General features: G+C 43.8%; 5 protein-coding genes across 13 annotated transcripts in view; 2 read left to right on the plus strand and 3 right to left on the minus strand.

The window, feature by feature from the left end:
* Positions 1-32,774: 32,774 nt before the first annotated feature.
* On the minus strand, positions 32,775-154,096 carry plpp3 (phospholipid phosphatase 3). 2 transcript variants are annotated; one of them, XM_067990139.1, is made up of 6 exons: positions 153,576-154,096; positions 109,475-109,632; positions 81,870-82,150; positions 80,036-80,093; positions 47,733-47,909; positions 32,775-33,767 (listed from the first exon to the last, which is right to left on the minus strand). In XM_067990139.1, the coding sequence occupies exons 1-6, from the start codon at positions 153,700-153,702 to the stop codon at positions 33,648-33,650; spliced, it is 921 nt and encodes a 306-aa protein (XP_067846240.1). In that variant the 5' UTR covers positions 153,703-154,096; the 3' UTR covers positions 32,775-33,647. The 2 variants fall into 2 exon arrangements, with proteins under 2 accessions (XP_067846240.1, XP_067846241.1); XM_067990140.1 differs by lacking the exon at positions 109,475-109,632 and adding an exon at positions 110,955-111,109.
* Positions 154,097-170,399: 16,303 nt separating this feature from the next.
* On the minus strand, positions 170,400-208,812 carry LOC137325264 (peroxiredoxin-1-like). Of its 3 annotated transcripts, none has more exons than XM_067990145.1 (6): positions 208,716-208,812; positions 197,629-197,745; positions 191,460-191,613; positions 187,468-187,590; positions 175,516-175,646; positions 170,400-171,037 (listed from the first exon to the last, which is right to left on the minus strand). In XM_067990145.1, exons 2-6 carry the CDS (start codon positions 197,732-197,734, stop codon positions 170,952-170,954), a joined length of 600 nt encoding a protein of 199 aa, XP_067846246.1. In that variant the 5' UTR covers positions 197,735-197,745; positions 208,716-208,812; the 3' UTR covers positions 170,400-170,951. The 3 variants fall into 3 exon arrangements, with proteins under 3 accessions (XP_067846246.1, XP_067846248.1, XP_067846249.1); XM_067990147.1 differs by having other exon boundaries at positions 197,629-197,757; positions 208,716-208,806; XM_067990148.1 differs by lacking the exon at positions 208,716-208,812 and adding an exon at positions 206,104-206,260.
* A 195-nt stretch (positions 208,813-209,007) lies between these two features.
* On the plus strand, positions 209,008-241,932 carry akr1a1b (aldo-keto reductase family 1, member A1b (aldehyde reductase)). Of its 4 annotated transcripts, none has more exons than XM_067990142.1 (9): positions 209,008-209,181; positions 210,757-210,849; positions 219,343-219,462; positions 227,475-227,626; positions 227,994-228,189; positions 228,741-228,940; positions 231,072-231,144; positions 234,856-234,942; positions 240,483-241,932. In XM_067990142.1, exons 2-9 carry the CDS (start codon positions 210,763-210,765, stop codon positions 240,546-240,548), a joined length of 981 nt encoding a protein of 326 aa, XP_067846243.1. In that variant the 5' UTR covers positions 209,008-209,181; positions 210,757-210,762; the 3' UTR covers positions 240,549-241,932. The 4 variants fall into 4 exon arrangements, with proteins under 4 accessions (XP_067846243.1, XP_067846244.1, XP_067846245.1 ...); XM_067990143.1 differs by having other exon boundaries at positions 209,008-209,171; XM_067990144.1 differs by having other exon boundaries at positions 209,031-209,084.
* A 6,864-nt stretch (positions 241,933-248,796) lies between these two features.
* On the plus strand, positions 248,797-268,599 carry nasp (nuclear autoantigenic sperm protein (histone-binding)). 3 transcript variants are annotated; one of them, XM_067990149.1, is made up of 14 exons: positions 248,797-249,059; positions 253,867-253,977; positions 254,275-254,355; positions 257,849-257,967; positions 259,509-260,168; positions 261,273-261,331; positions 261,416-261,492; positions 261,666-261,739; positions 261,948-262,136; positions 263,450-263,643; positions 263,916-263,981; positions 264,117-264,200; positions 267,661-267,798; positions 268,411-268,599. In XM_067990149.1, exons 1-14 carry the CDS (start codon positions 249,004-249,006, stop codon positions 268,465-268,467), a joined length of 1,965 nt encoding a protein of 654 aa, XP_067846250.1. In that variant the 5' UTR covers positions 248,797-249,003; the 3' UTR covers positions 268,468-268,599. The 3 variants fall into 3 exon arrangements, with proteins under 3 accessions (XP_067846250.1, XP_067846251.1, XP_067846252.1); XM_067990150.1 differs by having other exon boundaries at positions 267,673-267,798; XM_067990151.1 differs by lacking the exon at positions 248,797-249,059 and adding an exon at positions 249,136-249,357.
* Positions 268,600-275,614: 7,015 nt separating this feature from the next.
* The window catches only part of LOC137324895 (uncharacterized), a 19,637-nt gene continuing 6,893 nt past the window's right edge, over positions 275,615-288,358 (minus strand). Inside the window, exons 6-9 of the mRNA XM_067989587.1 lie at positions 286,877-287,057; positions 281,706-281,888; positions 276,271-276,468; positions 275,615-275,683 (exon numbers count right to left, since the gene is read on the minus strand). Coding sequence (XP_067845688.1) covers positions 275,615-275,683; positions 276,271-276,468; positions 281,706-281,888; positions 286,877-287,057 — 631 coding nt within the window. The remainder of the gene's footprint in view (positions 275,684-276,270; positions 276,469-281,705; positions 281,889-286,876; positions 287,058-288,358) is intronic.

Consider the following 288,358-nt stretch of genomic DNA (forward strand, 5'->3'; position numbering starts at 1 on the left):
CATTGTCAGGACAGCCTTTAGTGATCCAAACTAAACAAGTGCTAATGTAAAAATGTCTTCAGTCTTCCCTTCTTCCTACAAACTACATTTTTTTAAAACCTAAACTTGATGACATCTAAACCATTTCTCATTTACTTAGCCTTCTCTCCACTTTTCTGAACTTTGATAGTGCCCTGCACTATGATCCTTGGTGCATCACCAAGTTTTCCCAATAAAAAAAAGAACAAGTCATTCAATTATCAGAAGGAATAATTTTCTGGTGCCCAGTTGATGAAGCAGTGCTGCACCCAAAGCCTTATATGATGACTGGTGATGATTGGCATGCGAGGGCACCTCCCCAGTGGACAATATTGCAGCATGCCTAGCAGTAGGTGACGGCCTGCCTTGCCAATGTGTACACTACCTGCATGACCTGGAATGGATGAAGAAGAGAGCACGCCTTAAGGGAGCTGCTAAGGTAAGGCTAACCAACAGCACTATTTATCGCGTAGACAACTTTATGGCATACCTGCCACACCTGCCATAAAGTGTTGCCTATTAACCTATTCAATGTTTAACAGTAACCCATGCTCTCACCCAAAATTATAGTTTCTTCATTTCTTATCACACATATCCATACTCCAACAAGGCACACATTCAAACTGCAACTTACAACAGACACCTTGAGCACATTCATATGTTCAGAGATGTTTACATGTAATATCATTGAAACACAACTTACCTGTATGATGCTTGGTCACTTATTGACACACAGAAAGGACTGGAGGTTATGAATTTGGGGCTGCTGTAGATACTTCTCCAGCTTCAGTGGCAGTTGGTTACTCCCTTGAGCAGTCTGAGTATTTTACTTTTATGCAAGTTGACTCACATTGCCCTCTACGACAGCATAACATGGGGGTGTAACAATATCATCCCTTTGTGATCTGGATCAGATCTTTTGCCTTTGTATTTCTTAAATCTTTCCAACAGCAGACCGAGTTACCACTAGGTGAGGCAACGTTTTATACGAATCATTAAGCTGCTTTATTTCACAGTAAGGTGAACATATAGAGCAACTTTCTTGATCAGATTCAGTTAGTTCAATCACTAAAACTTACTTTTGTGTAAAGATATGAAAATAATTAATACGCTGTGCTATCCCACTTCAGCAGATCATCTAACTTAAACATTATGGCCTAGAAATTAGGCTGCACAGTGCCGGTCTTTTGGGCACTAAAGGGCCTCCTAAGCCTCCAATGTGCCGGCAGAAAGCATGCAGATGTTACGAGCCGGAAGTGCGCTGCCCGCCAAATTGATAAAGGCCAAAAAATCGTCGTGCAGTGCCCACGCCTGAAATGGGGTAAGGCTCTTTGCAGATGCAAATATGTGGCCTGACAACTGTTTGAGGTCCCCACTGCAAGACTGGTTTGTCTGGAGGCAGCAGGCACCAGGGTTACATACAGCCTAACAAGTTTATGGGAACCGCCTGTTAGGCCGCAACAAACAAGGTGATTTTTAAAAATATATTTACCTGAATGTGGAGCCGCTCCCCTCCTGATCATCCCCGCTCCCCGCTCCCCTCCTGATCATCCCCGCTCCCCGCTCCCCTCCTGATCATCCCCGCTCCCCTCCTGATCATCCCCGCTCCCCGCTCCCCTCCTGAACATCCCCGCTCCACTCCTGATCATACCCGCTCCCCTCCTGATCATCCCCGCTCCACTCCTGATCATACCCGCTCCCCTCCTGATCATCCCCGCTCCCCTCCTGATCATCCCCGCTCCCCTCCTGATCATCCCCGCTCCCCTCCTGATCATCCCCGCTCCCCTCCTGATCATCCCCGCTCCACTCCTGATCATACCCGCTCCCCTCCTGATCATACCCGCTCCCCTCCTGATCATCCCCGCTCCCCTCCTGATCATCCCCGCTCCCCTCCTGATCATCCCCGCTCCCCTCCTGATCATACCCGCTCCCCTCCTGATCATCCCCGCTCCCCTCCTGATCATACCCGCTCCCCTCCTGATCATCCCCGCTCCCCGCTCCCCTCCTGATCATCCCCGCTCCCCTCCTGATCACCACCGCTCACTCCCATCACCACCGCTCACTCCAATCACCACCGCTCACTCCCATCACCACCACTCACTCCAATCACCACCGCTCACTCCCATCACCACCGCTCACTCCCTTCACCACCGCTCACTCCAATCACCACCGCTCACTCCAATCACCACCACTCACTCCCATCACCACCGCTCACTCCAATCACCACCGCTCACTCCAATCACCACCACTCACTGCCACTCACCACCACTCACTCCCATCACCACCACTCACTCCAATCATCACTGCTCACTCCAATCACCACCACTCACTCCAATCACCACCACTCACTGCCACTCACCACCGCTCACTCCCATCACCACCGCTCACTCCAATCACCACCACTCACTCCCATCACCACCGCTCACTCCCATCACCACCGCTCACTCCAATCACCACCGCTCACTCCAATCACCACCGCTCACTCCAATCACCACCGCTCACTCCCATCAACACCACTCACTCCCATCACCACCGCTCACTCCCATCACCACCGCTCACTCCCATCACCACCGCTCACTCCAATCACCACCGCTCACTCCAATCACCACCGCTCACTCCAAACACCATCACTCACTGCCACTCACCACCACTCACTCCAATCACCACCGCTCACTCCAATCACCACCACTCACTGCCACTCACCACCGCTCACTCCAATCACCACCGCTCACTCCAATCACCACCACTCACTCCAATCACCACCACTCACTGCCACTCACCACCGCTCACTCCAATCACCACCGCTCACTCCAATCACCACCGCTCACTCCCATCACCACCACTCACTCCAATCACCGCTCACTCCAATCACCACCAGTCACTCCCATCACCACCACTCACTCCCATCACCACCACTCACTCCAATCACCGCTCACTCCAATCACCACCGCTCACTCCAATCACCACCACTCACTGCCACTCACCACCGCTCACTCCAATCACCACCGCTCACTCCAATCACCACCGCTCACTCCAATCACCACCGCTCACTCCAATCACCACCACTCACTCCAATCACCACCACTCACTGCCACTCACCACCGCTCACTCCAATCACCACCGCTCACTCCAATCACCACCGCTCACTCCAATCACCACCGCTCACTCCCATCACCACCACTCACTCCAATCACCACCACTCACTCCAATCACCACCACTCACTCCAATCACCACCGCTCACTCCAATCACCACCACTCACTGCCACTCACCACCGCTCACTCCAATCACCACCACTCACACCAATCACCACTCACTGCCACTCACCACCGCTCACTCCAATCACCACCGCTCACTCCAATCACCACCGCTCACTCCCATCACCACCACTCACTCCAATCACCGCTCACTCCAATCACCACCAGTCACTCCCATCACCACCACTCACTCCCATCACCACCACTCACTCCAATCACCGCTCACTCCAATCACCACCGCTCACTCCCATCACCACTCACTCCCACCACCACTCACTCCAATCACCACCGCTCACTCCAATCACCGCTCACTCCAATCACCACCGCTCACTCCAATCACCACCGCTCACTCCCATCACCACCGCTCACTCCAATCACCACCGCTCACTCCCATCACCACTCACTCCCACCACCGCTCACTCCAATCACCACCGCTCACTCCAATCACCGCTCACTCCAATCACCACCGCTCACTCCAATCACCACCGCTCACTCCCATCACCACCACTCACTCCAATCACCACCACTCACTCCAATCACCACCGCTCACTCCAATCACCACCACTCACTCCCATCACCACCGCTCACTCCAATCACCACCGCTCACTCCCATCACCACCGCTCACTCCAATCACCACCGCTCACTCCCATCACCACTCACTCCCACCACCGCTCACTCCAATCACCACCGCTCACTCCAATCACCGCTCACTCCAATCACCACCGCTCACTCCCATCACCACCGCTCACTCCCATCACCACCGCTCACTCCAATCACCACCGCTCACTCCCATCACCACTCACTCCCACCACCACTCACTCCCATCACCACCGCTCACTCCAATCACCACCGCTCACTCCAATCACCACCACTCACTCCAATCACCACCACTCCCTCCAATCACCACCACTCACTCCAATCACCACCGCTCACTCCCATCACCACTCACTCCCACCACCACTCACTCCAATCACCACCGCTCACTCCCATCACCACTCACTCCAATCACCGCTCACTCCAATCACCACCGCTCACTCCAATCACCACCGCTCACTCCCATCACCACTCACTCCCACCACCACTCACTCCAATCACCACCGCTCACTCCCATCACCACTCACTCCAATCACCGCTAACTCCAATCACCACCAGTCACTCCCATCACCACCACTCACTCCAATCACCACCGCTCACTCCCATCACCACTCACTCCCACCACCACTCACTCCAATCACCACCACTCACTCCAATCACCACCACTCCCTCCAATCACCACCACTCACTCCAATCACCACCGCTCACTCCCATCACCACCGCTCACTCCAATCACCACCGCTCACTCCCATCACCACCGCTCACTCCAATCACCACCGCTCACTCCAATCACCACCACTCACTCCAATCACCACTCACTCCAATCACCACCGCTCACTCCAATCACCACTCACTCCAATCACCACCGCTCACTCCAATCACCACCGCTCACTCCAATCACCACCACTCACTCCAATCACCACCACTCACTCCAATCACCACCGCTCACTCCAATCACCACCACTCACTCCAATCACCACCACTCACTCCAATCACCACCGCTCACTCCAATCACCGCTCACTCCAATCACCACCGCTCACTCCAATCACCACCACTCACTCCAATCACCACCGCTCACTCCAATCACCACTCACTCCAATCACCACCACTCACTCCAATCACCACCACTCACTCCAATCACCACCGCTCACTCCAATCACCGCTCACTCCAATCACCACCGCTCACTCCAATCACCACCACTCACTCCAATCACCACCGCTCACTCCAATCACCACTCACTCCAATCACCACCGCTCACTCCAATCACCACTGCTCACTCCAATCACCACCGCTCACTCCAATCACCACCATTCACTCCAATCACCACCACTCCCTCCAATCACCACCACTCACTCCAATCACCACCACTCACTCCCATCACCACCGCTCACTCCAATCACCACCGCTCACTCCAATCACCACCACTCACTCCCATCACCATCGCTCACTCCAATCACCACCGCTCACTCCAATCACCACCGCTCACTCCAATCACCACCACTCACTCCCATCACCACCACTCACTCCAATCACCACCGCTCACTCCAATCACCACCACTCACTCCCATCACCACCACTCACTCCAATCACCACCACTCACTCCCATCACCGCTCACTCCCATCACCACCACTCACTCCAATCACCACCACTCACTCCCATCACCGCTCACTCCCATCACCACCACTCACTCCCATCATCACCGCTCACTCCAATCACCACTGCTCACTCCCATCACCACCACTCACTCCAATCACCACCGCTCACTCCAATCACCACCACTCACTCCCATCACCACCACTCACTCCAATCACCACCACTCACTCCCATCACCGCTCACTCCCATCACCACCACTCACTCCAATCACCACCACTCACTCCCATCACCACCACTCACTCCCATCACCACCGCTCACTCCAATCACCACCACTCACTCCAATCACCACCACTCACTCCCATCACCACCGCTCACTCCAATCACCACCACTCACTCCAATCACCACCACTCACTCCCATCACCACCGCTCACTCCAATCACCACCACTCACTACAATCAGCACCGCTCACTCCAATCACCACCGCTCACTCCAATCACCACCACTCACTCCCATCACCACCGCTCACTCCCATCACCACCACTCACTCCAATCACCACCGCTCACTCCAATCACCACCACTCACTCCCATCACCACCACTCACTCCAATCACCACCACTCACTCCAATCACCACCGCTCACTCCCATCACCACCGCTCACTCCCATCACCACCGCTCACTCCAATCACCACCGCTCACTCCAATCACCACCGCTCACTCCAATCACCACCGCTCACACCCACTCACTGCCACTCACCACCACTCACTCCAATCACCACCGCTCACTCCAATCACCACCGCTCACTCCCATCACCACCACTCACTCCAATCACCACCGCTCACTCCAATCACCACCACTCACTCCAATCACCACCGCTCACTCCCATCACCACCGCTCACTCCCATCACCACCGCTCACTCCAATCACCACCGCTCACTCCAATCACCACCGCTCACTGCCATCACCACCGCTCACTCCAATCACCACCGCTCACTCCAATCACCACTCACTCCAATCACCACCGCTCACTCCAATCACCACCACTCACTCCAATCACCACCGCTCACTCCAATCACCACCACTCACTCCCATCACCGCTCACTCCAATCACCACCGCTCACTCCAATCACCACCGCTCACTCCAATCACCACTCACTCCAATCACCACCACTCACTCCCATCACCACCACTCCCTCCAATCACCACCACTCACTCCAATCACCACCACTCACTCCCATCACCACCGCTCACTCCAATCACCACCGCTCACTCCAATCAGCACCGCTCACTCCAATCACCACTCACTCCAATCACCACCACTCACTCCAATCACCACCACTCACTCCAATCACCACCGCTCACTCCAATCAGCACCGCTCACTCCAATCACCACCACTCACTCCAATCACCACCACTCACTCCAATCACCACCGCTCACTCCAATCACCACCACTCACTCCAATCACCACCACTCACTCCAATCACCACCGCTCACTCCAATCACCACCGCTCACTCCAATCACCGCCACTCACTCCAATCAACACCACTCACTCCCATCACCATCGCTCACTCCAATCACCACCGCTCACTCCAATCAGCACCGCTCACTCCAATCACCACCGCTCACTCCAATCAGCACCGCTCACTCCAATCACCGCCACTCACTCCAATCACCACCACTCACTCCCATCACCTTCGCTCACTCCAATCACCACCGCTCACTCCAATCAGCACCGCTCACTCCAATCACCACCGCTCACTCCAATCACCACCACTCACTCCCATCATCACCGCTCACTCCAATCACCACTGCTCACTCCCATCACCACCACTCACTCCAATCACCACCACTCACTCCCATCATCACCGCTCACTCCAATCACCACTGCTCACTCCCATCACCACCACTCACTCCAATCACCACCGCTCACTCCAATCACCACCACTCACTCCCATCACCACCACTCACTCCAATCACCACCGCTCACTCCAATCACCACCGCTCACTCCAATCACCACCACTCACTCCCATCACCACCACTCACTCCCATCACCATCGCTCACTCCAATCACCACCACTCACTCCCATCATCACCGCTCACTCCAATCACCACTGCTCACTCCCATCACCACCACTCACTCCAATCACCACCGCTCACTCCAATCACCACCACTCACTCCCATCACCACCACTCACTCCAATCACCACCGCTCACTCCAATCACCACCGCTCACTCCAATCACCACCACTCACTCCCATCACCACCGCTCACTCCCATCACCACCACTCACTCCAATCACCACCGCTCACTCCAATCACCACCGCTCACTCCAATCACCACCGCTCACTCCAATCACCACCACTCACTCCCATCATCACCGCTCACTCCAATCACCACTGCTCACTCCAATCACCACCACTCACTCCCATCACCGCTCACTCCCATCACCACCACTCACTCCAATCACCACCGCTCACTGCCACTCACCACCACTCACTCCAATCACCACCACTCACTCCAATCACCACCGCTCACTCCCATCACCACCACTCACTCCAATCACCACCGCTCACTCCCATCACCGCTCACTCCAATCACCACCGCTCACACCCACTCACTGCCACTCACCACCACTCACTCCAATCACCACCACTCACTCCAATCACCACCGCTCACTCCCATCACCACCACTCACTGCCACTCACCACCACTCACTCCCATCACCACCACTCACTGCCACTCACCACCACTCACTCCAATCACCACCGCTCACTGCCATCACCACCACTCACTGCCACTCACCACCACTCACTCCCATCACCACCGCTCACTCCAATCACCGCTCACTCCAATCACCACCACTCACTCCAATCACCACTCACTGCCACTCACCACCGCTCACTCCAATCACCACCGCTCACTCCCATCACCACCGCTCACTCCAATCACCACCACTCACTCCAATCACCACCGCTCACTCCAATCACCACCGCTCACTCCAATCATCACCGCTCACTCCAATCACCACCACTCACTGCCACTCACCACCGCTCACTCCCATCACCACCGCTCACTCCAATCACCACCGCTCACTCCAATCAGCACCACTCACTCCAATCACCACCACTCACTCCCATCACCATCGCTCACTCCCATCACCACCACTCACTCCAATCACCACCACTCACTCCCATCACCATCGCTCACTCCAATCACCACCGCTCACTCCAATCAGCACCGCTCACTCCAATCACCACCGCTCACTCCAATCACCACCACTCACTCCAATCACCACCACTCACTCCCATCACCGCTCACTCCCATCACCACCACTCACTCCAATCACCACCGCTCACTCCAATCACCACCGCTCACTCCAATCACCACCACTCACTCCAATCACCACCGCTCACTCCCATCACCACCGCTCACTCCCATCACCACCGCTCACTCCAATCACCACCGCTCACACCCACTCACTGCCACTCACCACCACTCACTCCAATCACCACCGCTCACTCCAATCACCACCGCTCACTCCCATCACCACCACTCACTCCAATCACCACCGCTCACTCCCATCACCACCACTCACTGCCACTCACCACCACTCACTCTAATCACCACTGCTCACTGCCATCACCACCACTCACTGCCACTCACCACCACTCACTGCCATCACCACCACTCACTGCCACTCACCACCACTCACTCCAATCACCGCTCACTCCAATCACCACCACTCACTCCAATCACCACTCACTGCCACTCACCACCGCTCACTCCAATCACCACCGCTCACTCCCATCACCACCGCTCACTCCAATCACCACCACTCACTCCAATCACCACCGCTCACTCCAATCACCACCGCTCACTCCAATCATCACCGCTCACTCCAATCACCACCACTCACTTCAATCACCACTCACTGCCACTCACCACCGCTCACTCCAATCACCACCGCTCACTCCAATCACCACCACTCACTCCAATCACCACCACTCACTGCCACTCACCACCGCTCACTCCCATCACCACCGCTCACTCCAATCACCACCGCTCACTCCAATCACCACCACTCACTCCAATCACCACCGCTCACTCCCATCACCACCGCTCACTCCAATCACCACCGCTCACTCCCATCACCACCGCTCACTCCAATCACCACCGCTCACTCCAATCACCACTCACTCCAATCACCACCGCTCACTCCAATCACCACCACTCACTCCAATCACCACCGCTCACTCCAATCACCACCGCTCACTCCCATCACCACCGCTCACTCCAATCACCACCACTCACTCCAATCACCACCGCTCACTCCTATCACCACCGCTCACTCCCATCACCACCGCTCACTCCAATCACCACCGCTCACTCCAATCACCACCGCTCACTCCAATCACCACCGCTCACACCCACTCACTGCCACTCACCACCACTCACTCCAATCACCACCGCTCACTCCAATCACCACCGCTCACTCCCATCACCACCACTCACTCCAATCACCACCGCTCACTCCAATCACCACCGCTCACTCCCATCACCACCACTCACTCCAATCACCACCGCTCACTCCCATCACCACCACTCACTCCAATCACCACCGCTCACTCCAATCACCACTCACTCCAATCACCACCGCTCACTCCAATCACCACCGCTCACTCCAATCACCACCGCTCACTCCCATCACCGCTCACTCCAATCACCACCGCTCACTCCAATCACCACCGCTCACTCCAATCACCACTCACTCCAATCACCACCACTCACTCCAATCACCACCACTCACTCCAATCACCACCACTCCCTCCAATCACCACCACTCACTCCAATCACCACCACTCACTCCAATCACCACCGCTCACTCCAATCACCACCGCTCACTCCAATCAGCACCACTCACTCCAATCACCACCACTCACTCCCATCACCATCGCTCACTCCAATCACCACCACTCACTCCAATCACCACCACTCACTCCCATCACCACCGCCCACTCCAATCACCACCGCTCACTCCAATCACCACCACTCACTTCCATCATCACCGCTCACTCCAATCACCACTGCTCACTCCCATCACCACCACTCACTCCAATCACCACCGCTCACTCCCATCACCACCACTCACTCCAATCACCACCACTCACTCCCATCACCGCTCACTCCAATCACCACCGCTCACTCCAATCACCACCGCTCACTCCAATCACCACCACTCACTCCAATCACCACCGCTCACTCCCATCACCACCGCTCACTCCCATCACCACCGCTCACTCCAATCACCACCGCTCACTCCAATCACCACCGCTCACACCCACTCACTGCCACTCACCACCACTCACTCCAATCACCACCGCTCACTCCAATCACCACCGCTCACTCCCATCACCACCACTCACTCCAATCACCACCGCTCACTCCCATCACCACCACTCACTGCCACTCACCACCACTCACTCCCATCACCACCACTCACTGCCACTCACCACCACTCACTCCAATCACCACCACTCACTGCCACTCACCACCACTCACTCCCATCACCACCGCTCACTCCAATCACCGCTCACTCCAATCACCACCACTCACTCCAATCACCACTCACTGCCACTCACCACCGCTCACTCCAATCACCACCGCTCACTCCCATCACCACCGCTCACTCCAATCACCACCACTCACTCCAATCACCACCGCTCACTCCAATCACCACCGCTCACTCCAATCATCACCGCTCACTCCAATCACCACCACTCACTCCAATCACCACCACTCACTGCCACTCACCACCGCTCACTCCCATCACCACCGCTCACTCCAATCACCACCGCTCACTCCAATCACCACCGCTCACTCCAATCACCACCGCTCACTCCCATCACCACCACTCACTCCCATCACCACCACTCACTCCAATCACCACCACTGACTCCCATCACCACCGCTCACTCCAATCACCACCGCTCACTCCAATCACCACCGCTCACTCCAATCACCACCGCTCACTCCCATCACCACCGCTCACTCCAATCACCACCGCTCACTCCAATCACCACCGCTCACTCCCATCACCACCGCTCACTGCCACTCACCACCACTCACTCCCATCACCACCACTCACTCCAATCACCACCGCTCACTCCCATCACCACCGCTCTCTCCAATTACCGCTCACTCCCATCACCACCACTCACTCCCATCACCACCACTCACTGCCACTCACCACCACTCACTCCCATCACCACCACTCACTCCCATCACCACCACTCACTGCCACTCACCACCACTCACTCCCATCACCACCACTCACTGCCACTCACCACCACTCACTCCCATCACCACCGCTCTCTCCAATCACCGCTCACTCCAATCACCACCACTCACTCCAATCACCACTCACTGCCACTCACCACCGCTCACTCCAATCACCACCGCTCACTCCCATCACCACCGCTCACTCCAATTACCACCACTCACTCCAATCACCACCGCTCACTCCAATCACCACTCACTGCCACTCACCACCGCTCACTCCAATCACCACCACTCACTCCAATCACCACCACTCACCACCGCTCACTGCCATCACCACCACTCACTGCCACTCACCACCACTCACTCCCATCACCACCGCTCACTCCAATCACCGCTCACTCCAATCACCACCACTCACTCCAATCACCACTCACTGCCACTCACCACCGCTCACTCCAATCACCACCGCTCACTCCCATCACCACCGCTCACTCCAATCACCACCACTCACTCCAATCACCACCGCTCACTCCAATCACCACCGCTCACTCCAATCACCACCACTCACTCCAATCACCACCACTCACTGCCACTCACCACCGCTCACTCCAATCACCACCGCTCACTCCAATCACCACCGCTCACTCCAATCACCACCGCTCACTCCCATCACCACCGCTCACTCCAATCACCACCGCTCACTCCAATCACCACCGCTCACTCCAATCACCACCGCTCACTCCCATCACCACCGCTCACTCCAATCACCACCACTCACTCCAATCACCACCGCTCACTCCAATCACCACCACTCACTCCAATCACCACCACTCACTGCCACTCACCACCGCTCACTCCAATCACCACCGCTCACTCCAATCACCACCGCTCACTCCAATCACCACCACTCACTCCAATCACCACCGATCACTCCAATCACCACCACTCACTGCCACTCACCACCGCTCACTCCAATCACCACCGCTCACTCCAATCACCACCGCTCACTCCAATCACCACCGTCACTCACATCACCACCGCTCAGTCCCATCACCACCGCTCACTCCAATCACCACCTCTCACTCCAATCACCACCACTCACTGCCACTCACCACCGCTCACTCCAATCACCACCGCTCACTCCAATCACCACCACTCACTGCCACTCACCACCGCTCACTCCAATCACCACCGCTCACTCCCATCACCGCTCACTCCAATCACCACCGCTCACTCCCATCACCGCTCACTCCAATCACCACCGCTCACTCCAATCACCGCTCACTCCAATCACCACCACTCACTCCAATCACCACTCACTGCCACTCACCACCGCTCACTCCAATCACCACCGCTCACTCCAATCACCGCTCACTCCCATCACCACCGCTCACTCCAATCACCGCTCACTCCAATCACCACCACTCACTCCAATCACCACTCACTGCCACTCACCACCGCTCACTCCAATCACCGCTCACTCCAATCACCACCGCTCACTCCCATCACCGCTCACTCCCATCACCACCGCTCACTCCAATCACCACCGCTCACTCCCATCACCGCTCACTCCCATCACCACCGCTCACTCCAATCACCACCGCTCACTCCAATCACCACCGCTCACTCCAATCACAGCTCACTCCCATCACCACCGCTCACTCCAATCACCGCTCACTCCAATCACCACCGCTCACTCCAATCACCGCTCACTCCCATCACCACCACTCACTCCAATCACCACCGCTCACTCCAATCACCACTCACTCCAATCACCGCTCACTCCAATCACCACCGCTCACTCCAATCACCACCGCTCACTCCAATCACCACCGCTCACTCCAATCACCACTCACTCCCACCACCACTCACTCCAATCACCACCGCTCACTCCAATCACCACTCACTCCCATCACCGCTCACTCCAATCACCACTCACTCCCACCACCACTCACTCCAATCACCACCGCTCACTCCAATCACCGCTCACTCCAATCACCACCGCTCACTCCAATCACCACTCACTCCCACCACCACTCACTCCAATCACCACCGCTCACTCCAATCACCACTCACTCCCACCACCACTCACTCCAATCACCACCGCTCACTCCAATCACCACTCACTCCCATCACCGCTCACTCCAATCACCACTCACTCCCACCACCACTCACTCCAATCACCACCGCTCACTCCAATCACCACCGCTCACTCCAATCACCACCACTCACTCCAATCACCACCGCTCACTCCCATCACCACCGCTCACTCCAATCACCACCAGTCACTCCCATCACCACCACTCACTCCAATCACCACCGCTCACTCCCATCACCACTCACTCCCACCACCACTCACTCCAATCACCACCGCTCACTCCAATCACCGCTCACTCCAATCACCACCGCTCACTCCAATCACCACCGCTCACTCCAATCACCACCGCTCACTCCCATCACCACCGCTCACTCCAATCACCACCGCTCACTCCCATCACCACCGCTCACTCCAATCACCACCGCTCACTCCAATCACCACTCACTCCAATCACCACCGCTCACTCCAATCACCACCACTCACTCCAATCACCACCGCTCACTCCAATCACCACCACTCACTCCCATCACCGCTCACTCCAATCACCACCGCTCACTCCAATCACCACCGCTCACTCCAATCACCACCACTCACTCCAATCACCACCACTCCCTCCAATCACCACCACTCACTCCAATCACCACCGCTCACTCCAATCACCACCACTCCCTCCAATCACCACCACTCACTCCAATCACCACCGCTCACTCCAATCACCACCGCTCACTCCAATCACCACCGCTCACTCCCCTCACCACCGCTCACTCCAATCACCACCGCTCACTCCAATCACCACCGCTCACTCCAATCACCACCGCTCACTGCCACTCACCACCACTCACTCCAATCACCACCGCTCACTCCAATCACCACCGCTCACTCCCATCACCACCACTCACTCCAATCACCACCGCTCACTCCCATCACCACCACTCACTGCCACTCACCACCACTCACTCCCATCACCACCGCTCACTCCAATCACCGCTCACTCCAATCACCACCACTCACTCCAATCACCACTCACTGCCACTCACCACCGCTCACTCCAATCACCACCGCTCACTCCCATCACCACCGCTCACTCCAATCACCACCACTCACTCCAATCACCACCGCTCACTCCAATCACCACCGCTCACTCCAATCACCACCACTCACTCCAATCACCACCACTCACTCCAATCACCACTCACTGCCACTCACCACCGCTCACTCCAATCACCACCGCTCACTCCCATCACCACCGCTCACTCCAATCACCACCGCTCACTCCAATCACCACCACTCACTCCAATCACCACCGCTCACTCCAATCACCACCGCTCACTCCAATCACCACCACTCACTCCACTCACCACCGCTCACTGCCATCACCACCACTCACTGCCACTCACCACCACTCACTCCCATCACCACCGCTCACTCCAATCACCGCTCACTCCAATCACCACCACTCACTCCAATCACCACTCACTGCCACTCACCACCGCTCACTCCAATCACCACCGCTCACTCCAATCACCACCACTCACTCCAATCACCACCGCTCACTCCAATCACCACCGCTCACTCCAATCACCACCACTCACTGCCACTCACCACCGCTCACTCCAATCACCACCGCTCACTCCAATCACCACCGCTCACTCCAATCACCACCGCTCACTCCCATCACCACCGCTCACTCCAATCACCACCGCTCACTCCAATCACCACCGCTCACTCCAATCACCACCGCTCACTCCCATCACCACCGCTCACTCCAATCACCACCACTCACTCCAATCACCACCGCTCACTCCAATCACCACCACTCACTCCAATCACCACCACTCACTGCCACTCACCACCGCTCACTCCAATCACCACCGCTCACTCCAATCACCACCGCTCACTCCAATCACCACCACTCACTCCAATCACCACCACTCACTGCCACTCACCACCGCTCACTCCAATCACCACCGCTCACTCCAATCACCACCGTCACTCACATCACCACCGCTCACTCCCATCACCACCGCTCACTCCAATCACCACCTCTCACTCCAATCACCACCACTCACTGCCACTCACCACCGCTCACTCCAATCACCACCGCTCACTCCCATCACCGCTCACTCCAATCACCACCGCTCACTCCCATCACCGCTCACTCCAATCACCACCGCTCACTCCAATCACCGCTCACTCCAATCACCACCACTCACTCCAATCACCACTCACTGCCACTCACCACCGCTCACTCCAATCACCACCGCTCACTCCAATCACCGCTCACTCCCATCACCACCGCTCACTCCAATCACCGCTCACTCCAATCACCACCACTCACTCCAATCACCACTCACTGCCACTCACCACCGCTCACTCCAATCACCGCTCACTCCAATCACCACCGCTCACTCCCATCACCGCTCACTCCCATCACCACCGCTCACTCCAATCACCACCGCTCACTCCAATCACCACCGCTCACTCCAATCACCGCTCACTCCCATCACCACCGCTCACTCCAATCACCGCTCACTCCAATCACCACCGCTCACTCCAATCACCGCTCACTCCCATCACCACCACTCACTCCAATCACCACCGCTCACTCCAATCACCACTCACTCCAATCACCGCTCACTCCAATCACCACCGCTCACTCCAATCACCACCGCTCACTCCAATCACCACCGCTCACTCCAATCACCACTCACTCCCACCACCACTCACTCCAATCACCACCGCTCACTCCAATCACCACTCACTCCCATCACCGCTCACTCCAATCACCACTCACTCCCACCACCACTCACTCCAATCACCACCGCTCACTCCAATCACCACCGCTCACTCCAATCACCACTCACTCCCACCACCACTCACTCCAATCACCACCGCTCACTCCAATCACCACTCACTCCCATCACCGCTCACTCCAATCACCACTCACTCCCACCACCACTCACTCCAATCACCACCGCTCACTCCAATCACCACCGCTCACTCCAATCACCACCACTCACTCCAATCACCACCGCTCACTCCCATCACCACCGCTCACTCCAATCACCACCAGTCACTCCCATCACCACCACTCACTCCAATCACCACCGCTCACTCCCATCACCACTCACTCCCACCACCACTCACTCCAATCACCACCGCTCACTCCAATCACCACCGCTCACTCCAATCACCACCGCTCACTCCCATCACCACCGCTCACTCCAATCACCACCGCTCACTCCCATCACCACCGCTCACTCCAATCACCACCGCTCACTCCAATCACCACTCACTCCAATCACCACCGCTCACTCCAATCACCACCACTCACTCCAATCACCACCGCTCACTCCAATCACCACCACTCACTCCCATCACCGCTCACTCCAATCACCACCGCTCACTCCAATCACCACCGCTCACTCCAATCACCACCACTCACTCCAATCACCACCGCTCACTCCAATCACCACCACTCCCTCCAATCACCACCACTCACTCCAATCACCACCGCTCACTCCAATCACCACTCACTCCACCACCACTCACTCCAATCACCACCGCTCACTCCAATCACCACTCACTCCCATCACCGCTCACTCCAATCACCACTCACTCCCACCACCACTCACTCCAATCACCACCGCTCACTCCAATCACCGCTCACTCCAATCACCACCGCTCACTCCAATCACCACCACTCACTCCAATCACCACCGCTCACTCCCATCACCACCGCTCACTCCAATCACCACCAGTCACTCCCATCACCACCGCTCACTCCAATCACCACCGCTCACTCCCATCACCACTCACTCCCACCACCACTCACTCCAATCACCACCGCTCACTCCAATCACCGCTCACTCCAATCACCACCGCTCACTCCAATCACCACCAGTCACTCCCATCACCACCGCTCACTCCAATCACCACCGCTCACTCCCATCACCACTCACTCCCACCACCACTCACTCCAATCACCACCGCTCACTCCAATCACCGCTCACTCCAATCACCACCGCTCACTCCAATCACCACCGCTCACTCCAATCACCACCGCTCACTCCAATCACCACCGCTCACTCCCATCACCACCGCTCACTCCAATCACCACCGCTCACTCCAATCACCACTCACTCCAATCACCACCGCTCACTCCAATCACCACCACTCACTCCAATCACCACCGCTCACTCCAATCACCACCACTCACTCCCATCACCGCTCACTCCAATCACCACCGCTCACTCCAATCACCACCGCTCACTCCAATCACCACCGCTCACTCCAATCACCACCGCTCACTCCAATCACCACCGCTCACTCCAATCACCACCGCTCACTCCAATCACCACCACTCACTCCAATCACCACCACTCACTCCCATCACCACCGCTCACTCCCATCACCACCGCTCACTCCAATCACCACCACTCACTCCAATCACCACCTCTCACTCCAATCACCACCACTCACTCCAATCACCACCACTCACTCCAATCACCACCACTCACTCCCATCACCACCACTCACTCCCATCACCACCGCTCACTCCAATCACCACCGCTCACTCCAATCAGCACCACTCACTCCAATCACCACCACTCACTCCCATCACCATCGCTCACTCCAATCACCACCGCTCACTCCAATCACCACCACTCACTCCCATCACCACCGCTCACTCCAATCACCACCGCTCACTCCAATCACCACCGCTCACTCCAATCACCACTGCTCACTCCCATCACCACCACTCACTCCAATCACCACCACTCACTCCAATCACCACCGCTCACTCCAATCACCACCACTCACTCCAATCACCACTGCTCACTCCCATCACCACCGCTCACTCCAATCACCACCACTCACTCCAATCACCACTGCTCACTCCCATCACCACCGCTCACTCCAATCACCACCACTCACTCGCATCACAACCACTCACTCCAATCACCACCACTCACTCCCATCACCGCTCACTCCCATCACCACCACTCACTCCCATCACCACCACTCACTCCCATCACCGCTCACTCCCATCACCACCACTCACTCCCATCACCACCACTCACTCCCATCACCACCACTCACTCCAATCACCACCACTCACTCCCATCACCGCTCACTCCCATCACCACCACTCACTCCCATCACCACCACTCACTCCCATCACCGCTCACTCCCATCACCACCGCTCACTCCCATCACCACCACTCACTCCCATCACCACCACTCACTCCAATCACCACTGCTCACTCCCATCACCACCGCTCACTCCAATCACCGCCACTCCCTCCAATCACCGCCACTCCCTCCAATCACCACCACTCACTCCAATCACCACCACTCCCTCCAATCACCGCCGCTCACTCCCATCACCACCACTCACTCCCATCACCACCACTCACTCACATCACCACCGCTCACTCCCATCACCACCACTCACTCCAATCACCACCGCTCACTCCAATCACCACCACTAACTCCCATCACCACCACTCACTCCAATCACCACCGCTCACTCCCATCACCACCGCTCACTCCAATCACCGCCACTCCCTCCAATCACCGCCACTCCCTCCAATCACCACCACTCACTCCCATCACCACCACTCACTCACATCACCACCGCTCACTCCCATCACCACCGCTCACTCCAATCACCGCCGCTCACTCCAATCACCACCGCTCACTCCCATCACCACCGCTCACTCCAATCACCACCACTCACTCCCATCACCACCACTCACTCACATCACCACCGCTCACTCCCATCACCACCGCTCACTCCCATCACCACCGCTCACTCCCATCACCACCACTCACTCCAATCACCGCCACTCACTCCCATCACCACCGCTCACTCCAATCACCACCGCTCACTCCAATCACCGCCACTCACTCCAATCACCACCGCTCACTCCAATCACCGCCACTCACTCCAATCACCACCGCTCACTCCAATCACCACCACTCCCTCCAATCACCACCGCTCACTCCAATCACCACCGCTCACTCCCATCACCGCCGCTCACTCCAATCACCGCCACTCACTCCAATCACCACCGCTCACTCCAATCACCACCGCTCACTCCAATCACCACCGCTCACTCCCATCACCACCACTCACTCCAATCACCGCCACTCACTCCAATCACCACCGCTCACTCCAATCACCGCCACTCACTCCAATCACCACCGCTCACTCCAATCACCACCACTCCCTCCAATCACCACCGCTCACTCCAATCACCACCGCTCACTCCAATCACCACCACTCCCTCCAATCACCGCCACTCACTCCAATCACCGCCACTCCCTCCAATCACCGCCACTCACTCCAATCACCGCCACTCCCTCCAATCACCACCGCTCATTCCAATCACCACCACTCACTCCAATCACCGCCACTCACTCCAATCACCGCCACTCACTCCACTCACCACCACTCACTCACATCACCACCGCTCACTCCAATCACCGCCACTCACTCCAATCACCGCCACTCACTCCAATCACCACCGCTCACTCCAATCACCGCCACTCCCTCCAATCACCACCGCTCACTCCCATCACCACCACTCACTCCAATCACCGCCACTCCCTCCAATCACCACCTCTCACTCACATCACCACTGCTCACTCCCATCACCACCGCTCACTCCAATCACCGCCACTCCCTCCAATCACCGCCACTCCCTCCAATCACCGCCACTCACTCCAATCACCACCGCTCACTCCAATCACCACCACTCACTCCAATCACCACCACTCCCTCCAATCACCGCCACTCCCTCCAATCACCGCCACTCACTCCACTCACCACCACTCACTCACATCACCACCACTCACTCCAATCACCGCCACTCACTCCAATCACCGCCACTCACTCCACTCACCACCACTCACTCACATCACCACCGCTCACTCCAATCACCGCCACTCACTCCAATCACCGCCACTCACTCCAATCACCACCGCTCACTCCAATCACCGCCACTCCCTCCAATCACCACCGCTCACTCCCATCACCACCACTCACTCCAATCACCGCCACTCCCTCCAATCACCACCTCTCACTCACATCACCACTGCTCACTCCCATCACCACCGCTCACTCCAATCACCGCCACTCCCTCCAATCACCGCCACTCCCTCCAATCACCGCCACTCACTCAAATCACCACCGCTCACTCCAATCACCACCACTCACTCCAATCACCACCACCCCCTCCAATCACCGCCACTCCCTCCAATCACCGCCACTCACTCCACTCACCACCACTCACTCACATCACCACCACTCACTCCAATCACCGCCACTCACTCCAATCACCGCCACTCCCTCCAATCACCACCACTCACTCCAATCACCACCTCTCACTCACATCACCACTGCTCACTCCCATCACCACCGCTCACTCCAATCACCGCCACTCCCTCCAATCACCGCCACTCCCTCCAATCATCACCGCTCACTCCAATCACCACCACTCACTCCAATCACCACCACACCCTCCAATCGCCGCCACTCCCTTCAATCACCGCCACTCCCTCCAATCACCGCCACTCACTCCAATCACCACCGCTCACTCCAATCACCACCACTCACTCCAATCACCACCACTCACTCCAATCACCACCACTCCCTCCAATCACCACCACTCCCTCCAATCACCACCGCTCACTCACATCACCACCACTCACTCCAATCACCACCGCTCACTCCAATCACCACCACTCCCTCCAATCACCACCGCTCACTCCAATCACCACCACTCACTCCAATCACCACCACTCCCTCCAATCACCGCCACTCCCTCCAATCACCGCCACTCCCTCCAATCACCGCCACTCACTCCAATCACCACCGCTCACTCCAATCACCACCACTCCCTCCAATCACCACCACTCACTCCAATCACCACCACTCCCTCCAATCACCACCACTCCCTCCAATCACCACCGCTCACTCACATCACCACCACTCACTCCAATCACCACCACTCACTCCAATCACCACCGCTCACTCCAATCACCACCACTCCCTCCAATCACCACCGCTCACTCACATCACCACCACTCACACCAATCACCACCACTCACTCCCATCACCACCGCTCACTCCAATCACCACCACTCACTCCAATCACCACCGCTCACTCCAATCACCACCACTCACTCCAATCACCACCACTCATTCCACCGCTCACTCCCATCACCACCGCTCACTCACATCACCACCGCTCACTCCAATCACCACCGCTCACTCCAATCACCACCACTCACTCCACTCACCACCGCTCACTCCAATCACCACCACTCACTCCAATCACCACCGCTCACTCCCATCACCACCGCTCACTCCAATCACCACCAGTCACTCCCATCACCACCGCTCACTCCAATCACCACCGCTCACTCCCATCACCACTCACTCCCACCACCACTCACTCCAATCACCACCGCTCACTCCAATCACCGCTCACTCCAATCACCACCGCTCACTCCAATCACCACCAGTCACTCCCATCACCACCGCTCACTCCAATCACCACCGCTCACTCCCATCACCACTCACTCCCACCACCACTCACTCCAATCACCACCGCTCACTCCAATCACTGCTCACTCCAATCACCACCGCTCACTCCAATCACCACCGCTCACTCCAATCACCACCGCTCACTCCAATCACCACCGCTCACTCCCATCACCACCGCTCACTCCAATCACCACCGCTCACTCCAATCACCACTCACTCCAATCACCACCGCTCACTCCAATCACCACCACTCACTCCAATCACCACCGCTCACTCCAATCACCACCACTCACTCCCATCACCGCTCACTCCAATCACCACCGCTCACTCCAATCACCACCGCTCACTCCAATCACCACTCACTCCAATCACCACCGCTCACTCCAATCACCACCGCTCACTCCAATCACCACCGCTCACTCCAATCACCACCACTCCCTCCAATCACCACCACTCACTCCAATCACCACCACTCACTCCCATCACCACCGCTCACTCCCATCACCACCGCTCACTCCAATCACCACCACTCACTCCAATCACCACCTCTCACTCCAATCACCACCACTCACTCCAATCACCACCACTCACTCCAATCACCACCACTCACTCCCATCACCACCACTCACTCCCATCACCACCGCTCACTCCAATCACCACCGCTCACTCCAATCAGCACCACTCACTCCAATCACCACCACTCACTCCCATCACCATCGCTCACTCCAATCACCACCGCTCACTCCAATCACCACCACTCACTCCCATCACCACCGCTCACTCCAATCACCACCGCTCACTCCAATCACCACCGCTCACTCCAATCACCACTGCTCACTCCCATCACCACCACTCACTCCAATCACCACCACTCACTCCAATCACCACCGCTCACTCCAATCACCACCACTCACTCCAATCACCACTGCTCACTCCCATCACCACCGCTCACTCCAATCACCACCACTCACTCCAATCACCACTGCTCACTCCCATCACCACCGCTCACTCCAATCACCACCACTCACTCGCATCACAACCACTCACTCCAATCACCACCACTCACTCCCATCACCGCTCACTCCCATCACCACCACTCACTCCCATCACCACCACTCACTCCCATCACCGCTCACTCCCATCACCACCACTCACTCCCATCACCACCACTCACTCCCATCACCACCACTCACTCCAATCACCACCACTCACTCCCATCACCGCTCACTCCCATCACCACCACTCACTCCCATCACCACCACTCACTCCCATCACCGCTCACTCCCATCACCACCGCTCACTCCCATCACCACCACTCACTCCCATCACCACCACTCACTCCAATCACCACTGCTCACTCCCATCACCACCGCTCACTCCAATCACCGCCACTCCCTCCAATCACCGCCACTCCCTCCAATCACCACCACTCACTCCAATCACCACCACTCCCTCCAATCACCGCCGCTCACTCCCATCACCACCACTCACTCCCATCACCACCACTCACTCACATCACCACCGCTCACTCCCATCACCACCACTCACTCCAATCACCACCGCTCACTCCAATCACCACCACTAACTCCCATCACCACCACTCACTCCAATCACCACCGCTCACTCCCATCACCACCGCTCACTCCAATCACCGCCACTCCCTCCAATCACCGCCACTCCCTCCAATCACCACCACTCACTCCCATCACCACCACTCACTCACATCACCACCGCTCACTCCCATCACCACCGCTCACTCCAATCACCGCCGCTCACTCCAATCACCACCGCTCACTCCCATCACCACCGCTCACTCCAATCACCACCACTCACTCCCATCACCACCACTCACTCACATCACCACCGCTCACTCCCATCACCACCGCTCACTCCCATCACCACCGCTCACTCCCATCACCACCACTCACTCCAATCACCGCCACTCACTCCCATCACCACCGCTCACTCCAATCACCGCCACTCACTCCAATCACCACCGCTCACTCCAATCACCACCACTCCCTCCAATCACCACCGCTCACTCCAATCACCACCGCTCACTCCCATCACCGCCGCTCACTCCAATCACCGCCACTCACTCCAATCACCACCGCTCACTCCAATCACCACCGCTCACTCCAATCACCACCGCTCACTCCCATCACCACCACTCACTCCAATCACCGCCACTCACTCCAATCACCACCGCTCACTCCAATCACCGCCACTCACTCCAATCACCACCGCTCACTCCAATCACCACCACTCCCTCCAATCACCACCGCTCACTCCAATCACCACCGCTCACTCCAATCACCACCACTCCCTCCAATCACCGCCACTCACTCCAATCACCGCCACTCCCTCCAATCACCGCCACTCACTCCAATCACCGCCACTCCCTCCAATCACCACCGCTCATTCCAATCACCACCACTCACTCCAATCACCGCCACTCACTCCAATCACCGCCACTCACTCCACTCACCACCACTCACTCACATCACCACCGCTCACTCCAATCACCGCCACTCACTCCAATCACCGCCACTCACTCCAATCACCACCGCTCACTCCAATCACCGCCACTCCCTCCAATCACCACCGCTCACTCCCATCACCACCACTCACTCCAATCACCGCCACTCCCTCCAATCACCACCTCTCACTCACATCACCACTGCTCACTCCCATCACCACCGCTCACTCCAATCACCGCCACTCCCTCCAATCACCGCCACTCCCTCCAATCACCGCCACTCACTCCAATCACCACCGCTCACTCCAATCACCACCACTCACTCCAATCACCACCACTCCCTCCAATCACCGCCACTCCCTCCAATCACCGCCACTCACTCCACTCACCACCACTCACTCACATCACCACCACTCACTCCAATCACCGCCACTCACTCCAATCACCGCCACTCACTCCACTCACCACCACTCACTCACATCACCACCGCTCACTCCAATCACCGCCACTCACTCCAATCACCGCCACTCACTCCAATCACCACCGCTCACTCCAATCACCGCCACTCCCTCCAATCACCACCGCTCACTCCCATCACCACCACTCACTCCAATCACCGCCACTCCCTCCAATCACCACCTCTCACTCACATCACCACTGCTCACTCCCATCACCACCGCTCACTCCAATCACCGCCACTCCCTCCAATCACCGCCACTCCCTCCAATCACCGCCACTCACTCAAATCACCACCGCTCACTCCAATCACCACCACTCACTCCAATCACCACCACCCCCTCCAATCACCGCCACTCCCTCCAATCACCGCCACTCACTCCACTCACCACCACTCACTCACATCACCACCACTCACTCCAATCACCGCCACTCACTCCAATCACCGCCACTCCCTCCAATCACCACCACTCACTCCAATCACCACCTCTCACTCACATCACCACTGCTCACTCCCATCACCACCGCTCACTCCAATCACCGCCACTCCCTCCAATCACCGCCACTCCCTCCAATCACCACCGCTCACTCCAATCACCACCACTCACTCCAATCACCACCACACCCTCCAATCACCGCCACTCCCTTCAATCACCGCCACTCCCTCCAATCACCGCCACTCACTCCAATCACCACCGCTCACTCCAATCACCACCACTCACTCCAATCACCACCACTCACTCCAATCACCACCACTCCCTCCAATCACCACCACTCCCTCCAATCACCACCGCTCACTCACATCACCACCACTCACTCCAATCACCACCGCTCACTCCAATCACCACCACTCCCTCCAATCACCACCGCTCACTCCAATCACCACCACTCACTCCAATCACCACCACTCCCTCCAATCACCGCCACTCCCTCCAATCACCGCCACTCCCTCCAATCACCGCCACTCACTCCAATCACCACCGCTCACTCCAATCACCACCACTCCCTCCAATCACCACCACTCACTCCAATCACCACCACTCCCTCCAATCACCACCACTCCCTCCAATCACCACCGCTCACTCACATCACCACCACTCACTCCAATCACCACCACTCACTCCAATCAACACCGCTCACTCCAATCACCACCACTCCCTCCAATCACCACCGCTCACTCACATCACCACCACTCACACCAATCACCACCACTCACTCCAATCACCACCGCTCACTCCAATCACCACCACTCACTCCAATCACCACCGCTCACTCCAATCACCACCGCTCACTCCAATCACCACCACTCACTCCAATCACCACCACTCATTCCACCGCTCACTCCCATCACCACCGCTCACTCACATCACCACCGCTCACTCCAATCACCACCGCTCACTCCAATCACCACCACTCACTCCACTCACCACCACTCACTCCAATCACCACCACTCACTCCCATCACCACCGCTCACTCACATCACCACCGCTCACTCCAATCACCACCACTCACTCCCATCACCACCGCTCACTCCAATCACCACCGCTCACTCACATCACCACCGCTCACTCCAATCACCACCACTCACTCCCATCACCACCGCTCCCTCCAATCACCACCGCTCACTCCAATCACCACCGCTCACTCCAATCACCGCCACTCCCTCCAATCACCACCGCTCACTCCCATCACCACCGCTCACTCCCATCACCACCGCTCACTCCAATCACCACCGCTCACTCCAATCACCACCGCTCCCTCCAATCACCGCCACTCCCTCCAATCACCACCGCTCACTCCAATCACCACCGCTCACTCACATCACCACCGCTCACTCCAATCACCACCACTCACTCCCATCACCACCGCTCACTCACATCACCACCGCTCACTCCAATCACCACCACTCACTCCAATCACCACCGCTCACTCACATCACCACCACTCACTCACATCACCACCGCTCACTCCCATCACCACCGCTCACTCCAATCACCACCGCTCACTCACATCACCACCGCTCACTCCAATCACCACCGCTCACTCCAATCACCACCGCTCACTCCAGTCACCACCGCTCACTCACATCACCACCGCTCACTCCCATCACCACCACTCACTCCCATCACCACCACTCACTCACATCACCACCGCTCACTCACATCACCACCGCTCACTCCCATCACCACCACTCACTCCAATCACCACCACTCACTCACATCACCACCACTCACTCCCATCACCACCACTCACTCCAATCACCACCGCTCACTCCAATCACCGCCACTCACTCCCATCACCACCGCTCACTCACATCACCACCACTCACTCCCATCACCACCGCTCACTCCAATCACCGCCACTCACTCCAATCACCACCGCTCACTCCAATCACCGCCACTCACTCCCATCACCACCACTCACTCCCATCACCACCACTCACTCACATCACCACCGCTCACTCCAATCACCGCCACTCACTCCCATCACCACCACTCACTCCCATCACCACCGCTCACTCCCATCACCACCACTCACTCCAATCACCGCCACTCACTCCAATCACCACCGCTCACTCCAATCACCGCCACTCACTCCAATCACCACCACTCACTCCAATCAGCACCGCTCACTCCAATCACCACCGCTCACTCCAATCACCACCGCTCACTCCAATCACCACCGCTCACTCCCATCACCACCACTCACTCCAATCACCGCCACTCACTCCAATCACCACCGCTCACTCCAATCACCGCCACTCACTCCAATCACCACCGCTCACTCCAATCACCACCACTCCCTCCAATCACCACCGCTCACTCCAATCACCACCGCTCACTCCAATCACCACCACTCCCTCCAATCACCGCCACTCACTCCAATCACCGCCACTCCCTCCAATCACCGCCACTCACTCCAATCACCGCCACTCATCCAATCACCACCGCTCACTCCAATCACCACCACTCACTCCAATCACCGCCACTCACTCCAATCACCGCCACTCACTCCACTCACCACCACTCACTCACATCACCACCGCTCACTCCAATCACCGCCACTCACTCCAATCACCGCCACTCACTCCAATCACCACCGCTCACTCCAATCACCGCCACTCCCTCCAATCACCACCGCTCACTCCCATCACCACCACTCACTCCAATCACCGCCACTCCCTCCAATCACCACCTCTCACTCACATCACCACTGCTCACTCCCATCACCACCGCTCACTCCAATCACCGCCACTCCCTCCAATCACCGCCACTCCCTCCAATCACCGCCACTCACTCCAATCACCACCGCTCACTCCAATCACCACCACTCACTCCAATCACCACCACTCCCTCCAATCACCGCCACTCCCTCCAATCACCGCCACTCACTCCACTCACCACCACTCACTCACATCACCACCACTCACTCCAATCACCGCCACTCACTCCAATCACCGCCACTCCCTCCAATCACCACCACTCACTCCAATCACCACCTCTCACTCACATCACCACTGCTCACTCCCATCACCACCGCTCACTCCAATCACCACCGCTCACTCCAATCACCACCGCTCACTCCCATCACCACCACTCACTCCAATCACCGCCACTCACTCCAATCACCACCGCTCACTCCAATCACCACCACTCACTCCAATCACCACCACTCCCTCCAATCACCGCCACTCCCTCCAATCACCGCCACTCACTCCACTCACCACCACTCACTCACATCACCACCACTCACTCCAATCACCGCCACTCCCTCCAATCACCGCCACTCCCTCCAATCACCACCACTCACTCCAATCACCACCGCTCACTCCAATCACCACCACTCACTCCAATCACCACCACTCCCTCCAATCACCGCCACTCCCTCCAATCACCGCCACTCACTCCAATCACCACCGCTCACTCCAATCACCACCACTCCCTCCAATCACCACCACTCACTCCAATCACCACCACTCCCTCCAATCACCACCACTCCCTCCAATCACCACCACTCACTCCAATCACCACCACTCCCTCCACTCACCACCACTCACTCACATCACCACCACTCACTCCAATCACCGCCACTCCCTCCAATCACCGCCACTCCCTCCAATCACCACCACTCACTCCAATCACCACCGCTCACTCCAATCACCACCACTCACTCCAATCACCACCACTCCCTCCAATCACCGCCACTCCCTCCAATCACCGCCACTCACTCCAATCACCACCGCTCACTCCAATCACCACCACTCCCTCCAATCACCACCACTCACTCCAATCACCACCACTCACTCCAATCACCACCACTCACTCCAATCACCACCACTCACTCCACCGCTCACTCCCATCACCACCGCTCACTCACATCACCACCGCTCACTCCAATCACCACCGCTCACTCCAATCACCACCACTCACTCCACTCACCACCACTCACTCCAATCACCACCACTCACTCCCATCACCACCGCTCACTCCAATCACCGCCACTCCCTCCAATCACCACCGCTCACTCCCATCACCACCGCTCACTCCAATCACCACCGCTCACTCCAATCACCACCGCTCCCTCCAATCACCGCCACTCCCTCCAATCACCACCGCTCACTCCCATCACCACCGCTCACTCCCATCACCACCACTCACTCCAATCACCACCGCTCACTCACATCACCACCGCTCACTCCAATCACCACCGCTCACTCCAATCACCACCGCTCACTCACATCACCACCACTCACTCACATCACCACCGCTCACTCCCATCACCACCGCTCACTCCAATCACCACCGCTCACTCACATCACCACCGCTCACTCCAATCACCACCGCTCACTCCAATCACCACCACTCACTCCCATCACCACCGCTCCCTCCAATCACCACCGCTCACTCCAATCACCACCGCTCCCTCCAATCACCACCACTCACTCCCATTGCCACCGCTCACTCCAATCACCACCGCTCACTCCAATCACCACCACTCACTCCCATCACCACCGCTTACTCCAATCACCACCGCTCACTCACATCACCACCGCTCACTCCAATCACCACCACTCACTCCCATCACCACCGCTCACTCCAATCACCACCGCTCACTCCAATAACCGCCACTCCCTCCAATCACCGCCACTCCCTCCAATCACCACCGCTCACTCCCATCATCCCCGCTCGCTTCGATCGCCACTGCTCGTTCCGATCGTCCCCGGTTTCTCCGATCGCTGCCCCTCCCCTCCTGATTACCCCCGCTCGCTCCAATCACCCTGACTCGCTCCCATTGCCCCCGTTCGCTCCGATCACCACTGCTCACCGCTGCTCACCCCGATCACCGCTGCTCACCCCGATCACCGCCGCTCGCCCCAAGCACCACCGTTCCCTCCCGACCCGATCGTCCCCCTTCCTCACGTACAGGAGGGCCGCTGCAACACCAGCAGTGGCCCAATCGTCAATCACACTTCAATGGTGAGCTGCCTGTTATTCTCTGCAGCTTGCCGGCTCAATGGAAAGGAAGCCCGAGGCAAAATGTTGGGGGCACCTCGGGCCTTGCCATTCAGGCGCAGGGATTGTTCCTTGTTCCACCCCCCCCTCCCCTCAGCCCCCACACTTCCCCAAGATTGGGCATCCCCAAATATCTGGGCCAATAATTCCTCTGCATTCCCTTTTTACAGCCTGAGGAAGAACCTCTTCTCCCCGCAGTTTCTTGTCTTTTCCTGGGCCTACCTTTTGCTGCTTGACTGCTTGTGTAGCATTCCATTTTAAAAACCGGTCAGCTTTTAGTCAAACTGATTATTTACAGCAAAGAGCAAAATCTACCAGCGTAACTTATCAATGACTCCTGCTGAGTTCAAATGAATAAAGTTGACTCAGCAGCAATGAGCATGAACAAATACTGGAATGTAAAGTTATCTTTGATTGATTCAGCACCTCTCGAGAACCCCTGTCTGAAACCTAATCTACACCTACCAGCCCTGCTTTCCTGTGAATTTAACTCTTTGGGAGCTAAGTTTACCTCAATAGTACCGTTTTTAACAGATAATACACCAAGTTATTCCCGTGGCAGCATGGTCTGAAATCCCAAATCATGGTAGACTCATGTCTGTTTGTTGTATGTGCTCCTACAACTTACAGCATCTGAAAACTGCTTACATGACAGGATGGCACATTCTACAAGGGAATAGGACCTGAACCGGAGAAGGGCTCAGAAATTACAAGCCCGGGATTCCCTTGGAGGAGGGTCTTCCTGGACACACTTACATATAAGAACATAGGAAGGAATTGGGGAAGATGAAGCCTTAGGCCTCCCAAGGTTCAAGGCAAAAGTCTCAAATATCACACACAATTAGTAATGAAGCTGTTATTTTAGGCCTAGAGAAGCAAAACAAAACAGGACCACACTGCACCTGGCTTCTCTCTCGTTTACCTACATCACAGAGAATGCAACAATAACAAAAACAACTTGCACTTATAAAATGCCATTAATGTAGAAAAATGTCCCAAGGCACTTCACAGAGGCATAATTAGACAAAAATGGACGCTAGGACCAAGGAAGAGATATTAGGAGGAGTGACCAAATGTTTGGTCAAAGAGGTAGGTTTTAAGGAGGGTCTTAAAGGAGGCGAGAGAGATGCAGAGGCAGAAATGTTTAGGGAAGGAATTCCAGAGTGTGAGGCCCAAGGCAAACATAAACTGAGAACTATGTAGTCAAGCTGTTTACTTTGCAGAACAATATTCACCAAAAGATGCCCAATAATCCAATTCACCCCGTCTACAACTATTTCTAACATGTCCCCACTTTGTGTCAGTTACTTGCTCGACCTCCTGGTCCACTACTTCTACAAGGTGTTTCCTGAGTGAGACGAGGTTGAGTGGTACAGGCTGGGAAAGTTCCCCTCAGCCTTAGAGGCCTGAGGTGACTCCTGCCTCAGTGAAGCTGCAGTCCCAGAAGACAGCCTTTAATTATTTTTGAAGTGTAGTCACTGTTGTTTTGTAGGCAAACACAGTAGCTGACTTTTGCACAGCAAGATCCACAAACACAATGAGAGAATTGAGCAGTTAATCTGTTTTGGTGGTGTTGGTTGAGGAATGTCGGCCAGGACATCAATAATGCTCCCCTGCTCTTCAGATAGTGCTTTAGGATCTGTTAATGGAGTGAAAATATTGCACTAATACAGTAAGAGATGAGCCTAAGGCTGGAGATCAGGATCCATTATTGGGACACAGTAGAGGAAGCTATACCCTCTTTCTTTTCCAAGCAAAGAAAAATTTCATTGAAATGGAGTTAGTAAAATTATATTGCCCCTTTTCCTCTGAAACACAGGAGGATAATGCCAAGATAAATATCTACATAATTTATTTGAATATTCCTTTGTTGGGAGGTGGGGGGGGGTTAATTAGTCGTTAGAAATTCTACACAATAGCATACTGTCCATTAGGAGATTTTATTTTAAAAGCACATGGACAAAACATACAGCTAATTACATCATAAAAATACAGTCAAATGTTAACATTCAAATTCTACAAGAACAAGAGTTGAAGCTAAACAATATTTTTTTACAAAACATAAAAATATAAAGTACTAACAAATGACTTACTGTGATGTTTATTATTGATGCAAGTGGCTCTAGCTGTAGTTTTATCAAAAATTATTTCCCCATCCCCCCAGAAAAAGCTTACAATACTTTAGTTGACTACATACAAAATAGGTTTTTTTAAAAAATCAATGCTATTTTTTAAGCAGCACTTTGTAAATAACACAGGTCGAGACACATATAAACAGTTTTAATTGCAGTGGATAAAATATCTAAAAAAAAAGGTTGCTTCGGAAATAATATTTTACATAGTTATCTTGTTTTAGTTTTTTTTTATATATTTATATATAAAATATGAAAGTTTGCTGCCGTGGTCCTCGTCATTTACAATGAGACAGCCACCGTTACTTTTTTGCGCATGGTGTTTTTTCATAAGAGTTTTTCTTTTCCTTTTGTTGAAGAAACGCATTCATTCATTGGTGGTCGGCCTTGACCAGTTCGAAACAAATTCACAAGCTTAGAGTTTTCATGTCTTCTGTGCGGTTTTTGTGGTTTGATTAGAAATGCTGCTATGGTACACCCCACAGGATTGTGGGTAAAATGTCTTTCTCCCCACATTCTACTGTCTGATGAGATTAGAGAGCAGCAAACTTGCTGTTCAGCAGTCACTATTTTACCTTTTGATTTCTGCACCAGCTTCAGTCCATTTTGATTCTTTTTGTTGCCGTTGTTAAAATGTGTTTCCCTTATTGCAGTTAAGGAGACTAGCACATTCCGTGATGATTGTTCCTGTCAATGATGTCCACGGGCGTAATTATCTCTCTTCTCACCGGTGGAGGGGGGATTTTCATCTTGGGTTTGAAAAGATTGGACACGTAGAAGGCCTGCAGGTCAAGAATGTTATAGGTTAGATGGGTATAGATCTGGTGTATGAAAACACCATCAATCTACTGTCTATTTCACCTGACAATTACCTGAGGAAGGAGGAAGCCTCCGAAAGCTTGTAGATTTCAAATAAAAATCGTTGGACTATAACTTGGTGTTGTAAAATTGTTTACAATATTTCACCTAAAGACAGGGTTTCACCACCAGTCTAATTTTAAGGAAATTAAACATTTATAAAAACAGTTATAAATAACTTTAACAGCTCTTGGTCTTTTTCTGCCTGTATCCGTTGATTTTTCTTTGAATTTTTTTTTAAAACTGCGAGTACTAATGGCATGATGGGAAGGAACCTGCCATGAACTCATTAAATAAGTCCAACAATGTGAGAGAGGGAGATACAGACATTAGCTGCATGGGTGGTTCAGCGAGTGTGTCATTTCCACTGTATTTCATACTAATTCAGTTCACTCAGGCTCCTCCCTAACATTTTCCTTGATTAACTCATCAGGAAGGGAAAGAGTTGCATTCATGTATTTCTCAGAAACACCCCAAGACACTTCACACTATGTATTTACTTTGAAGTCCAATTACCGTTGTTACACAGGCAAAAGTATGAAAATTGTCAATCATAATTCTTTAATTTCTAAAAGAATGTAATCATATTCTGCGTGTGCACTGGCTAGTTCTTATAAGTGACTGTTTCTTCCTGTGTACTTCTGTGTAGATGCAATCTGTAAGGACAATCTTCTGTTGATTGTATGTCTGAGCATGAAAGCATGAAGTGGCCATATGGCGAATCCTTCCACCCCCAGCTATCCTTGGTTTTCCACAGCTGCATTCCCATCAATGCACATGCAGCTCATTTATTGTCCGTCTATTGTTAGAGTACAGACAATGTATTTAACAAACCAAAAGCTCTGCACATTGTCATAACCTATCATTGTAAATATATGGCTTCACATGGGTAGAACTTGCCCCATGTGCATTGGGAGTGAGAACCAATTTAGCCCGTGTATAGAATTGGAATAACATTGACTACAGCATAGAAATCTACTCTTCTTAAACTGGAAAATCAGCTGGACACTCAACAGAAGTACACAGTATTTGGTGTAAGATAGAAATAATACTGCAGCACTGTGTGCTTACATATTTCAGTTAACATTGTTTCCTGTCGCCGAAATTTTAAATTGGTGCAACCATTTTGGACATCGCAATGCTACTATTTGACAAGTCAAGGTAGGGTATATAACATTCACTTTAATATGTTTAAAAGTGAAAAGTATAGGGTCAAGTTTCTGCGTTTTCTTTTGATTACACACACACAGACTCGAGCAACTGATGAGTCCTGCTGAGTGTACTAGCTGGAGGTCTATGTTGATTCCGTTTTCCCAGTTCTCACCACACCAAAAGCAGGTTGTGGCACGGAGGCACAGCTGCCAGAGATAGTCAATGAGCGGATGCAATATTAAACTAACTTCCTGACTGCACGGTCACATCAGCAGACAGAATAGTGTGAAAAGGACGACACCAGACAACCGCAGGAGGCAGCCAGGGAACAGGAAATTGTAGAAGGGCACTGGTCTGTCAGGAAACTCTTACAACTTCCATCAAACCATCGAAAATTACACACCCAGGTTTGTGTCCTCCCATTTCCCTGTCAATTATTTGTTTTATTTTAATCTTTCAAAACAATACATACTATGTTCAGTATTCAAAATCCACCTGTAGTGTATTTGAAAAATATGGTAGATTCTACTAATTATCACTTTGCATTAATTTGCTCTGTTTGTGTGCCGAAGGTGAGTGTTAAAAGTTATACATACACATGACATTTACTTTAAGGGTTCATTTACAGCACAGGTTTAGCATCGGTGTGAAGCAGTTTTAGCTTTGCACCAACACTATGCTAGTGGGATGTAAATCAGGTGTTCAGGTCCAAAGTGGCCTTGAGACAAAAAGGAGTGACACTCACTCCTTCAGCGAGTCTCACTCTGCTTCATTCTGGCATCTTTATCTTATTGTATATGTTGCAGTTCTTTTTTAACGTATTGACTTTCTTCCTCCAGCTAAATGTTGAGAAGACCGAAGCCACCGTCTTCAGCCCCCACCAAAAACCCCGTGCCCTTACAACCGATTCCATTCTCCTCCCTGGCCATTATCTCATCTCAGGCTGAACCAGACTATTCACAACATGGCATCCTATTCAACCCCAAGCTGAACCTCTGATCACATATCCTCTCCATCACAAAGACTGTAAATTTCAGCTTGGTCCATTGTTAGCACTCCTCCATCTGAGTAAGAAGACTGTGGGTTGAAACTCCACATAATCTAGGCTGATACTGCTGGAGTGCTGTATTGTCAGAAGTGCTCTGTTTCAGATGAGACATTACACTGAGCCCTCACTCACCTATTCAGGTTGACATAAAAGATCCCATGGCACTATTCAAAGAGCAGAGGATTTCTGCCTATGTCCTGCCCAACATTGATCCCTCAATCAATGCCTCCAAAACAGATTAACTGGTCATTTATCTCACTGCTGTCTGGGGTACTTTGCTGTGCGTAGATTGACTACAGCATTTGTCAATATGACAACAGTAAGTACACTGCAAAAGCAATTAATTGGCTGTCAATTGCTTTGGGACATATTTAGGACATAAAAGCTACTAATGCAAGTTTGTTCTTTCTTGCCTGCCAAATCCACTCACACATTTACAAGAACAGAACAGCCCTTATAACCAAATGCTACGCACTATGCTGGGAAAGAGCAGTTTCTGACCTATAAGTCAATCCAGTTGACAAATACTCAGATACTGTTCTGAATATCTGCTACTAGATGTCATTAGCACATTGCGCATTTGCACAATATCCTGTTCAGAGGACATGTCTATTCTCTCCATTAAATACAATGCATTGGCTTGAAATGGCCGTACACTATTTTAGGCACATTCTGCTTCCTGAACTTAACAATCCGCACCCATAAAATAAACTCAAGGGGATATGGAGGAAAATAAAATTGTTCCCATATTTCACAGTCCAATTACAATGAATTGTGCAAAGTCACCGTTTTCACCCTTTTAACAGGCGAGAATTTGTGTTCAGAGTCTCTTATCTTGAAAGACATTCACATTTCTTTATCAACCCATGTAGAGTGAAATTCAGGCCAAGTGCAGACCATGTATTTTATAACTGTTATCAGGTTTATTGGCACTCAACAGAAATCTGTGATACAAATTTTTTATATTTCCCACGACATTGCCGGAAGGAAAACATTGCATTTATTCCGGCGGGGGGGAGGGGGTAAGAGAGAAGAAAGTTGTTTATGTACTAGAATGAATTATGGAATTCATTCTAAAAGCAGTCTAAATGGGAGAAGAGTGAGAAATGCAGACATGCATATCCTAGTAAATCCCCATCCCCTCGGTGAGAACTCTAGGTCAGAGACTATCAACTGTACATGGCACAAGAGGATGGCCAACCACTAACAGTTACACCATCTCACTTCACCCCAGCCCACCTCCATGGTATCTCTCCCTCACAAAGGAGGAACTGCTCGTTTCTCCTTAGGAAGTTGGGAATATTGCAAGTACTCCTATATTGAACCTTGCTGGTAAAGGTCACACACTGCAATGCTGTTAAAACTGTTGCTTGCAGCATACAGATTTTTTTGTAAACAGGTAAATACCGGAAATTTTAAAAATCTAGTGACCACGTGAAGCAGTGCACTTTACAAACTGAATCTCAAAGTGATAGGATTCAAATCTAAGAACTTGCCAGAGTTTTATTATAATAATGGCTTAGAATGGACTAACTGGATACCATAGTAAGTTGATCATTATTTGTACAGGAGACATATACAGTTTGTCCTGCAGATAGATTATAATTCCTGCTGCTACTGTACTTAATTAAAATGCTGGACTAACAAGTCCTCCATCCAGGAAACAGCAGTCCCTGTTCACAAGCATCAGTCCCTTGGCAATAGTGGATTTACAAGTACAGGAGTGAATCGTCAGCTTGTACCTGCTTGTGTACTGTACATTGTTGGCTTTTACCAAGTATTCATTATGTACACAAGGTGAAGCAGAAATTATATACCATCAGCACAGTACAGGATATGAGTCAATGGTCACCTTTTACATTATACAAATTTCAGATCATTGGAAAATTATTACAGTGCCTTTAAAGCCCCACTTTTACCCATGTGCCATTGTACTGTTCACACAAAAGGGTTGTTATTCCAAGTCCTCTCCCATAACAAGTTACCTGGTGCACGCGAGCACAAATCGGAAAATCATGGACATGCTGCCTGCAATTTTCCAATCCTCGCTGGTGGTGGCCAGATAGCCTGCCACGGGTGAGGACTTGGAAAATCTACCATAAAGTCTGCAACAGCCTGATTCAGTCTTAGCTCTTCCCAATGTCCTTGTCAGTGTTCTTTTGCATCATCCAAAAAGCTCGTCTCCTTGGACATTGGGCTGACACACATTCACACATACCATACGGAACACCAATAATATTTAATACCAGCTGCATCATCCTGTGCATTTACTAATTCATTTTTTTCTTTTTACAAATGTAAAGTTCCTATGAAATTGAAGTTCTGAACAACGAAACAGATCAACAAGGCTGGACTACTGAGCAATCAGACTAATTATGCCATTCAATGCAGAAGTTTGTCTTGTATGAAACAAGCTGCTTTTGAAAGTCAATTGTCACACAAAACAAAGAGTGCACTTAGAACAGTTTCAGATTGAAATGTAATTGGCAATTTTCTACTGTAAAGTGCCAGTGATAACCGTCAAATAGTCTTTAAAATGAATGTCAAGTGATCATTACATACAGCCATGAGTAATGGGGCTCCCTTCCAACATCTGGGTGGTAGAAATGCATGAGTCAGCCTTTACAATCCCAGCTCCGGCAGAACAATGCAGTGTCGTGTAACAGATAGACAAGAGGGTAAAGGTCACGGCTTACGACTGCATTAATAAGCAGCCACAATGTGTTCAGGAAGAATGTGCCTTTTAGTCAGGATATGATGAGCTTTAGATGAAAATATTCAGATTCCTTTAAGTGAACCCTGTCATTAATCAGAAATTTATTAAAATAAAGAAGTTTTGACCTTCCTACACACTAAGTATTATGCCCAGAAATGACATAATTCAGTTTGTATTGAAATTCTGGAGTTTGCTGTTTGGGGATTAATTATGTTATTGTTGCCAAGCTGAATTTTTTTCTCTTTTCCTGTGTGTGTAGTATTAAGTCTTCTTCTAAGCGTCAGCCTTGATAATAGGCTACTTGTTAGCAGTAGAAATAAACGATCTGTCATTCATGCCTTATATTTATCTAGGTCAGGGTTTGGGAGAGGAAGAGGAATCGTAATCATACTGATCCCGAACTACTCATAGCCTGAAAGTACCGAAACATGTCTACAGATTCACAACATTTAAGCTTTTTTTAAAAAATAATTATCTTTTAGTATAGTTGCTTCAATTGAAGCACAGTAGCTCTCTAACAGTACAAAGTAATATGGTCATGCATGTGCTGCTGCGATGAGCTGCAATTAGATTGGTTCCCCCTCTCCCCCAAGCCCACTGTCACATCAGTCACTGGGTCATATTCCAGTCCATTGTACAAGTTGCTACTGAAGCAATCTTAGCACTGAGACCTAGCCTGAAAATCATTGCATATGTCTCTGCCCACTTAAAGTTTGTGTCGGATTCTTCTACTTCAGTGATCAACAGCCCACAATTACTTTTGTCCATTCACTTTAATGGGCAGAAAATCACAGGCAGAAGCAGAAAACCCCAGCCCACATCTCAGTAAAAATGTATGGCTTGTAAATCAGAAAATCCCATTTACAAATATTGAGACAAAGGGGCCAATATCAAGGAATAAAAAACAGTAGAAATGTGTGTACTATAATATTTATCCCGGCTCAATTTGATTATATGGGTGATCCAAGTTAACAATCTCCAATCAAAATAACATTACATAAAATTATGTATTGGAGTTTTGGTTCATTTATGTATATATTTAAAATATCTTCAAATTACCCCCTACCCCAATCAAAATAAAAACTTCAGAATATTTAACAGAAGAAAAACTAAAGAAAATTATTTTTTCATATTATTATTAGAGCATGTGTGCATTTTAACCCTTTAAAGCCTGGCAATTAAAACACTTTAGTTACATAACACTCTTTAGGCAGTAAACCCTATATTGCATGACTAATATTTCTGGTTCCAAAATATTTGGAGCTAATCCCCCCAGCAATCAATTCCTTAAATTTAAGAGATACTAAGAAAATACAAGATGTCAGACGAGAGAACTAGGGTGGGCACTCACAGCCCCTCTAGGAGTTTACAAAGTCGTTGTTAATAGTCTAGCCACTCCATGATTCTGTGAATGATACTGGATCCTCAAATAATTAACTGAAACAACCAAGCCCTGCAGTTATAACATTTTCAGGAATGGCTATGAACGAAAGAATCCAAGCCATGAAAACATTTGGTTCCTTGAACCATCAGTTTAAAAAACTTTTTTCCCCTTTTCTAACTGCAGGAATGTACATCAATAACATGTATTTACACTGCTGCCATCCTCTCTCTGTCTCCTAGCTTCAGTCTCAGGAGCTGTAAGGGGAAACAATGCACAGAATGCAGCATGGTGGATATGCACATTAGAAATACTGATCCCACTGCAATAATACATTTAAAACAGATTGGATAGATATAAAAGCAAAAATTTTTTTTTTTCTCAAAAGACAGGCTTCCATCGATTCATGGTAAAAATGTCACAAAGACCCTTTAGTTGAAGGGAATTTAATCTCAATGGTCGTTAATCATCAGCAATCAATATACGATCGTGTCGAAAACGGTAAGTTTTGTTCATGCGTGTTTGCCACGCGCACCTTCATCCCCCCCCTCCCCCGCTGACAACCCACCACCATTGTAAAATCGAGCCCAAGGTCTTTGAAATGAAGTGGGGGGGTCAGTAAACTGTTTCTCTCATTTATCTCAACAGAAAAATAGAAGAAACCAGTTTTAATATTTAAAACATATCTGCTGGTGAATTAGTCACATTTTAATCACTTATTGTTAACAGACATTGAGCGCTAAATTGGGCCGTGTAGCACCCGTTGTTTCAGCACTACACGGCCTCTCCAACATCCAAGATGGGTCTTGGCTGCACACACACGTTTGGTATAGGAGTTAGCACATGCACAAATACCGAACGCCGGAATCGTGTAAAGTTAGGTGAAAATGGATACAATCAATGTGCAACGCTGATTTAAAGTGACAGACATCATTTTGGGACAACGCTCAACTCAACACACAGTCTTAACCCCGACCATCTGAATGTGTCTTAGAGTGCCTGGAGGACCCCCATCAGCGCTATTTAAAGGGACCATGCAGGATTTACAGGTTAGTGGCTGGATTTATGCTTCTGGCAGCCGAGACATTTGTAACTGTTTTTGGAGGTCTCCTATACTTGAATATTAGGACTAGGGGACATAGCCTAACATTTAGAGCCAGGACATGGAGGAGTGAAGTTGGGAAATGCTTCTACATGCAAAGGGAGGGAGAAGATTGGAACGCTCTTCTGCAAATGGCAGTTGATACTAGTTCAATTGTGAATGTTAAATCTGAGTTTGATAGATTTCTGTGAACCAAGGGTATTAAGGGATATGGGGCTAAGGTAGGTATATGGAGTTAGGTCACAGGTCCACCATGATCTCAATGAATGGCGGAACAGGCTCGAGGGGCTAAATGCTGCTGCCACTTGCTGACTCATGTTATGCGCCACCTTCTCCTACAAGAAAGCAGGACGTGTGTCTAGGTGATGTGCCTGTCATGGTTGAATAGCTGCCAGTGTGTGTGGCCTATGAGTTGTGGGTAGGTGGCTTGCAACAGTGGTATGTGTAAGGGTGAGAGGAAGCATCTGATCAGAAGAGTTGAGTACTAATGGAAAGAGTTTGTTGGTATGTGGGTGATGGAGGTGATGGGGGTTGTCGTGCATGGAGCAGTGGATGTGGTGTAGTTGGTAGGAGACGCCACTTGATAGTTGACCTCACTCACCTTGACCACTCATGTCAAAGCATTGAACTTCTTTCTGCACTGCATCCATGTTCATGATGCTGTGGGCCTGGCATTGACTTCGTCCCCCGCTGCCTCCCACTGCCTTTTGGGTATTTGTCTGGAAGGCTTCTTGCTCCCCCCCTCCCCCCCCACCGCGGATATAGGATGTCCCTCCTTCTGTCCACCTCTTGCACCAAGGCCTCTAGTGCATCAGCAGAGAACCTTGGTGTACGCATTCTTGCAGGCCTGGTATAAACTCAGATCAGCAGATTGGAGAGGTCTGGCATGCAGATTGGAGGATGTGAGATTTAGTAGTGTTCAACCGTTATTCAATGTTTTAACATAACTCATCAGTTTGTAAACATAGGGACGGGAGCTGCATCTGTGTTTTGCATGTGCAATGTCTGATCTCCATTCAGACTCCGTGACTATTTTCAGAAAATAACAAGTACCAGCTTCCTTTAAGAGATTTTTAAGAGACAGCCTGCCTTTAAGAGATTGGGGCTCCCCCTGCCGGTGGAAAGTACGAATTGCATTGAATCCCCTTGTGAACACTGATTTGGAACGCTGCTTGGAGGTAAGTCCTCAGGCCTCACAAAAGTCTCGTCCTGCCTACACAAGGGCCACTGGGCGCAGGGTAATACCAGACTGCGCTACCCGCACCCAATAATAGGCCTACCCAATTTATTTTCCCCCCACTGTTTTATGTTAAATAAGTTATTCCCAGGATACTTAAAAACTGATATTCAGGAAATAGTAATCCTATTACTAGTCTAAAAAAGGTTTGAAAATACCCATTTTACACTAAATTCAAAAGCTTAGACTTGTGATAAAGATGCTAACGTGTTCAGGGTCCACTGTCTTTTACATCTTTTAAAATATACAGGCCATTTTCTTTTTCTTCCCTCCTCCCTTAATTCAAAGGTTTTTTCCTTTCCATTAAGTGTCTGCATCACATATCTTCGCATTCCATCACTTGGAGGGAAGGGAAAGCTAACCTATTCCCAGGCACTAGGTAACAGGGCCCGGGGAGGTATGTTACAGCACCTTGCTTTGAATCACCATCTTGTTTACCAATCTAATTCTTCTTTTATTTGTTCATGGGATGTGGGCGTCACTGGCAAGGCCGGCATTTATTGCCCATCCTCAATTGCCCTTGAGAAGGTGGTGGTGAGCCGCCTTCTTGAACCTCTGCAGTCCGTGTGGTGAAGGTTCTCCCCCAGTTAGGGAGTTCCAGGATTTAGACCCAGCGACAATGAAGGAACGGCGATATATTTCCAAATCGGGATGGTGTGTGACTTGGAGGGTAATGTGCAGGTGGTGTTGTTCCCATGTGCCTGCTGCCCTTGTCCTTCTAGGTGGTAGAGATCATGGGTTTCGGAGGTGCTGTCGAAGAAGCCTTGGCGAGTTGCTGCAGTGCATCCTGTAGATGGTACACACTGCAGCCATGGCGCGCCGGTGGTGAAGGGAGTGAATGTTTAGGGTGGTGGGGCTTCTCCAGCACCCATCCACTTTATCAAGTTAGCCATCAGCACCTTATAAATCTCATCCTTGTCTCTTCTAGTATCCTACGATAAATTTGATCCTTCCCTGAGGATTTGTTTGTTCTGAGTCCTTTTAGCATATCTAGGACCTCCATCTTGTTGATATTGGAGTTGTACTTCAATTATCTCAGATTGTGGAAGGCATGTTATTGGAGCCTTCCCTAGCAAATACTTCGAGGAAGTAATTATTGAGGATATTAACTATTTTATGCTCATCCTCATTTCCACCCCATTAGCATCCTTTAGGTCCCTCCTTGTCTTTGACTCCTGTCTAATTGTTATAAAACAAAAAGCATTTATTGCTTCTATATTTAGCATCTGCGGCTATGCCCATAACCAGATTTTCCTTTGTTCCTCTAACCAGCATTTTAGTGCCTAATTGAAGGTTTTTATATTCATTCCAATGGTACCCCTCACCTTTCTCCCTGCAGGAGTTTTAGATTTAGTTTTTCTTATTTATTTCACTTTGGATTGTTTATGAATCCATTTCAGATCATGTTTGTTTAGACTACATTTGCTACGTAAGTATGTATTTATCTGCATGTTCATCAACATTTTAAAAGTATTCCATTTATCCTCAACTGAGATGTCGTTAATCCATCCCCTCGCTCCCGATTAATTTTATTGAGCTGTTTCTTCATTCCATTGAAATTGCCTTTTTAAAATTGGCTGCTGGTCCTTGTGATGCTCAATCCCAGATCACATTGAACTTACTTATTCTGTGGTTACTATCACCCAAGGGTGCCACCATTTCCTTTCTCTGTATGTCATCTGACGCACTTACCATTATCAAGTCAATCTGTTCACTGCCTCTTGAGGCTTTCTTGATACATTGGATCATGAAGCAACAAACATTATATTTACTAACTTGGACCCTAATCCCCTCAGGCATTCCCAATTTAAATGTGGTTGCTTGAAATTGCCCATTAAAATAACCTTTCATATACCCTTCTTATCTATTATTATCCTGATCACAAAGATGTCTATAGGTGAGAAAAGAATAAGGAAAGAAAGAGCTTGCATTTATATCATGCTTTTCATGACCTCGGGACATCCCAAAGTGCTTTACAGCCGATTAAGCACTTTTGAAATGTAGCCACTGTTGTTTTGTAGGGAAATGCAGCAGCCAAATTGCGTACAGCAAGGTCCCATAAATAGCAACGGTGTAATAATCAGGTATTATCACAAATGTACACAATTTGGCTGCTGCTTTTCCTACATTACAACATTGACTACACTTCAAAAAACTAAAGTAAAGTACTTCATTGGCTGTAAAGCACTTTGGGACATCCTAAGGTCGTGAAAGGCGCTATGTAAATGCAAGTCTTTCTTTTTTTTTTACTCAATACTGATGCAAGTGCACAGTATAGCAATATAACTGGGGCTTCAACACACCTAAACAGGTTGTACAACTAACTTTAGTGGGGTTAACTTTAATTCCTGCACAGCTACCTCTTAACCATAAGTAACCAAGAATTACTCAAAACTATCAAACCAAGCGTTCAGAGTAAGAGTCAATGTTAATGAATATGACTAGTAGGGTTATCTGGGTTGAGCACTCCCCGACAAGCAAGTGATCCCAAGAAGTGGAAACAACAAGGAAAGCAGTGAATTTAATATTTTTATCATTTAAATTTTCCTGCTGTGAATAACAGCCGTTTATGTTATATGGCTTCACCGTAAAAGTGTTAGGTTTAGCTGGATTTGAGCAACATTACAAAAATCTGCAGGCGGCCTTCATGAAGTGTAATATGCAATTTTGTTGTTTTTTTGTTATTTTCAACAGAATGGAAGTCATTTATGTTGTGGTCTTTTAAAAAATTATTGCACAACTACAGTGGCTTCTATGGTGAGGCTTGAGAAATGTTGAATAAAAACCTGTGGCTCTTTAAAAAGGAGGAGAAAGTGAGAGAGAAGTTATAACTTCCTCTGAAATATATATAAAATCCAAATTATTGTCAACATTTAATTTCTGGAAAACAAAGACCTCTTAAAAAGCTGATCAATTCACTGAATTAATAAAGTACTTTTAAATTATTTTTTTCTTCCATGTGTTAATAGATTGGTAGTTATTTGATGTGCTTGAGGCATTAATCTGTTGTTTTACGGTTTGATATAACATGGATTACAGATCCTTTGAATGATGCAATATTACAACTCATAACTCTTCAGTTTTGAGGCACTGGACAATCTGTTCCCACCAACCATTTGACAGTTTTGGGATTCAATTTAACTCTTTATCTTCATTATTCTGAGCTGCTATTATATCAAAAACAAAACAAAACAACAAAAAGTGGACAAAACTTAATTCAGTGCCACAGGATGTATTTGAAAAACCTGGAGATAGTTCACTCGGATGATTTTTTCTGTGTGTTTTAATGGCATGTTGGCACTGGTATAGGGACTTTTGAGGTGCACTAAATTATTGGATTCTCTTTTGAAAACTCCAAATTTAATTCAAAGTCCACCATAGGCATTTGGCTATTGTGAGCGTTTATGCTGCAGAACCAACTTTTTGTAATTTTGTGCAGATTTTCTGGAAAGTTTTGACCTAAAACTAAAATGATAAAGATGTCATTGCATCATCAATCATGTGACTGCATTCACCTGTTTTCCAACCTGATACAGAAATTATTTTCCAAGATACTTCACAGAAGGATACTGAACTGAGTGAGCCACAACTAATCATTCTTAGAAGTATTGTGGGGTGAAGAAAATTCATAACTGCAAATGGAAATGTTACGAAAAGTGGATGTAGATTGGATCAGATTTGACTGTATTTTAAAGTTTTTTTTAAGATCTGATATATTCTGTGGAGAATGTTATTGATGATCTGTGCTCAGGCCATATTATCATGTCGAATTCTGGGTTATGCGTCTATAGGGGTATGCACGGGATACGAAATGCTGTAAAACCCCCCTCAACAGCTGCTTACTTCTCAGCAGTCACTTCCTTATTCCTCAATCAAGCAACACATAATGCTGTCATTCTCTTTTATACCAGTTAAATACATTAGCTTTCTTTGGGAGTCAAAGAGATAGAATGACCTCTTGTTAGGAAACAACGGTCCTCATTTCATGACACATGTATCTCATACACTGCAATGTCCCACTGGAACTGATACTATGCAATCAAGATTCTGGATTCAGAATCACTCCAAAGTTCAGTTTTGAAGAGGGCACATTTCCTTACAATACCTAATGGCAGGGAGTGCAGTACATCTAACCATGGAATTTGTGCACAAGCTTCAAGTTGACGCTCAACTGCTGTATTAACAGGGTGTATGTAGAAAGTGGGCCTAAAGTGTAGCTGTGGAGTATACATGTCTGATGTACATACCAATTCAGAGGTCCTAATCTTCTTTTTCTCATACTCAAAACTTGCCTTTTGCATCGAACTACTGCCACTTCCTGGGCACCTCAGGTAGCCCAGTGAAGTACATCTTGCCTGTAATGGAGCTTTAAGAAGAGGGGCGCTTTAATTATTGTCTAGATTCATGCAGTATGAGCTTATCACTATACATCACACAATTCTTTAACCTAGCAATAAGTGTTCAAATATCTTGTCATTGGATTGGATGCATGAGATATTCTTATATAAACAGTCAGAAGTCAAAGTCTATGCATTTGAATGGACAAGCCCAAACTGCAGTTTTTCCACTTTTCAGTGTGTAGCTGAAAGTGTACAGTTAAATATCCATACACTTCTTCAATGTGGTGAGATGACTTAATGGTTCTAAGTAAATATTATTAGTTCATAGGAATATGTGGACTCAACCTAACCACATCAAAGTGTCTGTCGTTTAGTAAACTTGTCAGTAATATTTGACTCTCAAACATTTTCAACTATACTACTAGAGCACTAAAGAAGAGATTGAAATGATAGACAAAACCAAAGGTTTGTTGCTGTGATTTTGGCCACCTATGCAAAGATAAAGGCAGAAAACAAGGTTTTAACCCATGCTGTATGATCACCTCTCTGAACTGCCTTTCTCCTTTTTGTGGTATAAATTATAGTCTTGTAGTAGAATGAGTATAGATGTGCCCTCCAAATGTAATGCTGACCTCAACCAAAAGAACTGTAATCAACCCTTCCCCTAGATGATGAACACACATACTTGAACCACTAGTATTTTCTCACAGAAACAAATTGGCAGGTATGACTGGAGTAGGTAATAATTTCCACTCTCCACATTTCCTCTGTTCTCCATTCTCAGGGAGCTGTGATTGTTAAGTTTGGAGTCATATTTGAATTGTTGACTCATGGCCATTGAGGAACTGCTTTAGACTCTCAAAAACAGATTCTCCTGAGAAAATGTTGTAAAATACAATGACATAATACTTACTATGAAATAAGCCACCAGGGCTCCCTGCACAAAGCCAGCCAAAACGTCTGTGGGATGATGCTTATGGTCTGAGACACGAGACAGCCCAGTGTAAAAAGCCATCATCACCAGTGTGAACTGGAGCAGGGGTCGAAGGAGCCGGCCTCCCCTCCATGTGAACCGGGCCTGCAGATAAAACTGAAGAGATAAAGAGAGGGACACTTAGTTTCTAAAGTTAGTGTTGTTGTGTCAAATGTTGCACTTTTTTACGTCACCATAAAAATGGACAAGTAATACACCACAGAAAAAGTTTCAAAATGCTGCTATCACATGTGAATGTTGCAAGACTCAAAACATTTACCAGAAATTTAGTAGTGTATTAACCAATATAAATAATGCTCCAAGCTTTTATGTATTTTTTATTTACCCTCAGATGTTTGAGTTTTTTTTTAAATTCACTTCCTTAATTGTTCGTGTCCCCTTCCACGGTTATCCAGGACCGTAGATAGTGACATCTTATAGTGAGCTCCATCACATTCATACCTTGAATCTTGCACTATCATGGAAATGGAGTGAGGTTTAAGAGAAGTGTGACCACAAAGTAGCAACTCCTCGCTCCAGGGCAGAATGTCCAATATTCCATTTGTCAACACACATTAATGGTCCTATATTTGAACACATATCCGAATCAGTTTCTACTATTGTCCTTGTCAGCGTCAGGATAATTCATATCACGCCTTATTTGATAATATATTTTAATTTCTCCTCATCACCCTTCCTAGCATTTTCTCATTTTCCTTGACCAAGACCTCTTAGCTCCATTGATCAGTTCCATGACTGACTGACAGGATGCACTTAAACAGGCCAATTATACCAGTTATCTCAATTTTCCACCCCAGAGACAGACTGCTTCACTCCTATGCATTCCATTAACCTCTCCAAATTATGTTCAGATACAGTTCAGATGTTGGTGAATGCTAGAATTAGAAACCAGGCCTTGACGTATTATAGAAACATAGAAAATAGGAGCAAGAGTAGGCCATTCGGCCCTTTGGGCCTGCTCCGCCATTCAAAATGATCATGGCTGATCGTCTAACTCAGTACCCTGTTCCCACTTTTTCCCCATATCCCTTGATCCCTTTAGCATTAAGAAACATATCTATCTCCTTCTTGAATACATCTAATGACTTGACCTCCACTGACTTCTGTGGTAGAGAATTCCACAGGTTCACCACCCTCTGAGTGAAGAAATTTCTCCTCATCTCGGTTCTAAATGGCATACCCCATATCCTGAGACTGTGACCCCCGGTTCTGGACTCTCCAGCCATCGGGAACATCCTCCCTGCATCTAGTATAATACATTGTAATACATTGGCTGGATTAATTATTGTATTAGTAACAACAATTTAATGTAAATTAACCGAGAAGTGCCAGGCCTTAATATTCACACATGTAGTTAAAATAATCATAAATCCGAAAGGAACTCTTAATCACTGTGCCACACTTTGAAGTGCTAATAGTCAATGGTACAAAAATGTTCATCACTGGAAACAGATGTTCAGATCTAACTCATTAAACACCAAGGATACCATTTAGCTTGGTTCTAAACTGGAGATGCTGGCCTAAGAAGACTTTTGATGTTTGTGGGCGTACCCAGGCAAGTGACTGTAGCAGTGTGTAGTAATCAAAGTTAACAAAAAATATTTGTGCAAGCTTCAACAAATATTTCCGTCATCTTGCTACAATATAGTTTGCACAGTCATTTCCTGTTTATACCTGTGGAGTGTTTCAAATGAACAAAAAATAAATGAGATCTAATTAGAAAGAAAATAACCTGGACCACATGCAAAATGGATGACACCACGTCAATTGCATGACATTATTCAGACATCTGAAGTGCACGCCTCTTAAGTATGTAACTTTTATTTTCTTACCATCAGTTACACACTTAACAGATCCACTTAAGAGAAGAAGATTTAAAAGGGTGCATTACAAGAAAAAAAATGTATTTTCCATAATATGATCATTAAGAACTGATTAGCATCTTATTTTATAGCAATTAGATTTGAACGGATAAAGAAATTGTAAAGAATAGTAGAGTGAACATTTACTAAATGCCCATTTACATTTTTAACAGTTGAATGAAACTGGAAATTTGAACTTAAAACAATGAAATTAAGATGGGTGTAATCAAAGTAGGATCTACACTAGACCCAAAGCAGTGCTCAAGAAAAGACCTCGCCATGACCTTCGATCATTTGCAAACTATACCACATACTAATTTATTTTAATTACTTACTAGTTAGATGGTTGGTGTTTTAGAACATCAATAAATAATGCAGCAGAGATGTGGAATTGATTCAATTTCCCATAACTCTGACTTCCAGATCTCAGCCACATGGCTGTGCGTTGATATAGTGTGGAAATCAGGAAACCTAATGAGAGTGCAAAAATTGGAGGGATAATTGTTCCCGGGGCATGTTGCAAACCTCCTCGTTGGCAGTTCAGAGCTGCATTAGTCAAGGCCTGGAACCAATCTGCCTACCTTCTGTATTAGGTGTGTGGTTCAGGGAAACTAAAGGAGAAAGGTAGAGGGGTAGTCCTGGGAGCCAACGCTAAATAAAGAAATATCAAGCTTCCACAGATGGCCTATTGTGATTCTGATGGCCCCAATCAGGAAACCAGTCTCATACAGTTTTTCTTATATCAGTTCAGGAGTATATTTTTGCAGATGAATATTGAAGGAAAAAGTCATTCGTAAAGCATTATCTTGGAGCATTCCTTTAAGGCAACATTGTTATTAAACACAAGGCCAATTACTGTCTTAATGTTGCAGTTTGCAATAGAATATAAGTCACTCGTCATCATTAATTTCCTTGGCTGAAACTGCAGATTGCAGTAGGGAGGAGTGAGGGGAACACTCTGTCCTCTCCACCAGCTGAACTCAAGGAAAATGTGAAAACTGGACCTAGCTCCAATTTCACATTGATTTTTTTTAAACCGGAAGTTTAATCAAAAACCTAGTCGAGCTTGACATTGGGTCAGCTCTACCGAATGTTCCATATTTGGATCAGCTCCAATTTCAGTCTCAGATTTACCTATGCCCCTGAGCTATAGAGTCACTATCCCTGAATTATATGGAGTCTCTCAGTAAAGCTACAGATCAAACCACCCATATGTCCAATTAAAGTGATGCTGGCTGCTATCTGGACACATTCAGCAGACAGGGTAGACACACCTGATTCAAACAGGTTTATTTTACACTGTGTAGAATAAAGTGCTATGTATATAAAGCTACAGTTGTCACTTAGCATGCTCCATATCCAAATGCATTAGATAGAGTTAAATAAAACAGATTAAATATATTTGGAAGGATAGTGGGCAGCAGGGAAACCCACAACACCAGGCTGAGAGGAGAGGTAGCCAGGTCAGTAGTGAAGATGTCTGCTGTGCTGTTAACACAACAATACCAATGAGGGGAAAGAATCATAGAATTTCGGGAGGGGCAGGGAATGTTCATCAACTATTAGGAATTTTACATTTATAAATAATGGGACAAATAGTGGGGTACAAATTGAAAAATGGAGCAAAAATGATCAATTTTGCAAGGATATGTCTCACACCCCGAGGAAGCCTGAAAAATGTCCGAGCTATATTGGCTTTGGACGATTTTCAGGCTTCTGGTGTGGCCGCCTAAAACAGGCCTTAGACGTTCGGCCCCTTGCATATGCTAATGATGTGGTTAACGCCTGTTTTAGGAACTCTTCTGAAAAATTGAGCTGCTTTGAGCGGAGCAGGTACTCCACTCAAGATTTTCCTGGCCAGGACAGGCGCCGGCAGTTCACCTAAATTATTGAAATGAGGGCCCGAGGCCCTATTTTGGGCCGACCTTGGGCCTCCCGGTTGGGGCACGTGCTGCCTGCGCAGATGAATTTCTACCCCAGTTTCTCTTTTTGTTTTAGTTTTACAGTTCAGGAACACCCATGTGAAAATCTTTGCACAGGTAGAGTTCCAGAGTTCCCACAAGTTTGACAACTATGAGCCCAAATACTGCTGCAATCCACAAATGGTTAGCCTTTCATGTTGCTAAGTTACAAATATATGTTAACATCAACCAGAAATAAACCAGGCACACTGCAGCAACAGCCTATGGTTACTCAACTGAAAGCTTTAGGGCATACTTGGAGCTTTAAATACAAAGCTTTTTAAATACAAACCAAGCAATGAGCAACAATCCTGGTACTAAGATGCAGACAGCTTTACAGTTCAGCTGGAGGGGGAGGGGAGTTGTGCCTCTACAGAATTTATCTTATGGTTGTTTTCTCAGAAACTGCAGGGCAGGGCCTCTCTGGCAGTTCCTGTGGAAATGTGGGGACACAAAGGGAAGAGGTAACAGGAAGCACAGCACTCTTCCCACAAATCAAAGGAACAGAGGTAGGTTAGCTAAGAGATAGGCAGGAGGAGGCCACAAGCAGTGGAAACCACTCCAGCAAATTGCTGCCTTCCTGTACAAGCCGGAGGAAGATGCCGACATAGAACTGAGCTCAGCACATTTCAGATGTCCCTACCCACAATGGGAAAGATTATTGGTTATATCAATCATCTGATAAAAAAAAGAAATAAACTCCCATGCCATCAACTAATGGGTATTGTACAAAAGCACTATGCATGTCTAAAGAATTTATAGTTAATCCTTCAGATTTGTTCCATTAATAATCAATAAATTTTCAGTGACTTGACTAACTATTGGCAGATTGTACCGAATGCAAACAGCTGTGAAGAAAGTTAAGAATATTTTCTGACATTGAAAACTTATAACAAATGTATATGGAGCCTAGTATTATCTTTTTTACTATAGCTTTCTATGGGACAGCCTATATAAGATCTTTTATGGAACCTCTGTATACTATACATCCTTTATAGAATCTAAACATTCTATAGGTATTTAGGATCTGTACCATTAGTAAATATCCTATGGCTTTGGGCATCAAGGGCTCAATTTTAAAAGTGAAAAACGGGTGGGTTGGGGGCGGGGGGGGGGGCATTGAAAATTGCTATCATTTCAGACCTGCCCCCAACCCACCCATTTCCGGTTTTGACCGGGATGGGAAGAGAGGCGGGCAACCAACCCGCTCCCAGGAGGCAGGTCGGGCCTTCAAACCTTTCATGGAGGCTTCGGGCCTCCATTTTTCTGGACTTCCCGATTTCAACCCTGGGGGGCTGGGATTCCCGGGCCTTCTGTTTTACGCCTCGTGAAAGGAGGCAAGAAGGCCGAGACTAACAGGGAGATGCCTAGAAAGGCACAGCTCATGGGCCCGGAGGAGCAGGAGTGCTTCCCCCAGGCCCAACAAGCCTACCTGCACTGACCCCCCAAACGATGGCGGACATCCGACCCCCGATCATGGACCCCCTCCCCCAATCGTGGATCCCCGACCCTGATCCTCCCCCTCACTCCGATCCTCCGACCCCGATCCTCCCCCTCAATGATCGCGGATCACCATGACACCCCCTGTGACTGACCCCTGATCCCGCCCCCATGACTCATGCCCCCGTGCCCATCCATGCCTCCTGTGCCCCTACCCCCCATCCATACAAACAAAGACTTACCTGCAGATGTCCTCTCCCTGGCTGGGCTCCCATCTGACTGAGACCAGCCTGTCATTCAGGCCGGTCAGTCGGACGGGAAACTCACAAAAAAAAATGTCCTTACGTCAAAATCGTAAGGACGTCCAGGAAACCTGTACTAATGGGTTTCCCGTCCTCAATTTGATCCCCCCGCCCCCCTCCCGGCTTGGTTTTAAAATCAAGCCCCCTGAGTCAGAGGATCCAGTGTATTGAAACATGGGGCCACTAAATCCCAACATACACACAGGGCACTCCATAAATCGGCACATTTGTTCCCCCGCCAACAAATCCGTAAGTCACTGCCACACCATTCCTTGATGTTCTTCTCATTAGCTCACACTCGACACTACTGCTTTATTCTAAGAGTGAACTCTGTGTAGCGGGCTGCATGTTGGAATTCCTGAACTTCCGACAGATCAAAATTTCCCACCTGCAGCAACAAATGTGCTCCAAGAACAAAGCAACAACTTCAAGTAAGACCTGCAGCCAGAAGCATCAAGGTATTCTTATGAATTGGGGTTGTGTTGGAGGGAGAGAGTATTTCTGTAAATTGGGAGGGTTAGAGGGGTAAAGTGTCTCTGAATTGCAGGGAGGGTGGAAGGGGAGAATGCCTTTGTGAATTGTAGCAAGTTACAGGGAGAACTCTGAAATGGTGAGTTTAGAGGAGTACAGTGCCTCTGTGACATGGGCGAGTTGGAGGCTAAAGTGCCCCAGTGAACTGGGGGAGTGAAGAATGCCTTTGTGAACTGAAACAGGTTGTGGAAGAAGATTGCCTCAGTGAATGAGGAAGGAGGTTAGAAGGAAAAGGATCTCTGAAATGGGGGGAGTTGGAGGGGGTGAGTACCTCTGTGATGGGGAAAGTGACCGTTCAAGTAATGATTATCAATATGGATAAACCCAAATGTCACTTAGATTTTCCTGTCGTTCTTTCTGGATTAAAAATCAACAGTTGTGAAATACAGAAGTGTTTTTAAAAATATTTTAATGCTATGAGTGACGTTTCATGCTGATTAAAGTGGGAATGATACATTTAACTGCACCCAGTGTCAGCTTCAATGACTCCCATACCAGGTAATGCATGGGTTTAATACACTATACAGTTCCCTCAAGACTACCTTAACTCCAACTACATTTGAGAATCTGTTACTGCAGTGGTGCAACATCTCTATTCTGGCACCAGCCATCTTTGCAGTTATTGTGCCAGTTTTATGCTATTGGTTCATGTCCACTAGAAACTCGGTTTACAGTAGTCAAACTGATTTCACCTTTAACCCTTACAGCTCAAAGACAGAGGAGACATCATTCATCACATCATTATGGGTTGGAAGTAAAAAAGGTTCCAGAGGTGAAAGAATATGCCACTCAGTCCCATAACACAGCCACTTCAAAAGCATGCAAATATTTCTGCTGTTCTTCAATATTTAGCACCAGGTTTTCACAGAATACCATCTATGAAAATAAACGATTGGAGTTATTTTAACACCACTATTAAGAGTTAACAGCAGTCAGAAAATGTAGGCCATAAACTGTTGAAGTGAAGAAAAAACTATAATTTAATCATGAATAAATTTAAATTCTATCGCACATCTCATCATAGTGGGAAGGGTAATGAGAGAAGAGATAACAGGAAACAAAATGGCCAAAATTGCTAGCAATAGCAGCAGCAAAGCACCGTTTTGAGGAGCTTAAGTCACATTTATCGCAATTGCCGCATAATCCTAATGTTAAGAGGATGTCTACACACTTTCTGGCATCTCAGGCATCATTTATTCACATGTGTTATCTTTTAAAAACAGGTGGCTAGGGACCATGGGAAGAGTCATTTTGCATGGAGCTCCCATTTCAGTGAAACCATCAAGTTTTGCTCCAACGAGTGGGGGTGAGAGGCTGTTGACTCTTCAGTTTGTATAAGCTGTACTATTTACTGCAAACTGGTATTAGTAAACCTTCAACCCAGAATTGCGTGATTGTTCCAGTAAATTTGCCAGCTGATTCTCAGCGTCTGCTATCCCTATGGGTTCCCATGGCCTAATTCCCAGCTTCACACATTCCATACAACCACATAATGACAATTAATAAGGATTTCAGAAGGCTCAAAGAGAATGAGGAATAACTTATCAAATATGCAGACGGTTCTCACAAACTAGTTTGTCTCGCATCAGGACTCATTTTTGTTTATTTCTGAATGGTGTTGAAATCAAACCCGTATCATGACAATATGAAATCTCTATGCTGTCCTAACAGCTGCTTTCAACAGATGCATGGGCTCAATTTTGAAATGGTGGTGGGTTGGCCACCGGGGTGGGGTGAAGGTGCCCGTGACAAACCCGCATAAACAGAACTTACCGTTTCTGACGCAATCGCATGATGATTGCTGATGATTAACGTGGTCGTGGGTTTCGCGCCTGACAGCCAGCCTGATTGACAGACTGGCTGCCATCAGGAGCTGCAACGTGAAGTGGGGGGGGGTGGGAAAGCGAGAGAGGTCATCCAGTACTCGAACAGAAGATCGGGGTGGGGAGAGGGGAAGAGTGGAAGATCGGGGTGGGGAGAGGGGAAGATCGGGGGGGGGAGAGGGGAAGATCGGGGGGGGAGAGGGGAAGATCGGGGGGGGGAGATGGGAAGATCAGGGGGGGGGGAGGGGAAGATCGGGGGGGGGGGAGAGGGGACGATCAGGGGGGGAGAGGGGAAGATCGGGGGGGGGAGAGGGGAAGATCGGGGGGGGGGGAGAGGGGACGATCAGGGGGGGAGAGGGGAAGATCGGGGGGGGAGAGGGGAAGATCAGGGGGGGAGAGGGGAAGATCGGGGGGGGGGAGAGGGGAAGATCGCGGGGGGAGAGAGGAAGATCAGGGTGGGGCGAGGGGAAGATCGGGGGGGGAGAGGGGAAGATCGGGGGGGGAGAGGGGAAGATCGGGGGGGGGAGAGGGGAAGATCAGGGGGGGAGAGGGGAAGATCAGGGGGGAGAGGGGAAGATCGGGGGGGGAGAGGGGAAGATCAGGGTGGGGAGAGGGGAAGATCAGGGGGGGAGAGGGGAAGATCAGGGGGGAGAGGGGAAGATCGGGGGGAGAGGGGAAGATCGGGGAGGAGAGGGGAAGATCGGGGGGGGAGAGGGGAAGATCAGGGGGGGAGAGGGGTAGATCGGGGGGCCGAGAGGGAGAGTGGAAGATCGGGGGGGGAGAGGGGAAGATCAGGGGGGGAGAGGGGAAGATCGGGGGGGGGGGAGAGGGGAAGATCGGGGTGAGGAGAGGGGAAGATCAGGGGGGAGGGGAAGATCAGGGGGGGAGAGGGGAAGATCAGGGGGGGAGAGTGGAAGATCGGGGTGGGGAGAGGGGAAGATCGGGTGGGGAGAGGGGAAGAACAGGGGGGAGAGGGGAAGAACAGGGGGGAGAGGGGAAGATCGGGGTGGGGAGCGGGGAAGATCGGGGGGGAGAGTGGAAGATCAGGGGGGGGAGAGTGGAAGATCAGGGGGGGGAGAGGGGAAGATCGGGGGGAAGAGGGGAAGATCAGGGGGGAGAGGGGAAGATCGGGGGGAGAGGGGAAGATCGGGGGGGGAGAGGGGAAGATCGGGGGGGAGAGGGGAAGATCGGGGGGGAGAGGGGAAGATCGGGGGGGAGAGGGGAAGATCGGGGGGACATTGGGAGCGGTGAAGAGGGGGACATCGGGGAGACATCGGGGTGGGGGTGAAGAGGTGGACATTGGAGAGGGAGACATCGGACATCGGAGCAGGGTGGAAAGGTAGGTTGATTTTGTGTTTTAACTTCCTTCCATGGTTTTTTATTTCGTTTCTTTTTCCCTGATCCGGCCCTTCATGCCTGGTGAAGCAGTGGGCAAGCTGCCCAGGCAAGTTAAAAATCGTTATAATCATGTAATCTGTCACAAGTAAAGTGCCTTAAGTACCTCAATGAGGTACATTTAGCTCTTTAACTAAGCTGACAGGACGTCCGGTTTTGGGTCACACGTGCGCACACAGGTGTGTCCTTGGGAAACTCGGAAGTTGGCAGGTTGGAGCCGGCTTCTGAACTCGAATGGGATTTCCGCGACTTTCGGAGGCCGCCTGCCCCCAACGCACCTGCAATTTACCCGTAAAATTGAGCCCATTATGTCTTGAGGAACTAGGACCATTGAGTGGTGATTCTCCCCACTCCTCTTTTATTCTCCTCATCCAAACACAGGAGCTGCAAAAAAGAAGGGCCAAGAAAACCAATGGGCTCGATATTAGCACCCGCTATTGGGTGCGTTCCTGGCGGGGGGGCTCCGAAAATCGGGGATTCCCGGGGCGGGTCGGGAGCCCGGCTCCAACTCGCCCACTTCCGGGTTCCCCACAGACGCGCTGACGTGCGCGCAGCCCCCGCATGTGGGACTCCCGCAGGCAATTAAAGACGGCGGGGTGCCACTTAAGCTATTTATTTAGGTATTTCAGGTCGTTTACAGACCTGATTAAGGAGATATTTTACATGGGGTGGGATTTTGCAAACAACTGGGACTATTTCCCGTACTGGGAGAAACACTCCCAGTTCAAATGGACCTGTTGCAGCCATCAGCCTGTGGCAGCTGCAAAGGTCCATTTGACAGGTGGGGGGGAGGGGGGGAGACCCTCACTCATTGCAGGTGGCCACTCTGTCACTTTGGACGAAGTTTGGCCTCCACCACCCTCCTCCTAACAATAAAATTCACCAACTTGCACACTTACCCCAGGGTCCAGAGACATGTACCTACCTTGCGGACCACCTCAGATGTACATCTTCCGGATGGGGGCCGGCGTAGCTGCAGTCATGACCTCCTCGGAGGGCGAACAGCATCACCAGCCTCACCAGCCTCGCCAGCCAAGCCGTCCACCTCTGACACGTGGAGCTCCACAACACAGTGCTGTGACACATCCACCTGCACAGCAGGAGGGAGGGCAACCGCAGAGAGAGATGCGTCGCAGAGGGCACTACCCTCGCCACAGGGTCCACAGACCAAGGCTCAGCTTCCTGGACCTCTCTGAGCAGCAGTGCGCACAGAGGCTCAGAGTCACTCGACATGCAGTCGTGGACATCTGCAGCCTCCTTCATGCCGAGCTGATCCCGGCTGGCCCGAGCACCATCTTCTTACCCGTCGCTGTCAAAGTCACCACTGCCCTCAATAACTTCTCCTCCGCATCCTTCCAGGGTGCCACCGGGGACATCGCCGACGTCTCTCAGTCGTCTGCACAAAAGAGCCCTGCAAATACACCTACACCCACTCTGCAGTGACAGTATTTCAAGAGATTGGATGGACAGAAGAGGTCTGAAAGGATGGCCAATCGGCTGAAGACGGTGGTGTGATTCTCGCTTCGGGTATTTCAACGACGTGAATATGCGAGAGGTCCCGGGTTCAAATCCCAGACGAGCCCTTTTGGGATCGGTGCTGGGTCCGCTGTTATTTGTTATTTATATTAATGATTTGGATGAGAATTTAGGAGGCATGGTTAGTAAGTTTGCAGATGACACCAAGATTGGTGGCATTGTGGACAGTGAAGAAGGTTATCTAGGATTGCAACGGGATCTTGATAAATTGGGCCAGTGGGCCGATGAATGGCAGATGGAGTTTAATTTAGATAAATGTGAGGTGATGCATTTTGGTAGATCGAATCGGGCCAGGACCTACTCCGTTAATGGTAGGGCGTTGGGGAGAGTTATAGAACAAAGAGATCTAGGAGTACAGATTCATAGCTCCTTGAAAGTGGAGTCACAGGTGGATAGGGTGGTGAAGAAGGCATTCAGCATGCTTGGTTTCATTGGTCAGAACATTGAATACAGGAGTTGGGATGTCTTGTTGAAGTTGTACAGGGCATTGGTGAGGCCACACTTGGAGTACTGTGTACAGTTCTGGTCACCCTATTATAGAAAGGATATTATTAAACTAGAAAGAGTGCAGAAAAGATTTACTAGGATGCTACCGGGACTTGATGGTTTGACTTACAGGGAGAGGTTAGACAGACTGGGACTTTATTCCCTGGAGAGTAGGAGGTTAAGGGGTGATCTTATAGAAGTCTATAAAATAATGAGGGGCATAGATAAGGTCGATAGTCAAAATCTTTTCCCAAAGGTAGGGGAGTCTATAACGAGGGGGCACAGATTTAAGGTGAGAGGGGAGAGATACAAAAGGATCCAGAGGGGCAATTTTTTCACTCAAAGGGTGGTGAGTGTCTGGAACGAGCTGCCAGAGGCAGTAGTAGAGGCGGGTACAATTTTGTCTTTTAAAAAGCATTTGGACAGTTACATGGGGAAGATGGGTATCGAGGGATATGGGCCAAGTGCAGGCAATTGGGACTAGCTTAGTGGTATAAACTGGGCGACATGGACATGTTGGGCCGAAGGGCCTGTTTCCATGTTGTAACTTCTATGATTCTATAATGGGTGGCATCAGGTGTGGGTCTTCACAGTGATCCTCAGGAAAGGGCATTATTGCACAAACCAGACAAGATTCACAAAGACATGGCAGTAGTGGTGCCAAATATAATATGTGATGTGAGTTGCTCAGAAATTAAATATAAGTAAACACCATGACAAACCCTCAAACACCCTTGTGCATCCCCTTCATGCTCACGACACGTTTGCCTTACGCTTCCTACTGCACATATGTGCTGCATGCCCTGTGGCTGCAGCACAGGTAGTGGCAGGTTGAGTGAGGCTGACCGTGAAAGAGATGCATGAGAGGGTAAGTATGAGATAGAGCCATGAGATTGTATGAGGATTGGGTTGAGTGGTAGTGGCGGGATGAGTACTGGCGAGGTGAGTAAGTGCAGGTAAGATGAGGATGAGGTTTGAGTGGGTGTGAGGGGTGATGTGACAGAGTAGTGTTGGCAGTGCAGAAGGAGGTGTGGGGTGGGGGCGGTGATGTGGCAGACGGAGTGTAGGGGAATGAGTAAGTATACTCACTTTGGCTGACCTACTTAGGGCATTGCTGCGCCTCCTGCACTGTATGCAGGTGGGCGATATGTTGGTGGTGCAGGTGACCTCCTCTGCCACCTCGAGCCAGGCCTTCTTGGTGTCAGAGGCAGGCCGCTTCCTCCCGCCCGCTGGGGGGAAGATCTCTGTACTCCCCCTCCTCCTCACCCCATCCAATGATACCTGGAGTGAGGCATCATTAAACCTGGGAGCAGCCTTCCCCCTGGGCTGCTCCATGCTGTAATTTTTCCTATTTCTTGCAGCATCAGTCAGTGGAGGACTGCCCCTTTAAATAGAGCTCCTCCAGCTGACAGACCTTACTGCGCATGCGCAGCCCGCCCGACGCACAGCTCATCAGCGGGAAACCCAGAAGGAGAAGTAAGTGGATCCAATCAGCCTGCGATTGCGCGCGGGGCAGACTGATTTTACCGGGCGCGTTACCCACGCGCCCAATCGACCCCCCGCCGCCATGGTAATATCGAGCCCAATAAAGTCCATCAATCTTACCTTATCTATTATACATTGCAACTTCATGTACCACCCTCCATAATTGATTGTAATGTTAACTCTTGAGGGATGTGACTATTAGAAACTCTATAAGAGTGTCCTTAACTGACAAACTCACCAATTTAGCTGGGATGAGAGAAAGAGGAAGTTTCACAAAATTACAGATTTTAAATTAGGAATGCACCAAACTGAGTATATTTTAATATAGAAAATCAATTCATATGTCTATACTAAAATTAAAATCCTTCATCTGCAAGCATTTTGTGTCAACTTTTCTATTATAAATTCCTATGTCTCCATTTATAATGGAAACTGCCTATGTAAAATTGTCACACTGTAATTACACCCTCCTGCCAGTGGTGGCACTGTTACACCTCAGTCTTCCAGCTCCTCAGCCTGTACTACAGAGAAACTCCCATACTTCAATCAACACTGCTTCCCAAATTGCTGTGCAATTTGCTGTTTAACTATAAAAAGTATAATCAAATCAAAGTATTGTATAAAAATAAGAGAATACATGACTTTTAAATGGGGACTGAATAACATCTGTATACCCTGATCAAATTATCCTCTAATTCCTAACTCTGATTCACCTGAAGACTACACTTGGTTTTGGCTTCCCATGTGTAACGCCACAGGGGATAGACTAGTATGACATAAATTGTATACCTTTGTTCAGTGTACTTAATCCACAGTGAACAACTCTAGACTGGTTTGCACCCACTGAACTTGCAACAGTTGGTCTTGTGAGAACAATGCAGAGTTATTCAATCTAATCCCATTTTGCAATGAAAACTTTCACCACTGGATGGAGAGTTGGTCCTGGGCTACAAGCCAGGAGATTTACGTCAAGGTTAAATGTAGTTCATTAACTAATCTCCGTTCCAAATCAAACCTGAGTGTGCAATGATCAGATGCCTTAACTTTCTCAGTACAATCCTCCCTCATAACTTTCAAACCATGACTGTATTTTTCCCCCTAAAAAGTCTACAAGAATAAGCATTCTCTGAATTTTAATTCATGAATATTAAAAGCTAGAATTAAGGGAACATATTGGCCTGGAATTTCCTGAAATGGCATACCTAACAAGTTCCACCGAAATATACGCCAATGTTCCTGTCAGTGAGTTACGCTGAAATTTCCTGAAAATTTCTATAGTATACGCCGGAACAGAAAAACTGTGTAAACAACCGGGACCCGGGGAAAGGGCCAAATATACGCCATATTAGTTCTTTAAGTCCCTCTATATGAGTGAAAATTAAAGTTTAAAGCATTAAACCATCATTTATGCAGACTAGGCACTGCAAGTTTAAGAAAATGCAATCGTGGAAGTTTTTCCATTTTTAATATAAATTATTCTTATGCCATAAAGCTGAAATCAAATATATAGAAAATACATTGTAGGTCCCAGTGAGGAGAAAGGAAATAAATCACTTAAACAAATCGCTATAAAACACCAGAAATATGACTTGTGTCCTGTTAGGCATAAATTTACAGCCCGTTGAGCTGCACTGTTGCATGAGGGCGGAGCTACGTTAATGAGTGGCAGAGGGTTTCGGCAAAGGTTTTGCAAAACTGCGTAAAAGACTGGAGGAAATTCAGGCGTAGCGTAAAGCTTACACTCCAATTTGCTCCACCTTGTGCACTGAAGTACCCAATCAATGGCTTACCTACCAATCGGACATAATGGAAAAGATCAAAAGGTGTCTAAATTATAAAAAGGCTGCACTGATGTATTAATAGCAACACAATTTAGTAAACACTATCACATCAACGTGTTAGACATCAAGAGGAAACGCAGCAGTGTATCTTTTTTTTCACTGGTTTGTCTCTGAATCTAATACTGCAATCCTACAAATTAGAACAGAAAGTCTAAATAGGTTTAGGATACTGAAACTGGGAGCCTAAAGCTGCTTTTATATTGATGCCAATTTGGATTTCGAGAGACCAGCATCCATGGGCGAGCTCCCACCATTTATGCTTCTCAATCCAATTCCCTTAACCCGATGGTAAATTCGTAAGACTTTGTTTTTCATGGTCTGCCACCAGGATAAGGGAACTGGTAAACACCAGTGGCTAGCTCAGGGGTGCTGAATCCAAATTAAACAGTGACAAAATGAAAGCAACTGGAACTAGACTGTTGGGGATAAAATTGTTTTTATATTGCTCTTATGCCAAAGTGCAGGCCCCACAAAGCCAGCAGCATCTGAAAGCTAGTTTGTTTAAGCCCCGTAGTTCCATCACTTGTTGCTGGCGACACAACTGTCACAGCCAGTCTCTCAAGACCTGGCCTGCAATATAAAAGGAGCTTAAGTCATATTCAACTCCAACTCAAAACCTGAATGTAACTTTCATGGGTCTCAAGTGGAGGCTTTATAGTCTGAATTGTCTTGTAAAGATGCTGTCAATTTACAGCAAATGAAATTTGCAATAGCGGAGAATAATCAGACTGTCAGTTATTTGCATCACAGTACATCTAATCAGTTATTACACAGATAAATAATGGTTATTGTCCACAATCAGGCCTGTCTTTAATCTGTTCACTGCCAAGGACCCTTCACTTCTCTGAAAGCAATCAGATATAGTTATGTTGCCTTTCCATGTCACAATTAGCTAATGATTGAGAACCACCTTGGAAATGAACCCTCTTTTGACCTGCTAGTTTCTAGGAATGTAACAATGGTATGGGGAGCTTTCTGGAAATCTCAGTTTCTGCTTCAGAAACTCAGTTTAATCCCTGCCACTTTGCGATGTAGGAAGTCTACACTGCAGCAGACGCTCTATGTGGTCGTTGCATTTTGACGTGAGTCCCTAAATTAAGCTTTTCATTATAAATTAAAACAATAGCACTCATAAAAGCCATTGTTGACTTTGACAGTATTGGCATCTCTTTCATAATTTTGTTCAAATCCTTTTATCATCATTCGAAATTCTTATTAGCATATCCTGTGTATTCAAAACCTTTCATAAAAACTAATTGTTTACCATATTTTTTATACATACCTTGTGCAAGGAAATAAAACTAGATGCCACTGCTGAGGTAATGCTTTAATCCTAAATTTCTGAATAATAAACTCTACAAGGACTACAGTAGAGGACTACAGTATGGTGAGAGGTCTGATTTTACAGTTTAATTGCTTTACAGCTAAGGTCACCTCAAAGAATGCTGTTTGTTTAACCTTTATCATTCTAAAGCAACAGGAACTGAATGAGGTTGGCACAACAATTTCTATAACAAGCAACTTAAGCCTTCAAGTCAGGCTGCAGGAGTATAGTTATATCTACGATAGTGGCCTATCCAGTTTACATGACCAAAATAATTACAGTACAGAGAACTAAACTGTTGCTCCAAGAAACAACAATGGTTATTTCAGTTGAGTTCTGCACAGAAGAATAGTTTCTGCGATAAGTCTGTAATGAGTTTGCAAAACAAAATAAGGCTTAGCTGAATTTATTTGCAGAGCCATGTTCTCACATCAGCTCACCTCTTTGGCTGCTTTCCTTTAATATTGAAGATGGCGAATGCAACAACTCATTTGAAAGCATACAATGGAAAGCATAAAGCACCGCGCCTGTGCCAAATAATTGTAAAAGGTTCCACATCGCATCAAATTTCTTGTCAGTGAGAAACACATTGCAGTTTTTATGAAAACCTATCTTCTGAAAGTCTGAAATGGTGGAAGGATTGTAAATCAGATAGTGTCTTTGTAATAATGATATATTAGACTAGTAAGTTTCATTTAGAAGAAAATAATTATTTTGAACTCTCCAAAAATATTGTTATTACACAGATTGCAAGAACATCAGTTTTCTGCTGCCATCTTTGATTATCCTCTCCTGTTTGGCTGTTCTAAGCTGTTACAGTAATCATGCTGCTTCCCACCTTCATCACGCATGGAATGTGAGCCTTCATGAAGTAGAATTTATACATATATATATCAAACAATCTGATGACAAGAGATTGCACTTGAATCTGTATAAAAACTTAATGCTCAACACACTTCCCAATGAGTTGACCAGAGAGCAGTACTGATGTTGGTCTATGAAGCTGCCTGTGGGCTACATTGTCTTATCTCCCCTGCCTGATAAAGATAGCTGCATAGATAAAAGAGGGAAGAAGAAAATATTTTCTCGTGCAATTTAGGAAAAGAAACTTTACATTAGTAAAAGACATAAATGTTTATCTAATAATACCAATATAAAAGTTTTCCTGTGGTACCAACTTAACACATAGGGTCACTTTATCTTGTTTAGTAATTTTACAGAACTGTGTGACAAAGGAGATTTAGCACTCATAGGGTTAAAAGGCATGACAGTGTTGCTACAATATCAACATCAGGCTCTCAGCCTCTGCTCCAATTTGGCTTAATTATACCATGTCTTAGGCTGTGTACATTCAGTAATCGTTAAACCATAACAGAACTGTGGAGATAAGGCTCCAACACAGAGCCACCTACAAGCCATGGCCATTACTATTCAATAAATGGACAATGCAGGAAGAATTGAAAGAATTCCATTTGTGAGTTGTATGTATTATACACACAGCAGTGCTCATTTTCAGGTCAATTGGAAAATTGTTTACTTTGAGCTCACAGCTTGATATATTTCTTCCATTTAAAGAATTGTGCCACTAGTGTATTTTCACTCAAGTTATGAGGATTTATTTCTGTTCTAAGGAACGGTCATATACCTGAAACCTTAAGCTGCCTTTTATCTTTGCAGATGCTGACTGACCAGCTGTCTACTTCCAGCATTTTCTGTTTTCATTTCAGATTTCCAATATTTGCAAGTTTAAAAAAAACACTCAGATAGGATTTACTTCATTTTCATTAGTTAATTATTTGAATGCTAAGTCCAAATGGCCCCTCTGGGATCTCTTTTCAAACTGTGCTGTTGGGTACAACAGGATTTCTCAACTCTCATGGGGAAAGAACCAGTAAAATTTGTGTTGTCAGATCAATCAAATGCATTGCAATACTGGTGATGACAGACAACTTTTTAAATTGGTTAAATTGAGTGAGGTGTTCTCAGAGCATACATGTGAAAGCTGACCTTGTGCTTCTGGAAATCATCACTACGGGATAACATGTAGAGGAGGGGGCCAAGACTGAAGTCCTGGGGTAAACCAAAGGTGACCATGTGAACACAAGAGGAGAAACCATTTGAAATTATGTACTGTCCATAGCATGACAGGTAGGAGTGGAACCAGGAGAGAGCAGTGCCATGGAAGTGCACTGCGGAGGGAAGACATTGGAGGAGGATTAAGTGCGTGACATTATCAACAGCAGCAAAGAGGTCAAGATCATGACCAGATTAACTTTGCATTACACTACATCACTTTACATTATAGAAATAATTTGGATCTTCTTTAATCCATATTTTAAAAAAACTAGGATCTAATATCAATACTATCAAAGTGACTCATTCTCCAGAGGACAATTGTTATTTAGAATTGACGACTGTCAACAGCTGTTCAAGCAGAACATAAACCACAGAATTAGCCAATCTGTGCCACACAGAAAGCCAGACCGGGAAATGCAGCAGTTATTCTGGACAGGAATATTGCTGTACTGTTGTTTGTTTCTTCTGTACTTCACTAGCTGAAAGGCTGTGTTTGCACAACTGTATGCAATTATAGGCACTGGAATCTCAATTTGTTGCTATGATTACTGTAAAGTGTATTGAGCATTGTACACTGAACTAGGTTTCTGAAGCATATGAGTAGAAAGCCATTACATTAACTCATGTGGGTTCATCCAAGTCAGGTTTTATTACATCAGCTACTGAGAATCACAGAAATTCAGTCACAACTATCCTAAAGGAATAATCCGATTGGCTTCATTGCTCTTAAATCAGTCATTCGTTTGGATGTTGGCACCCTAATTGTTTCGAACTGACATGCAGCTGCACATGATCCAAGCTGGTGGTCATATTAGGAAGAATCCATTTCCAGTATACCATCAACTATTCAATTTTACTTTGAGGTGCTTTCTGGTAATAATAAAACTAAAAAAAATCTGTTTTTGTTTAAACAATTCATAGAATATGGTGGCCAAGACAATGTGCACAATTAAGGTGTATGAAATAAAGGGGTCTATTTGAAACAATGAGTAGAAACCCATTGGACAAACTCATGTGGGCTCCTCCAAGTCAGATTTTATTCAACTATTGTCCTAAAGGAATAATCTGATTAGCTTCATTGTTCTTAAATCACTTATTCATTTGCACCCTAATTGTTCAACGGAAGGTACAGTGGAGGGGGAATTGGTCTCGGGCGGCAGCGCAAAATGGACAATAGCGAATCGGCAGCTCATTTTACACACCGCCCGATTATCTTATCCGTTGACTTCAATGGAAATAGAAAATCTGGCGGCGTGTTAAACGAACTGCCAATTCGCTATCACACGTTCTGCGCTGCCGCCCGAGACCAATTTCACCCTCCCGTGAAAATTTTTTTATCATTGACCAGGCGGCTGAAGGCAATTGTCCAACAGCAAATAGATACACAGATTCCAATATGACAGCGATATCCTAATTACATCAAATTGGATAATGGCCATCATGATGACATCTTCAGTCTAAATATATTTTGTATATTAAATAGATCTTTAAATAAAAACAAAATTTAAGAATTATCTCTCCCCTGACCTTTCGCTTTCAGGTAAAAGTGGCAGCTTGCCATTTAAACAGGATAAACAACCAACCATCCATTTATATTCTTGATTTATTAGCAGTCAAAAGTTTGGCTTCATCTCCTGACAGCTGTTGCTCTAAAATAGCTGAGATAACCGCATCTCAGCTACTGCAAAACTGAACTCCATGGACATTATTGTACAGAAATAAAAGATATGCATCATGTAATTGCCAAATCAGACCATTCTAATTATGTAACTGAAACAATTTGTCCAAAAAAGTGAAGAATTACCCCATACATTGTACAGCCAAGTCATATGTTGTTACATCCTTCCCAGACTATTTGTTTAAATTCTCACAGATTAATGCAGTTGCTGTTTTCACTCGAAGTCTTTACTAGCTGACACCCTGATTACCACACTAGCTTCTCCCGAAAGTAGTAATTACTTGGTTTTGAAAATTGAGTGTAGAAAGAGTGGATCCCACTTTCACCCTCAGCTCTTCATCGAAAATACTTTCTCACTGCATGTAGCAACTAATTTTTTCTTGAATTATAAAGGAGTAAAGCAGGGTGATTAGACAGGTTTCCGGGATGTTTCATGAGGACTGTTTTTGAGGCAGAATTAGACTGAGGCCATTAGCCTGGATTCCTCCATATAACTACGTAAAAGATATCCACAAACCAGGTTCAAACCAGGTGAAAAATTATAAATGAGTAACCAATTTAAAAAGATTGGGATAGATCATTTCATTACATTACAATTATTTTGTAGGAACTCCACAAATTGTTTTTCTACATATCCTGCCTTTGTCACACTATTAATCGGTACTTTATACGCACAAAGATTAAAAGCATCTAGTGTCTTTAAGATAATGCAAATTACAATGATTTTTAAAACCTCTAAGAGCTATATATTAAAGTTTCTCTACATTTACATTGTTTTAATAAAAATGAGAAAGTAACTGCAAAGGTTTGTAGCCTATGTGAACAATAACTCAAAACTTTCTACAGCGTAGAGAAAATGTTTCTACTTGTGGGGGAGTCCAAAACTAGAGGTTATAAATATAAAATAGTCGCTAATAAATCCAATAGAGAATTCAGGAGAAACTTCTTTACCCAAACAGTGGTAAGAATGTGGAATGCGCTACCACAAGGAGTAGTTGAGGCAAATAGTATAGATGCATTTAAGGGAAAGCTAGATAAACACAAGAGGAAGAAAGGAATAGAAGGGTATGCTGATAGGGTTAGATGAAGTAGGGAGGGAGGAGGCTCATGTGGAGCATAAATGCCGGCATAGACCCGTTGGGCCAAATGGCCTGTTTCTGTGCTGCAGTTTCGATGTAACTCGATGTAAATAGATCCTAAACTGTTCATGGGAATTATTATTATTATATGATTATAATATTATACAAGTAAACTGTACATCAAATCTATCAGATGGCTTCCAGATTCTGGTTGGGTATCTCCATTCCAGTTCACTGACTAATCTCAGGTTTAATTTCGTGTTCTGACCTTTTAGTTTCCTCTCGCACTAGCTTGAACATTTTAGGTGTTTTGACAAGATTATTTTTACAATATGTAATTTCAGCTCATTATTTTTATGCAGATTAATTGCTGGTTTCCATTAATTTTGCTCAGGTACATGCAACGTCACTATATCTTCCGGTAGCGGTGGTTTTAAAGGACGAGATCCTTACTTGTAGTACATTTTTTGCTTACTTTTGTACTTGAGCTTTGCGAAACTCTTTTGATGATTTTGTCTTTAGCAGTTGTTATGAGGTGGGAAATTTTGTTCTAGTTCTATGGCGCAGCAACTATTTCACTGGCTATGCTATCCATCTCTAGACCTTTATGATAATCAGGCAGATTTAGATCTATATCTTGACCTTTTGCTTGCTGCATCAACTTCTTCTGGGCACCACACTTTAGGAAGGATGTCAAGTCCTTAGAGAGGGTGCAGAGGAGATTTACTAGAATGGTACCAGGGATGAAAGACTTCAGTTACATGGAGAGACTAGAGAAACTGGGGTTGTTCTCCTTGGGGCAGAGAAGGTTATGGGGAGATTTGATAGAGGTCTTCAAAATCATGAAGGGTTTTAATAGAGTAAATAAGGAGAAACTGTTTCCCATGGCAGAAAGGTGGGTAACCAGAGTAAACAGATTTAAGATAATTGGCAAAAGAACCAGAGGTGGCATGAGGAATTTTTTTTTATGCAGTGAGTTGTTATGATCTGGAATGCACTGCCTGAAAGTGTGATGGAAGCAGATTCAATAGTAACTTTCAAAAGGGAATTGGATAAATACTTGAAGGGGAAAAATTTGCAGGGCCATGGGGAAAGAGCAGCGGAGTGGGACTAATTGGATAGCTCTTTCCAAGAGCCGGCATAGGTATGATGGGCCAAATGGCCTCCTACTGTGCTGTATCATTCTATGATTCTGCAACCTGAAAAGCTTTCTCAGGTTTCCCATTGGATTGTGAGTACTTTGATGATGACTTTTTCTGAATTCCTACGCCTGTTACTGTTACATAAACTTTAAAGTGTTGTTTCCATTTTCATCACATGTCTATGACATTTCCTTCTAGTCTTGTGATCTGGAAGTTTTGAACTTTGCATTTCTGTCCCAGTTCTGACACCACATAAAGGTTTGTATCCTATGTGAACAACACCTCTCAGGAGAGTGTCTGCAGCATGTCCCAAGATTTATTCAAAATGTCTGCCTCCTCCTCTGAGTACATGGTATTTAGATGTTAACCCCAGCTCTGACCACTACATGGCTCTATCCAACTTTTTACCTCCATTATAACAACTTTCAGGGTAAATACAATGAGGCAACAACACAGGGCTACTTGCATGCTAAAGACCAAAAGCAGCAGGCTAGAAAAAAGGCAAAGAAATCGCAAAACCAACGGATCAGAGCAATGCTCAGTAGCCTTACCACATCCAGTTGAGAATGATGGTGGACAATCACATAAGTGATAGGGGGAGGAGGAAGCTCCATGATCGTCCCCATCCTCAACATTTGCAGAATCCAGCACATAAGCACAAGGCTGAAGGGTTTGCAAGCATATTCAGCCAAAAGTACCTAGTGACCTTCCACATATGCCCTCTTTCTGATGCCCTCACCATCATTGATGCTAGTGTCCAGCCAATTTGGTTCACTCCACATTAACATTAAGCAGTAGTTGAGTGCAATGGACCCACCGAAGGCTATGTACCCTGACAATATCGTGGCTGTAATGCTGAAGGCCTGTGCACCAGAACTCACTAACCCTGCTCCTCCCAGCCAAGTTATTCCAGTGCAGCTATGACATTAGCATTGAGCCATTATTGTAGAAAATTGCCCAGTTATATTCTAGCTACAAAAAAGCAGGAAAAATCAAATTTGGCATATTACTCCTCGCAGCCTCATGAATTGTACCATCAACCAACACCTATTCATCAATGATCTGCTCACCAATGCTCAGTAAAGTTTCTGCCAGAACCATTTGACTCCAGGTCTTGTCACAGCCTTTATCCACACATGGATACAAGAGCTATATGTGAGAGGAGAGCTGAGAGTAGCTACCCTTGATATCAAGGCAGCATTCCTCCAAGTATGGCATCAAGAAGCCCTAGCAAAACTGGTCAACGGGGATCAAAAGAAAAACCCTCCAATGGCTGGAGTCATACCTGATGCAAAGAAAGATGGTTGTGATTGATGGGGGCCAACATCGCAGCCCCAGGACATCACTGCAGGAGCTTCTCAGGGAAGCCATCTCGGCCCAACCATCTTCAGCTGCTTCATTAATGACCCACCCTCCATTAATCTCCACATCATTAAAAGGTCAGCAGGGGGCTGCTTGCTAACAATTCCACAGTGTTCAGCTCCATTCACACCTTCCCTGATAATGAAGCAGCCCACGCCAGCCTACTAGAGAAGCTGCATAACATCCAGACATGGGCTGACAAGTGAAAGGTAACACTCACGCTACATAAGAGCCAGACAGCTCCAACAATAAAAGGTCTGATCACTTCCCTCTGACCTTCAATGGCACCGCCACTGCCATGTCACGCGCCATCAATTATATGGGAGGGGGTGGAAGTCACCACTGACCAGAAGCTTAACTGGACTAGCCATATCAACTCAGTGGCTACAAGAACAGGACAAAGGCTAGGTAATCTGCAACAAGTGGCTCACCTCCTGTCCCTTCAAAACCTCTCCACCATCTATAAAGCTTAAGTTACGAATATGATGGAATACTTGCCAATCAGCTGCAACAAGATCAACATGAACCAGGGCAGAGCAGTGAGCTTAATTGGCACCCCTGTCATTCAACTTGTTATCCACCCTTCCGCCACCAGGGCACAATGCCTGCAATGTGTACTTCCTAGAGGAGACACTGCAGCAACTCACCAACCTTACTTCAACAGCAATTCCCAGCTGCATAACCTCTACCACCAAGATGAACAAGAGCTGCAATCTGATGGGAACACCATCACCTGCAAGTTCGCCTCTAAGTCACACACCATCTTTACTTGGACGTAGATCTCCATTCCTTTATCATCGCTGGATCCAATTCCTGAAATTCCATACCTAACAACCATCCTGGGAGTGTCACCAGCACAAGGACTGGACTAGTTCAAGGAGAAGGACCACCAGCTATTTCTCAGGGCAACTAGGAATAGGCAATAAAACGTGGCTGTGGCCAGTATCAACAACATTCCGAGAACAAATTTAAAAATGGTAAGGATTTACCCATAAAACTTTACACTGGTTTAGGCTAATATCAAAGATTTTGTTTTAACAATATTTCTGTCACTCCTCCATGGAGGTTTGTGCACAACCACTTACTGTAACACCAAATGCAATGACAAGGACATGGGCTTTGCCTCACAGACCATCATTTGGAATCATTGCCGGTAGTGCTTGAGATCTTGATAAAGACTGATTTTGGTCATTTTATTTATTCACTTACTTTCTTTCTCATTCTCTTTCAAGTAGTTGCAAATAAATTAAAACTAAAGAAGCGCTCCACAGCCATGTGCTAGTCTTTTAATTAACCTCTGTCACTCTGCTCGGAAGACCATTCCAAGTGTTGACCATTCTCTGTGTAGTCTGAGCTTTTTTTTATCTTAGCATGTACTTACATGTCTAGTGGGTTAGTAAGGCAGACACAATCCGAGATCTGTTATCATCATAAGGCACTGACAGTCACATCACATACACTATACACTATACATTCTATGTAAACATTTGGTAAAAGTGTCTCTTTAAATGATTTATTCAGATGCGCCTCTTTAAGAAATAATCACCATGTATCATAAAATATGCATGGTGTTTCTAAACTGCACAACTGAGTGACAAAACCAAAGGTGGACTCTTCCAATCTATTCTTTGTTTGGCGAAAGTGTATAAACAAAATACATTGTACGATCACTTCTGTGTTTTTTTTAATGGTTTAAAGAGAATACTGGACAACAAATGAAAGCAAAAGCAAAAGCAACAACTGAAAGCACCTTTCAAGCAAACAGCTTTCAGTATTGAAATATTATGTTGCTCAATAAAGTGATTTGTTATTGCTCAGAAATGTATTTTCTTGCCTCTGGGACTTTTTATGTAAAACTGATGTTACTTGGTCAGCAATTCCCACGACATGGTAAGTGTACAAACTCGTGGGATTCATTGTGCCATGCTAAATCGCTTGACCTAAATGTAATGAAAAGATTTGATTTTTGACATTTTGGAACTCCAAATAGCCAAGATAAAGGGACACTGTCCCTTTAAAATGTCTAAGTGAAAGGTTTCACAGCAGTGTTACTAACTCCTTAATAATTGGATTTACCTTTACATGACCCCCAGACTCAGTATTGCTCTATTCAACTAATGCAATGAATTATTTTTTAATAAGCAATTAATAATCAACCGTGACACTTTGCAACAGAATGCACAAAGAGATTGAATGAAAACATGCTGCCAGTCTCTTACAATCACCATTTGTTTCAGGCAAAACCTGTACCCTGACCGAGTCTCTGAAAAACCCACAGCAGAATATGGACATGGTTTTCTAACATCCCCAAGCGATATGGCCATGAATGAAATACTGCAGTTTCATATTTCTAGTCTCTTTATGGGGAAGAGGGGGGGGGAGAAACCTGTCCCCTCCCTCTTCTCCCCCCTTCCCTTCATGTTCAACAAAGTAAATGTTCTTACTTGTATATGAATTATCAGGAGGCTTGAAGATTTGCAATATTCCCTGTACTTGGCTGGAACACTGCCCTGCAAACCGAGGTAGTTTTAGCATCTGACCCTTTGATCACTTAGTGGTGATTTTCATGTCATGAATGAGGGTCAAATTTCACCCAGACTTTACAAAAATAAACCCTTTAAAGAAAATACTTGGGGTAGTCTTAAAAATAAAAAGGAAGCAAAGGTGGAGACTTAGGATAAAAGTCACTTTTCAGCAGTTTTTCAGTTAAAATTTTAAGGAATATCTTCATGGGAAATGTGGGGAAAACTCCCCAAATTCAGTTACACCACATTTAATATGTGTGTGTGTGATTAAAAGGGGTGCAAACAATCACAGATGAACAATATAGATTGTGATTGTAAACTAATACTCTGGAGTGTTGCTAAATTATATTTGGGTGTTGGAAAGAAATTCCATACACCTTTTTATATTCTTGGAAGTCTTAGTAGTGATTTATCAGCCCCCTCAGGAGAGTAAATAAATTGTTAGAGTCTGTAATGCTGCAAATTATACATTTACTATTGGAAGAGGGCAGCTAAATAAGCCAAATGACCTTTTCCTGGCTCATACTTTTTTACATGCTTATTTATATTTAATTAATTTGCTTCAATGTTTTTTATTTTAATATGGTATTGGAACAGTGTCTTGTATAAGTCAAACAGAAATGTTTTTAGCTGGATTGCCACATAATTCTGAATGTTATAGTCCAGAGACTTGAGCACATAATCTAAGCTGACACTTCACTGCAGTATAGACAGAGTACTGCACTGCTAGAGGTGCCGTCTTTTGGGGTGAGACATTAAACCAAGGGCCTGTCTGCCTCTTAGATGGATGTAAAAGGTCTCATGGCACTATTTGAAGAAGAGTGGGGAGTCTTCCAGGTGTCCAGGCCAATATTTATCCCTCAGCCAACATCACTAAAACAGATTATCTGCTCATTTATCTCACTATTATTCGTGGGGCTCTGCTGTGCACAAATTGGCTGTCACACTGGCCTACATTACAACAGTGACTACACTTGAAAAGTACTTAATTGTCTGTGAAGCACTTTGCGACGCCCTGAGGTTGTGAAAGGTGCTATATAAATGCAAGTTATTTCTTCCTTTTCATGCATTATCACAAAATGGAATTGCTGTCCACAGCCTGTTTCAATTAATGGTGCAGTTTTAGCAGAACATGATGCCAAGAGGCCAGGGGGAACCTCTGTTCCTGAGTAGAATTTTTAAAAGTATAATAAGACAGGGTAAGCCAAAAGATAGCTGTTAGTGTAGGTTGCTGGCTAAGATGAGTACATTTCACCATTGAAAATTGATATAATCTGATAAGTATTGCACAACACTTTTTCACATTTAGAATACTACCGCATTGCAAAGAACAGGATACTCATGGAAATTGGTGGAGAAATCACATTAATAGATTAATGGCAGCAATTACTAAATTATTGTGTAGGCCTAGGTTCAAGTGCAAAACAAGTTTGCCTATAAAAAGCTATTGAAAGATAAGCAGCAGTGATAAACTTCACAGCACATTAAAGGCTATGAAAACTGTTCATTTTCCAGTGTTTACATATCAAGGGAAACTAGGGACCTGGGACGGCATGCTGACTGATATGAGAATGCTTCCATATGGAGGGCAGTGTACACAACTGTGGCAGCTGATGGTATCTCCTGTAAATAGAGAGCAAGGTTCAAACAAATGCACCAGGCCTAATACACAGCAACTGTTGTACATGTGCCAAACCATGTAAAATATTCACTGGAGACCAGAGCTATTTGGCATCACTAAGTGTAATACAAAGGACCAACACCACTGGGACTTTAATTATGCAGTAAGTTATTTTCAAAACATTTTATGAGTCCTTTTCCATAAATTTGTAGGTATGGGAGAATCATTCTGAAGTCAGGTGACATATTTGGAGTGCCTAGCTTCCAGAAAATAAGAACAAGTTTACGTTGAATTAATGTTATACACTGCTTTTAATGTTTTCAGCCTTTGATGTTTAGGGTTCAGATATCAGGGGACACAAGTTAAAAATGAGCATGTTAGAAGCAAGAAGAGCTTTTTTTTTACACAACGGGTAATAGATCTGTGGAGTAAGGTACCAGGGAAGACCACTGAAGCAATCAGTATCAATGGATTCAAGGGAGGGGTAATTTTCACCTAAAATGGAGTGCACAACTCTTTTACTGATCTTAATATATTGTGTAGATGATTAACCTTTTGCTTGAATTAAAATGTTTTGAATGATACCAGTTCTATGGAATTATTGGACATGGCAGTGTTCGTATAGTCAACTGAATAGTGATCATTTGAGAGGTTTCAAAGATCTGATCTATATTGCATTTTGAACCTGGAAGTTATGCTTCAGCTGTATAAAGCTCTGGTTAGACCCCATCTGGAGTACTGCATTCAGTTCTGGGCACTGCATCTCAGGAAGGATATACTGGCCTTGGAGGGGGTACAGCAAAGATTCACCAGAATGATACCGGGGGTAAAAGGGTTAAATTATGAGGACAGGTTGCATTGACCAGGCTTGTATTCCCTTTAGTACAGAAGATTAAGGGGTGATCTAATTGAGGTGTTTAAGATGTTTAGATAGAGAGAAACTATTTCCTCCGGTAGGTGAGTCCAGAACAAGGGGGCATAACCTTAAAATTAGAGGTAGGCCATTCAGGGGTGGTGTTAGGAAGCACGTCTTCAAACAAAGGGTAGTGCAAATCTGGAACGTTCTCCCCCAAAACGTTGTTGAGGCTAGGTCAATTGAAAATTTCAAAACTGAGATGGATAGATGGATAGTTAAGGGGATTAAGGGATATGGAACCAAGGCGAGTAAATGGAGTTAAGATACAGATCAACCATGATCTAATTGAATGGCAGAACAGGCTTGAATGGCCTACCCTTGTTCTTATGTTCCTATGTTCATATGAACCTGGTTTAATAACATTATTAATAAATAAGATTACATTTCTCTCACGAACCTCAGGCTAGTCCTCAATGCATTGTATGCTTGTTACATAAAGTTACTTTGTCAGTGCTTCCTTTAGATTAAAATAATAAGTTTAATGTAGCTGAAAATAATGAAAGAGTGAACTGAACTATGCGCTGTGGGCGTCTGAGAGAAGAATATCGCCTGCAACTCCACTTGACTCTTGATTAGAGACTAAGTTGTTGAACTCTTTGGAAAGAGTGAAAAAGCTGCCTTCACACACCAAAAAAAAATGCTAGAAAAGCATTTGTTTGTTCTTCAAATTAAGGGGAGGGCTCATCTCCTCAAAAGTTCCTCTGCTGACTGTAACTGAACTTCAGCCTTGGGAAAAAAGTTTGCTAAAATGGGAGGTTTATAATTCAGAGGCTGTAATAACAAGGTTAGGGCTGACCAGGCTACCATCCCAAAATTGCCTTTTTGGGACGAATTGGCAAGTTTAACTTTTGGAATGCGCCTTATAGAGAAGGCGAAAGGAAGTTATGAACAATGAAATTGGATAAAGTAGGAATGTGTAACTAAAATGCAGATACATATATAGTTATACACAGTACAAGACAGATTTATGAGTATAAAATGTATACATATAAGAGTTACAGCTGTTACAAGATATTAAAAAATACAAAATCTCTACAATTCTTATATCTGACTAACATTTAGGGAATGAGAACTTTTCTTAAAATTAAAATTTCTACATCCTAGGAATTAACTGTTTTTAAATCAAAGCAAATCCCTGCAGAAGTCATTTAACTCCCAACCTGGTATTTTGTACCTGTCTATAACTACTTCTTTGTATATTTGCCAAGGAAATCTTGCTGTTGTTTTGAAGCCTGTCAGTTGATTGCTGGATGTCATTCAGTAATTTTCTCCCAATGCAACTCAGAGTCTCACTATGCCCTGTTATTATTAATATCAAGGACATAATGGAATATCCACAGACAAAGAGCATTATGTTAGGAATTAGTTGCAAAAGCACTTTGTAATGTTTAGGATTTACAAGAACAATTGACCATTTTATTACCACGGTCTTGGAAGAATGCTTCTATTGCTTAAAATCCTATGCTACTAAGCATTAAAACATATTATAATGAGAAAAGGCATTTGAGTTATTGCAATACTATTGCTCTGAACTGGTAGGAGTCTGACCCCAATTTGAGAAGCTGCATAAATCAAGCCATGTGAAGCCTAGTATCTGGGCAGCATCAGTAAACCTAATCTGGTGGTAGGGTCAAATTTTTATTCCGCATTCCAATGATCTTTAACCTCACATCATAAAGGGAAAGCAGTTAAGCTTACAACTGTATATTGCTAATTCTATTTAACAGTTTTTGGTCTTAAGGGATTTTTTCTGTGGTAAGGATTTTTTTTAAATAAAAGAACAAAAACATTCATTCAGAAGATTCAAATGACAAAGAATGCAACACAGAAATGTTGTTTTACATTTAAAGAGACATTAGACTTTTCATCATTTTAATGAGGCATTATTTCAGAATGATGACTCCCTCCAGAAATATATGTTTTATATATATACAGCTCAGTCCATACTCAATTCTAATAAACAGTGTACATTTGCGATCTGCAGTTCCATCTGGCACACTAGGCTGGAACTTGCAGTTTGGGAACAATTGAATGCAAATGATCTACGATGCATGAACGTTTGTGCTATTTGTTCCTGCAGTGGTTTATATAGGAGTTTGGGGAGATAATGCGTGAATTATATTTATTAGTGTCTGTATGGTTGAGGTAGATTGTGAGTCTATAAACTGTAGAACTAACCGCAAGCATATGGACATCGGGATATGCACAGCAATGGCATAAGACGAACAAGACAACATAAGTTTGAAACCAGTTACGTCACTTTAGTGGGTTTATGGCATTATGTGCTTTCAGGAGATTGGGTTTGTCAATTGTGAAAGGCAACCTTGAAATAAAACTGGGATTTGAATGCTATTTGTAACATAAAAACCAAACAAAGAACATGGCTACAGCAATGTTAAAAGAATTATAAGAGCATTGTTATCTGAATTCAGTGCACGTGAAGACAGCTTAGCCTCATTCCTTATACAATGGATAAAAGCTCTTATTCAACAGGTGTATGGGATCACAGACATGATTTAGAGAGTGGCACCACTCAAAGAAATTCTTTAGACTTACGATACAAAGGCAGATCTAAACAAGTACATTGCTGGCAGTAAGGAATGTAAAATCCATTGAGAATCAGTGAAGCTCAAAGACAGCTCATGGAAAACAAAAGCAATTAGGACAGACTGGGTAAGATGGTTATCCCATCCCACAGAAGCAACTCTATGTTATTCAGAGAAGTGTCCTGTTTATGACCAGTTGTATAGTTTTGAATGCACATGAAGAATTTAATTAATTTATTATTTCCCAAGCTTAAAAGTTCTGGAGATAAATTTGCATTTGAGAATTATGAGAAGATTGTGAATCCATTACCCTCCGTGGCTACTCCAAGGTTCATTTATAGTCTGCTTTCCCCTCAGTAATACAAGTGCTTTCTGTAGTTAATGTTTTTCTCTCCTCTGTTGCTTATACTGTGTTTTCCCTGGAACCCGCCCAATGTCTCCCTCTGTGACCTATGCAGTCTATCCTGTGTCTCTATGGTATCTGTTTATTATGCCATGTACTGCTGATTACATACACAAAGAAATCACCCTGTGCCCCCTACGTGTTATCCATAACACTTAAAAGCCAGAAAAAAATGGCCTAGCACAATTTGTTAAAGTAACAAGGTGTGAAGTGTCACTTTTGTTCACTGGCTCATACAAGTACAGGACATCCAGGAGTGCTAGCACTGGAGACGCTGGTGCTAAATCTGTACTGATCAATTGCAGCAACCTAGAAATTTTTCAAATTTTAGCACAGCAAAACATGAAACAAAGGCACATGACCATGGAGCTGTGCCGCAGGAGACAAAATGCAGCATTGTGCTCCTCTTGAATGGCTTTCTGTTACCACATCCATCCAGGAAAAATTACTAATGGAATAAGACCATAGCTGCTTAACAAGAATGTTTCATTGGATCCTCAGATGGTTTAAGTCTAGTTGAAATGCCCCAGAAGACAGTTTGTCACTCTCATACCAAACTCACCCAAATAGAATAAATGTCAAAACTCTGGTGGCACAAGCAAAAACCCAACAGGCACTGACATAGTGAGGAATCATAGCAGCACATACTAGCATCACTGCCATTGCCTGGAATCTGTCACAGTGATCACCGACAACCCCCAGCCATCCAGTGAAGCTCACTTATCACAACATAACATACATAATATACCGTGCACACTGTGAATGTATTATAACAAAAAAAATCTACGATTTTAAAAGCATTACATCTTCAGCAATATGGAGGCCTAAAGAAAATCAGATCTCTGGGTACAGACTGCAGAAAGACAAGTGAAACATGAAGTCACTTACCGCCAAATACAACATTGTGTACAATGAGAAGGAGGCGTGTCCTGAAAAGAACGACTTCCTGGAAAACAATTCAAAAGAATGCTTTAATAATCAGGCTCTTTTCCGGAAGTCTGGGCTAGGGAAAGCACATTTGTCATAGCCAAATTTCCACCCACCTGAAGCTCAATTTACACAGAGAGGGAAACCCACTTTGGGAAAGGTCAATCTAGTTACATTAATCTCACTGCACTTGTAATGGAACAAAAGCATATACTCTCATTCTACATACGTTTGCCTACGTAAAATTAATCACGTTGTTAAGTGCTTTGAGATTTTTTTTTTTTATTCGTTCAAGGGATGTGGGCGTCACTGGCGAGGCCGGCATTTATTGCCCATCCCTAATTGCCCTTGAGAAGGTGGTGGTGAGCCGCCTTCTTGAACCGCTGCAGTCCGTGTGGTGACGGTTCTCCCACAGTGCTGTTAGGAAGGGAGTTCCAGGATTTTGACCCAGCGACAATGAAGGAACGGCGATATATTTCCAAGTCGGGATGGTGTGTGACTTGGAGGGGAACGTGCATGATAAGGCACTATGTGAAAATAAGCATTATAATATTATTATATTCACATTGAGCTCTCTGGGTGTAATTTTTATTGGAATATTTTAGTGTACTGCACAAACCTAACAGAAGAAACCAGAAGCAAAATCATAGTTTTGGATAAATAGAAGGTACAGCCGTTGAGTATGTACGTATTCCATGGTAACACGGTTGCATTAATATATGAGCATCTGATACGAGGACTGCGTCTGTGTCATCGTGTTGTACATGCTAGGGCACTTTTTTCCCCAAATGTGCACTGCAGGCACAGGGTTTCACCCACTGGGAGCACGTTTCAGGAAATCATGGGTGCACTCCCTCTGATATTCTGTCCATTCATTTTAATGGATGGAAAACTGTGGGATTTCACAATGTCTGCTCACACTGACTCAAGCTGAGCATATTCATTTGGATCAGAAGCTAAAGCAGAAACATGCATTCACAACTTGCTATTTATATAACACCTTTAACATAAAAAAAAGCATTTCACAGAGGCAAACAAAATCAAAAAATGGATACTGCACCAAAGAAGCAAATATCAGGATGGGTGACCATAAACTTGGTCAAAGAGGTGGTTTTAAGGAGGGTCTTAAAGAATGAGAGGTGGAGGAGCTTAGGGAAGGAATTCCAGAGCACAGGGCCTAGGTGGCTGAGTGCACGGACACCAATGATGGGGTGAAAGGGGATGGAGGATGCAGAAGAGGCCAGAGGCCGTGGAATGGTGTGGGTGGTTTTGGCAAATAGGAGAAAAATGTGAGTCACAAACAGCTGCAACTTTCATTTAATTTAGATGTACAGCTTTCAACTAAAATAAGTAAGAATTAAAATCTCAGTCAGAGTATCATTGATATGTGGGAACAACAGAATCAATGTGGATTATAGTCAGCAGATGTCATTGCCTCTTGTAATCAACACAGTTTTGAAGCATCTCAAAATTACCATTAAACTGTAGTGTTCCAATTCTTTATATAAAATTGCATCACAAAATCTAGAAGAATTTTGTCATAATTAATGTAAAAGGCAGGCTGCAGTTTCAGCAGCCCATTTTATACTCTGCACAATTTTCTTTTCCTTTGACTTCAATGGACACTATCGGGCAGGGTGTAAAACGGGATGTCGTTTTAAGATCGCGCGTTTTGCGCAACCACCAAAGACCAACTTCACCCCCTGTATCTTTTGTGGGGGGGGGGGGGGCAGTGTAATTACAACCATATTTAAGTAATGTTCTATTTAATTTGTTATTAGTTAAAAATTCCTACCTTGCTTCCTGAACTTTACTTTCATTGCCTCTGCATTCAAAGTTCACAATGTAACCAAGAGAGCAGTTGATTGTTGAAAAGTTTGGATTGCAGATATCGAGAAAGTGCGGCCGTAAACGACCAACAGACACTTTTGCAATGTCAGTGAAGGACTGGCTTATGGCACAGCCAAAGATGAAGCAGCCAACTTGTTTATATAGGGCAGCTACGTATGGGTTGCGGATAAACGACTTGGAACGTTCCTTCATGTAATGGATCCGGTAGCACTCTCCTGATATTATCTGTTAACAAAAACACACAAAATTACTACTGAGGTCATTTAGTTTTTCCTGTGTACAAACAATGCCTTGTAGAACCGAGATGGGACAGTGTTATAATTAGCAATTTAGTGACTGATAACTTGTTTATGAAGAGAAAGGAGGTCAGGTATTTATTAGCCTGTCAGGACAAATATTTCTCACAACGGCAGAAAACATAAGTCTGAAAGGAAAAGAAAAATTAACTGAGGGAAACTTGTCAAATCCTCACAAGGTGTTGGTATTAGAGCTAAGTCACCAATAGGAAAATGTAATTGTACTTTTTAGTTTTGTACTTAAGATGTTACAGGATTTCTCAATATAGGCCCTCACAAGCTGCTGTGTATGTACGTAAATATGTAGGGGGTGTGTGAGTGTGTGTTGAAAACAAAGCAAAACTGAATAGTAGGCATGATTAGTAATGCCAGAGAAATGCACCACCACAGGGCAATAAGACGTGGCTGTCAGTCTGCCACTTCCCTGTTCAAGAAAATTAAAAGGAATGCATACCTTTTGCCAAAATTTACAACCCACTAACAGAGTCATGGCATTGTGCCATTTTGAGACACGTGATTCCTGAGAATTCGATTCTGTCCACAAGAATGAGTTAAAGACAGTCACAATACAGCAATAATCACCCTTTAACATTTCTCAAGCAGCTAAGAAGCCATTTAAGTGGTATAATGTCAAAAGTTCTTTCTAGCAGCTTTAGAGTGTGCAGTTTTTGTGAGAAATGGATTGATTCCGAATTTTGAAGAAGCTTATTTTACAGACTAGGCCCTAGAGGCATTGATCATTGCTGTATTCGAGTGATGAGGTAAGACTTTGGTAGGAAGGACAACCCCAACAATGCAAAGGAATCAACGTGATCTTGACTACAGTCCTAAAAAACACCACAAAGGTATGGCATGAATTTTACTGTGAAGTAGTAGCATTGGGCATATTTGGACTTGAAGGAAAGTAGGAACTGTTAAATACATTTTCAAATACAAACACTGATGTAGCAAGTAAGGTAGTGGAAGTGAAAATAGAATAACAACGTAAATTATACATGCCATTGTGACAAAGAGAATGGACTGCAGAAAGCACTTTCCATGAACCAAGTCATTCCGTCTCAAATCACACTACTGTTATGTTTACAGGCTAAACTTTTATGTATAACAACAACAACTTGAATTTATATAGCGCCTTTAACGTGGTAAAACATCCCTATGTAACTGAAGTCGTAGCTTACAAAAGGTGGTGGGGTCCCACAAATAAAACAGCAGACAGGTGTCGGACTTTTGGAGATTGAAAGTCAGCACAGAACACAGGGTAGATATTCTATTGTTTACATGATGTTATATCAATGTGTTCTCACACTGTGATTATGCACAAGAAAATAATTATGAATTTAATGGCAATGTAGTCCCCAAATGAATGTGATTATTTACTCATCTGCTTTCTTTACAGGACAACAACAACATTTATTTCGCGCCTTTAACATAGTAAAAACATCCCAAGGTGCTCACAGAAAATCAGAAAAAAAATGACACCGAGCCATGGACTCAACCTTCCAATCTGCCAAAGGAGGAACTGGAGTCTGCGACACAAGAAACTGCTTCTTGATTGATGAAAGAATTATTGTTTAATGCTTTCCAGATAGGTGATTCCATCATGGCATTCAGTTTAGATGATAGAATGCATGCAATTCTTCACCTACTGCAAATTTGTCCATGATCAGTTGTAAATCCTCCTGGGTGTGTGCTTCAGGAGTTCACTCACAAGCAAATAAGAGTTTGCCAATGAGCTTCTTACTAACCTTGGTTGAAGTACACAATCTGCTAACGTTGAACTGTTTGCGCAATACACAAAATGTGATATGCCAGCCTATGTGTTGAAACAGGCATAAATCGAACTTGTACTTGAGTAAATGGATTTACAATTCCAACATCTGAGTGGGCACGTATACTAGATTTAAGCTGTTCAAACTAGTTATGTGGCCTGACGCAGGACTCCTTATCCCAATGACCTTGTAAGATCTTATTCTGGGCTAGTTTATACTTATTTTTAGAGCGTTAACTTTTACATACATAAACATTCAACAATATGCACGTCGTGTCTCTTGACTGGAAAATCAAGTCATTTGAATTCCAAAAAATCCAATCAGATGTATTTATGTTGCATTAATTTCTGTAATACCAACTAAATTCTTTACCCTCACCACATTGCATTCTGCAAACTTCCTCTGCATGTATTTAAATTTTGAGGAATAATGTACTAAATCTTTCAGAATACACTTGTGTACAGGTTTTCTATATCCATTTAATATTTAGTATTCATAAATATTTAATTTACATAATGTGTTTATAAAAGAAGGCAACAGATAGACAAGAAGAATCCAGTCACCTTTGAGCCAAACCAGAAGCCGCCAGGCCACATCACCCCCATTAGAAACCACAAGCAGCACAGATATGCACACTGAAGGAGATTATGATAATAATGTTCACGGGGAAGCACAGGGTGAGTCACTAAGTATTAGTGAGGAAGATGAGTGGTGGTGGCTGACAAGGGGCTAGCTGATACAGGCCAGGACACAGCTTGCTGCATGCCCCTCCTGAATTGTAGGTGGATGCAGATATTAGTACAGCACCAGGCCTGTATTGAGGAGCCACTTGCCTCATTGGACAAAACAGTGGAAGGTAAGCTGGGTAACAACAAGAACTTTCTGGTCTGCCGATTCTGGCCTCTTGTGCATTCCCACCCCCCCCCCCACCTTCCCTCCACCATTGGTGGCCACACCTTCAGCATCTAGGCCCCACACTATGTACTTCTCTCCCTAAACTCCTCTACTTCTCCACCCGCTCTCCTCTTTTAAGACCCTCCTTAAAACCCACCACTTTGACCAAGCTTGAGTTCACCCCTTCTAATATCTCCATCTATGGCTCAGTGCCCATTTTATATCTGATTTCACCTCTGTGAAATGCCTTGGAACATTTTTCTACACTAAAGATGCTACATAAATGCAAGTTGTTGTTACAGTTGTTGTAAACATAAAAGTTAAGGAAAGGTTTTCCGAACTTTTGAGTAATGTTCATTACTCCATTTTTGGAGAGTAAGGAATACATAGAGTAGCACTAAACACAGCCAAGTAGTTCCATTTGTGCTTTCCACCAATACTGCACCACTGCTTACACATATCTTTTTCCCTAAAATTAATAAGCAGAGATAAAAAAAAGATAATTGTATACGGTAGCATAGTGGTTATGTTACTGGACTAATAATCCAGAGTCATGAGTTCAAATCCTGCGACCGCAGCTGGGGAATTTAAATTCAATTAATTAAATAAAAATCTGGAATTAAAATACTAGTATCAGTAATGGTGGCCATGAAACGACTGGATTGTCATAAAAACCCATCTGGTTCACTAATGTCCCTTAGGGGAGGAAACCTGCCGTCCTTACCCGGTCTGGCCTATATGTGACTCCAGACCCACAGCAATGTGGTTGATTCTTAATTGCCCTCTGAAATGGCCTAGCAAGCCACTCAGTTGTAAAATCTTGCTAAAAAAAGCCATAATAAGAATAAAACCGGACGGACCACTAGGCACCAGACACGACAACGACAAACCAAGCCCAGTCGACCCTGCAAAGTCCTCCTCACTGACATCTGGGGACTTGTGCCAAAATTGGAAGAGCTGTCCCACAGACTAGTCAAGCAACAGCCTGACATAGCCATACTCACAGAATCATACCTTTCAGCCAACGTCCCAGACTCTTCCATCACCATCCCTGGGTATGTCCTGTCTCACCGGCAGGACAGACCCACCAGAGGTGACAGTACAGTGATATACAGTCAGGAGGGAATGGCCCTCAACATTGACTCTGGACCCCATGAAATCTCATAGCATCAGGTCAAACATGGGCAAGGAAACCTCCTGCTGATTACCACCTACCGTCCTCCCTCAGCTGATGAGTCAGTCCTCCTCCATGTTGAGCACCACTTGGAGGAAGCACTGAGGGTAGCAAGGGCACAGAATGTACTTTGGGTGGGGGACTTCAATGTCCATCACCAAGAGTGGCTCGGTAGCACCACTACTGACCGAGCTGGCCGAGTCCTGAAGGACATAGCTGCCAGACTGGGCCTGCGGCAGGTGGTGAGCGAACCAACACGAGGGAAAAACTTACTTGACCTCGTCATCACCAATCTACCTGTCGCAAATGCATCTGTCCATGACAGTATTCGTAGGAGTGACCACCGCGCAGTCCTCGTGGAGACGAAGTCCCGTCTTCGCACTGAGGGCACCATCCAACGTGTTGTGTGGCACTACCACCGTGGGATAGATTGAGAACAGATCTAGCAACTCAAAACTGGGCATCCATGAGGCGCTGTGGGCCATCAGCAGCAGCAGAATTGTATTCCAGCACAAATCTGTAACCTCATGGCCCGGCATATTCCTCACTCTACCATTACCAACAAACCAGGGGACTAATCCTGGTTCAATGAGGAGTGTAGAAGAGCATGCCAGGAGCAGCACCAGGCGTACCTAAAAATGAGGTGCCAACCTGGTGAAGCTACAACTTAGGACCACATGCATGCTAAACAGCGGAAGCAACATGCAATAGACAGAGCTAAGCGATTCCACAACCAACGGATCAGATCAAAGCTCTGCAGTCCTGCCACATCCAGTCATGAATGGTGGTGGACAATTAAACAACTAATGGGAGGAGGAGGCTCTGCAAACATCCCCATCCTCAATGATGGCGGAGTCCAGCACGTGAGTGCAAAAGACAAGGCTGAAGCGTTTGCAACCATCTTCAGCCAGAAGTGCCGAGTGGATGATCCATCTCGGCCTCCTCCCGATATCCCCACCATCACAGAAGCCAGTCTTCAGCCAATTCGATTCACTCCATGTGATATCAAGAAACGGCTGAGTGCATTGGATACAGCAAAGGCTATGGGTCCCAACAACATCCCAGCTGTAGTGCTGAAGACTTGTGCTCCAGAACTAGCTGTGCCTCTAGTCCAGCTGTTCCAGTACAGCTACAACACTGGCATCTACCTGACAATGTGGAAAATTGCCCAGGTATGTCCTGTCCACAAAAAGCAGGACAAATCCAATCCAGCCAATTACCGCCCCAACAGTCTACTCTCAATCATCAGCAAAGTGATGGAAGGTGTCGTCGACAATGCTATCAAGCGGCACTTACTCACCAATAACCTGCTCACTGATGCTCAGTTTGGGTTCCGCCAGGACCACTCGGCTCCAGACCTCATTACAGCCTTGGTCCAAACATGGACAAAAGAGCAGAATTCCAGAGGTGAGGTGAGAGTGACTGCCCTTGACATCAAGGCAGCATTTGACCGAGTGTGGCACCAAGGAGCCCTAGTAAAATTGAAGTCAATGGGAATCAGGGGGAAAACTCTCCAGTGGCTGGAGTCATATCTAGCACAAAGGAAGATGGTAGTGGTTGTTGGAGGCCAATCATCTCAGCCCCAGGGCATTGCTGCAGGAGTTCCTCAGGGCAGTGTCCTAGGCCCAACCATCTTCAGTTGCTTCATCAATGACCTTCCCTCCATCATAAGTTCAGAAATGGGGATGTTCGCTGATGATTGCACAGTGATCAGTTCCATTCGCAACCCCTCAAATAATGAAGCAGTCCGAGCCCGCATGCAGCAAGACCTGGACAACATCCAGGCTTGGGCTCATAAGTGGTAAGTAACATTCGCACCAGACAAGCACCAGGCAATGACCACCTCCCCTTCACATTCAACGGCATTACCATCACCAAATCCCCCACCATCAACACCATGGGGGTCACCACTGACCAGAAACTTAACTGGACCAGCCATATAAATACTGTGGCTACAAGAGCAGGTCAGTGGCTGGGTATTCTGTGGCAAGTGACTCATTTCCTGACTCCCCAAAGCCTTTCCACCATCTACAAGGCACAAGTCAGGAATGTGATGGAATACTCTCCATTTGCTTGGATGAGTGCAACTCCAACATCACTCAAGAAGCTCGACACCATCCAGGACAAAGCAGTCCGTTTGATTGGCACCCCATCCACCACCCTAAACATTCACTCCCTTCACCAACGGCACACAGTGGCTGCAGTGTGTACCATCTACAGGATGCACTGCAGCAGCTCGCCAACGCTTCTTCGACAGCACCTCCCAACCCCGCGACCTCTACCACCTAGAAGGACAAGGGCAGCAGGCACGTGGGAACAACACCACCTGCACGTTCCCCTCCAAGTCACACACCACCCTGACTTGGAAATATATCGCTGTTCCTTCTTCGTCGCTGGGTCAAAATCCTGGAACTCCCTTCCTAACAGCACTGTGGGAGAACCGTCACCACACGGACTGCAGCGGTTCAAGAAGGCGGCTCACCACCACCTTCTCAAGGGCAATTAGGGATGGGCAATAAATGCCGGCCTCGCCAGTGACGCCCACATCCCATGAACGAATAAAAAAAAAGATGCTTCCCCACGGGAGGAGAGCCAGTCATCCCAAACTACTCTTGCAAGCGTCCCAGCAGCTTTGCGTAAAGCACCGTTAGCAGAGGCCTGGGGACAGGCTAAGCTCTCATCCAAGAGTGTGGTGAAGAAACTCCAAAGGGAAAGAAGAAACATATATAGATGTACATCTATGTACATTAAAAAAAAACTAGTGTGATTACTACCAGCTTTCAGATTAAGTTACTCTGCTTTAAAATTTGGTTTAATATAAGTGAAAAAGAGATGACCTGGAGCAAATTGTACAATGTTTACTGTGAATTTTCCTGCAAGCTTCAACCAGGATTGTACCCTCTCCCCCCACCACCCCCCCCCCCACCTCCAGAAATGCAGCAGTTCGTAATGTAATCAACATCACTGCTGGACTTTGAGATTTGCATGTCCAATTCTTCCCTTTAGGTAGTATTATTTCAAAAAGCAGTCATCCATTTTCTGTCTATTAACTGACTCAACCTATCACTTTATCGCCTGTATAGCCCAGAGGGTCAAACAGACATATCAGGAGAAGGAAAAAACCCTGAGCTGCCTCTGAGTTGTACAATCGACATGCTTTGCCCGTCAAGAGCGGCCAAAGCTTAAAATATCTTGTAACATACATTCGTACAGTGGGTAAAACTATCAATGCCCACTTTCCTAAACAAAATCAAACAGCTCCAAAGAATTGCCATTAACTTCCTATTCTTAAAATCAATATTTTCACTGCAATAATTAGTCTAGTGAAATTAAGTTATTGTGCAGCAACAAATTTTTCATTGACTGGTTTGTCGGCTAGTTTTGGTGCTTAAACAACTGGTTGAGTGGATTATACAAAGCTATGGTCGAGGCTAGTTTATATTTTCAGGAAGATCTAGGGGTTTGCAAATAATCCTGAAAAGCAGGCATTCAGATTGAAAAACAGAAAATGGCCATTTATAGTGATATGGCATCCCCACCTATGGAAACTAATCACTAAATTAATTCCACACCGCCTGAGGAAGGGGAAAGCCCCCGAAAGCTTGTGGGATTAAAAATAAAATTGTTGGACTATAACTTGGTGTTGTAAAATTGTTTACTAAATTAATTGACAGACCTTGTTTGTACAGATATTAGTCACTAGTTTTTTGATGTGGACACCAGATGTCAGGAAATTCCATATGCAGCCATTATTTTAGATTTATTACAAATGTATTGTTGGCACAAAATATTAGCTACAAGTAAACAGAATGGAATAATAATTTAGCACATTTTTTTCAACAGAAAACTGATTATCAAAATCATTGGGAATTGGCTTGAAGGCGTTATACTGAGCCCCACAATATGTGGGGGCTGAATCAACAGTTGAAGCTGAGGTGCCTCTGGGTTAATAACATTAATATTAAGGGAATTACATCAGTTTCCTTGCACTGCCCTTCTAGAAAATAAGCATTATAATCTTCATCAATTCTCAGCCAAACCATTATGGAGGTAAAATTCCTGGTATTGATAATTTTAACAAAAAGGTTAGTGTGACTACAAAACAGAATTTACAGTTTTGTTCTCACACTCTTTTTATGGAAGTAGGAATCGTTCCAATTAATTAATACCTCACTTAAAGATATTATGGAACAGGGCCTGCAGCTCTTGAAAAATACCCAGTATCATGTACGAAATACTCCAGTAAACCATGGGTTTTGCCATGGTGCACGCCATGCTTATGCAATTAGCATATCTTGTTATAGTAAACAATTCTATGAAACATTGTCTTAGCGAGGAAAATCAAACTTTTCCCATGGTTTATAATGATTACTCCATAATCCATTGAGAGGGCAACACAAAGCAGTGGTGTTGCCAGAGGCTATATTAGATTTTATGGCAGTACAACTGTCCACACTGGTGCCCTGAGGATGGCTACAGTTCACTCCAGTAGCAATTACACTTCAGTAAGGACAACAGTGCAGTGGCCTGATTATCTTCATTGTTGCCCTTTGTTGACACCAGATCAAAAGTAGACTCCAGCCACACAGCAACACCCTAAGAAATTGGTTTGTCTGTTTCTGAGGTTTGACCTTTCACTGTGAGAAGTAAATCTGAATATGGTTTTTATTTTCACACCACTCACTGGAGTTACATAGTGGGGGCAGAAAGGAAGAAGGTCAGAAAATAAGTTACATTGGATCGTACAGCCAATTAATTGCCATGGAAGTATATAATAGATTAGTCAAAAAATCCAAGTCATCAGAGAAAAATTGCCAACCAGTTTGTCAGGCTGAATCTGGCTTTGACAACTTTATTCTACTTTTTCCGCCAACTCATTTCAAGTGTATTGGTTCAAGAATGTCTAAATCAAGAATGCATTTGAATTGCACACAAAAAGCATTGTGTACCATGTCACCATCAGTCTCAGACATGTTAATACAGTTAGTTAGTTAAATGAAGTATGGTTATTGCGGTCAAAAAGCAAAACACAGCAGATGGTGGAAATCTGAAACATAAACATAAAACGCTGGAGCTAGTCAGTGGGTTAGGCAGCACCTGTCGAGAAAACACCAATTGATATTTCAAGTATAATACCTTTCCTCGGAAACTCAGTTCTTCAGAAACTCAGAAACCTCAACTATCTTATCGTTACTGGGTTCCTGGATACACTATACTACTTTCACTACCAAAGAATGCATTCACATAGAATTACATAGAATTTAAAACACAGAAACAGGCCATTCAGACCAAGTGGTCTATGCCGATGTTTATGCTCCACATGAGCCTCCTGCCATCCCTCTTCATCTAACCCTATTAGCTTCTATTCCTTTCTCCCTCATGTACTAATCTAACTTCCCCTTAAATGGATCTATGCTATTTGCCTCAACTACTCCATGTGGTAGCAAGTTCCACATTCTAACCACTCTCTGGGTAAAGAAGTTTCCCCTGAATTCCTTATTGGATTTATTAGTGACTATCTTATATTTACGATCCCTAGTTCTGGTCACCCCCACAAGTGGAAACATCTTCTCTATTTCTACCCTATCAAACCCCTTCATAATTTTAAAGACCTCTATTTTCTGTTTTAGAGAAAAGAGCCCCAGCTTACATAAGAATACCTAGACATGACTGGCCTCACACGGACAGAACTATCTACAGATTTGAAGGTTGATGCTTAAGGGCTTAGGCAACACCGGCAGCCAAACATTTGAACCTATGGAAACTTTGCTGATTCTATGCTTCAATTTAAGACTACGCAGTACTGGTTGGGGAGCAGAATATCAAAGCCACTGTCACAGACTATACACCTACGAGTGTGGCGCCTGCCGCTAGCCATACTTCAACGTATGTAAAGACAAACTTACACACCATGTTTCCAAGCACATGTGTTTATACCACACCATATATTATACTTAATCCTTTTAATTGTATACTTCGAATAAGTGTTTAAAATAATTTTTGTATGCTTTTAAACTTGTAGAAAATTGGTTATACACTTAAAGACTACTCTTAAATATATATTTTCCAAATCAGTGGCTCAATTTCTCATTTGTTGAAAAAGGAAATAAATATTCAGCTTGGGAAACATGATTTGATCACATTCTTTAACTCAGTGCTGTATAATAGACATCAAGTCTGAAGGATTCAAATCTCTTGAACAATTAATACAAACAGGATAACTTGCTACCCGAATAGACAGAGCATGATCTATTCTATCTAAAACACATTTTTTTCCAATTTGTAGTTTTGTTTGAAGTATTTGCATATCTGTCATTTTTCATCTTTGTCTATGTGCCTCTCTCATTCTGACAGACTTCAGTATCTAATATAATCAGTCCAGTCACATCCTGGCCCGAAGCCAATTTATCTGGCAATCTTTAAAGACAATCTAATGAAAATCAGATTTTCCTGATCGAGCCCAAATGCAAAATCCACAGAGAGCATTAAAATCTCAACCTGTCCACGTCATTTGTTTTGTCCTATTTCTCAATCTCCATATTTTCTGGAGTAAAGTATTTGTCGCCAATCAAAACAAAGAACATGGGACTAGAATTTTTCTACAGTGTATTTCATCAAGTACAAAATTAAATGTACTTTTAGTCATAAAAAACTTAAGAATATTGTGTTATGAAAAAAATTAAATGTCTTCGACCTTCTTTATATAGAGTTACGTAGAGTCTACAGCACAGAAAGAGGCCATTCAGGCCAGCTGGTCAATGCCAGCGTTTATGCTCCACACGAGCCCCCTCCCAACCCTCTTCATCTAACCCTAACCAATATCATTTAGATATTGAATGTTGGTTTAGTCACACACTAGCAACAACAAAATGGATTATGTACAATAATTGCTGAATGTTAACGGCAATCCTGCCTGGCTACATTAAGCTGAGGTGCAAACTTAAGCCTTAAAAAATGCTGTGTACCCAACAATACTAAAGAACTGTTGGGGGAAAAAGTGGAGGGGTTGACACTTCCCTTTCCCCCACAACAAATAAATTTCATTTTTTTTCCAATATAGTCTAACTGGAGGATCACATGTCAATCTCATTTCCATTTTAAGGACATCCTGTAGATTGCATTCCTCCAACTCTGGACTCTTGTCCATCTCAAAATCTCTTTTCCCCACCAATGATGGCCGTCTGGATCCTAAGCTTTGAAATTCCCTCCCTGCACCTCTCCGCCTCTCCACCTCTCTCTCCTCCTTTAAGATTTTCCTTAAAATCACCCCTCGTAATATCTCCACTTTGGCTTGGTGTTGATTTTTGTCTGATTACGCTTCTGTGAAGCACCTTGCGACATTTTTCTACATTAAAGGTGCTATATAAATGCAAGTTATTGTTATATTAGGCAAGTTATAATTTTTTTCCCCACCAATGTTCTCCCTTTCCTTTCCCTACTCTCCTGAAAGCATTGATTCCTTGCTGGAATCTGATTCCATGAGCGCTGGGTGCTCTCACCCAAATGGCTATTATTCATGTGTGAACCTTCACAGTGAGTATTGGCTATTGTCAATAGAGACCATCACAACTAAGCCTGATCTTCACCTAACATCAACTCGTGCACCTCAGCAGGATTGCTGGCTAACAATCAGGAGTGCGATCCCTGCTCAATTTCCCCCTCCCTAAGCCAGGGAGGTTGAGGCCCTACTCCTGCACCAGCTGAGATTATCAGCATTGACTGGGTGCCTTAACCAACTAAACCCTCGGAGGAGTAAATTAGGGAAGTTTTAGTAATTATCTAGGCAATTGGATCAGAGCAATATTAACAAATGGCCATTCCCCATCACAAATGACCAATAACATTTGATCATTTCAGTTCTCGCCCCCTGGGATAAGCAGAAACAAAGTTTCAGTCTGATGATCCAAAGCACTCATTCCTGGTCATGTTGCATGAGTGCTATTACATCAGAGGAAGTTTTGGAGAACACCCAGTTCCCAACACATCTGGCTATGAAATCTCACATGGCATATCACCATTTTGGCCTTACGGCAGCTTTGTGGTGCAGCAGACATTTTTGCAGATGCTGCAGTGCAAACTTTGACAATCCAGATTTAATATCTTTAATCACATATTTTAAAACCAATGTTTTGTTTTACTGCTTGATATGATAACTGATACAATATGCTCCTCTGTTTATAAGATTGCACCATAGATTATGAGTCAGCAGAAATAATCCTTTTGTGAACCCTGTTATGTGGATTTCCTATTTGACAATAGCAAAGCAAAATTTTATGCAGAAGTTATTGCCTGCACCTCACCAACCTGTCCTGCAGAAGGATTCAATATGCAGTCAAGCAATGCGAAGACAATGCATTGAGAAAAAAAAATCAGTTTAAAATATATTTATTTTCTGTATTAAATTTTGTTTTTTAAGACAAGCTGAGTGAAAAATATTTTTTGCTTAAAAGTGAGCTGTAGATTATTTGCATGTAAATATCCATACACATTTCAATCAACTAGATGCTGGATTGGCTTGTTTGCTTGTATTGGGTTCTCCTGCAGCTGTAAGATCGCATTTCTGTATGATTCACGTATTACAATTTAAAACATTCAGGATTTGGTTTCACGTCAAATGTTGCAAACTTCCTCGGAGTTCAGAAATGTGATTTGGTTTCTCATACAATGTGAAACCATTTTATTTAGAATTACAGCTTTTACAGAGAGATATCAAGTCAAAATTTCCGGATGACACCAAATTGGGGGGTATAGTTAATACAAAGTAAGAGTATAACAAAATACGAGAAGACATTAATAAACTTGCAGAATGGGCGTGAAATTGGCAAATGAATTTCAATATAGATAAGTGTGAGGTGGTGCATTTTGGTAGGAAGAATAAGGGGGCCTCATACTGCATGGATAATAAGAGTCTAAATGGGGTAAAGGAGCAAAGGGATCTCAGGGTACAGAGACACAAATCGCTAAAAGTAGCAACGCCGGTTAATGAGGCCATAAAAAAAAGCAGAGAAGTTAAGTTAAACTTGTATGGAACCTTGGTTAGACCACACTTGGAGTACTGTGCACAGTTCTGATTTCCATATTATAGAAAGGATATAGAGGCATTGGGGAAGGTGCAAAAAGGATTCACAAGGATGATACCAGAACTAAGAGGATATGCTTATCAGGAAAGATTGAACAGGTTGGACCTCTTTTCTCTAGAAGAGAAGGCTGAGGGGTGACCTGATAGAGGTCTTTAAGATAATGGAAGGGTTTGATAGGGTAGACAAAGAGAAAATGTTTCTACCTGTGGGGGAGTCCAAAACTAGAGGTCATAAATATAAGATAGTTACTAATAAATCCAATAGGGAATTCAGAAGAAAATTCTCTACCCAATGAGTGGTAAGAATGTGGAACGCGCTACCACAAGGAGTAGTTGAGGCAATTAGCATAGATGTATTTAAGGGGAAGCTAGATAAACACATGAGGGAGAAAGGAATAGAAGGGTGCGCTGATAAGGTTAGATGAAGAAGGGTGGGAGGAGGCTCGTGTGGAGCATAAACCAATTGGGCCGAATGGCCTGTTTCTGTGCTGTAAACTCTATGCAATGTAATTTAGAGGACAGCAATCTATAGAAATCTGAAGTCTTTGTTTTTATGGGGTGTGTAATCATTTACTTTCCATATTTAAAGGGTTATCATTTTGAGTGTGAGTAGATTGAGCAAATTGCAGCTACATAGAGCTACACAACTGCAGCCTGACCCTTTTATCAGGTACCATGTTTCACAGCATCAGTCATGAGAAGCTCACAATTGGATCCAGCATTCAACTGAACAAAGCAACATGGTGGATTACACTGGGACTGGCTGGGTTTGAGTCGTACTAATGTAATTATAAATCAATAATGAAATTAAAATATATTTTCTAAAGTCACACTTTGCTGCTTAGCTCATTGGATCTTTTCACATTTTTAAGAACATTCAATATTCACAGCAGTTCTTTAAACATGCTGGAGCTAAATGTCTTCTGAGCTTACACTAGCTATCCAGTATAACTTCAGTGGGTGGGGTGTAGGTACAAGAAATTGGGCTGGGATATCACTTCCAGGGCTTCCTGCCAGAAATTATAATAGGCATTCAATACATTCGCCCAAATATGGATCAGCATATTTTAATGACATGAAACTAATAGGAATACATCAAACAATGTATTTCCTATCATTTGCATCATAACAACAATGGACAGTGTGGAGTATGTTCCTGGCATATACCGTTGCTACAGTGTGCAGGAGGGGCCTTAAATTTTAAGTTCCTTGAAGACAGTGTTATCAATCGCTAAGCAACTGATTACACTCCCTTTGCCCCAAATTTTAACACATTATATGAATTTTCATTTATCCCCTGCAAGTTATACCGCTTCTAGCTCCCGAAGGCTGCAGCATCAATTTCCCTCCCTTCCCCGGGATGGGCTCCAGGACACAGGCAGGAACTGGCCTGGAGCCCACTAACAATGTTAAAATGAACCTGACCCGGGAAATTGGCCGGGGTCAGGTCGCAGGCATAGAAGTCTCACCCAGCCAAAGTTGCTCCAGTGCAGGGGCTGGAAGGAAAATTGGTCCCAGTATTTAAAAGGTCTGAATCCTGAGGGTAATGTGTTTTCCAAGCCACTTTAACTCGTGGATAAACAAAAGCCCGGGTGTGATGTATTGTCATGATTGCTGCTGTAGTTTTAATTTACATAAAAATACTGAAACCAAAGTTATCAACACTGGATTAGAATTTGGATATTGCCCAACCCGGATAACCTGTGTTAAAAATTCAGTTCAGGGCTCCTCCTCGATTTCACCACAAATGTCAGTGGAGACAAATACGCGGTGCCATGTGATGAGTCCGTCAAGAAATGTGAGCAGCCTACTTACCTCTGCCTAGTTCATGATAGCAGTATGCTCCTTCCTCATTTGCAGAGAGGTACGGGAAGCTGAGTGACTGTCTTGTTTTTATCAGCAACCTCTCTCCATGCAGTTGGCACCTGTGCTTATATATGAGGGTGGCCTTCAGCTCCCAGCCGTCCTTTGGGACACCTCCTGCAGCAGGATCTCTGACTCCCCAGCATCAACAACAACATTTGTATAGTGCCTTTAACGTAGTAAAACGACCCAAGGCACTTCACAGGAGTATAATCAGACAAAATTGACACCAAGCCACATAGAATCATAGAAAATTTACGGCATAGAAGGAGGCCATTCAGCCCATCGCGTCCACACATAAGGAGACATTAAGTGACCAAAAGCTTGGTCAAAGGGGTAGGTTTTAAGGAGTTTATTAAAAGAGGAGAGATAAGTAGAGAGGTGGAGAGGTTTAGGGAGGGAATTCCAGAGCTTAGGGCCTAGGCAGATGAAGAATAGCCACCACTGTGCCACTGTGTTTCCCCTTTTCTGCCACCACCACAACTTTCCCTTCTATGCCGAGCTACAACTATTTAAGAGTTGCTGCCTCACCGCCCACAGTCCAAATGTCCTACAGCCCAAGCTCTGTGGGCAAGCTTTTCCTGTCATGTAGCTTATTCTAAAGATGGGGGGCAGGCCGTGTATCACTAAATTCAGTGTAGCGTGCCTCCTGTGCAGCCCTAGTTTTATCTGTGTAACAAACTGGGGCTCTAATGTACACCTAGCAGAGAAACTCCGTCTATTGACTCTGTGAGGGAATAACCCGAGTGTTAATGCAAAAAGCACTGTCTGATCTACAGCTCAGGAGACGGGGGTGCATGATACAGACAATGTGTGGCAGTGCTCAGTGGGGGAGCTTCACCGTTTTGTTTCCATTGTTGAATAAAATGTGAGTTGAAAGATATTGTTCACAATGACACAGTGGAGACAGGTCAATTGAGGGCTTGCTGGAATGCTTTACTATTGTTTTATCCTCCCCTGTAATAGAATATTTATGTTACGTTAAAATAGTATTACAACAGTTGATAAATCATCGTGGTGAGAATGAAAGTAATTTTTTTTTAAATGAACACTAATTTTCTCGCTTCACACTGCCAGTGGGAAGTCATTAATGAGAGCGTCTGTTACTAATTTGGACGCCTATATCCCAATAGTTGGAAAATTGTACAAAGTACAAGCCTGAATTTCCAATATGTGCTCTCAGCGGGCGAGACTCCCCACTGGCGATGCAAAGTCAGAAAATTACCCTTTATATGTTCACTCAGAAGCAAAAGTGTTTACATTTTGATTTCACTTAAAGAAATTTGAGCTGACTAGAGAGAGCCAACATGGATTTGGAAAGGGTAGGTCATGTCTAACGAACCTAATTGATTTTTTTGAGGAAGTTATTAAGGTAGTAGACAGGGGAATGTCTATGGATGTAGTTTATATGGATTTCCAGAAAGCACTCGATGAGGTTCCACATAAGAGACTGTTAGCTAAAATTAAAGCTCCTGGAATTGAAGGCAAATTATTGACCTGGTTAGGAGATTGGTTAAGCGGTAGAAGACAGAGAGTACTCGAATTGGAAGGAAGTGACTAGTGGTGTCCCATACGGATCTTCAACAATTCGCTATATTTATTAAGGACTTAGATAACACAATAGAGAGCCATATATCCAAGTTTGCCAATGACACAAAGATTGGTGGCACAGTAAGCAGTGTAGATGGGAGCATAAAATTACAAAGAGACATTGATAGATTAAGTGACTGGACAAAACCGTGGCAGATGGATTTCAATGCTGGTAAGTGTGAGGTCATCCATTTTAGACCAAAAAAGCACAGATCCGAGTATTTTTTATACGGTAAAAAGCTAAGAACAGTGGAGGTCCAAAGAGATTTAGGGGTCCATGTTTGCAGATCAGTAAAATGTAGTAGTCAGGTACAAAAAAATAATCAAAAAGGCTAATGGAATGTTAGCCTTTATAACTAGAGGGCTAGAATATAAAGGGGAGGAAGTTTTGCTACAGCTGTACAAAGCCCTGGTTAGACCACAGCTGGAGTACTGTGTACAGCTCTGGGCACCGCATCTTAGAAAGGATATATTGGCCTTGGAAGGGATGCAGCGCAGGTTCGGCAGAATGTTACCAGGGCTTCAAGGGTTAAATTATGAGGAGAGAATAAATAAACTAGCCTTGCATTCCCTGGAATATAGAAGGTTAAAGGGTGACTTGATTGAGGTTTTTAGGATTTTGAAAGTAATTGATAGGGTAGATAGAGAGGAACTTATTCCGTTAGTGGGGGAGTCAAGGACAAGGGGACATAATCTTAAAATCAGAGCCAGGTCATTCAGGAGGGAAGTTAGGAAACACTTCTTCACGCAAAGGGTGGTAGAAGTGTGGAACTCTCTCCCACAAAAAGCAGCAGATGCTAACTCAATTAATAATTTTAAATCTGAGATCGATCGATTTTTGCTAGCTGTGTGTATTAAAGGATATGGAGCCAAGGCAGGTGGATAGAGTTAGGATACAGATCAGCCATGATCTCATTGGATGGCAGAACAGGCTTGAGGGGCTGAATGGCCTACTCCTGTTCCTATGTTCCTAAGTTCCTATTTCTAGTTAACCTAATAGATCAAGCTACTGGCTCCCAATCAGTCAGTTGCTCACTTCAGATAAACGCAAAGGGGGTAATTTTGACTTAGTGCGAAAGCGTTAAACAGGTGATAGCGAATCGGCAGCATGGAAATAAAAATCGGGAGAGCTATAAAACGTGCTGCCGATTACCCCAAAATGTGCCTTTAAATAGAGCATCAAGTGGATAAAATAATTGCATCTCAAGCAAAGAATATGAAAACTTGTGATTTTCCCAGCTTGAATTTTGCCTCCTGCTGGACAACCACAGAATGGGATTGATGGCAGTAAAGGGGAGGTGCTTAATCCAGAGTGTCCTGCCCTCACAGCTGGAGGGAATTGTTTGACGGCTTTGCCAAAGAGTAAGAGAAAAAAATACTGCTTCAGAAAGTCCTGTCACAGACAAGTACAGTGATGTCAATTCCTGTAGTATCCCCTACAGCTGCATTAAGTTTGACAGTATAACATTTAAATGGATGATAAGCCTGCATTTATGCAGGTTATATTATCTGCATATGGTCTTTGCAATTTTCTGGACCTGGGAGATCTCACTAAGAGAATTATATCTCATCATCAGGCAACAGTTTACCCAAAAGACCACAGGTGCGTGTGTAGTCCACCCCCTGTCTTAATTGAGAACATACAGGACCCTAATGAGGGCCAAAAAATTACAGCAACATCTCAAATGTCAGAGGAATTGGAACGCTGTAATTCAGCACAGCTGGAATAAAACTGGAGTTTCAGTCTCCGAACTCAAAGGACCCATTTACAGCAGTGATATGTTTTTAATAAACTGTACATAAACATGTTATAGGTTTTTGTGAATTTTAGCAAATGCTTATGGGCTTAAAAACATTTATCCTGTCGTACTATTGATGTTTCTGACATCTTTCTTCCTCTGGTTGAGCATCTCATTTACATTTCTTAATTTTTATAGATTCTGTCTAAGCTTTACATTCTCCATAGCAACCCTGTGGGCCTCCGAGGTCTCCATTATTTCTGGGTTTTCAAATAAAGACTAAAAGGATCAGCAGATGCCTTCAGAAAAGTTCTTGTTACTTCTTTAGCATAAAGTTAGGAAGCAAAGTTACTGTATGTGTGCCGATTATACTTTAACATAAAATGTATTCTGGCTTTTGCAAAATTTAGTTAGTGCACTTTTGAATATAATGCACATTTGATTATCTTTTGTTTTATGGATGAGTCATGATTTACACCTATTTATTTGTCAGAACATTTTACACCATATTCCCTTAGTATCCGAGAGAATTCAAAAACCTTTCCTTTTTTTGTACATTTATCCCCACTTTATGTCACAATAGAAGCAGCATTGCTTGATTGGATTTCATTTTAAATAGCTCTGTTGGTTAGTTGCATTTTCACCTTCCTTTTTCAAGTGCCTTGTAATAACCGTTTATTCATATAATAACTTTGGCTGACAGACTGGGTAATGATAAGCAAGGAAACCCGTGGTGAATGAAAAAACATTTCACATTTACAGTAGTGATTAAAAGATGGGAGCACAGTCAAATAAACCATACTGCTGCTTCAGAGACATCAGCAATAAATTAGATTTCATATAATGCAAGAAAAATAAGTATCTTTTGGCTTAGTTGGTAATAATGGTGCCTCGGGACTCTAGCGTTGTTGGCTAAAGCCCCGCTTGGAGGATTTGAGTTAATACCCAGAAACCCCAGTGCAGTGTTAGGGGTCAGTACTTTATTGCGGTGACATGTTAATCAGGAATCCCATTTGCTTTTTTTGGGGGAGGAGGAAATCAAAGGATTATGTTATATAGCTTCAATAACACTAAACATAAAGGGCTTTACTCTCCTCATGTAATGCACTTGTTAATGTGTTTGAATGAAATTCTTTTATGCACTATTTTAATATAATAATTAATCCATGTAAAATAAAATACTACACAAAGGAATTAGAAGTAAATGTGTTAACCAATGACTACTAAAGGAAATTAACCCCAAAGAGTAAAAGATAATGCCAAGTGGAGGGGGCAGCACTGGTTAACAATTTCTACTGGTACCTTGATTCCCTCATGTGAATGAGATGTGCAAGCTCACTGGGCTACATTGGTTAAGTACCCTTGATTGAACAAACTGCTATCTTGAATGGCATTTTTGATCTAGTGCACAGCCCCTAAGACAAACCCACGAGTGGGATGTCAAAAGTTTGAGAAATCCCAAAGCATTCCAGCTCCAAAGCAAAAATATTCCATATAAGGAGAAAGATTCCCACCCAAAATGTATGGAACAGGATTAAGGTGAATACTGTGACCAGACTGAAGGTTACCTGAGATCTGGATAGCACACTGTCAAAAGCCACTTACTAAAGGCTGCTTTTTAATATTGTGTTGTACTCAGACATTGGGCTTTTAACATTAATTTTTTTCTTGAAGTTATTTAGGTTTTATTTTGTTTCTTCACCAAGAAGTAATTTGCCAGCATGTTTAAATCAAAACAGCAGGTATGGTGGCATTGTGCTTTCATTCACCCTTATCCCTTGCCACAAAGGTTCACCCATGTGAATCTTATCATATGGAAAGCTCCTGAAATCCACTATGCTGTCAGAAGAAGCATCAGCAACAAATCAAGCTCTTCATCATGGGCAGGGGAGAAAGAATCTATGGGAAGATGAGTCACATCCCAGCAGACAGTTACAAAGTGACACTGGCAGATGCCTGGGAACAACCCACCCTTGTAGCTGAGGAATGCTTTGTGATATAGGTGTGAGACAAAACAATATTGAACAAAAACATTTGAAAGTAAGAAAATATTATTTTATTACCCTTGGTCCACAAAAATCAGAAGAAAATGTCCAATAAAAAGGATCAATCATATGGGATTGTTTCGTTCATCTGTACACACAGAATTTAAAATTTATATAATTTGGTCAGTTTTGTTCTCATCAAGTTGAGGATGCCAGTGGGTCAGATTGAAACAATTTTCCACTTTGGATGCCCAGGATCAGTGTCAAGGACTCCTAGGTCAGATACAGCACAGAACAGATATAAAGTTTTCTGTGATCTGCCCAAAAATGTACCTATGCCCCAGTCTTAGAAGAGCACTTGTACTGTGCAATGTACTATTTACTATTCATCATACCACACGTCCTAATGGGTTCTCTGAATGAGATTGCCAGTTTATTGCCAATTTGTGCCAATATGTAGGCAGCTTCATTCCGTGGGCCCATTGCCCATTAGGAACTGAGTGGGGACCGCTGAAATCAATTTCAAGTAAGACTCTTACAGCAACTTAAAATGCAGAGAAGATGCAGATCAGAAAGATAAAGCAGTCCCAGAGGATTTAGAAATACAAGTCACAATCAACCACAATCAATGCCAATGCTAGAAAAAATAAACCAGGATAGAGAGGTAGTGATACAAGTAGTTTATGATAAGGCTCTCACTGTTTATAATACATGTCTTTGCTGTGCATTGTTGCATCTGACAGATGAATCTCCTTAGCCATCAATCACTTGTCAAATATAGATACAATTCAAGAAACAGAGAAATGAAAAGGGAACATTCTGCCTTCCTTTTGTAGCTTTGGGGATGGTAGGCAGTCAGCGCATTTGCAACTATGGTTGAAACCACCTAAGCTGTTAACATAACAGATTAACAAAATCAAAGATGACAGCAGAAAGCTGGGTTCACTGCAATCTATAAAACTTTTTTCCCCTATTTTTAAAAAACTTTTTTGTCAATTTTGTGCTCATTAAGGTGAGGCTCTTAGTCCTATTTCTCATCTGCATGCTGCCCCTCGGCGACATCATCCAAAAACACAATGTCAGGTTCCACATGTACACTGACGACACCCAGCTCTACCTCACCACCACCTTCAAACCCTCCACTGTCTCTGATTTGTAACACTGCTTGTCCGACATCCAGCACTGAATAAGCAAACATTTCCTCCAACTAAACAGTGGGAAGACCAAAGCCACTGTCTTCGGTCCCTGTCACAAACTCCGTTCCCTAGCCATTGACTCCATGCCTCTCCCTAGCCTCAACTTTGGCATCCTATTTGACCCTGAAATGAATTTCTGACCACATATCTGCTCCATCACCAAGACTGCCTACTTCCGCCTCCATAACATTGCCTGTCTCCGCTCCTGCCTCAGCTCTTCTGCTGCTGAAACCCTCATCCATGCCTTTGTTATCTCTAAATTTCATTATTACAATGTTCTCCTGGCCGGCCTCCCATCTTCCTCCATCCATAAACTTCAGCTCATCTAAAACTCTGCTGCCTATATCCTAACTCACACCAAGTGCTGTTCTCCCATCACCCCTGTGCTCGCTGACCTATATCGGCTCACGGTCCGGGAACGCATCAATTTTAAAATTCTCATTCTTGTTTTCAAATCCTTTCATGGCCTCACCCCTCCCTATCACTGTAACCTCCTCCAGCCCTACAACCCTCCCCGATCTCTGCGCTCCTCCAATTCTTGCTTCTTGTGCATCCGACTTTAATCGCTCCACCATTGGCGGCTATGCGTTCAGCTGCTTAGGCCCTAAGCTCTGGAATTCCCTCCCTAAGCCTCTCCGCCTCTCCACCCCTCTCTCCTCCTTTAAGACGGTCCTTAAAACCTACCCCTTCGACCAAGCTTTTGGTCAACTGTCCTAATATCTCCTTACGTGGCTCGGTGTCCAATTTTGTTTGATAATCAGTCCTGTGAAGCACCTTGGGACCTTTTACTACTTTAAAAGCGCTATATAAATGCAAGTTGTTGTTGTTGCTGCTAGGAAATGGCATGCTTTCCATTTCAGGCATTGAATATCAGTATCAAGCATGCCAGGTTAGGAGTCAAGCTTTTTCTACTCTGTCCCAACAATGCGCCTCATCTCCAAGCTCAGAAGCACCGCTACAATACCAGTTTTGTGCTCTGCCCACTAGGAACTGGTTTGAGACTGCTCAAACTCATTTCACATCAGATCCCTTAATCCAACAGGCAAAGGAGACTTTCATCCCAACAATCTGGGATAACTTTGAACCCACATCCCAAAGATGAAAGACCAATATATAACCCACAACATCACCCAGTCTATCTTTTGACAAAAATTATGGTAAATAGATCACAGAGGACTCAATCGCTGCCATCATCTTTCTATGGTCCAGATCAGCTGTTTCATTTGCTCACCATCCATATTGCTGACAGCACATAACCCCATAGGACAAGTAACAGAATTCAAGCAACAAAATAATTTTTTTGTGCTGCATGCTACAGAAGAATATTTAATTCATGCAGATATAAGTGGACTAGGAAAAGAAACTACCTAGGAATTATTTCAGTCATTAATGCCTTGCTCTCAGACATGCATTCTAGACAGTAATTGAAACTACCCTGGAGGCCGAGGCACAATGGCACTGCCACAGCTGGAGCACTGCGGACTGGGAGGAGGAAAGGAATCACTAAATCCTTTATGGAATCTGCAGAATCCATCACGTACATTTCATCAACCAAAACTTAACGGTATTTGGCCAAAATAATTAATTTTCCCAGTGTCAAACCGTTTTGAAAAACTTTTGTTATCCCAAAGTTTTTTATGTAAAAAAAATCCTTTTTTATTTTCTCAAGCGTAAGCTTTTTTTTAAACTTCATAAGCATTTTAGTTTGATTGGTTAATTTGGTATTTCTGAATCCTGAGGGCCTCTTTAACATACTGTTACCTCAAAATGAGTACTGCCTTGTAGATAAACACCCTGACATATGCTTTACAAGATCAGCCAATTCGCATAGCGATGGTGTTGCTATAGATACCAAAAATGTAGCAAACTCACTAGAAAAAGCTATTTTTGAAACTTTGCCACTGTAGTAAGGAGATATTCCTGGCACTGACTTCAAGGTGAGTAAGTTTGGGGCTGGTCATTTTCATTTAATGAAATTTTAGATGTGGTTTTCACTCATCAAGGGAACACGTTCAAACAAAAAAAAAATTAAAGCCACCTTTCAGATGAAAGTAGATGAATTATTTAAATGAAAAAATAGAATGGAATGGCTTATGTGCTCACTTAATCCCAGCATTTCAAGTTTTTCTTAAGTTTTCACAACTAAAATAAAGCATGCAGTGCTTCATTAAGGTAGTAAAGGAGTGGGTAAAGAGAGGGCTATTGTTTTCGGGACAGAAAACGTTGCTTTATGAACACATTTCATAGGAGTGATTTAGTGAAATAGGTTTAATCCTCAGAAATCAGCTCATTTTCACCTCCACTTGTCTGAATACATGTCAGTTATTGGTAGGAATCACACTTCCAGCATTTTCATCAGTTTAAATGTGAACAATCCCATAACAAGATTTCTTCACTTTTCACATTTCTGCAAATGTGGTTGTACAGACGTTGTGACAAACTCCTCATCTATTTTGTTATTTGCATAAGTTAAGTCAGGGTTCTCGCTAACATTTTGTTCAGGGTCGTAAAGCGCTTTGAGACGTCCTAAAGTCATGAAAGGCGCTATATAAATGCAAGTCTTTCTCTTTTTAGGGTTATAATCCTGAGCATTGATTTGCTCAAAGTCCATTCATACTGTCCTAACAACTCCATGTGCTTTTTTAAACATTAGCATTCTCAGCATCTTCTCCCTCATTTTATATACAGTGGGCCCAATGTTCTGGCATCGCCATTGCGCCATCGGAAGTGAGGTAGGGCAGGATTTCCGTCTGCCATGATGTCATGGCGCTGATCCCATCATTAATTGTGGGGACAGATCATTTAAATATGGAGAGGCATGCAGACTGTGTAAATATAGCCTGCAAAGCTGGAGGGAGCAGCTCCAGACAAACATGTAGAGGAGGGAGTTAGGCCCCATATGCCTGCACAGCGGAGAGGGAGAGCTGGAGATCTGATGTAGCAACAGGATATGAAGCCTGCTGCTTAAAGAGGAAATGGCAGTGCTGGAGGAAGCAGGCGACCTGGGCGAGGAGAATGGCAGTAGTGGCCAGGGAAGCTGACCTGGATGTCCTCCTAATAGAGGTATGGAGCAAGAGGGTCATGCTGTTTGATGTTGGGACATGAAACCCATGTAACACATCATCCTCACTTTGTGGAGTGAGTTGGCCATGGCAGTGAGTGCCACTTGTTTAACTCTTTTGCAGTGTAGGTAAAGGTTTAGTCACCTCATCTGATTCCTCCTCTGACACTTTCTTCCAGTCTCATTAAATGTGTGGCATTTCTTCATTCATTATTCTCATGGTGATCTAAGCCTGTCCTTTTGGACTCTGTTCCCCTCTCCCATTCTGTGTCACCTCCTCGCCTACAAATGTACCTTCCTTTACAATGAGTAACCCTCCCTAACTCACCACATCAGTCTTTTCTTGATTGCTGCCCCTCAAATAACCTGATGTTTGAAACTGTTGCAACAAAAGACTCTGCCTAACCTGCACTGCAATACTCATCTCTTTCACAGTACAAGGTGAACCACAACTGTCTGGAATTCCTGGGCATGGGTCGGAGTTCCCCACCCATGGAGAAACATGTGACCGAACCTGTTGGGAATGAGGTGTAGGAGAGCCAGTGGCAACTGGTTTGTCTGGATCATTGCAGCTTGCCTAAATAATGGGTATGGGGTGCAAAGAAAGAAAGGAAGAATTGCATTTATATAGCAGCTTTCATGACCTCAGGATGACCCAAAGCGCTTTACAGCCAATGAAGTATTTTTTTGCAGTGTAGTCACTTATGCAATGTAGGCAACACACTAGGAAACAAAATAATCAGGCACCTTCAGAAGCTGCAGAGGAACTGCAACAGTAGCCACGTTAATATTATAACATCTTTTCATTTTCTTTTCCTTTAGATAACCCAAAGATGCAACAAAGGAGGAGGAAAAAAAGAGACAAGCGGCCTTCCCCCTCTGCCCAACCAGCCAGATCATCAGCCACACCGTCATTCATCTTTTCTCTCTCACTCACCAGCCCAGAGAGATCTATACGGGGGGGGGGGGGGCGGGGGGGGGGGAGGGGGGGTGGTTAGTTCCAATGAAGGTTTTTCATTGAGTGAGACAGAACACAGGAGGGGACTGGAGACGTCAGAACTGAAGGTTGGATCTGATAATGGGGTGTGGAGGCTCTGCAGGTCAGCCCCTAGCTCTAGTTCTTTGAACTTCTGCTCTAAGAAGGATGCTGGATGAGCATAATAATCACATGAAGATACTGAGGACCATTTCAGAGAACCTCTGACAAATGGCAGGGGCCATAGCAAAGTCCAGTGCCATCATCAGTGCCAATATCCGAGAAGGATTCAACAATATGCAACGCTACCTGCAGTAAGTGACAGCACCAGGAACATCTGCATCCAACATCCCACCAGGTCTCCAAATCAATCCATACATCCAATGTGGATGCTCTGGCTACTGGTCTTCAGGCCTTGGGTGACCACTTGGAGGGAATGATGACAAATAGCTTCTGAGAGTTTCAGGGCACCATTTTTCAAGTTCTGCATCTCAGGTCTGCCCCCACACTTGTCTGTTAGCACAGAAATCCAGGACCCAGCACAAGTGGTGTGGCTACAGTCCACCTTCATGATGCCATCCTCTCTCCTACTGAAAGCTGATGTAACCTTTCCAGTCAGCCTCCTGAGATGTTGCTCATGTTGGTGGCAGGATACATGAACAGGCTACCCACAACACCTGCAGTAGCAATGCAGCCTGTTGAAGAGTCATCCCAAGACTCAAAAGACTGAGATGAGGGCTACCTCGGTCCCAATAGACCCACAGGACGGTTAAGCATCACTGGTATCCCTGGCCCTCAAATATAAGCTCTGGGCAGCACCAGGTTAGCTTTGAGAACAATACAGCGAGGCACTAAGGGTCGTCTCAGTGATAAAGAGAAACACTTGCTGTAAATATATGTGTGCACGGTAAAAGCACTTTGTGATATGAAGTTGAGTGTTCCAAAGTACGTTTATTCTTTGCTGGCTTTTGCATTTGAGAGGATGTTTGGACATCAGTTTGCAACGGGTCACACAGTTTCTGTTATACCTCCTTAATGAACCATTACCTCCTTAAACAGATTTCTGATACATTCTGGAGAGAGAGGGATGGTCTGGTGGAGGATTACCTCCTAGTTAGTCTTCACTTTTGGTGTAGCTTTACCCTATGTGACTCTGTCACTTCCTCTTCCTCCTGCTCCTGTTCTGTCTCCATCATATGGTCGTATCTGAAATGCCCATAGTGAACCCCATGTTAAGGGCTCCATAACAGAAGGGTGAGTCCAAAAAGATTTCCCTGCCTGAAACTGCTGAAAGGCAGTTTGCAGAATCCTCTCTTAGCAGCACAGCTGAGAATAGATTTTTCTAATCGCTCCAATCAAAGCCGATGTTTCAGACAATGTTTGTGGATATTCAAAGCCTGTGAACTCAACCAATTACAGATTTGATAAGTCATGCAAGTAACTTTCCCCTCTTTTCTACAGGCTTAATAAGCCAGGTGCAATTTTGGTGTAAATGGAAGAATTTCTAGGACAGCAGATTTTGAGCTCAGTCATTTGCAAACATAAACCACTTTGGGGTCAGGCGCATCTTCTGCCAGCTCTGAAATTTAGTGTATATTTTAAAACAGGTGTAACTCTGGAATATCTGACTTATTCCAGCTCCATATGACACAACTACACCACTTTTGCCCCCTAAAGAATGCAGAATTTCAGGTCCTCTGTATATATCTAATTATACTCTTACTAGAAATTTTGGTCAGAAAAATTCAAATTAGATTTTTACAATTCCTTGCTTCCTGTTCAAACCCTTTGGTGAAATGCTTATTAGTTTAGAAATCCCATAAATAAAGAAATAAACTTTGTGAAGGAATTCTGCAGATTCTTGGCTTGCTCTCAGATAGCAGACAAAAAGGCACAATTGATTTGATCAAAGTGATTGGAGACTTACAGAGAGGATGGTGATTAGAATACCAGCAGCACAAAGCACAGCATCACTGATTGTTTCTCCATTCTTATAGGGATACTTGATGCTTTCGTCATTGCAGTAAAATCCACGCTTATAAGGTTTGATGGTGCTAGTTTCGATAACCAGGAAAGGGAGGCCAGCTAATGGAAAGGACGACAACAGGTACAGACAAAGCAAGAGTAAGTAACATAGACAACAAACAGCTCAGGGGCACAACTGCGTCAACAAAGTAATATGTGGCATTACGGGACAAACGCAAAAATACTCCATGTACTATTTCCCCCTCCCCTCCATACCTTATGGTACAATAATGCACTTATAGACTGTGAATTGTGAAACTTAGATAGTGGAAATTGTCACAGTTACCCCCAAAATATACTGTGCTTCATTTGGATGGTGGGAAGGTCAAGCCATCTAAAGTTTGATGCTTGGACTAAAGATTATTTTCCTTAACTCAAATATTTTCATTTTCATACTATTTGTAAAACAATTCTTATTATAAAAATATACATTAAGCAATTTCTTAGTCATTTATACAGAATTTATTCTGTTTTGATTCTTCTAACAAGGCTAGTTTGTCACACATTTTGTTGGGGTTGAAGCTCCTAGATGACAGCAATAAATATGCAAACACAGTGAAATCTTGCCATAGCTATTATCTTGTAATTAGTAATATAATTAGTCCCATGGATCTACAAGGGGCATTAGTCTATGAACAGCCCTGACTCCTGGGTTAATCCTCTAATCCCTTCACAACTCTTTGAAACATTTCCACAGTTCTTCATTTTTTTACTTCTTCATTTGATCCCCATCCCCTCTTGTTTTCTTGGCATTTTCTTTTTATTAGACATTTTGTTGCATTTCTCCTCTGCTCCACTTGTTTTTATAAAACTCTGCTTAATATCATACATATGACAGGAAAGAATATTGCCCTTTCATCTCAGGGACCCGGATTCAACCCAGATACAAGCCTTCCTTCATCGTTTCTGTCCCTCACTCACACAGAAACCACAGCACAGAACATTTTGGTCTATCTCACTCAAATGAGTCCAAAAGTCACAGCTGGTGTAGGAAATAGAAAATGTTCCAGTAGCAAGCACTCTTCTAAGATTGGGGTTCCCAAATATTTTTGGGACACTGCAGGGAAAGCTGTAAACTGTGTCTAACCTATAGTTGATTTGAGAGTGATTGATGCTGAAAAATTGAAATGTGTTTTTGATTCCCCAGGATACATAAAGAAATTACTGAATGGTATAAAGGCTTACAGACAGATTCCCCACCACCCTCATGTTGCTCAATTAAAAGAATTTCTGAGATGCTCCCTAAAATATACAGAGCACACAGTCCACGTGGAGCTGTGAGCTGCCAAGAATCAGAGATCCCATCGAGAAGAATTACTGTCAGGAAATGCCACATTTTACTTTGTCTTGGCTTGGCCATGCACCAGCAGATATAAACTTACACAAGCAATTGGCAGTAGTGTCCCCACTGCTAAGAGCAGGAGATTGGGTACCACACTTTTCTTAAAGCTGTACTTGATGCTGTCGTCATCGCAGTAAAACCCTCTTTGATAGGGAGAGATGCCTGCAACATTTATAACTGCAGCTGGAAGAATAACTGAATAGATAAAGAAATAAATGTAAATGTTACAAATCTGCTGATCAGATTCCAAACAGACAAAGAGACCTGTTCAGGTCGGATTTGTAACTACTACATGGTTTTATTTTCTTTAATTTAAAGCTGTAATATTATACTATGTAGCAAAACACTGAACTTTTAACCTTATACAAAAGAAAAAATATAGTATAGGCCCAGCATCACCAGAATTTTTACAAATTTGTATTGGACAGTAAAACGCTCCGGCAGGATAATATCATCACTGAGTACTAATGTTGTAGCATCGTCCTATACCAATAACTATGGTAGTAGGCTGTTTCACAAATTGAGTGAATGTTCTTCCCAAGAAAGGATTGCATGATGATGCTGGGCCTTTACAAGAAACATTCCTGTTATGTACCCCTGCTCTTCTCATATTACCAATCATTCCTGTTGTAGATTGTCCAGCAGGGCTTGTAAAAACAACAGGAGTTGCCACTGTTCCACCAAGTAAATCTTTATAAATTAGTAAAAACTAATAAAATACTGGATCATAAACTCAAACAGTCAATCATTCAGTTTTTTTTTGTTGTGGTTGTGAGAGGTGTTGTATACAATATGGGGTAGGCATTACATGCACTCACACCTGCATATCTAATTTAATATAAAATCAGTCAGCACAGCGGAGTGAACAAATTCAAACTGCACCATATCAATGGCAAATTATGGCAGGAGTGTCTGTCTGATTATCTACAGTTTATTAAACTTCTACAAACTACACTGAGATTAAAAGTTTCCTGTACAGTTATATCGAAAGTGCAAATGTGGAGGCTGGGGTAGGGACCATGAAGCATTAACCATCTAAGCAACTTAGGAGTCTTCAAGTGCCAACATGCTAACCAATAGCAATTTTTTTTCTTTTTATTTGAACAATAAATTAATATTATACAGATTTATTGTTCCTTGGTGGGAAATTGCTTACAGTTCTGGAATTACTAAACTACAGTGCACATGGTTAAGTTTCAAGCGTCAGAATTTTAAAAAGAATATTAATAATTTATAATAACGCTGCTTCTTCTGAGTGATCAGTAACGATACCATGATTTATGTCACATTTCATGATAACCTTAGTTACTTCTCATTAGGATTTATTCACCTCTTAAGTTCACTTCTTATAATTGATTTAACACCAAATTGGTACAGTCTTGCAAATTGTGATGAGAGTTGTGAAAGACTGCAAGAGAACATGACTAGCAAGATGGGCAGTTACATGACAATGTAGAAAAATGTGAAGTAATATTATTTTAAGTAAGAGTAGAGAGATAGCTTAAGTGCTAATAATTTAAATAGAAAAAGAATGTAGAGGGGCCTTTGTGTGTAGATACATGTCTTTAAAAGTGGCAGGGCAAATAAATAAAGCTATAAAAAGGCAAACAGAACCATTGGTTAGTCCTAGAGAAATAGAATTTCAAAAAACAAGGAGGTAATATTGAATTTGTACATGAATTTAGACCGTAGTTAGAGTATTGTGAGCAGTTTTGGGCACCTCATTATAGAAAGATATCAAAGCAATGCAAAAGACACAGTGAAGTTCACAAAGATATTATCAAGAATGAGGAATTATTTGTAATTTAAGAAGACTTGCAATGTTAGAGCATTTTGCACTAGAGCTGAGAAGGTTGAGAGGTGAGTGATGGGGGTCTTCAAGATTACGATAGGTTATGATGAGGTAGTTAGTGAGAGATTGTTTCCACTGGTCAGTGAGACAGTAGGATGAGGGCATACATTTATCACAGAATCACAGAATGATTACAGCGCAGGAGGAGGCCATTCGGCCCATTGAGCCCATGCCGGCTCTTTGTAAGAGCAATCCAGTTAGTCCCAATCCCCCGCTCTTTCCCTGTAGCCCTGCAAATTTTTTCCCTTCAAGTATTTATCCAGTTCCTTTTTGAAAGCCGCATTGAATCTGCTTCCACCACCCTTTCAGGCAGCGCACTCCAGATCATAACTACTCGCTGTGTAAAAAAGTTTTTCCTCATGTCGCCTTTGGTTCTTTTTCCAATCACCTTAAATCTGTGTCCTCTGGTTCTCGACCTTTCCGCCAATGGGAAGAGTTTCACTTTATCTGCTTTATCTAAACCCTTCATGATTTTGAACACTTCCATCAAATCTCCTCTCAGGATTAAAATGATCAGAAAAATAATTAAAGGGGATGTTACAAAAAAATTCTTTAGACAGAGGATGGTTGGAGTGTAGAATTATTTACCACAATCCATTGTCGAAGCAGATTCTATAAATTCTTTTGAAAGGGAATTAGATGGTTGCTTGAAAAGGAGGAATATTAAATGGTATGGGGAATGAGCAGGAGTGTGGGTTTAGTCTAGACTTGCCTCACGTGGAGAAAAATACCAGCACAGACTTGATGGGCTGCATGGCCTGTTCCTGTGCTGTAATGGTTTTTGATTCTAAGGATGGGGGAGGGTGGGTTGCAAATTTTGTTTAAAAAAATGTACCCATTGTTTGGTTTTGCTAGTACCAAGATTTTAAGATTTGTTTTTTTTAATCAAAGACAAATTACTTGGAACTTCATTAACAATTTTGCTATGAACATAAAGACAGATACATAGACAGTAGCCGACCTAACTGGCAAGATCTATCAGTTTATAAAATTAAATAAAAATTAGAAATTTGAAAGCTAATTGTTATGATGTTCCATTACCTCAACTGATTCACTCCTACACAATCTCTTCCTGAAAATACAAGTTTTTATGCAGCATCTGGCCTTTGGTGACCTTCTGAACTCCTTAATCAATGAGTGTTTGGATTTGACATTTCAGGAAAAATGTCTATGAACCATACTCTATAATTCAGATGTAAGAACCTTTTGAACAACGCTTTAAAAGGTAATAAATCTCTAGATGAGAAACCTGTAACCTAAAAAGAACAGTTTGATTACACATAGGTCTATGTTTTATCTTTTACTTAAGTTATAGGGAGCGTGACCTTTTGGCAGGAATTGCCTGTTAGCAGATCTCAACTTGCTCCATGCCTCACCTTTATCTTTGTTTCCTAAGTACAACTGGCCAACAATCCACAAACAACTAACCTCACAGCTTTAACAGAGCTGAAAACAAGTCAGCATCTTGGGGATAACGTTGTAATGTTAAACCCTCCATCCCCAATCCATTATAATTTTCTTCTGCAATGAACCTTTTATGACATCTTTCACCTCTTCTCTACTTCACTTACCAAGCGTAGATCTTTATCAAAAAGTTCTATTTTAATCTTCATTATGGTTCACTCTGGGGAATTGAGGTGGTGAAGCCAACTAACAGAGAAACAAGGAAGTTAACTGCAGATTCAAATTATGGGGAGCCATATTGACTGATGGGCCAGCTCCCCAAACCATAAAAAAAAATTCTGATTTAAACACAGGTAAAAGGGCACCAAGTTCCAGCAAAGAAGCAAAGATAATCATTCTTAGAGCCTTGCTTCATTCAGGGCGGGCTTGTTGTTATCATAACTTGTCATCTGACTGGTCTATGTTTGCAGATAAATCACATCGTTCACCTGACGAAGGAGGAAGCCTCCGAAAGCTTGTGAATTTAAAATAAAATTGCTGGACTATAACTTGGTGTTGTAAAATCGTTTACAATTGCAGATAAATCAGCAGATTCAAATTGTTCATGCTCCATGGAACCACAGTGACTGAGGAAGCAGCTTCCTGGAGTATGGGAAATTTGAAACCACCAATTTAGCTGAAAACACAGACAAATGGGCCGTCGGCTGACATGCATAGCTCAGATTGAAGATGGCTTGCACTGCCAATATTAACATATAAGTAGGCATCTGAGGGTGCAATGGGATAGGCACCAGCCTTTCACCTTTGGGCCCTGGGTTTAAATCCAGCTGGGAATGATGGGATGAAAGTTTACTCTCACCTTCAAGGTTCCCTCTTGTCTGAAGCTAGTGGGCACAGGCTTACAGCATAGACATGGCACTAACAGCCATGACAGACCACAGGATGGGTAGTTTAAGAAAAAGAGTCTCCCCAAAGCAGAAGGGGATGCTCTTCTGAAGTTGGGCTTGAGGTATATCTAACTGACCTGGTAGTGCCTAATGCTGACACTGGAATACTAGGATAGAACAAGTGTCCCAATCCCCAATACTCAGATCTCTCATAGTCATCTGAAAGTTTTGAACAAGGGATGAAAGCTTCTTTAGGTGAAAATGTTACTCACCAAATTCCAATACAGTTAAGTCCTTCAATTGCAGCATTGTTTGTTTTTAATATTTATAGCCAGCTGCAACAATTCATAACATTTGCCATTATCACCAGTTATGTGCTAACCAGTAATATACCTAGCTGTGCGCTCTGGAGTTTTGTTTTGTTCTTGGTTGTCTCTGGATCGAAAAGATTTCTGTTCAAATTATGAATTAGCTTTAAAGTAGCTTGGTAATGTTGGGTCGTTCATCCCAATATTAACACCTCCTCCAGAAAATGCCGGTTTTAAGAATGCCCTTCCATAACTTCTTGGCAAGTTAATTATGTCAGGACAAAAACTCATGAATTAACTGAATGAGATTAATCCTCTGAATGTTTTGTTATCCCTCCTTCAATGAAAAGAGCTCTCCTCTAGATAGTGTCTCTTCCCACATACTGATCAAAGATCCAGCCCTAACCATGTGAGTAAAATCATATGAAAGAAAGTTCCTGTGTCCTACCATTCCACTGCTGTAAAACAGGCAGTGACGGACACAGCCAGGGTAGGGGTAAGATCACAGCTTCAGCTCTGATGTTTTCTTTCCTGCTGATGAAAATTCATTAAAATTCTTAAACCTAAACTTTCATATCAGAAATAGAAGTAAGTGAGAAAATGCCCTTCTGTTTTAATAAATAGACCTTTGGCATCTGGCTTACATTTTAGAAATTTCCAGACAGCCTGTTTAAAAATCCAGACTTTTCAGTCCAAAACCATACAGGTGGCAACCCTATGACAGGTTGCTGCCCCAAATCCCTGGCAACTTCAGTTAAGGACATTTTCTTGCTTGAAAAGTATTAGTGAAAGGAGTATTCTACAGGCCAACATGACTGACAAGTCACAGGTCATGCTGCTAACTTCACTTTGCGATTAAACAAAAGGGCTTCCATTTACACAGACCTGTGCTCATTTAAAGGACTGTTTTGGTTTAAAGGGGAAGGAAGGGAGTGGTTTTAAAACCTATTCAGTCGGTTTGATCAATTTGTAATGTTAAAAAAAAAATCAAAGGCCTCAAAAAGAAGTCAGCATTGTGTCAAAATTCTTTGAAACTTTACTCCCTCAGATTTTAATACTTAAGAACACTTTAGAAAAACAGGGATTGGCTTTCGAGGACCGCCTGAGGGAAAGCAGAGGACACTTTGTGCTGAGCTTTCACTCATGTGGTGAGCATAACTGAAGTGGCCTGTGTCTGCATCTCAGTCTTAGATCCAGGCTATTACCTCAGGAAGAAAATAAACACATTTCAACTTTGTAGTTCTCCTTAAACAAAAAATCAGGAATTTCAAAACGACTAATATTTCCCACACATAAAGCGGTTATTGAAAACACTACAGCCAACCTAATTATCTCCTACTCTCTATAGTACCTTATTCACCCAATAGTATGGGTGGGGGGAGGGGAGCGGCAGTTGTAACAAGAAAGACTCTGGTCTCGAAAATCCGTGGGCCATAATCCTAGCAGCTATTTTGGGATCGTGCCTACTGGTCTCACCAGCACTAATCCCGCCAGAGTTTGTAGGGCCAGTGGGAAAGCACCTAATGTGGATGGAGCAGGCGGGCACCAGTGCCTCAATGAGCACATCTCCAGTTCCTGCCTGCCCAATGAAACTGGAAAATCTGGCACCTACCCACCATGGGAGGGTTGCCCAGGCCTTCCCCCACCCCTCCCCCTGCCTCCCCACCACATCCTAACCATGTCCTCTTTGGCCAATTAAGATTTTTTTTAAAGACAGGAGTCGAGACCACTTGCCTGGCCTGGGCACCCCAGTGGACCCATCTGGAGACCAGTAATCTCATTGGATCCTGATGTAGCCAGCAAAGCAGGAACTCCTGGCATAGGGAGTCCACACCCCTGGCTCCACTCCCAGCAACATTCGCCTTGTAATGGATGGGCGGAGGTTGCAGAGGGAGCCCGGCGATAGCCCCAAGAAAATTTAGTGTCTCTTGTTAATTGTATCCATGAGATTTATATCAATTAGTGTTAATTGTATTCAGGTGGTGCATATCAATTGGGGCTCTCTTGTATCAATATATAAGAGAGCTTATCTAGGGTGCAATGTATATAATATGAATCTCTGTGAATAAAGGCTTGGAAGCAATTGAAGACCAGGCTCTAGGATTCTATCCTTCACCATCGGGCTATCCAGCTTAGAACATCTCTGACTTACTGCCACCTGTAGACTCTGGTTTTCAGTGGTGCCAATCCAGTACCATCTCTCAATATCAAATTAATATTCTATTAGCTTACATATGAACTCAATGGAGGTCATTTTAATGTCGGAAATGAAAATCGGGAGAGATGTATAACGGGCGGCTGATCCAATATCGTCCATTTTACACTATCAACCTAAGTCAAAATTACTCCCAACATAATTTCAAGTATATGTCACTATTCTAAAAGCACTTCAACATTTTAAAATATTAAATCAACTTAATATTTAAGAAGAAAAAATGAAATGGCTAAAAATGCAGTAGTCCAGTGCTTTGGTGTAAGTACTGCCCACAGAGAGCAGTAGGCAAGGGTTTGTGCCATGTGGGGAGTGCTTGATCTCAGCTGGCACATCTTCGTTGGGGAGGAAGGAAAGACACCACAATTTAACATTTTTATGGCTACAGTACTACTTATGTATTTAGTTCACCAAAAGTTTTAACACTTTCATAACTACAATACTGTTTTGCCACCAAAAGTAAAACAAAATCAATTGACATTTTTTCCTGGTTTCCTCAGAGAATCCTGGCAAAGAGGATTTCTGACAAAAAGCAATTCTGCAGCTGCAAACGTTCCCTAGGTTCCGATCAAAGATATCGAGTTTAAGCATGTTGTTAATATTCATTCAGGCAGATCTACAGTGAATGATTTAATTGATGGAGAACAGATTACTTCAGTTTGACTCATAAACACAGTGCTCTGTGGGCTATAGAGAATGATGGCCATTGGGTCTGATGAAAGGTCATCGACCTGAAACATTAACCCTCCCTCCACGGATACTGCCTGACCTGTTGAATGTTTCTAACATTTTCTGCTTTTATTTCAGATGGCCAGTGGGCGTTGCATTGTAAGGTATGTGCAGTCCTAGGTTAGATGTGAGTACTGTTCATTCTGTGTATACATAGAAACCTAAAACCAACAAAAATGAAGCCCACCCGATTTACCTCAACACATATAAAAACAATTGACAGCTGTGGCAACACATGTGGATCATGTTATTTTTGCAGAAGGGTCTGCATCCAAAACATTAACATTGCCTGTTGTCTCCACAGATGCTGACGGACCTGCTGTGTGATTGTAGCATTTTCAGATTTTGTTTCACATCACTTTATTGTTCTGTTTTTAATGAGGTGTTATTGCTACTTTTAGGAGGCTTTTAGCTGGAGTCTGGTACACATATTCCAAAAACTCTGCTACATATGCTGCAGAGTAAATTTTCAAAATACAGTTTTTGAATTTCCCCATCTTAAGTTTTGATGACTTTTTTAAAAAAGCATCGGACATAATCGGTGGTGTGAGAATCACACGCTCCCCCACTCGCATAATTATTCTCTCTTCAGTTTCTGAACCAGTGCTTGCAGATTTTTGCCATTACCATGACAACACCAGTCTGGACTAGCATTATATCTTACCATCACATTTTGGGATTTTCTTCACGACTTTTGCACAAAAAGCATTCGGAACAAAACAAGAAATGTCATTTTAAGGGTTGTGTTTTAAAGCAAAGTGTTTTAAACTTGACATTGGGAGAACTGCCTACTTTTCCTTGCATAGTACCATGGAATCTTTACCATCCACCTTAAGAGGCTGATTTAAGGTCTCATCCAAAGGACAGCACCTCTGACAATGTAGTGCTCCCTCAGTACTGCATTGTCACAGTGAATATGCTACACAGGTTGTAAAGCAGGCCACCGGCATGTGGTGGCTATCTGGGGGATAAAGTGATAATTATCAGAGGTGCAAAACTACAGAAATATTACTGGGTGTGAACTTTTTGTTAGGCAAGGGTATTAGGGGTTACAGAACCAAGGCGGGTAGATGGAGTTAAGATATAGATCAGCCATAATCTAACTGAATGGCTTCAAGGAGATCTTGAAACATTTGCCTGAGGAAGGAGAAAATCTCCGAAAGCTTGTGAATTTAAAATAAAATTGCTGGACTATAACTTGGTGTTGTAAAATTGTTTACAATTGTCAACCCCAGTCCATCACCGGCATCTCCACATCATAACTGAATGGCGGAACAGGCTCGAGGGGCTGAATAGCCTACTCCTGCTCCTATGGGTATTTGGCGGTGGTGCAAAACGGGCGATAGCGAATCGGCAGCTCGTTTTACACCCTGCCCGATTTTGTTTTCCATTGAAATGGTGTGTAAATCGAGAGGCTGCTTCGTTATCACCTGTTCTGCATCACCGCCGAAAACCAAATTCACCCCCACTAATCTCGACATTCAGATGTCAAAATGCGAATCAATACAAGTTCTTCCCACCATCGGAAAATAAAGAGATTCAGGCCAGTGCTATTATTAGGCATAGAAAATACCTTGACATTTGTGTAATGCTAATGAATTTGATTTGAAGAAAGACTGAGACCTATGTTAAGTTGGTGGTGTTTATTATCACTGTTTAGCTGACTGACTTCAAAAAGCAAAAATGCTTTTCTGATGGTTTGGAGCAGTGAAAAGTGCTTTAGACATTGGAACACCTTTTGGTCATGCATCTGATGGTTAATGTTGCTCCCTGACTTTCAAAGCGATTCCCATTAATTCTGCTCCATAAGATAAATATGCAAAAGTCTCTTTGACTTTAAGATTTGCCAGCTGCAAAAATACTGTACAGATGAGACCCTGTAACTGAAGAGCTGCTCGGAGACCTGGGGAGTTTTCCTGATACCCATTATGACCACTCTGTGCGTCCTGTCACTTTGGAGTGCACTAATTGCCTTTAAATTAAAATCCATCGTATGACAAGTAATGGAATGGAAACAGTAGTAAAAAGGTTCAAACTGTGAAGACTTACAACTGAGACACAAGTCAGAATAAAATGAGGCTCGATTTTAACTCCCAGACAGGAACGCGGCAGAGTGAGCCACGTGCCCATCCGGGAGCGGCAGTAGGCAGGCTCGGCCATTTTTAATGGCCAGGCCTCATAAACATGACACTTGCCAACATCCCGATGGAAAGAGTCGGCTGGCCGGCCGTTAAAATCGGGGCACTAGGAGGCTGCCGCCGGGAACGGTAACCAGCACAAGATGAGGAGTTACTCCTGCTACTTCTAGCCCACAAGGAAACTAAAAAGAATATTTAAAAACCTTGCTGGGCCTCTTCTGGTCCTGGCTGCTATTCCCGACAGGTTTATCCTGGTAAGGAAGCCATCACTGCTCCCCACTCAGGTTTGAATAGCAGATAAGTTTCAAAAATGTAATTTTAGGTTTCTTTGTGGGTCAGGAGGGGCAGGAGTGCTTAGGCCTCCTTTGCTCCCTCCTACCTCATCCCCCAATCACGGCCAGAAAGCAACCTCCAGATCGATTTGAGAACCCTCCCCCAAGATCATTTCCAGAGCCCTCCCTCCTCAACTGATAGCCGGGGATCATTCCCACGGGTCCCCGGTGCGGCCTCCTGCTGCCAATCTCCAGCCCACCGGCCAGGTTCGGGCAGGACTCCAGGAAAATTTATTGAAATGAGGCCCGGCCCCCGGATCCCCCGTCTGCTTTGGGGATCACATGCTCTGTTCCCATCCTCACTTTAAAATAGGGGCCACTGTTTCAATAAGATGCTTTGTGTAATGCCCCTATGATCTTATTACAAATGATAAGGAAATATGCTCTATAATATATAGATCTAGGAATATATTAAAAATTGATATGTCTGTGAGCACAGATGATGTCACACTCCAAACATCACATTTTGTTTAATGCTGAGCGCTCTGACCTGCAGCCTGAAACTGACAAACACTTTCCAATCTGCAAAGTTCTTTGATCAAACAGTTAAACTCACACTGACCTGAGCCTCTGTTTACTTACTGACAATCAGATTTTGTGGCCTTAAAGGGAAACAGTCCCACCTTACTGGAATAATACATTGTGCGTTACATGGTATAACACTCCTGGCCATATAAAACATTAGGCCTGATTTTAAGCCGCCTGCCTGGAGTAGTGGCCTGAGAAAGCTATTAAATCACTTACTTTATACTGAATGCCTTTATGCTGGAGCTCCGGCTGCCATCACCTTAAAGGGGCCTTCCAATAGGCGGCGAGAGCACCCACCTGTTTGTAGTGTTAGGCACTTTTAATATGCAAATTGAGGTTCCTATAACATACATAGAATCCTGATTGCCATTTTGAGGGACAAATGGGTGGGGCGTCCATTGCACATGCTCCGCCCATTTGTCTGAGGCAGCAATTTCAATAAATGGCCCCAAATCTTTATTCATTTCATTTCTGTGGGGCCAGGAGGAGCGCGAGTACTCCTCCAAGCTCCACACGGACACTGTGGGCCACTGCTGCCCCAGGCTTACCCCTTCCACATCCGGAGCCCCTTCCTCCTGCAGCTTGCCAGCCACCTCAGCATCCAAGCCAAGGAGGAATTCCTCCAGTAGCCAACTGGCGAGCTGCAGTGGGATGCCCTTTCAGGGCATGCACTCACCAGGGCCACGCTAATCAGGCCTGAGCTTTAAAATAGCTCAAGCCTCTCCTCTGGCCCAATGGGCAAGCGGCGAGGAACTCCACCCAAAGGTCAACATCTACCCCAATATATCATCGCATTTACCATGAGCAATGTCATTGGAGATTTGCTAACATGTATAAATCTATGTAAATAAATCTTACTGGAAAGTTTGTATCCCTTAAGGTGGGTACAGCACAGCCTTCCTGTACGCAAAAGTGATACAAAATATAAAAACTGTACAAAGTGAACTTATAGCCAAATTTGTAGGGGACTGACTGCTCATTTCTGTAAAGGAATTGGAACATGGGAAAAAGCTGCACACAACAAGGGATTAGTAGACAGAATGGGACAGAAAAAAGCCAGACTGTGCTTTGCTCTTTATAGCCCAATTATATACCGATAAGATGTGCACCATTCAGGTTTCAAGCCAGTGCAATGATAAACTTACAATGAATAAGGACAATTTCCACTTCAAGTCCTTTTACAAAAAAAGAAGACTGGCAATGTGTGAACAAAATACTAAAAAGGGTCACAACAGCCTGAAGGGGAATAGAGTCTTTAAAAAAAAAATCATTGTGCTGGGATTTACAAAGAATCCACTGTTCTACTTGCCCACTCAGCTGAGCTTCCAATGCCAGCCTACATTGTACCATTCACCATGGCGTTGGCCGGGTGCACTGTGGTATGTCTGCCGCAAATCTCCACTGGGTGTAGGAGATATGTCTCTTCTCAACAACAACCTTCTTTGTTTGTACAAATAATTAAAAAACACAAAGTGGAATACGAGGCAAAACCTTACAGAATGCAGCCTGGGCACATGCAACACATTTGGAATTAAGGCTAGAATTGTTTTTTTTCACATTCATCAGAGTAAGCTCTTCCCCTCCCCCCACCCAGCAATTCCTTGGAATTATGTAAAAATGCAGAACGTGATATAACAAAATGAAAGGAATAAAAAAACAATTATGGAAGGGAATATTTGACTTATACATTCTCCACAAAATCTACAGTATTTACTTTGCAGGAATGAATGGATAGAGAGAATATTTTGCTTCTCAGTGGGATGTTCTCTTTTAGCAACTTCATCTGGATCTAATGAAAAGTTTAAATGGAGGCCTGAAATTGCAGTACACTGAAGCACATGTGATTCAATAGAACACAGATATACAAAGTCTGGACTCAAGAACCCGGAATGTTTGAGAAATTAGTTGTCCTGGAACTACTTGGTACTATCCTCAAACTAATAAATAAAAATAAATGTAAACAAGCTGGATTAGCACCAATCCATAACAAGGACCATCTCTGTGGTGACCCACTCTTGTTTTATTTCTCTCAAGCTACATTTATCCTTTTCCATCTCCCAGCTCAAGCTGTCTTACCTTGCGTCACCTCAACAACACAAGACCTTAACATGCTGCGACAGCATCAGTGGTTGCTGCTCCCATTAATATGATGCATAGAGGTAAATTTTTGTCTTCACCGCATGGGTGGTAATCTGACAGAGTGGATTATAGATGTTATCGAACCCGCCCAATTTTCGTTCCATGAAAAAAAGGACAGTTTACAGGAATGTGTATATATATATATACATATATACATATACATATATATATAATATATATATACATACATACATACATAATGACTTGGACTTCGGTGTACAGGACACAATTTCAAAATTTGCAGATGACACAAAACTTGGAAGGGTAGTAAACATTGAGGAGGATAGCGATAGACTTCAAGAGGATATAGACAGGCTGGTGGCATGAACGGACACGTGGCAGATGAAATTTAATGCAGAAAAATGCGAAGTGATACAATTCAGTAAGAAGAATGAGGAGAGGCAATATAAACTAGAGGGCACAACTCTAAAAGGGGTACAGGAACAGGGAGATCTGGGGGTATATGTGCACAAATCGTTGAAGGTGGCAGGGCAGGTTGAGAAAGTGGTTAAAAAAGCATACAGGATCCTGGGCTTTATAAATAGAGGCATAGAGTACAAAAGTAAGGAAGTCATGATGAACCTTTATAAAACACTGGTTCGGCCACAACTGGAGTACTGTGTCCAGTTCTGGGCTCCGCAATTCAAGAAAGATGTGAAAGTCTTAGAGAGGGTGCAGAAAACATTTACTAGAATGATTCCAGGCATGAGGGACTTTAGTTACGTGGATAGACTAGAGAAGCTGGGGTTGTTCTCCTTGGAACAGAGATGGTTGCAAGGAGATTTGATAGAGGTATTCAAAATCATGAAGGGTCTAGGCAGAGTAGATAGAGAGAAATTATTCCCATTGGCAGAAGGGTCAAGGACCAGAGGACATAGATTTAAGGCGATTGGCAAAAGAACCAAAGGTGACATGAGGAAAAACTTTTTTACACAGCGAGTGGTTAGGATCTGGAATGCACTGCCTGAGGGGGTGATGGAGGCAGATTCAATCATGGTTTTCAAGAGGGAACTGGATAAGTACTTGAATGAAAAAAATTTGCAGGGCTCTGGGGAAAGAGTGGGGGAGTGGGACTAGCTGGATTGCTCTTGCATACAGCTGGCGCGGACTCGATGGGCCAAATGGCCTCCTTCCATGCTGTAACCTTTCTATGATTCTATGAGTGCCATCTGTATGGCAAAGTGTTTGGCAAGCATTTCTATTTGGTGAGGGAGGAGAACAAAGGAATTGTAATTCTCCTCATGTTGACATTAGGTGCAAGTGATGCAATGATGTATTTCAACACAATTTATATCAACTCACTATGGGTTAGATTTTGACTTGTGGGCAGCCGACCGGCGGAGCATTCCTGCTCCTCCGGGGCCCACAAAAATAATTTAAGACGTACCTTTAAAGGGCCTCTCCTCTTCCATCGCCATGCAGGCTCTGACCAGTTCCTACCTAAAATGGCAATCGCTGTCCTATTTACGTCATTGGACCCCGATTTCCATATTAAAAGTGGCCTATCCCCTGAAACAGGCGGGGGCTTTGGACACCTGGCCCCTTTCAAAACGGAACCGGCTTCATCGCCGGTCTTAACGGGGCAGTGAGGCTACCGAGCCGATTTTGAAGCTGTTACCTTTCCGTTAATGCAAGCAAAGGCAGTCAAAATCGTGTGCAAATTGTGTTTGCAAAAAAAAATTTTTGCTAAATGCTTTTTCATGAGGACAGTACCCCTTTAAGCACAAACACAAAGTGCTTTTTTGAGAAATCTATGTTCTCTAATTTATTATTTATTGTTATTATCATAAAGTTTTAAATTACTTTATTCTTCCTTTGTTTTTGAAAATACACGAGTAATTATGTGCAGTTTTCACCTTTCAAGAAGAATAATTTTAAAAAGACTTTCGATGCAATCAGTGTGAAATTTGGTGGGGTAACTCTCCACTGCTCACATCCTTTTGTTATCAAAATGGGAAGAAGCAGGGATGAGGAAAACATTTAAATCTAGCATAAGTGCAGCCTACTTTACTTATTGGTGTTTGCAAGAAAATAGAGATGCTTCCCCTTCTAATAACAGACTGGAAAAGTCATCAGCTACACAGCCACAAATTAAGCAGTTAAAAATTTCCGAGCCCAGCATCCAATGTGACCCTTTCAATTCAGTTCTTCAGAACACAAAGACAGATTACGCGGTTCACTGATCAGACCGTAACCTGCAGGGCCCTCAGGAGCACAGGCCATGAGCATGAACATATGCTTCACCTCACAGGAGTTCAGACCCTGCAACAGATTACCATTACCCTGCTGCTACTGCTTTCCTTCTGATTCCTCCCGTCCCCTCTCCTTCCAAATCACCAGCAGCTGATTTCCCATAGGCCCCCAGTCCTTGCTCCTTTGCAGTGTGTGATGGCAGAAACCACTCACAGCAAAACTGAGTGGATTATGCGTAGCCATTCGGTCGCATAGCTCCGGCTGAAGGAAAAGTACAAACAGCAAGTCGTGCACTGCAGAGTATAGAGGATGGGGAAATAGGTCAATTCAGGGAAGCAGTGGGAATGGCAGTATCTGAAATACAGCAAGCTGCCTGGTAGCTTAAGATGTAGCTCAGTTATATTGTGATTGCTATGGGTCAATTGAATTAGAGCTTCTTTCTGTGCTATAAACCCTATACACCATCAATACCATGAGAATAACTGGTCTTTATAAGTCAATCAGCCAATATGGAACGCTCCAGTACAAAAACTGGAAAAATTTGTTACTTTTAAAAAAAACACTGTTGTTTATGCTTAAGAAAGTAGAAGGAACTTTGCAAAACATGTAGAATGACAAAGTGAAAGTATTACACTCCAAACGGGAGTGTTAGTGAGGTAGCATGCATGCAAAATAAAATAAAAACCACAGAAGATTAATCCCATTAATGTACATAATGGCTTTCAGTAATTTTCCTTATTTTCCCCGAATGCAGAGCTCCAATCTCCAGGGGGGACTCCTATCACTGGGATCAGCAGCATCAGTTCTTTTTTTCTAATTTTCTCACCTCTCCTGAAGTGTTGACTCCGTTCTGGGCTACAGTTCCAAAAATACTGTTCATCCCCCAGTCCTTTGTTCAAGTCACCAGCATTCATATGTGAGACTTAACAGTGAGTTCTGGCAGACTAGCCAGCAACCAGGCGGCAGGGGACAGGGAACGCAGTCATGCCAAACCATGTCCTTATCCAATACACACACACACACACACACACATACCCTGAGTCTTTCAATGTCTGTGAGGGCGTAAAATGAAAAAGGGCGATAGATTGACCGCCCATTATACACCCCTCCCATTGACTTCAATGAAAAGGTAAACCGGGCTGGCATATAATAGCTAGCCAATCTGATATTGCTTATTTTACACCCCCACTGAAGTGGAATGTTCCGACAACACACACACACCACATACACACACACGCACTTTCAACAGGTACTGGACAGTGATTAGAGGGAGCACTAGCTGGTTTTCCCTTCCGAAATCAAGAGCACTAATGTCAACCTAGGTACTGCCCCTTCCCACTGCCCAGGTGAGGTCAGCTAATTCAGTATAGATTGAGAATCAAACCTAATCGGTGTGGCTCAGTTACACACTGGATAAACTCACTGAGGCATCAGTTGAACCAGAGTAGGTTCTTCTGCCCCCCAAAATGGAACACTCCACCATAGTGCAGTAGCAATAACCATTGGGTCATCATAGCTCAGGCTAACAGACAGAGGTGTATAGGATACTTATTTAATTCAGGGACACTTCCTAAAATAATCCCAAAACTTGAAAAAAAAACAAGTGTCTAATTCTCTGTAATTACTATAAAGTTTGGTTTACTTGTGTATTTTTAAAATTGCAAAACCATGTAGGTGTGACTTAGCCCTCAGGCTCCAGTTCGTGATCTTAGCTACATGGCTGACTGATAGCTCTAAAGGTAAATAAATGACGCAGAAATAGCATTACAATAGCTCAATAATTGGAAAGATAGAGAACAATTTAACAATCTCAAAAGCAAAATACTGTGGATACTGGAAATCTGAAATAAAAACAGAAAATGCTGGAGAAGCTCAGCAAGTGAGGCAGCATCTGTGGAGAAAGAAACAGAGTTAACGTTTCAGTTCGAGGACCTTTCGTCAGAACCGGAAGATGTTAAAAGAGTTAAAGTTTTTGAGCAATTACTGAACTGGGGAAAGGAGGGGCGGAGGAGAGTGGAAAGAACAAAAGGGAAGGTCTCTGATAGGTGGAGGGCACGAGCGATTAAATGACAAAAGGGATGATGGTGCCAGGCAAGGAGGGTGATAATGGGACAGGTTAAGAAACAAAAGATTGATCAGGAGTAGGTGTAAATGGCAGCAGAACCATTACCAGCACTAGCTGACTGAAAAAATGGGAGCAGTGGTTATGATCTGAAGTTACTAAAAATCAATGTTGAATTTAACAATCTGTTGTGTTAACATACCTTCTACCCACCCACCTGCAAACAAAAAAAAAAGATTGTTAAGGATGTGGTTGTAAAAAGAGGGTTCATCCTACTTTAATTTCTTTTAATTCGTTCATAGGATGTGGGCGTCGCTGACGAGGCCAGCATTTATTGCCCATCCCTAATTGCCCTTGAGAAGGTGGTGGTGAGCCGCCTTCTTGAACCGCTGCAGTCCATGTGGTGAAGGTTCTCCCACAGTGCTGTTCGGTAGGGAGTTCCAGGATTTTGACCCAGCGACGATGAAGGAACGGCGATATATTTCCAAGTGGGGATGGTGTGTGACTTGGAGGGGAACATGCAGGTGGTGGTGTTCCCATGTACCTGCTGCCCTCTTCCTTCGAGGTGGTAGAGGTCGCGGGTTTGGGAGGTGCTGTCGAAGAAGCCTTGGCGAGTTGCTGCAGTGCATCCTGTGGATGGTACACACTGCAACCACAGTGCGCCGGTGGTGAAGGGAGTGAATGTTTAGGGTGGTGGATGGGGTGCCAATCAAGCGGGCTGCTTTGTCCTGGATGGCGTCGAGCTTCTTGAGTGTTGTTGGAGCTGCACTCATCCAGGCAAGTGGAGAGTATTCCAACACACTCCTAACTTGTGCCTTATAGATGGTGGAAAGGCTTTGGGGAGTCAGGAGGTGAGTTACTCGCCACAGAATACCCAGCCTCTGACCTGCTCTTGTAGCCACAGTATTTATGTGGCTGGTCCAGTTAACTTTCTGGTCAATGGTGACCCCTCAGGATGTTGATGGTGGGGGATTCGGCTATGATAATGCCATTGAATGTCATGGGGTGGTGGTTAGACTCTCTCTTGTTGGAGTGGTCATTGCCTGCTGCTTGTCTGGCACGAATGTTACTTGCCACTTATCAGCCCAAGCCTGGATGTTGTCCAGGTCTTGCTGCATGCGGGCACGGACTGCTTCATTATCTGAGGGGTTGTGAATGGAACTGAACACTGTGCAATCATCAGCGAACATCCCCAATTCTGACCTTATGATGGAGGGAAGGTCATTGATGAAGCAGCTGAAGATGGTTGGGCCTAGGACACTGCCCTGAGGAACTCTTGCAGCAATGTCCTGGGGCTGAGATGATTGGCCTCCAACAACCACTACCATCTTCCTTTGTGCTAGGTATGACTCCAGCCACTGGAGAGTTTTCCCCCTGATTCCCATTGACTTCAATTTTACTAGGGCTCCTTGGTGCCACATTCGGTCAAATGCTGCCTTGATGTCAAGGGCAGTCACTCTCACCTCACCTCTGGAATTCCGCTCTTTTGTCCACGTTTGGACCAAGGTTGTTATGAGGTCTGGAGCCGAGTGGTCCTGGCGGAACCCAAACTGAGCATCGGTGAGCAGGTTATTGGTGAGTAAGTGCCGCTTGATAGCACTGTCGACGACACCTTCCATCACTTTGCTGATGATTGAGAGTAGACTGATGGGGCGGTAATTAGCCGGATTGGATTTGTCTTGCTTTTTGCGGACAGGACATACCTGGGCAATTTTCCACATTGTCGGGTAGATGCCAGTGTTGTAGCTGTACTGGAACAGTTTGGCTAGAGGCATGGCTAGTTCTGGAACACAAGTATTCAGCACTACAGCCGGGATGTTGTCGGGGCCCATAGCCTTTGCTGTATCCAATGCACTCAGCCGTTTCTTGATATCACGTAGAATGAATCGAATTGGCTGAAGACTGGCTTCTGTGATGGTGGGGATATCGGGAGGAGTTATTGATATATTTGTAGTTACAGTATATGGCTACAATAGCCTAGTGGTTATGGTGCTGAACTAGCAACACAGAAGTTATAAGTTCAAATTCCACTAAAGCAAGTTGCAAAAATTTATTCAAAAAATCTGGTAATTTAGCAGCAGAAAATGACCATGCTGGATTGTCATAAAAACACTGGTTACTTTTTGCCCTTTGGGAAAAGAAATCTGCCACTCCCTGCCCAGTCTGCCAGTGTGACTCCAGTCCCACACTACATGATTTACTCTTAATGCCCTCAGGACGATGGATGAGCAATAAATACTGCTTTACCACATTCCAAGAACAAATAAAAAAAGCTACAATTGTAAATTCTGCAAACTCTTCATTATAACAAGAATAACATCTTGCAACTATATAGCACCTTTAACGTAGTAAAACGTCCCAAGGTGCTTCACAGGATCGATTTTCAAACAAAATTTGACACCAAGCCACCTAAGGAGATATTAGGACGGATGACCAAAAGCTTGGTCAAAGAGGTAGGTTTTAAGGAGCGTCTTAAAGGAGGAAAGAGAAGTAGAGAGGCGGAGAGGTTTAGGGAGGGAATTCCAGAGTTTAGGGCCTAGGCAGCTGAAAGTACGGCCGCCAATGGTGGAGCGATTAAAATCGGGGATGCGCAAGAGACAAGAATTGGAGGGTTGTAGAGCTGGAGCAAGTTACAGAGATAAGGAGGGGTGAGGCCATGGAGGGATTTGAAAACAAGGATGAGAATTTTAAAATCGAGGCGTTCCTGGACCTGGAGCCAATGTAGGTCACCGAGCACAGGGATGATGGGTGAATGGGACTTGGTGCAAGTTAGAATACGGGCAGCAGAGTTTTGGATAAGCTCAAGTTTATGGAGGGTGGAAGATGAGAGGCCGGCCAGGAGAGCATTGGAATAGTCAAGTCTAGAGGTAACAAAGGCGTGGGTGAGGGTTTCAGCAGCAGATGAGCTGAGGCAGGGGCAGAGAGGGGCGATATTAGGGAGGTGGAAGTAGGCCTTATTATCCATGGACTTCTACCTCAGCAATAGTTGCTGGCTTTGCGAGAGAAGAGACAAGAGGACCATAGTCTTATCACAAAGACCACAAGATAATTATGGATAAGGAAGGCCATTTGTTCCACCTTAGTTCATCCATCCAAGATAGTCTTTCCCATTGCAGCATTCAATTGTTTCTTAAATAATTCCAGTATTTTCACATTACTCTACATGAAAGTCCATGCCATGCACTGATTACTCCTTGTATCAAGAAGAACTTCCTGATATCAGTCCAAAATTTGCCTTTTACTAATTTGAACTTGTGTCCCCTTGTCCTACTCTTGCAATTTAGTTTGAAATGATTTTCTGGGTTTACCTTTATTGTTCCATTTACTATCTTATTTACCTAAATAAGATTGTCTCTCAGCCACCTCTTTTCAAGACTTAAAAGCCCAAGTTTCTCCAGTCTTTCCACATAACTCAGACCTCTGACATTGGGGATCAGCCTTGTGATGCTTCTCTGGACTACCTTCAGCACTTGAATATATCACCTGTATTTCAGTGACCGTAACTGAGAGATATTCTGACCAAAGATCTATACAGCTTGAGCACAACTTCATCAGAATTGTATTCTACCGTTTTGGCTACATAGTTCAGCATTCTATTTGTTCTGTTGATTGCTGCTGTGTACTGGTTGGACATGTTAAGCATCAAGTATATTACAGCTCCCAGGTTTCTTTCAACTTCATCCTTAGCTATTTCAACACCATTCATTAGGTTCGTGTGCCTCCTATTTTTCCTTTCTAAGTGCAGTACTTTATACTTAGCAGCATTAAATTTCACCTGGCATTGTTCTGCTCACTTACATATTTTGTCCAAATCATTCTGTAATTCGAGCTACCTCCTCCAAATTCACTACCTCTCCTAGTTTGGTATCATCTGCAAATTTGACCAATTTGCATTGAGTTTTGAATGCAAGTCATTGATGTAGATTAGAAATATTAGTGGTCCCTACACAAATCCCTGGAGTGCTTCTTCCACCCCAACATACCTACTCTAACAAGTACCTGTTGTTTTCTACCCTTCATCCAATTTCTAATTCATTCCTAGCTTGCCCTGAATCCCCACAACTTTAAGCTTAACTAAATAGCCTTTCATGTGGAATTACATCAAAAGCCTTTCAGAAGTCTAGGTACACCATGTTGTATGGCTTTCCACAGCCCATTTAGGATGTCACTTCTCGAAAAATGTCTAAGGTTCCTTTCTGTATCCATTACTGTGGATCCATGCTGTTTACTAGGTTACTATTGTACAGAGTCCTCAAGTTTACTCCTCTTTTTAAAAACACATTAGCCTGTATGTATGAAAAATAGCAGTCCTAAAAGACTTTAGTTATTGGCTTTAAAAATAGAGTCAGGGTTTCTCAGTCAGCAATAAATTAAAAGCTAAAGTGAAAACATCAAAAATATATAAAAGGTAAAAGACAACAAATGACCTGTAATGAGCATCATGTACTTGGTTAAATCCACTTTGACTCTGACATTTCTGTTAGCTTTTAAAAAAAAATCCAATACAAGATGAGTTATGTTAAATAACTCACAGCACTCCTATTGAGCTGTGAGTGATCTCCTACACATTCTTTTCCCCCTATGCTGTCAAACATCTCACCCTTAGTCAACATAATCAAATACCAGGACCTTAGCAGTACTGATTCCTATTTGTATAGGGGTTATCATTTCTCCGTCTTCATTTATTGCACTCTGTTCAGTTTGTCTCACTGCTCGTTGTGGAATGTAGCACACAAACAAAAGTACAAGATCTTCTGTTCTGATCCCACCACTTCAGCAATAACTGGCCGCAGAGGAGTGCCTGGCTGGCTGATAATGGCCACTTCTGTCGGAGTTTTCCTATTGGGTGACGGGAGGGGGGATGGGGGGGCCCTGAGGGGTCTGTGGTAACAAATTAGATTCTGCTTAACAGGCAACAGGGGTCTCTTCTCATTACAGTCGCTGTGGAAGTGCATCAGACTGCACCCTCCTCCCCAGACATTACTACTAATAGGTATGTCAGGTCAGACTCTTTTGTTTTAGGAAATGTAGCCCTGAACTAGAGGTACTTTAGAGGAAAGTCTGACCTTTCTTGTTTCACACTGCGGTCTGAAGGTGAATGGTTCCCCCACCCCCACCCCCCCCATTAATAACTTCATTTACTTGATCTCAATTCAATTTTTTTTAATAGCTGATGACAGTCCAATTTCACCCACACTTATCCTCTGGGTTATTCCAGCTGATGCTGGTCTTGTGTTGTATTTATGCACAAGTCTCAATTTATATACAATTGTTCCCACTTTAAAAGTTTTCAATTTGAAAAGAGTTCATTGTCACACCACAGACATTTAAGTGGGAGAATTGAGCGATGTGGATTTCTGACACAACCCAAGTCATTTCCAGTAATGCCAATATCCAACAGTCACATCACGCATTAATCAGCAGGCACACAAGGAAGGTGGCACGGTGAGCTTGAAGCTCTGCTTTTGCTTACTTGAAAGGACATGACTGGATGCTTCCCTGTAGAAACTTACATTTTCACCAATCTTAAATGAAACCTTGCTGTGCGCATTTGACTGCCGCATTTCCTACATTACAACAGTGACTACGCTTCAAAAGTACTTAATTGGCTGTAAAGTGCTTTGGGGCATCCTGAGGTTATGAAAGGCGCTATTTATAAATGCAAGTCTTTTTTTTAATTCAAATTGATGCTTTCTTGTTTGCAAACAAGAATTTACGATTTTCAAATTAAGTTACTGCTATCCCATGCTCAAACAGCCTAAACTAATTAAATTTGGTTGGAATCCATTGAGAGGAAAAATAGAGATCATCTTATCCCAGATTTCTTAAAGATAATATGCCAAATTATAACATTATCATGCCACAATTGTTGGTGTTCTTTTCCCCATTTGTATTAGGACAAGAGGAGCTTCTTCAATATTGGTCACACTGGAGAGGCAAATCATTATTCATACAGTATAAAGAAGTCTAAATAGAAGCACCTTCCCCCCACCATAGCTCAATTGGTAAAAGCACTGTCTAATGTTGTACTGACCTGTACAGACCAGAAAGGTCGCAATATCAAGTTAGCTGATCTCTGCTAGAACAGGAGTGGTGCACTGTAATTGTTCTCAGTTTGACTGGGCTAGAAAAGGGGGAGGGGAAATAAACCAGGATTCCTATTCTGATCACAATTTAGTGAAACATGCTGTTATCACAATGACGTGGTCCTTCTTAACCAAAAAAAAATCAAAACTAATGCTAATTAAAATCAAGTGATCAAGGCTCGTTTTCAAATTTAATAGTAAGACTACTTCAGATCTGATGAATAATGTCTAGCTATATCTGTAGAAGCAGATTTGCCCATTTATCTGGGACATAGGGGGGATTTTTAACCCCCAAGCACGGGTGGGAAGTTAAAATAACAGAAATTTGCAACTTGACAGCAACCCGGCTCCAACACAACCGCTTCCAGTTTTAATGGAGGCGGGTTAAGGGGCGGGCGACCAGTCCGCTCTCAGGAGGCGGGTTGGTCAGTGAAATCTTTTAAGGAGGCTACAAGGCTCCATTTTACCACAATTTTTATTTTTAACCCTTGGAGGCCGGGTTTCCTAGGCCACAGGATTCTCGGCAAGTTAAAGAAGGCAAGAAGGGCTGGATCCATGAGACAAGTGCATTTACATCACTGCTTGTGGGCCAGGAGGAGCAGTAGTGCTACCCCCGGCCCGCCAAGCTAACCTCTTTACACACCCTGCAATCAGACCCCATGACGTCCGATTCCCCCCATCCCCCGTTCTCTTCCCGGCTCCAAGTTAATATCGGGGCCATTGTCTGCCATTAAATGTCTTTGCCACTGGAATAGTAGCAGAATCCTGTTTGATGCAGTGAAATTTGCAAAGAGGAAGGACTTGGTTGTCCAGTCAACATGAGCTCTCACCAATATGTTCTGCCATGCTATGAAATGTGTTTCTCTGTGACAGGAGCAGGAACTGGAGCCATGCCAATAGCCTGAAGCCTATAGAAAATTTGCAGCAAAATTCAGGAACCTGTATTGCACGCAAGACCTATTATTTACCCACAGTTCATTGTGACATGACAGTATTTCTTCCAATTGCAAAAATGCTCCGTTCCAAACCAACACACTTGGGTGTGTGAACATTGGGCAATAATGAACTCGACAATTTTTATGTACTAGTGATTGTGTAGCACTTGGCTCATCTCACCAAAAAAAACAAACATGGGTGTGGTTTTAAAAAAGTTTTAAACATTCACCCTTTCTCCATTTTACTGATCTATAAAATGAATATGTGTTATATTTTCAAATCTCATCTTCTGCATTTCACTGGATCTCATTACAGTTTTGTATTATGAACAATACTTTAGAGAAGCAATAGGATTTTGCAGGAACCATTGCTTGCTGATGATCAACACAACTAGCCAGCCATATCCAAAAAGGATTGTTTACACAAAATGACTTTACGCACTGTCTTTGGGGGCAGCATTCTAATTTAAATGAGGTGACAGAATGATTCCAGAGACAGGGAGCACCAACACACAAGGTGGTTTTGTTCCCTTCCTCCAGGAACAGAGTGCTATCACTGGGCTACCATGTTACCTTGCTCCTGAACAAAACCACGGGGCTGCCATTCCGTCTGTGCAGCTTAGCAATGAGAATTTAACATTGCTGACCTGTTCCAACATCAATCAACATCTGCAGCCAAAATCAAAATCACAAATGATATGCTCCCACTAAGAACTGGATTCAGATTGTTCATCTAATTTCATCTAGGACTTTTTTTGGCAGCAGACACAAGTGTACTTTCACCCCATTTGAACTATACCCCTAGAGATGAAAGGATATTGTTCTACCATCATGTTCTCTTTCAGGTTGGATGCCCCATTCCTCTTACATCTTAGTATAGTCTGGAGATCAACTCCAAGACACACTGACACACAAGAACACCAATGCACTAGACTCAAATCATTTGTTTCAAGTTTACACGACTAGATTCAGAAGTAAAATTTGGAGAACCATTTTAATAGAAATTTCACAGTAGGGTGAATTACGTAGGCAAAAAATTGCTAAGATCCTGTTCTTAATTTTGTTATAGCAGTAGAAGAAATGACAGTAATCATCTTGTACATAGAAGCTAGCCATTACCCTTAACTAATGGTTCCTGGAATTAAGGGTTTGCAACGTTATGCTAATCCAAAATCAGACAGGAGCAAGATAGGGGCAGGCTAGAGGGTGGGATGATGACTTGAGTTCTGAGATTTTCCTAAAATGAAATTTAAACAAAAAACCTTAATGATTAATGCTACATAAGATCTGATGGGAAAAAAATGAACTTTTTTTAAAAAGGATTTTTAGTGTCTGGTTTACCTCTAAGGAATAGACAGCCCCCTCTTAAACTAAACAAGTGGCAATTCTACATGGAACTCTTAATTACAGGTAGTACATCCCTCAGTCTTTAGTTGCCCCCTCCCCTCTTTTGAATACTGAATTTAATTTAATAGTAACATTTGACAGTGCTTTAACCACACACCACTCGATGCTGTTCTATTCTGGTACCACACACTGGGTGGCACAGCATTAAACTGAAGCCAGATAGTGTGCTGAGAACTCCTAATTTCCCCCTTACTGAGTATATCTAAATTGAATAAAAATGTGAATGAATAATGCTGAGTAAAATCACTGGGACAAATCCAGATGACGTATAACCCCTCCCAAACCAGTGCTCCAGCAGTGAAAGGTCAAGTGAGAAGCGCTGAAGTGTTCCCTGACACAGAGAACTCTGGGATGTACAAAATTTAAGAGCAGAATTTAGGAGCCAGATTAACTAAATAAAGCTCCAGTTGAACACAGGAAGTGCCAATCTGGCCAATTATTTAAACCACAGCACAATTATACAATTTGATTTAATTGTCTGAGTAATTCAGGGTTTTGAAAATATGTAATTTAAACAAAATAATCTGAAGTAAAGATTCACATTCAGAAGTCTTCAGCAAACAGGAAAGCATACAATAGTTGTGAATACAATGATTTGGGGAGAATTATATTTATCAGAACAAATATCAGATAAGTTAAACATACTTAGAATAACTAAAATAGGCGGCAGTTAATATTCTTAAACATGGCTTTTACAAGAGGCTGCTAGCTTATGAGGGAAAAAAACCACAGTATTATATAGTGAACATTCCTGCACCCATGACGGTGCCTCAATGGTCCCAGTTGGTCAGCTTGTAGCTAACCTGAACTCATGTACATTTTTTTTTAAAAACTGGTTCAGTGAATGGAGTCTTTGTTTACAATCTCTCGATTGCCATATCCTGCGTTTAAACCCCTCACCCTTTCTAACACTGAAAATCTCTTGCAGGATGTAGGTGAGCAACAGGTTTTCTACCAAATTATGACTTTTAGTACTAGCTGTATAGTGGTTTTCAGTTTCTAGTTAACGTTTTAATTGGAACAGTTACAGTTATTTTTATTCAATTAATTGTTAGAATAAAGGCCAATAATCAATTATTTAAATATTTAATTACTCATACTAAGACAGACTGAGTTAAATCAAATATGCTAAGTGAATGAATATTTGATCAATAAAATGGAGGTTGATCATACATTCTCTTTGGAAGTTACATCTTCAGTCGCAACATGCTTGTGACCTTATCTTTCAGAGGAATGCTCCACCTAATTTTGTTTGAAAACTGGGTACGTCAGATGAGTCAACCATAGTTGTGCAGGAACTCACCATGCACAATTTGTACTGTAATTCTTCACATCATAATGGATCTTCACTATATCAATGCTCAGTTTAAACTGGCTGAGTCATGTTAAATCTGGCATGTATTTCACAATATAAATCTTCCTGAATTAGTGGCACTGGTTCACACTAACATGATAAAAAAAAAGGTAATCCCTTTCCTCAGTAGCTGAAGTTTGCTGGTGTCACAGTGTAGATCCAATGTGAGTTCCAGATTGGCATGCCTTTGCTTAGCCACTTTGTCATAGTTTCCCTACTTGAGATGATTACCTTTTATAAGTACTTAGGACAATGCAAAAACATTATAAAAATGTTTTCAGCATTTTCTGTTTTGATTTCAGATTTCCAGCATCCGCAGTATTTTGCTTTTGATAAAAATATGATCAATCAGTAATCAAAATGTGAAATTCCAATTCATACAAATAAAAGCAGAGTTAGAAATTGTACATGTACAACAGTTGCACACTGGGCTTGTGTTATCGGAGTCAGTACAAAGAACAGCAGCGTTTGCGTACCACTGAAAGGATGTACTATAATGGGACAATTCCATTGCATCTTGAATTCTGACACCAGTTCAGATGATGGTCTCAGTATAAATAACAGAGCTCTGCATCTTCCAACTCTATCAGGATGGGAACAGCGTTACAACCAAGCTCAAGAAATACACACACAGTTATTTATACTTTACACTGGTTAATCAATATAACCCCCTTTAAAGCTGTTTACAGCTGCTTCTTTACAATTGGGTTCCTTTCAAGAACTTGCTTAACAAAGTTATTAGTGCCAAGGACCATTTTAGCATTTCTGGCAGTCAGCAGTTCATTCTTGAGAAACTGTGACCAACATGACTCAATGGGTCGGAAATTGCACTGAGCGGACGTCGCCTGCCGCTCGCAAGTAACTAACTGACCCACAAACTTTTTGCAGGCTTCTGGGCGCCAACTTGCTTTAATTGAGACCTGCAAGAAGTGCAGGGGTCTTCCCCAGGCTTCTCTGAGCTGGGAGAGGAGGAAAGGATCTTTATGTCCCCTCCGCCAATAAGCTTGAAGCAAGCCATGCTGTGAGAACCAAGAAGTGTCAGATAAGATTAGTAAATGTACTATAAAATCAGATAGAGAAAGCAAAATAAAGAGAGGGTAAGTTAAAAAGACTGAGATAAAAGGGACAGAAAGAAAAAGTAAAAAAATTAAAATTATTTTTTTTTAAATGTAAATGTTCAAAAACTATTAAAATTGGGAGTAATGAGACTCCACATTTTTAAATGTTAACTTTCAGTTCCAGCGAGGTTGTTTAGCAGCCATTATCACGCTGTCAAAAGTTAGTTTAGACCTGATATAACTCAGCGTACCTTTTCTCTGACGAGATTAGTTAGTTTCCAGCTGGGGAGGAGAGCAAGTTCCTGCTGGTCCATTGATTCCAGCCGGCGAAGTCTCTTTAATCCGAAGTTGTCAGATCAGCAGGGAATCAGGAAGAGCAAGTTCCAGATTTCCGTGTTTGACTGCGCATGTGCAGTCGCCAGAACTTGCTCTTTGATTTGCCCATTAATAATGGCGAAAGCTGTTAGGCTCACCATTATTTTACGAGCAATTTCCGGCCCAATGTTAGAAAAAACACACACTTCATGGTGCTTCACGTACTGGAGTACTGTAGAGGTTATACCAGACTGTCAGTCCATCAGTACATTAAATACTTCAGGGACTGTTTCCAAGACAGAATACAGAAAAGTAAATATTCAGCAATTGATTCAAACATTAGCCATTCTGCAACAGGCTTCGAATCAAATACTCTTACACTAAAAATAAAAAAGAAAAGCTTTGGCTGCTCTCCATAGATGTCTGCTTTCCTACTTTAGATTGTTAAGTGATTTCACAGGAAATCTACCGCTCCTGTGCCTGGTGCTGGCAAATGCACGCTGATAAGTCTGGATGCCCAGTTTAATTATTTTTTTAAAAATTCTGAATGTTTTTCCTTACAAATAAAAGAGGCCTATTATGGTGATTGATAATATTTTCTATAGCCTTACCTCATAAAATGGAACCTTTAGCTGAATTCACGGTCAGCTGGAAGTATATAATATAAAGGAAGCCTAGTTATAGGGGACATGATTTGCTGAAGGGGAAAGATATCAGTGGTATAAAATATAACATTTCCTCTTTTCTGCCCTGTGCCAGCCTTGAGCTCTCCCAAATATTGTATAAAGCCCATTCTATATTATAGTATAATTTAAGTTAAAAAAAAGTGAAAATAGGGCAAAAAAGGAGACTAGGAAGATGGAGGAAACAGAGGGGAAAGACGAGAAGCAAAGCAGGAGTAAATGTTTTAAAACTTTATTTTTATCTAATAGTGAAAATAGTCTCATAATATTTGTATTAAAGCAATAAAGCTACTCCTGACATCAGGTTGTTTCAGTATCACAGTGCTAGGGCTAAAATCTATAAAAGAAAACTGACCAGCCTAGGATCCCCAGGAACCGTTGGCAGTTTAAGAAGTAAAGTAAAATAATTGTGATATCTACATATCTACATTTGCTTTGCTGTTTTCGTGATGTACAGTCACCAATGATGATTATTTTCTTTATCTAAATTGCAGATTTTAAGAAGAATGCTTAGATATAATTGCACATCCAAACCTTAATCCAAACTGCTTATGAGTAAACAGTTAGACATAATAAAATAAATGTAATAGACTTAATTAATCATTGAACATAATGTATGCTGTTTACTTAAATAAGAGCAGCAAGAGAGGGTGATCTACCACTGGGAAAGACTATCTAGCAATCAGATGGTTAGGATGGCATTAGTCAATCAGTAGTTAAGAAAAATGCTATACTGTGTGAAGGATATGTAGGTATGATAGAGAGACGAGAACTGCAAGAACCTAAATTAAATTTCCTTTCAATGTATCTCTTTCATGGAGCTGGCACAGGCACAATGGGCCGAATGGCCTAGTTCTATGCTGTATCATTCTATGATGATCTGCAATCAAAATTAAATGATGGCTAAAGTTAACGTCCGGTATTCTGGTTATATAAAACAGGGTATATATCATTACAAAGAAGATTAGAGTATAATGATGAAAAGAGAGGATTTTTTCAACATTTTTACTAATGGAAAGTAGTCTATTTCATTACAATATTCCTACTCAGACCTCCGATTAGATCTCTTGAGCTTTATTAATTTAACAATTTTCCAAGATAACTGATAAACTTGTAGATCTTAGATAATAATCTCAATGTACTGCTGATATCTATATCAGTAAGAGTCAGGAACAATTAAACATACAGAGGTAGGCCAGCCAAACAGAACCTATTCATGCAAATTCTGGAGACACAGACGTGGATAGTGCTCCATGTGTCAGCCTACTCAAAGTGTTCCCTTTTAGTTCTGTAGAGAAATCAGATCTTTCCTCCCTAAAAAAGTGAAAGGCTTTGATATACGATAGTTCTTTATTCATAATCTTGTATTCTCAAGACCCCAAATACTGTGTAATGTAAGTCTCAAAGACAAGATTTAGACATTAGTCTCAAAAAAGCCTCTTATAAGCAAGACAATGTACCTACACAGGGATCATTAAACAAAACCTATATAAAGATCATGAAAAGAGTCACTGTTTCTCTGAACAAGAGTCCATCTTTCAGGGATAAATTTCCATTCATGCGTAATGAGTATAAAGAGGCCTAAATAATCATAATGGTTCTGTTTGTGGCATTAAGTCCTGCTGCATTCTACAAGACACATTCTTACTAGAATTGTGAATTTATTATATGAAAATATGTAAGAGGATATTATTATTTTTCCCTTGCATTCAAGTTACAGAAAGCATGCAGACAAGAAAGAAAAAAAGAACTTGCAAATATAAAGCACCTTTCACAACCTCAGGACGTCCCAAAGCACTTTACAGCCAATGAAGCACTTTTAAAGTGTAGTCACTGTGGTAATGTAGGAAATGCGGCAGCCAATTTGCGCACAGCAAGGTCCCACAAACAGCAATGAAATAAATGACTAGATCATGTTTTAGGTGTTGGTTGAGGGATAAATATTGGCTAGAACGCCAGGAGAACTCCCCTGCTCTTCTTCAAATAGTTCCATGGGATCTTCTACATCCACCTGAGAATGCAGACAGGGCCTCAGTTTTAAGATGGCACCTCCAACAGTGCAGCACTCTCTCAGAACTGCACTCTTATGCCAGCCTAGATTACATTCTCATGTCTCTGGGGTGGGTCTTCAATCTACAACCTCCTGACTCAGAGGCGAGAGTGCTACCACTGAGCCAAGGCTCATAGTAATTATGCTACATTAAATGGTTAGTTATTCATTATACATAAAAAGATTTCCTTTTTTGTGGAATCGATTTGGCCACAACGCACTCCACTATAAAACGGATGTTGTGAAAACATTTTTAGTTTATGAAATATGAGTGTCACACCCACCGTCCCAAGCCAAAGGTCTTAACTCTGAGTAAAAAACAAAAAAACGTAATCATATTTTATATAATAATGCATTAGCCCTATTGAAAAAAAAAACTAAAAATGTATGTTTTTTTCTGGAGACCATTACTTCATCAGTAATCCTGAAATAATCAGATATATATATTATCTAATAACAGAAGGAATTACTGAGAAAAGAAAGAACTAGCATTTACATAACAGTTTTTAGGAACTCAGGATGTCTCAAAGTGCGATGCAGCTAATGAACCATTTTTTGAAGTGTAGCATTATTGTAGGGAAATATAGCAGCTAATTTGCATACAGCAAGATCCCACCAAAAATAATGACCAGGTTATCCGTTTTAGTGATGATGGTTGAGGGATAACTGTTGGCCAGAACACCAGGGGAACTTCCCTAGTCTTTTTTCAACACTACCTCTTATGTCCACCTGAGAGGGCAGGCAGGGCCTTACTTTAACATCTCATCCAAAAGACAGCACCTGCAGCACTCCTTCAGTGTCAACCTGGATTATGTACTGAAATCTCTAGAGTGGGGATTGAACCCATACATTCTAAGCTAGAGGCAAGAGTGCTACCACTGAGCCAAGGCTGATACGTACACCTGACAGATTCAGAAGAGGGAACTCCTTCATTACTGGGTTGGCATGTGGCTTATGAACATGGCTCAGGGCTCCATTTTAGTGCTACCAACTGCCAAAGGATATATTTAAAGATAAAATACCAGGACAAAAAGCACTATATTTCAGTTCCATCACAGATTTGTTTTCCTTATTGATGACCAGCCCAGCTTTGATGGTTAATATGGTGGTCATTATCTGCTTTACAAAATTTGACATCTGTGTCCTCGCTATCTCCATCCTGCAGGTTTGAATTGATGTACCACAAACTATTCAGAGAATTCTACTAACTGCCAGTCTGGGAATGCTCTAATCCAATATAAATTGCCCACAGACAAACAGGGAAAATATAGAATGTAGAAATAGCAAATTTATCAGTCTATGAAATCCATAAGATAAATCTTCAAGTTTCCACATGATGAAAGTATTGCTTGAAAGCTGGAGGACATGCCATAGTTCAAAAAGTCACATCGCTGTTGTTTATAACTGTATCCTCAGATTTTTTTTATGGTCTGATCTGAAAACCATCCATAAATAAATCTGCCACCCTCTTTCACTGATTCACCTGATAAAGTCGACAAGAGTACTGGTATGGCAGAAAATCAGCGACAGGAATTTTACAAGCCAGCAATGTAAAAGGTGCATAAAGAAATTTCACTTGAAAAAGGAAAACATGTTTAACTAGCGATAGAGTGGAGGGGAGAACAGGCATTAAATAGGAAATTGAAAAGATTTGTATTAGACATTTTTTTTAACTGTAGCCAAGATAAATAATTAAATCTGCAGTATTCCATGGCAGACCCAGAGAATCCAGCAATCTGGGTTCCCAATCAGAAGGTAGTGGGCTAGAGTACAAGGTCACTCTGAGTTGCTCGCCCCAGGTGGGCTAGTTCAACCAGTTCTCAGCAAGCTCTCCAGATGGAACATCACATGAAAAACAAGAGAAAGAGAAAAAAACTGATTTGTCCAAATGACAACTCTGGTTTGCTGATTATAGTCACTGGGGGAGATATCAGTGGTCTGAAATTAATTAATTAATCATTAGAGAAGGACTAGTCCAATTATAAATGAACACTCCAGCTATAAATAGAATGGCTCTGTTTTTTTTTATTCGTTCATGGGATGTGGGCGTCGCTGGCAAGGCCAGCATTTATTGCCCATCCCTAATTGCCCTTGAGAAGGTGGTGGCGAGCCGCCTTCTTGAACCGCTACAGTCCATGTGGTGAAAGTTCTCTCACATGCTGTTATGATGTGGAGATGCCGGTGATGGACTGGGGTTGACAAATGTAAAGAATCTTACAACACCAGGTTATAGTCCAACAATTTTATTTGAAAATCACAGCTCCGAAAGCTTGTGATTTTCAAATAAAATTGTTGGACTATAACCTGGTGTTGTAAGATTCTTTACACATGCTGTTAGGTAGGGAGCTCCAGGACTTTGACCCAGCGATGATGAAGGAACAGTGATATATTTCCAAGTGGGGATGGTGTGTGACTTGGAGGGGAACATGCAGGTGGTGTTGTTCCCATATGTCTGCTGGTAGAGGTCGCAGGTTCGGGAGGTGCTGTCGAAGAAGCCTTGGCGAGTTGCTGCAGTGCATCCTGTGGATGGTACACACTGCAGCCACAGTGCGCTGGTGGTGAAGGGAGTGAATGTTTAGGGTGGTGGATGGGATGCCAATCAAGCAGGCTGTTTTGTCCTGGATGGTGTCGAGCTTCTTGAGTGTTGTTGGAGCTGCACTCATCCAGGCAAGTGGAGAGTATTCCATCACACTCCTGACTTGTGCTTTGTAGATGGTGGAAAGGCACAAGTCAGGATGGGAGTCAGGACGTGAATCACTCGCCACAGAATACCCAGCCTCTGACCTGCTCTTGTAGCCACAGTATTTATGTGGCTGGTTCAATTAAGTTTCTGGTCAATGGTGACCCCCAGGATGCTGATGGTGGGAGATTCGGCGATGGTAATGCCGTTGAATGTCATGGGGAGGTGGTTAGACTCTCTCTTGTTGGAGATGGTCATTGCCTGGCACTTGTCTGGTGTGAATGTTACTTGCCACTTATCAACCCAAGCCTGGATGTTGTCCAGGTCTTGCTGCATGCAGGCTCGGACTGCTTCATTTTCTGAGGGGTTGCAAATGGAACTGAACACTGTGCAATCATCAGCAAACATCCCCATTTCTGACCTTCTTTACAATATATATATATATATATTACCCTAGTTTTTATTTTTACTCTGCAAGCTCATGTAGCATGCTGTCCAGATAAGTAACCACAACAAAATAGCCAGAAGGGAAACAAGTTTAATTCAATTATTCCATCATTAATTAGACTTTTACCAGCCAGGAACTCCTTTGACTTTTAATTAATGTATAATTTAATGGAGGCTTAAAATACAACTGCTCACTAATTAATAAATTGATGCAAACTAATGATTCCCACAACAGATAAACTAAAATTTCATGCACTAGATTTTCCACCCATTCATAGTCAATAAGTAGAAAATATACCTCCTCATGGACTGTCTCAACTAGCCATAATATTGACAAATTAAATGAGAGATAAAGGCTACAACAAAAACAAATTGTATTTATATAGCGTCCTTAAAGTAAAAAACACATCCAGGCACTTCACAGACAGGCATAAGTAAAATGGACGCCAAGCCAGGAACGGAGCTATCATAAGGGGTGACCAAAGAGATGGATTTTGAGAACATTTTTTAAAGGAGGAGTCCATCGGAGGTTGAGATCCTCTTAATTCCAAAATATTCTGGCAATTTGAGGTATCAGTGCTACTTCTTCAAGCCCGACATATATAATATACCTTTTCATAACATGACACAAAAACATGAAAAATGCCCACTCACCAGGGATCAGTAGGGCAGAATCCGTCATATAGATTCATTGAGCTGCCACCTAGGCCTTTACTGTGCAACTCACCACCTTCTAACCTATACACTGTGGTCCTAAGTAAGCCCGTGTAACTCAGTGGAGCACTTGGTAACCAATCCCAAGGGAGGTATGTATGGTAAGTAAATAGATGAGTGGTTACCTTGAAAGGTGGTACTTTGAAAGTTGTTCTAAGGAACAATCTGCCAAAGAAATTGCAGTAAAGAAATCTTCTGTCGGAATGATGTTTTGACCTGCAATACCATCAAATCAGCAACAGTCATGTAGTGTGTTAGTCAAACTAAGCTATGTACTGGAACAGAACCAGTCCAGTGCCCAATCTAATTGTTTCTCACCATTCCATCTGAAAACATGGGAATAGGGCAGGGAATGTCTTCAATGGAAAAAAAACATTGTTTTTTTAATCTAGGACAAGAATAAATAGTAAAAGTGTACTAATGAGCAGTAAAAATATGTAGTAAGCCTATTCCAAAATAATAACATACTAACAAGCAGAGAACACAGAGAGTGTCAAAAACAATCATGCTTTCAGACATAATTGAATTTGACGCGAGAGGCCCTCCTAATTACACAGGAAACCCTCACTTTGGTTCTCATAAATACATCATTATCTGTAACCATCTGTATAGGTCTTGTTGTTGTGTTTGAAATTTTTAAACACCTCTATTAACAAACATACAATCATCTCACAAACAAGTCTAACTTTTTTAAACCAGTGAAGAATCAAACTCACACCATTCTTTTCAACACTTTGGTTATTTGCTGGATGAATCTGATAATGTTAGATTTTAAAAAGCCCCGATTCTTGACAACATCTTCACTTCTTGGCAAGGGGTATCTGGGCTCTTCCTATGACCTTGATCTATGTTCACAAAATCCATCCATCAACCGCATAAACTCTAAGATTCCTTGCTAGGCTTCTCTCCTGGAGAGTTTGAAACCATTTGAAATTGTCTCCTGGACAGTTCTTTAGTACTTTAAGAAAGAAAAAAAACCTCAGATTTATATAGCACCTTATCACATCTTCAAGACATCTCAAAGTACTTCACAACTGATAAATTATTTTAAAGTGCAATCACTGTTGCTTTGTAAGCAAATGCAGCAGCCAATTTGCAAAGAACATGGCATCACAAACAGCAAATGAGATAGATGACCAGTTAATCCATTTTTGATAGCGTTGGTTGAGAGAACAAACGTTGGCCAGGACATTTCCAAAAAGTGCTATGGCATCTGTTACGTACACCTCAGCAGGTTAACAGGACCTTAAATTAACATCTCATCTGAAAGACGGTACCTCCAAAGTATTCTCTCAGTACTGCACTGAAGTGTCAGTCTAGATTATGCACTCAAGATCCTAAAGTGGGATTTGAACCCTATAGGGGAGGGGTTCCAGAGGACAGGAGCACAACCGACTGAGCTAGTAGTTCAGTTTTATAAAACACAAGAGCCACCAATTATGATCCATTACCCAGGATGGTTGTGATATTTAAACAGGGCCCAACATAGTTTTCTTTTATTGGTGCCTATATAATTAATTTAAGCTTGGAAAAATACTTTGAGAATAAACTGCTTCTTTGAAATACTTTAATTTTAAAACTGTGATAAGACAATGTTAACATTGTAATTTTAAAGAGACAGTATCACCCTTTAAATTTAATGAGAAAACTTCTGTACTATTTTTGGAAACACATAACAAAGTGACATTTACAGAGCTACTATCTTTATTTACAAAATTTGCATGACACCTAATGATGAAAATAACACTTGACTTCCTCAGGACCAAATGACAAAGCCCATTCCTGAATTTCAATTCTTTCAGGGGAGTAACTCCGACTGGGGAGGAGTAGTTTTGTGGACAAACATAAATGGTAGATATGTTCAACATGTAGTTTTCAGCCTTTTGAAATCCCATCAAATTAGGACGTGCAGTGTTAGAAGGCAATCCTGTGTTACTGATTTATATGGATCTCTTACAACAATAGATTGTCTCTAGTGGCTCAGGGGTGGGAGAAGGGAGAGGGAAGATAATATTTTCACAGTCATTGAATGCAAGCAATTGGGACCACTATGGGATTAACAGGTCCCTAGAATTCTACCAAACGGTTTCTGCTATAAACAAGTCAAACAATTACTCGCCAATTAGCTGAGTACTACAGAAATGGGCTGGGCAATAAAGTTTTGCATTTCAGAGCAAGATTGGCTGCATTTCATTGCTAGCACAACTTCATCAGCTACAACCAACTTTGTGAAGCCCCCTCCACAATAATTCCAGATGTCACTCATAGGACTTAGACCACTGACAATGTGGAGTGTGAGACAATTCACCAATTTTTTTTTCTCTTGACAAGAAAAAAATTGATTTCAGAAATTTGAACATTTGTAAAAACAGTTTCACAGATTTTATAAATGTTTTAATTTAGCTTGTGCAGGACTTTGGTGATGTATAAAGACAAATATGATTTTAAAATTGTCTTTTGTGTTTGTATCAGTCACTGAAATTTACTGCATCCATTATACTCTTTTCAGTGTTTCAGCAGTGTGACATATTTTGTAACAACAACCTTCAAGGAATCTTCCTAAAATCATTTCTGCTGGTATAATTTCTACTGGAAACAACATGCATGTATTGAAATATATATCACTGAAAGGGTTGTTTTGTATGGACCACACAGAAGTTTGGAGATAGCAGCATTTTTCTTTTCTTCAATATAAACAGATTTTAAATACCCTTGTTCGAATTAGACAGTTGAAAAATAACATCATGATTTGTTTTAACATCTATTGTTTTGTTCTATTTGTTTCAAATAGATTCCAGTAAATGATAAGGACTGATAATGCCAACTGGGAATTGACTTAGAAAATTTAGTGAGCAGATTTAGAATCAGCCAGGATAATTCCAGGGTACTTAGTTTAGCACTCTTGTACTATCAGGTTCAGCATCTCTTCAAAGCCGGTTCCAATGTCGTTGACACTCACTCACAAACAACATTTGGGGGTGAGGGATTAATAAAAGTAAAAACAAAAAAGTTAACATTTGTCAGAATTCCATTTCACCTTTTGACTTTTGGAAGCTATCCTGAAGGAGGGAATCTCTCTTTAAGGAGCCTTTCAGTGAGATAGTTGGGGAAAAAAACAATGAGCAAAACCAAGGCATGTCCTAAAAGAAGGGAATAAATAAACAAACAAACAAATAAATAAATGACTTGAGCAAGGCTGCTATCATACATCTCCAAACAGCAATTACAGAGTAGCATTGCCACTTGTAATGCTAGTGAATGGGAGCCTTTCGCTCACACAGGAATAATGCCATAAAGCACCATCAGCAGTGCCATATAGTCTCACTGCTGTTACTCCATTTTCACTTCTGCTAACATATCACAGTGAAATTAGACTCATAAATAGAGTAATTGATATGTATGGCTTCAGCTGCCATTACTCCTAAGCATCCCACAGCTGGAAAGCCTTGCTGTTTAACGTATTCATGGACACTCATATTAGAAACTAATTTATAGTCAGCCCAATGTGGTATCAGTATCAAACTTGTAATAAGCACATCAATTTTGTTAGTAATTTATTGAAAAGGTCAAAAGCAGAGCGCTTAATAAAGAAAATGAACAGTTGAAGTTTCTGACCAGGGTAAGTTCACTTGTTTGCCTAAAATAGGTCACCCAGCAAAAGATCTTTGAGCTTGTCTTTTATTTTGTGTTATTAGGGATTGTTGGATCCTTATTTCTTTTAAGATAAAAATTGTAATGTCAATTTGAAATGGATTAAAAAGACATATGGGGCTCGATTTTCCCGGGAAATTGTAGGTATGTTGGACTGGCGGGGAGGGGGGCGGGGGCTTCGAAAATCGGGGAAATCCCGTTCGGGTACGGAAGCCGGCTCCAACCCGTCAACTTCCGAGTTCCCCATGGACGCACCTGTGTGCGTGCGGATGTCCCAAATCCGGAATTCCCGCCGGCAATTAAAGCCGGCGGGATGATAGTTAAAGAACCAAATGTACCTCATTGAGGTACTTAAGGCACTTTACTTGCGACAGATTAGGTAGTTGGAATGATTTTTATCTTACCTGGGCAGCTTGCCCACCACTTCTGATTCATGCCTGGTGAAACCAGACGTGAAGGGCTGGATCAGGCAAAAAGAAACAAAATAAATTACATAAAAAACCACTGTGCGAAGTTAAAACACAAAATCAACTTACCTTTCCACTCTGCTCTGATGTCCGATGTCTCCCTCTCCGATCTTCCCCTCTTCACCCCCCCGATGTCCCCTCGATCTTCCCCTCTTCACCCCCCGATCTTCCCCTCTTCACCCCACCGATGTCTCCCCAATCTCCCCCTCTTCACCCCCGATCTTCCCCTCTTCACCCCACTGATGTCCCCCCGATCTCTCCCTCTTCACCCCCCCCGATCTTCCCCTCTCTTCCCCCCCCCGATCTTCCCCTCTTCACCCCCCCCCGATATTCCCCTCTCTTCCCCCCCCCGATCTTCCCCTCTTCACCCCCCCCGATCTTCCAGTCTCCCCCCCCGATCTTCCACTCTTCACCCCCCCCGATCTTCCACTCTTCCCCCCCCCGATCTTCCACTCTTCACCCCCCCCCGATCTTCCACTCTTCCCCCTCCCCCCCGATCTTCCACTCTCCCCCCACCGATCTTCCGTTCCAGCGCCGGTGATGTCTCGCTCTCTCTCTCTTTCTCTCCCCACCCCCTTGCGTTGCAGCTCCTGACGGCAGCCGGCCTGTCAGTTTTGTTTATGGGGGCTTGGCACGCGCACCTTCACCTCTCCCCTGCTGCCAACCCGCCACCATTGCAAAACTGAGCCCATGAACTCTCAGCTCTGTACACCTTTACAGTTGGTGAAAGGACTATACAGATAAATAAATATTGAAGAGCTTGTTTACTTTTTTCAGGAATTGCTTTCCCAAAAGCAGCAAGTCCTGAATCCTCAAGATATTTGAGAGAACTCTTCGTATGAACAGGCTGTATCGTTTAATAAAATTGGAAGAAGCTTCAGATAGTAATGCAATAGTTAGAACAGCTTTTCTATTACCAGTGTGGCTATTTCTGTGTAATGACATCCACGTGACAGCCTCAAGTATGCTGCCAGCGCCACATACCCACTATTAGCCTGACTCATCCAGGACTATTGGTTAACACATGGAAGGATCTGATGGTATCAATTCATCAGATTGATTGGTGAGAGGAATTTCTGATTTGTAGGTCTGGAGCTCCTGATGATGGAGCCCCATTGCATCTGAGAGATAGAATAATGAGGTACTATTGCAATGTCAACATCTGAGTAAATGTCCTCAGCTTCTCATATTATGTTTGTAAGTATAATAGCCTATTTTTTTTACAAGACATTCGTAGGGTTTGATAAAGTTCACTTAATGGATATCTTAAGTACCTTAATTGAAAAAATATGTCGCAACAATTCATCAGATCAATGATTGATGCTCAGTAAGTGGACACCACACAAAATCCACTTCAAAGTATTTGACAGAGTGTGATCAATGGTAGCAAAGTAATGGAGACTTTGAAACAATGCAATATCTACTAGTTTTAGGAATCAGGTTTAAAGATAAACAGTATTGTTGTAGATTTTGGAAGCTGTACTGTCCCTCTCTGTTGGTCTATGGATAATGCACTGTTGTGATTTTAATAACCAATTCAACCTCGAAGGACAAATCAGTAGCTCTAGGTGCCAACCTTATCTTACCAACGAGCTGTTTTGTGGTAGTAATTAGAAAGTTAATCTTCTATCATGGTCAATCTAATTATTTTAGTAGAAACGATGTGCCTCTTCATCAGTTATTTAGAAGTAAAAGCTGCGTGGACTTCTCCCAGCCCCTTCTCAAAAATCATCTCCAAAAATAATAATCACTTTGAGTACCACCAAGCAAAACAGAGCAAAGCACAAGATAAAGAGGATGGGTCTCCACTTATAGCACGCTCACAGCAATGGAACTTGGTTATTGCATAGAAACAGTTTTGTCTTGAACATATTAAATCAAATCCTTCGGAGACTGCATATATTTTAGGTCCTTTGCTCTTTCTCACAAAGTATTATAAATGTTAGGTATAGTTGGAAGTTTTTTCCTCCATTTGCAAGACATTGTCTCAAGAATTCCACAGTATTGCAGAACTGTGAGGCACCAATTAAGTGCTCCTATATTCAAGCTCCTCCTACATGCTTATAATTTCATTATAAAATTATGTTAATAGTATGTGTGTGACTCTCTCTCTCTCTCTCTCTTTCCCTCTCTCCCCTTCCTCCAACAATTGAAACGGGTGAGACATTATGTTATTGACAACTGTTTATTGATAAACTATCCAACACCCCTATTTATATTCAGCTCTCAACAACAAGGATGCATCATAGAAAAATAGGTATATAATTGTGCTATCACAAATAGTGATCACACCTACTAACTTGATGAGTGAGAGCAGGTGGATTGTTTACGTACAGAGATTTATGGTTCCCAAGCCAGAAATCGTTGTCAATTCCCAATTTAAATTTCGCAGGAACAATCCAATTCTTGTGGTAAAATACTATCCAAGTCTTGCAGAAGCTGTCAGAGCACAACATTGAGCTACTGGATGGTGTAAGCTTGGAACGTTCACACACACAAAGAAACAAAACCTTGATGTGTTTTCAAGAGCATGAAACATGCTCCTGATTGGTGCATGTACCCGAACCTCCAATAAGTTTTCAATTAGTAGCTATCACACATTAGATTAGTTTAACTGGTTATGCTAATTGATTGCAGTTTTCCAACTGACTTATCATCACCATGATATAAAGGCGAATGGAACCTGTTCAATAGACATGCTACTATATTCTTTTGGCTTACTGTCTTCGAAAGTAAACAGAATTCTGGGCTTTTGCATTCCCCACATGTAATGAAACATATTGTGTCCAAACACTGTCAAAACACCGACTGGTGATGGTACCCTCCAGGCCTCTGTTTAGATTAGACGTGATGTGGAGATGCCGGTGATGGACTGGGGTTGACAATTGTAAACAATTTTCACATCGTTCACCTGACGAAGGGGGAAGCCTCCGAAAGCTTGTGAATTTAAAATAAAATTGCTGGACTATAACTTGGTGTTGTAAAATTGTTTACAATTTTAGATTAGACGTGTAATGGAATCCTATTACTGTATAACAGTTTAAAGAGCCAAATATTAGTAGAATTCAAAATCCACCTTAAATTTTCACCAAGACCTTTCACTGATGTTCTAAATTTTATTATGAACTGTCATAAAATAGAATAATCCAAAGTTATAGATTCATGTAAAAATATCTAATTGGCTGTAAGCAAAATAATCAGAGCTCACAGTTGCATGGAATGCCATACCCCCTTTAAAATCTCAGCTAAATCCTAAATCCTGCTATCACACTGGAGCTACAGGTAGTCCACATAAAGCATTATTAACAATAGTAATGATGCTACTTTGTGAAATGATATCCTGCTCCTAAAGGGTTAAAACTTGGATTTGTTACTACATGTGGAATCTTAACCGTCACAATCTATTCCTATCTCTTCCTCTCTCTTTCTCTCTCTCTCTCTCTATATATATATATTTCTAACTCATAAATACTGTGCATGAATATGTAATAAACGAGGTCACATCTGGTTTTGGGTGCACTGCACATTAAATTCTGCATGGATCTGACCATGATACAGACAAATGCCATTATCAGGTCTGTGTATATATGAGGTACACAGCACTGTGCAAACTATGCTCACAAATCCACAACACGCATAGATTAAACTACTCGCTTAAGTGCAATGCTTCATACTTCAATATATACAAATATTCCGCTGGCTTCTGTTTTCCCTTTAAGACGACTTGTGCTTATAAAAGTTCTAGTAAAACCGACAGCTTGTGAGTGAAGCTTCAGCCATATGTGTAAAAACATCTATTTAAATGTGACTGATCATGATCACATGCGGAATACCTTTTAGCCTGGGCTAGTTGCTGAAGGGAGTTTAAACCATTTTTAAAAAATGTATTATTAAGGTTTGATTCTTTGCTTTATTTTATAGCATTATTTAAAGAACAGTGGCAACACCTACTGCCTGCCCCTGAAAATATGTAAACACAACACAGCATGGATTACTACTAGCAATATAATTGCTTTTAAAATGTACTCACCAAGAAGTAAGCAAAAGAGATCCAAGCAGATTAACATGACTTTCTTGTGATCCTTATTATTGAGAGTTGAATTCCCACCATTTCGGTTGTCGGCAGGCATAGCTTTGTCGTATTTGTAGCTCTGCATGTGTGGAACTGTTGTAAAATCCGTAGTCGAAATGTTAAGATAACTTTTTTTGTTGAGTCTCTCGCCTATGTTATCCCTATCGGACGTTCCACCTTTTCCTTAACTTTGTATTTTTTGTTTTAGCAACTTCAGCACAAAAGTTCGTCCAGAAAGGAAAGCGCTGGCTGTGGAAAACGTAAACTAAGGAACTTTTGGAAGTAACAAATTTATGGTTCTCTTTTGGATCTGCGGAATGAATGAATGGAGAGGTTTCACTTTAAAAAGAAAACAATCCCTTTGCGAACACAATGCAGCGCTGCACTGATGTGATGAATGCGGTTCCTTTCTTTAGTGTGTTTGCAAAGGCTTTGGGCTCCTGTTTTATTCCTGAACTGCTCTTCAACGTAACCCACTTCGATCAGTTGCCACTCAGTCTCAGCCCCCTTCCTGATGATGTATTTTTTGTGACTTCTTCCTCCATCAAGCTTAGAGCGCCCCTAGTGCAGGGAATATTAAAGGTGAAAGGGAAGACTTCGATTTCCGATTCTTTATGAGACTATTTTATTATATTAGAATATTTATTTAGAATATATGCATCACTAGGAGGTCCTATCTATAAACCCAAACCTCACTGAGATGTAAACATTTCCAATGAATTTAATTAATTCTGATAAGGATTATATGATGAAACCCCAGAAATATTAAAGGTGTATTGTTCAAAAGATATTTTAACAAGTTTTCAGGCATAGGGTCACCGGGCACCACTTCCTTCATAAGTGTTTCAACATTTTAGACAAAAATGAAGGAAGGGAGCTATATGGCCCAGAATTTCCTGGAGCTTTTTGACATAACGATGGTGTAAGAACAGCGTTGTGCCCTTTTTTCCAAGGAACTTTGCTCAAAACTGATTTATTCTGGTTTTATGTCGAAACATCGATAAGCACGAATCTCCTCAATCACTTGCACAGCTTCCAAGATATGTCCACCAAAACCCTCTGCTGCTCATTTACATAGCTCCGCCTCCCATGCAAAATTCTAGCTCACACGCGGGGAATGATTTTATCGGGGAGCCGGGAAGGGAGCAGGGGGGTGAATTCCTGACAGGAAACCCGGAGGTACGGGTTTCCCAGACGTCCTTACGATTTTGATGTAAGGGGGCAGTAATCGGGGGTCATTGGGGAGGGGGTCAGTCATCAGGAGTCATTGGGGGGGGGGGGTCGGTCATCGGGGGCCTCAGTCATCGGGAGGGGGTCAGTCATGGAGGGGGAGGCATTCAGTCACCAGGGGGGGGGTCAGTCACCGGGGGTTGTCAGTCACCGGGGGGGTCAATCACCGGGGGTGGGAGGGTCAATCATTGGGGGTCATGGGGGGGGGTCAGTCATCGGGTGGGGGGGTCAGTCATCAGTGGGTCAGTCACCGGGTGGTGGTCAGTCATCGGGGGTCATCGGGGGCTCAGTCATCGGGGGGCTCAGTCATCGGGGTTCAGTCATGTGGGGGGTCGGAGATCATCCGGGGGTCGGAGATCGTGGGGGAGGGGTTCAGAAATCATGGGTGGGGGGGTCAGAGATGATGGGGGGGGTCAGTCGATCGCGTTGGTAGTGTCGCTGCAGGTAAACTTGTTGAGCCTGGGGGTAGCATTCCTGCTCCTCTGAGCCCACAACCTGTGCTATAAAGGTACTTACCTGCAGTTTCGGGCCTTCTCGCCTCCTTTCACATGGCGTGAAGTAGAAGACCTGGGAATCCCAGCCCCCAAGGGTTAAAAATAAAAAAATCTGTAAAAATGGAGGCCTGCAGCCTCCTTTAAAGCTTTTACTGACTGACCCACCTCCTGAGACCGGGTTGGTTTCCTGCCCCTCGTCTCACCTACGTTACAACCGGAAATGGGCGGGTTGGAGGCAGGTTTGGGGTGGGTTTTAGATTTAAAACATTTTCACGGCCCCCCCCCGCCTCCAACCCACCCGTTTTTCCCATTTAAAATCATGCCCAAGGTTCCTGCATTTATGCCAATAATGCATTAGTGTAGATTTACACCCCAAAATTTAGGCACTGCATGACCTTAAGTCAACTATATTGGTGTAACTGAGATTTCTGGAGTTTGACAGCAATTTTCTTCATGATTTTTTTAAATTTTTCTTACTGAGACCTGCATTATATACAACCAGCAGTTTAGGGTGGCGTTGCCATTGGCTGTGTGAGACCCACACGTTGGTAGTCGGCAGCTTATACACTCCTCATGTAAGGAGAACATCAGAGCACTTTTCAGAGTAGAAGAAAGATAAATACCAAATAGGAAAAGAAAGGAAACAGAAGATTGGAGTGGAGTACAAACATGATGGGTTTTTAGGAAGCTTTTGAAAGCAGGGAGGGAAGTGATAAGGTGGAGGGATTTAGGGAAAGAATTCCAGAGGGCAGGGTTGTAGCAGCTGAAAGAACAGCCACCAATGATGAAGTGGTGGGAGTGAGGAATTGCCAGTTCTTTCAAACACTCAGCCTTCCCAAAAAAGACCCAATGTGGTAACAATGTACCTTGATGAATAATTATTCAGGGCAGTTCTTGGCTTTGAATAGGAATTTTATTCCAGAGATCCTGATGTTCCCTAAATCCAAATAATTTTCTTCTGGCTTTTCAGCTACTCTACTTCAGATGAAATGGAATCCCTATTAACACTAAGATTATGAATTTATAGCTCGTTCAAATGTATATCCAAAGCATATATATTGGGCAAAGTACTTTGGACATAAAGATGTAGTTCTCTGAGTAATGTGTCCAGCAAGACAATTTATTAGGTATGTATACACTGGCATGTAATGTTGCTGCCTTCGGGACACCATTTGTAGCGCTCACAATTTCAGGCATCTAGCCTTCATGAAAGACATGCCAAGAAAATACAGGAAGAAAATTTAATGGAGCCTCAGGTAATGCTCTTTCAAACCACCAATAAAAGTCACCACTGTAAAAGTAAACCCCTTTACAGCTGACCTCTTTATTCCAAACATAACCTGCCCCGTGTCTTCCCCCACAGCTGTTGAAACCCTAATCTTTGTCTTTATCACCTCCAGGCTAAATTTCTCCCTGTCTCTACCAACAACAGCACATATAGAATTTCATGGTCCTTGTCCTCACCCATACCGAGTTTGCGCAGGTAATTCCAGAGGGTAGGGGCAAAGTGACTATAAGAAGGGCTGCCAAGGTGAAGTGGAGGGATGAGGAGTGAGAAGTAAGCAGTGTCTGAGAAGCAGAGGTTACATGTGGGGATATATGTCTGTAGGAGATCACTGAGGTGTGGTGGAGTGCATCCATGGAGGGAATTGAAGGTGAAGACAAATAGCATGATATCAATGTTAACAGTACCATGATATCAATGAACAATGTGGGATGTAAACTTCAATAAATATTCTGGAGTTTTACTTGATTCATCTTTTGGGGCAGGGAGACATTTTACAGAACTTTCCTCCTGAGATGCTTTCTTCTGCAAACACTTCTTCTCTGCTTTCAACGGTTTCCTAAAAGCCTTTTGTTGAACTGTGCTTTTACCATTTCTCTCAGTGTCAGCCTTGGCTCTGTGGTAGCACTCTCATCTCTCAATCAGAAGGCTGTGGGTTCAAGTCCCATTTCAGAGACTTGAATACATAATCTAAGCTGACACTTCAGTGAAGTACTGAGGGAGTGCTGAACTATTGGAGGTGCCACCTCTCAGCTGAGATATTAAACCGGGGCCCTATCTGCCCTTTCAGGTGGACATAAAAGGTCCCATGGTACTATTTGAAGAAGAGTAGGGGTGTTCTCTCTGGGACCCTGGCCAATATTTATCCCTCAACCAACATCACACATTATCTGGTCATTATCTCATTGCTGTTGTGGGATCTTGCTTTATGTAGATTGGCTGTAGTGTTTCCCTATATTGCAACTATGACTGATCTTCGAAAATACTTAATTGGCTGTTGAGCACTTTGGGATGTCAGGTCCTTGAAAGGTGCTAGGTAAATGCCAGTTCTTTCTTTCTCTCCTGCTTAGTGTCCATCTTTGTCCTCCATCCTGTAAAGTATACTACACTATTTTTCTATACACAATGAGCACAACAGAAATGTAAGTTCTTGTGTTTACGTTGACTCAAATTGACTCTAATCAAGCTGTGCCTGTGTTCCAGTACAAAACACATAGATTCTAGCCTGAAATAGGGGATGGAGAACTGATTAATCCTTGAAATTATTGTCACGTAAGTTCCTGAGTTCAAGTTTCCCTGTTCCTGGAAGATCCTATGCACTCAATTGCTATAACCTTTATTGGATAACAGTCTTAATATCCCCAGGTCAAGTTGGGGGTTACTGTTAAATTAGAATTTTTGTACTTGTGGCTCCATTGGAAATTAGTATTTTCTGGCCAACACATAGGATCAAAGTAGATAAACATGAAAACAAGCATTGAACAAGAAACACTATTCAGTCCATTAAGCCTATTCCTTCCACAGATCATAAACAATTCATCTAGGTCTAGGTCATCTCAGGAGGAAAGTTCTGTAAAATGTCTCCCTGCCCCAAAAGATGAATCAAGTAAAACTCCAGAATATTTATTGAAGTTTACATCCCACATTGTTCATCCTTGACCCATTGTCTTCCTTGGTATGACAGTTCAAAGTTCCCAATGATTGAGGAATCATCATATTCCACACAGTATTTTTTTATTCAATGGTTGAGTAAAATCTAAGATTCTGGGACCAGATATCCCTCACAAGTGTCTTACTTATTATTTTGAACTGTAAGGACTTTTGTTATATAGGCAAACGCAGCACCAACTTGCACATGGCAAAATCAAACATATGAGATGAACGAATAGTTAATCTGTTGTTGGTTGAGGGAGGAATGTTGACCAGGACACCAAGAGAGCTTTCTGCTCTTCTTCATATAGTGTCATGGGATCTATGCAATTCCCTTGAACTACCTATACAAGTAAAAGGGGACTCGGTTTAACATCTCATCCAAAAGTTAGCATCTCTAACCATACAGCACTCCTTCAATACTACACTGGAGTTTCATACTACATTAAGTGCTCAAGTGGGATATGAATCCACACTTTCTAACTTGGTGCCAAGAGTGCTACTAACTGAACCAAATTGAACTACCATAGGTTAGTGAAAGTACTTTCACATCTGAAATCAAATCTGTGCGACTGATAGAATGGAAATCTATTACTGTCAGCTGAAAAGGCCTTAAGTAAAATATGACATTTGGCCTGTTTTACTCCAGTGGACATGAGTCCATAGCACAATGCTGCCCTAATTGGTGCTAGACTGGCAACCCACTTAGAAAAACCATAAGGGTATCTGATATAGGAAATGGAGATGTTACTCCTGGTCTAATGGGGAGGACAGGTCTGCAGTTGGAGTTAAAACACACTAGAGTAATAATTCCTCTGAGCACTATGCAACAGTGTAAATCCATTTATGAATATTTCCTTTGTTCACTAATACTAGCAAAATCATAAACACGTTCTAAAAGAACACATTTACGATCTCACTAGAAATAACAGACAATCTAATTTACAATGCCATTTACACTTAATGATCAGAGCAATTCTCACCCAATTATCAAGCAGTCTAGAAAAAGCTTTACCCTTTGTTTAATCTATTCTTTATCTAATCTGAGAGATTTGATGTTAACACTAGGTGCCAGATGTGAAATCATTTTCAATCCATATCATTAACACCTCTCACCTTGATTAGCACAAAATTCACACACTGTCATAGTTCCTGGTAAAGAAATGTAGGCTGAAGAATAATTTCATAGGCAACCGAACAAACAATCAACATTGTAAAAATGAATTCCTATTCCTAGATGCTAAAAGATTCAAGCAGAAAAAAAGTCATCCCAAAGTCAAGCTCATCATGTATTATATCAGTATTCTTAACTGCTAAAAAAACACAGCAAAAATAGTTACTTAAAATAAATGTAAAAGTAGCTCATTGTCAAACCCTTATCCTGCTGAATAAATTGAGGCTCCGTGTGGTCAATTATCTTGAGGAAATAGAGTACTTTTAAAAGGCTCCTGTCTCATACTTTAATTTACTCTCTGTCCCCTACACCAGCATAATACTTTGGCAATCGATTATAGCTTTATTAGAAAGTGTGGCGAACCTTATGCTGATATTATATCATAGCATGCATTATTTTGATTGCTGCAAGGACATTTGATACCCAGTGGATTCATTTGCTTTAATCCAAGGTTGCTTATGTTACCAAATCATAGTGGCCCAGAAATTACTCACATCCGGACGACATATTGCAATGGCATCCTCTCTCTCCGTCGGCAAAAACAGGGAGCAAGTTCGCGAATGCGCACTTGTGACTAAAGCCACAAATGTGCTCCCATTGGTTCGCTGGCGGTTTGACAGGTCCAAATTAAAGGGCCACGCCACACTACAATCAATAAAATCACTAAACATCTGCCCAGCTGGAACAAAGATACTTACGCCACCAAAAGGTACGCTGGAAAATACCAGCTCTACACTACTTTTTAAAAGCATGATGACTGCTAATGACTGCGAAACAACAAAAAATTAAATGTTAAAAATGTGGAATGTCATATTACTCTTATTGTGATACTTTTTTGATCCTTAAAAAAAATTAAAAATTAAACATCAAAAAGTTTTTTTTTACTTTTAACTTCTGTAAGTTTCATGAAATTAAATCGTTTGCTTGGCTTTTTATAACAAGATATGTCAAATTTTTATTTAAACTAACATACAGAAGTTAACTGTAAAGGAATGATCTCTACTTGCCTGCTTGTGGGCATGACTTCTCTTCCTGACAGATTCTGTGGGCGTGGCTTCCATTCCCACTGTCTCTATCGATACGAAGGAACCTGCACTGATTTCACAGCACTGAACTTAAAAAAAATTGAAGAGGGAGCAAGTGGACGTCGGAGACCACAAGGTAAGTATTTTCATGGTGTTTGTCCGCAGGATGTGCGGACAGCCTTGCCACGCAATTTCCGGCTCAATATTTATTTTCGATGTACTGATCTAATACAATGCAATATATATTGGATAAAAGCTGACAATTTAGTAACATCTGATATGGTGTGGCCTGTATGTATATTTTTTCAATTCCTATACATGTACAGTACATACTGAGTAAAAGCGGATGATTCACTCACATCTGAAACTCAATAGTTTATATATGTATCTGTGCATGTATATTACACGCTAGATAAAAGATGACAATTTGTTCACAACTGGTACCATGTGACCTCAGTATGTCTCTGCATCAGCTTATGTATGTATACATATATACTGTAACTGGTGTAGTTATATGTTAATATTTGAAAGTAGGGTAAGATGTATTGCTGATAGAAGAGTCAATATTCTTTTAGTGTCTCAAATAAATACAGCATTCATATAGACGGTGTGTCCACTCAAGCAAACAGTGCAAACTTGCATATAATGAAGTGTTTGACCTGCATAAATATGAGTATCAGAGTTTTCATGGTATGTAGCAAGGCTACTCATCTATTACTTCCCTGCAAGAAATAACCATACCGCAGAACTGTTCTACCAATCATGTGATCAATAGCATATTTGCTTCCATCCCAAGGCCATGCATTATTCAACAAACAAAAGTCAAAATTATATTTATTGAAACATCATTAAAAATAATTAAGTATTGAATGAGTTTAAAGCTTTAACAGAATCTCTTGGGCTCATGGAACATATCTAAACCACTTTGGCTTTACTCTGATATTTTATGTCACCTGAATCCCTCTGTCTAGGTTTGATTCAAAACCAGGCCACAGATGTGAAAGGGCAAGGTTATAGAACACACTGCGCCACCCAGTAAGCTTAGAGACCATGTGATGAAAACTTTCGTAAGAGCTATTGTCTTAGAAATCCTTTAGCTGTATGAAAACAAAGATTGAAGCTAAGATATGACTGTTGATACAATGCATCATCACATCACCAATGTCAACTGTCCTGACAACTGGTTCAGGAATTATTTTTTTTAAATTACAAAATGTTGCAATGCACAAATCTAGTGACTGCCACAGTGCAAGCTGATCCTAATATATACCAAACTTATGGCTAGTCTTTTGTACAGCCTTGTTTTCAGGAATTTAGCCTTCCAACTCCCTCCCCCATTTCACCACTGCCAAGGTAGAAAGCCAATATTCTTTCAAGAAGCTATTTATTGGTTTATTAATATTAAGACTATAACATTTGCTTATATACTATATATATACTTATACTTCAATAACATCTTATACATGCTGAAATTTCTCAAAGAGCTTCACAAAATTAATATTTGAAGTGCAGTGACAGCTTTTTACATGGACACCCTATCTGCCAATGATAACAATTATGGTGCAACCAAATCTTGTCAACAAAGTAAGAAATGTCCTGCCTTCACCATGAAGCTACTCTCAGACAGTTATTACAGTCCAATACTGAGGGACTGCTGCACTGTCGGAGGTGCCATCTTTCAAATGAGACGTTAAACCAAGGCCCCATCTGCCCTCTCAGGTGGACGTAAAAGATCCCATGGCACAATATTAAAGAACAACAGGGGAGTTCTCCCCGGTGTCCTGGCCAGAATTTATCCCAAAAACAGATTATCTGGTCATTATCACATTACTGTTTGTGGGAGCTTGCTGTGCATAAATTGGCTGCAGCGTTTCCGACGTTACAACAGTGACTACAATTCTGAAGTATTTCATTGGCTGTAAAGTACTCTGAGAAGTCCTGAGGTCGTGAAAGGTGCTATATAAATGCAAGTATTTCTTTAATAATGGGAATTCATTCTACAACAATCTCAATTCAGCAGCACCCTCTACTGGTGAGAAAGGGAATAACTCCTTGTCTCAATGTCTTCTAAATTCTCATTCATTAGACACTGATTTTCCACATGTGTTCTGCAGGTGAATGTTTAGACAGCAGCACCATACTAAAATCATTTTATTTTCGTTGCAGGAAAATGTTGATTTTAAAGAATTTAACTTTAAAGGAGCAAGACTGTAACTTTTAAGCAAAATTAAAAATAACTATAATTTAACCTCAAAGATTTGCACTTATTATAGAATCATAGAATGGCTACAGCACAGAAGGAGGCCATTTGGCCCATCGAGCCCGTGCCTGTTCTTTATAAGAGCAATCCAGTTAGTCCCATTCCCCCGTTCTTTCACCATAGCCCTGAAAATTTTTTTCCTTTGAGTATTTATCCAATTCCTTTTTGAAAGCCACGATTGAATCTGCTTCCACCACCATTTCAGGCAGAGCATTCCAGATCATAACAACTCGCTGCATAAAAAAAAATTCCTCATATCGCACATAGCACCTTAGCTTATTTCTCACAAACATCTCAAAGCACTTCATATGAAATGAATCACACGGCAGCTACTTTACACACAGAAAGATCCCACAAGCAACAGTAGGATGAATAACCAGTTAACCTGTTTTTGATTGAAGAATGGTTGGTGAAACTGCCACCAAGTGAGCCATCCCTCCTCTATTGTATTTTAAAATCTAATTCAACCCAGCACACGGAATGATGTGAGCCATAAATCCTCGGGGGATTGCATGCAGTTTGATCCATACCCAATTCTTCCAACCATCCAAACTGAATGCAACCTGTACATAAAACAGGTATTATTTTTTCAAAGTATGCTAAAGCAATTAAAGGATCTCATTAAATTACTATCAGTATAATCATACAGACCATATTCTAAAAATGCCAGAGTGCTCATGACCAATGCCATGAAGCTATAGCTAAAGCGAATAGGGTGTATTTACAGGACAATTTGCTATAAAACAAAGCATACCATTTTATTCTTGTACAAGACCTTGTTTAGGCCTCAGTTAGAATGCCGTGTCCAGTTTTGGTCTCCTCATATGGTGGGTGATATTGAGGCTTTGGAAAGAGTGCAGAGGAGGACCACTAGATTAATTCCCAGTTTAAAGCATCTTAGTTACCCAGATAGGCTCAAAGAGCTGGGTTTTTATACTTTAGAGATGTGTACACTTTCGGGTGATTTGATCGAGGTTCATGAGATAATGAAGGGATTTGATTGTGTTTGTGTATACCATTGTTTCAACTGAATAGATATGGGGGGACCAGGGTTCACTCTTACAAGTTATGTAAGAGCAGATGTTATGTTAGATGTTAGGAGATTCTTCTTTTCCCAGAGAATCGTGGACCCTGCTGCCGGAAGTCTTTGATCAAAATAACTTTAGCTATTTCTTTCTGCCATAGCGTCAAGAGTAGGGCTGTTCGCTAACATTGTTCAGCTCCATTCACAACTCTTCCAATAATATGAAGCAGCCCATACCAGCCTACAGCAGAACTTGGACAACATCCAGGCTAGGGCTGACAAGTGGCATATAACATTCGTGTCACATAAGTGCCAGGCAATGACCATCTCCAACAAGAAAAGATCCAATTACCTTCCCCTGACCTTAAACAGCACCACAAAGTCCCTCACTTATTATCATAATGGGTGCTCAGCATTGACCAGAGCTTAACTGCACCAGCCATATCAACACCATGGCTACAAGTTCATGGCAGACTCTGGATACTCAGCGACGAGTGGATCACCATTGACCCCTCAATGCCTCTCCACCATCTACAAGACTCATCAGGAGTGTGATGGATTCTTTAGCTTCTAGCAGTTTATGGTCAGACCGAATGAATAGGGATATCAGTCGGATCACGGATCACCTACAGTCTGCTCTCCCACAGACCAGTAGGAGTGCTGAGCCACAGCCCAGTAGCAACAGCAGCCATTTCATGGGAATGGAACATGTAACCATCTCTCAGGATGACAGCACGTCTGGACCCTCAAAACCTTCTTAATTAATGCCCATTCTGGTGCCAGCTGGCAGCCGCCGAGTTGCCGCTGTCTGCAGCTGGAGCTTCTCAGGCTGATCCTAGACGTCACCAATCACAAGCATTTTATGAACCCTTGACTGAGCCACAGAAGCCTTCCACCTCTCATGCTGCAGCCATTGGGGTACACCTTGTAGAAGCACTAGAATAGGTAAGAGAGCACTTAAGATAGATATTAGGGGCTCACATTGGGATAATAATTATTGTGTAGGCATTTGCGTAAGACAGTAAAATGATAATCCTTTTTGAAATCTTTGTGTGCACTGCAGTAGCCGGTGACACTGCAAAGTTAGTTGACATTAACACCAATGTTGGCCTTTGGGTGGATGCAGTTTATTTGAGGTTGGAAGGACTGGGAGAGATGTTGGCTGAGATTATTAATGCAGGGGAGCAGGGATTGTTCTGCCTGTTTCTATTAATGTACCACAACCAGTTAACTGGGACTTATTAAAAGTTTCTGGGAGAATTAACGCATGCTTGTTAGCTCCTGATATTCCTGTTTCAGTGGCAGGAATAAATTGCGTGCTATAACACCCACAAAGCAGGTTGACCAGTGAAATGGCAGAACTAATAATAACACTGAGCTGCTGTTAACTGCAACAAGGAGACACTTAAACCCCTACATTTGCATGAGAAGAGCAGGCCAGGGGTTCACTTAGCAGGCAACCAGGACTCACAGGGTGCTTTGACAATCAGGTAGGAAGTGCTGATACAGGATGTAAGGGACAGGAGGGTGTCCTCCCCAATAGCATCTAGTATAACATGCTTGGGAAGAACAGCAGACAATGTGAATGCAGTCTCTAGGATTCAGTGAACCCAGATAGATGTGAGGAAGAAGACTCACTTCCAGGCAGCACAGTACAGTAGGAATGCAAAGTACATTCCACAAATAGGCATTCTGAAAACCCCTACCCTCATAATCTGTAAATCATTTTGTGCTGCACCAATAAAAGAAACAAAGCACTGAATGCTTACCATGCTTGAGCATGAGAGAAATACAAATGGCAGATACATACATCATGTACAGGAGCCCAGGAAAAAGTCCTCTGCTGTATTGCAGGAACCTTTGTTTGACGGCGCCTATGGTTTGCTCAATCAAAGCTCTGGTTTGAGTGTGGCTCGCGTTGCATTTTTTTTATTCGTTCATGGGATGTGGGCGTCTCTGGCGAGGCCGGCATTTATTGCCCATCCCTAATTGCCCTTGAGAAGGTGGTGGTGTGCCGCATTCTTGAACCGCTGCAGTCCGTGTGGTGAAGATTCTCCCACAGTGCTGTTAGGAAGGGAGCTCCAGGATTTTGACCCAGCGACGATGAAGGAACGGTGATATATTTCCAAGTCGGGATGGTGTGTGACTTCGAGGGGAACATGCAGGTGGTGTTGTTCCCACGTGCTCGCTGCTCTTGTCCTTCTAGGTGGTCGAGGTCACGGGTTTGGGAGGTGCTGTCGAAGAAGCCTTGGCGAGTTGCTGTAGTGCATCCTGTGGATAGTACACACTGCAGCCACTGTGCACCGGTGGTGAAGGGAGTGAATGTTTAGGGTGGTGGATGGGGTGCCAATCAAGCAGGCTGCTTTGTCCTGGATGGTGTCGAGCTTCTTGAGTGTTGTTGGAGCTGCACTCATCCAGGCAAGTGGAGAATATTCCATCACACTCCTAACTTGTGCCTTGTAGATGGTGGAAAGGCTTTGGGATGTCAGGAGGTGAGTCACTCGCTGCAGAATACCCAGCCTCTGACCTGCTCTTGTAGCCACAGTATTTATGTGGTTGGTCCAGTTAAGTTTCTGGTCAATGGTGACCCCCAGGATGTTGATGGTGGGGGATTTGGCAATGGTAATGCCGTTGAATGTCAAGGGGAGGTGGTTAGACTCTCTCTTGTTGAAGATGGTCATTGCCTGGCACTTGTCTGGCGCGAATGTTACTTGCCACTTATGAGCCCAAGCCTGGATGTTGTCCAGGTCTTGCTGCATGCGGGCTTGGACTGCTTCATTATTTGAGGGGTTGCGAATGGAACTGAACACTGTGCAATCATCAGCGAACATCCCCAATTCTGACCTTATGATGGAGGGAAGGTCATTGATGAAGCAGCTGAAGATGGTTGGGCCTAGGACACTGCCCTGGGGAACTCCTGCAGCAATGTCCTGGGGCTGAGATGATTGGCCTCCAACAACCACTACCATCTTCCTTTGTGCTAGGTATGACTCCAGCCACTGGAGAGTTTTCCCCCTGATTCCCATTGACTTCAATTTTACTAGGGCTCCTTGGTGCCACACTCGGTCAAATGCTGCCTTGATGTCAAGAGAGTCACCCTCACCTCACCTCTGGAATTCAGCTCTTTTGTCCATGTTTGGACCAAGGCTGTAATGAGGTCTGGAGCCGAGTGGTTCTGGTGGAACCCAAACTGAGCATCGGTGAGCAGGTTATTGGTGAGTAAGTGCTGCTTGATAGCACTGTCGACGACACCTTCCATCACTTTGTTGATGATTGAGAGTAGATTGATGGGGCAGTAATTGGCCGGATTGGATTTGTCCTGCTTTTTGTGGACAGGACATACATGGGCAATTTTCCACATTGTTGGGTAGATGCCAGTGTTGTAGCTGTACTGGAACAGCTTGGCTAGAAGCGCAGCTAGTTCTGGAGCATAAGTCTTCAGCACTACAGCCGGGATGTTGTCAGGGCCCATAGCCTTTGCTGTATCCAATGCACTCAGCCATTTCTTGATATCATGTGGAGTGAATCGAATTGGCTGAAGTCTGGCTTCTGTGATGGTGGGGATATCGGGAGGAGGCCGAGATGGAGCATCCACTCAGCACTTCTGGCATTGGAGCTCCACGTCTGTGCCTGGATTCGTGACAGGAGTTATGAGCCACGTTTAGAGGGGATTTCCCGTCTCCATAAAGCCAGCCTGACACCCCACTAGTCTGGGTCACAGAAGCGGGGATTGAGGACTTGTGTGGTATGAAGGCATTGTGACTACTGCCAAGAAACCAGGCACAGTGCTGCATTATTCACTTCCTGTGGTCACAGACCAGCTGAACATTCAAGGAATGAAACCCCTTTCTGTTATAAAGCGTCGCTGTTCGTGAAGGGGATAACGCAGGATGTGTGTGCAGTCAATACCTTGCACTCAGGGAATTCCAGCAATGTGGGCAAATCTAAGAGCTCTCAATGCAGCCTGCATTGGGAAGGTGATGTATTGCTCTCTCCTAGCCAAGAAGGTGTGCATCATCTGCTTGATGGCCAAATGGGCAATAAACTGACTGATGTTGCTTATGTCACCTGTTGCAGCCTGGAATGAAACTGTGGCATAGAAGCTGAGAGCCATGGTCACTATCACAGCCACAGGCAGTGCAGTGTGTGTTCCGGTGTTTGTCCCAATTCCTGCTGCAACAGGTGACTTAGGTCAGTAACTGACTGCCTGCCTGCCTGCTGAAGTGCAGCCTCCTCACACACTGCTCCTGTCATGTTGAGGTACAACATCCTGTTCCAGAAGACCTGCATGCTGTAATGCCTCCTTGCCCACCTCTTTGACCCTCCACAAGTCTGTGCTGCAGTGACAGCCTCAATGGTAATCCTAGCAACATTCCCATCTTTTCCGGTACTCCTGCAGCCAATGCAGTTAAAGTGCAGGTGTAGTCAAAAGGCAGTCTATACTCTCAAAAACTGCCAAGTCAGCCAACACAGCCAAAAAATGGCTCCCAAAATCTCCAGTAGCCAAAAACAACTTTCCAACAATTTACCTACTGGAGGTGGGCATCCCTTTAAATATCGCTGCTTCAACCAGAGCCGCACATGTTTGCAACATGTTTTTCCGGGCGAGCTTAAGAATGAACGAATGAAATGCTCCCAAGCACCAATATCGAAAAGGTGTCCTAATTCAAGTGGAGGACTCCTTTTACATATTTTAACAAGGCCAGCATTCATTTCAGGCAGATGTCAGGGATGCTTACCTAAATCAATGAGTGGCCACCTTTTGTGCGCACTTCCAACAGGAGACGTCCCACTGCAAAATTGATTAAGTGGAATGCTGCTTTTGCGTTCAAAAACTCAACAAAATGCAAAGGAATTTCTATCCCCAATGGGTCCACAGTTACCTGTGTTAAGTCTTGTTGCCTTTTTTTGAATATGGACACTATGTTAACCTATTTCCAATCTACTGTTACCTGCGGTTATCTAGTGACTCCCTCAGAGTGCTTGTCAATGACTCACAGAACTCCTCCCTAGTCGCTCACAGTGTTCTGGGATAAAAGATATGCCACAGAGATCAGAATGCCCATCCTGTCATTGTATCACCAACCATATCTGCAAGCCTTGGCACACCTATGCTACCAATGATGGAGGGCAAATACCATTGTTTGCTTTGGGTCAGCAGGAAGCCATTTACAGGGCTTTATGATTGAAGCAAGGACTGCTGCACTGCTAGTGGCAGGCAGGGTCAACACTGCTCTCAATCTTTATGCTTCTGGCTAAGTCCAGGCTAGCACTGCAGTATTATCTGTGTTGCACACATTTCTATCAAAATGAACGACTGATGCCTCAGTCAACATAGCCAGAACTTTAATCTCCTTTCCCTGAGCACAGAAGCATTACACGAATGCAATTGCACCACACTGCTGCATTTCCTACAGTACAGAGGATTGTTAATGGTAGCCAGCCAGCCAGCATGTTCTTGTTCCTTCTCTACCACAACTTGCTCCTCATGTTCACTTTGCCTCACCCCGTGAGACCTCCTCTAATTCAGTAACTGCATCCTCTGGAATGTGACGGTACACTGCTGTTTTTCAAACTTTAGTGAAAGGGACACAAGGTGCTGTCTTGTTCTGAGCCAATGGCAAGTCTACAATGATAGAAAGGTACAAATGTTACAATGCTGGCTTCAAGAGACAGAGCTTGCACTGCAAGCTACTGTGCATGATGTTTGGGTGTATGCCTGTGTGGGTGTTATGAGATTTATAGAGACCTTGAGAAAAATGTCTCAAGGTGCTTCACAGAAGCAAAAAGGAAAAACAGACACCAAGCCAAAAAAGAAAAACAGCTTGCATTTATACAGCATCTTTAACATTATAAAATGTCCTATGTTGCTTCTCAAGAGCATAATCAGAGCTTGGTCAGAGGTAGGTTTTAAGGAATGTAGTCAAAGCTTGGTTAGAAGTAAGTTTTAAGGAGTGTATTAAAGGAGAAATGAAGAGGTTCAGGGAGGGAATTCCAGAGCTTCGGGCCTAGATGGATGAAGGCATGGCCGTCATTCGTAGCGTAAAGTGAGGGATGCACAAGAGACCTCAGAGGGACGTATGCAGTTCCCGGAGAGTTGTAGGACTGGAGGAGGTTACAGAGATGGGAAAGGTGAGGCCATGGAGGGATTTGAACACAAGGATAAGAATTTTAAAATTGAGGTGTTGGTGGATCGGGAGCCAATGTAAATCAGTGAGCACAGAGCTAGTGGGTGAACGGGACTTGGTGTGAGTTAGGATCCGGGCAGCAGAGTTTTAGGTGAGCTTAATTTTATGGAGGGTGGAAGGTGAGGCCAAACAAAGATTAGGAGCGGTGAGCAAAAGCTTACTGAAAGAGGTTGATTTTAAGGAGGTCTTAAAGGAAGAGATTGGAGGGCTTTAAGGATGGAATACCGCAATGTGGGGCCTAGGTTGCTGAAGTCAATGGAAAAGAAAATTGAGCATGGTGCCGAAAATCAAACAGGCCGCCGATTCGTTGAGCCTGTTTTGTGCTACTGGCGTAGACCAATTTCAGCTCCAACGTTTGTCTACAGAACTTGAGTGAGGATCAACATGAATATGGGGAAGAAAGAAACAAAAGTAAAAAGTATGTAATAAATCATAATGAACCCACACCTTTTTTTCAAACTTTATTTTTGCACTGACAAATGCACGAATATGTAATAAATTTTACCCAAACAGCACAGGTTTATTCAAAGTCATCACTATGCTTTGACACCTGTTCATCTCATAAAACATTGGAGCATTTTAGCTTCAGAAGAGAAGATTCATTAGAACTAATACACAAGTGTGGAAACAGGTTTTGTCAAGACATGGGGTAAATTTTGCAAGGCTCACTCAACAAGTGCAACAATTGGAAAATCAGGCACAGGGATTAGCATACTCAAGTCATGGCCTCTCTATTTTCCAGTGATTGAAATGAATTACTGGAAAACCAGGAGCATGCAAATTGGGCACACCGACCTCCATGCCCAATTCTTCGATCCATGCGATCCAAGCAAGGCTCTGTGCAGAGAGCCTCACTGCATAAAATGTACCCTCAAATCTATCAGTTTTGGTCTCAGCAAACAGCAGCAAAATACTTGCTCACTAAAAACAACTTTTTTTTCAGCCACACACATAACAGACTAATATTCCACATTGCTTGCATTCAACCACAGAAGAACTAGGAACTATTTCTGTTTCGAAAAGTAATTCTTGCTCTTTTCTATATCAGGTGTGATGGTTTCAGCACCAGGTTTCCAATTAGCAGGGCAAACTGTAAGAAAAAAGTTTTAATTAATATTTATAAAACAATCCACTTCACAAACTATTTATGAAGTATTACCATTTTATGAATTTCAAACACCATCATTGAGCAATGGTTGGGAAAGTAGGAGGGCACAAACAAAACCAGCAGAATTCATTGTGTAAATGTTGTATTCTCTTTGATCTTCACCCTCTGCTATATCTCATTCCCAAGTGAGAGGACAGGTAAGTGATCTGGTATCAGATTGTGGGAGCATTGCTCTGCAAAGTCCCAAACAGGTGTATGAGTAGAGTCTATGTCAATTTGCTCCAGTTTTCCCTTCCTACAAGTAGTGAAATATCTCACCTCTGCTCAGGGCCTTCCTAGGCCTTTTCACTATACAATGCCACATGTTAACATACTAACATGTTGCTTAATCAGCCAAACCTTAGAGGACTTAACTTGTGGGGTACATAGCTATGTACACAGACACAAAATGCAAAACCTCATGATTCCACTGTTAGGTAGTTAACTATTCCACTTCATTTTCTTACATTCAACACATGATTATTTAGTAATTGTCTTAATTATAAATATTAAATGGATGAGTAAATTTAGATTTTCAATATCCTTTCAGAAGGTCACGCTTCATTTTTCAAACTATAAATAGGAAGAAATGCAGATTGAAAGAGCCTTCTATAACGTCATGGCATTGTCGCAAGGAGCTGATATGGCCATCAGTTCCACCTATGAGGCCTTGCACCTTGGGGAATCCAGTCACTGAGAAAAACAAAGAGCCCACTACTGCTGATGTTCCTTGTCCTTCAGAAAAGTGATGTAGTTGTTGGCCCAGGCAAACAATGCCTCATTGACTTCTTGGATTCAATAGTGCTCCCTGAAAGCAGCCAGAGGCATAAGAGTTCAATCCAGCCATAATTTTCACTGCCACGAGCATCGTGGAGGATGTTTAGAGGTCCCACTGCAAAGCTTGGCTAAATTCTATAACTGGTGAAATGTTAAGCACTGGAGACCTAGCCCTTTCAACATATCCAGGAAACTGTATCGTGATCTATACATTAGCTCTTTGGATAGGTACGTGACTCCTGTGTCCTTTTTTGATGCAGGCGCACCTTCTGGTTGAAGAACACTTCTTCCTCCAGCTCCCCAGGGCGACGAAAATTTCCAAAGGAATTCCCATGGTATGCTCAGGGTGACGTGAGGCAGTGTCTTGAATGATAGGGGTACAGAAGTAAATTTTAAACCAAAGAAAAAGGAAGAAATTGAAGATCCAATCCAAACCAAAGGGAACAAAAGAAGATCCAAACCAAAGAAACAAACAGTAGTGTAATGCAAGAAAAGCAAAGAAGGCCCATGAATGAAGGCTCTTAAATAGCACCGAAAGATGAGCTGGACAGTTTTACCATACTTTCAGTAGCTGAGCACCTGCAGCAGTGCACAGTGAAGAAATTCTGTTAATGATGCAATGCATTGGAATTTACCAGCCAGCAAGGACATGCCCCCAAATACATAAAACTAAAGGCATTCGATAAGGTGCCACACAAGAGGTTGTTACACAAGATTAGGGCTCGTGGGATTGGGGGTAATATATTAGCATGGATTGAGGATTGGTTAATGGACTGAAAACAGAGAGTAGGAGTAAATGGGTCATTTTCGGGTTGGCAGATCGTAACTAGTGGGGTTCCACAAGGATCAGTGCTTGGGCCTCAACTGTTTACAATATACATCAATGGCTTAGATGAGGGGGCTGAGTGTAACATATCCAAATTTGCTGACGATACAAAGCTAGATGGGAAAGTAAGCTGTGAGGAGGACGCAAAGAGGCTGCAAAGGGATATTATCCACTTTGGTAGGAAGAATAGAAAAGCAGGGTACTTTTTAAAAAGGTGAGACTAAGAAATGTTGGTATTCAGAGGGACTTGGGTGTCCTTGTATACGAATCACAGAAAGTTAACATGCAGGTACAGTGAGCAATTAGAAAGGCAAATGGTATATTAGCCTTCACTGCAAGGGGTCGGGGTAAGAAGGTCTTGCTGCAATTATATAGGGTTCTAGTGATACCACACCTTAAGTACTGTGTACAGTTTTGGTCTCCTTACCTAAGGAAGGATATACTTTCCTCAGAGGGGGTGCAATGAAGGTTCACTAGATTGATTCTTGGGATGAGAGGGTTATCCAATGAGGAGAGATTTAGTAGAATGGGCCTATATTCTCTGGAGTTTAGAAGAATGAGAGGTGATTTCATTGAAATGTATAAAATTCTGAGGGCTTGAAAGGGTAGATGCTGAGAGGCTGTTTACACTGGTTGGAGAGTCTAGAACTGGTGGTCATAGTCTCAACATAAGGGGTCGACCATTTAGGACCGAGATGAGGAAAAATCTCTTCACTCAGAGGGCTGTGGATGCTCAGCCGTTGAATATATTCAAGACTGAGATCGATGCATATTTGGACACTAAGGGAATCAAGGTATATGGGGAAAGGGCAGGAAAGTGGAGTTGAGGTAAAGATCAGCCAGCCATGATCTTACTGAAGATAAGCAGGCTCAAGGGTCTGCATGGCCTACTTCTGCTCCTATTTCTTATGTTATTAGCAGTGCCTTTGTAATTGACTTCAATGGTAATGCAAATGGTTATTGCCATTTGCTTGATATAGGCGACTACCCACGATAAGCGTGGACGGTATAAGTGCTGCGGACTGTTTTATACAAAAACAACAAATCAATTGCCAATTATTATTAAAGTGGTCTGCCTTTTATTTAACTAGAATGAAGTTAACTTTTCCAGGTGTTACGGGGTAAAAATTCTGATTCTGCACTCCTGGCACATGACGGAAACACATTGTGAAATTGTACACTGCCAGAAATTAAATACCAGCAATCATTAGAGTGATTGTACCTAGCCAGTTCATATCCTGAGGCATACATACTAAAGAAACACAGATTAAACAGGACTGATGGTAAACTTCTAGGGGCTGAAGTTACTGTCTTCACTAATTTTAATGAAAAAGTAAATGAGTAGCTGGCAGCTGTTAGCTGGCTGTTCATATTAAGGAGGCATAAGTAATGGAAATATGAGCCCCAAATTTCCTGTAACGTTCCACTGGGAAATCAGTATAATTTGGGGGGGGGGGGGTGCTGGTTGCTGGGGGGGGTGGGGTGGGGAAAGAGGACAATGAAATGGGAAGCCCATCAAAAATTCCAAAGTTGAGTAGGTGTATGACATGACATGCAAATAAGGGAAATACATTGTGCGTCCCTGCCTTCCAGCATACTGCAGCCTCAGGAGAGGGTGAGGGGAGTGGGAGGGGAAGTTGGGGATGGAAAAGGGGGCTAGATGAAATTTTAAATGGCTAGTTTTTCTAATGCAATCAATTGCAAAGTATTTGCCTGCATTAGGGAAAACAGCATAATGGAAACCCAGGCACAGAATTTTTTTAAATTATTGTGTAGGACATGTTACAGCACAATAAAATGGGCACTATTAATAAAAAATAACTCCCCTCCTGCAATGAAAATCACCACGGCTTGTTCTAGAATCTTGGCTCTAGATCTAACCGTGCCAGAGATATTCACTGATGCTAATTATTAACAGTTCGCATTGAAACCATTCTGGTGGTGAGTGGGCTCCATCACCCACTGCTGCAGCAAGTGCTGGATGAGGTCCCGGAGCAGCAGTAAGTAAACTCACACCAGCAGGAACGCTGCTGTTATTGGTACCTCTCTGGCAGCCTTCAAACGATCCCGACCAGCAACAAGGTTCATCCTTCACTGGATTGTCAACATTCCTGGGTGTGGATTTAGCCATTTATTAAATGCGCCCAACTCATGTTTGTCAGGAAAGGTTTGAAAGGATAAATAAAGATTGTTTCCATTGGTAAGCAAATCAGAAACAAAAAGGAGTACTGACTGAGGATTATCACTAAAATTGAAAGGAGAAAGTTAGAAGAAATGTCATTACACAGAGGATTATTAGAACACGGAATGCTTTATTAAAGAGGATATAAGATGGACACTATAGCCCCAATTTTAACTTGAGGCTTGTTTGGGGCCGGCGGGGCGAGCTCCGGACTCGACAGCGTGAAGCCCGGGCCATTTTAACTCCCAGGCCTCATTACCATCCTCCAGGCCAGATTCCTGCCCAAACCCGGCATGAGTTTTCAATAAAAGACATGGGTCTACCGGGCCTGCCTAAGGACCCCAGCATTTCAGGGAGCAAAGGTGATCAGAAGGGATCAATTACCTTGGAATGCTGGCATTGATTTCCAAACATTAAAAATCTTTAAGTCACCTGTAAAGGCTCATTATGGGCCGGTGACTTCCCTAATTGGAATGGCAGTACGCTGCTCTGATATTCTGACAACATTGCGGAACTAAAGTATTACATATAAAATGTGAACCCTGGAATTCCCCAAATATTGTCTTTTAAAATGTTCTTTCAAGATAACATATGTGTACATTAAAGGTATGAATCGCAAATAAACCTGCTGTTTACCTTCTCCATGCTCATCTGTAAATTGGAACGCTTGAACCAGCCTCATGACTTCATCCACTGAACGCCCAACAGGCAGGTCATTGATCATGATCTGACGCAGGACACCACTATCATCAATGATGAACAAACCTCTGGAGAACAAATTAATTATCATTAAACAATATTTGGTAACAAATATCACCAAATGTTAATGCATTTTTTTTTGTTTGAGAAACTGAACATAAAGCCTGCTACCAGTTTACAAAACAATCATAACAAGTATTTTCAAACTATACTAAAATCTTCTACGGCACTATTTTTATTCAAAAGAAACTATTAAAGACGGGCAGTAGGTTCTACTTTTGCTTCAAACTGGCATGTGGTGCAATTTCTTGCACAGTCACAGGAGCTAGAAAATATAAACTACAATGATTAAAAGAAGAAAGCAAATTCAATATTAGAGAATACAGATGTTCAAAAGATAGGCAAGGTAGAAAAGGAGGAAATATGATGTTATAGGGCAGATTTACCCATTATTGCAATTGGATATATTGGACTGCCTAGGTGCACCAAATAAAGGAAACTCGAGTGGGGAGGATTGCACACCTGTAAGGGAGTCCGCCCAATTTTCCATCCAGTAATTCAGTTTTATCTCAGAATAATTATCTTATCAGATTCAAAAACTATTAAGTGGAGGATACTTCTTTCATTTGTTTAATTGTGTTTAATACCGAATATTAGTGCGCACAGTCCATGCAGAAATAGTACACCCATAATCCAGCAATCACGTGGTGGCACCAATGGGAATGGCAAAAAAGCAAGACAACCAATCGACAAAATTTATTTTTCTAGCTACAGTGTAGGAGTTCACCAACAGACTCAAATTTCAGCTACACAAATTAAGAGAATTAATATAGAATCACAGCAAGGTTACAGCACGGAAGGAGGCCATTTGGCCCATCGAGTCCGTGCGGGCTCTATGCAAGAGCAATCTAGCTAGTCCCACTCCCCCGCCCTATACTCGTAGCCCTGCAAATTCTTTCCTTTCAAGTACTTATTCAGTTCCCTTTTGAAAGCCACGATTGAATCTGCCTCCACCACCCCCTCTGGCAGTGCATTCCAGATCCTAACCACGCGCTGTGTAAAAAAGTTTTCCATGTCACCTTTGGTTCTTTTGCCAATCACCTTAAATCTATGTCCTCTGGTTCTTGATCCTTCCGCCAATGGGAACAATTTATCTCCATCTATTCTGTCTAGGCCCTACGTGATTTTAAATACCTCTATCAAATCTCCTCTCAACCTTCTCTGTTCCAGAGAACAATCCCAGCTTCTCCAGTCCATCCACATAACTAAAGTCCCTCATCCCTGGAATCATTCTAGTAAATCTTTTCTGCACCCTCTCTAAAGCTTTCACACCTTTCCTAAAGTGCAGTGTCCAGAACTGAACACAATACTCCAGTTGTGGTCGAACCAGTGTTTTATGAAGATTCATCATGACTTCCTTGCTTTTGGACTCTATGGCCCCGATATTACCAGGGAGGTGGGTTGGCAGCGGGGGGGGGGTCGACTGGGCGCATGGGTAACCCGCCCAGTAAATTCGGTGGGTTCCCCATGCGATCACGAATAAATTGAAGCCATTTACCTTGGCTTCCGGGGTTGGAAACCTGCGCAGCGGGTGGGCGGACTGCGCACCTGCATCACACACTCTCAGGTGGAGGAGCCCTATTTAAAGGTGCAGTCCTCCAATCAGCAAACAATCAAAACAGCAGCATGGAGTAGACCAGGGGAAAGACTGCTCCCAGGTTTAGTGATGCCTCACTCCAGGTGTTATTGGATGGGGTGAGGAGGAGGGACATATTCTACCCGGCCGACGGGAGGAAGTGGCCTCCCTCTGCCACCAAGAAGGCGTGAGGTGGCAGAGGAGGTCACCAGCAGCAGCATCTCGCGCACCTGGATCCAGTGCAGGAAGCGCTTCAATGATCTAACTAGGTCAGGCAAAGTGAGTACATTCCGTCTTCCACATCACCGCCCCACCCCACAACTCCTTCAGCACTTCCAACACTACTCTATCACATCACTCCTCACACCCACTCAAACCTCATCCTCAACTTACTTGGACTTACTCACCTCCCCAGTACGCATCCCACCACTACGACTCAACCCAATCCTCATACAATCTCATGGCTCTGTCTCATACTCACCCTCTGATGCATCTCTTTCACGGTCACCCTCACCCAAATCAATGCATTCAGTGGTTGGCCATGTCACCATCACTCACTCACGCCTCTCTACTTTCTCCCCTTATAGAAGAGAGCCCAGAATGCACAGAAGAGGGAAAAGACCGGAGGGGGGCCGCAACATCTGGCGGTCCTCACGGATGCGGAGCAGAAGGCTCTCGAATTGAACCGCACCCTCGAGTGCCTGTCCGTGGGGGACGCCGAGACTGCCACCTGACAAACGGCTGGTGACAGAACTTTAACATTCAGCACTCACAATAGCAAATGATGTTAATATGCCTTGCCATCTTCAGCACCTCAAACATCTGTCGTCATTCTTAATATTGCCTTCTGTTCTCTTACAGGGCCTTCAGCGACTGCCGTGATGGCGGAGGGCGATTCCTCAGAGGACCTGCCGGCCTCTGAGGGGGCACCATCACATTTGAGCGAGCCATCCACCAGTGCAGATACATACACCTCGTGGGTCCCCGTCCTCACTTAGTTGGGGTTGCACATGGTGAGTCACCACACGTGAGCATGAGCAGACACTGGTGGCAGGGGCAGCTGTGGAGAGTCCACGTCGGTGGGAGCATTCTTCTCCAGCTCTGCTCAACTGGACACAGATGCTGAACCCTGGGGACCATCCATGAAAAGGAGAATGATCGAGGGGCAGCAGCACATTTGCGAAGTGCTGGAACAGGTGCCACGCGCGCTCTCCACAATCGTGCAGAGGATGGAGGAGTCCAACTCCTGCATGAGTGGAATACTGTCACAGGGACGTGAAGGCATCTCTAAGATAGTGTCGCGGGTAAGTGCGAAAATGTCTGCGATGGAGGGAAGGATAGACTCCATTGAGCTTCAAGCACGGCTCAACAATGAGGCCATTTAGGCCCTGACAACAGCTCTTCGGACTCAGAGTGAGCAACTTTCTGCCGCCTTAAACAGGCAGGCAGATACACTAGCTCTAGCCTTACAAGGCTTCACACATGTCCTCCAAACTGTCATCCAGCAGAATGGTAGGAGTGATGTGGGCCTGGCCCAGGACAGGAATGATGGCGAAAGGGGACATGGAAGTAGGGACGCCATTCAAAGTGCTTCCACGTCTTACCCGTTGCCCCCCTCTCAACCAGTGACCACAATGCTGCCTCCTCTCCAGGTGGTCGAGTCTGCCCCTGCACAGGTGGAGGTGGAGCAGTCTTTGGAGGGGCCCTCACGGGCACAGAAACCCAGAGGGCGTCAGCCCAAAACATCTAATCGGCCAGGGCATGAACAAGAGCAATCTGCCACTACCTCTGTTGCAGCCACAGGGGAAGCACCACGTAGGAGTAGGAGGAAGCGTAAGCCAAAGGTTTTGTGAGCAAAAAGGGGATACACAAGGGTGTTTGACGCTTTGTCATGTTTTTATTTATATTTGTTTTGTTTTCCATTCACAATAAATCTTCTTATCACCATTACTGCCACGTCTTGCCCATTCTTAACTGGCTTGTGCAATAAGCAGTTCATGAGGTTCACCATGAACACCCACACTTGATGCCACCCATTGGGTCAGTCTACAGTGGGTGTAGGTGTAGTTGCACGACTATTTTGTGCAGGGAGCGGGGGAGGGGGCTGGTGTGGCCGCTCCTCTGTCCAGGTGGTGAGGACTGGACTCTTCACACTGTCTGATGTTAGGAGAACTGCTCACATATCAGAGACTCCCTGGCCTCACGAGCAGCCAGGTGAGCCGCTGTTCTGCCCATGGGTTGCTCCTCCTCCTCCTCAATATGGGTGGCAGATGTGGATGTGGCCTCCTCCAGCGACACTCCTCTCTGTTCTGCCATGTTGTGCAGGGCACAACAGATGACTATAATGCGTCCCACTCTGTCTGGCATGTATTGAAGCGCTCCCCCAGAACAATCAAGGCATCTGAAGGGCATCTTGAGCAGCCCTATAGCATGCTCAATTGTACACCTGGTAGCGATGTGGCTGTCATTATATCGACGCTGTTGCTTGGTGGTGGGGTTCCTCAGAGGTGTCATGAGCCACGTGTGCAGGGGGTATCTCTTGTCCCCGAGGAGCCAGCCCTTGCGGGTGTTGGGTGCATGGAAGAGGGGTGGGATGTTGGACTCCCGGAGAATGAAGGAATCGTGGCAGCTGCCAGGGTATCTGGCGCACACGTGAAGGAATCTTTGCGGTGGTCACAGATGAGCTGAGTGTTGATGGAGTGATAGCCCTTCCTGTTGATGAATAGTCCTGGCTCGTGTGGAGGTGCTCGTATTGCTATATGGGTGCCATCGATTACACCCTGCACCCATGGGAAGCCAGCCACAGCGTGGAATCCGACTGCCCTCTCCATCTGGCTGAGGTCGTCCACGGGGAAGTTGATAGAGTGCGAGGTCCTGCAAAACAAGCTGTCGTTGACCTGTCTTATGCACTTGTGTGCAGATGACTGAGAGACCCCGGCGATGTCCCCGGTGGCACCCTGGAAGGATCCGGAGGCGAAGAGGTTGAGGGCAGTGGTGACTTTGACAGCAACAGGTAAGATGTTGCTGCTCGGGCCAGCCGGGAGCAGCTCGGCATGAAGGAGGCTGCAGATGTCCGCAATTACCTAGCGACTGAGCCTGAGCCTGAGCCTCCGTATGCACTGCTCCTCAGAGATCCAGGAAGCTGAGCCTCAGTCTGTAGACCCTGTGGCAAGGGTAGTGCCTCCTGCGACGTCGCTCTCTCTGTTGTTGCCCTCCATGCTATTGAGCAGGTGCCTGTGGCGCAGCACTGTGTTGTGGAGCTCCACGTGGCGGAGGTGGACGGCGTGCCTGGCGAGGCTGGTGATGTTGCTCGTCCTCGGATGAACTGATGAACGCAGCTATGGCGCCCCCTCATCCTGACGGTGAGTTTGAGGGGATCTGCAAAGTAGGTAACTGTGTTTGCACAGCAGAGTTTAGGGTGTCATTTAATAATTTTGAGTGGAAAGACAAAGGAGTTGCAGCCAAAACTTTGTCTGAAGTGACAGAATGCGCTGCTCCAATAAATGAGGTAGGCCTCCCACCTGTCAAATAAACCTTTGCATCTCCCACTGGCTGCTGGCTGAAACACGTCTGCTTCAACAGGGAGTGTTTCCCACAGCACGGGAAACACGCTGAGAATACTTGAAAATTCCACCCCTGCCAAAATCTCCTGTCAATGAGGTCTGTCAAGGACCTCAACTATCTAAATAAGTATGTAAGTTGTCATCCCACCAGCTTTAATTGCCGGTGGGAGTCCCACATGCAGGAGCTGCGCGCACACCTGAACGCGTCACTGGGGAACCCGGAAGTGGGCGGGTTGGAGCCGGGCTCCAGACCCACTCCGGGATTCCCCGATTTTACGAGCCCCCCCGCCCCCGCTTGGCCATCCTAAAATTGACCCCAACACCTCTATTTATAAATCCCAGGATCCCGTATGCTTTTTTAACCACTTTCTCAACCTGCCCTGCCACTTTCAACCATTTGTGCACATATACCCCCAGATCTCTCTGTTCCTGTACTCTTTAGAATTGTGCCCTCTAGTTTATATTGCCTCTCCTCGTTCTTCCTACCAAAATGTATCACTTTGCATTTTTCTGCGTTAAATGTCATCTGACACGTGTCCACCCATTTCAACAGCCTGTCTATATCCTCTTGAAGTCTATCACTATCCTCCCCACTGTTCACTACATTTCCAAGTTTTGTATAATCTGCAAATTTGGAAATTGTGCCCTGTACATCCAAGTCCAAGTCATTAATATGTATCAAGAAAAGCAGTGGTCCTAGTACAGACCCCTGGGGAACACCACTGTACACCTCCCTCCAGTCCGAAAAACAAATGTTCACCACTATTCTCTGTTTCCTGCTACTTAGCCAATTTTGTATCCATGCTGCTGCTGTCCCCTTTATTCCATGGGCTTCAATTTTGACGACAAGCCTATTATGCGGCACTTTATCAAATCTTTTGAAAGTCCATATACACCACATCAACCGCATTGCCCTCATCTACCCTCTCTGTTACCTCATCAAAAAACTCTCTCAAGTTAGTTAAACACGATTTGCCTAATCAATCGTCACTTGTCCAAGTGACTGCGAATTTTGTCCTGGATTATCATTTCTAAAAGTTTCCCCACCAGTGAGGTTAAACTGACTGGCCTGTAGTTGCTGGATTTACCCTTACACCGTTTTTTGAATAAGGGTGTAACATTTGCAATTCTCCAGTCCTCTGGCACCACCCCCGTATCTAAGGAGGATTGGAAGATTATGGCCAGTACCTCTGCAATTTCCACCCTTATTTCCCTCAGCAACCTAGGATGCATCCCATCTAGACCAGGTGACTTATCTACTTTAAGTACAGCTAACATTTCTAGTACCTCCTCTATCAATTTTTAGCCCATTCAGTATCTCAAGTGCATCTTCCTTTACAGAGACTCTGGCAGCATCTTCTTCCTTGGTAAAGACAGATGCAAAGTACTCATTTAGTACCTTGGCCATGCCCTCTGCTTCCATGAGTAGATCTCCTTTGTGGTCCCTGATCAGCCCCACCCCTCCTCTTACTACCCATTTACTGTTTACATGCCTATTGAAGACTTTTGCATTCCCTTTTATGTTTGCTACCAGTCTATTCTCATAATATCTCTTTGCCCCTCTTATTTCCTTTTTCACCTCCCCTCTGAACTTTCTATATTCAGTCTGGTTCTCACTTGTGTTATCTCTCTATCTCTTTTGTCATCCAGGGAGCTCTGGCTTTAGTTGCCTTACCTTTCTCCCTCGTGGGAATGTACCTAGACTGTACCTGAACCAACTCCTCCTTAAAGGCGCCCACTGTTCAATTACAGTTTTGCCTGCCAATCTTTGATTCCAAGTTACCCAGGCCAGATCTGTTCTCATCCCATGAAATTGGCCCTCCTCCAATTGAGTATTTTTACTTTAGAGTGGTCCATGATCTTTTCCATAGCTATTCTAAACCTTATGATACTATGATCGCTGTTCCCTAAATGTTCCCCCACTGACACTTGGCCTGCCTCATTCCCCAGAACCAAGTCCAGCAATGCCTCCTTCCTCGTTGGGCCAGAAACGTACTGGTCAAGAAAGTTCTCCTGAACACACTTCAAAAATTCCTCCCCCTCTTTGCCCCTTATATTATTACTATCCCAGTCAATATTAGGATAGTTGAAGCCCCCCGTTATCACAACTCTATGGCTTTTGCACCTCTCTGTAATTTCCCTGCAAATTTGCTCCTCTATCTCCTTCCCACTAGTTGGTGGCTTATAAAATACACCCAGTAGTGAAATGGCACCTCCACTGTTTCTTAACTCTAACCAAATAGATTCTGTCCTTGACCCCTCCAGGACATCCTCTCTCTCCAGCACTACAATATTCTTGTTAATCAATACTGCCACCCCCCCCCCTCTTTTCTTCCCTTCCTTATCTTTCCTGAACACCTTGTATCCAGGAATATTGAGTACGCAATCCTGCCCTTTTTTAAGCCAAGTCTCCGTTATCACCACAACATCATATTCCCATGTGGCTAATTGTGCCTGCAGCTCTCCGACCTCGTTTAACACGCTTTGTGCATTTACACACATGTAGTGTAAACCTATCTTAGACTTTCTTGTACTCCCTTTTAGTCTGGTCCCATCTACTACCGTACTATTTGTTGCTCTAGTGCTATGTTTCTCTCCCAATCCTTTGTGCACCTTGTTTCTTCTTTCCAATGCTACATCCTGGTGCCCATCCCCCTGCCAAATTAGTTTAAACGCCCCTGCCCCCCGCCCCACAGCACTAGTGAATCTCCCCGCAAGGACATTGGTCCCAGCTCTGTTGAGGTGCAACCCGTCCAGCCTGTACAGGTCACACCTCCCCCAGAACTGGTCCCAATGCCCCAAGAATCTAAAGCCCTCCCTCCTGCACCATCTCTCCAGCCACATTCATTTGCTCTATCCTCCTATTTCTATACTCGCTAGCGCGTGGCACGATTACTACCTTTGAGGTCCTGCTTCTTAATCTCTTTCCTAACTCCTTAAAATCTGCCTGCAGGACCTCATCCCTCTTTCTACCTATGTCGTTGGTACCAATATGGACCACAACCTCTGGCTGTTCACCCTCCCCTCCAGGATCTTCTGCAGCTGCTCAGTGACATCCTTGACATTGGCACCAGGGAGGCAACATACCATCCTGGAATCACGTCTGTTCCCCTAACTATAGAATCCCCAATCACTATTGCTCTCCTGACTTTTCTCCCCCGCCCCGGTACAGCTGAGCCACCCATGGTGTGACTCTGGCTGCACTCCCCAGTGGAACCCTCTCCCCCACCAGAGTGAGATGCCCTCAGGGGACTCCTGCACTATGTGCCTGGTCCTCCTTGTCTGTCTGGCGGTCACCCAGTCCCTTTTTGCCTGCACTCTCAAGCTGCAGGATGACCACCTCCTGAAACGTGCTATCCATGTAACTCTTCGCCTCGCGGATGCACTGCAGTGACACCAGCTGTCGCTCAAGTTCCGAAATCCGGAGCTCGAGCTCCTCCAGCTGACTACACTTCCTGCACCAGTGGTTGTCCAGGATACGGGATGCATCCTGGAGTTCCCAAATGGCACAGGATGTGCATTCGACGGGACTGAGGTGCCCTGCCATGCCTCTATTATATTATTAACTAAACTTAACAAAAATAAACTTAAAGACTTAGAAAACAACCACCGGAAAAAAAAACTCACCAGCTACTCACCAATCAGCTCCTTTCCCTTGTGCTAACGTCACTTTAGGTGTTTTTTCACCTCTCTCCCTGGTGCTCCCGCGCTCCGCTCTCTCTCGCTCCTCCTTTTATCACCGATACCATGCTTCGCTTTCTTGCTCCTCCTTTTATCACTGATCCCGCACACCGCTTTTTCCTTCATCCTGCGCTCCCACTCCTCCTTTTATTGCTGATCCCATGCTCCACTCACTCTCCTCCTTTTATCACTGATTCTACGCTGCGCTCTCTCTCTCTCTCTCTACTCCTTTTATCACTAATCCCGTACTCCGCTTTCTCGCTCCTTTTATCACTGATCCCACACTCCACTCTCTCTCTCTCTCTCTCTCCTCCTTTTATTGCTGATCCCGCACTCCACATTAAATCTATAAAAACTTTTGCTGGTCTAAAACCTGTTGATTTAGGTTTGGACAACCTAAACACATACCTTTAAAATGACAGACCAGCAGAACAGATTCTCATTCTACTGTTGTAATGTTCAAATTCAACCAGATGGCACACAGGCAGCCGCTGAACATTACAAGTAGCCAATCATTAGTTCTCTGGTAGTATATTTAAATGGGCAGAAAATTGGCTGCTGTGTTACAGCATGTGGTCCATCCCTGCAGGTGCTCTTCTTTGAGCTCAGGCAATGCTTTACATCCAAGCACAAAAGAAGAAAATCTGTGGTGCATATGTATTTTCCAAAGATGTTCAACAATGTATCTCACGGTGGTCTTGTAACAAAAATTCATGCATATGGTATGAGGAAATGTACGAGCATGGATAGAAAGTTAGTTGAAAGACAGGAAACAGAGGGTTAGGGTTGATGGGTGTTGCTCACATTGGAAAAATGTTGGAACTGATGTACAATAGGAGTCAGAGCTGTGTCCACTTTTGTTCTCAGTATATATAGATGATTTTCATTTGGGTATAGGAAGTACAATATTGATAATTTACTGATGACACAAAAGTGGCCATTTGGTCAGTGAAGAGGACTGTAAAAAAATTTTTGGACATAGACAGGTAACCCATCCAACCATATAACAACAAAGCAGCCCTCTTGCCCCCTAAATGAGCAGACCAATCATCAGTGAGGATATCAGCACTACATAAGTGAACCCTTTCCTGTATGACTGTAACCTCCATCAGGAACAAAGTGCTATGTCAGTGTACATTCAATTTTCTTACAGTTAAGTTCCAAAATGCATCCAATCAGCCTACTCTTTTCCACACCGTGCTTCTCCTGGGTGCCTACACATGCCTTTTTTTAAAACCTATCCTCGTGCTTCTTATAGTTGCCACTTGAGGGCCTGGATTGCAGGAGGTGAAAGGCTCATGGGACTGAGGTGGTTGGCGTCTCATGGCATCTTGCTCCTTGGCAGTTTGGTGTTGTCGCCCACGTTTAAATGGTATAGTGCTGAGAGGGACAGCTGGAGGCCTGGCAAGTGCTACTGTCCTGAGAGACAGCAGTATCATGCAAATGCAACTCCAGGGTGGCTTGGTCCTCATCAACTTCTTCACCATCATCTTCCTCCTCCAAAGCTGCCCGTTGCTATGGTGGATCTGCAGGAAAGGAGGGTAGAAGCCAAGAATGGGATTGCATTGCTCCCTTGGGACCAAGGAGACAAAGGAGGTGGAAGGTTGTGGCTGTGTGGTGCTTCACAGGGATGCCAGGGTAATAGTTCAGGTGCTCAATCAGTAACTTGGCACCAGAAAGATGTCGCTGACTTCACCATCTCCCACAGCAAAAACTGAGTGCCTCCACAAAGACTGCATAGCCTTCTCATCAAAGTGGAGGTACTTAAGGTTAGGGAAGTCCCCTTCGGTGGCCAGCCTGTAGCGGGCATTGTGCGCTAATTTGTCCTGCAAGATGATAGCCTTACCGTTATTCACTTTATCAGCTGAGGAGTGGGTAACTAATTGGCATGGGAGAGATGAAGTAAGAGATGTGGGGGTATGAAGCTATTAAAGAGGAGAAAGGGGTTTTGGGGTTTTGTATGCAAGAGGAGATGGGTAGCCTTGGTGCAGGTTGTTGAGTTGGAGCCCCCCTTAAGGAGATAGCATTTTGAAGGGTGATTTGTGGAAGTATTGCTTTAAGAGGGTGTAGACTGCTAGTGCCCAGAGAGGGCAAGGAAGAAATGGGAGAGGTATGCAGTGTGTCCTGCTGAAGATGTGGAACTTCTTGCAGCATTGTTCTGCAGTCCTGGGGATGAGGGAGTTGACATTCAGTGCCAGTGCCAGCTCCCTCCAGGTGGCAAGACTTAATAACTCTGGGTGACTTGATGACACCCATATCCAAGAGTCTTTTCGTCCTGCCTTCAAGAAGGCTTTGAGGTCTGAATGAGTGAAGTTGTGCATTCCTCTACACTGGCTTGATGCCAAGCCCTGCTGCCCTCGGCACAGATTGTGCTTGAGTGTTCAGAATTTTGTCCAAGTATAATAAAAATATTGCTTTCATTTAATTTGCGATCGGGGGGTGGAGCTGGGCTGAGGAGGCCAAAGGACTCCTTGTGGGGCCTTGGGGGAGCACTCTTACTCCTCCTGGCCCAAAAGGAGTTCAAACAGAAGGAAATTTCTAAGACTTACCTTGGCCTTTACTGGCCAGTCGTTTCCTCCCACCATGGTTTTGCTGCCAGGCAGCAGAAAGTGCGGGACCCCCCCCCTGGCTTGATGTTAATATTATGTAGCGTTGCCGACGACACCATCAGGCCGCAACTTTTGCATCTTAAACAGGCCCCTGCTTGCTTTTAGCGGGTGCCTTTTCGAAGGCCTGAGTCACCGCCGTTAATATTACAGTGGCCAGGAACGCAGCTGGTTGGAAGCAGGATTTCGATTTTCAAGATTTTATCCCCTCGCCCGACCCTTTCCTGCCTGTTGGGGGGGATTTAAAATCTCAGAGTTTGTACTTAAACCAAAGCTTGTGTGTCTCTAGAGAAACATTAGCTTTTCATTTCTGGATCTGTACCTGGCCAATGTTGGTAACTAATAGTGAGCTTCAGTTCTACTCTACATTTGATTCTTCTTATACCCCCCCTCAGCAACTGACCGGAAAGCAATGCCTTCATCCTCTTTTAAGATACCATAATCTATGCAGATCGTGTGACGGAGGTCCGACACTAAAGGGATTTTTGTTGGACCAAGTCCTCCTTGCTTTCTTGGGGTGTTGATCCTATGAAACACAAAAAACTTAGTTTTAGTTTGTATTTGAATGCAATATTTAAACTGAATCTAACAAGCACAAAGAACATATGTACAATAAAGTGAGGTTCGTTTGGCAAAATACGTGGAAAAAACCTAACTGATCATCATTTTAACAGCTATTTCTTTGAATTTGTTTTGGTTGTTTGAATGATATTACAATAGCTCAGATAACATCAGAAGTCTATAGGGTCAATTTTGTGAGGTTCTGCTACTGGTGTGGAGTCTTAGTACTGAACTGAAGTGTTGCCTAGATTATGTACTCTTCTCTGGAGTGGGGCTTCAACCCACATCCTTCTGACTCAGAAGCGCAAGTGCTATCACTGAGTCACAGTTGGCAACTCAAAATCCAATAAAATAACCAGTGTAGGAATTTACCAGTCAAAAGCAGTGCTTTATGTTTCATATTAGTGCCAGTGGTCTTATAACCATAGTCTGTGCTGATGCAGAGCCAGTGCTTCAGGTTATGCATAGTCTGCACCAACAGAAGCGGCATCACCATGGCACCAGTCAAGACCTAGAGGCTTTAGGACTTGTTTGATATCAACGCTGGCTGACCCTAGCCTGACTGCAGAATTGTGAGGTTGGTTAGGTTTCTGATTGATGCTGAAAGAGGTAGTTTGAGCATTTGACAGCCCTGATACCTACTCGTCGATCACAAGTCAGTGAAGAATGCCGCTCAGCCACTGCATTTTTCATATTCTGCTCCTACAAGCAATCTCTGATCGAGCAGCTCACATGGCTATCCACTTCCCATCACACTGCGTCACTCACATCTGCCTATCGCATCAGCCCAGGAATATCCATTCAAGGGGAAGATGTAGAGCAAGAGTTAGAACAGGAGCGCTAGGTGAAACACACAGCACAAGTGAGGAGGAGCAACTGCAGATGGCAGAAGAGCAGCAGGAAGTAGGCTTGGGGGCCCGCTCCAGGCATCGCTCATATGGGATTAGTACGGTTCAGAAGGCTGCTTTCTGAGCAGTGTGGAAAGAATTTTCAAAGAAACAAAAATAAAGGCCCATAAACAAGGGCCGGGAAATTCCTTGGAGCTGCTTCTGCTCCGCTACCATAACTTAGCCAGAAGTGTGACATAAACAAGGTTTCCCCTGCAGGTCTGAGGAATTCAACCCAACGTTTCCTAAAAGACTTCAAAATATCAGGTTGGACAGCTTTAAGGGTACTTCTGGTGGCTGTGCACCTGCAGGAGTGCACTGTGCTCTGGGTTTTGCATGCGCACAACAAAGACATTCTTCCAATGACATGACACGTTGGACTTTCTGGGGCAGCAAGTGCATGTCCCAAATGAATAGAATTAGCGCTCCTAATGAGACTCATGCCAAAGTGAAGCATGAGGCTCCTGCTCCCCCAAAGGAAACCCCAACCAAGAACAAGTCAGGTGCAAAGCTTCTGCCCTTGGTTTCACGCCCCCTCTCTGCCCAGTATGCACCTGCATTGACAGCGCACAGAAGAATTTTAGCCCCAATGGAAGAAAAAAAATTTACAGGGTGAAAGTTTCCATGATTCTGCACCATTGGCAGGTCCTCACACACAGCTGATGGTTTATCGTAAAATTGCGAGCAAAAGGCCCATGATTTTCAATGCTCGTTTTCTTCCATTCCACTGTGCCAAAACTTAGGAAGCAGATATGCCAGCAGCCAGTATGCAGTAGTTCCAGTGCTGGGACCATATTATCGTCCCCAGTGGGCACCCAAAGGAGGCAAATTCTCTTTTAATTAAAAACTGTAATTAAAGATCCACTGATGAAATTCTGAGAATGTTCATTAGTAAGTTATTCATTATAGTAACAACGGGTTCCCCCCCCATTTTTCACTTAAAGTGCAATTTCAGCCAATAACTAAGCCCAGAAAGCCTTGAAGAGACCTTTAGAGGCAGATCTAGGGCAAGGTAAAACTTCTGCCTATGCTATGAGGCAGTGACCCTGTCCCAAACCCCAGGGTCACAGCCATTTACATGTTGCAGTTAGGTGGCTGCACCATTTTCAGTACAACTGGCTCAGTGGGGGCGGTGAGATGAATTTCATTGCAGCCCTTTTAAAATTTGTGCCCTCTCACTGCTGGGATCAGGTCTTGGCAAGCAAGCACTACCCCAAAATAGAATCTTCCTGCAAGCAAATACGACTGCTTCATAAGCAATTGGGGCAAATAAGGTGCAACTGGTGAGAATCTTGACCATCCCACCGGTCCTGCCTCTTTTAGTGACGTCCACACAAAAGGGGGCAGATACAAGCAGCATCCACTATCACTTCTGACAAACTAACGGAATAAAGGGGCAGAAACAGTGTAACCAGGCTTTGCACCAAATTCTGCCTTTACCCAGATTATGCAAATGTGGGACCTCTGAAAGTTAGGAGTTTCAGGACTTTAGAGCTGGATTCTCCTCCACAATCCTGCCTGGAATTGCAACGAGAATGATGGAAAATTGAGGCCGACCACCACTTCACTACCCCAAAATAGAATCTTCCTCCTCCCAAACCCCTGCCAGGATCATAAGAACATAAGAAATAGGAGCAGGGTAGGCCACATGACCCCTCGAGCCTGCTCTGCCATTCAATTAGATCATGGCTGATTTTCGACCTCAACTCCACTTTCCTGCCCGATCCCCATATCCCTTGATTCCACTAGAGTCCAGAAATCTGTATCTCAGCCTTGAATATATTCAACGACTCAGCATCCACAGCCCTCTGGGGTAGAGAATTCCAAAGATTCACAACCCTCTGAGTGAAGAAATTCCTTCTCATCTCAGTCTTAAATGGCCAACCCCTTATCCTGCGACAATGCCCCCTAGTTCTAGACTCTCCAGCCATGGGAAACAACCTCTCAGCATCTACCCTGTCAAGCCCCCTCAGAATCTTATATGTTTCAATTAGATCACCTCTCATTCTTCTAAACTCCAGAGTAAAGGCCCATTCTACTCAACCTCACCTCATAAGACAACCCTCTCATCCCAGGAATTAATCTAGTGAACCTTTGCTGCACCGCCTCTAAGGCAAATATATCCTTCCTTAGATGAGGAGACCAAAACTGTACACAGTACTCCAGGTGAGGTCTCACCAAAGCCCTGTACAATTGTAGTAAGACTTCCTTAGTGTTATACTCCAATCCCCTTGCAATAAAGGCCAACATTCCATTTGCTTTCCTAATTGCTTGCCGTACCTGCATGCTAACTTTTTGTGTTTCTTGTACGAGGACACCCAAGTCTCTCTGAACACCAACATTTAATAGTTTCTCACCATTTAAAAAATAATCTGTTTTTCTATTCTTCCTACCAAAGTGAATAACCTCACATTTCCCACATTATACTCCATCTGCCACCTTCTTGCCCACTCACTTAACCTGTTTATTCCTTTGCAGACACTTTGTGTCCCTCACAGTTTACCTTCCCACCTAGCTTTGCCTTGTCAGCAAACTTGGATACATTACAATCGGTCCCTTCATTTAAGTCATTAATATAGACTGTAAATAGCTGAGGCCCAAGCACCAATCCTTGCGGCACCCACTAGTTACAGCCTGCTGGACTGATGGTCCGTCCTTCCCCTGCCCACTGCACATAATTATCCAATCAGGTTCCAATGCCCACTTTGCTGACAAATTACCAAATTGATAAAAACAAGCTGAACATAAAAATAACACCGTTGAGATTGGCGATGGTTTCCCAAGTATCCTCACTCTGGTCATTACAATCACTACATTAAATCAACTAACAAACCTGGAAGAGGGAAAAAGAAAAAAGAAACACTCAACAATACATTCCTCGGTTACTTGCAAGTTGCAATTCAAGCACTGGATATGGTCAAAAAAAGGAAAAAATAGTATTACGTACCAAGCTAAATGAGCAAAATGGGAGTCTGTAGAAGCAGCAATTATTTCACAATTAATCTTGTTGAAATCTTCCACACGATCACTAAAAGCGATAATCTCAGTTGGACACACATAGGAGAAATCAAGTGGGTAGAAAAAGAAGACAACATATTTCCCTGTTGAGAAAATGAACAGTTTAATTCATAAACATAGTGCTGTGCAATATATAAATATAAAATCCAGAAGTTACTGCTCTGCATATCAATTTGAACAAAAGCAATGGCTGGAACCTATGTTGAGAATGCTAGCGCACTGACTATTTACAATAACTGTCCAAAGAGTAGTACAAGAAATGTAGAGCAGAGGAAGACACCAGCCCCAACAATCCCCTTTACAGCGCTCGAATTGTCCCAATTTTTTGCACATTCCTGACACGAAAAATGGATGCAGTCACTACATCGACTCTGTGCTTGCTTAACGCTGCCCCTATGCTTTGTCTGGATTCCTGCTGGTGTGTTTGACTGCACCTTAAGGAATCATTTCAAATGGAATAGCATGCAATTCAGGGTCAGATAATGTCATCAAGGCCCGCTACCCGTTTTCCTCTGTTTGCACCGATCATGGGCCAAGTGCAGGCTGCCCCTGTAAAAGTTGGTGCTGAGTTAAAAAGGCCGTGTCTGAGTCTACTCCACTCAAACGACCAAGCAACAATTAGTGCAGCAGTCATTATTCTACATTTAGATAAGTTTGGTGTTGCAAAATGGTCTTACTATTTGGATAGTTGATTGTGATGGGTGCTGTGAACTGTTTAAAGCCTACAATCCCCATCTAAACAATGCAGGTCCCATTGGGAAACCCTAATTTTGGCTTATTAGGAAGATTAATGGGAAGCTCTTCTGAATGCCAAGGAGCCTCAAAATCATTGGAGGAGGAGGGCACCTATTCACTGTTACTCTACTGTCCGGATTTATTGTTCCTGCAGAACCTGTATTGACCTTCAGCAAGTGGGTAGTGCAAAAATAGCAACCTGTTTCAGGAAGACTTGGAGTCATGCAGCAGAGTTGACAGCACTGACAGTCGCAGTGAGATAACTACAGCTTTGAATTCTTTTTTACTGGGGTGGGGGATCAAGTGTGCCATGGGCGACATAGCTAACGTTAGCCAGTTAGTAGTGCATTGGTGCATTCACCAAGTGGCCAATGCATTGTTTATCCCCAATTTTAATCGTTCCACCATTGGCGGCCGTGCCTTCAGCTGCCTAGATCCTAAGCTCTGGAAATCCCTCCCTAAACTTCTCCACCTCTCTATCCTCCTTTAAGATGCTCCTTAAAACCTAACTCTTTGACCAAGCTTTTGGTCATTTGTCCTAATACCTCCTTAGGTGGCTCGGTGTTAAATTTTGTTTGCTAACACTCCCATGAAGTGCCTTGGGACGTTTTACTACGTTAAAGGCACTACATAAATGCCAGTTGTTTTTGCTGGAAACTGCCATTTTTGTATTTTGGAAATTTATTTTTGCTGTCAACACTTTCCTTCGGTAATCTTGAAAGCTGTGGGAAGTGAAATGGCACCATACAAAGTGGAGAGTACTTGCATTCCCTATTAGATTCCAAATGTGCTGGATGATTCAGATGAGGAAGAGACGTTCATAAGGGGCCATTAATAGGGCGGTAAACTTCCCTTGAGTGCAAGGTTTCGCAGATGGCACCCTTGTGGGTTTCAGGATTCCTCACTTAGCTCCTTCAGCCTACATGTAAAAAGCCCTCAATTAATGTTCAGGTAATATCTGGCAAGGAAACTACCATTATGCACGTCAATGGCCGACATCCAGCGAACAGCCAAAATGCAATCAGTAACGGGCAGTCTATGGTGGCTGTACATTCGGAAGTAGAAGAAACACTGAAGAGGAGGAAGTGACTCTTGGGAAACCAGATTTAACTCTACATCCATGACTACTGACCCCACTGAGAAACCCCTAACAGCAGAAAAAGGCCTTGGGTTAGAAACCTGAGTATCTGTCTGCTGTCCCACATCCACCATCTCCAGCTGCAAGTGTCAGCCATGGCTAAGTAGTAGCACTCTCGCCTCTGAGTCAGAAGGTTGTGGGTTCAAGTCCCACTCAGGAAATTTGAGCACATAATCTAGGCTGACACTTCAGTGCAGTACTGAGGGAGTGTTATGCTGTCGGAGGAGCCATATTTTGGATGAGATGTTAAACCGCAGCCCCATCTCCCTCTCAGGTGGACGGAAAAGATCACATGGCACCACTGCGAAGAAGAGCAGGACAGTTCTCCCCGGTGTTCTGGCCAATATTTATCCCTCAACCAAAATCACTTTTAAAAAAATGATCTGGTCATTATCACATTGCTGTTTGTCGGACCTTGCTGTGCGCAATTTGGCTGCCGCGTTTTCTACATTACAACAGTAACTACACTTCAAAAGTACTTCATTGGCTGTAAAGCGCTTTGGCATGTCCTGAGGTCGTGAACGGCGCTATATAAATGCAAGTCTTTCTTTTCAGCTGCAAGTAAGCCACGAAGCTTTGTGCATATGGGAAATTGTTGCATGCAATGCTTGAAATGGTACCTCAGAGCTGTGAAAGTTTCAAACTTAGTTTTGTGTCATCTGCATAAGAAATGTGTGCAACACTCAGCAGTGCCTTCTTTCTCAGTTGCACCCAGATGCCAGGGACCTGGGTGACTACATGGACTTGGTCAATGACCTCCTTTGATGCAGCTTTCACCTGTGCATATACTGGAGGGTGGTATTTAGCCCCAGACAGGTACATTCACCTTTGATGCACTTCCTGCAATGGAATCTCCACGCTTATGCAGGAAATAGAGCAATGTTACCACACGTCTGTTGTGACATTGTGATTAATTAGTCCACTTTTCTGTACCCAGCATAACTTCTCCTTTCATGGCAAGCTGCAGGTCTTTAACAGCTGCTCGTTCACTTAATTTCCTGATCCCTAGTCAAGTGTGCTAGAGGCCAAGCTCTCCAGCCTTTAATAACGCCTGCAGCCTATTCAAATCAGGAGGAGGGGTTCCCATCAAAAAAATTAGTCTAGGCCAAGCCTCTGTGCTGTGAGCCTACGGATTGGGCCAGCATAGAACCCCATTTTTCCATATGGAAAATTGTGGGCATGTTTCCACATCTATAAACAAGGCTCTGGGGTAGTGGTAGGAGTAGACACAGCACCTGAGGTGTCTTTGCACTTGCAGATGATGTCCCCTCATGAAGTGGTCTTCCTCAACCATATCATGTAACAGTACCACAAGTCACTTACAAAGGCACTTTCAAATTCCCAACTGTCTAGCCTTTGGCCCTCCATTCACCATGACATTTCTGCAGCTACTGATCTGCTCAATCACACCCTCATCTCACCTTTGATAATCATATCCCCATTAAAACCATTACTCTCCCTCACCCTGGTCGTTCCCCCAGTACGGTCCTCATCTCCACTCCCTTAAGTCCAATGGACACAAAGCAATATCGGGTCCTGCTCTCCTCTGCCAAAACTACTCAATATTCCAGGATCATCCTGGAATGCAAAGATAACCCCCAGCTTCTCTTCTCCACTATAAACCGTTTTCTTAAACCCCTCTCCCCTGCCTCCTCCACTCTCACCTCCAACAACAAAATGAGTCGAGCCCTGCCCCAGCATCTTTCTCTAGTTTCTCTCCTATCGCTCTTCATGTCCTCTCCAAGCTCATCTTGACCATGAGATCCACCTCCTGCTCCCTCGACCTTATTCCTACCAGACTGCTGACCACCCAACTTCCCTTAGCTGGTATTGTTAACAGTTCCCTCGCCTCAGATACTGTGTCCCTCCCCTTCAAATCGTCATCACCCCTTCCTCAAAAAAAACACCTTTGACCCCTCTTTCTTTGCAAACTACAGCCCCATCTCCAACCTCCCTTTCCTCTCCATTGTCCTTGACTGTGTTGTCACCTCCCAAATCCGTGCCCATCTTTCCCGCAACTCCATATTTGAATCCCTCTAATCAGGTTTCCGCCCCGCCACAGTACTGAAACAGCCCTCATCAAAGTCATAAATGACATCCTATGTGACTATGACTGTGGTAAACTATCCCTCTTCATCCTTCTCGACCTGTCTGCAGCCTTCAACACCGTTGACCATATCATTCTCCTCCAACGCCTCTCCGCCATCGTCCAGCTGGGTGGGATTGCGCTTGCCTGGTTCCATTCTTATCTATCCAGTCATAGCCAAAGAATCACCTGCAATGGCTTCTCTTCTCGCATCCGCACCATTACCTCTGGACTCCCCAAGGATCTATCCTTGGCCCCCTCCTATTTCTCATTTACAAGCTGCCCCTTGGCGACATCATTCGAAAACACGTCAGATTCCACATGTACTCTACGACACCCAATTCTACCTCACCACCACCTCCCTCGACCCCTCCACTGTCTCTGATTTGTCACACTGCTTGTCCGACATCCAATACTGGATGAGCAAACATTTCCTCCAACCACATATTGGGAAGACAGAAGCCACTGTCTTCGGTCCACACCACAAACTCCACTCCCTAACCACTGACCCCATCCCTCTCCTTGGATACCGTCTGAGGCTAAACCAGACCATTCGCAACCTTGGCATCCTATTTGACCTGGAGATGAGCTTCCGAACACATATCCGCTCCATCACCAAGACCGCCTAATTCTATCTCTGTAACATTGCCCGTCTCCGCCCCGCCTCAGCTCATCTGCTGCTGAAACCCTTATCAATGCCTTTGTTACCTCTAGACTTGTCTATTCCAAAGCTGTCCTGACCGATCTTCCATCTTCCACCCTCCATAAACTTGAGCTCATCCAAAACTCTGCTGCCCGTATCCTAACTTACACCAAGTCCCATTCACCCATCACCCATTTAAAATTCTCATCCTTGTTTTCAAATCCCAAGATGGCCTCGCTCCTCCCTATCTCTGTACCCTCCTCCAATCCCACTACCCTCCGTAATCTCTGCACTTCTCCAATTCTTGCCTCTTGGGTATCCCCGATTTTAATCGCTCCACCATCCTTGGCTGTGCCTTCAGCTGCCAAGGCCCTAAGCTCTGGAATTCCCTCCCTAAACCTCTCCGCCTCGCTCTCCTCCTTTAAGACGCTCCTTAAAACCTTTCACTTTGACCAAGCTTTTGGTCACTTGTCATAATATCTCCTTATGTGGCTTGGTGTCAAATTTTGTTTGATAATCGCTCCTGTGAAGCACCTTGGGACATTTTACTACGTTAAAGGCAGCTGTTGTTACATGAGTTAAGTGAGGGCCATCCTCCCAACTTTGTTCGGTGCTACTTGTATTGCAGCAGGATGCTGGAACAGTAAAGGCAGGTGGTGCACAGCAAAATCAAGGCTTGAGCAAAAGGCAGCACTAAAGAATGAAAATTGCAAGATGTTCAATGAACAAATGCAAAAATGCTCCCGTCACAAAGAGTGCATATTGAAATGCAGCTTTAAAAACTACAAACTATTTAAGAAGGTGCAAAGCAAGCCTCGCCTGCTTAGAAGTCATGTGTTCAGTTTTTAATTGGTGAGGCTGATACTGCAAGCTGAGATTCACTCAAAATTGTAAAATTCAGTGTAGGACAGTTTTGCATATTTTCTTCATTTAAATGAGGTCAGTGTATATAGGAAGATGATGATCTTCCATCCCCCAAAAATCACTCGTTGGAAAATTGGGTATGCAAAATCTGAACTTTAAAAAAAATTCCAACTTCCTAAATAGCTACTGATCTCTAACATTAACAATTTAAGTATCAACACACCACCATAATATAGACCTTTTACAAACACAGAAGCTGATGAGAAACAGGAGTCTCTATGAAATTCAGGAAAACAGGGAAATTTTATCGCTGTATCATCATGGCAAGAAGCCAGCAAAATGTTCCAATTTTATCCCAAACTTCAATAGTTACTGCAATTTGATCATAAAGATCTTCATATAACTAAGAGTTTGATTATCAGATCACTTTACAATTCCATGTAGTATATCAAAAGATATGCAGTAAGCCTAGTATACTTCAGATCAGACAGCTTAAAAAATACTTCAGTAAAGGCATCCAAAATTCAGACTGTGATTTTGAGAAAACAGACATATTATTACAAAATTTAAGAAAATTTTAAAGCATTGAGTTTGTTTTCTAACTTTACCTAAAACCCTGTCATTATTCTTACCTCTGTAGCTAGACAGTTTGAGTTGATCAAATTGTCCATTAGGCATCACAGCAGTGGCTTCAAAATCAGGGGCTAGCTTCCCAATCGTAGCTTTTCCAGCAGTCATTCTGAATCAGTCTGAAAAAAATACTTTTAGAATATAGGTTTGTCATATTAATCTAGCAGTTTCTGTGACACCTCAAAGGACCTTTATTGTCTAGTGTATAGAGCATGTAATCTAAATTATAGTTTTTAGACAAATCAAACATTTAAACTTAGGAATTCTGCATTGTGATAATACCAGCAAGAGTGTGATAGCCCAGTAGTAGAGGAGCTGCTGAAAATGGCCAAATTGGCCAGATGCATATTGAGGTGTTAATTTGGTTCAGTGGCCTCACTCTTGCATTTGAGTCTGGAAATCATTGGGCCAATCCTAATTCAGGAATTGAACATATTATCTAGGCTGACACTTCAGTGCAGTAATGAGGAAGTGCAACATTGTCAGAAGTGCTATATTTCAGATAATTCAGTAAACAGAGACTACGTCTGACGTAAAAGATCCCACGGCACTATTTGGAGAGTAACGGAGTACTCCTGGTGTCCTAGTCAAAATTCATCCATCAACCAGCACTACAAAAAAAGTCGCCCACATTTTGCTGTAGCAGAGCATCTAACAGCATCTGCAGTTAGTTAAACTTGCCCTTGCAAGTTTATGTTTTTAAATTTTTTGCGTGCAAGTTGCTGGAAGTGCGAGTTGATAACGGTGCGGCGAGGGAAGCAGGGTATCTGGGACCTGAGTGAACAGGGCAACCAACTGTGTATCTCCTTAATCAATCAGATTGAAGGATTGAGAAATAAACAGAGGAACAACGGAAAAGGAAGTGTAAAATAGAACGGTTGAATTCAATGTTAAATCAGGTACAGAAAGAGAAATAAAGAGAGGGAAAGAAAGAATGGACTAAGAGAGAGAGAATAAGAGACAAAGAGAAGTAAAAACATGTTTAAAAAATTTTGAATTTGACATTTTTTAAATCTCCAATACCTGAAGGAATGAGACGCCACACTTTTAATAGTTAATTTTCAGTGCTGAAGAGGTTGATTGGCAGTAATTAACAGTTATCACATCATTAAAAGAGTACTTGTGCTGGTAATGACAAGACTTTCTGTATCAAATTTAGTTCATATCTACCATGTAAATACACCAACTTCATGCCATTCAATGGTGAGGCAAACAGCAAAATACCGTTTTCGTGAAGCTAACAGCAACTCTTTTGGCAATTTTAGGTTTTGGCATTTAACTGCCTCTGCCTCTCGCCTGAAGTCGCTGTACCATTTATGCTTAAATAACCGTTATTTTGACAGCAAAATCTGGAACTTACACATTAACTATCTCATTGCTGTTTGTGTGACCTTGCTGTATGCAAAATATCTGCGTCATGAGCGTATATAGCAAGTGACTATGCTTGATAAGCAATTCATTGCTGTGAGCACCTTACATTGTTCGGAGGATGTGAAAGGTACCATATAAATGGAAATTCTTTCTTTGAGTTAAATATTCATGCTAAATTATTTTCCACCATCAACAATTTATCTAGAAGTACAGACCAAAAGGCAAACGCTAGCTCAATTCTAAGTACAAGTTTACACTACACTGGGTTCATAGTATAAATATAAATGCCAAGAAAGGTTTGTGTGTGAATTCAGACAGCATTGTTTTCCTTTAATCCACAATTAATCTACTATGCTTTGTTTTAAATTTGCAAATCTTTTTTATTAAATATCATTTTAATATTTTTTAGAAATTTTTAATATAGCAGCAATTTAAAAAATATTTCCATTTAATTCACCCAACATATTTGCACTTCCATGCATCTCTTCAAAATGTGTTTTATTTTGTTAATCTCTGTACACTGACCGGATTAAAATATAAATGTACAAAGATATCACAAAGTACAGATGACAGAAGTAATTTGGGCCATCTAGATTAATTTTCCAAAGAAAGAACTTGCATTTATATAGCGCTTTTCATGACCTCAGGACGACCCAAAGCACTTTACAGCCAATTAAGTACTTTTGACATGTAGTCACTGTTGTAATGGAGGAAACCTGGCAGCCAATTTGCTCACAGCAAGGTCCCACAAACAGCAATCAGAGAACTAACCAGGTCATCTGTTTTAGGTGTTGGTTGAGGAAAAATGTTGGCCAGGACACCGGGAGAACTCCCCTTGTCTTCTTTTTCCTCCAATAGTGCGGGGTGATCTTTTACATCCATGTGAGATAGCAGTTGAGGCTTCGGTTTAACGTCTCATCCGAAAGACTGGACTTTGACAGTGCAGCACTTCCTCAGTACTGCACTGAAAGGACTCAAGTCTCTGGAGTTGGATTTGAACTCACAACATTCGCAAAAAAACGGTTACCTGGTGATTCCGCTCATTTGCTGTGTTATGGACTTTACTGCACACAAATTGGCTGCTGTTATCCTACATAAGCAACTGCACTTCAAAAATTAATCCATCAGAAGTCCTGTGGATGTTTTACAGTGCAGTGAGCGGATCTGCAAATCCCATAATAAACTAGCAGAATTAATGTCTCCTGCTCCTAAAACAGAAGGTCCAGCTTTGCTGGTACCAGTCAGTGGAGCTAGACCAGTTGCTGCCAAAAACAATGCAGGGTCAGAATTTTTAAAGTAAACAATGGCATGACAGGAATCTCAAGCAGAGGGACTTCCCATTGCTGCAGAAGTAGTTTCAAAATGTAGGTTGTCAGAATGTCAGGTGAATTCAACAATGGACATCAGCAATGATGCCAACCATTAGCACGAGTTTAGCACAGGGATTTATCAGTGCCATTACTTTGCCCAGTATAGAAGTTAGGCTTGAATCAGAATGGCATTCCTTGTTAAATATAGGTAGTACATTTGCATGCTTTCAGTCCTGTAATACCTCACTAGTCCTATGCAACTCTCTCAAGGCGAAAGCCAATGCCCACAAATTGCCTCCCTGGTCTCCCTCAACAAATCTGGTTATATGCTATCAGACTTAAAGGATTTATTTATCCTCAGTTCCACTAACTCATGCAAATAGACCTCAAAAGCCACCATCATATTTGATGACTGTATCAATTAAACGTGTTTGAATTATCCTCTTTAGTGAACCTCTCAAAAAATATTAATTCTCTTTTTTAATCCCCAGCTTCTGTGCACTGCTTTAAGAGGGGTGCAGGAGCAAACTGCTAATGCCAATGTCATCTCAGCTGAAAAAATTTCATTATCATGACGCCTGTTTTTTTTTTTAAGTAGCTAATATTTCAAGAGATCTTCTAGGTCCAGTCTTGGCCGTGGATCACAATGCTTCCAGGTTGAATGTGAGGTTTCAGGACATAGATGAAGTAGAGACTGCTGACACTACATCAATTTCAGTTAAAGGTGCTTTAACAGAATCAGACTTTCAGTGCCATGTTATATTCAAGCACTAGAGCAGAGCTGGTAGGAACTACAGGCACTGACAATCTCATCAAACTGCTGCTGCATCATCGACAGAGATAGTCTCAGTGGACTGAAAGATTCTGCCATATTATGCTTGAGGTATTGAAACAGTTATCATTAGCATCTGCAAAGGAAAAGGTATGTGAGTATTTACTGTAGTGTTTGAAGCCATTCAAGAACATTTTAAGACTTGAATTCCTACAAAGTGGTTAATTAGAACTACTTTTTCAACTGAAAACTGAAGAAACAACATAGTACAAATACAAAGCTGACAAAAATAAAAAAGTAAACGTAGAGCTATCTGAGGATAATTAGCAATTCAAGCGGGACATAATTTTTTTTTACAAATTTGAGTAATGTTGAGCTGTAACTGAAAAAAAACCAAACTGAAGCCTTCGAGATAGGGCTTGCCAGAGTGCGAGAGCAGGAAGAGGACAAACAGGGGACACCTTTGATGTCATAATACAGAGATCATACTTAAAGGGAGTTCATCAGGTGATTTTTCCCTGAAAAGAACAGAATCAGCTCTTTTTTACCTTCCTTAAGCACATAATCTAGGCTAAGTTCTCACTTCGGTATTAAGGGAGTGCTGTACTGTTGGGAGGTGCCATCTTTTGGAGTGACATTAAAATCGAGGCCATCTGCCCCCTCAGGAAGATGTAAAAGATCCCACGGCACTATTCAAAGAAAAGTAGGGGAGATCTTTCAGTGTGCTAACCAACATTTAGCCCACAACCAAAAACAGATTATCGTCATTTCTCTCATTGCTGTTTATGGCATCTTGCTTGTGCAAATTGGCTGTCACGTTTTCCTACATTATAATAACTACACCTTAAAAGTAATCAATTGACTGTGAAGCTCTTTGGGACATCTCAAATAAATCCAAGGATCGAGTAAGAGAGAACAGAAAACTCTTGTCATCACACCATACTTAGTTAGATAATTCTATTTCTCAGATCTTTAGCCAACCATCTAGCTTCCTTAGAATTATGCAAGAACATATTTGCTCTCTAAGCAAAAGGTAAGTTTCTTCATCTCCATAATTGCTCAACACTTAGCTCAAGTGGCCTAGGCTCTTTGTTCAAGGGGTTTCAAACAAGGATGTCAAAACATTTTCTTGGAAATCATTTATTTCAACAAAATTGGCTTATAATTCCAATTAGTTGTGATTTTACTCTTCGGTGTATAAATAAAGAAATGAATCAGGAGTACTGCGTACAGTTTTGGTCTCCTTACCTAAGGAAGGATATACTTGCCTTAGAGGGGGTGCAATGAAAGTTCACTAGATTGAATCCTGGGCTGAGAGAGTTGTCCTATGAGGAGACTGAGCCTATACTCTCTGGAGTTTAGAAGAATGAGAGGTAGTCTCATTGAAACTTATAAAATTCTTAAGAGGGCTTGACAGGGTAGATGCTGAGAGGCTGTTTCCCCTGGCTGGAGAGTCTTGAACTAGAGGTCATAGTCTCAAGATAAGGCGTCGGCCATTTAGGACCGAGATGAGGAAAAATTTCTTCACTGAGGGTTGTGAATCTTTGGAATTCTCTACCCCGGAGGGCTGTGGATGCTGAGTTGTTCAGTATATTCAAGACTGAGATCGATGGATATTTGGACACTAAGGGAATCAAGGGATATGGGGATAGGGCAGGAAGGTGGAGTTGAGATAGAAAATCAACCGTGATCTTACTGAATGGCAATGCAGGCTCGAGGGGCCGTATGGCTATTCCTGCTCCTATTTCTTATGTTCTTAAGTTCATTCATGCCCTCTTCATCTTCAGTTCAAATACCTTCCTTACCTTCATTATTCTGGTTTAAAAAGCAGTTCTCTAACAGTTCATTTGTCAACTAGTTCTGTTTTCCACAAGTCTGAAAAGTCCCAACAGTCATCTCCTACATCGTCACCCACTAAAAACATGCTGCCAAGCTGGGCATCAACATAGTCCTTTGCTGCTTAACATACCTGTTGATTCCTGTAAACAAAAGTTCTTTGCTTAGAAGATCACCTTCTATTTGGTCAATACCTCTGGTAGAAGAGTCAGTGCAATTCAGGTTCTGGTAATTGACCACCCTTTATGCAAATCTCAGGAGATACAATTTTTATTCTCCTCATAAATCTGACCAGCAGTTTATATTATCTCATTTCCATACCCCCTTCCATAAGATCGATTTAAATGCGCCCATCTGGGGGAAACTGGGCGGGCGGTTAAAATGTTCTTGACGCAATAGCACTACACTCCCACCCGCCACCATTTCAACCACAAAGTTTTTTGATGTGGGAGAGGTGCCCGCCACAGGCAGGCAGTGGGGGGCCTCAATAATATAAATATATTTAAATCAGGGTCCTATGACTCAATTAGTACCCCGATGCTATGTTAACTAAAAATCGCGGAAGCAACGCCCACTGCCTGATTCGCCAGTAAAACCTGGCAGGCTTGGTGTCTTAGAGCCACTATAGCTAATTAGAAGAGGCATTCCGCTGCAGATCATTCTGCTGTCTGGTTTTCAGCTTCCAGATCGCTTCTTTCCCACTTTTTTTTAAACCTTATCACCTTCAGTAAGATTTCTCTGCTTATCATGGGTGCAATTACTATTTGTTTATTTTGGATGAACACTTGGATGAAAAAAAGCAGCAGCACCAGCAGCTGCACCCATCAGAAAAAGCAAGTGAGGGGCGCCACTCGTAGGAGGCCATACCCAGCACACAGGGTTTACAGTCCAACAGTCACTTTCTTGGACCTATCTGCACTTCTCAGGGCAGGCTGTTGCAGACCTCAGCAGCCTCCTCCAACTGTACCTGCTAGGCCAAGAGGGCCTGCTTTGCCAGTGGCTATCAAAGTCACCACAGGCCTTAACTTCTTTGCCACTGGCTCCTTCCAGTCTGCTAGAGGGTCCACCATCCACATTTGCCAGTCTGTAGCACACAGTTGCATTAAACAAGTCATCGATGCTCTGTTGCCCAGGGCCCAGCAGTACGTCACCTTCCCCATTGACCTCAACAACCAAAAGAAGAGCTTGAAGATTTTCAGCTGAGGCTTGCTTTCCCCACACCCAGGGTGTCATTAACTGCATGTATGTTGCCATCAGGCCACCAGAACGGCAGCCAGCAACATTCATCAATAGAAAAGGCTACCACTCCATCAATTTGCAGTTAGTGGCTGATCACTCAAGCAAGATCATGTAAATTTCTGCTTAGTACCCAGGCAGCTGTCATGAACACCCCCTTCAGGCTTGGCTCATGACTCTGCAACCCCATTACGTTTGAGCAACAATGGTATAATTGAAGCTGGGGACCACCAGGATCATTATTGAGCACGCCATAGGGATGCTGAAGAAAATGTTCAGGTGTTCTCAACAAGTCTGGGGCTCCCTACTATAGGCCCCATGAAGGATTTCCCACTTTGTCGTAGTGTGCCACATACTGTGCAGTATCACCAGAGAGACATGCATTTGTAGGAGGCAGAGCAGCAGCAACAGTCCTTGTCAGATGAGGGGGAAGGCGAAAAAGCAGAAGGAGGACCTCCTCAATGCCTTGCAGCAAGAAATGTGAGGGATCAGCTAATTCTCATTCACTACCCTCAAAACTTAGAGTCCCTCTGTTTGTTACACTCTTCCCCACTCCCTTCATCTGTGTTGAAGAACATTCAAACCATTTCTATGTGAATGACATTGACAATGCAGGCACAGAAGCTGCAATTAAAACACACTGCAGACCAAAGAGCCAAACGTGATAAAGGTGATTAATTTCATGACAACATAATAATTGCCTTCCATTCATTTCTCACCCAAGCGATCAACCCATAGTGCTTTTCTTAAGCTAAAGTTTCCAAAGTCTACTACTCCTATGAGGTGCTCCCCTAGTGCCCTCAGTAAAGCTGGTGGAAGGCTGCTGCTGCTGCTCATGTTGGGAACCTTGAGGCTTGTGGCCGGTGACTTCTGGGTGCTCGAGCCCGTGACTGGGGCTCATCACTTCTACTAATCTGCGGCATAGCAGACTGCAGAAGAAAAGTGACTCCTTGAAAGCCCCAATCCATTCAGACCACCAATCTCTCCAAGATGAAGTCCAGAGCTTAGATGTTTGAACTTCTACCAAAGCTGTGACAGAGTCCATTTGTGAGGGCCTGGCTGCAGCATCCAGAGATGAACATACTCTCCTGGATAGACTGCAGAGTGCTGATGCAATGCCAGATGACGTCACACAGGTTTTTTTAAAAATCATTAATTCTCGGGATATCGGTGTCACTGGCAAGGCCGACATTTATTACCCATACCTAATTGCCTTGAGAAGGTCATGATGTGGAGATGCCGGTGATGGACTGGGGTTGACAATTGTAAACAATTTTACAACACCAAGTTATAGTCCAGCAATTTTATTTTAAATTCACAAGCTTTCGGAGATTTTCTCCTTCCTCAGGCAAATGTTTCAAGAGCCTGAGAAGGTGGTGGTGGTGGGTCTTCTTGAACTGCTGCATATCCTTATTGCAGTTTGATACAAATAAATAGCTTGCTAGGCCACATCAGAGGGTAGTTAAGAGTCAACTGCTTTGGTGTGGGATTGGAGTCACATATAGGCCAGACTGAGTAAGAACAGCAGGTTTCTTTCCCTAAAGGACATTAGTAATGCAGATGGATTTTTATGACAAGCTCCACGGTCATTTTAACTGATACCAGTTTTTTAATTCTAGATTTTTTAAAAACTGAATTCAAATTCTCAAACTGCCATGATGCGATTTGTATTCATGTGCTCTAGGTTATTAGTCAAAGCCTTTGAATTGGTCCAGTAACATAACCACTACATTACCGTACCCCATGGAAGCAGACTTCTCCACACTTTCAGCTATAGTGGAGAAATTCCTGGGCAAGCCTACAAATACCTCATATAACTGCTAATGTGAGGCCAACAGTTTTCTTTTCATGGCTGGGCCCACAAAGTCCACATCTCTGTCCTCCTCAGCAGAGCTGGGAGAGGACCTCTCCCTCCAGTGGGCTCTCTCCTGAGCTGTCCCTGCCACACGTACCTCCTGCTGCTCACTGGTGCTGGGTGTTTCACCACTCGCAGACCCCTCTTCCTCACTATCTAACCCACACAGCGTACCAATGTCAGAGCTGGTGCCTGGGAGAGATGAAGTGGCTGACAGTATAACCTCAAGAGAATTGTCCTCCTCCGAGGTATCTTCTGCAGTAGCCTCTTACTAGAAGGAGAAAAGGGACAAGGGTTAGGGTGGCAGATAGAAACTGGACATTTGCAGGCAACAGTCTTGAGAATGCAGCTTGAAGTTGTAAATCTTGCTGCATATTTGCTGAAGTGAATGAAAGAATACAAGTAATATGCAGACACGCTGCTCAGATAAGGTGCCAGACTCTCCATCCCCGATACTCATGGCTCTGCCTAGCCACTGATCTCCAGGCTTCTTGATCTGCTTGGGTGAGGGTGATGATGTTGGCGACTCCTCCCCCAGTCTTGGTACTCTCTCTGGCATTATGCCCTGCCTTGACCTGCAGAAAGAAAGGGCAGAATTAGTGAGTGGATGTTGAAAAGGTAAGTGGAGTTGCGTTGGGTTTGTGCATATAGTGTATGTGCTGAGAGCTTGGGAAGAAGCAAAGAGGAATGAGGATGGGGAGGTGATGAATATAAAGCCTAATGTGTGGAACGTGAAATGAGGAAGGAGTAGTCAGAGTAGTTGGTGCTCGTAGGATGTGAGAAGAGAATGCTGTTGGTGTGAAAAGGGGAAAGATGTGGTGCGGTTGGAATGAAAAAGGGAGGCTTGCAGTGTGCCCTTGAGATTGTATGCTTGAAGGGTGTGATTTGGGGGGGGGAGGGGGGGCGGAAGGAATTGTTGAGAGTGGTGGGGGAGGGAATGAAAAGATTGTTGTCAGGTGCTCTTGAGAAAGGTGGAGAGGTAAAGAGCTGCACTCACCCTTGCTGTTCTTGAGGTCATTGAAGCCAGGTCCTAGGAGTGATGATACTGGCACTGATCCGGTCAATCACCTCTGTCCAGGCCTGCTTAACAATGGCCCTGGGGATGCTCCTGTAGCTGCTGGAGAACACCACCTCCCTCTTTGCCCTGACTTCCTCCACCTGGACCTCCTGGGAGGCATCAGAAAAGCAGGAGTCGCCTTTTGACTCATCTCTATTGTAAAAATTTCTTCCGTAGCTGGTCAAGGAAAAATCAAAGCGGAGAATGCATCCTCGCTTTAAGAGATGCATCCCTGCTATAAATAGACATCAAAGTCACATCGGAATTATGTGCGTCGTGTAGGCAGGCTAGTTCCCAATGCGATCAGGAGGGCAGCCGGTCAGTCAAATGGAAATAAGGCCCAGGCATTAAAATCTCGGAACATCATGTTCCCCACTGAGCCAATTCAAGCCACGAGTTAAAATTGCCCCTTATCAAACTAAACAAGGTCCAAATCACAGCATATGGTCATCTCTGACACATCTTTCTCTCCTAGGAGAGGTGTGGGATCGATTTTAACTTCCAGCAAGTTTTGGGGGGCGTTGCAGGGAGTGCAGAACACACTTGCAAGCCCAGATTTTAGGACCAGGGTATTTTAACTCCCAGACTCACCTGCATGCCGCTAGATAGCTTCTCGCTCAAAAGAGGCAGAAAGCGTCAGCTGGCCAGTGGGTGGGAGCAGATGTGCGGGCTGCCATCACTAAAGGAAGGCTTGCCAGCACAAAGGTAAGTTGCGAGAAAGAGTTTTTGGGAGGGTCTTGAAGGGGGTGGGGTGGGGGAGTCTGGGGCAGGAGGGGCCACGGCTTTACTTGTGGAGCCCGGAGGAGCACTCCCACTCTTCCTGGCCCCACAAAGGAAGGATTTGCACTTACCTCAGCGGGCCTTTTCATCCTTCCAACAGCTTCTGACCTGCCTTCATCTGATGGGTAAGTTATGGCGACTTCCCCGCTCAGGTCTGAGTTAGAAATATACCGTGCAATTTAGGGGTTAGAATTACATAGAATTTACAGCACAGAAACAGGCCATTAAGCCCAACAGGTCTATGCCAGTATTTATGTTCCACACGAGCCTCCTCCCCCACAATCTACTTCATCTAACCGGATCAACATACCCTTCTATTCCTTTCTCCCTAGTGCTTATCTAGCTTCCCCTTAAATGCATCTATGCTATTTGCCTCAACTATTCTTTGTGGTAGCGAATTCCATATTCTTACCCCTCGCTGAGTAAAGAAGTTTCTCCTGAATTACCTATTGGATTTATTCGTTTATTAGGGTTTGTGGTTCGTGATTTATGATTAGTGGTTAATGATTAGGATTAGTGGTTAGGGTAGAAACCGTTTATTTTGTATTATTATAGCAGAAGCCGCTATTGATAACATCATTGTCCCAAGACGGGTCAAGAACTTCCGTGGCTAACCTGTCTGAACACCAACGACACCTTTGATTGGTGTGATGGTGTCCCAGCCTAATATAAAGATATGCGATTTGAGAACCTCTCATTCACTCACTCACCTGACGAAGGAGATAATCTCCGAAAGCTTGTGATTTTCAAATAAAACTGTTGGACTATAACCTGGTGTTATAAGATTCCTTACATTTTTTTTAAACCGTAATTTTTTTTGTTATAAAGAAAGGCATTTCTGTATAATTTGATTCGAGAAGGCTAAATTTTACCTGCCGTTTATCACCGAGCTCTTCACACGCCTCGACCCTTCACTGGAAACCGTTAAACGCGCCCAAACCCCGCGCGTCCCCCGGCGCGCATGCGCAGCCAGCTTTTGGGACCGTCGAACCCACGGTTTGAAACGGTGCGCGTGAGAGATTTTATTTTTCGTCTCATTATCATCTCAACAATAATTTTTTTTTTGTTTCAACTTTCCTCCATCGGCATAAAAAATGTAAGACAGAATTTTTCTTTTGTAAATATTTCTCAGTCTGCCAATGACGCTCGATGACGTGTGGTGCGCCTTTCAGGAAACAGCGCGTTAGTCGCGTGAGTGGGAGAGGACGGTTGTAAGTTTTGTTCAGGGAAAAAAAAAGCCGGTGGGTAAAACCAGCTTCTTCTGTTTAAAGTAACAGAGTGCGCCGGCGACAGTGATACTGGAAGAACAGAAAATACACAGCAGTTTGGTCAGCGTTGGTAAACAGGTTTTTTTTGGCATTTAGGGTGTGTGTAGCTGCTCATGTGTGAGATATGTTGCGTACAATGTTGAAATTTGCTGGACTTCTTGATATGCGGGTAGGAGTATTATCTTTAACTTGGCTATGTTTTACAGTAATAGGGTTAAAGGAAACTTTATTCGTCCAAAATGTGGGAAAGTTTTTGGATCTCACACATGTAACGTGTTTAAGTGGAAAATTGTTAAATGGCTGAAGTGATGTTAACAGGAAGCAGAATGATACAACTTTCATTTGTGTAGCACCTTTTAATGTAGAAAAATGTCCCAATGAGCTTCACAGCGTAATCAGACAAAAAAAAATCAACGCAGAGCCATAAATGAGTGCAAATTATTGTACCCTGAGCTCTTCCTCCTTTGATCAAATTTGGGTAATACTAGAAGTATTGCACTTCACTGCAGTGTAGTCCCAACTAGAATGCAGTTCTCATCCCGTTACCATTCATTGCAACCATTTTATCATGCCCAGCGGTGTAATCTGATAAATATCTTTCACAATGAGGTTAACTAGGTCAGTGCTTTTTAAACTTCTATGTGGGGGACCCTCTTAAATATTTAGTGATCCTCTATCCTATTTTCCCAAAGGATGGTGTCAGCTATCTGAAACAGTGTGATAATTGCAGAAAATGACTTAGTGTATAATAAAAGTCACAAGCTAGTAAGTCAACAAATGCAGGAAAGAAAATCTGAAATCTGCTGACATTTGAGCCCTCCCTCACCCTGGGTGCAGTTTGAAACCCTACAGATGAGATGACACATAAGAGAGTTAGCGATGTCTTGTATTTACAAGTTGTGTGTTTCAACTTTGAAGGGGCAGGATGTGAAAGATTTTAGTCCTATTTTTAAGGCCTAAGCAAATCTCCAGGGTAACAAGTAAAAACGTGCTTTTTCTTTTAATGCTGGTATTCTGCACACAAGTATTTGTATAAATTGTATTACTTGTGAAGGCCTTAAAGCCAATTTATGTACCATTTTGTGGCCAATGCGTTTGCCAACACCATACAGACCCCCAATAAATGTTTCACTCTTTCCTTTTCAGTTCTTTTACTCAGTTTCCTACTCCATATTTTATTTAATTTTTCTCCTTTTTTTCTCACTTTTAAAAATAAATATTAATTCTAACTCTTTCCTCCTGAAGGAACCCTGTTTGAAGTACAGTTCCACAGGTGCTAGCTGCTTTCCTGTACCACGTAAACTTAAATAGCAAGTCTTGGCACACTATTCAACCATAGAGGGCATCTTGCTTGAGCCCGACCTTGTGCGTGCATACATGCACTTTCCAATGAGGCTCATTGCATAGCAATCGTTGGGAACCCTGCTTGATTTCACCACTCTTTAACTCAGTTTTTTTCCCCCCCTTGATTAATTGTGTGGCTTAGTTTAGATACTAATATCAACTTTTTTTTAAAAGAAAATTTAAATTCTCTTTTTTTAAAAAAAGAGTAGGTAGCATTGGTTTATGAAGTTCAAAGGTTTATAGAATATTCATTTGTGTTCATGTCTTGGAACTTTTAGAAATGTTTATTTTGTTTCTTTAGGTTAAAATGTCAACTTCTAATTATGTTGTGCTCAATACTGGACAGAAGATGCCTCTCATTGGGTTGGGGACATGGAAAAGTGCTCCTGGCGAGGTAACCTAACCTACACAGACAAAACTTGATTGACTTTCTTTTGAGCAGCAGCAGTTGTTTGTTTTTCTAATGAATTGATAACTGATTTGTATAGTATGTAGCTAGCCCACGCAGGCAGCATACATGTACTTTTTTTTTCCTGCTATTTTTCTCAACTTTCTCCCATCTCCTTTTCTAATGGTATTGATTCCTTGCTGAGATAAGGGCCATGCACTCGTGGAACAATGATTACATTTGTGAGCCTTCAGGATAAATGTTGGCAGGCTTATCAATCATAGAGTATAACAGCTGAGGCTGATCCCACCCTCACCTGACATCCACACACGCACACTTTTAGCAAGTCTTGTTTGAAAGTGGGTGGAAACCACCTTTTTTTACTTCTGCCTCATGTTTAGAGTACTTTAATGACACTCACTCTCCTGTTGTGCGCGCTCTCTCTCTCCTGCCTTGTTACATTCCCCTTAAACGGTCTTCGCGTCCCCTATGACCAGAAGCTGTCACCTTGACGATTTCTGTCCTATAGAGATCTTGTATCTTGATTCTCAGCAATCGTAAATCACCAGTGTTCTCTGCACCTTTGCTTTGCTCCAAACTATTTTGAAAGACAGAAATATCAACACACCACCCTCAAGTTCTTTTCAGGCTACAAGTTGAATGACTAGATTTATTTACAATGACCTTTAACAAGTAAATTACATAGAGAAGAGCAAAGACTTGCACAATGGCTGCGTTAAACTGCTGGCCTTTTGAAACTATACTCTATTGAATATCGAAAGTCTCCATGTGCAAGTTTTCAATACAGTTCTTGCATCTCTCATTCTCCTTCCTCATGATGCAATCTCTCCTCTCCCACAGTTCCCAACAAAGACTTTTTAAATGTCATATTTTGTCACTATTTGTATGGAGTTCACCATGAATTTAATGCAGCCAGAAAGTGCAGATCTTGTACTAGTTAATTGCTTAATTGTCAATTGGAATTCTCTGTTCCAAAATTGAATGATTGCACAGAATGGCAATGTTCGTATTTTTGAAATAATCTTCCTGGTTCACGTTAACACGTCAAATCAGTCGGAATGCCTAGAACAAAATATCTTCCAGCAGCTAGAAAAAGCGCATTGGACAGCCATCTTAATGGAGCCCGTTGTCAAGCCCCTAATACCACGCTGACAGAGATCAGCTAACAGTCAGCACAGACTGATGATAGAACGTGGAACCTTCCAAGACTGTGTAGCTCACCTACTCAGTAAATTTGCTTAGCTATTGAGGGAACTTATGCATGTATTTCAAAAGCACCTTGTTGGAGGGTAATTTTCTGCATTGACATACCAAAATTCAGCACTACGGAGTGATGCAATCCAAGTTTTTTTTTCTACTCCAGAGAATTGAGTTTCAACCATAGTATTGGGGGAAGGGAAATAAGATGGGGAATCTCACTAGTTGCTTTGATGTGGCTACCCAGAGTGATATCTGTGATGGACTGGGAATAGGCTATGCATCTTAACTCCTGCATGCAGGAAGTGTGCAGTACTAGGGAGAAAATTGGGAGAAAGAAAGGTTCATATTAATGATTCAAATGCTTCTGAATGACAGTAACAGTCATGGACCCCTCAATTTGAGGGGACTATTATTTTTCCCCCAGAACGTGTGTTAAAAAAAATTGGAGGAAAGGAAGCTAAGATTCTATATCTTTTGAGATTGGTTTACATTGAGCTCTCAGGTTTAAAGAAGTATTCTCTTAACCTTTTAAAAAATATATGAATTATAGTGATTCTTTTATTCATCTATTTCAGGTATTTTTATAAGCTTTCATAAAGCTTAAAAGAATTGCTGAGTCTGATGAGGAAAAATTAGCTTTCACAGAGACTGTCTAACCCAGTGTTGCTTCAATATTATCTGTTAATTCAGCTGGCTTATAACGGTAACTTTTTAATACTTCCATCGACACCCTGATGTCATCAATACTTATATTTTTCTTTCATTTTTTTAAAAAGAACTTCAATAATAATTCAGCTTTTGTATTGTCTTTTTTAAAGGGTTTTGATGGTGAGAATCTCCCCATTTTAACTATGCAAAGAATTCATCAGTTCAATAATTTACTGTCAGTGAGCAGCCCAAGTTTGTCCTTAAACAGGTGATTCCTAGGAATCATTATAGATTCTAGTATTTTAAACAATGAAAATGTGATAGTGTAGTATTTCAGCCTATTTTCTAAAGCTAAAACAGAAAAATGCTGGAAACGCTCATCAGGTTGAGCAGCATCTGTCGAAAAAGGAGAAAAGTTAACATTTCAGGTCCGTGACCCTTCATACTACTCAGTTGAGGAACAGAATTAATGATTAAAAAATCAATGACTTTGTTTTTGTTAAAAAAGCAGTGCCATTGATCTTTCTAAGACATAATCCGATTGTCACAGCAAGAATTAGCTTGACAATCATTCATTTCACGTAAATCAATGCATTATGTTGTGCTTACATGCATATCTTCGTAGGTTATTTAAGCTATCAATCTTTTAACAATCAAATAACTGTTCATCAAGTATATCAAATTGACAGTTAGTTCATGTTTGCTTATTTTCGGCAAGTGATAAGCTGGGAAGATTGAAGTTACAATAAATCTCTGGGTAGTATCTGGTTTAATATGTTTTCCTACAGTGCATGATCTATTCTGTTTTCCTAGCTAATATCTTAAAAACAACAGATTGCTTTTGTCCCTCCCTATTCTCCTAAATTTATTAGAAAACCTGGTGAACAATAAGTGTTAAGAGCACTCTGTCGTCTACATCTCCCCTTCCTCCTCCTCTCCTCGCTTCCCCACCCCCCCCCAAACAAAAAAAGAGAGCTGGGAACAATATTTAACTTCTTGAGGAAAATTAACTTTGCATTTTGAGAATCATTGGTACAGCTAAGAATATTCTTCTTGCAGCTGGAGGGAAGAAACCTGGCACAGTGACTGATACTTGAATTTTTTTACAGTCCTAGTTGTTTGTGCAATGTCTGATCACAAGAAAGCTGGCTGACCAACCAACAGCACACATTTGTAAACAGGAAACCAGCTAGCTTCTGATTAATTTTCAGATGTGTTCAGTTTTCACATGTCCAAGTGACCTTAAAACCCTTCAGGTGACACAGTACAGTTAAGCAAATAATGATTTTCTTTCTCTCTTATGCCCTCTCCCTAAAACATTCATCTCCCCTTTCTCTGAGGGATGCTGAGATATAGGCATCAGCAGCCTTCGAGTGTCCCAGTCAGCTGATTTTCTTCCTTTTCTCTTTCTCCCCCCCAATCCGACCACTATAATGACACAGACCGATTTCTGAGATCACCAAACTCTGCACAAACCACAAATCTAACTACGGAACTTTTCGTTTTTTGTCTCGGTAGACTCCACCGCATATAGCGGGTGCGTTCGTGCTAACCCAATCTGCCCGCTATGCGCTGTGACCAGTAAAACCATAATAGGTTAAAGCAATGAAATAACTCCTGCAATTGTGAACAGTGCGAAAAGCTGATTGAAGCTGCCTGAAGCCTCCACTTTCAGCGATGCCTTTGTAATTGACTCCTATGCTAGCTATCTGCCCAATATAGGCGGCTGTCTGTGATGAGCGTGAACAGTGTAAGTGGTGAGGACTGTACCTTATTTTAGTGTGCCAAGCACCTGTACTGTTGAGTTGTGTCTGCAGGTATGCCTTTTTACCCTAGTCCACTCTTTGCCCCATTGATCACCCTTCTAAACATGTTTCTGCTTGTTATCTTCCTAGTGAACGCCATCCTCTTTCTCCTAGCAGGTATTTGTAGCATAAACTTTTGATATGTTTATTAATCCATTTAGAGTTGCCCCTGTTCAGATTGTGCTTACTGGTATGTATTTGTCCTGCATGTTCAAATTCACCCTTTAAAGGTGATTCACCTAATGTCAAACTTTTTTTGTTGAATAACCTCCTCCCAATTAATGTGCATAATTTGTTTCCTTATTTCTTTGAAATTAGCTCTTTTAAATGTTCTCCTGTTTTTTTTTATTCCTGAACCGCAGATCGTGTAGAACTTTCACTGAGATTGCTTTCCCTCAAGGGTACCATGGCTTACACTTTTTTTGTACATTGTTTGAGTTATTTACAAATACAGGTCAAGATGAGCACAACCTCTTGTGGCTTCTCTGATACACTGGGCAGAAGCAGGCATGTATCACACTTACCAACTGACTCCAAATCACTTGGTTTTCCCAATGTATATTGGGTTGATTGAAATTGCCCATTGAAACAAACTTCCTGTTCTCTCTCAACCTTCCTATCCCTTTATAGAGTGAATTTTCTTTCTTCATTGTGCTGGCCTGGAGGTCAATAAGCATACCTCAAGTGCCAGCTTGGGTTTTGTCATACTGAAGATGTCTAAACAGAGTAGTTCTTTCATTCTCCATTAGGAATGTTGGGTATCCTGACACACATGGCTACACCATCTCCTTTTCTGTCCACACTATCTTTCCTGAAGATTCTATCCCCCAAATGTTATACTCATTTCCATCTTCTGGAGTTAGCCAAGTTGCTGATATTCCTATTTCCATCATTTCCTGTGGCCACTAGCATCTTGTTCTAATGCTTCTAGCATTTGTGTATATTTACCTCTTAATGTAGATTTTCTTCTTTCATGGCCCTTAGTGGCTGAATTTTCCTGGTCTTGGGTACATGTATATACACGAGTCCCTGTGTTCATATCTACCTGCTAACTACCTTCCACTCTAGTTCAGTCTCATCCAGGGATCTTGTTTTCTCCTTGCTCTTTCCCCACCTTTTCTAGTTTTAAATGATTCTTGATTGCTACCTCAAGGTCATTTGCAAGTCTCTTTGGTATCAGCCTTGGCTCAGTGGTAGCACTCTTGAGTCAGAAGGTTGTGGATTCAAGTCCCACTCCAGAGACTTGAGGACACAATCTGGGCTGACACTCCAGCACAGTACTGAGGGAGTGCTGTACTGTCGGTGGTGCCGTCTTTCGCATGAATGTAAAAGATCCTATGGCCTTCCTCAAAGAAGAGCAGGGGAGTTCTACAGATGTCCTAGTTAACATTTATCCATCAACCAAAACCTAAAACAGATGATCTGATCATTTATGTCATTGCTGTTCGTGGGACCTTGCTGTGCACGAATTGATTGCCGCGTTTCCTATGTTACAATAGTGACTACACTTCAAAAGTATTTAATTGGGTGTAAAGCGCTTTAGGACATCCTGGGGTTGTGAAAGGTGCTATATAAATGCAAGTATTTCTTCTTTGTCCCTACCAGGTTTAGGTACATTCCTTCTCTCCTGTAACCGTCCTTGTTTTTCTAAAAGTTGTATAATTGATTTATTTTGAAAAAGTCTGTGTTTATCAATAGTGTTGAGAAATAGAACATTTTCCATTTCAAGTATGAAGCACTCCCGGGTCAGAAATGCAGAATAAATGTCTGTCTACTGAGCCTCAACAATGTCCTTCAGCCCCAACCTTAGCAAAGTACTCTCTATTCGTCAGTATGACAGTTTTCCATTTCCCACACAAGTCATCCTATGGGTTCTGCAAGTTCAAATTGCTAATTTCCCGTAGGATCATTACTCCAGCAAAGAAGACTTTCATCGTATCCGTTTGGACTGGATTTGAACTTGGATCCAGCGGTGATGGTTCATTGTCTCTACCCCCGCCCCCCCCCCCCCCCCCCCCCCATCAATCTGAGTTTTTTTTAACCAAATTTTGAGTTATCCTTTAAAAAGGGCATGCTTATTAAGACGTGATGGTAAAATTAAAATGCCAACACTTATTTATTTGAACGTGGAATGGACATTAATCTGTGGTAAGTAGTTCTATACTACAGTTTCTTCATTTCCTTGATTTTTTTTTCCTAATCTTGCTGAGAGTTTGGTTCTGGAATGGGCTCTCCAAACTGCAGTTAGTGCAGTTATTTTTACACTTTTCACTGTGGTGGGGGAAGGGAGGGAAGAGGATGGAGCCCCTGGAAGTACTGGATTGATGAACTCTTGGGGACTCTTGTAACAACCAAAAAATCAGGGCCAGCTACCCAAAGGAACACAGTGCTGTTGTTGCAGGAAATATTTTCTCATTTATATAGCAGCAAAAATGATGTGCTAGTAAATCAACAAATACAGGGGTGGAAAAAAAGAGAATTCTTGAGGCACTGGGCCCTTGGTGCTCAGTGTGCTTCTCCCCAACGGACACAGCTATGATGATCTTGCAAACCCCTTAGGATCAGGTGCTCTCGGTCTGAAAGCCTTTAAGTGTATCATAGGTACAGCACAGGAGAAGGCCATTTGGCCCATCATGCCTGTGCCAGCTCTTTGAAAGAATTATCCAATTAGAGCAAGGGAATGGGACTATCACCATAGCCCTGTAAATTTTTTCCCTTCAAGTATTTATCCAATTCCCTTTTGAAAGTTACCATTGAATCTGCTTCCACCACCCTTTCAGGCAGTGCATTCCAGATCATTACAACTTGCTGCGTAAAAGAATGTTTCTTCATGTCGCCTCTGACTCTTTTGCTGATCACCTTAAATCTGTGTCCTTTGGTTACCGACCCTTCTGCCACTGGAAACAGTTTCTCCGGTTTTGACAGAGTAAATAAGTTCATGATTTTGAACTCCTCTATCAAATTTCCCCTTAACCTTCTCTGTTCTAAGGAGAACAACCCCAGCTTCACCAGTCTCTCCACACAACTCAAGTCCCTTGTCCCTGGCACCATTCTAGTAAATCTCTTCTGCACCCTCTCTAAGGCGTTGATATCCTTCCTAAAGTGTGGTGCCCGGAATTGAACAGAATACTCCAGCTGAGGCCTAACCAGTGTTTTATATAGGTTTAGCATAATTTCCTTGCTTTTGTACTCTATGCCTCTATTAATAAAGCCCAGGATCCCATATGCTTTTTTAACAGCCGTCTCAACCTGTCCTACCACCTTCAAAGATTTGTGTCTGTGCACCCCCCAGTCTTGCTATCAAAATGCATCACTTCACACTTCTCTGCATTAAATTTCATCTGTGTAGCATCACAGTAACTTATTTTTATTTGGAAAATGGTACGGGCAAATATTCTATTGATACCCTTAGTTTAAAAACTTCAGCTTAAAAAAAGACATCACATCATTGAGCTAGTTTAGTTGTATGTCATTAGCAAGTACTAATTGTATCAGGTATGTGTTTGGGAGGAATTATCTAATAATGTGAGGGAGCATAGTTGAAACTGAAGCAAATTTGTTTGAGCATTAGTACATGTTTTGTGTTTTTCTGTTTTTCCAATTTTGGTGAATTGTGCTCATCAGGATGAGGGATGCCGGTCCTTGGGAGCAGAATATTTTTCCACTTTGGATGTCAGCATCAAACAGGCTCTTTCTACTCTGCTGAGCAACATGCCTTTCTGCCAAATTTCAGGCAAATATTCTCACTGTGGTAATAAAGTATTTACCATTTCCCACACCAACCATTCTTATGGCACCACAGAGTGAGATTGTTTATTTGTACAAAGTTATCAAGACTGCCCAAATGTATTTCACTGACTTGTAACTGAGGGAACAAGAATGAACACACTTGACCTTATCAGGCTGAATTGGATTTAAACTCTGGTTGTGCAGAGATGTAAAGATGCTGTTTTAACCAACTGTGACAGCCAATTTCTGAGGAAGCTGAATGCCCATCAACGGAGACAAAGTGACAGACTAATTCACATTGTTGGAGTACTTCAATGCTATCACAGAAGGAAGGGACATCCTCACACACCACCTAGCAGACAGTCCAAGAACAGCAGTGGTACACTTCTGGGAACAGTTGTCAGCCTGCATCTTGGCTGGAAAATTTTGTGCTGTGTAGGAAGGGATGAGGAGAACAATGTGCACCACATCATGAAATATGTTAGTGTCTTCCATAAATCCATCAATATATCCACTTGTCACAGTACAGTACCTTGTGTACACGTCATAAATGTCAACATGTACTCATCCAAGTGTCCTTCAGCTTTAACCATTAATGGCTGCGGTATCACTTCTGTTTTCTCTGAATTTGCTAGAACTATGGATGTGTTGCATAGAATTATACATAAGTGCATTGTTTTTTGTAGAGGTGTTGTGATGTATCAGTAAGTGAAGTCATGTTTATCTGCTATCAATTACAGGCCATGAACAATCCAAATAAATAAGAAATTGAAGCTCTTGTTTTCCCCCTACCCTTCCTATCATACATTCCTGGAGCAAGAGAATAGGCTGAAGAACTGCCAGGCCATTGCTACTTTATACAGTAATTAGCCACTGAGAGATGTGTGAATGTATCTTGGGATGACCGGTGTTTTAGCTTATCTATGTATCTTCCCCCACCCCGGAAAAAAAAAAGTCTTGATTCCCATGGTGGCACAGTTGAGATTAAGAACTTTTCAAATAGCAATTTATCCCAACTGGAATTTTATTCATGCTGGAAAGGACCTTGGAATTGCCCTTTAAGACCATGTCTGATTGTGTTTTCTCTTTTGCTTAGGTAAAAGAAGCTGTCCAGAATGCTTTAGAGACAGGTTATCGTCACATAGACTGTGCTGCAGTGTACAACAATGAAGCCGAAATTGGAGAGACCCTTAAGGAGACAGTTGGTACTGACAAGGTATAGTGTAAGAATTTAAATGTCCAATTGATGAGGATCACACCGTATAGACATAGAAAATAGGAGCAGGAGTAGGCCCTTCGAGCCTGCTCCGCTGTTCAATATGATCATGGCTGATCCTCTATCTCAATACCATATTCCTGCTCTCGCCTCATACCCCTTGATGCCTTTTATGTCTAGAAATCTATCTAGCTCCTTCTTAAATATATTCAATGACTTGGCCTCCTCAGCCTTCTGTGAGAGAGAATTACACAGTTTCACCACCCTGTGAGTGAAGAAATCTCTCCTCATTCCAGTTCTAAATGTCCTACCCCATATCCTGAGTCTGTGACCCCTCGTTCTGGACCCCCCCAGCCAAGGGAAACATCCTCCCTGCATCCAGTCTGTCTAGCCTTGTCAGAATTTTATGTTTCAATGAGATCCCCTCTCGTTCTTCTAAACTCGAGTGAATACAGGCCAAGTCGACCCAATCTCTCCTCATATGACAGTCCTGCCATCCCAAGAATCAGCCTGGTGAACCTTCGCTGCACTCCCTCTATGACAAGTATATCCTTTCTTTGGTAAGGAGACCAAAACTGCACACAATGCTCCAGGTGTGGTCTTACCAAGGCTCTGTATAACTGCAGTAAGACATCCTTGCTCCTATACTCAAATCCTCTTGCAATGAAGGCCAACATACCATTTGCCTTCCTAACTGCTTGCTACACCTGCATGTTTGCTTTCAGTGACTGGTGTACAAAAATACCCAGGTCCCTTTGTACATCAACATTCCCCAATCTATCACCATTTAAATAATACTCTGCCTTTCTGTTTTTCCTTCTGAAGTGGATAACTACACATTTATCCACATTATTCTGCATCTGCCATGTATTTGCCCACTCGCTCAACTTGTCTAAATCGCCTTGAAGCCTCTTTGCATCCTCCTCACGATCCCACCTAGTTTTGTGTCATCAACAAACTTGGAAATATTACATTTGGTTCCCTCATCCAAATCATTGATATATAGTGTGAATAGCTGGGGCCCAAACACTGATCCCTGTGGTACTCCACTCGTCACTGCCTGCCACCCTGAAGAAGACCCGTTTATTCCTACTTTCTGTTTCCTGTCTGTTAACCAATTTTCAATCCATGCCAGTATATTACCACCAATCCCATGTGCTTTAATTTTTCACACTAACCTCTTATGTGGGACATTATGTGGAATAATGAATCCAGATTTGGGTTTGATAGGGTTTTTGTGATGCGTTTTTATTCTCGTCATCTTGCATAAACTGACTGAATTACAAAGATCCAACTGCCATTCAATTGCCATCAGGAATTAAATACAACATTGGCCATGTACCATTTAACTCTTGGCTCAACCCAAAAAAGTACCATAGCCTAAACAGGACCCCATTTGATGTATTACTGACTGTTATTTCACTAAATCTCCATAGTACTGGATAATATGATTATCAATGTAATCTTTGCAAACATCAGCTGGGTTCAACTTAAATGTAATAGTAATATTCATTTTCAAGGATTCCAATACATGCTTGGCAAAATTGATCCTTTTCAGTTTATATAGTAAAGTGACAGTTGGCAGTCATGCTCTTCCTGTTTAAATGTATATCTTTGAAGATGTTAATATTAAAAATATGCAGCCTTTTTGATCAAGTCTAAGTTTAACTGCTGAATCAAAACAGTTACCTATTTTCTCTCTGTGCTGGTTCCAACTTCTGGAGTACGCCTTCAAATCATCTGTGTTCCTGGATTTTCAGCCATCTTCTGGCTATCACTGTATAAGAACATAAGATAAAAGCAGGAGTAGGCCATATGGCCTCTCGAGCCCTCTCTGCCATTCAGTAAGACCATGGTTGATCTTCTACCTCAACTCCACTTTCCCACCCTATCCTCATAGCCCTTGATTCCCTTAGTGTCCAAAGACCATCAATCTCAATCTTGAATATACTCAACAACTGAGCATCCACAGCCCTCTGGGGTAGAGTATTCCAAAGATTCACAATCCTCTGAGTGAAGACATTTTTCCCTCATCTCAGTTGTAAATGGCCAACCCCTTATCTTGAGACTATAACCCCTAGTTCTAGACTCTCCACCCAGGGGAAACGGCCTCTCAGCATCTACCCTGTCAAGCCCTCTAAGAATTTTATACATTTCAATGAGACCACCTCTCATTCTTCTAAACTCAGAATATTGGCCCATTCTACTCAGTCTCTCCTCATTGCACAACCCTCTCATCCCAAGAATCAATTTAGTGAACCTTTGTTGTACCCCCTCTAAAGCAAATATATCCTTCCTTAGGTAAGGAGACCAAAACTGTACATAGTACTCTAGGTATGGTCTCACCAGAGCCCGATATAATTGCAGCAAGACCTCCTTACTCTTATACTCCAACCCCCTTGCAGTAAACGCTAACGTACCATTTGCCTTCCTAATTGCTTGCTGTACCTGCATGTTAACTTTCTGTGATTCGTGTACAAGGACACCCAAATCCCCCTGACTACCAACATTTCTTAGTGTCTCTCCTTTTTAAAAAAAAATTCTGCTTTTCTATTCCTACCAAAGTGGATAATTTCACATTTCCCCATATTGTACGCCATCTGCCACCTTCTCGCCCACTCACTTAACCTGTATAACCTTTGCAGCCTCCATGTCCTCCTCATAGCTTACTTTCCCACCTAGCTTTGTACCATGAGCAAACTTGGATACATTACACTCACTCCCCTCATCTAAGTCATTGACATATATTGTAAACAGCTAAGGCCCAAGCACTGATCCTTGCGGCACCCCACTAGTTACATACAACCTGCCAACCTGAAAGTAACCTGTTTATTCCTACTCTGTTTTCTGTCCGTTAACCAATCCTCAATGCATGCTAATATATTACCCCCAATCCCATGAGCCCTAATCTTGTGTAACAACCTCTTGTGTGGCATCTTATCGAATGCCTTTTGAAAATACAAATATACTACATCCACTGGTTCCCCCTTATCTACCCTGCTAGTTACACCCTCAAAAAAAAAACTCAATAGATTTGTCAAACACTATTTCCCTTTCATAAAAACATGTTGACTTTGCCTAATCATATTATGATTTTCTAAGTGCCCTGTTACTACATCCTTAATAATGGGTTCTAAGATTTTCCCTACTACTGATGTCAGGCTAACTGGCCTACAGTTCCATGTTTTCTCTCTCCCTCTCTTGACTAGCGGGGTTACATTTGCTACCTTCCAATCCATGGGGACCGTTCTAGAATCTGGGGAATTCTGGAAGATCAAAACTACTGCATCTGCTATCTCTGCAGCCACCTCTTAAAATCCTAAGATGAAGGCCATCAGGGCCAGAGGAATTGTCGGCTCTTAGTCCCATTAATTTCTCCGGTACTTTTTCTTTACTAATCTTAATTACTTTAAGTTCCTCATTCTCATTAGACCCTTGGTTCCCCACTATTTCAGGTATGTTTTCTGTGCCTTCTACTGTCGACAGATACAAAATATTTGTTTAATATCTCTGCCATTTCCTTATTCCCCATTATAATTTCTCCTGTCTCTGCCTCTAAGAGACCCACGTTTACTTTCCCTAGTCCCTTCCTTTTACATGTAGGAGCTCCTACAATCTTTTTATATTTCTTGCTAGTTTACTCTTGTATTCAATTTTCTCCCTTGATGTGCTTATACTGTTATAAGTTAGAAGCATACAGTATATTGATTAACAGTGACACTGTTCCACATAGTTTATAGTACTATTGACTCTCTCAACTATCAGCTGTGACTCAATGGGTAGCACACTTGCCTCTGAGCCAGTAGGTTGTGGGTTCAAGTCCTACTCCAGAGACTTGAGCACAAAAATCCAGTGCAGTACTAAGGGAATGCTGCACTGTCAGAAGTGCCGTCTTTTGGATGAGATGTTAAACCGATGCCCTCTCGAGTGGATGTAAAAGATCGCATGGCACTATTTCGAAGAAGAGCTGATGTCCTACCCAGTGTTTATCCCTCGACCACATTTTAATCACATTGCTGTTTGTGAGACCTTACTGTGTTTCCGACATTACAACAGTGCTACGCTTCAAAAGTGCTTTGGGATGTCCTGAGACCGTGAAAGGCACTATATAAATACAAGTCTTTTTACATTCTGAAACTACAGATCCACATGCTAACAATCTAAACATTCTGTTTACAAATTTCTACTTTCATAAATCTTTCAGACTTCCCAGCAAGGTTCATTACTTTTTTAGTAAATTGAAAAGTAGAACCGTTTCAAACACCGCATTAAAAAGTGACGTCTGGCTAAATGAAAATTTTAAGCTGTCAGTCGTCTTGTCTTCTATATGTTTCAGATATATTATCCCTATAGTGATACAGCTTTGCCTGCAGGTATTTTTGCACAGCCACCTCATTTTATTCAGCCAATGCCTAGATGCTGTCTGGAATATCTTAATACAGATTTTTTTTTCCATTATGTGTAACTGGTATGGGTCAGCTTCTTTGAGACTTGTACTAAACTATACAAAAATATTCATTATATGCACTGATTTTAATTTTAAAAAAATGCACAGGGTTAGAAATTTAAATTCACTTCAGAGAATGACCTTATTTTAAAATTCCAGTTAATTCCTGCAGGTCAGCTTGTGATGGTTCAATGATTTTTTACACTGGAGCAATGAATATGACTGGTAGTCCAATCTGGATACTCAGTAACACATTACACAAATAAATTGGCAAGAATTGGTTGGAGAAGTTGACGATCCCATTCCAAAAAAAATTGTATTTCATATAGTATCTATATTTACTGGCCACAAAATGACACTGCACTAATGAATCAAAAAGCAAAATGTTTTGAATTAATTAAATATTTAGATGACTGAATTTAGAAAAAAAAAATCAGAATAACTAGTTTACTGAAATTGAAATATTTTTGATCCATTTGGTTAGCATATATCATATTTGGCTTTTTTTATTCGTTCATGGGATGTGGGCGTCGCTGGCAAGGCCAGCATTTATTGCCCATCCCTAATTGCCCTTGAGAAGGTGGAGATGAGCTGCCTTCTTGAAGCACTGCAGTCTGTGTTGTGAAGGTTCTCCCACAGTGCTGTTAGGTAGGGAGTTCCAGGATTTTGACTCGGCGATGATGACGGAACGGCGATGTATTTCCAAGTCGGGATGGTGTGTGACTTGGAGGGGAACGTGCAGGTGGTGGTGTTCCCAAGTGCCTGCTGCCCCTGTCCCTCTAGGTAGTAGATGTCGAGGGTTTGGGAGGTGCTGTCGAAAAAGCCTTGGCAAGTTGCTGCAGTTAATGGTACACACTGCAGCCACTGTGCGCCGGTGGTGAAGGGACTGAATGTTTAGGGTGGTGGATGGGGTGCCATTCAAGCGGGCTGCTTTGTCCTGGATGGTGTCGAGCTTCGAGTGTGGGAGCTGCACTCATCCAGGCAAGTGGAGAGTATTCCATCACACTCCTGACTTGTGCCCTGTAGATGGTGGAAAGGCTTTGGGGAGTCAGGAGGTGAGTCACTCGCTGCAGAATACCCAGCCTCTAACCTGCTCTTGTAGCCACAGTATTTATGTGGCTGGTCCAGTTAAGTTTCTGGTCAATGGTGATCTCCAGGATGTTGATGGTGGGGGATTCGGTGATGGTAATGCTGTTGAACGTCATGGGGAGGCAGTTAGACTCTCTCTTGTTGGAGATGGTCATTGTCTGGCACGAATGTTACTTGCCACTTATCAGCCCAAGCCTGGATGTTGACCAGGTCTTGCTGCATGCGGGCACAGACTGCTTCATTATCCGAGGGGTTGCGAATGGAACTGAACACTGTGCAATCATCAGCGACCATCCCCATTTCTGATCTTATGATGGAGAGAAGGTCATTGATGAAGCAGCTGAAGATGGTTGGGCCTAGGAAACTGCCCTGAGCAACTCCTGCAGCAATGTCCTGGGGCTGAGATGATTGGCCTCCAACAACCACTACCATCTTCCTTTGTGCTAGGTATGACTCCAGCCACTGGAGAGTTGGAGTCAAATTCTGCCTTGATGTCAAGGGCAGTCACTCTCATCTCACCTGTGGAATTCCGCATTTTTGTCCCTGTTTGGACCAAGGCTGTAATGAGGTCTGGAGCCCAGTGGTTCTGGCAGAACTCAAACTGAGCATCGGTGAGCAAGTTATTGGTAAGTAAGTGCCGCTTGATAGCACTGTCGATGACCCCTTCCATCACTTTGCTGATGATTGTGAGTAAGACTGAGGGGGCGGTAATTGGCCAGATTGGATTTGTCCTGCTTTTTGTGGACAGGACATACCTTGGCAATTTTCCACATTGTCGGGTAGATGCCAGTGTTGTAGCTGTACTGGAATAGTTTGGCTAGAGGCGTGGCTAGTTCTGGAGCACAAGTCTTCAGCACTACAGCCAGGATGTTGTCAGGGCCCATAGCCTTTGTTGTATCCAGTGCACTCAGCTGTTTATCACGTGGAGTGAATCGAATTGGCTGAAGACTGGCTTCTGTGATGGTGGGGATATCGGGAGGAGGCTGAGATGGATCTTCTACTCTGCACTTCTGGCTGAAGATGGTTGCAAACGCTTCAGCCTTGTCTTTTGCACTCATGTGCTGGACTCTGCTATCATTGAGGGTGGTGATGTTTACAGAGCCTCCTCCTCCTGTTAGTTGTTTAATTGTCCAACACTATGCAGTCCTGCCACATCCAGTCCTGAAGAGCTTTGATCTGACAGTTGGTTGTGGAATCGCTTAGCTCTGTCTACAGCATGATACTTCGCTGTTTAGCATGCATCTAGTCCTGTGTTGTAGCTTCACCAGTTGGCACCCCATTTTTAGGTACGCCTGGTGCTGCTCCTGGCATACTCTTCTACACTCATTGAAACAGGGTTGATCCCCTGGCTTGTTAATGGTAGAGTGAGAAATATGCCAGGCCAGGCCATGAGGTTTCAGATTGTGCTGGAATACAATTCTGCTGCTGCTGATGGCCCACAGCACCTCATGGGTGCCCAGTTTTGAGCTGCTAGATCTTTTCTGAATCTATCCCATTTAGCACAGTGGTAGTGCCACACAACACATTGGATGGTGTCCTCAGTGTGAAGACAGGACTTTGTCTCCACAAGGACTGTGTGGTGGTCACTCCTACCAATACGGTCATGGACAGATGCATTTGCGACAGGTAGATTGGTGAGGATGAGGTCAAGTAGGTTTTTCCCTCATGTTGATTCGCTCACCACCTGCCGCGGGCCCAGTCTGGCAGCTATGTCCTTTAGGACTCGGCCAGCTCGGTCAGTAGTGGTGCTACCCAGCCACTCTTGGTGATGGACATTGAAGTCCCCCACCCAGAGTACAGTCTGTGCCCTTGCTACCCTCAGTGCTTCCTCCAAGTGGTGCTCAACATGGAGGAGGACTGATTCATCAGCTGAGGGAGGACGGTAGGTGGTAATCAGCAGGAGGTTTCCTTGCCCATGTTTGACCTGATGCCATGAGATTTCATGGAGCCCGGAGTCAATGTTGAGGACTCCCAGGGCCACTCCCTCCTGACTGTATATCACTGTACCGCCACCTCAGATGGGTCTGTCCTGCCAGTGGGACAGGACATACCCAGGGATGGTAATGGAGGAGTCTGGGACGACGGCTGAAAGGTATGATTCTGTGAATATGGCTGTGTCAGGCTGTTGCTTGACTAGTCTGTAGGACATCTCTCCCAATTTTGGCACAAATCCCCCAGATGTTAGTGAGGAGGACTTTGCAGGGTCGACTGGGCTTGGTTTGCCTTTGTTGTGTCCGATGCTGGGTGGTCCAACTGGTTTTATTCTTCTTGTGACTTTTTGTAGCGGGATTGTACAACTGAGTGGCTTGCTAGGCCATTTCAGAGAGCGATTAAGAATCAACCACATTACTGTGGGTCTGGAGTCACATATAGGCCAGATCGGGTAAGGACAGCAGGTTGTCCAATGTAAAGTTGACTAAACATCCACACTAACGGAGGAATTTAATTTTGATATCATATACATTTCCTCTTGTAGATAGTGAGGCGTGAAGAACTTTTTGTGACCTCCAAGTTATGGAACACTAAGCATCATCCTGAAGATGTGGAACCTTCCTGTCGCAAATCCCTGGAAGACCTGAAGCTCACTTACCTGGATTTGTACCTGATTCACTGGCCTTATGCCTTTCAGTAAGGCATAGTTTATATCTAAGTTTGTTGTGTGATTGGATAGTTACTTGTTATATGTTGGAATATAGCACTTTTAGTGTTGGAAGTAAAATGCAGACTGATGGAAACTTTCCTTTGACTAATTGTAGCGGGCTCGTTAGCCTGTTGAAAGCCCAGGCCGTTGACTTGTGGGCATAGAATGCTGACTACAAAATTGGTTTTGCATTCATTGTATCCATATAAATGTGGGTTTGTGATCAGTTTACATGATAACCATAATTATAAATAAGACTCAATATTTCTAAGCAGTAGTTTCTTGTGTATCTTGCATGTTCTACAGTATGTGTTGTACTTGCAGTTTCAGTTTTGAATTTTATGCTGTTCACAGACAAGGTGATGTCCCCTTTCCAAAAAATCCTGATGGCACAGTGCAGTATGATTATACTGATTATAAGGAAACTTGGAAAGCTATGGAGGGGCTAGTAGAAAAGGGCCTGGTGAAAGCCATCGGACTCTCAAACTTCAACAGTCGACAGATAGACGATGTCATTGCCAAAGCTACTATCAAACCTGCAGTGTTGCAGGTAGGAACATTTTTGGAATATTTTTATTGTAGTACTATCAAGTGAATCAGTTGTATATAATCTGTTTCACTCTTCCAAAAAATAGATATCTTGAGCTGTCTTCTAGGAGGTTTTCAGGACTCTGCTAAGGGCTACATCCCAACAAATGCATGACAATATAACATAATATTTGCATAATACCATATAACATTGAAATTTCTCAATGGTCACAATGAATTACTTTAGAAGTGTAGTAACTGTTAGGACTAAATCTACAGGCACGCTCAGAATCATGATTTATCGGTTATCTACTTGCACATATAGCTTTTTATTTCTCTTCCAAGGTTTATGTGACCAAATAATTGCTATATAAACAAACTAATCTGTGACTTGTGGGCTGGTGAAAGAAGGGAATAATATTTTCCTGTAAATTAATTTAATTATTTCTGGTGCTGAAGGCTTCCTATAAGTTACCTTGTACTTAAACCAAACATGCCTTGTTCCTGGATCTAAAAGTCAAAGTCCTGAGAACTTTGCATGACTCAGGGCATTTCTTTGTATATCATTACTAGGTTGAATGCCATCCATATTTTGCCCAGAATGAGCTGATTGCACATTGCCAGAAGCGTGGGTTGGTGGTGACTGCATACAGTCCTCTTGGTTCCTCTGATCGGATGTGGAAAGCCCCAGATGAACCAATATTACTTGAAGATACTAACATTAAAACTCTAGCTGATAAATATGGGAAATCACCTGCTCAAGTTATGCTCAGGTATGAGATCTTAAAATGATTTTGTAAGTTATCATAAGGCTAAAGCAATTCACTCAATCAAGATAACTTCAAAAAGAATGAACAGCACAATTCTTTGTCTTTAAAATGACTGTTGGCGCTATGGTCAGAAAGATACACTGCAATATATATTCTGGCCATGACCCCCAGTCAGATATTTTGGACAGCACTCTGAGAAACCACAGAGAATGTGACAGGACGCTTGTACAGACGCAGGCCTTTGTCTGTGGGACTTACTCACTAGAAAAAGAGTCTTCCTCTCCCCCTGGCAACTCTTAAGTTAATGCAGTAACACATGGGTGAAACAATTGTGGGACATATGTCAGGTGATATATGAATCCTGCCTGGAGCTCTGGAAGCACCAGGTAGTCTTTCTGTTTCCTGGAAACCTACTCTACCCAGATATCCCCATCCACAGGCCTAGCCTGACCCCCAGGATACGGTCACAAGCTGGCAATGATTCTCTTGTCTAATCTACTGAGCTGTGAAAGTCTCAAATCGGGCAGTGACACTGCCCTATGAGATCTCTTTACCGCCCCCTGCTGGTCCTGCTAGATCTCTTACATGTTCAGTTATGATGTACACACCTGCTGCAATGTATTTGGGCAGACTTATTGATAAAAGTGGACTTTGACCCGCTTACATTTTAACATTTCTGGCAGGATCTTGGAAATCTTCCTGACGCAGCTAAAGCTGAGAACATCAAATTATCCTAACTGGTGTTCAAATTAGAATTGCACTGTACTGAAACACTCCTGCAGATTCTATGTTCCTTTATGACATATTGTGAAAGACGTGAATCCAATTCAGTCTTAATCTTCATCACTATTGACGCTTTTGTTTTTCCAATGTAAAAATTGCTTTGGCAGAAACTTACATTTGTGTTGCTGACCAGAAACCTGGTGACCTGTAGGAAAATGATGTTTCCACGGACCTTAATTGAAGTTTATGTTTTGTCACTTTGTTTTAATATTGACCAAATTTTAGGATGATCAATTAGATTCAATTTTTTTTGTTTGTTTCTAGTTCTATAGAACCTGATTCCTGCATGCCAAAATCCTGTTAGTGTGAACCAGATGCAGCACTATGACGTAGTTCTCAGCAAAACGAGCTGCTCTTAATTGTTGGACACTTTTTTTTGGCAAGCATTTACAACATGCTTGTTGAGAACAGGCCAGTTCTCGACGTAATCTAGGAAGCTGAGTGTACATTGCGTTAGGAACGGAGGAAAGATGATCAGTTTGATCATCTGAACTGCTAATATGATGTACTGGAGATTAGCCTTACCACGTCTTTGGTATTCTTAGACCAGGATGACTTCAAATCCATTCTACGCTGTTTTGTGCCCCTCCCAGGAGAGGTAAAGTGGGAATCCCAGTTGGTACTGTAATTAGACCTCTGGTCCTACAGCTGAGACACCAATGCTCTAACAAAACTGCTGATCTCCCATTTCAATAGCTGTTTCATCATTGCAAAGAGTTTGAAACCATGTACATACTTTTGTTTTCAAAAGGTTTCTCGTTTTATAGTTTTAAAAAAAAAATTAGTTGGCACTCCCACTGATATAATCAAATGGGCAATAGATGTTTGTGTGAATTGGGTATCATCTAAATGAACCAGTGTCAAATTGGACTACCAATATGAAAGGATTAGTACAGTAATGATCTGACACAAAATGTTATTTATCAAATGGCATTATAAACCATTTTCCAAAGTATGTTAAGTTTGAAGTAGATTTACTATACCAACTGTTTTGCTGTTTTTTTTTCATGACTTGGATTTAGTGTTGGAATTTTTTTTAAAATATGGCATGGATGAATTGTTAGCATCAGAACTTTGATCCAATGTTGATTCCTAATTTCTTGCTACCTGTAGGTGATGACATATGAGTTTAAAACCTGTATAAAAGGAGGCTTAAGGAAGTGACTTCCTAAATCTTCATCCTCTAAATGCAGTAGCCTCTTTGTCATTTTATTTCAAACTTAGTTTTAGCCGATGTTTACCACCTTGCTTTATAGTTGGCCAATGAATTTGAATTAATGAATAAAACTATTTACTCTAGGCTTTCCACAGTTCTTTCCATGTAACTTCATTAGGCTGCCTTTCTCTGCAGGTGGCAGGTACAGCGTGGGGTGGTAGCCATTCCCAAGAGTGTCAATCCAGCACGAATGGCACAGAATCTACAGGTAATTTGGATGTTTTGCCAGTATTAAAATTGAGTTCCATTTATTGCTTCTATGTTTAGAAAAGGAGCAGCAGGAATGGAAGTTCATTAAATCAATAAAGATTCTCATTCATAATGTGTGCAATGAACCTCATTGTCTTGTGATCTTGTAGGTGATAAGTAAGTTACAGATGAGGAAGGCCATTCAAGCAATGTTAAATCACCCATCCAGAGAGTCTCTAAAATCCCTATTCTTTGTAGCATCCAGTTGTTTCTTGAATGATTCCAGGGTTTTTCCACATGTTGATGACTATGTGAAGAATTTCCTGATATCAGCCCTAAAATTACCCTTCACTAGTTTGAATCTGTGTCCTCTCATTCCATTCCCAGTTTAATTTAAAATAATCTGCATTAAAGTTTTCTATGCCCTTAACGATCTTGTGTATCTCCTAAGATCACCTCTTGGACACTTCCTTTCTAGGCTGAAAAGCCTAAGTATTGTTCTAAATTGGGTAGCCAGGTGGTGAAGGATAGAATATTAGAGCCTGATCTTCAGTTGCATCCAAGCCTTTATTCGTAGTGATCATATTACCAGTTCCACACCCTAGGTAAGCTTTCATATAAATGGATACCAGAGAGTCCCCAATTGATACACACCACCTGAATGCAATCAACACTAATTGATATAAATCATACAATTAACAAGTATCTCCAGTCTTTTCTCTTAACTTAAACCACTGACACTACAGATCAGCCTCATGGCTTTTCTCTGCACTGTCACCAGTGCTTAAATGTCTGTTACTTGGTCACCAGAACTGGATGCAGTATTATAACATCTGATTACTACTTATATTCCACTATTTTGGCTATGTAGTTCAACATTCTATTGCCTCTGTCTGGGTTGGAATTTTGATACTCAGTGAACAGCTGTATCTAAGTCGGCCACAGAAGATTTAGGTAGATCAAGGTGATGCGCTAGGTCACGCTGGCTCATCTCCGGCAGCTCATCCATCTTGTTTAGGAGTCAATTTTTGTGCTAACGCTCATCGCTTTTCTCTTTCCAGCCACGTTTGCTAGTGCTGTTAGTGCAAACTGTAACCTGACGCCAATCATGGGATTAAGTGGCCATGATAATTGCACCTTAACTGGGTGCAAACAGCTGAGTCTGTCCAAAATAGCCGGAGCGTTTAATACGGTACAAGCGGTGCTTTAGCCATTCCCGTAGATGTCAATGACAAACGGCTGGCTGCAATATGTAATTATACTTAGCTTCAGCTTCTGTGCTTTTTTTTCCAGGTCTCTCTACATCCCTATGATCACCTTTTTAAAACGTTTCTGTATTTTAAAAAAAAATCCATCCCAGTGAGCCCCCTTCTCCTTTCTCCCTGCAGGATTTGTACAGCCCATTCTTCCTTCTCATCCCTCATTTGATTTGTTTGTTAATCCATTTAGGATCATGTTTTCTTAGTCCGAGCTTGTTTGTTTTTGGGAATGTATTTATCCTGCATGCTCAGCATTATTCCTTTAAAAGTGTTCCATGTCACTTAAACTGAAGCGTTGTTAAACAGTCTCCCCCAATTTATTTGCTTTAGTTTCTTCATTTCAGCGAATTAAGTCTTTTAAAGTTATCTACCTGGCTCCTAGGTATTTCTGATTCCCAGATCATGTTAAACTTTATCATTCTGACATTGTTGTATCCCAGGGTGCTACAAATTGCATTTCCTGAACATTTTCTGGATCATTAACAAATACAAGATCAAGATGAGCATTGCCTGCCACGGCTTCTTTGATGCATTTGGTCAAGAAACAGTCCTGTACTGTTTGGCATGCTTCCTAGTAAGGCTTAGAGTGGATTTCTAATCCACTACCTTCCCACTGTGGAGATGACCATCACGCGCTCCTACCTATCCTGCTCCCAACCCTAGCTCTGTTACATTCCTGTTGGTAGTTTTCCATGGAATCACTCTCAAACATCAAATTGCTTCTCATGTTCAAGCATGATCTAGTGCTTTGACTTCAAACCTGTAGGTTCCCCACTCATCGGACTCAATCATATCATGAGTCCCCAATATCGGCAAAGGAGGAGAAGGTCTACTGTGAATTCCTCCTACAAGCTCTTTTTTTTTATCAAGACCTGACATTAGAAGGAAAATGTCACAGGAAAGTAAATGTGAAATACGTAAGGCATCTAGCCAGCTGCAGTTACAGAATCTGCATTCTTTGCTGTCCAGATTTCTCCCCTGCAGCTGCTCTGTCTTTGTTGCTCTCCTCATTTCACTCCAACTGCCAACTAACCTGAAACACCAGCAAAAAGTAGGCACCAGGCAATAACCATGTCTAGTAGCACAACCATCAGATGGGCCTGACTTTCAGATCACTGAATGCAGAACTCCAGGTGGGGTCTAACCAAGGTTCTATACAGCTGAAGCATCACTTCCTCACTTTTGTATTCCAACCCCCTTGAGATAAAGACCAACATTCCATTAGTCTTTTTGATTACTTTTTGTACCTATGCACTTGCTTTTGTGTACATAGACATTTCAATCTCTTTCCTCTACCACAGTTTCTAGTCTCTCGCTATTAAGATAATCTGATTTATATTTCTCGGATCCAAAGTGCATGTCCTCACACTTCCTCACAGTGACGCCATCTGACATAGTTTAGGTCACTCACTTAGTCTATGTCCTTTTGTAGTTTTCTGCTCCCATCTAACTTACTGTGCCTTCTAACTTAGTGTCCTCTGCAAACTTGGATATACAACTCTCTCTATTCATCATCCAAGTCATTAATATATATGGAGAAAAACTGAGGTCCCATATAGATTCCTGGGGAGTACCAACTGCCACATCCCACCAATCAGAGAATGTTCCCTTTTTCCCAACTCTGTCCTCCTACCTCCCAACCAATTATCAATCCATGTCACAAGGTCACTTCACATTCCGTGCTCTTTTTTGCTAATAGTCTCTTGTGGAACATTATCAAATGCCTTCTGGAAGTCCATATAGTCGACGTCCATAGACATTCCCCTATCCACCATGCTAGAGACTTCTCAAAAACAAAATTCAACAAGTTTAGTGAGATATGACCTACCCTTCACAAATCCATGCTTACTCTTTGATCAGCAGATACTTGTTCAAGTCACTCTTGTCTCTGATAGATTCCAGTAATTTCCCCACAGCATGATGTTAAATGGACGGGTCTGTAGTCATGTGGTTTCTCCTTCCCTCCCCCTCAATATTTGCAATTTTCCATTCAAGTGGCACAATTCCTGAATCTAGAGAGCTTTGGAAAATTATGACTTGCATATTTGGAATTTCCTCACATTTCTTTTAATATTCTGGAGTGGAAACCATCAAATTCATTGTAAGAGAGACAGTATTCTACTTTCCTTCAGCAAATTATTCATCCTGAGGGCTCCAGATAAAAACTACAGCCTTGCTATTTGAAGCTACAGCATTTAGCATCGAGATCTGCCTAAGCTACATATTCTTCCCTAAAGTTGACCAGGCAACATTCTGCTTCTTTGCCAATGCCATTTTTAAACTAGGTGTATGAGCGCAGCCTGGTTGGAGAGGGGTTATGTGTATACTGCTTTTCTCCCACAAAATGTGGAAATGCTATTATGTGTGACAATAGTTTATTACTTAAGGAGTCATTTTATCCACAAGGAAAGCTGCAGAACAAGTAACACTGAAGTCTTCAGAATGCTATAATTGTCACTCTCTTTTCCTAGGTGTTTGATTTCACTCTGACTGAAGATGAGATGAAAACAATTGGAACTCTCAACAGAAACTGGCGATACATTGTTCCAAAAATTGTAGTAAGTATTCATGGCTTTCCACCCCTTCCCCCACACACAATTTCTGTCCATTCCCAAATGCACTGACTCATTCTATGGGTGCCAGGTGAGAACTTATGTATGATGTGGAGATCATAGAATCATAGAAGTTACAACATGGAAACAGGCCCTTCGGCCCAACATGTCCATGTCGCCCAGTTTATACCACTAAGCTAGTCCCAATTGCCTGCACTTGGCCCATATCCCTCTATACCCATCTTACCCATGTAACTGTCCAAATGCTTTTTAAAAGACAAAATTGTACCCGCCTCTACTACTGCCTCTGGCAGCTCGTTCCAGACACTCACCACCCTTTGAGTGAAAAAATTGCCCCTCTGGACCCTTTTGTGTATCTCCCCTCTCACCTTAAATCTATGCCCCCTCGTTATAGACTCCCCTACCTTTGGGAAAAGATTTTGACTATCGACCTTATCTATGCCCCTCATTATTTTATAGACTTCGATAAGATCACCCCTTAACCTCCTACTCTCCAGGGAAAAAAGTCCCAGTCTGTCTAACCTCTCCCTATAAGTCAAACCATCAAGTCCCGGTAGCATCCTAGTAAATCTTTTCTGCACTCTTTCTAGTTTAATAATATCCTTTCTATAATAACTGTACACAGTACTCCAAGTGTGGCCTCACCAATGCCCTGTACAACTTCAACAAGACATCCCAACTCCTGCATTCAATGTTCTGACCAATGAAACCAAGCATGCCGAATGCCTTCTTCACCACCCTATCCACCTGTGACTCCACTTTCAAGGAGCTATGAATCTGTACTCCCAGATCTCTTTGTTCTATAACTCTCCCCAACGCTCTACCATTAACGGAGTAGGTCCTGGCCCGATTCGATCTACCAAAATGCATCACCTCACATTTATCTAAATTAAACTCCATCTGCCATTCATCGGCCCACTGGCCCAATTGATCAAGATCCCGTTGCAATCCTAGATAACCTTCTTCACTGTCCACAATGCCACCAATCTTGGTGTCATCTGCAAACTTACTAACCATGCCTCCTAAATTCTCATCCAAATCATTAATATAAATAACAAATAACAGCGGACCCAGCACCGATCCCTGAGGCACACCGCTGGACACAGGCATCCAGTTTGAAAAACAACCCTCTACAACCACCCTCTGTCTTCTGTCGTCAAGCCAATTTTGTATCCAATTGGCTACCTCACCTTGGATCCCATGAGATTTAACCTTATGTAACAACCTACCATGCGGTACCTTGTCAAATGCTTTGCTGAAGTCCATGTAGACCACGTCTACTGCACAGCCCTCATCTATCTTCTTGGTTACCCCTTCAAAAAACTCAATCAAATTCGTGAGACATGATTTTCCTCTCACAAAACCATGCTGACTGTTCCTAATTAGTCCCTGCCTCTCCAAATGCCTGTAGATCCTGTCCCTCAGAATACCCTCTAACAACTTACCCACTACAGATGTCAGGCTCACTGGTCTGTAGTTCCCAGGCTTTTCCCTGCCGCCCTTCTTAAACAAAGGCACAACATTTGCTACCCTCCAATCTTCAGGCACCTCACCTGTAGCGGTGGATGATTCAAATATCTCTGCTAGGGGACCCGCAATTTCCTCCCTAACCTCCCATAACGTCCTGGGATACATTTCATCAGGTCCCGGAGATTTATCTACCTTGATGCGCGTTAAGACTTCCAGCACCTCCCTCTCTGTAATATGTACACTCCTCAAGACATCACTATTTATTTCCCCAAGTTCCCTAACATCCATGCCTTTCTCAACCGTAAATACCGATGTGAAATATTCATTCAGGATCTCACCCATCTCTTGTGGTTCCGCACATAGAAGACCTTGTTGATCCTTAAGAGGCCCTACTCTCTCCCTAGTTACCCTTTTGCCCTTTATGTATTTGTAGAAGCTCTTTGGATTCACCTTTGCCTGATCTGCCAAAGCAATCTCATATCCCCTTTTTGCCCTCCTGATTTCTCTCTTAACTCTACTCCGGCAATCTCTATACTCTTCAAGGGATCCACTTGATCCCAGCTGCCTATGCATGTCATATGCCTCCTTCTTCTTTTTGACTAGGGCCTCAATCTCCCGAGTCATCCCAGGTTCCCTACTTCTACCAGCCTTGCCCTTCACTTTATAAGGAATGTGCTTACCCTGAACCCTGGTTAACACACTTTTGAAAGCCTCCCACTTACCAGACGTCCCTTTGCCTGCCAACAGACTCTCCCAATCAACTTCTGAAAGTTCCTGTCTAATACCATCAAAATTGGCCTTTCCCCAATTTAGAATTTTAACTTTTGGGCCAGACCTATCCTTCTCCATAGCTATCTTAAAACTAATGGAATTATGATCACTGGTCCCAAAGTGATCCCTCACTAACACTTCTGTCACCTGCCCTTCCTTATTTCCCAAGAGGAGGTCAAGTTTTGCCCCCTCTCTAGTCGGGCCATCCACATACTGAATGAGAAATTCCTCCTGAATACACTCAACAAATTTCTCTCCATCCAAGTCCCTAATGCTATGGCTGTCCCAGTCAATGTTGGGAAAGTTAAAGTCCCCTACTATTACCACCCTATTTTTCTTGCAGCTGTCTGTAATCTCCTTACATATTTGCTCCTCAATTTCCCGTTGACTATTTGGGGGTCTGTAGTACAATCCTATCAAAGTGATCTCTCCCTTCTTATTTTTCAGTTCTACCCATATAGACTCAGTGGGCGAACCCTCGGATATATCCCCACTCACTACTGCCGTGATGTTCTCCCTAATCAAGAACGCAACTCCCCCTCCTCTCTTACCTCCTGCTCTATCTTTCCTATAGCATCTGTACCCTGGAACATTGAGCTGCCAGTCCTGCCCCTCCCTTATCCATGTTTCAGTAATAGCTATAACATCCCAGTCCCATGTACCCATCCATGCCCTGAGTTCATCTGCCTTGCCCATCAGACTTCTTGCATTGAAATAAATGCAGTTTAATCTAGACTTCCCTTGGTCTTTGCCCTGCTTTCTCAGACCATCTGTCCGGTCATGTTCTGTACACTCTCCCTTACTGCCTTTTGTTTCTGTCACCATTTTATTTCCCACTGACTTCCTGCATCGGTTCCCATCCCCCTGCCACATTAGTTTAAACCCTCCCCAACAGCACTGGCAAACACTCCCCCTAGGACATTGGTTCCAGTCCTGCCCAGATGCAGACCGTCCAATTTGTACTGGTCCCACCTCCCCCAGAACCGGTTCCAATGGCCCAGGAATTTGAATCCCTCCCTCTTGCACCATCTCTCAAGCCACGTATTCATCCTAGCTATCCTGTCATTCCTACTCTGACTTGCCCGTGGCACTGGTAGCAATCCTGAGATTACTACCTTTGAGGTCCTACTCTTTAGTTTAACTCCTAACTCCCTAAATTCAGCTTGTAGGACCTCATCCTGTTTTTTACCTATATCGTTGGTGCCTATATGCACCACGACAACTGGCTGTTCACCCTCCCCCTCCAGAATGTCCTGCAGCCGCTCCGAGACATCCTTGACCCTTGCACCAGGGAGGCAACATACCATCCTGGAGTCTCGGTTGCGTCCGCAGAAATGCCTGTCTATTCCCCTTACAATCGAGTCCCCTATCACTATAGCTCTGCCACTCTTTTTCCTGCCCTCCTGTGCAGCAGAGCCAGCCACGGTGCCATGAACCTGGCCACTGCCACCTTCCCCTGGTGAGCCATCTCCCCCAACAGTATCCAAAACGGTATACCTGTTTTGGAGGGAGATGACCGCAGGGGACCCCTGCACTGCCTTCCTACTCTTCCTCTGTCTGTTGGTCACCCATTCACTATCTCCCTCAGTAATTTTTATCTGTGGTGTGACCAACTCACTGAACGTGCTATCCACGACTTTCTCAGCATCGCGGATGCTCCAAAGTGAGTCCATCCGCAGCTCCAGAGCCGTCAAGCGGTCAAATAGCTGCAGCTGGACACACTTCCCGCAGGTGAAGGAATCAGGGACACAGGAAGGATCCCTGAATTCCCACATCTCACAAGAGGAACATGACACGGCTCTGGGATCTCCTGCCATGACTTAACCCTTAAGTTAGCTTAACAACAACTACAATGTCAAGAGAAAAAAAAGGAAAGAAAAACTACTTACCACTCCCTTTAAGGAGTTTACTCCTTTAAATTGTTCTCAATTTAGAGAATGTTAACTACACTAGGGACCTTGATTCACTAAAAAATAAACGCAACTTCCTATAAGACCTGCAGACCTTCCCTTTCCTTTTACTTCAGTTACTGTCGATAAGTAGAAATACTCACCTGAACCTACTCACCAATCAGGTGCCTCCCCTGTGTCGCGTCCCGATCTGATTCCTGACGTCACTTCGAACTCCGTCGCAGCTCCGCTCGGCTCGGCTCCTCTCAACTGCACTCAGCGCTCTGAAATCCCGCCTTTTATCGGACGCTCCCTCCGCTCGGCTCGGCTCCTCTCAGCTGCACTCAGCGCTCTGAAATCCCGCCTTTTATCGGACGCTCCCTCCGCTCAGCTCGGCTCCATCGATGAGGGCAGTTGAACTTCAATGTTGAGGCTAAGATTGCAATTATTGACTGGAGTCTAATGCTATATTGCTAGAGCTACTGAGCTTTCCAAATCACATGGTATGTATGGGTAAAATCTTTGTGTGAAGTTCTGAAATACCTTTGTTTGTTTTCTTTCCCTTCTTCCTTCCCACTTAGTACACCTGGACTCCTAGGGGCAACACATCACATGGAGGCTGGTTAACCTCTGCTATTGATTTTTGAGTCAGCTGATGGGAAGGGCACCAAACTGGTTTCTGATTTCAACCACACATGGACATTTGCTCTGAGCCCAGAAACACGCATTGAGCCTGCATTGCACTATGCATTGTGCTACTTTTGTAAACTCGTGTTAGTGAGGCCCCAGAATTGAAAGCGTGCAGAACAGAGGTTTTACTCCAACCCTCAGTTCGAATATACACCTTAGCATTCTATATTGAACCACTTGTTGGTTTGTGAAATGGCTCAATTTTTACTGTAGGATAGTTTCACACATTAAAAGGGAAGAAAACTTTGTAGCTACTCCCACTTTGCACCTCCTGTGCGGCTTTCCCACCACTTAATTATGTACATAGGGAGTGGTGTAGTTTTTAAAGAATCACTCATGTCTGAATTTAGACTTAATGGGGAAAACTGCTGTAAACAATCAGGCTAGTGGCAGCATCTACTTGAATGTTTTATTTACATGTTAATAGTGGTAGTGTTTCCCATTGGGTTTCCTTGCAGGCAGTTTGGAAATTGACTCCTATCATTATAGTAACAAATGAGGATCTACTTTTAACAGATTCAGCTACTGTTTAATAAAGGATCTTAATATTGGTAGGGTATTGGGGTCACTCTTTTGTTTCTTGTGCTAAACATTAAAATGCAGCAGAAAACATTTGGGTAATAATTACTAGGCAGATTGTGTGCATAATAATTTGTCATATAATATTTCTTACACTAACCTTTTTTCCTCCTCTTGCTAATACAGGTTGACAACAAATCTGTAGCCAGAGATGCACTGCATCCCCATTACCCATTCAATGATCCGTATTAGTCTGCTGGATGAGCCGTTTCTGCCTCGATGTGTTTGTACTATTATGCAAAAACTAACTTACACCAGTTGCTGATGAGAATTTTTCAATAATTCCTTTTTATGTTTTTAAAAAAAACAATGTTTGAAGAATCTTATCCAGAATCGCTGCCATACTATGTAGTTTTTTTTAGATACTTCTAGCTCTCCACTGATTCCTTAGAAAATTAAATGTTTGAAAGCAAAACAAGAAAATTAATTACTGAAGAAAAGTGACCATAAGGAAGACCTTAATTCAGATTTTCTTTTCCTCATTCTCTTTTTTTTTTATATTTAAAAAAATATGACCTAGAGACTTGCAGTTTGACATTCAACCCCCCCCCCCCCCCCCCACCAAAAAAAACCAAATGACTAATAAGGTTGTATCTAATGAACTTGTTAGAAGTTGTGTGTGTAGGTTTTTGGGGGAGAAAAAGTGGAAATTTTGCCATACAATGGTATCTGATTGCTTACTATATGTCCTCAAAATTTTGACTTTCCTGACTGGGGATTGAGGAATTACCGTTTGTCAGTAGTAGGAATATTTAATCACCCAGGTGCTGGTTGAAAGTGTACATCCTTTGTATTGTGGAAAGTGAATTTACTTAACATGCAAAATTATTATTTTCATTCTCACTGTGTATCTCCTTCCACTCCTTGAGATAAAATGCCTCTATAGCCCACAAAACATTGATAAGGCATTGGATCAATTCTGATTCAGTAAAAGGTAGATTTAGGTTGTCCTACAGGGTTCTGAAAAGGGTTTAGATGATTTAGCAAGCTGACTGTTTCTCATTCCTGTTTTCTAGCACTTAACTAGGGACTTAAAATCTGAAAACCCTCCCAACTGAGGTGAGTTTGCATTTGAGACAGCGAACACACCTCAGTTGAGAATTACTTCTGTGACTTGAACTCATCACTTCATTTGGGAGTTGAGCACTTAACCAACTTCACCTATCAAACCATCTGGGAAGAGGGGCTCCAAAAAAATGAGTAAGTACAGGAAGAGTAATTGCAGACATCACCATACACAGGATGGATGGTTGAGAGTTTAAAACCTAGACTTGAAATACAAACTTTGATGTTAACGTTCACCCAAATATCTGCTGATTCCTTGAAGCCTGTCAAAAATTATTTCATGGTATTACTTCAAACACACTGGCTGTAAAAGTAGTGAATACACATCACGAGTGATTTTTGTTTTCTTTATAATAAGATTATAAATTCACTGCTAACTGTTGCTGATGTCCTGTTTTGTGCTGTGTTCTTTACCTACTTCATGGCTATATTGATTTGAGTCTTCTGCTTTGAATATAAACACATTTAGAAGCAAGACTCTTGTTATAAGTATAATAAAACTATAAAACTGTGCATTGCTGTACTTATTGATATACAAGCAATCAACGCGGCATCTTGCCATCAGTGTAGAGCACAGAAAGACTAGGCACACTTAAGTACTATTTAGTTCAAAGTATTATGAATCTATAATTTTATACATTGTCCTCATTTTTAGTGCTTAGTGGATCTTGCTTATTAACATGTCCAACACTGCTATTAATTCACAATAATAGAAATTTCATAAAGGGTACTATAGTTTTGAATCCATACAACTATTTATTTACTTAATTTAGCAACCACATAAACAAGTTTATAATCAAAAATCATGAGCAGCAAAGCCATTCTCTAATTTATAATTTTTCAACTTCTCTGGAGAACCAGAAGTTTTAAAATCATAAAGGTAGTGGGGAGGGAAATTTCTACACATTTAGTGTGCAGAGACCTCTATCCAGCTGAGTACCTGATTGCCAGAGGCCTAAGCACAGATAGGCAGCCTGACTGCCCTTTCAGCAGCATTTGATATGTGGGCCAGTGTGCCAAGGAGAAATTGAAGAAATCAGACCCTGCCCCAAAAAAACAAGTACCAAATCCTGTTATGGCGCTCAGTTATAACGTAGGGATACAATAAAGCACTGCTTGAACAGAGACCCACAACTGTGTTATGTTCCCTTATTTGCTTTTTTTCCTGCCACAGCTCCAGGTAAAGGCCCATTGAAGGCTCTTTCCCCCCACCCCCATTGTGAACCCGTGATTTGTGCATGTCTGTTGCAGTGATCGTTTGGCGGGGGGTGGGGGGGGGGGGGAAGGAGGAGGAAGAGAGATTATATGGTGTTGGTCACTACAGTATGTCAAATTATTTACTGCCGATTATCAGGACAAAGTTCATGTTGAAATTCTAATCAATTTTTACCATTTTTAATATTTTACTGAAATCCTCAATGTAGTTATCTATTTTGTGACCAGTTGCAGCCACCCCTAAACACAAACTCAATCCATATTTGGAAAAGTTAATAAATTCTTATCTCTTTCATCGGCCACTCCTTGCTCCATTGGAATGTCCTTACTGCACGTTTTTCTTCACCCACATACTGTGGCAATGTCATAATGGGTGCAATGGCTGGAGTTGTGCACAATATAATTTTCCCCATTTTCAGATGGTTCCCCCCCCGCCCTACATATATCTATGTTGAGTCCTCCCGTACTTTCCCAAATAAACTCACTGCTTCAATAAAATAAGGTTTCTGTCCCAAATTACATCATTGTAAACCTAAATCTAGCCCCATCCTAATGTGAAGATATTCTCTAATAAAATTGGCAGATTGCTGATTCTGAAATTGAGGGGAAAATCCAGCTTAATAAGTCATGACTTCAGTGATAAATTGGCCATGCACAGTTGGGTATGTCTGCCTATGTTATGGACAAGAATGACTTGTATGGTAAATGGAACTACTGTACGAGTGTGGCATTGGGTGTTCTTTTAAAGTTGAGATTGTTGCAATGTAGCAGGACCTTTGTAGTACCATTATTCAAGAAGGGGAGTAGGGAAAAACCGGGGAACTACAGGCCAGTGAGCCTAACATCAGTGGTAGGAAAATTATTGGAAAAAATTCTGAAGGACAAAATTAGTCTCCACTTGGAGAAGCAAGGATTAATCAGGGATAGTCAACATGGCTTTGTCAAGGGAAGATCATGTCTGACTAATTTGATTGAATTTTTTGAGGGGGTGACTAGGCGTGTGGATGAGGGTAACGCAGTGGATGTGGTATACATGGATTTCAGTAAGGCCTTCGATAAAGTCCCCCACAGGAGACTGGTTAAGAAGGTACGAGCCCATGGAATCCAGGGTGCCGTGGCACTTTAGATACAAAACTGGCTTAGTGGCAGAAGGCAGAGGGTGATGGTCGAAGGTTGTTTTTGTGACTGGAAGCCTGTGGCCAGTGGGGTACCACAGGGATCGGTGCTGGGTCCCTTGCTGTTTGTGGTCTACATTAATGACTTGGATCTGAATGTAAAAGGTATGATCAGTAAGTTCGCTGATGATACAAAAATTGGTAGGATGGTAAATAGCGAGGAGGATAGCCTCAGTCTGCAGGACGATATAGATGGGTTGGTCAGATGGGCGGAACAGTGGCAAATGGAATTTAACCCGGAAAAGTGCGAGGTGATGCACTTTGGAGGGACTAACATGGCAAGGGAATACACAATGAATGGGAGGACCCTAGGCAAGACAGAGGGTCAGAGGGATCTTGGTGTGCAAGTTCACAGATCCCTGAAGGCGGCGGAACAGATAGATAAGGTGGTAAAGAAGGCATATGGGATACTTGCCTTTATTAGCCGAGGCATAGAATATAAGAGCAAGGAGGTTATGATGGAGCTGTATAAAACACTGGTTAGGCCACAGCTGGAGTACTGTGTGCAGTTCTGGTCGCCACACTACAGGAAGGATGTGATCGCTTTGGAGAGGGTGCAGAGGAGATTCACCAGGATGTTACCAGGGCTGGAGTGCTTCAGCTATGAAGAGAGACTGGGAAGATTGGGTTTGTTTTCCTTGGAGCAGAGGAGGCTGAGGGGGGACATGATTGAGGTGTACAAAATTATGAGGGGCACAGATAGGATGGATACTAAGGAGCTTTTTCCCTTCGTTGAGGGTTCTATAACAAGGGGACATAGATTCAAGGTAAAAGGCGGGAGGTTTAGAGGGGATTTGAGAAAGAACTTTTTCACCCAGAGGGTGGTTGGAGTCTGGAACTCACTGCCTGAAAGGGTTGTGGCAGCAGGAACCCTCACAACATTCAAGAAGCATTTGGATGAGCACTTGAAATGCCATAGCATACAAGGCGACGGACCAAATGCTGGAATATGGGATTAGAGTAGACAGGGCTTGATGGCCGGCGCGGACACGATGGGCCGAAGGGCCTCTATCCGTGCTCTATGACTCTATGACTCTATTTACCCTACTGCATCTAATCCATGCTGTACTCAATGGCTTGATACTGACTATGGGTGCAAAATATGAGAAAATATCCTATTCTATACCAGTGACATTCTTCATCTTGAAAGGCATAAAAATTGAATCTCTTAACAACTCCTTCAATAACCCCCCCCCCCCAAATCAGTAAAGCCCAGGTATAATGTTAATGGCCCTTTGGCTATTGAGTCTTCAAATGTGTCACTTGGAGTATTGCTTGCAATATATATAAATTGTATAATATACACCACAGTGTAGAAGATGTGCATATTAGCAGCAAGTGACCTAAAAACAGATGGCATAGCTCTGCATTTGGCTCTGCTTACTTGGACCCTGTGAAGACATTTCCCCAGTCATTGTCAGCTGGGTGCAATAATGCCTGCAAGTATGGTTGGTGGCATCTTGGTGGTTGTGACCAGTCATGCTTTGCTAGATAATCATGCTGGTAGGCCGCCTTTCATTCGGTACCACAGAATGTACAATATGCTGAGATTGGTTTTTCATAGGAATACATTCAGTATAATGGTTAGTTAGGCCATTGCACATAACTCTGCCATCTTGCCTGCTGTCACAGTTTAGCCATCGGAGCCTCTGCTTGCACTAAACGTCTGCCGAAGTGAAATCTGGTCACCTCTGCAAATGCGGATGTGTGGGTACAGGAGGTTGGGCACAGTGCAACTCATGCATTGTGACCCAGCTGCCTTCCCTTAAGGTGCGTCATCCCTGCACCTCACGTCAGGGGATTCCTTTTGGAAAACCTATCGATAGCTGTAATAGTGCTGTAGAAAAAAATTAAACAGTTGACACACAGGCTAATAAAAACCTAGGTGTCAGTGAGTGGGCAGGTGCTAGCAACCTGTGCCGCCTTAGACATGCCTTCAGGTGTATCAGGGCCATTTTATGACCATGCACCCAAAGGTACAATGCAACCTCCATTCTTTGAGACCTGCATTCTGCATTCTGTGAACTTTTTCCTCAGTTTACATTAGCTCAGCATTCCAGAGAATAGTCATCTCTCTTAGACGCAGTTGGTACCAGTTAGGTGAGGGGGCCTATGGCCTTCAGCTCATCTATCCCAATCTTTCAGGCAGGGCATGATCTCCTTGCAACCTCAAGAGCCCTACATCAACTCCCTGCGTGATCAGGTTAGGAAAAAGGTAAAAACAACTTTGTATGGTTGTAAGACATTTATGTACAAGGTCAAAATTACTCCAAGAACAGACAACTATCTTTACAAATCTAGTTCAGACGAGGCATAGGAGGGCTGGAGGTTCAGGTCTTGAGGGTCTGAACATGTTTGGACATGTTCCAAAATCCTGCTGCTTGTCAGATTTCTGGAGAACTTGTCTGGTTATTACAAAATGGACCCTTTAACATAAAATGGATTCCTTGATACAACTTTCTGCTGCTGTTCAAGGGATTGTCACTTGGGTTAGCAACCATGGGTGTAGATTATAGCAGCCATCCACCCAGTCTTTGTGAGCCTGCAAATAATGTGGGAACTGTGGACTGCAATATAATGAAGGAATTATGGTTGCTTTCCTGTGCAAAATGATGTTTCTGTGGTCAGAGACCAGCTGAATATTTCAATTTGTGTGGGTCATGAGGCTGATATGAAGAATCCTGATGTCCAGAAGGTTATCATCTATGATGTTTAGGAACTCTGCAACCCAGTGAACCTTCTGTGCCTGTCAAGCTGTCTCCTTTACACAGGAAAAATTATGAAGATGTTGCTCCTTGTGAATATTGCATCTGTCACTTGCTTGATATAGATGTACATTACAATCTTACTGATTTGTCAGATGCCCCTGCAGTGACTTGGAAGAATGCAGGAGCATAAAAGCTTAATCCTGTGGAAACATTCATTGCTATGGGAAGAGTTATGCCTGTCTAGATGTCTGCAGATCAGGCTGCAGCTGATGGCATAACTCTGACAGCCTCTCATGTGAAGTAGCTAAATGAAGATAGGTCCTTCTGACATATTCAGGTAGGCTTGGTGGGGTCTGAAGGTTCAGGTCCTGGAGTGGTGATGTGTGCAGATAAAATATCTTAGATGTCATTGCACTTGTTGCACCTGCATTTGTTGTCCCCTCATGAATGTCTTCCTCATCTAGATTTTGCAGTGCTATTGGAACCCCAAAGGAGTTCACATTCTCCCCACTTTGCTGCAAATTGAATTGCAGTAGCAAGCAATAATACTGCAGGAAATTGCAAAAAGTGCAAAAATAGTACTACACAGCAACAAAAACTAAAGCAGGGAGAAAAATGAAACCAAATATCAATGCTAAGTGCAAATAAATCCATATGTTTACAATCAATTTTCTGACAATAACATCTCTTTAAGAATCCAACTTCAAGAGGCCAGGACAAAGGATTAGCCGTGCACCTGTTTTATATGTGCAAACTCAACACTGGGTTGGGGCCTGCCAATAACAAGGGAAATCCAGTAAAGTGCCGTTACCATAATTACTGTGGCTGTAATTAGATTCGTTCTCGATGGCAGTGTATTCTCTGGAAAGCTCCCAAATTACCTAGCTGAAAAATGAAGTAGGCTACACCTCAAGCCCAACCTTACGACGTCTTCTCACCTCTATCGTGCCTCTATAGCAGTGGTAGGACCTCATAAAATTGTCCCGATGCTGCTGCTTTTTAAAAAGAGTGATACACAACAAATTGATTATATTTTCAAACCAAAACGACTGTCTTCATGAGTGATATTTAGCTGGTCTGATGCTCCATTGATGCATTTGTACTTCGATCAAATTATATGGCAATTTGCAAATCCACTATAGATGTGGATTGACCAGTGTAGATATTGCAGTGAGTAAAAATAATTGGGTAAGGTTTTTATTCCACTGCACAGAGATTATGAAAGAGAAAGAAAAACACTATTTGCTGTGTACAGCAAGTTGTATGGAGAGAATCAGTTGGTGGATTGATTAAAACAGTCTTTGCAGTAGAGTAATGTAGTCCATTGTTATTCTGGTTCCAGGGAAAGAGCTGAAAATGGAGGTATCATTGCAGAGTTTTGCGTGTGTTGTACAATTCCAGGACTGTAGAATGTACAAGGTTAAAAACATTGACAAAATAAACTAATAATATTATGTCCACATATATGGTATAAACTGAATTAACACACAACAATTTAAACCAGAATATAATGCAGACGATGATGGTCATTTTGGAGTTGTCGCCATTTGCCAGGACTAAAACTGGACTTTGCAGAATCTCCATCTGCAGCCTCACTTATAATACGATAATTCAAATAAACAAGTCTTTGGATTAACGTGGCAACTAATTGACACACCTCCCTCCTAAATAAACACACCTCCATAAGTTTAAATGGGTTTTCAATCTGTTTTACTTTTGATCATAAATTCCACTCCTGTCATTGATGTTGATAGCTCTACAGTTTAAAGCTAAATTTTGTTAACAAAAATGTCTCTAAAGTGCATTTTGGGAATTTAACAGATTACCCGCGTCAAGGTGACCATCCACAGGTCCAGGTTAGACGCGGTCTGTGATGCTGATCACTCCGGCTATCTGCCTCTCTTCCGTGACTTTCTCCATAGCCGGGTGGCCCTGGAGGAGCATGCGGTGTCCGCCTGTACGCTTGAGGCCTTCAGGGATCAGTGGGCACCGCAGGGACTGGAGTGTGTAGTGGATCGGGACAACAATATTGTTGTTTGATAAGTTTCCTTTCTCCTTTGTAGGGTTTGGGTGTTTGTTTGTTCCACCTTAAAAAAGGGGGCACGCACTTTGGTTTGGCTGGGGCAACCCGATGTCTCGTTCTATAAAATCAACAGATAACCCGCACTTCTACCGTCAAATTATAACAATGAACCTTGCAAGTACCTAAATAACTGACAACGCATCCGCTTAGATTAATTTTCCCGCCAGTTATGCTGAGGTGAAAGGTTAACAGGAAGTGATGCGTGGTGGGGTAAATAAAAGGCGGGAACAGGAGCGGTTTCTTTCCGCTGCCATATTTTAAACAGAGAGGGTTGGGAAACCCGGGAAATATTAAGAATAATTTATTGGTTAAATAATTATTCCTATTGTTCAGTCTCTGCAGGATTTTTTTTTAAAAAGGCGGAAAGTAAAATACGAGCCTGAAGGAGAATTTTTTTTGAAATGGCGGATCAGGAACCCAGCGCCTCTACGTCCAGTGTCCCAGCCAGCGCCGAGAGGTGAGTGTGTGAGGAGTGTGGAGTGAGTGAGTGAGTGCAGCGGCTGCTGTTGTTGTGTTCCGTGTTTTGCTGCAGTTTTGCCGCGAGCTCCCGGGCTCTGGGCTGGTGCTGTCCGCGCGCTCCGGCTCTGCCTTCTTCCCACGCGGTCTCCGCGTTCTATTTTGTTTGTTTTTTTTTTGCGCTACAATTTGGAACGAACCCCGAGCGCGAGACCCGGAGTCTTAACTCGGCGACTGGAAGATCTCCTGGGAGACCTGCAAATGCACCGTTTCTCTTGCAATAACGCAATGCGCACCCCGTGAGTGTGTTTTCCTCTCAAGTTTAATTGGGTGGTGGGGTGGGGGAGCAGTGTTTTTTTTAATTGGACTCTAAAATGCCGTCCGTTTGCTTTTTGTGGGTTTTTTTTTTGGTTTCGCTGACCGCGAAACGTGTTGGGGTTATCGGAAGTTAGTATCGTTGTTTCTGGTACCCTGTACTTTTTAGTGGGATGTGTTCTAAGCTTTATCTATTTTGATACCTGATCTTGAGTAAGAGTTTTAATCGCCAACACTTAATAACAAAACTTAAAACTTATTTTGTAAGTGATTTAAAACCTTGTAAGTTCACTGGCAGTACGTTTTGTTGGTTGCCTCTATGAATAATGTCAGCCTGCCGAAGTTCACGCTGCTTGGACATTAACTCTCCCATCACCACATCCAGTTGTATTTTGAACCTCACCATTTATATCTAGTTTCCTATTTGGTAGACTATTTCAAATATGCATCCTTTGTGTGAAGAGGCTTTTCCACTTGTCCTTTTGGTCTTTACGTTTTTAAAGAAAATGTTATCTGGATGTGGATGAAGCTGGCATGGCTGCATTTATTGCCTGTTCCTGGTTGCTCTGTGATGGTGCTCCCATAATAGTGTTGAGTAGTTAATTTCACTGTTGATCTATCGCAGTTTCTTGAATGAATGTCACTATGGGTGTCCAAATCTGGATGGTGTGTGACCTGTGAGTGGTGGCCCCACAACATTGTTACTGTAGTCCTTCTTAGTGGTAGAAGTTGTAGGGGGACTTGGTGTACTTTGAAGTAATCTGGGTTTACATAATGTGTACAGAAGGCCAATGTTGGTTCTAGGTTTTGCCCTTGTAGGACATGTAGATGTGTACCATGGAGCTTTGAGGGCCCCATATGAAGTTTAAATCTGTTATGATTACAGTATCTCTAGTTGCTAATATAGACACATCTTGGGTGTTTTGATTTAGGGTTATGCTGCCAATGAGGTAATGGCTTTTTCCAAACCTTCAGGCCTGCAAAATTCAGACAAGACAAACCAGTGCATAATGTAAGTGCAACTAAGACAGGCTTCATGGGCTAGATCATTGGGACATAGGAATCCTATTTAGCCCACAGGGTGTAGTTTGGACACTTCTGCTAGACATTAAGTCTTTGAATAAGCCTTTAGCCACTAGTGGGAGTTATTTTAGTTGTGATTATAGCTAGGCCTTGTATATATTGTGAAGTCAATAACTATTTAACATGAGGATTTATTAAGTACTGTATAAGGGGAGGAAAGCTTCCTGTTTTGGAAATAGAGGGGCAAAAATAAGTAAATAGTCCCACATTTTAATCTACTGGATAGACAAAGGGAAGAGGTCTTGAGGTTTTCACATTACACACAAGTGTATTGGTATTACAGCTGAAATACTTTTCTGTGGGTGCTTAACTGTATTCTGAATTTACTTTCTGCAGAGTTTTGGATTTTAAACATGTTGGAGAAAATTTTTATGGCAAATGCTGGAGTGAATTTTACCATCTGCACAATCACCAAGAGCTGAGACTTAGTCCCTTATCTTATCAGTTTCTCACTGTGTGAACAATGCTCTTTTAGCATAAAAGAAGCAACTTGGTATTATAATGTTAAAGATACATTTACGTTTGTCTAATACTTTTAACATTCTTGGGGTATTGCAGAGTAGTTCACAGCCAATGAATTAAGTGTTGCCAAAATTATGTAGGACAGCCAATTACCTAATTGACAGTTAAAAGGATGGATAGTGGGAGGGATCTTTTATGCACCTTAGCTGATGGATAGGAGAAGGGGCCGGGGGTATTTGGTTTAATTTGTTATGACAATTCAGCACTCCCTCACTACTTGAAGTCGGTTTATATTTTCTGCTCAAGTCTGTAGTGGGGCTTGAACCCACAATCTTCTGGCTTGAGGTAACTGTTACCACTGCACCAAGCTGATTGTGTTTCAGCAATTGTAATTTCAGCTGTGTGACTATCCTAATGTCTTGATCAATGTTTGGCCAACTTAAGTATTTCCTCTTTTAATGTTTTAAACCTTTTTAGTTAAACTTGTGTTTTCTGCTTTTGAGACATTGAGTCTACATGCAGTTTGATGAAAACCCACCATTGCTGACCTCTGTGATAAGGTTGAAGATTGTAAACAATTTTACAACACCAAGTTATAGTCCAACAAATTTATTTTAAATTCCACAAGCTTTCGGAGGCTTCCTCCTTCCTCAGGTGAACGGTATGGAAATGACATTTTCGAATCCTTCACATTTGAAAATCACAGAACAATGCCTGATGATTACTGCCCGTTGCCAAGGCAATCACAGTGAGCAGACAGAAAGGTGTCACCTGAAAGGCCACCGAATATACAAACCCCCAAAAAAAAGAGAGAGAGAGAGAGAGAGAGAGCGCGCGCGAGAGAGAGAGAGAAAGAAGGAAGACAGTCAATGACCTGTTATATTAAAAACAGATAACATTTGTTCGCTGGTGGGGTTACGTGTAGTGTGACATGAACCCAAGATCCCGGTTGAGGCCGTCCTCATGGGTGCGGAACTTGGCTATCAATTTCTGCTCAACGATTTTGCGTTGTCGTGTGTCTCGAAGACCGCCTTGGAGTATGCTTACCCGAAGGTCGGTGGCTGAATGTCCATGACTGCTGAAGTGTTCCCCGACAGGGAGAGAACCCTCCTGTTTGGCGATTGTTGCGCGGTGTCCGTTCATCCGTTGTTGCAGCGTCTGTATGGTCTCGCCAATGTACCATGCTCTGGGGCATCCTTTCCTGCAACGTATGAGGTAGACAACGTTGGCCGAGTCACAGGAGTATGAACCGTGCACCTGGTGGGTGGTGTCCTCTCGTGTGATGGTGGTATCTGTGTCGATGATCTGGCATATCTTGCAGAGGTTACCGTGGCAGGGTTGTGTGGTGTCATGGACGCTGTTCTCCTGAAAGCTGGGTAATTTGCTGCGAACGATGGTTTGTTTGAGGTTGGGTGGCTGTTTAAAGGCGAGTAGTGGAGGTGTGGGGATGGCCATAGCGAGGTGTTCGTCATCATTGATGACGTGTTGAAGGCTGCGGAGAACATGGCGTAGTTTCTCCGCTCCGGGGAAGTACTGGACATACTTTTTTTTTGGGGGGGTTTGTATATTCGGTGGCCTTTCAGGTGACACCTTTCTGTCTGCTCACTGTGATTGCCTTGGCAACGGGCAGTAATCACCAGGCATTGTTCTGTGATTTTCAAATGCGAAGGATTCGAAAATGTCATTTCCATACCGTTCACCTGAGGAAGGAGGAAGCCTCCGAAAGCTTGTGGAATTTAAAATAAATTTGTTGGACTATAACTTGGTGTTGTAAAATTGCTTACAATTGTCAACCGCAGTCCATCACCTGCATCTCCACATCAAGGTTGAAGATGACAGCAGGTGTCTCATTGTATTGGTGGTTTGTGATCTAGATGGTTCTTGCTGACAAAGGCTGCAAATCGAGCTCCATGCTAGAAGTGATTGGTTTGTGTGGAACTGCAGAAATGATTATAGTCATTTTTAAAAAAAAAGACAGTTGCTGCCCCTACTCATTCTGACCTATAACTCCAGCCCCACATTGTGCGGTTGATTCTTGTTGCCCTCTGAAGTAGCATAGTAGCCAGCACCATCCACGTTCTAAGAACTCAATGGGAAACAAATTCTTGTGTTTGCTCTAGAACAAATTGGAGACCCATATTAAACAATGAACCCCTGTTTGTTGTGTAGTGCTGATCAGAGAATATAAGGGATGCTCTCTTGTTGTTGAGGATGAAAAATAACATCAAGGCAATGCTTAAAACATTTTTGGTTAAATTCATTCATGCAGAATTATGCATGCTGGCACAAAGATGCAGCAAGGCACTAAACAGGGCATAAAAACCAGAACTTTCAAGTACTTTTTACTAACTGAGTGGGATTTCTGGATTAAAATCTAGGTTATTGTAGGCCTGTTTAAAGCTGCCATGTTCCATGTAGTGATGCAAGGTCTGTTTTTGTGTGTGGAGTTCAGATGCTTTCACCAGAACTGAAAACTAGCCTCATAGCAAGTTGTGCCATGCAACATCCTTCTTGGCCATTTCCTGGTTTTATGCCTGCTGAGCTTTTGAAACCTGGGAATTGCCCCAGGTGATTTTTGCTCTTTTACAATGGACTCTACTAATGGGTCAGGATTCAGACAGTAATAAACTATGCCACTCTTGTCAATCTGAATAAAGCCATTCAGAAACTTTGAACAGAACATAATTGGTTTTTGAACAGCTATTTAGCTGCCTTTGCACAAGTGCGGTCTGGCTTCATTTGGAACCTGAAGGAGGATAGTTTTAACTTGAGCTTTTCAAAAAAAAAATAAACTGAAGTAGATAGTTCCCTATATCAAGTATCTATATTTTGGATTTTGTTTTTTTTTACATTCTCCAAGTTTTTAAACTAGACAGTCTTGGTGACAAACTGGTAATGTGGATTTCTTCTATCAAACACATTCATTTATGTAACACTTTATTTTGTAGTACTGATGTTGGTGTTGAAGCCATGAAGCTGCTTGGGACTGGCAAAAGACACATGGTAATGGAAGACTTTGTAGCAGCTGTCAATGCTTTTCAAGATGCATGCAGACTATTGTAAGTATTATGCTATGGCCTCATCTTGAAATGATGTGAAGTTTGAGGAAGAGAAATATCTGATGCTAGTTCCCCTGAAAATGGTCATGTTTAGAAGTTGATGGGGGAATTTATTTAAAATAGAAGCTTTAATTAAAGAGGGTAAAGTACATGCATGGCTTGGTGTGGCATGTTGAATTTTTCATGCCGCTATGACATTTCTCATCTCAGTAATTTGGTTGATTGGTCCTGTTGTCGTGATTGCAATACATATACAAAACCATGACTTTTTGTGTTTTTCCCCCATTTTTTAAAAAGGAGCACAACACATGGAGAAATGGCAAAGGAATGTGGAGAAGCCTACTTCTGTTACGGAAAGGCCCTTCTGGAGTTAGCAAGGTTAGTTTACAAATCAGATGATCTAACAGACCGTGGTTAAAGTAGTCGATAGGAAATATATGGAAGAAGATTTAAAAGAAAAGCCCATTCAATTGACCCCCTAGATTCGAACTCTCTCTCAACCTTGCAGCCAACTGTATCTTGAACTTTCCTAATGTCTTAGCTCCATCTTAACCTGATAGGTGAAACATCTGGCATCATCTATTGAGTTAAGAATGAGGTCTATTTTAAATGTATCTTTCACTAATTTCAAATTGGTTCTCTACCTGCTGGCCACCTTATTTTTACCACTTAATACTTTATATGCTTCAAAAGCATTTCCCGTTTTCTCTTCCCTGCTCCACACCATCTTCTCCCAGCTTAAATTTCAGTAATCTTGCCTCATCATGTGGGTCATTCTTGTGGCCCTTCGTGTGTGCCTTCTCAATGCATGTTTGTCCCTTCTACAGCCAATACAATACACAAATCCCAAACGTGATTTGAGCTACAAGTCTGCACAATTTCTGCTGCAGACTTGCACTCTACCATTCTGGCTACATAATCCCAATATTTTAGAAGCAGAAAGTTATGGCACAGGAGGAGGCCATTTGGCCCATTGTGTCCATGCTGGCTTGGTCCATAGCCCTGTAGGCTACAGCAATTCAGGTGCACATCCAAGTACGTTTTAAATGCATTGAGGGTTTCTGCCTCCTCCACCCTTTCAGGCAGTGAGATCCAGACCCCCACCACCCTCTGGGTGAAAAAATTTCACCTCAGCTTCCCTCTAATCCTTCTATCAATTACTTTAAATCTAATGCCCCCAGGTCACTGACCCCCCCCACCCTGCTAAGGGAAATAGGTCTATTCTATCTAGTCCCATCATAATTTTAAATACCTCAATTAAATCTCCCCTCCGCCTCCTTTGTTCCAAAGAGAACAACTCCAACCTGTCCAATCTTTTCTCATAACTAAAATTCTCCAGCCCTGGTAACATCCTTGTAAATCTCCTCTGTATATTCTCTAGTGCAATCACATCTTTCCTGTAATGTGACCAGAACTGTACGCAGTACTCAAGCTGTGGCCTAACCAATGTTTTATACAGTTCCAGCATAACCTTCCTGCTCTCATATATATTCTGTGCCTTGGCTAATAAAGGAAACAATCCTGTATGCCTTTTTGACCACCTTATCTACCTGTCCTGCTACCTTCAGAGATCTGTGGACATGCACTCCAAGGTCTCTTTGTCTCTCTACACCTCTCCGTATCCTCCCATTATTATGTACTCCCTTCCTTTGTTTGCCCTCCCCAAATTCATTACCTCACACTTCTCCATTTGCCACTTTTCTGCCCACCTGACCAGTCCATTGATATCTTCCTGCAGTCTACAGCTTTCCTCCTTACCATCAACCACACGGCCAACTTGTGTATCATCTGCAAACTTCTTGATCAAGCCCCCCACATTCAAGTCCAAATCATTAATGTACACCGCATAAAACAAAGGGACCTAGTACTGAGCCTTGCGGAACGCCACTGGAAACAGCCTTACAGTCGCAAAAACACCTGTCAACCATTACCCTTTGCTTCTTGCCACGGAGCAAATTTTGGATCCAACTAGCCACTTTCCCTTGGATCTTATGGGCATTTACTTTTTTGACCAGTCTGCCATGTGGGACCTTGTCAAAAGCCTACAGATGTTTGAAACACTCATCAAATGTGTTATCCTCAACAACCCTCTTCATTACCACCTCAAAAAATTCAATCAGGTTTGTCAGACACTATCTTCACTTTACAAATCCATGCTGTATGTCCTTGATTAACCTGTGCCTTTCTAAATGAAGATTTATGCTGTCCTTCAGAATTGATTCCAATGATTTGCCCACCACTGAGGTTAGACTGACTGGCCTATGACAGTGAAAGTGATTAATTTGTTCTTATCACTTGCCCTCTCTCATTATACATAAATGATCAGTCATGACCACTCTGCTCCAGACCTCATTACAGCCTTGGTCCAAACATGGACAAAAGAGCTGAATTCCAGAGGTGAGATGAGAGTGACTGCCCTTGACATCAAGGCAGCATTTGACCGAGTGTGGCACCAAGGAGCCCTAGTAAAATTGAAGTCAATGGGAATCGGGGGAAAACTCTCCAGTGGCTGGAGTCATACCTAGCACAAAGGAAGATGGTAGTGGTTGTTGGAGGCCAGTCATTTCAGCCCCAGGACATTGCTGCAGGAATTCCTCAGGGCAGTGTCCTAGGCCCAACCATCTTCAGCTGCTTCATCAATGACCTTCCCTCCATCATAAGGTCAGAAATGGGGATGTTCGCTGATGATTGCAGTGTTCAGTTCCATTCGCAACCCCTCAGATAATGAAGCAGTCTGTGCCCACATGCAGCAAGACCTGGACAACATCCAGGCTTGGGCTGATAAGTGACAAGTAACATTTGCGCCAGACAAGTGCCAGGCAATAACCATCTCCAACAAGAGAGAGTCTAACCACCTCCCCATGACATTTAACGGCATTACCATCACCAAATCCCCCACCATCAACATCCTGGGGGTCACCATTGACCAGAAACTTAACTGGACCAGCCATATAAATACTGTGGCTACAAGAGCAGGTCAGAGGCTGGATATTCTGCGGCGAGTGACTCACCTCCTGACTCCCCATAACGTTTCCACCATCTACAAGACACAAGTCAGGAGTGTGATGGAATACTCTCCACTTGCTTGGATGAGTGCAGCCCAACAACACTCAAGAAGCTCGACACCATCCAAGATAAAGCAGCCCGCTTGATTGGCACCCCATCCACCACCCTAAACCTTCACTACCGGCGCACTGTGGCTGCAGTATGTACCAGCCACAGAATGCACTGCAGCAACTCGCCACGGCTTCTTCGATAGCACCTCCCAAACCTGTGACCTCTTACCACCTAGAACGATAAGGGCAGCAGGCACATGGGAACACAATCACCTGCACATTCCCCTCCAAGTCACACACCATCCCAACTTGGAAATATATCGTTGCTGGGTCAAAATCCTGGAACTCCCTACCTAACAGCACTGTGGCAGAACCTTCACCACACGGACTGCAGCGGTTCAAGAAGGTGGCTCACCACCATCTTCTCAAGGGCAATAAATGCTGGCCTCATCAGTGACGCCCACATCCCATGAACGAATAATAAAAAAAAAATCATAGTTTGCATTTTTTGTATTAAACTTCTTGTGAATTTTTGACACTTGTCCATTTTGACTTTTTTTAAATGGTGGTTAACTCCTAAGAATGATTAACAGGAAAGTTTGGTACCTACCATTTGAATCTTGTTCTGCACATAACCTTATGTATGCTTGCTGGCTAGAAAATAGGTCTCACTTTTCATTTCACTGATTTGCATGCCAGATTTTTACAGTAGATTAATTTTTCTAGTGTAGCTATATAACTGGCTGCATATTGTGGCTTTGGAATGAGGGGGCATGAAGGAGCAGATATCCTATCATAAATCTCTTAACTTGCAGAATGGAGAGTGGTGTTCTTGGCAATGCCCTTCAAGGAGTTTCAGAAGATAATGATGATGATGAAGAAGCACCAGCAGCAGCTGAGGACTCCAAAGTAGAAAATGCAGGGAATGTAGATGGTGAGTGCTATTTTGACAAGTAGATTTAGGGTTTAATTAAAGGATAGCTTCAAGTTAGTACTTAACCTGGTTTTAATTACACAGCATCTCTCTACCTACATCTATCTGTTTTCTTTGGCCAGTTGGGAGTGATGCTTTTCTTTCAAGCAAAATTTTGGAGACAAAATGCTTGCTTGTGATTGGATAAAATTTGTACTAGTACATATGCTTTCTAGTCAATGTACTGCTAAGGCACCTTGCATCATCCTGGTGTATCCATTTCCTTTTACACTGACTTAAACTGATACTGGGTTTGCAGCAAAGCTTTGTAAACTTCTTTGGCAAGTTCTAATGATTTTTATTTTAAAAAGTCAGAAGTAGAACAATTAACATCTGCAGATTGGAGTATATTTCTAGTGTTTTGATATGCTGTTTTGTAATTAAACATTTTATGTTGAAACCTAGCCGTGTAATTGTGGCTTGCTCTTCAAATTCATAGGCAGCTAAATCTACCTATTCATGCTGGTGGGCAATGCCACAAAATACTTACAAGCATGTACAAACTTAAATATATCTATTTGGTAGGTGATTTTTAGATAATGAGTTGTCTCAGTATATGGTTCTTTTGGTGGTGAATCTCATTTCCACAGGTGCTGACAGGGAACTTAGTTTGTGTAGTGGCAAATTTGCTATTAACCTTATGGCTGTTGCCACTATAGACAAGAGTATCGGCTGACTTGCATATAGTTCTGTAGTGAATTTGAAGGAATGTGAATTCTTTACATGTTGGAAGTGGAATGTATAGTCTAGAGTATGTTTCTGTGTGCTATTGTCAAGTATAAAATGTAGCTGTTCAAATAAATTATTTAGATAAATCCTTTGTTTAAAGCTGAAGAGTTTAAGGGCTTGCAAATATTCTTAGTGAAATCATGTTTTTTGGATTGCAATTGATATGATCTTTTTACAGTAACTGAAGGAAAGCCACTGCAAGGTCAAAAATTTGATTTAGACATGAAGTATTGACCATTAACATGAGAAGGTGAATTATGGGCCGATTTAATCACTGTTACAGGAGGAGGAGATGCCGATTGTATGCCTCCATGGCTCTTTCTCGTCTCCTTTTCCCACCCCATGGGCCAATCTAGTGGAATATACTTCTCTGAAATGCTGCTTTTGATATGGTTTGTAATGAGAATTATAACTTTTATTCTGACTTCTTAAAAATCTTACTTCTGACCTGAGGGTTAGTGAGCAGGTATTTGGACCCTTGCAGCCAGACGGTGCTGCATGGCATAAGAACCAAACAGCAAAATGGGGATAGGAAGGGGTAGTAAATGAGAATAGTAAAATTGATTTACCTTGATCTGTACATCGCAAAATAAAGGGCCAAAGAAACCTACTGCTGACTACTCTTCACTAAACTTGAAATTCTATCTGCTATTTTTCCACTATTCTTAACCTTTCAATTGTGACTGTGTCAGGATAGTCTCATCCAGACTTTTTGCTGCATCCAGCATTGGCAACTCCAATTTTATGCATTTTTTTTTTCTTAATGTGTATAGAAAAAGAGAGGGAGGAATTGAGGGAACAGGTGTATGCAGCACTAGCCGAAGAAAAGGATGATAAGCCAGCAGAAGATGTGGTACCAGCTGAAAACGTTTCTGGTGATCAGGATGTAGTTCATGAAAAAACAAAAGGTTCTACAGAGAAAATTAGTAAAGAAGAAAAAAAAGTAAAATCTCCTACAGGAGAGATCTTGACTACTGAGCATGAAATGCAGACCAAAATAGTATCAGTTGACAAGGATGAACCAATGGATGCAGTAGTAGATTCCCATCTGGGGAGTGGTGATAGTATCAAGAAGGGGAAAGTGAAAGACCATGCAACCATTCCAGAGGATGTAAAGGAATATCTTGGGGATAAGAGCAGTTCTGGCAAAGAGGCAATGGTGGAAGATGCCAGCAAGGAGGCAACAACTGATACATCAGTGAAAAGTGTTTGTAAAATTGAACTGGAGGAGAAAGTAGCTCCTCCTTTGAAAAATTCTCTGGGGGATCAAGATAAAAAATCAGATACAGATGAAAAACAAGCACAAGAGAGCCTGAAAGATGATGAAAGTGACAAAGAATCAACTGAAATTAAAATCACAGTTGAGAAGACCATCGATGCTGACCAAGAGGATGGGACTGCTGATTCTGAAGAACCAATGGAAGAGGGTGAAGGTATAAACTCAAGGACAAGTGTTCAGATTTACAAAGTTGGTTTAAATGGTCAGGGGATAATCAACTGAACAACTAAAACAGCACAACAAGTAGCAGTTCTGTCTCTTGTGTGTAGACACTTAACCCTTATGGCTCTAGATACCTAATTTCTATAATTGGTCTTTATAGGCACTTGGTAAATCTTTCCACTTAACACTGTACTATGAAAAGCATAAAGAATGAAGAAAAGTGGTGGTTTTTAAATTTGCACTACTCACCAGGGATAAAACTTTTCATGGGGGTTGCATACTTTGGCACCAATCACTGGGGATAAAACACTCTCATGGTTGTACAGTGATGGTTTTTAAAATGCGAGGCACTAATTTTATCATCTGCGATGCAGTGCTGAAGAATAAACCCAGATATAGTATAATAATGGAATATAATATTCATTCCAAGGGTCAATAGCAATCTGGTTAGTTCTTCTAAAATACTTTGCAGAGCAGTTTCAGTTTTACATTGACATTGGGTCTGAATAGGTTGATGGCCAAAGACTAATTCTCAAGCAAAGTGTTGGTGCTGTGTTGACTTGTAGTGCAATTGCAGAACACATTCCCATCAATGTGGGGAGGGTAGACTAACAGGATAACTTTGGTATTAGGACTACTCAAATGGGGATAGTTGTCTGCAGAGGTTTCATGGCTACTCAACTAACTTTTTAACCTGGGTAGCTTGTAAACCTCTGCAGGACTTGGTGAATATTATCCCCACTTTAAATCTCCAGTTGCTTCAAAATTTGAAAATTCCAAAGGACTGGTAGCTTTTAGGACATTGGGTATGGATCCAGAATTGAGTTAGGGTAGTCCTTCCAGTAACTGTGACTACAATGAAAGCAGCAGTAATTGGCACACTTGCTCCTGGGCCATAAATTATGGCTGGTAAACAGTCAGTGGGTATTGAAGTTAAGGCACACTGGAGCAGAGTAGAAGGACCTTTTTATATCTGGTGTGTAACTGTGGTGAACCTGAGATACAGGATGCAGTATGGACAGCCCATTATATACATGACAATTCTTCATTTCTGCATGTTAACCAATGTATGAATGTTCTACACCAATCTTTCCAGGTGCTTCCTCTGCTGCAGATGTAAGCGAAGATGAAAATGAAGAGGCTGCTGCAGAAAAGGTGGGTTTAATGCTCTGTTATCTTCAAATGCTAGCATAGGTTTTAATTTCTTGTAGGATTTAATATGCAAGCTGTTTATTGCAGGATGCTGAAAGTGAGGAAGTGGATAATTTGCAGCTGGCCTGGGAAATGCTTGAATTGGCAAAAGTAATCTTCAAAAGGTATGTCCCGAAACCAGCATCTCTGCATTTAAAATTGTCATGGTGTTATTATGCCGTTACTTGGTAGGCACAGGAGCCGAGTATGGCATTCAATTTTGACAAGTTGAACAATTCAATGTATTGATTAATTCTGTATAGCATACGCTTAGAGCTTCATTTGGTCAATCTTTCAGGCAAGAAACCAAAGAAGCACAGCTTTATGCAGCACAGGCTTATCTGAAACTGGGAGAAGTGGGAATAGAATCTGGTAAGCTGTAAAAACTGTTCTCTGGAGCATTGTCTTAAGTTCTTGCTGTACGGTATGAACTGGCACTGTCATCTTACTGTTCATAAGTTTTTGCCTAAAATTGCTAAAAGATTTCACTAATGGGTAAACTGAATATTGAGCTTGGTCCATATGGCATTGATGTGTAAAGTAAGTAACTGCAGATTGATTGAATCTTGTTCTATTCCAGAAAACTACATACAGGCTATTGAAGATTTCAATGAGTGTCTGAACATTCAGGAAAAACATCTTGAGCCACATAACAGACTACTGGCAGAGACCTATTATCAACTGGGCCTGGCTTATAGTTTTAACAAGCAGTATGATTTTTCTCTGAACCACTTCAAGGAGTCCTTTAGCGTCATAGAGAAACGGCTAGGTAAGGAGAATAAGCTTTAGCTTTTAAATTGTATAACATTATGCCCTGTTTTCATCTGGGGTGGATAACACTTGCAATGCCAACACTGCTATGGTTGTTTCCTGCAGGGTTTACTGTATGGCTAGACTGGTGAGGTGCCCCTCTTTTGATAAATGTAAGGTGCTAACTGCCATAATGTTCCAAATAAGATTGACTGTGCTGTTGCTTTGCAAATGATTACCATCATTGGATTCGCTAAGAACCTGTATTTTGACATGGGAGGTGGAGAGAAGACTGAGTAACTGCAGTTCATGCTTTAAGAGTGCATCCACTTAACAGAAGATGCTTGCCAGCAGAAATGGTGGCTTTTGTCCAAATTTGTGTTCCATTTTTGGAGACAGAGTGAGAGGCTACGTAATCTAAATGGTACAATTTTAAAGGGGGTGCAGGAACAGAGGCCTAGGGGTTCATATACACAAATCTTTAAAGGTGGCAGGACAAATTGATGCGGCTGTTGGAGTATATGGGATCCCAGGCTTTATAAATGGAGACAGAACAAAAGCAAGGAAGTTATGATAAACCTTTTATAAAGCACCTGTTGTACCTCAGCTGAAGTATTATGTCCAATTATGGGCACCACACTTTAGGATGGATGTCAAGGCCTTGAAGATGGTTAAGGGACATCAGTTATGTGGTGAGACTAGAGAAATTGGGATTGTTCTCCTTGGAGCAGAGAAGGTTAAGGGGAGAATTAAGAAGTATTCAAAACTATGGGGTTTGAGTAAATGAGACACTGGCAGGTGGGTTGGTAACCAGAGGACACCAATTTAAGATAATTGGCAAAAGAACCAGAGGGGAGATGAGTTAATGCAGTGAGTTATAATCTGGAATGCACTGCCTGAAAGGGTGGTAGAAGCAGATTCAATAGTAACTTTTGAACGGCAATTGGATATTACTTGAAAGAGAAATTTTCAGGGCTATGGAGAAAGAGCAGGGAGTGGGACTGATTGGATAGCATTGATGGGCTGAATGGTTGCCTTCTGCTGCAAGATTCTGTGATTTTTGTAAGTAACATGAATTGCCTGTTCCAGTAGTCTCCCCTCTTTTTAATCCAAACTTGCTGAGATTGCCACTTCTGAGAAGGCTAGTTAATGAGGAAGAATAGAATCTTTTCAAAGTTTGAGGAACAAATTCTAACACCTGAGGAACATTCCTCTACTTTGGAATTTTGATCCAAAATCTTTATTCATTTAAAAAGTTTTATCTCCATGGTCATTTTTAACAGCTGCTTAGTAATGGATTTGTAGTTGAACTAATTTATGCTTTATCTACAGTTATGCTAACAGAAAGAATTGAAAAAGCAGAAGAGAAAGGCAAATCTCCAGCAAAAGACAACGATGCTGTTTCTGAAGATAAACGGGAGGTTGAGGAACTTAAAGAGCTATTGCCAGAGATAAAGGCAAAAATTGAGGATTCGGAAGAATCCAAAGATGATGGAAAAGCAACTAAGGCCCTTCAGGAAACATTGGTCAGTGCATGTTGAGTACTTGTAATAAGAGGAAATTCATAAATTGGCAGGGACCAGACAACTGGCTGCTGAGTTGGATGACCTAGAACCTGTGAGAATAGTGCCCTTTAACAGAGTAAATGGCCTCTTGAGAAGTTTTAAAGTATGGTGAGGGGCAGTGCCATATGTCCATTTTTTTTAAAATGGAGGTTCAAAGATTGGCTTTTTGGCATTATTAATCTGTGCATGTCTGTGTATATAGTATGTATGATTACTTTTTCTTCCCACATTAGTCTAGAACACCTGCCTTTTCAGGGTTTGCAACAGAAAGTGCTTCAAGCAATGCACCAGCATCGGCTGTAAGTATTTGTAGAACAATTGCCTCCTAGATATACTGCATAACTCCTTAGGCAGAGTGCTTTTGAATTCAGATGATTTGCTTGAAGGAGGACCTGGACTCATTTTTGTCTCTACACTGTTCTGAATTTTTGTAGATCCAGGCTGGAAAAGTAACAGATGAAGCTTCTACCTCCAGCTCAAACTGTATATCTAACATCTCTCATTTAGTAAGAAAAAAGGTGAGTTTCCTAATGTGTTTAAACTGATATCCTGCAAATGGCTTTGCTGCTTGGAGATGCTTTGGCTTTGAGGTAATCTTACTGTACCTTGGTCATGTGTGTCTGGTGTTCTCTGGCAGCTAAGAGCCAGCTTCTCAAGTAGTAGCTCTGCTGCAATTGATCAGAAGCATGGATCACATAACTGCTGCAAACTTTCCAATTCCATATGAGGATTGGAAGCTGAATAGGTGCTGCAAATCAGTTTGCTGCCTCCCTAGTCAGTTAACTCCTCAATTTAAATTTTTTGTTTAATGAAAATTCTGGCATTTTCCATTGGTTTAGAACCCATTTGGGGGATTGTAGGTAATGCATTTATTCCTCCCTGCCTGTTGAGTGTAGCCATGATCTGGAGATGCCGGTGATGGACTGGGGTTGACAAATGTAAGGAATCTTACAACACCAGGTTATAGTCCAACTGTTTTATTTGAAAATCACAAGCTTTCGGAGGCTTTCTCCTTCGTCAGGTGAGTGGGGATTCCATGGAAGGTTACCGCATTTATAGTCAGAACAATACCTGGTGATTACAGATAATCTTTCCAACTGCCCATTGTCAAGGCAATCAAAGTGTTCAAACAGAGTGATATTATCTACAGGACCACCGAATATACAAACGGCCAGAACAAAAGACAGAGAGAGAAACATCCGAAAGGAAGAGAAAGACAGAGAATGACCCGTTGTATTAAAAACAGATAACTTTTTTTCGCTGGTGGGGTTACGTGTAGCGTGACATGAACCCAAGATCCTGGTTGAGGCCATCCTCATGGGTGCGGAACTTGGCATCAATTTCTGCTCGACGATTTTGCGTTGTCGTGTGTCTCGAAGGCCGCCTTGGAGAACGCTTACCCGAAGATCAGGCAACGGAACCCTGTGTGAGAACCTCTCTGGATACGTCGAGGGCGTCCTGAAACCCATCGTACAGGGAACCCCCAGCCTCTGTCGCGACACTACGGACTTCCTACAAAAACCCACGGACCCGTTGAACCAGGAACACTTCTCACCACGATGGACGTCTCGGCACTCTACACCAGTATCCCCCACGATGACTGATGCTGTTGCAGCATCAGTACTCAACACCAACAACAGCCAATCCCCAGACGCCATCCTACAACTTATCCGCTTCATCCTGGATCACAATGTCTTCACCTTCGATAACCAGTTCTTTACCCAAACACACGGAACAGCCATGGGGACCAAATTCGCACCCCAATACGCCAACATTTTCATGCACAAGTTCGAGCAGGACTTCTTCACTGCACAGGACCTCCAACCAACGCTATACACCAGATACATAGACAACATTTTCTTCCTATGGACCCATGGTGAAGAATCACTGAAGAGACTACACGATAACATCAACAAGTTCCATCCCACCATCAAGCTCACCATGGACTACTCCTCAGAATCGGTTTCTTTCTTGGACACACGAATCTCCATCAAAGACGGGCACCTCAGCACCTCACTCTACCGCAAGCCCACGGACAACCTCTCTATGCTCCACTTTTCAAAGAGGCCATCCCCTATGGACAGGCCCTGCGAATACACAGGATCTGCTCAGACGAGGAGGAACGCGATGGACACCTACAGACGCTGAAAGACGCCCTTGTAAGAACGGGATATGACGCTCGACTTGTCGATCGACAGTTCCGACGGGCCACAGCAAAAAATCGCATAGACCTCCTCAGAAGACAAACACGGGACGCAACCAACAGAGTACCCTTCGTCGTCCAGTACTTCCCCGGAGCGGAGAAACTACGCCGTGTTCTCCGCAGCCTTCAACATGTCATCGATGACTACGAACACCTCGCTAAGGCCATCCCCACACCTCTACTACTCTCCTTCAAACAGCCACCCAACCTCAAACAGACCATTGTTCGCAGCAAATTACCCAGCTTTCAGGAGAACAGCATCCACGACCCCACACAACCCTGCCACGGCAACCTCTGCAAGACATGCCAGATCACCGACACAGATACCACCATCACACGAGAGGACACCACCCACCAGGTACATGGTTCATACTCCTGTGACTCGGCCAACGTTGTCTACCTCATACGTTGCAGGAAAGGATGCCCCGGAGCATGGTACATTGGCGAGACCATGCAGACACTGCGACAACGGATGAACGGACACCGCGCAACAATCGCCAGACAGGAGGGTTCCCTCCCAGTCGGGGAACACTTCAGCAGTCATGGACATTCAGCCACCGATCTTCAGGTAAGGGTTCTCCAAGGCGGCCTTCGAGACACACGACAACGCAAAATCGTCGAGCAGAAATTGATAGCCAAGTTCCGCACCCATGAGGACGGCCTCAACCGGGATCTTGGGTTCATGTCACGCCACACTTAACCCCACCAGCAAGGGGAAAAAAAAGTTATCTGTTTTTAATACAACGGGTCATTCTCTTTCTCTTCCTTTCGGATATTTCTCTTTTGTTCTGGCCGTTTGTATATTCGGTGGTCCTGTAGGTAACATCTCTGTCTGAACACTTTGATTGCCTTGACAATGGGCAGTTGGAAAGATTATCTGTAATCACCAGGTATTGTTCTCTGACTATAAATGCGGTAACCTTCCATAGAATCCCACGCTCACCTGACGAAGGAGAAAGCCTCCGAAAGCTTGTGATTTTCAAATAAAACAGTTGGACTATAACCTGGTGTTGTAAGATTCCTTACATTTGTTGAGTGTCGGGTGGCCATGCAGTTAATCACCAAAAAAAAATTACTGCCCTGTTCTGGCTTGATTCCCATCCAGCACCACCTTACCAGAGCCTTTTGTTTTACGTGGCTGAGGCATTTATCTGACTTGGATGTGTGCCTCCTGTAATGTATGCTAATTGAGGTCCTCATATCATTAAGACCCCCATCACACCAACTGAGTAGGGCACCTGGCTCAATAAAACCTGGCAGGGATGAAGAGGGGGGGGAGGGGGGTCCTCTTGAGGTAAGTCAGCGTTCCTTCTGGGCCCAGGCTTCCCACTCTCACTTTACCTTGGTGCAGATGGGTGGCCTCTGACCTGTCTGAATCTGTCCAGGTGCCTTTTCTACCCATTTTTGGCAGGCAGCTGGGATGTAAATGAAGACAGCTGAAATTGTCTGGGCCTCACTGTTGGGTGGGTTTGATGCTCAACCTGCCCGCTTGAAACCTGCTTGCAGTTTAAAATTCCCCCCCCCCCCCCCCCCCCCACCGTAGTGCAGCAGAGCCTGTACAAATGCTAATTGAATGCCACTGTGCCTGATCATGGCAATAGACTTGTGGTATTCCATGATTAAACTTTCCTGGCCTCAATGTAGGAAGTTTTGACAAGCATCTGATAATGCAAGAAAAGTTTTTAATTCCAATTTTTGTCCTTTATAAGCATATTGTTGGAATATTGATGTGCACATTATGCTAATAAGTGTAAAAAGTATTTAAACTTTTAAAGTCCTCATTGCAGAGGAAACCTGAAGACAGTGAGAGGGATAACAACGAGCCTAAAAAAGCCAAGCAGGAGGAGTCTGCTGTGAATGGTGGATGTGGTGATACTGCCCATGATAGGAATGGTGTTCCTGAGAAAATGGAAGTAAGTTCATTATGTGCTTGATAGTACTTCTTACATAATCAATTACTGTTCTTGGAGCCAAATTGGGCTGAAGTATTGAGATTGTTCAACACCAGCAGTTATATTTTAGCAAAGTACAATAGATCCTTTTTAGTATTGTTTCTTAAACTAAATTAGCAAGTTAACTTTGAAGGAGTTGACTTTCTGTAAATATATTTTACATGATAGATTCTAATGTTAACAAGTACTTGTACTTGTTTGTCCACTTTACACAAGCTTAGTCTTAACTAAAATGGACCTGATGCATGCAAGGAAGTATAACTGGTGAAGTCCTTCTTGTCTGTAGTATGGACTTAAATAGACAGTGTTTCTCACTGGTCACCTGTACACACTGAAGAATTGAGAACTAGTGACATTTTCATATCTTGGAACCTTGATTTAAACAGTTAGACTTGACAGATTTTAGCCTAAGTAACTTCTTTTGGAACAGGATCAGCAATAAGGACCAGTTTATTGTAAACTGGTCGGACCATTAAGTCATCTTGCATGATTACACAATAGATGTAAGAAACCTTCCTGGTCTATTTCTGAATCTTGTACAAAATTTTTACCTTTTTTTCTCTCCCTTTTTAGTCAGAAGAAACTGCTGCTGCCAAGAAATCTGAGCCAGCAGCTCAAAGTGCTAGTTAATAGATGTTTGGATGGCTGGCAATACTTGCCCACATGGAGGACTTTTTTGTACATAATGTATTTTTTGATTGGCTTTTTGAACTGTTTTTGTAAGACATTGTGGAAAAATTCAATAAAGATGTAATTTGCAAACAGTGTCAGAGTATTTAACAGCTTCAGGCACATAATTAACTTTTGGATTAAGGGACTAAATTGGTGTAAGGTATGGGTGGTAGCAGTAGCATTGATGGCTTGATGTAGTATTCAATTCTAACCACTTGGTGGTGTGTAGATCCATAACTGGTTTCAGTACTGCAGTGTCAGGTGTGAGGGAGAATTCCTGTATGCAGTAGATGTATATAGAATGGGTTTATGATTTCACAGGTGTAAACAAACTCACTCCAAAAATGGTCTGAGGAAACCTTTCTTTAGCTTCCACTTCTAAACACCTGCAGCTTGGTCCACTGGCTAATTTTCTGTTGGCATTGAATTGTAGCACATTAACTATGAACCCAGTGTCATGAATTTGATGCTGCAGGAGTTGAGGAATTGCAGAGTTAAAAATGCAACAGCAAATGTTCTGGAAAAAGCAAAGGATGCAAATATTGTTAGGATTTTAAACAGCTGCCAGAAAATTTGTTCTTGCAAAATGTAGAATCAATAATTCACAAACATCACTGTATATTTGTAGACCAGGGTGCACAGTTTAGTAGTGAGATCTGCTACAATATGAAACGGGTGGTTGAGGCAATGACTTGGTCGCCAGGAAGTTCTCAACATTCCACTTGTATAACATTTTTTGAGCAACTTATTCAATTCAGTTTCCACATTAAAATGCATGTCATCTGAACACTTCATGTTGCACACTTTTCCCTGCTTGCTCTCTTTTCCAGCTTGGTGGTTGTTACCACTTTTAGTAAATCAGTGGCACTAGTGCTTAGCTCTCATTGGCCTGGTTTCATTTTAGGATTTACTTTGTTTCCTCTTTCCCCATCTAGTATTTGTTTTGTGGCCAGTGATGCAAAGCATCTTTTCATTAAACCAGGCTACCACTTTAGTGCTGCTTGGATATTGAAGTCTGGATCTTGGACTGGTAGAGGAGATACTGACTGGAATGACCCAGTAACTTCAAGCATTTTTCCAGCTGACCTTGTTCATGCAGCTAAACCTTGCAAGATGCCAGCAGAAGGCTGCCTATGCAGCTCTTGTGACAAGTTGATCTAAAGCCAGTAACAGCTACAAAGGAAAGTACAGAATGGTTGTCTTTCCTTCCTAGTCAATTCTAATAAATTGAAATTGCTACTCAGGGGAATATGCAAATTTGGGCTATAAGAAATTCTGTCTGGGATATTGACTCTCGCAAACTTCTTTTTGTCTGTCTGAAAAGTAATTGCTGAAACTTAAGTTCTATATTTTGCTGCCATCTATTTTTACGATTTGGGTGGGATGGATACTTCGATTAGTCTGCTGAGCTATGCTTGCTAAGGCTAAAGCCTTAGCATGCTGAATGACCCAAGCTGAGCCTCAAACTGCGCATCTAACTATTCCCCAGGATCACTTTTCCACCTCTAACCTAGCATGTATCTACCCCTCCTTTACCCCATCACTGCTGCCGACCACATCTGCACTATTATCACTTAGACTCAAATTTTTCTCCAATACTTACTGGCCTTATTCAAAACCTAACTTCCTGTACTCTACCTTGCATGAAGTCCCACTTGCCTATTGCCTCAATTTTCCCCACACGTTGACTGGAAAATCCTTGCTGACCTTCCGACCCTCCTTAGATTGATCCCTCTACTACCCCCGTTGGACTTTTTTTTTGTACACAAGCTATCCACCCCCTCATCCCATGTTGAATATGGAATATGTGATTTTTTTTTTTTCCAAAGGCATGCTTTATCTTCTGGTATATGCTTTGAGTAATAGAATAAACATGCAATGTCATGGGAGCTAATCATGCATTGTATTTAGCTGACCATCAAAAATTGTGTAGTACTGCCTTGTTAGGTGTCCTCTTGTTACTGACTTGTGCAGGAAGAGCTTCTAATCCTTAAAGCACAGCTGGTACTCTGATTCTGTTGTCTTTGGGTATGAATCCAGAACTTTGTGGACAGTGGCAAGGTGGCAAAGGATTGTCATCAGCAACTTGACACTAGCTGTGGGGTTGAAAAACAAAGTGTTATGAAGAGAAACCATAATAGCCTACAATGCTTAACATACAACTTCATTAAGGATTTTTTTTACATATGGAGTGTATTGTGTAAAGCTGGTACACTACCTTCTGCAACTAAACCTTAAAAATAAATTCTAACTAGTATGATGACTAAAAGACTGAAGCTGCTTTATTTAAGTAATAGAAGGGGGGTCTGGTCTATGTTTCCTGACTTAAGCTGTGCTAGCAGGAGGAAGATTATCATAGTTACTTCCCTTCCAGTATGTTTGTGCTGCTTCTAATGGCATTGGCTTTACTTCTGCAGCATAGAACACACAGATCATTCCTTATACTGCAGGTTTAATGTTAATGTGACTTTTTTTATTCGTTCATGGGATGTGGGCGCCGCTGGCGAGGCCAGCATTTATTGCCCATCCCTAATTGCCCTTGAGAAGGTGGTGGTGAGCCGCCTTCTTGAACCGCTGCAGTCCGTGTGGTGACTGTTCTCCCACAGTGCTGTTAGGAAGGGAGTTCCAGGATTTTGACCCAGCAATGATGAAGGAACGGCGATATATTTCCAAGTCAGGATGGTGTGTGACTTGGAGGGGAACGTGCAGGTGGTGGTGTTCCCATGTGCTTGCTGCTCTTGTCCTTCTAGGTGGTAGAGGTCACGGGTTTGGGAGGTGCTGTCGAAGAAGCCTTGGCGAGTTGCTGCAGTGCGTCCTGTGGATGGTACACACTGCAGCCACTGCGCCGGTGGTGAAGGGAGTGAATGTTTAGGGTGGTGGATGGGGTGCCAATCAAGCGGGCTGCTTTATCTTGGATAGTGTTGAGCTTCTTGAGTGTTGTTGGAGCTGCACTCATCCAAGCAAGTGGAGAGTATTCCATCACAGTCCTGACTTGTGCCTTGTAGATGGTGAAAAGGCTTTGGGGAGTCAGAAGGTGAGTCATTCGCCGCAGAATACCCAGCCTCTGACCTGCTCTCGTAGCCACAGTATTTATATGGCTGGTCCAGTTAAGTTTCTGGTCAATGGTGACCCCCAGGATGTTGATGGTGGGGGATTAGATGGTAATGCCATTGAATGTCAAGGGGAGGTGGTTAGACTCTCTCTTGTTGGAGATGGTCATTGCCTGGCACTTAAGTGGCAAGTCATATTTGTGCCAGATATGAGCCCAAGCCTGGATGTTGTCCAGGTCTTGCTACATGCGGACTCGGACTGCTTCATTAGTTGAGGGGTTGCGAATGGAACTGAACACTGTGCAATCATCAGCGAACATCCCCATTTCTGATCTTGGAGGGAAGGTCATTGATGAAGCAGCTGAAGGTGGTTGGCCAGGTTATTGGTGAGTAAGTGCCGCTTGATAGCACTGTCGACGACACCTTGCATCACTTTACTAATGATTGAGAGTAGATTGATGGGGTGGTAATTGGTCAGATTGGATTTGTCCTGCTTTTTGTGGACAGGACATACCTGGGCAATTTTCCACATTGTCGGGTAGATGCCAGTGTTGTAGCTGTACTGGAACAGTTTGGCTAGAGGCGCAGCTAGTTCTGGAGCACAAGTCTTCAGCACTACAGCTGGGATGTTGTCAGAGCCCATAGCCTTTGCTGTATCCTGATGGCAGGTGTACTGCCTGTTCTCTCATCCATGGTATTTTGTGGGGGAAAATAAATATAGTAACAAATTGGCCTCAACATTATATATTGGAAAGTTTGGTTGGTTCTAAGAATCCAGAGGCTTAACTCAAGGTTAGTTTGACCCCTACAAGCTTCTTGTCACTCATGTTCACCTCATTCTCGGTCAGTTCTGTCAACTCACTAATGTGTGTGACTCAGCAATGAGTAGTTACATGAGGTACCCAACAGTCATTTCCATTTACCTAGCACCTTTTAATATTTTTAAAAATAATATTCTGAGGTGCTTCAAAGATTTCAGGAAAACTAATCCTCAGCTAGGAATGGAATGGTGGGGTAAAGGGCATGTCGTCAGAGGAATGGAGTTTGGGAGCAACAAATATAGCACTGGAGGAGGTCATAGAGATGGGGGCAAGGCCATGGACAGATTTAAATATGAGGATAAATAATTGGGGGCAACAAGCCAATGCAGATCGGTAAGAACAGTGATAATACGTCATTGGGTCTGAATTTTGGACAAGTTGGCATTTATGAATGGTGGAGGATGGGAGGCCAGCAAGGAGAGCATTGGAGTAGTCAATATGGAGGTGATGAAGGTTTCCTATGTGGTGGGAATGGAGGCAATGTTGCAGAGATGGAAGTGAGCAGTTTTTGTGATGGAGGGGATATGGGACCTAAAGCTCAGCTCTGGGTCAAAAAGGATTCTGAGATTGTCAACAGTCTGGTTAAGCTTAAGACAGTTGCCAGAGACTTATGGAATCAGAATTTCCATTGAAGTGCAAAGAAACTTTGCGTTTTACACCCACACTGAAGTTGAACGTTTTGCCGTATTTCTGTCGATGGTGATGCTGAGAAAGGGGACTCTGGAAGTAATGATGCAGGGTAGGAGAAGATATTGCTGGTGGCACTTTAGCTAAATATGGATAGGTAGGACAGTAACCATGGCAGATCAGTCCCAAAGAGCTGAACACTGCAGGAGACATGGAGAAGGATGGTGTGGATGACCAGGAGAGATAATGTACCATGGCCACAGTCATAAACGATGTTGTTTATGGTTAGGGCCATTTAGGTGCTGTTGGAGTTCAAAGAGTTGGAGGCATTGACCCATTCAAGAACCCTAGAGAGGACAAGGAAGTTTGAAGATGAGGTGGTAGTTAGCCAAGATGGAAAGGTCAAAAGTGTATTTTTTTTTAAAGAGGAGGGGTGTGATGATGGCAGTTTTGAAGTTGAGGGGTAGTGACTGAAGAGAGGGACCACTGACAATGTCAGCTAGCATGCAGGGCTAGGAAGGGGAGGTTAGTGGTCAGGAAATGATTTGGAAAGGAATTGAGGGAGCAGAAAGTGGATCTTACAGATGAAAGAAGCTTGGAGATGGCAGAAATTGCAGCGAGTTGGGGGTTTAGGTTGAGAGCGGGAGGGGCCCCAGGGAGAATCCAGCAAGGGCAGCTGCATGAATTGTGTCTATCTTGGTAACTAAGAAATCCACAATCTCTTCACACTTGGTGTTTGAGGTGAGGGATGGAAAACATGACCACAACATGACTCAACAGCACTCCTGAAGAACGAATACCCAAATGAATAAGTTTGCTTGTACATAACCACTTTGTTTACCCCCCCCCCAACATGACCTTGGTTGAAACTGCAGTACAAATGGTGAAATCAGAAGCATAGGTTCAGCTGTGATTGGTAGGAAGGGCGTTCTCATTCCCAACAGCCTCAGTTCTCAATCATTGCCATGGGGAGACGCTCAGCAAAAGTTTGAGGGTCTGTCATTTTTGGGCCACTATGAGATCAGTTTCAGAGCAGTATTAATGGAGGACTTTCCTAGCTACAGATGATGCTTGATGCAGGGAGAGACAGCAAGAAAATACCTTAACAGGATGATCACCTCAACAAACAAGAAAAATGGATAATTAATTTTGATATGTTTTCCAGTATTCTACAATTTACATACCTCTCTGAATTGCTGTGATAACTGCTTTTTAAAATCTTCCATAGACTTGCCAGGAGGAATCAGCTGCCTGAGTAACATGTTACTAGGTTCTGCTTTGTACAATTCAATGAGTTCAGATGACAAATATGACTGATTAACATCCTTCAGGAAATGGAAATAATAAAAATTAGAACCCACTCAATCACACTATACATTTAACCTCTGTGAAATACAAATTGTGCTGTTAAGTGTCAGGACCTGTGTTTTTGTGCACAATTTCCACATGAATCCCTGAGCTCAGCATAAGCACTTCCCCACAAGAAAGTTTGAGAAGGTGGAGGATACACTGACCTGACCTGATCAGCAGTGACTAGATACAGAACAAAAGCTTGATATTTAGTCACTGCTTTAGTATTGCAAACTGTAATGTGAGGGAGTCATATTTTCTGTACTATTTGCACTTGTTAGTGACTGCAGGACAGATATTGCACCAACATACAAAAACCTAGCATCAAATCAATTTATTTCTCTTTGATACATATACAAGGATACTGTACTTTAAATGTTCCCTCCTGGGTTGGGGGTGGGGGAGAGAAAGCGTAAAAGAATTCTATGTAGTAGAGTCTCAACTTAGCATTGCTTACTCGTTCAGAATGTGTTACTAACTCTTCATCCCTTCTTCCATCAGCAATGCGCACAAATACTGATGCACCTCTCACTCGAAGAATCTATGTGGGAAAACATATTCAAAGGGTCACACTTCGAACTCACATTAGGAAAATCACAGTAAAACTTTTATTAATTGCAAATGACACTTACAGTATTCCTACGAACCAGATCATCTAGAACACTCTGACAATCTCCTCTTGCCAAAGCAGCCAAGACATTCTGCACACAGGAAAATAGTCAAAGTGCATTAGAATTGGGACTCTTTCGATCTGCTTTTAGTGTATAGATAGTGTATTTTGTGCTAACTAGGCAAAGCAATTGTGGGTCGAAGATGCATGGCTGGTCTAGAGGGATAGTCCAGGCTCCAGTCAGTGAGTGTGGATTCTCCATCCATTCCTACAAGGCCGTCGACTAAGGGTGGGGTTGGGGAAAGGGAGTCTCTCAGTCGAGTTCCTGTACCCTGGCCCTCGGTCGGGACCTGGTGTTGAGCTGGTGCTCGGTCTCACCAGCCCTATCTTGCCTACAGGGGCAGCTCTTGAACAATTCAAGCAGGAATGCAGCCTAATGGATTCCTGCTGATTTACTGGTTCCTGTATATCCAAATCATGCCAGTGGGAATCATCACATCAGTTGGAAAATTTACTCTTCCAAACCATCAATAGGCCGAGTGCAAACCTTTTTAACTGAATCACTAGACCAACTTAACATCTATTTTTTTGCTATCACATTTTTTTTAAAATCAATGTGGATTTTTGTGTTTTTTCAGATGAGATTGTCACTTGCTGGAGAATAGAATACTTTTTACATTTGGCACCAGTGTTGGTATCAAGCATTCCAAGTAACGCTTAGCAGTAAATCAGTATTTTTAAGTAAAAATTTAGGTTACTAGAATTGTCTGTTGGGATAGCGTAACAATTCCACAGCGGGGGCCTGGGTGAAAGGAATTCCCATCTGCCCCAAACATGGCCCACAACACTGGAGGTAGCAGGTCTAGGGGGGCGGGGACAGCTTTCTCACACAGGAATTCCCTCAACTCCTGCTTCCATTCCGCCCAGAAATCTGGATGCCGGAAAGAATCCTATGTACGGGTTGCATAGGGGCAGAATGGGGTCTACCAGGGTCTCCAGGCCAGAATCGTGGCCTGGAAAGCCCCAGAAATGCTGCTAGGTAATGTTTTGATCAGTCTTCCTAAGAAGGCCGAACAGTGGGGAAGCCTGTACTTTTCTAGAGGGCCCAACCAGCGGCCATTCCTCTTGTGGGTGCCCAAGATTTGCTCACACTGGTGAGATTGCCCACTGAAGACATGCAAATGAACTGACCCCGCCCAGATCCTGGATACTCCAGCAGGGTCAGGACTGGAGGGCCACCACCAGAGTAGGGCCAAGGATTTGACTACTGGGTGTTCTGATTATATATAACGATATTTCCTACCTGAGTGGGAGCTCCTTGGTACAGTGGTAGCTGATAAATCGCAGTGTTACAGTAACCTTTAGAAAACACCTGTAAGGCAGTCCAGGCCTGATCCTTCAGATCATAAGTAAGTGCACCTGCCTCCAACGAGGAGACAGCAACTTCATGAAGATGAACAATTACAGTGAGGTACTTATTATAAACTCTTCTCGGGAATGCCTGCAGATATTAAAGAAATTATTATGAAAAATAAAGTACTTGCAGATTTATACAAAAACAAAATTGTGAAGTTACTTATTTATTTTTGGAGTGTCCTACTATCATCTGTGTTTCTGAGGACAAGCTGGAGACCAACTCCCCAGTCTCCACTAGTCCCTCTCTATAGCCAGCCACCAGAGGTGTGCAAAGTAGCCTGGGTTAATTGGTCCTTTGATTTTCTCCCACTCTGCTGTGCGAAAGCACATGACTTCTGCTTGTTGTCTTTCAACAGCAACAAAGTTGAGATCAGAATCTTACCCTACAAGGAAACACACATGCAGAACTACATCCTTTTTTTATTATTCGTTCATGGGATGTGGGCGTCACTGATGAGGCCAGCATGTATTGCCCATCCCTAATTGCCCTTGAGAAGGTGGTGGTGAGCCGCCTTCTTGAACCGCTGCAGTCTGTGTGGTGAAGGTTCTCCCACAGTGCTGTTAGGAATGGAGTTCCAGGACTTTGACCCAGCGATGATGAAGGAACAGTGATATATTTCCAAGTCGGGATGGTGTGTGACTTGGAGGGGAACGTGCAGGTGGTGTTGTTCCCATGTGCCTGCTGTCCTTGTCCTTCTAGGTGGTAGAGGTCGTGGGTTTGGGAGGTGCTGTCGAAGAAGCCTTGGCGAGTTGCTGCAGTGCATTCTGTGGATGGTACACACTGCAGCTACAGTGCGCCGGTGGTGAAGGGAGTGAATGTTTAGTGTGGTAGATGGGGTGCCAATCAAGCGGGCTGCTTTATCTTGGATGGTGTCGAGCTTCTTGAGTACGGTTGGAGCTGCACTCATCCAGGCAAGTGGAGAGTATTTCATCACACTCCTGACTTGTGCCTTGTAGATGGTGGAAAGGCTATGGGGAGTCAGGATGTGAGTCACTCGCCGCAGAATACCTCGCCTCTGACCTGCTCTTGTAGCCACAGTATTTATATGGCTGGTCCAGTTAAGTTTCTGGTCAATGGTGACCCCCAGGATGTAGATTGTGAGGGATTCGGTGATGGTAATGCCATTGAATGTCAAGGGGAGGTGGTTAGACTCTTTTGTTGGAGATGGTCATTGCTTGGCACTTGACTGGCACGAATGTTACTTGCCATTTATCAGCTTAAGCCTGGATGTTGTTCAGGTCTTGCTACATGCGGGCACGGACTTCTTCATTATCTGAGGGGTTGCGAATGGAACTGAACACTGTGCAATCATCAGCGAACATCCCCATTTCTGACCTTATGATGGAGGGAAGGTCATTGATGAAGCAGCTGAAGATGGTTGGGCCTAGGACACCGCCCTGAGGAACTCCTGCAGCAATTTCCTGGGGCTGAGATGATTGGCCTCCAACAACCACTACCATCTTCCTTTGTGCTAGGTATGACTCCAGCCATTGGAGAGTTTTCCCCGATTCCCATTGACTTCAATTTTACTAGGGCTCCTTGGTGCCACACTCGGTCAAATGCTGCCTTGATGTCAAGGGCAGTCACTCTCACCTCACCTCTGGAATTCAGCTCTTTTGTCCATGTTTAGACCACGGCTGTAATGAGGTCTGCAGCCGAGTGGTCCTGGCGGAACCTAACCTGAGCATCAGTGAGCAGGTTATTGGTGAATAAGTGCCGCTTGATAGCACTGTCGACAACACCTTCCACCAATTTGCTGATGATTGAGAGTAAGACTGAGGAGGTGGTAATTGGCTGGATTGGATTTGTCCTGCTTTTTGTGAACAGGACATACCTGGGCAATTTTCCACATTGTCGGGTAGATACCAGTGTTGTAGCTGTACTGGAACAGTTTGGCTAGAGGCACGGCTAGTTCTGGAGCACAAGTCTTAAGCTCTACAGCCGGGATGTTGTCGGGGCCCATAGCCTTTGCTGTATCCAGTGCACTCAGCCATTTCTTGATATCACGTGGAGTGAATCGAATTGGCTGAAGACTGGCTTCTGTAATGGTGGGGATATCGAGAGGAGGCCGAGATGGATTATCCACTCGACACTTCTGGCTGAAGATGGTTGCAAACGCTTCAGCCTTGTCTTTTGCACGCATATGCTGGACTCCGCCATCATTGAGGATAGGGACGTTTACAGAGCCTCCTCCTCCTGTTAGTTGTTTAATTGTCCAGCACCATTCACGACTGGATATGGCAGGAATGCAGAGCTTTGATCTGATCCGTTGGTTGTGGAATCGCTTAGCTCTGTCTCTAGCATGTTGCTTCCGCTGTTTAGCATGCATGTAGTCCTGAGTTGTCGCTTCTCCAGGTTTGCACCTCATTTTTAGATACACCTGGTGCTGCTCCTGGCATGCTCTTTTACACTCCTCATTGAACCAGGGTTGATCCCCTGGCTTGTTGCTAATGGTGGAGTGAGGAATATGCCAGGCCATGAGGTTACAGATTGTGCTGGAATACAATTCTGCTGCTGCTGATGGCCCACAGCGCCTCATGGATGCTCAGTTTTGAGCTGCTAGATCTGTTCTAAATCTATCCCATTTAGCACGGTGGTAGTGCCACACAACACGTTGGATGTTGTCCTCAGTGCGAAGACGGGGCTTCATCTCCACAAGGACTGTGCGGCGGTCACTCCTACCAATACTGTCATGGACAGATGCATCTGCAACAGATAGATTGGTGAGGACGAGGTCAAGTAGGCTTTTCCCTCGTGTTTGTTTGCTTACCACCTGCCGCAGGCCCACCCTGGCAGCTATAACCTTCAGGACTCGGCCAGCTCGGTCAGTAGTGGTGCTACCGAGCCACTCTTGGTGATGGACTTTGAAGTCCCCCACCCAGAGTACATTCTGTGCCCTTGCTACCCTCAGTGCTTCCTCCAAGTGGTGCTCAACATGGAGGAGGACTGATTCATCAGCTGAGGGAGGACGGTAGATGGTAATCAGCAGGAGGTTTCCTTGCCCGTGTTTGACCTGATTCCATAAGATTTCATGGGGTCCAGAGTCAATGTTGAGGACTCCCAGGGCCACTCCACAATCCTGTCACGCCATGGCTCAGCACATTGGAACTTCAACATACTGCACCACCATGTTGAACCTGGAGTTAAAACTATAATCACATCAGTCACACTACAATGAAACTTTGTTAAACTTTTGAATATATTCTTCTTTAACCTTGTAGAATGTTTCCATCACACTGCATGCAGAAAAAAAAATCTTTCAGAAGTCAGAATATCAAAAACGAACCAAGAAATAGTGGTGCTATATGAATGTTAAAAAAAAGTAATTTCCTGGTCACCTGCTGAGCAAACTATACCCCACAGCAAATCTGTAGCTACCCTTTGTCCATCTAACCAGAGACTACGGGGTTAAATTGGATAACCCCTGAAAACGGACATGGGGATCGCAGTACGCGATTAACCCATTCATAGTGACGTAGGCAGCACGATACATTCATGCTGCCTGATGATTTAAATGATTGCTGCCTACAGCCAGAAATACCTACACTGTTGATTGACTGCACACATCAGCAGGGGGCCCCTATATCGGGAGTGGCTCGCGCTTCTTAAAGGCAACCTGCACCTGACAGGTGACGAAGGAGAAAGCCTCCGAAAGCTTGTGATTTTCAAATAAAACCGTTGGACTATAACCTGGTGTTGTAAGATTCCTTACATCTAAAAAGGGAGGTGCACTGTGGCTGCAAGAAGTGGTGGGAGTGGTTTCAAAACTGAATCTGTGCTGTAGTACTTTGAAGAATGGCTGCACCTGAGAGAGATTGTGCACCAAGGTTCTCTGATGATGCACTGGAGGTCTTGGTGCAAGAGGTGGAGAGAAGGAGGGGCATCCTGTATCCACAGGGGGGCAGGAGGCACTCCAGACATATGCTGAAGAGGAAGTGGGAGGAAGTAGGGGAGGAGGTAAATGCCAGGAGCACAGCTCCAAAAACATGAATGTACTGCAGAAAGAAGTTCAATGATTTAAAATGAGTTTTCAAGGTGAGTGAGTCCAAGCTTCCAGTGGCATATCGTACCAACTGCACCACTCGCCTCATCCACTGCTCAATTCACTACACCCCCATCACCCACCTACCAACAATTTCTTTCAATCAGTACTCACCGTTCAAATCATATGCTTCATCTCACCCTCACACACTTAGTACTGTTGCAAGCCTCACACCCACAGGTAGCTATTCAACCATGATAGCCACATCACCCAAACATCTTGCAGGACACTCACTGACACACTTCCCTCTTTCTTGCAGGAGAAGTTGGCGCATAACAGGAGGCAGCAAGTGGCAGTGGCTCCATGGAACACGAACCTGCTGACCTCTCTCAGGATGACAGCATTCCTGCTCCCACCCCTGCCATTCTGCCAGTGACCTTGTTGTTGCCTGTAAGCCAGCCAGCCCACTCCCTGTAGAGTATTGAAACTTTATCCAGGTGTAGGAAACCTCCTAAAATATGTACTAATGCACCAGCAGCCAGAAGAAATAATCCAGCAACCAACCTGTAACTACTTCATCATCCCTTTAAATACCGCTGGAGGGGGGGTCCTTCGTGTCGTTTAAATCATGTTCAGCTGTGCGAGGTTAAGACAATGTGTTGGATGGAGTGTAGAGTTCCAAAATAGCAGCGGTCCCTTTAAATCAGGGTTGCACACTGATTCGCATTTGGTGGCCGTTGGGTGCGCACAGGCAAACCCCTTTACCAAGATAGCGTCCTGTGCACTTCCCATCGGAAATGCGCACGTGCATCCCGGACCCTATTTTCGAGGCTTAGTTGACCATGTAGTGCCTAAAAAACTGGTGCTAAACGGCCCAATTTCACCCCTGCTCACTTCATCCTACTTAGCCAGATGCTCTAGAATCGGCATGAACAGTCTCACACCTCTTTTGGAAGTCGAGGTACATGTTAATTGGCTAACCGCTTCATCAAAGAAGTTGAGGAGGTTGGTCAGGCGTGATCTTCCCTTCTCAATTCACGCTGACTGCTGTTAACTAGGTTATTGTTGTACAGATGATCCTCAAGCTTACTCCTTCAAATAAATTCCATTATTTTAGATGGATGCATGAGAACAAGTGTTTCCCAAAGATATGAATTGAATTATTTTCCCAAATCCCACCATTGGGATGCTTGTGTATTACAAATAGTAAAATACATTTTCAGTTTAACAATAAACAAACTGTTGGAACCCCACATTACACCAATATTAGGTCTGAGTTATAAAATATAAAGTTGCTAATAACCTACAATGCCATAACTAGTTTTTGAAACCACATTACCGTAAAATTATCCAACCACGTTGGGCACTTCTGGAGACTGCTGAAATCTATGTTTTCTACGAAAACTGGGTAATCGTATTTGGCCCAAGCACTACCAAAATAATATGCACCAGGAGGGTTGAATGAGGAGTGAGCTAATGTGAAGTTAGCCCAGGGTAAATTCTTAGCCTCATCCACAGATAACTGCAAAAGAAATAAGGACAAATAAATTGCAAGCAAGTAAGTCAGAAATAGCATCTGAAATTAAGCTGTTCAAAATCACAAGTGAGCTGGGACAATGGCAGCTGGTTACTTAGCTTTCCGGTTGGGAAGCATCCTGAACAAATAGGGACAAACGAAGTGTTATTTACTCTCTGACTTTGAACTCCATTGTACTTTTATATTTTTTTTAAGCAGATTTGTAATTTAGCTGCAGCTTTTCAATTTACATATTCAATACATGATTACCTTGAATTACCTCATATGAATGTCATAATACTGTTCATGATGTGGAGATGCCGGTGATGGACTGGGGTGGACAAATGTAAGGAATCTTACAACACCAGGTTATAGTCCAACAATTTTATTTTAAAATCACAAGCTTTCAGAGATTATCCCCTTCGTCAGGTGAGTGAGTGACTCACCTGACGAAGGGGATAATCTCCGAAAGCTTGTGATTTTAAAATAAAATTGTTGGACTATAACCTGGTGTTGTAAGATTCCTTACATAATACTGTTCATAATTCATATGAACAAACATCTTTGGAGAAATCATTTAAGTTCACTTTTACCTCACCCCACCTGACATTAGTCAAAACCAACTTGTAAAAGTCAAGTTAAAAGGGACAGTGGGTCCCTCTGTAAGTGGAAAAGTAGTGTTTGCTGTATTGCCCCAATGAGATGTCACTTCCTTCTTCAGATACAAAGCTAAGGTAGGAGAGATTGCAACCTATGTCCGAGCCCTGCCTGTTTTGCATGAACTATGGCCTTGCAAAACTCGCATAACTTCCAGATTCTTCATAAGAGCCTCACGTGGCACTAGGTTGAAAGCCTCTCAAAAATCACTGAAAGCAAGTGAGTTTCTCCTGAATCTTATGATACTTTGCTATCTTGTATAAAGCCATCACCTGTTCTTCTCATTGCAGCAAAATCCAGCCTACTGTTTTCTGATAATGCCGTGTACCTCCAGAGAATCTGACTTATGTGCTACAACAATTCAACAACCCACCTTAAAAGCCATTCATATTAGTGAGATTCCTCAGTAGGATCCCCCTTGTGGGTAGAAATCGCAATACTCCAAAACCATGGAATCTCTACTCTCATTAACATAATTTTCAAACTTTAATGAAGTCCATGCAAGTCAGTACAAGTCCTTTGTGAAACCAGAATAGCTTAGCCAGAAAAAAACAGAGAGCAATCCCAATGCAGAGTAGGTTCAAAACCTCAGCCCTCAAAACTTTCTGACCTCCCCCACACTAGATGCACATACATGACTGGCATATACTAGCAGAGAATTTCCCCTATGGTCCTTACCGCTGAAGCACAGGGCAGCATTGGCACAGTGCTAATGTTGTACCGTTGTTTAAAAAGAGAGCAAAGGATAGACTGAGTAATTACAGGCCAGTCAGCCTTACCTCGGTGGTGGGCAAATTATTGGAAACAAGTCTGAGGAACAGTATAAATAGTCATTTAGAAAGGCATGGATTAATCAAGGACAGTCAGCATGGATTTTTTAAGGGAAGGTCGTGTCTGACTAACTTCATTCAATTTTTTGAGGTGGTAACAAGGAGGATCAATGAGGGTAAAGCGTTTGATGTAGTCTACATGGATTTTAGCAAAGCTTTTGACAAGGTCCCACATGGCAGACTGGTCAGAAAAGTAAAAGGCCATGGGATCCAAGGGAAAGTGGCTAGCTGGATCCAAAATTGGCTCAGTGGCAGGAAGCGAAGGGTAATGGTCGATGGGTGTTTTTGTGACTGGAAGGCTGGTTCCAGTGGGGTTCCACAGGGTTCAGTACTGGATCCCTTGCCTTTTGTGGTATATATTGATGATTTAGACCTAAATGTAAGGGGCATGATTAAGAAGTTTGCAGATGATACAAAACTTGGCCGTGTGGTTGATAGTGAAGAGGAAAGCTGTAGACTGCAGGAAGATATCAATGGACTGGTCAGGTGAGCAGAAAAGTGGCAAATCGAATTCAATCCAGAGAAATGTGAGGTAATGCATTTGGGGAGGGCAAACAAGGCAAGGGAGTACACAATAAATGGGAGGATACTGAAAGGTGTAGAGGAACAGAGGGAACTTGGAGTTATACAGGGTCTTGGTGAGACCACACCTGGAGTAATGTGTGCAGTTTTGGTCTTCTTACCCAAGAAAGGATATACTTGCCATAGAGGGAGTGCAGCGAAGGTTTACCAGACTGATTCCTGGGATGGCATGACTGTCGTATGAGGAGAGATTAGGTCGACTCGGCCTGTATTCACTCGAGTTTAGGAGAATGATAGGGGGTCTCATTGAAACATATAAAATTCTGATAGGGCTAGACAGACTTTTTTTTATTTATTCATGGGATGTGGGCATCACTGGCAATGCCAGCATTTATTGCCCATCCCTAATTGCCCTTGAGAAGGTGGTGGTGAGCCTTCTTGAACCGCTGCAGTCCGTGTGGTGAAGGTTCTCCCACAGTGCTGTTAGGTAGGGAGTTCCAGGATTTTGACCCAGCGACGATGAAGGAATGGCGATATATTTCCAAATCGGGATGGTGTGTGACTTGGAGGGGAACATGCAGATGGTGTTGTCCCCATGTGCCTGCTGCCCTTGTCCTTCTAGGTGGTAGAGGTCGCGGGTTTGGGAGGTGCTGTCGAAGAAGCCTTGGCGAGTTGCTGCAGTGCAGCCTGTGGATGGTACACACTGCAGCCACGGTGCGCCGGTGGTGAAGGGAGTGAATGTTTAGGGTGGTGGATGGGGTGCCTATCAAGCGGGCTGCTTTGTCCTGGATGGTGTCGAGCTTCTTGAATGTTGTTGGAGCTGCACTCATCCAGGCAAGTGGAGAGTATTTCATCACACTCCTGACTTGTGCCTTGTAGATGGAAAGGCTATGGGGAGTCAGGATGTGAGTCACTCGCCGCAGAATACCTAGCCTCTGACCTGCTCTTGTAGCCACAGTATTTATATGGCTGGTCCAGTTAAGTTTCTGGTCAATGGTGACCCCCAGGATGTTGATGGTGGGGGATTCGGCGATGGTAATGCCGTTGAATGTCAAGGGGAGGTGGTTAGACTCTCTCTTGTTGGAGATGTTCATTGCCTTGCACTTGTCTGGCACGAATGTTACTTGCCACTTATCAGCCCAACCCTGGATGTTGTCCAGATCTTGCAGGGAGGATGTTTCCCCTGGCTGGGGGGTCCAGAACGAGGGGTCACAGTCTCAGGATACGGGGTAGGACATTTAGGACTGAGATGAGGAGAAATTTCTTCACTAGAGGGTCGCGAGCCTGTGGAATTCTCTACCACAGAAGGCTGTGGAGGCCAAGTCACTGAATATATTTAGGAAGGAGATAGATAGATTTCTAGACACAAAAGGCATCAAAGGGTATGGGGAGAGAGCAGGAATATGGTATTGAGATAGAGGATTAGCCATGATCATTTTGAATGGCGGAGCAGGCTCGAAGGACCGAATGGCCTACTCCTGCTCCTATTTTCTACGTTATGGACCAAGTGCTGGAAAGTGGGATTACGCCGGATAGCTCTTTTTCGGCTGGCACAGACATGATGGGCAGAGTGGCCTCCTTCAGTGCCATAACTTTCTATGATTCTATGAAAAAACCATGGAAGGTTCACATTCCACTGTTCACATTCCAAGCTGAAGGAGGGGTGGAGGTAAAAATCCATTGTGTGGCAAATATAGAAGACAACTTGAATTGAATCTCCATCAATTAGATGTAAAATATATATACTGGCCTAGAAATTGGATCACGCTTGAATTGGGGCGCGATTCCAGTACTACACAAGTTGCATCCGATTAATGAGGACTGCGGCAGGACCACTTCAAGTTGAGCCGATGACCTCATTTGCTTATTACTGGCGAGCTTATGGGCACCAGTCGGTCCCAAGAGGCAGCTCGCCAATCTCGGAGAACAGCGAGATTGGCCGGCTCGAGAGTCCAGGAGGGAGGTGGCAATCAGGAGGGGGGGGGGGGGGGTGAGTGGGGGTCGGCAGCGGCCCGCAGATTTAAAGTGGAGCCGGGAGGAGCACTCCTGCTCCACAATAAGATATGTAAAAAACTTACCTTTCCAGTGGCAGCCTCCAGTGGTCATTTTAAGGGCCGCTTTTTTGCTGCCAAGCACCTGAATAAACTGGCTGCGGTACAGAGGGAACTGGGTATTCTCGTACATGAAACACAAAAAGTCAACATACAGGTGCAGCAGGTAATCCGGAAGGCAAATGGAATATTGGCCTTTATTTCCAGAGGGATGGAGTATAAAAGCAGGGAAGTCATGCTACAGGGTGCTGGTGAGACCACACCTGGAGTACTGCGTACAGGTCTGGTGCCCTTATTTAAGGAAGGACATACTTGCATTGGAGGCAGTTCCGAGAAGGTTCACTAGGTTGATTCCGGGTATGGAAGGGTTGTCTTATGAGGAAAGATTGAACAGGTTGGGTCTATACTCATTGGAGTTTAGGAGAATGAGAGGAGATTTTATTGAATTCTGAGGGGACTCGATAGGGTAGATGCTGAGAGGATGTTACCCCTCATGGGGGAATCTAAAACTAGGGGGCATAGTCTCAGAATAAGGGGTCGCCCGTTTAAGATGGAAATAAGGAAGAATTTCTTCTCCCAGAGGGTCATGAATCTTTGGAATTCTTTACCCCAAAAAGCTGTGGAGGCTGAGTCATTGAATACATTCAAGGCTGAGTTTGACGAATTTTTGATCATCAAGCGAGTCAAAGGATATGGGGAAAAGGCGGGAAAGTGGAATTGAGATAAAAGTCAGATCAGTCATGATCTCATTAAATGGCAGAGCATGCTCAAGGGGCCGAATGGCCTACTCCTGCTCCTATCTCTCATGGCCTTATGGACTGCAGCACTCAGTTTTTTCCAAGTACCTTCATTTTTGATTTCTTTCAGACGCTAAAAAATTAATGACTATTTTGCTCAATTTGCTCATGGCCTTTGCTCATGTATACATACGCACCTTGATGCCATATGTTGTGAGGTATCTGCTTATATAAGTCAGGTTGAAGGATAATGGTTTATCATCCGTCAGTTTAGAAAGTTTCATGCGGATCCAGTTTTCAATTTCATCATCTGTCCTAAGGTCTTGTTCTTTGCTGCCAGCTATCATTGGAATTATTTCTCGAACCAAAACAACAGATCTTTGAAACAAAACCAACAGCAGTGTCACAAGGATCTCATGGGCTGATGGTAATGAAAATCCTTTAAGGGAAAAATAACCACTACGGGCAAGTACTTTAAATAGAAAGTTTTTTTTTAATTCTTCTTCAAAGCAAAGAAAACATACATTTGTCACAGGAAGAAATCGGGAGAGTACTCCAGTGCTATCAGACAAGGACATTCCTAAAAAGTGTGTAGCTCTACCCAGCACTGAAATCTAGGCAAATAAAAAGAAAAAATATAATCGCTGAAAATCTGAAATCAAAACAGGCTCATGTTTGGATATAAACCCTTTGTCAGAAGTGAAAACTGAAAGATGAGAATGCCCTTGAATAGTGTTGAACACAAAAAAGAGGGAAAACGACAGGTATTGCGGTCACAAAGAGGAAGTGAATGGGTTGAAAGGCTGTGAACTGCTTACGGCATGGGAGAGGCCATATAAGGAAATGGGGGAGGGGGGAACCCAACCTGCAGATGCAGGAGGTCTGAGATTAATTTTCAAATTACAAACACGCAGTGAGCCAATCCATACCCAGAAAGAGAAAAGGCAAACCAACATCCTAAGGGCAACCCTCTGACAGAACTGTGTTCTGGTAAAGGGCCTATACCAGATATACCAACCTGCCTCCAGTTGCCCTGGATTCCAACAGGCCAATCTCACATCCCCAGCACCCGTACTCTAAAAGAAAAATGGGAGCAATGTCTAGATCTGAAGTTATTCAAGTTAATTGGCCTGGAAATTCCTGGAACCCTCATCCACCCACGTCCAAGGCCGTAGACCCCATCTCCCATTCTGGGGAGGGGGGGATTTGCATAGTCTGGATGGGTCACCATCGCCTGCAAGGGCATATTGGCGGCGGCCACCCTGGCTCAAGCAGATTCACCTTTGTACGATAAAGCAGAGTCCTTCGGAAGCCCAACTAGGATGAAGAAAAATATTAAACTCATCGGCTCCCACTGGAGCCACTCCATCAAGGGAAGATAATCAATTCCCCCCCCAGGATCGATTGCCTTATTCTAGAGAAGGTTTGGGGCCTGTACAAGGCATTAATGGAACGCACACCACATCTCAACTGCTGTAAAGGGAGGAATTTTCAAGGGTGTAAAGGGAGGAATTGCCTGGCTAAGTCCAGAAACTCCCCCTGGCACACCCATTTGACGTAGGAGGGGCGGGCAGAAGATCTTCCCATAGCCCCCCAACCAGAATTTAATGAGGTGAAATCTCAGCTGAGCCAGGTTCCAGCCCACATTCCAGTCACCCTCCCCCTTCCCTTCCCACCAC

The sequence above is a fragment of the Heptranchias perlo genome, chromosome 9 (assembly GCF_035084215.1).
Source record: "Heptranchias perlo isolate sHepPer1 chromosome 9, sHepPer1.hap1, whole genome shotgun sequence".
NCBI lineage: Eukaryota > Metazoa > Chordata > Chondrichthyes > Hexanchiformes > Hexanchidae > Heptranchias > Heptranchias perlo.

Coding starts and splice junctions, on each gene's coding strand:
- akr1a1b (XM_067990141.1), top strand. CDS start 209,236: ATGTTGCGTACAATGTTGAAATTTGCTGGACTTCTTGATATGCGG. Junction 227,627..227,993: donor CACTGGCCTTATGCCTTTCA/GTAAGGCATAGT, acceptor TGCTGTTCACAG/ACAAGGTGATGTCCCCTTTC. Junction 228,941..231,071: donor CCTGCTCAAGTTATGCTCAG/GTATGAGATCTT, acceptor CTTTCTCTGCAG/GTGGCAGGTACAGCGTGGGG.
- LOC137325264 (XM_067990145.1), bottom strand. CDS start 197,734: ATGACTGCTGGAAAAGCTACGATTGGGAAGCTAGCCCCTGATTTTGAA. Junction 187,591..191,459: donor CATTTTGCTCATTTAGCTTG/GTACGTAATACT, acceptor TGTGTTTCATAG/GATCAACACCCCAAGAAAGC. Junction 171,038..175,515: donor TACAGATGAGCATGGAGAAG/GTAAACAGCAGG, acceptor TTTTTCTTACAG/TTTGCCCTGCTAATTGGAAA.
- nasp (XM_067990149.1), top strand. CDS start 249,004: ATGGCGGATCAGGAACCCAGCGCCTCTACGTCCAGTGTCCCAGCCAGC. Junction 253,978..254,274: donor CAAGATGCATGCAGACTATT/GTAAGTATTATG, acceptor TTTTTTAAAAAG/GAGCACAACACATGGAGAAA. Junction 257,968..259,508: donor AAATGCAGGGAATGTAGATG/GTGAGTGCTATT, acceptor TAATGTGTATAG/AAAAAGAGAGGGAGGAATTG.
- plpp3 (XM_067990139.1), bottom strand. CDS start 153,702: ATGCAGAGCTACAAATACGACAAAGCTATGCCTGCCGACAACCGAAAT. Junction 82,151..109,474: donor TTCTAATCACCATCCTCTCT/GTAAGTCTCCAA, acceptor TTTTGTTAACAG/ATAATATCAGGAGAGTGCTA. Junction 47,910..80,035: donor ACACAATGTTGTATTTGGCG/GTAAGTGACTTC, acceptor TTATCTCTTCAG/TTTTATCTGCAGGCCCGGTT.